The following is a 223,630-nucleotide window of genomic DNA, read 5'->3' on the forward strand; positions in this document are numbered from 1 at the left end:
TTATGCTGCACTTAAATTGAGGTCTCATCTGTTCTCTTAGCTGGGTGTTAAAGATCCCATGGTATTACTTCAAAGATGAGGGGAGTTCTCACTGGTGTTCTTGCCAATAATCATCTCTCAATCAATATGACTTAAACAGAGGATCAGTTCATTTCCACACTGCTATTTGTGGAAGTTTGCTGCACTTCTGTATTGAGCATATTACAACAGTTAGTATGGAGAAGGTAGACTCAATTGATTCTTGGGATGAAGGGGTCATCTTGTGAGGTTAGGGCTCTGAATCCAATAGATCTTCAAAGAATGAGCACTGACAATATTTAAAAATATTAGATCCTGAAAGGACAGGAGTGAATGCTGATAGAATATTTTGCTCAAATAGGAGAAACTGGAACTAAGGGAGCACAAATAGGGTTTTCCATTTTAGACATAGATGAAGAGATTTTTTTCCTTCTTAATGAGTTTTCCATAGAATCACAGAATCCCTGTAGTGTGGAAACAGGCCCTTCAGCCCAAGAAGTCCACATCGACCATTGCAGTATCCCACCCAGACCCATCCCTTGGTAACCCACTCAAGCTACACATCCCTAAACATGACGGGCAATTTATTATGGCCAACCTAACCCGTACCTCTTACTGAATGGAATTCTCTCCCCAGTCAGTCGGGAAGGCTGGGCCATTGAATCATTTTAAAGCTGAGTTAGGCAGATTCTTGATTATCAAGACAGTCAGAAGTTATTAGAGAGTAGAAAGCAAGGTAGAAATGAGAAATAAACGCAGAAGTTGCTGGAAAAGCTTGGCAGGTCAAGCAGCATCCGTGAAGAAAAAGATCAGAGTTAATGTTTCGGGTCCAGTGACCTTCCTCAGAACCTTGGGTCACTGGACCCGAAACATTAACTCTGATCTTTTTCTTCACGGATGCTGCTTGACCTGTTGAGCTTTCCAGCAAATTCTCTTTTTGCTCCTGATTTACGGCATCTGCAGTTCTTTTGGTTTTTTAAAGGTAGAATTGAGGCCCTGATCACATCTTCAACTATCTTATCAAGTGCTGAGGTGGGTTTAAGAAGCTGAATGGCCATCTTGCTCTTAATTTGTATTTTTGTAATAACCCCTACATGGCCCATTGGGAATCACTAATTAATCTCCTTGTGGAGCCTGTTGAGTATGAGTTCCCTTGGTAACAGGCAATGGCCTGCCCAGCTGGAACACATCGCCTGAGCCTGAGGGCCCTTGTGGCACAGTGGTAATGTCCCTATCTCTGGGCTGTGAAGATTGAGGTTTCAAATCTCAGCTCTCCAGAACTGTATATTAATATCTCTGAACAGGCTGCTTTTTAAAAAATAAAGCAGACCAAGGGATGTGTCCTGGTCTGGGATGAGCCTTTGTACACGATTAGTGGCTCTATTTTATAAATAGTATTAATAGAGTCATACAGCACAGAAACAGACCCTTCAGTCCAATTTGTCCATGCTGACCAGATATCCTAAATAAATTTAAACCCAGCATTTGGCCCATACCCCTGTAAACCCTTCCTATTCATGTTCTCATCCAGATGCCTTTTAAATGTTGTTATTATACCCGCCTCCACCACTCCTATGGCAGCTACTTCCATACACGCACCACCTTCTGCAGGCAAATGTTGCCCTTAGGTCCCTTTCAAATCTTTCCCCTCTCACCTTAAACCTATGCCCTCCAGATTTGGACTCTCCTTCCCTGGGAAAAAGACCTTGGCTGTTCAGCCTATCCATGCCTGTCATGATTTTATAAACCTCTACAGCCTTAAAAGCTCCAGGAAAAATAGCCCCAGCCTATTCAGCCTCTCGCTATAGTTCAAACTCTCCAATCCTGGCAACATCCTTGTAAATCCTTTCTGCATCTTTTCAAGTTAAACAACATCTTTCTTAGAGCAGGGAGATCAGAGTTGAAAGCAATACTCAAAAAGCGGCCTAACCAATGTCCTCTCGCTACAACATGACCTCCTAACTCCTGTACTCAATGCACTGACCAATAAAGGCAAGTGTACCAAATACTTTCTTCATTATCTCTCTACTGCAAACCCAATTCCTTTGACTGCCTTGTTAATCAAGAACCCGTGAACAATGAATCATTCCTAGCCCTCTGTTAAGCAACATTCCCGTGGACTCTCCCATTTAGTCCTAACCTGATGTTCCTTTCCATTTGGGCTTCCTGAGTTATTAAATGTATATATTTTATCAAAGAAATTGAATAAATGCTTGAAGGAAAAACTTGTGGGGATATGAAGATGATCAGGGGAGCAGAACAAATTGGATTACTCTTCAGAAGAATTGGTCGAGACTCATTGGCTTCATTCTAAGTTGTTTCATTCTGATCAATGATTAAAGAAGATTAACAGAGGAGAGTGAAAATCCATGTTTAATCAGGTACAAAAGTAAATAACTATTATAAAAAGGAAGGGTTGAGCAGCAAGAAGGGAAATCAAAATTTAAAATTTGATACTTTAAAAAAATTCCCAGAACAATTTACTATCTGAACGAATGAGCATTGATTGTTAGACTTGTCCACCTCCTCAGCCAAAGCTGATGATAGACAGTCATTAACAGTTGCCAAGTTGCTAAAAAGCACTTACATTAGCAATAAACAAATCACTGTCCATTGTCAATTTAGTCATTCCCATTTCAGTGAATGTAATTCACAGGCAATTCTGGCTGCTGCCACTAGAGTACACCCAACACCCGTTCCAATGGGCAATGTACAGGATCTGCGCATTTCCCATTGAAGCCAGTCTGGATGTTGTCAACATCAGAAAAAAAATGTCTACAGCACTGTGTCATTAAGACACTGTCGTTAGTAAATGTCTGAGGCTGAATGAGACTAATCACAATGTTATATTTGACCTTAGGGTAGCTTTTGACTAGACAAATGTGCAGCCACTAACACTCCCAGATTTCAGCTCTTCTAATACCACCTGACTCCATAGAGCCATACAGCACAGAAGAAGTCCTTCAGCCCATTTAGTCTGTACTGACCCTATCTACACTAATCCCAGTATCCTGTACTTGGCCCATAGCTTTGAACCTTATGATATTTTGAGCATTCATGTGCATACTTTTCAAAGTTGTGAGGTTTCCAATACCATCTGAGATCATCTGGTGCTTAAATCCTCATCCATGTCTTTGCCACCTTCAGACCTGACTAAACCAACACACCTCTGACCGGCCTCAAACTACTCTTTATAAACTTCATATTACCAATGTGCTACTCAGACTAAGATACATCACCTATTCTGACCCCTCCATGCCTGCTGACCAGCAATAGCACCCCGTTAAGCAACATTTTGATTTAAAAATTCTCCCTCTGTTTTCAATTACCCACATGGTCTTACCTATCCCTATCTCTGGAATCTCTCCCAACCTCTGATGATGTGTTCCTCTAATTCTGGCATCCTAAGCTTCCCTGATTGGTTCACCATTGGTGGCTACACTTAAGCTGCCTGGGCCCTTCTGGAATTCCCTCCCTACATATCTCTATCTCACATTTCTCCTTTCAGAGACTGCTTAAAACCTACCTCCTTTGTTCTTCTTTGAAATAATGCCTTGGCAGATCTTTAATTCACTTCATACAAGTTTAAAATCTCCTCAAAGACAGCACCTCTGACACTAGTACGCTACAGTGACAGCCTTGAGTTTTCAGCTCAGCACCCAGACTGTGCCTTAACCTCACAACTTTCTGATTCAAAGATGTGTATGTTACCAACAGAGTGACAATTGATTCAATAGTGGGACAGACCTGTTCTTCGCTTCAGTGAGAGAAATTTAAATGAAAATGGTTTCTCACCATTGTGTAAAGCAAACAGTACAACAGCAAAACTGAAATGGAAAGGAATAACAAGCATCTGTATTTATAGAACATGTTTCAAATAATAACATGTGTAACAAAAACAGAAATTGTTGTAAAAACTCAACAGGTCTGGCACCATCTGTGGAGAGAATTCAGAGTTAACGTTTCAGGTCCAGTAAAGGAGGGTCACTGGACCTGATTTCAGTCCTCAGAAGGTGCCAGACTGGTTCAGTTTTTCCAGCAATTTCTGTTTTTGTTTCTGATTTCCAGCATCCACAGTTCTTTCAGGGTTTTTTCTTATAATAAAGAACGTGTGGTTCATTCAATTGGTTAGATTACCCCAGACTTGTGAGGAGATTGCCCTCAAGTTTTGGATAACCTGTCTTTTGGACAGGTCCTTTGTAGACAATTGCTTAATATCAATATAACATCTTAGGGATTTCACAACAGCATTATAAAGCAAATTTTGACTATTAGCAAGTAACATAAGGAAATATCCTGTAAGGTAAGATTTAGTCCAAGGTTTGGTTTTAAGGAATGTCTTAAAGGAAGATCCCAAAATAAGTGATTTATGGAGGGGATTTCAGAGATCAGGACCAAGACAGGCAACCTCTGGAAGAATCATAGCTGGCCACTGTACAGTTACCTAGAAGAATTGTGGAGCTTGGGAAGATTACAGAGATCTGGTGGCACAGGATGGTGGAAATGTTAATGAGAATTTCAGCAGTGAGTATTTTAAAATTGAGGCTTTGCTTAACTTTGAGACAATTGAGGCCAGCAACAGGTGAAGGGGAGTTACATCCTGGGGAGCAGAGCTTTGAACGACCATGAATTTACAGATAGTAGACCGGGGGCACCAGCTGTGAGCATGTTTGGCCAAGAGTGTGTTGCTGTACCTGTATCTGGCCATGAGTTGTTAGAACATAAGCACTTAAGAACTAGGAACAGGTGTAGACCGTTTGGCCCTTCAGGCCTGCTCCTCCATTCAATAAGATCATGGCTGATCTTTTCGTGGACTTAGATCCACTTACCCACGTTCTCACCATATCCCTTAATTCCTTTTTGTTCAAAAAAAATCTATCTTAGCTTTAAAAATGTTTCCTGAAGTAGTGTCAACTACTTCACTGGCAAGGAAGTCCATAGATTAACAACCCTCTGGGTGAAGAAGTTCCTTCTCAATTCAGTCCTAAATCTGCTCCCTCTAATCTTGAGGCTATGCCCTCTTGTCCTAGCTTCACCTGCCAGTGGGAATATCCTCTCTACTTCTTTCTTATCCATTCCCTTCATAATTTTATTTGTTTCCATAAGATCCCCCTCAATCTTCTGAACTCCAATGAATATAATCCCAATCTATTTAGATTCTCCTCATAAACCAACTCCCTCAACTCCAGAATCAACCTAGTGAATCACCTCTGCACCCCCTCCAGGGCCAGTACATCCTTCCTCAAGTAAGGAGACCAAAGCTGCATGCAGTACTCCAGGTGTAGCCTCACCAGCACCTTGTACAGCTGCAATATAACCTCTCTGCTTTTAACCTCAATCCCTTTAGCAATGAAGGGCAAAATTCCATTTGCCTTCCTAATTAGTTGTTGTACCTGCAGACCAACCTTCTGTGATTCATGGACAAAGACACCCAGGTGCCTCTTTATAGGCGCATGCTGCAACTTTTTACCATTCAAGTAATAATCCCTTCTACTATTACTCCTACCAAAATGTATGACTTCACATTTATTTACATTGAATTCCATCTGCCAGATCTTTGCCCACTCATTCAATGTATCTATGTTCCTCTGCAAAGTTTCACAGTCCTCTGCACACTTTGCTCTGCCACTCATCTTAGTGTCATCTGCAAACTTTGACATCCTACACGTGGTCCCCAACTCCAAATCATCTTTATAAATTGTAAATAATTGCGATCCCAACACCAATCCCTGAGGCACACCACTAACTGCCAGCCAGAAAAGCACTAATTTATCCCCATTCTTTGCTTCCTGTTAGTCAACCAATCCTCTATCCATGCTAATACTTTACCCCTAACACCATGCATCCTTATCTTACGCAGCAGCCTCTTGTGCAACACCTTGTCAAAGGCCTTTTGGAAATAAATCTGAATCTATATAATTGCTGTATCTGTATCCAGCCTTAAGCATGTTGCTGTTTCTGGCCATGTGTGTGTTGCTGAATCTGGAGACCTGGCCACGAGCTCGTTGCTCTCCAAGTCTAGAGGTAATATGGCATAAGGAAGGGCTTCAGCATATGTTGAGGATTTATCAACCCAACTCCAATTATAGTTGTAAGCTTTAGCAAAGTGTATTTTTTGAGCTGTTATCACATTATCAGCCATGTCCAATTGGCCCACACCTACGCTTACCTTCCCAGTGATACTGGAAAGCAGTCTGACTCTCCAGTTATCCCAAATGGAGGAGTAGTAACCTTTCTTTGTCATCTTCTATTCTTTTGCGGGATGTAGACATTGCTAATGCCAGGATTGTTGCCCATCTATAATTGCCCTTAAACTAAGATGCTTAATTTGCCAATTGTTATGGTCACCTACCCCGAGACTAGCTTTCAATTCCAGATTCCGAGGGGGTACTTGAAACCATGTCTCCTGGGCATTACCTTGGGCTTCTGGATTATATGGTCAATATCCTCCCTCAACGTCAGCAAAATAAAAGAGCTGGTCATTGACTTCAGGGAGCAAGGAAGGCCTGCCCCCTATCCACATCAACACAGCTAAAGTGGAGATGGTTGAGAGCATCAAGTTCCTAGGAGAAATGATTGCTGATATTCTGTCCTGGACTACTCACGTTGATGAGACAGTCAAGAAAGCACAACAATGTCTTTATCTCCTCAGGAGGCTAAGGAAAATTCAGCACAAAGTCTCTTACCAATTTTTATAGATGCACCGTAGAAAGCATTCTATCTGGGTGCATCATGGCTTGATAGGGAACTTCTCTGCCTATGACCAGAAGAAATTATGGAGAGTTGTGAACACAGCTCAGTCTATCACACAGGCCAACCTTCCATCCATTGAATAAAAACCGAAAGAACTGTGGATACTGTAAATCAGGAACAAAAACAGAAGTTGCTGGAAGCTCAGCAGGTCTGGCAGCATCTGTAAAGAAAAAAGAAAATCAGATCTAACATTTCAGGTCTGGTCACTGGACATGATACATTAACTCGGATTCTCTTCTTCAAAAATCTGCCAGACCTGCTGAGCTTCCAGCAACTTCTGTGTTTCTTCTATTCACTGACACCATGTGTACTTCTCTCTGCCTCAGAAAGTCAGCCAAAATAATCAGACCCTTCCCATCCCAATTTAAACACACTTACCAAAAGGTTCAACAGCAACTTCTTGCCTGCTGTTGTTAGACTTATGAATGGACCTCTCAATTTTCAAAGTTAATGTTGATCTTGTTTTTGTGTTCCTTCTCTCTAGCTGGAATATTGTATTCCTATCATTTTATGAACTTGATAATGGTATGATCTGCCTGTACTGCATGCAAAACAAAACTTTTTAGTTTAAGAATCAAATTAAATCAAATCAAAGTCATCACCACTACACAACTGTCTCTGCCATGTCCACCCCTACAGGTTAGGTACAAGAGAAAGTGTACCTCTTGTGAGAGGTCTAAGAATGACAGGCCATGGATCTAAAGCAATTGGCAAATGGAGGTAAAAGTGACATGAAAACCTTTCATGCAGCAAACTGTTGAGGTCTGGAGCACACTGTGCCAGAGTGAAGTGAGGGAAGGTTTAACTGAATCTTTGAAAGAACCGTGGATAAAAATCAGAAATAAAAACAGAAATTGCTGGAAAAACTCAGCAGGTCTGACAGCATATGTGGAGAGAAATCAGAATTAACATTTTGGGTCCAGTAACCCTTCTTCACAGTAGACACTTCCTGGAAAATGGATTAAGGATAAAGGATAACGTGCGGGTTTACAGACAGTAGGTGTAGGAAACTGTCCTAAATCAGACGTTCATTCCAAGACAGCGATGGACCGAATGGCCTTTTCTGCCCTGTGACAATTGTGACTCTTGCTCGAAATGGACTAATTACAGATTACAGCAGCGTAGCTAAAGATTAACCTTCGACTGTTAGACAACTTTTCAATATAACATAAACAATTTATGAGCTCTTGTGACTCAGGGATGGTGCTTATTTCTGAGTAAGAAAGCCGGGTAAAGTGCCGCCTCCTCCAGTCTTGCGACATTCACAACTCATTGCCTCGCGGGTTGCAATTTGCTGTAATCCCTCAGCCCAAACGGTAGGGGGCGGTGCAGCATTCGGTTCATTCGGAAGGTCTTTTCTTGGCACCTCTGGCCCTTGTCGCTAACTGGGGATGTGTCAGAGAAAGGGAGGGGAGGATGGAAATGAAAACAACGGTATAATCAAGCTTTTTTTAAAAAAAACGTTTTTCTTGCTATCAGCACTAGTACTTAGATAAAAGGCCGAGTCTATTTGTTTCCGAGCAAATATTATTCCTTCCTAACCTTTGACGGCTAGTACCCGTGGCGCCTTGCGATGGGATGTAAACATCACGTGCCCAGAGTCACGTGTCCCGGGTCAGCTGTTCGCTCCTTCCCTCTTCACTGATTCACTGCTTCAGTCCTTCGAGATGGAGTTTCTTTACGGCAATCCCTTCAGCACCCAAGTCGGGCAGCGGGTTGGTAAGAAACACATAAACGTACATTTTCGCGAAACAACGGCGCTGCGTGTCTCTCCCCCCCCGGTCCTGTCTCTCTGAACCAAAACCCCTGTCTGGTTTCGATCCGTTTTAAAACCTTTGCGAAGGGTTTTCCTTTAACGGCTGAAGTTAATGCGACTGGTGATGGGCAGCTGCGTTAGCCAATCAGTTGCAGGTCTCTCCTGTACCGGTCGTCAGTGGGCGTCCAGGTGGGTGGTGCCCTGCCCTGTTGATTGACAGGTGGGACCTCGGGGCTGTCAGTCTTCTTGCAGTTCAGGGACTCCAAACTCCACTATTCAAATATTACATATTTACAAGTGAGAGTACATCCTACACGCACGTTTGAAATTGCCTAAACTGCAGCTTCTTCATTTGTATTTTATTTTTAAAAATTGATATCAAGTACTTAGGGTGTGAAATGTTTAGTAATATTTGAGACAAGCTCAACAGGGCACAGCCTCAAATCCTATCTACAGGAGCTGGTGAAATGTAAGTTCAGTTAATAAAATCTGCAATCAAAAGGTAGTCTTGGTGGTAATGTGATGAAACCATCATTGTTGCAAAGTTCCATATGATTCTCTGATATTCCTTAGGGAAGTACACCTGCTTCCCCTTACTTGGTCTGGCCTCCATGTGACTTCAACCCAGCACCAAAATTGTTGGCTTATAATTATCCCCTGAAACTGAGTAGAAGTCACTCTGGTGTCTATCCCAAATCTTTAAACAAATGCTCGTCATGCTAATGATGTTCACAATCACATGAAAGATGAAGTAAGTACAAGTGGAAATAGTTCGTGTGTTTCAGAGGATGAATACACGAGAAAGTTGTAGAAGAAATCAAAATGGCAGATGTTCTGGTGGTCTAGCAGCATTTATGGAGAGGAAAGAATATTGTTTCAGGGTGATGAATTTTTATCTGTACTGGAAAGAGTTGCAGATTTTGACACATTTTCATTAGGTGTAGATCAAGGGGTAGGACATGAGGAACAGGCTGTAGCAGCATGGTAAGCAGGAAGAATTAAATGACTGACCAATGACAATTCCACTGTTTCCCCTATACCTGTTTAATTTCCATTTAATCTTTCACCAGAATTGCAAAAAGTTAAAGGCTAACTCTCTGTTTTATCTTTATTCATTCCCTAAAGGCTATTAGTGAAACAGTGAGTTTTTACAACATTTGATGATAGTCAGCACTGCAGATACTAGCTTTCAGTTCCCAATGCATTAATTGAATTTAAATTCCACCAGTAACTGTGGATATGAACCCACATCCATGGACTATTGGCCTGGGCCTGTGCCTCTGAATTACTAGTCCAAAGACAAATATCCTGATCTCAAATATTTCCAGTATTCTGCCTTCATTTCAGATTATAAGACCATAAGACACAGGAACAGAAATTAGGCCATTCGGTCCATCAGCCCATTCAATCATGCCTGATAAGTTCCTTATTCCATTTTTCCTCCTTTCTCCCCATAACCCTTGATAATTAAGAACCGATCTGTCTCGATCTTAAATGTACTCCGTGTCCTGGCCTCCGTTTGCCAATGTTTGGAGTATGTTCCTTTAGTAATAGAATAATATGTTTAAGAAATGCAAAGATATGCTGGCAGGGTGAGATGAAGCAAGGTGGGAGGAGGCTCAGGTGAAGTATAAACATCCCAGCAGACCGGTTGGGCAGAACGGCCTGATTCAGTGCTGTTTTGTGTGGTGCTGTGTGCATGACACTTAATGTCAGATTTTGATGTGTGCTACTAGCATTTTGTTTCTGTGCCAGATGTTAGAAGTTAAATATTTGGCTGTGTATTGTTTTGGAACAATGTGAGCTCATGATTTATAAATACACAGTGATTTGCTTTTTATTTTTAGCATACTTGAAGAAGCTGAGTCTTTTCTCTGCAAGATACTCACTCAGTGACATTGCTGGCTGAATTCAGTTTTTCTATAATTAATAGCTGTAGGCCCGTGGGTCAGATATTTACTTAACATTGTATCACAGTCATACAGTTGGTCTGAATTTGGGAATTGTGAATTGTTCTCAAAAGATGAAAGTTGACTTTTCTAGAATTCAAGTAACTGAACATTATGCTGCCCTGGATTTCCCTGCAGGATTGAATGCATTCTCTTAGGTGCTTGGGATTTTAAGCCAACATCAGATTTCCACCTTCAGCTGGTATCACAGCATAGTAGCCAGAAATGGACAGCTTGATAGATTGTCTTACTTCCAGGCCCAGAGTATCTGAGATAGATTGTGCATCCACCCTGCTCCAACAGAAATCAGTAACTCAGTACAGACCAGGAATTGGCATGTGGTTGACCTGCCCATTTTCATAGCCCTTGGCAAATAGAGCCATTTTTGGAGGAGGTTGTCATTCCTAACTAAAACATTTCAGATCAGGTGGGATGTTGATGAAAATAAATGCTGCAGGTAGGAGAGGTCTGAAATAAAGACAGAAAATGCTGCAGACCATTTGTGGAGAGCAAAACAGAATTAATATTATGAGTGGGTGACCTCTCATTCGTAATTTTCTCTGGTTAAAGGTTTCTTAAGTGCCTGGGCGTATCTTGTTCAAAGTTAAGACGATTCTATGTGGGAGACTATAAAAGTCAAGGAGGGTATATACAAGTAAGGCAGAATTACTTCTATACAGCATCTTTACATCGTGTAGTCATAGTATCCCTACAGTGTGTAAACAGGTCATTTGGCCCAACAAGTCCACACTTCCGAAGAGCATCCCACCCAGACCCATTCTCCCTAACTTCCCATGACTAACCCACCTAACCGAAACATCCCTCAGCACTATGGGCAATTTAGCATAGCCAGTCCACCTAACCTGCACATGTTTGGACTGTGGCAGCAAACCGGAGCACCCGGAGGAAACTCACTCAGACACGGGGAGAATGTGCAAACTCCCCACAGACAGTCGCCCGAGGTTGGAATTGAACCCGGGTCCCTAGTGCTGTGAGGCAACAGTGCTAACCACTGAGCCACTGTGCGAAAGATACTTGGGCATGGGTTTGAAGTGCAGAAACTATTCGTCTGTCAGCTTAGTATTATTGGACCTGATGAAAAGAAGACCACAAATATACCGAGTTATCTCTCAACGTGTACACTTCCAACCAGTGTTATAAGTTGGAATCTTGCTGGACTGTTTGGCTTAAGAGCTTGGGGAAGTTTTGTTCATGTTATTGCGTCAGCCAAGCTCAGTTGATGATTGATTCTGAAGATGTTTGCAGGGATTGTAGATGTACGATGTTGGGGTGCGTTGACCTGTGACAGTATTTAGGGAGCCTAAAATGAAATTATGCAGTGCAAGCAGCTACATTGTCACTGGATCTTCATTGCAATCTTAATGCAGAGTGTCTATTGACACTACTATGTCCATCAATGAGATCATACAACAGGATTCTCGGTTAACAGACTTGTATACAAGTGGAATATTTCATTAATTCAACAAAGCAAAGGAGGTCAATTTACAATGGCTGTTTGAAATAGAAACTCCTCCTACTGCAACACGCAGAACTTGAAACCAAAATTGGAGCAAGTCAATCTCTCCATTACGATACAGTGGTTGTATATAACACAAACAATTGATGAGGGTAATCGGTAGAGTGTAAGACTCCTCCACATTTTGTTATCTCAATTAATACATTTGCTCCTTGAGGCTTTTCTCTGGTTATTTTATGCTGTGCAACTACAATGCTGGAGGATTTTTTTAAGATCTATCTCACTGAGAAGACTTCAGGCCAATTCACATCCAACCTGCTCTGAAACTTCCGTTCTTGCTTTACAGCTGTGAAACAGCAACAACAACAATCCACAACATCCTAAAATAAAGTCAATTTGACCATCTCCCAATATTAACACACTCTTTTAAAATGTTTCAAGATCTGGATTTGCATCATCAAAAATTATTAAATTCTTCCTTGGGCTGTACAGCATGTTTTGTTAAAATCTCTTCATTAGATTTTGGATATTTCATTTACAGGCACAGATGAGTTGTGCTGAAGGATCTGTCGTATGACTGACAGGAATGAATTAAATTGAGGTCAAGGCATGAGACCTGGATCTTTTGCCCGTAATATCAAATCCAGTCACTTTAAACAGTACAAAGGTTTAGATGTGATTGACAAGGGAATTTCCCCAATTACCTCCAATCTGTCCAAGAATCATGGTATTCATGTAACTAACCACTTGTGGGCTATCAATTGGTATGTTAAATTGAGGTCAGAACTTGCCCCACCTACTTCAAAATGGGTCGTCAAACACTTTTGTTCACTTGCTTACAAAGTGAAGCTTAGGTGAATGCCTGTAGTATGAGCATTCATGAGAGTTGAAGTGAGCCTGAGAGAAGCTGAAGTAAGTTGAGAAGTTGTGATGAAGTATAAAGTCAACTTTAGCCTTAATTTAATGTCAACATTAATTTGTAATTCATTTTGGTATTGAAGACAGTACCTCTTCATAGAACAATATAGCATAGAAGGAGGCAGTTTGACCCATCATGCATGTACTGCCCTTTGAGAGTAGTCAAATTTAGTTCAGTTTTTTGTTTCCCTGTATCCCACTAAGCATTTTCCTTGTTGTAATGCCCACAATTACTGGTTCACAACTGCGTTCTCACCTAGGATTAAGGCAGTGAAGTGTGCCCAATGAACTTTCAGTAGAACGTGACACTCTGTGCTAGTTCAATGAATTTATTCTCTCAATTGATTATTCATTTCAAATTGAATGTGAACTTCTGTCATGCGGTACTGTGTAAGTAGGTTTTCAAAACCAGCTCACTCTAGCCTGTATAATACAAAGCTGCTGAGATTTATAGTAAATAGCCCACTAACAATTCCAGTTCAGTCGCTTTCATTTGTTGAGAATTTGAAGGATGTAATTCGGTGGGATGAGATTCTGGTTATGTATTCAGCCTGAAAGAAATACACAGCCACTGACATTGAAGAATTTTGTAAAATAACATTACAATAAAATGTTGGATCCATTGGAAAATATTTGTTTCAGGCTGCAATATTTTTGGGTAAATTATTGTGCTCCTCCAGCATTGCCAGTTTTGGAGAAGACTGTATTTTCCCACTCTGCCCATTAGATGAGCCTGATCTCTTTGTCACAGAGGCAAGGAACAGGATTGAGAAAATGTTTTTGAATTGCAAAATTGGGTGACTGGAGGACACCTCAACAAGGAGGTTTCTTATCAGGCACGTTTTAAAAACTTAAATTGAAAATGCACCACATTATTTTGATGGCACTCCCACTCAGCTGGGGGTGATCTGCACCCAGCCTTGTTGGGAGACTGGCAGTAGTAAACTGGGAAATCCCATTTTCTCCTTTAAACTTTTTTCATCAAATGTCCCAGTGGGCTTAATTGCCAACTCTGCCACTCATGGGTTTGGAAATCTCCCTGTGCACTGAACCCAAGTCGATTAAAATGGTCAGGGTCAGGAGGTTACTGACCAATTAATTTTTGGGCTCTAATAGGTGGAAGAATTCAAAAAGAAAATCAGGTTTACAGCAAGTACGCTTCATTAGCCCAACCTTTGGGTAGTTTTCCTGTATTTTACTTCAAAAATACATTGAAGATCACCCATCTCCCACTGTATTACCACATTGTGATTTCCACATTCCAAGTTAATCTTGTGACTTGTGTGATTGAAGGACGTTTTTGTTATTCTACGTTGCTACAATGGGTAACTTGGATGAGTTGAATCATTGGCACCCTAGTGTCTGTTGGAAAGAAAATCCTTTGTTCTGTTTACTTGATTCAACACCATAACCTTGTTTATGGTATTGGGATTCTGATAATGTATCCAAGTCCTTATTTGCGAAGCTGATGGAAACCTGAATAAGTACAGATCCTGACTTTTTTCTAATGTTAGGATACGTGCTTTATGTCCTGTTGACAGCCTGCTATTAACAGTGCAATTGCTCTCTTTCAGAAGAGATTTCAGAAAAGAATGTGAGGGATGGCAAAGTTTAATTTGAAAGGAATTGATGAACAAAGCTTCAGAAGATGTATATTACCCATCTATCAGATAGAAGCAAAGGAATTTACTTTAATACAAAGGTTGCAGCCATTGAATTCTGAATGTTGTCTTTGCACTGCAAGATTTAAAAAGTCACTTCCTTAATTGTGGACATTTTGGAAACTGCAGATATTTGGTAACTGTTTCAGAGTGAAATCTATTGACCAGTTGGAAAAAAGAAGCAACATTCTCTTGCAGATATTTTGTAATAAGTCTGTGAGCATAAAGAACGGAGGTTGTGGCAGTTCTGATGATTGCTCAGTTTGGTATATTTAGCACTTTCTGTTTCTAAATTTTGTTTTCTCATTGCCTGTCTCAGTGGTACGTATAGGAGGTTCCCAAATGCCGTGCTCAATCAGTGGAAAAGACTGTGTATTTTTTTTTGGAACCTATATTTTTGAAATACATTTACTGTGTAGATTTCACAAATCATTTATGTGGTGTAACAAGGTTATTATTGAGCCAATTTGATTTGATCTTGTAACTTTTAAGTTGTTTAATCTTCTCTTTTGTATTTATGACCTCACCAAATGTATTGCTAAAGTACAATAAGAAAATAAGCTTAACCAAGCTGGAGGAATCTCACCTCAGTTTGCACTCAGGCACTTTACAGTCACTCAGACTCAATGTGGACTTCCACAACTTCAGCATTTCACTTCTAGTCCGCTTTGTTCACATCCCATAAGACCATGGGATATAGGAGAAGCAGTACACCTGTGAACCCAGCGAGTCTGCTCCAAAGGCTCAGGCTAGGCACAGTTGGATGACTGAGCAGTGTAGATGAGCGACAGTGGATGTGAGGATGGTGTCACGGTTGTATATTTGCACCATGCCAGCAGATGTCCTGACAAGTGTAGCTACTGACAACACAGGTTCACTCATACCCTGCAGATGGTCGAAGTCACTTCACTGCATAAGGCTCCTGAGTTAGTGGGTCTATACTGAACAAGAACATTCCCAGCTACCAGTGAACCGCTCAAGAAACATGAAACATAATAAATATTTGAAGCTTGGCTTCTTTGCATTGAGCTTCAGATGTGTTTTTAAATCAGTACCGTATAACTAGTTGTAGCAATCAGAAACCAATCTGTGTTATTGGCCTTAAAATCCCTATTGTGATTTAGAAAAGGAAATCAACCTGATTTATGAAATCTCAATGAGAACAGGTCTTTGCATTGGGGTAGAAATAAGATCTGCATTTGCACATTCTACCAGAAGTATTTTTTTTAAGTGTAATGGATAGTAATAACTGACAGGCTATTGAGTTGTCTTCTAGAAACTTTGAATCAGAGCTGTTTACTAGTGAGCATACTCCCGAGATTTAAATAAAAGTCAGATGTCACTGTTGAGAATGATTGATTGATTTTTGCATTCAGTGTTGGACCAAAATAACTTACTAGTATGTATCTTAAACCTGATTGGAACAAATCCCTGTTGTTATGTGCAGTGATTCAGGTCCATACACAAAGCAAACAGTACTAGGCTTGAGTTTAGGTAGTACCTGAAACTAAGACCATCAGGTGGAGGAGCATTGCAAACAAATCTAATCGTTTTCCACCCAAGAGTCCCATTTGTGGATGCTGTGTGATAATCATTGACGAAGCTTGATACTTTTTCTTTTCCAGGTCCAAGGCCATTTGACCTGTTGTCATATTTCTGGTATTTATAAATGTTAGGTCAGACAGTTATTCCAACATAATTCATCCTTTCCTAATGTGCAGAAATGTGGGCAATCAAGATCGCAAACACTTGTCAATAGGTTAATGGATATGGAGTATATCTTTCCCATCTTCCTTCATGCCCAAGGCTGCCTATGCCATAAGGGAATTTGTATGCTTGGTATCTTGAAAAATTTGTTCTGTTAATGTTTGTGTTTTTAGAATTTATTCTGCAGTGGGATAGTAAACTGGCGCAGGGTGCTTCACAGGAATGTTATGAAGCAAATCTTAGCATCGAGCCTCATTAAAAATAAAATATATCATTCAGGAGCACACTAGACTTATGGATTATTTGTTCATGCTGTTAACGTTAGTAGTGTAAAGTTCCTATTCAGTCCTCAGACTAGTTCTGACCTCTGTCATCTCCCACCAAGACTGCTTACTTCCGGTTCGTCCATCTCGGTCCCAGTCTGACGTGATTATCTGAAGAATCCCTCATTCATGCCTTTATTATATGTAATCGCCTTTTGGCCAGTCTCCCACCTTGCATCCTAAATAAACTAAAACTCTGCCTGTTCTAAACTGTCTACCTTACCATGCCCTGATCGTCCTTAAAATTGACTTCTTTCTGTCCAAGATTTCAGTCACCTGTCCTAATATCTCCTTATGTGGCTTCATGTCAAATATTCTTTGACCATCACTACTTCAAATGCAGCAGCAAATTAATGCAGATGGTGGAATCTGTACAGGTAGTTCTCCTGTAAGCGAACATTGCGTTCTTGTGTGGCCTTGTGCTGTAGAAAATCGCATTATGGGGCAATCGCTATTGAAAATTGCTATACCTGTAGAGCAGAAAGTTGGCATTATCCAAACAGTGTCCACTATTCATTAAAAGTGTTACAGCCAATTCATGTTAACAAAACGCGCATTATAGCAGAAATACCTACACTGGAGATCACAGCGGGTCGGGCAGCGTCCGTAGAGAGAAAGCAAGCTGACCTGTTTCGAGCCTAGATGACTCTTGGTTAGAGCTGAATGTCTTGTATAAAAGATAATGGGAACTGCAGCTGCTGGAGAATCCGAGATAACAAAGTGTGGAGCTGCATGAACACAGCAGGCCAAGCAGCATCTTAGGAGCATGAAAGCTGATGTTTTGGGCCTAGACCCTTCATCAGAAAAGGGGGCGGGGGAGAGGGTGCTGAAATAAATAGGGAGAGAGGGGGAGGTTTTTTAACTGTATGGAATGCAAGTTGCTGTTGTGTTGCAGTTTCTCATTTTCTTGTAAGAAAAACCTGTATGCTACATTCTGTCAAATTATAGCAAGTAGTGAGGATGACACACAGAATGTACAGAGAGATATAAGCATAAGCAGAGAGATTGAATGAGTGGGCCAAAATTTGGCAGGTGGAATATAATGTGGGAAAATGTGAGGTTTTGCACTTTAGCAGGAAGAATAGAGTGGTGAGATGTTAAATGAGGAAAGACTGCAGAAAGTTGCAGGACAGATGGTTCAGGGTGCTCAGCAATAAATCACAAAAAGCTGACATTTAACGATTAGTAGGGAAGGCAAATGGAATCTTGACCTTCATTTCAAAGCAATGGAATACAAAAAAGAGGGGGCAGGTTTGCTAAATCTACATAAAGCAGTAATTAGACTTGCATCTAGAATAATGTAAACAGTTTTGGTCCCCTTAGCAATGGAAATACATTGGCATTAGAGGCATTTTGGAGAAGGTTGACTCTGGGGGTGGAAGGACAAGAGGTTATGTAGGTTGTGCTTGAAATCATTGGAGATTAGAAAAATGAGGAGAGATTTTATTGAGGCACAAGATTCTTGGGTGTCTTGACAGAATAGACACGAAGAGGTTGTTTCCCATTGTGAGTGTGTCTAGGTCTAAGAGGCTTAATCTCAGAGTATGGGGGTCAGCCATTTGAGTGAGAGATCACAAGAAATTTCTTGAGAGTACTAAATCCCTGGAATTCTTTACCACAGAGGGCAGCTGAGGTTAGGTCATTAAGTGTTAATGGCTGAGAAAGGCAGATTTTTAATCTGGAAGGGAATTAAAGGGTAAGGGGATAAAGTGGAGAAGTGGAATTGAGAATTATCGGGTTAGCTAATATCTCATTGAATGGCAGAGCAGACTGGATAGGTTGAATAGTCTACTTCTCCGCTGTCTTATCTGCCAAGCTTTTGCCCATTCACATGATCTCTCTGTGTCCCTGTGCACATACTTTGGGTCATCCTCACAGCTTGCCTTTCCACCTACATTTGTGTTATCTGCAGACTTGGCTTAGGATGTTCATTTTCCTGATCCAAGTCATTACTACGTATTGTAAATGACCATGGCTCCAGTAGTGATCTCTGTAGCACTTGTTACAGCTTGATATCCTGAAAATGCCCATGTTATCTAACTTTCTCTCCTATACTTAGCTAATCTCTTTCTGTACAATGTACTACTGCTAACCATGGTCTCCTAAGTATACTGATGTGTGGTATGTTATTGATTACTTCTTGAATATCCAAATATATTACGTCTTCTGGTAATCCTTCTTTATCCATCCTGCTTGTTATCTCAAAGAATCTTAACAAATTTGTCAAGAATGATTTCTCCTTCATGAAGCCACACTGACACTGCTTGACTATATACATTTCTGAATGATCTGGTATTGCATCCTTTATAATAAAGTAATGTTTTTCCAAGAACAGGTGTTGTGCTAAGTGGGCCTACAGTTGCCTTTTTTGTTTGTCTCCTCCCATTTTTGAATAAAGGTGTTACATAAGCAATTTTCCAATGCTCTGGAACTTTTCCAGAATCTAAGGATTCCTGGAACATTAGGCAGTCCCTTGAGACCAAGCATGATTTTTTTTGTATGCTGGAGTTGTGGATCTTGCGGTGCTGTAGCCACACAGCTCACCACAAGTGGTGTTTGAAGAGGCAGTGGGTGGGGTGCTTGGGCTTTTGCACACTCCTTTCGCTGTTTGTACTTCGTTTCCACCTAATATCTGTTGGAAATGCTAGAAACAGTTGGCATGCTTGTGGATACTTTTCCAGTTTGGACAGTTTTGGGCAAACATTTCCCATGAGTCAGATGAGGATGTTTTATGTTTTCAGGGACACAAAATGGGTGTCCTTGAAGCGTTTTCTCTGCCTTCCTAGTAAATACATTTTATGATAGAGATTGGAGTACAGATTTTTTGTTTAGAAGTCTTGTAGTCAGGCATGCAGAAGTCATGACCCTCCTAAAATTACTGACAGGCAGCTACCAGTGCCTCGATGCTGGGGATATTAATTGGAGGGAGGACATTGATAGTGGAAGGCCTGTCTTGCTACTGGATTCGTATTTTGTGGAGGCATTGCTGATGATAATTCTCTGAGAATTAACATGTCTGCTGTAGGTTGTTTGTATCTTGGCAGGAGAAAGAGAACTAACGCTAGAGCTTGTAGACAATGATCATTCAAAGTTTAATGTCTTTGTCATCAAACACTCTGTCCTTCTGAAGAACTGACATGGGTAATGCTGATCTGAATCATGCAAAGCCGCAAGGCCCCAGGTCTTGACACAGATTGGTCTTGACATTGAGTGATCTGATGTTTGCTGGAGATCAGGTAAGAGGGCATAAAGTTGTTTACCCCCTTGTTGGGGAAATGAATTGCAATTGTCAACCTGAAATTTCCCAATTGTGGACCCTTGCTGAGTGTGTGAAGAGATTGTTACTCTGACTGAGAATTGAGTGATTTTAGGATTATCCACATAGCTTATACACCAATTTCTTGATTTCACTGTTGTGACATTTGTACCTTACAAACCAAAGTTATTTGCTTTAAAGCATACAAGATAAATCAATTGTCTTTTATCTGTAAGTATTTGTCTCTATTCCTGTATTCACCCTCTCTTTGTGGATTATTCTGTCATTTTAATTAGTCAACACCGCAGTCCTTAGACCACTTCATGTCTTTACTTATTCAGTACTTTACTTATTCTGCTACTTTGTGTAATTTGCTGAAAGTTGGCCAGATCAGAATGTAGAATGAAGTTAAGAGTCTGTATGATCTTTTATGCTGGATTTTTTATAAAGAACTATGGAATAGGCTCTGTTTACACAGCTATGCCATGTCCTCGGATTGAAGTAACAAGTTCTTCAAATTGCACCTGCTTGTAGCCATTGAACAGACTTTTTTTAATTTGAGCTCTTTTTAGTATTGGACATATTTTAAATTTGCAAAGAAAATTACCATTGTTTACAATGAAATAGCTTTGTACAGTTTTTCAAGGTTGCTGGCATTTATTTTAAAACTGGTTGCTCACTAGCAGAAGACTCAACACTTATTAAAAATGTTTGTTTCTCTTTTGCTGACCCCATATGCAGTTGTCTTAAATTGTTGTAGTTTTATTGTCATTTAAAAAGTAAGCCTTGATGTCTTTAATGTGAGGCAGGGAAGAAAATGTATGGGCTTCGACATTGTCGGATTGTGCTGGCTAGTGGAAGATGCTGCACCTGGGCAATTATGCAAATATGTTTGAACAGAACTGCGCACAGAGCCTGGTTTTAGGTCAGTTGTTGTCTACTGTCGTCCCCATTCACCCTCTTTTCTGTGTTGGGAGTGGAGTGTGCAAGTCTTATCTTCTGTGTGGAACCTTTTGTATACCTCTTGAGGCAGTTGTTGCTGGCTCTCCCTAGACAACTTGTATAAAAGGTTGTGACTAACTCCGTGACGATTCAGACAATGACGCTTCAGTTTTTCCCATGATTCTTATGTTACTGACCGTCAATGGTTTTATGGGGGATGTGTGATTTCCAAGATGTGCTTTTCCTATATTTCAGTGAGGATCATTTTGGGCAAGTATTCTCTGTTCGTCTTGGTTCTCTGCCAGAAGAACTCTGGAACTTTGCCTGGGGCACCACATATGTTTGTGAAAGTTTACCTGAGCTATGCAGAGAAACCCTGAATGGTAAACCGTGTTTACCTAAAGGTCTTGAGTGCTGGTCATTAACATGTTAGTAGCTCTGGTTGGTCATATTTATCTTCCTGCTATTTAGTTTATAAATAAACTGCAAAGGAAGCTGATTCTATCCTCCTCCAATAAAAGGAAGCAATGGGCTTCTGCTATCACCCTGATTCTCCAACTTAGTAACTGGTATCGAGCAGTAATGCCTTTAATGACTTCATGATTACAAGTGTCTATCTTTGAATCCTGTGGAAATAGCCATATTCGCTGGTTCTCCTAGGTAGTGGATAGTAAACATTTGCAGTGGTTTCCTTCAGGCAGCTGCACTGCCTGAATTATGGCAGCTCCATTTTTATAATGCTGCTTGTGTTAAGTTCTTATTAGTTTGATTTGGAGCATGTTTGTTCTGTGCGTGCATGGTGCCTGAAAAATGTGTTTGTTTTTTCTAATACCCTGTCAGAATCAACTAAATAGCTTATTTTTTTCTTCAACACTTGAGTGGATTCCCCGCTATCTTATATTTGTCTCAGTTTATGTCTGACCAGTTGTTTTGTTGTGGTGCAACCCAGTGCTCCAGTGGTACTTTTTATGTTATGGGAGAATGACACTGTTTTACTTTAATTGACTGACTGGTATTCAATTGAAAATGTAGTTCCTCAGTTTGTACTCCTGAATATTCTACACTATACAGAGGAGTTTAGTGTTAATTGTACTCCGTTACTTTGAGGAAGTACGAGCTGTATGTCTGTCTGATTGTCAGTCACAGATGCTATTTGTGCAGATGACCAAGGCAAAGTAAACCATTGAGCCTGCCTCCTCTTTCCGTCCCTTTTTCCTGTCTTGATTGTTCTTGCATTTGCTTGCTTTGCAATGGTGGTGGATTGTTAAACAAGTAACAAGGTGGTGGTTCTAAAAATGTCCCCATCCTCAATGGTGGGGGATCCCAGACCTTAGTGCAAAAAGCTGAGGCTGAAGTATCTACCTTCACCCTCAACCAAAAATGCTCAGAGGATGATCTGTCTTGACCTCTGGCATCTGGGCACGACAGAAGGATATCTTCAACTGTTTTGATTCTACATGATATCAAGAAATGACTTTTCTCCAGGGTTTGTGAACCTTCTTTCTACCAAGGAAGAAGAGTTCCCAGAGCCTTTGAACATCTTATGGTTGAGCTAGATAGATTCTTGTTAAACAAGGAGTGAAGTGGGAGTTTGAATTTACGTTACAGTCAGATTAACCATGAACGTATTGATGAGTGGAGCAGGCTAGAGGGGCTAGTTGGCCTACTGTGACATTGTTTTGATGTTGTTCAGGGCTTTGGTAGGTCTCTTCAGGAGCACTGTCTAGTTCTGGTCAAACTGTTATGGGAAGGATATCATTAAATTGGAGAGGGTTTCAAAAAGTTTTACCAGGATGTTGCTGGGAATGGAGGATTTCGTAAGGAGAGGCTGGATAGGTTGGGACTTTTTCCACTGGAGCATGGTAGGTTGAGGGGTGACCTTTTTTAAAGGTTTGTAAAATCATGAAGGGTATAGATAAGGTGAATGGCAAGTGTCAATTCCCTCAGCAGGGAAATCAGAACTAGGCAGCATAGTTTTGAGGCAAGGGGTAAGATTTGAAGAAGACATGAGGGGCAAATTTTTTACTCAGTGCTTCGTGTGGAATGAACTTCCAGAGGACGTGGTGGATGCGGGTACAGTTAGAAAGTTTAAAGGTCGTTTGGATAAGTACTTGAATAAGGAAGCTTTGGAGGGATATGGGCCAAGAGCAGGCAGGTGGCATGTGTTTAGTTTGGGATTATAGTCAGCATGGCCTGGTTGGACTGAAGTGTCATAGCGCGGAAACAGACCCTATCCTGCTCCTACTTTGAATATTTGAATGAATACTTTTGGAAAAAGTGCTTAATTAACTATAATAGAGGTTTGTAGTGGAAGAGAGTTTCTCAAAATGGAGAACTGTGACCAGTGGTGTTCCACAGGGATCCGTGTTGGGACCACTGTTGTTTGCGATAGACGTAAATGATTTAGAAGGTAAAGATTGTCTGATTAGCAAGTTTGCAGATGACACTAAGATCAGTGGAGTAGCAGATAGTGAAGGGGACCATGCAGTAGAATATAGATAGATCAGAAAGTTGGGTGGAGAGTTGGCATTAGGAGTTTAATGCAGGAAAATGTGAGGTGATGCATTTTGGAAGATCCAATTCAAGAGTGAACTATACAGTAAATGGAAAAGCACTGGGGAAAATTGACGTACAGAGATCTGGGTCCATTGTACCCTGAAGGTGGCAATGTAGGTGGATAGAGTGGTCAAGGCGGCCTAAGGCATGCTTTCATTCATTGGATGCGGTATTGAGTACAAGAGTTGGCAGGTCATGTTGTAGTTGTGTAGGACTTTGATCCAACCACATTTGGAATACTGTGTACAGTTCTGGTTGCCACATTACCAAAAGGATGTGGATGTTTTGGAGAGGGTACAGTGGAAGTTCACCAGGACGTTGCCTGGTATGGAGGGTGCTAGCTATGAAGAGAGGTTGAGTAGATTAGGATTATTTACATTAGAAAGACAGAGGCTGAGAGGGGACCTGATTGAAGTCTACAAAATCACGAGGGGTATAGACGGGGTGGATAGCAAGAAGCTCCTCTCTCCTCCTTCTCCCCCCCCCCCCCCCCCGAGTGGGGGACTCAGTTACTAGGGGTCACTATTTCAAGGTGAGAGGGGAAAAGTTTGAGGGAGATATGCATGGAAAATTCTTTACGCAGAGGCTTGTGGGCTGCCTTGAACGTGTTGCCAGCGGAGGTGGTAGAGGCGGGCATAATAGCGTCATTTAAGATGTATCTGGACAGATACATGCATGGGCAGGGAGCAGAGGGATATAGATCCTTGGAAAATAGGCAACAGACTTAGAGGATCTGGATGGCACAGGCTTGGAGGGCTGAAGGGCCTGTTCCTGCGCTGTAATTTTCTTTGTTCTTCAAGGCACTCTGTCTAAAAATATGAAAGGAACTGTGAATGCAAATTTTTCTGTTCTACAAGAAGTCACCTGAGTCCTGGTGTTTCTGTTCACCCTGTTAGTTTGTACAAAGCACTTATTGGGGTGGACAGGAAATTAGAAAGGCAGCAAGGGTGATAAATGGCTGTAGATCTGTGGTTGAGGGAATGAAGAATCCACTTGGATTCCTGACGTGAGTGAATGCGCATACGTTGTTAGCGTGTGCAATTAAGTCTTGGTTGATAACAGAATGGAAATTGGCTATCATGTAATATTACAGATTTTCTATTAAGGATTACCCAAAAGTGTGACCCTTTTTGAAATAAGATGAGGGTAATTGCCAGCATTGGGAGTGTGGTTAGAATGGCACCCACTCCTCAGGAGGAAGAGGAGCCAAATTGACAAGGGGAAGGCTACAAAAAGGATAAATTGGAAAGATCAAACAATTTTAGTTGCAAATACTAATTAATATGATAACGTACTAAAAGATTGTAAAACACATTTCTATTTTGCGAAGTATTGGAACTAACTTTTACTTGTTATGTCTCTGATCGCTTTCAGTTAAGATGCTTCCTAACATGCTGTACTTTTTTTTTAAAAACAGAACAAGCAACAGATGGCTCTTTGCAGGCAGAGGATTGGGGCCTCAACATGGAGATATGTGATATCATTAATGAGACTGAGGAGGGGTGAGTAGTATTATGATTGAGCAAAGTATAAGTAAACTTGAAGTGACAATCTGTCTTTGCTTGCAGGAATGTTGTTCTTGAGTGGAGGAGATTACGAAAATTTTTTTGCATGTGATGGTTAGGATGTGAAATATGTTGCCAGAAACTCTTGCGATAGCGACAATTATGCTTTCAACATAGAACACAACCTAGCAGGTTGAGAGAAAATACCAGGGTTTAATACAAGGAATGTTGTTTTTCGTGTTTTAAGTTAATATCCTTTATGCAACAAAATTTTGTTTATGAAGTGCGAGGATTGTGATAGACTTCTAAAGATCATAGTTTGGTGGAATGAACAGATTTATGATCAAAAAAACCTTAATATAGACAAGTGTGAAATGATACATTTTGGTAGGAAGAACAAAGAGAGTGCAATGCAAGAGATGATGTAGAAGCAGACAGATTGGCATTTCCATGCACAAAGGTTAAATGTGGCATAGTGAGTTGAAAAAATGATAAAGGCATATTGAATCTGTATAAATGGAAGAAATAGTGAAAAAGCAAGCAAGTTATAGCGCTTTTTTATAACCGCGCTATTGTGTTCTGTGCATGCACCACACTTGAGTTACGGACCGACTGTTTCCAGTGACAGAAGTGCAAATCAATTCAAGATTAGTTTTAAAAAACAACTATAAAATAAAGGTTACAATCTGAAATGCACTACTTAATCTGTGGCGAGTTAGATTGATCTATGGTTCTTAAAAGGGAATTGGGTAATTATCAAGAGAGATTTGCAAGCTTATAGAAAAGACGGAGGAAGAGAATGGGGCTAGCTATGTTGCTCTTCTAGAGAGCACCAACATGGACGCAGTGGTACTGAACAAAGTCATTCAGCTGGAATCATTCTCTGATTCCAAGATTCCTTTCTCTCAAATATTTACTGTCCTTTGATTACTCTTATGCTCTTCACCTCAACTAACATGTAATAGTGAGTTTCTCCTAAATTCCTTATTGGATGCAGTAGAGACTATTTATGCCTTCTTTGACATCTTTCAATATACTCTGTTATACCCCTTAAATAGTTAAAGACTGCTTTTGGAGAACACAACCACCTGCAAATTCCCTCCCAAACCACAACACCCTGACTCAGATCTATGTTGTCACTTTTTTTTTGGTGTTGGTTGATCAAAATTCTGGAATTCTCTCCAAAACAACACTGTCATGTACCTGCACCTCGTAGACTGCAACAATTCAGGAAGACTCTTCAGCACCATCTTCTCAATTCCCAATTGCCTTAGAGAAAAAATGATGGCCTGAGCAGTGCTGTTAATGTCTGATTTTTTTTTTAAAAAGTAAGCTCATTGCCTTATCTGAGAGAGAGTAGCCTGTAACCTGTTCAGTGCTTCATGATTATAACCTCTTCAGTTGTGCTGTAAATAGTTATACAGTCACTGAGATGAATGACATGGAAGCACTCTCCAGTCCAACTCGTCCATGCTGACCAGATAATTAAATTAATTAAGTCCCATTTGCCAGCAGTTAGGCCATATCCCTCTAAACCCTTCCTATTCCATTCAGATACCTTTTTAAATGTTGTCATCGTACCATCCTTCATCACTTCCTCTGGCAGTTCATTCCATACACACACACACCACCCTCTATGTAAAAATGTTGCCCCTTGGGTCCCTTTTAAGTCATTCCCCTCTCGCCTTAAACCTTATGCCCTCTGTGTTTTGGACTGCCCTACCTGGGGGAAAAGGCTATTCATCCTATCAATGTCCCTCCATGAATAAATTGAATCAGCTTTGTCATATGTACTTAAATGATTATAGTGAAAAGTTTATAAGTCACCACTGACAGCACCATCTTAGGTACAGAGTTACCGAGGTACAGCTTCAGTTACAGATTACTGAACAGAATAACAACGTCACTAATACACGGCACCAGCTTAGGTACAGAATACAGAAAATGAGGAGCAAATTAAAAGGCAAAAATCATGGTCTGACTCCAAGGGCTCTCTGCAGTAGAACAGTGCAGGAAGCCTCCTTGTGGTTTGACTGCTGGTCGCTGGTGTGCTCTCTCTGCACCACTTATCGTGATTTCATAAACCTCCATAAGGTCACCCTAAGCCCCTGTGCTCCAAGGAAAGTAGCCCCAGCCTATTTTAGAGGTAGGTACAGTTACAGCATTTAAAAGGTATTCAGAGAGGTACATAAATAGGAAAGGTTTGGAGGGATGTGGGCCAAACGCAGGTGAATGGGACTAGTTTAGTCCAGGAAACCTGATCGGCATGGGCGTGTTGGACCGAAGGGCCTGTTTCCATGCTGTATGAGTCTGATTCTATTCAGTCTCTCACTATAGGATAAACCCTACAACCTGGCAACATCTTTGTAAATCTTTTCTGATTCCTTTCAAGTTCCACAACATCCTTCCTATAGCAGGGAAACAGGAATTGCACAAAGTATTCCAAAAGTGGCCTAAGCAATATTCCGTACTCGAAGCACTGACCAATAAAGTCAAGTGTACCAAACACTGCCTTCACTATCCTGACTACCTGCAACTCCACTTTCAAGGAACTATCAACCTAGGCTCCAAGGTCTCTTTGTTTAGCAACACTCCCCAGGACCTTCCCATTAAGTGTATAAGTCCTGTTCTGATTTACCTTTCCAAAATGTACCACCTCGCATTTATCTAAATTAAGTTCCATCGGCCAGTCTTTGGCCCATCAGTCCATTTGATCAAGGTCCTGTTTTACTTGGAGATAATATTCCTTGCTGTTCATAACACCAACTATTTTTTTGTATCATCTGCAATCTTAACTAACCATACCAACTAATTCATTTCCAGTTGATTCATATAAATGACAAAAAGAAGTGAGCCCAGTACTAATCCCTGCAGCACACCACTGGTCACAGGCCTCCAGCCCATAAAGCAACCTTCCACCACCACTCTGTCTACTGCCTTCGAGCCATTTTGTATCCAAGTGGATAGCTTTCCCTGTATTCTGTGAACTAACCTTGTTAACCAATCTACCAAGGTGGAACCTAATTAAACGCCTTACTGAAGTCAATATTGACTGTGTTCACTGCTGTATCTTCTTCAGTCATCTTCATTACTACTTCAAAAAACTCAATCAAGTTAGTGTGACATGATTTGCCATATACAAAGCCATGTTGACTACCCCTCATCAGTCCAAATACGTGTAAATCTTGCCCCTCAGAATCCCCTCCAACAACTTGCCCATCACTGATGTCAGGTTCACTGGTCTATAGTTCCCTGGCTTTTCTTTGCCGCCTTCCTTAAATCATGCCAACTTCCAATCTTCTGGCACCTCACCTGTGGCTATTGATTATGCAAATATCTCAGCAGGGCACCAGCAATCACTTCCCTTGCTATTTCATTTCTGAAAGCTTCCCACATAATTTTAGGCTATACCTGTTCAGGTTGTTGGGATCTACCCACCTTATTGCATTTTAAGAGGTCCAGCACCACCACCTCTGGAAAAGGGACGCTTTTTGAGATGTCTCTATTTATTTCTGAGTTTTCGACCTTTTCCACCCACAGCAAACACTGATGCAGAATACTCGCCCATCTGCAGTCCTACATGTAGGTGGCCTTGCTGATCTTATAGGGGTGCTATTATCTGCCTAATTAATGCATTCATAGGATGCAGGTGTTGTTGGCTGGACCACATTTAATACCTGTACCCAATTGTTAAGAGTCAACCATATGGCTGTGTATCTGCTGTCACATGTAGGCCAGACCAAGTAAGGATGGCAGTTTCCTTCCTTGAAGGACATTAGAGAATCAGATGAGTTTTTCAAATGATCAACGTTGGTTTCATTGTCATCATTAGGCTGTTAATTCCAGATTTTCCTTTTATGTATTGAATCCAAATTCAACCATCTGCTGTGGCAGGATTTGAACCTTGGCCTCCAGAACATTATTTGGGTTTCTGGATTAATAGTTTGGCAATAATATCAGGCTATCATTTCCCTATGCTATTTATTTGCTTTATTTGTTGTGTAGATTCACTGTCAGTTTATGCATAAAGGAAGCCATAATAGCACATAGAATCACACAGCACGGAAATAGACCCTTCAGTCTACTCGTCTATGCTGACCAACTTCCCCAATCGGAACCAGCCCTATTTGCTTGCGTTTGGCCCATATCCCTCTAAACCTTCCCTATTCATGTGCTTGTCCAAATGTTGTAATTGTACCTGCGTCTGTCACTTCCTCTGGCAGTTCATTTCACATACAAACCACCTGGTGTGTGGAAAATGTTGTCCCGTAGGTCCCAATGAAGTTTTTCCTCCTCTCACTTTAAAAATATGCCCCCTAGTTTTGAACTACCACCCTAAGCCAGAGAAAAGATCTTTGCTATTCACTGTATCAATGCCCCTCGTGACTTTGTAAACCTCTATAAGGTCACCCCTTAACCTCCAACATTCCAGTGAGGAGAAAGTCCCAGTTTATCCAGCTTCTCTTTATAACTCAAACTCTCCAGTCCCAGCAATATGCTAGTAAATCTTTTCTGAACCCTCTCCAATTTATTAACGTCCTTTCTGTAGCAGGGCAACCAGAACTGTACACAGTATTCTATAAGACCATAAGACATTGGAGTGGAAATAAGGTCTTTTGGCCCATCGAGTCCACTCTGCCGTTTAATCATCGCTGATGGCATTTCAACTCCACTTCCTTGCACCCTAGAAGAGGTCTCCTATTCCTAGAAGAGGTCTTACCAGTGGCTTATACATCATCAACATGACATTCCAATTGCTACATTTGATGATTTGAGCAATGAAGGCAAGCGTGCTGAATGCCACCTTAACCATCTTGTCCACCTGTGATGTGACTTTCACAGAACTGTGTACCTGAACCCCTAGGTCTCTGTTTGACAATGCACCCTAGAGCCCTGCCATTTATTGTACAAGTCCTGCAGTTGCATTACTAAAATGCAATACCTCGCATTTGTCCAATTCTATCTGCTACTCCCCGGCCCGTTGACCTAATTGATCAAGACATCTTTGCAATCTTAGAGAACTTTCCTCTCTTTTGACTGTACCACCAATTTTGGTGTCTTCTGCAACTTTACTAATCATTCCTCCGAAATTCTCATCCAATGCTTTACATAAGTGACAACCAACAACAGACCTAGCACCGATCCCTGTAGAATGCCACTGGTCACAGGCTTCCAGTTCAAAAAACAACACTCCCACCATCACCCCCTGTCTTCTACTCCCAAGCCATTTTTGTCTTCAATTCCCAGCTTTCCCTGAATCCTGTGTGATCCAACTTTACTAATCAGCCTACTGTGCGGAATCTTGTTAAAGGCTTTACTTAAGTCCATTAAACAACCTCTACTGTTCTGCCCTTGTCCATCTTTTTGGTTATGTCCTCAAAAAACTCGATCAGTTGAGGCTTCAGAATTGTTCTCCCAGGATTCCATTATTGAATCTGTGATACCCCACCTTCAGGTGTCTCTTACCACCTGTACCAGTTGCATTTCTCCATTTGGATATCATTTAAATATCCTCCTCTTGTTGGCAGAGTATGCACATTTTACTGCAGGTTAAATGTCTTGGCCTCACGTGTTCACGGTGCTGTTCCTTGCCCAGTTTCTTACCAAATGCAGATGTTCCCTTCTTCATTTTGATATGTACTCGAGAGGCCAGTACAATTCATTGAGCAACACCGCTGTCATGTAGTACTGCAGATGTTCTGATTTACCTTTTAAGGGGAAAAATTTATTTCCAGTTGATATTCTACATCTCTTCCTTAATTTTATTGCTATCTACTTTCCCTGGTTACATCTCAACCCCTTGAAAGAATAAGCTTTTTTTCAATTGCGAACTTTGATTTTTGTCTTTTTATGCCAATGTCTTTGTCATTTTCTTAAATCTTATTATTATGTTTGCCTAGTTGCACCCTGTTTCTCCTGTCTGCTGTGGTTCGTTTCCCACTTCTTTATTAAACCATGGTATTTCTCTTGTGTAGTAAGAAAGAAGTTAAGCACTGTTTAAAAATATGGTTCTTTTTTCCTCTTTCACTACCTATTGCCGGTTTATTTCGTGGCTGTTGAAATCTTCAACAATTGTCTTTTATTCATTTCATAGGGCCTACATTTTTTCTCCCTTTAATGTTCCTTCCCCTATTATGTGGTTTGTAGTATAATCATGTCAATGTGACTGATCTTTTGTATTTGTTTATCTCTGTTTCATATGAATCCATTTGTGTTAATGTTAGTTGTGGCCCTTTTTGATTTGCTGCCAATATGTTCTGGCTGACTGATACAGCTACTTTTCTGTGAGCCATGTTTTAGTGGATAGCTGTCTTGCCTCTTAGAAGGATGTGGGTTCAAGCCCCACTTCAAGATTTGATTCCGCTTTGATTTTTGTGTTCAAGGGAGTGTTTCATTGTTGAATGAGACTTTGAACCACATCCTAATCTAATCTAATCCTGGTCTCCCTCCCGTGTGAGTGTACAGATTTGATTTTGAATTAAGGAGGTGCATCATTCTGACTGATATCTATCCTCAACTAACTTCTCAAATGCAGGTTACCACTTTTCTGATTGTAGGACCTTGTTATGTGCAATCTGAGTGTCCTGTTTTCTGTATTGCAACAGAGACTACAACCTTTTAAAAAAAAAGATTGTGAAAAGCAACATCTGGTGGTTCCTTGCTGCTGATTTTTGCCCTCAATTCCTCATTTTTATTTAAGATACTGGCTATATTACTAGACAGATGATTTAGTTCAGTGATTGCCCTTCCTCTTTATCTGTGGTTACACTTCTGTTCCAAAACATTTACATGTTTCTTGAGCTTTGTGTTACTCGTTTCTTTCTTTGGTTTCAGCTTTACTTTCATTTCCTGAAAATAAAAAGTATAGAAGTTTGGTTTTTGCTGTTTTCACCAGATTCTCCCCCACCCCCTCTCGAGTCAGCTTCACATCACTGTGCGTCTGGAGCTACGTGTTGACCAGACTTGATGAGGATGGCAGGTTTTTTTTTCCTTAAAGTATATGTTTGAACCAGATGGATTTTTACAACAATTGATGGTAGTTGTTGTCACCATTACTGAGGCTAACTTTTAATCAGCTGAATGCAAGTTTCACCAGCTGCTGTTTTAGTTGTTAAACTTATATGGGCCAGGCTAATGCTCTGGGGACATGATTGTCAGTTCAATGACATTATCACTTAGCCATGTCCATAAAGAAACAATGGCATGAGCAAGCATCTTGAAATTATCAGGCCAGATGTCCTTTCTTTTTTAAAGAACATAATTTCTCCAGCATGTGCTATTTTCTCATCTGGTAGCTTTCTTCCCAATGTATTATTCCCCCGTTATGGACCATACAATAAGTTTTACCAAGTTTCCCTCCAGTTTTTCCGATAAACTGTCTTATTGTGCCATCACAGGTAACACGTTATCCTGGAGCTTTTATTTGTAACTGCAGAGGATGCTACTTATCCCTTTAATTGGCCCACAGACCCCAACAGTCTTCAGTCCTGACTAACTGGTTATGTGCTAGTTTGTAACTTATTTCTAAAACTAATTGAGGAACTTGCAGTCTAGATTTACGTTTTAGTGAATGGATTTAACCTTGTTTCAAAATTAATCAATAATTAATTTGTAAACTCTGCATACGCTGAAACAAGTAGTAATAAATGTTGTTAAAATTTTAATTAAACAGTTGGCTTAAGTTTCTTGAAGTCCTCCCTGTGATTACGATGCTGCAAAGTCTATGAACTTTGTTTTACTTCCTGTTCTGTTTCTGCATCACAATATTCTATATATTGATGAATTTGAGTTGAATTATGCATCCATAAGCGAACTGAATCAACTCGGTATCTTTTCTGGATTAATTTGTTTTTGTCTGTCCGTAGTCATTGTGTTCCTTAAATCAGGTTAGCTAACTAAATCCAGAATAGCTGTTAAATCTGACCTTCCTGGCCTCTGTGACTCAGTGATGCTTAGTCTGCATTTAACTAAGCCATTGTTTCTTTTCTTTCAGCCAGATATTTGGTGAGTATAGAAACATACCATCATGGTAAGAGTTTAAAGTTGGAGCCTCTTAAAAAATCTCCATGTTGTACAGCAATGTGCCATACTTGTCCCAGTCCCAAAATCGTGATTATACCTTAAGGGTTAGAGATCCCCAAAGTGCACTGGAACAGTACTGGAGTTTGGCTAAAGATTTACATCTTGCCGGTGCAAGACAACAGTGGACTCTTCACGGCTATCATTGATGGCATGAGGCAATGGGATTTTCTGGAGCCAAGGAGGCAAAATTCTATGTCTTACTGAGAAGTCTACATTACAAACTCTGCTGATAGGCTAAGTCAGATAGCAGCATTATTTAAGAGCTGCCTGCTTTAGTTATTTCACTATTGTTTTGATCTAATCCTAACCTCACTTTTTCCAAGCCATGTCACTTTGGGCCATTTTAATTCCATAGGATCCAACCTACACACTGAATCATTTGAGGGAACTGAGAATTACTGAACAATGTCAAGTCTGACAGATTTTTTTCCCCTGTTTGTCTTTATTACAATCCCCTTTGGACAACTGTTTTCCAATCATTTTAGTGGAATAAACAAGCTGGTTTATTCTAAGGAAGTCTTGCTGCTTCACTTGGACACCAGCTTGTTTTGTTAACTCTTTGTTGAACAGATGACTGTTGTGCATTTTATTGCATTTCTAGTCAATATTGACTGAGTGCTTTGGTAAGAGTTCATCATAGAATTCCTACAGTGTGGAAACAGGCCCTTCGGCCCAAAAAGCCCATACTGACCCTTGGAGTATCCCACCAAGTCCCATCTCCGTATAACCCACCTAATCTACATATCCCTAAACACTTCGGGCAATTTAGCATGGCCAGTCTACCTAACCTGTTCGCCTTTGGACTGTGGGAGAAAACTGGAGCATCTGGAGGAAACCCACACAGACACGGGGCGAATGTGCAAACTCCACTCCTGAGGGTGAAATCGAACCTGGGTCCCAGGTACTGTGAGGCAACAGTGCTCACCACTGAGCAGAGATAATGGGAACTGCAGATGCTGGAGAATCCGAGATAACAAAGTGTGGAGCTGATAAACACAGCAGGCCAAGCAGCATCCTCCTAAGATGCTGCTTGTCCTGCTGAGTTCATCGAGCTCTTCACTTTGTTTTCTCACCACTGAGCAACCGTGTCGGTCTGAGTTGAGGTGCAGAAAAAAAAATCCAGAGACAAAATGCTAATGCTCACATGCAACAATGCACAGGAATCTTTTAGTAAACAAAATTCAGGTTGACAACCTCTTGGCATGCCCTGGAGTCTCCCAAAAATTAAAAATGGATCTCTTAAGGATTTCTGTTAGCAACCCCAGAGATTTGTTGCCTGTACTCTGGACCAGATTCAGCACACAGCAGGTTTCAATCTCATGATTATCCATCAGAATATGCTGACAAATGAATAAAACCGTAGAAGTGTTGACAGTTTGGCATATGAGGATTTACCTGTTAGAATTCAATGGGGGGGTGGGGGAACATCACTTCTGTGATGGTTTTGTTATTGGAAAATGCATGGTTGGCTTCACATCATTTTGAGTCTTAGCACCCAACAGAGGATTGCTCTAGTGAAATTATGTAGCTTAGACACCAGTTGTGACATGAAAGATGCAGAACCACTGTTCTTGTCTGTAATGTAGTCTGGGTTAATGGATGACAACATTGTCAGCTTGAGTATCCATTGTATGAGAGAGGGAGAGAGGAGAGGCTAGCTATCTGGAGGCTCAAATGAAATACGTACTTTCCTAAGGAATTTCAGGCCAAGAAAGAGAGTCATTGTTGTCTTACTATAGGGTTTATCGTGACCGCAGGATTTCCTAAAATGCTTTAGGGATAATCAAACACTTTAAGTGTGGTTCCTAATGTAGGACGCACGGCAGTCTGTATGCATGTATAAGGTCTCTCTAGCATATGATATTGAACAGATAATCCTCTTCTAGTTAATTCCTTGAGTTCTAGTTAATTCATTATTGACCATGGCACAGTCAAAATCTACGCTGTTTCTTCTAGTACCACAGAGTTGTTTTAGTTTACTTGGTTTTATCTCCTCCAAAAGGCTGTACTTCAGACAGTGTAACACATCCTTATTGTTACAATGAGTCAAACTGGAATGTTGAGCTGAAAGTGTTGAAGCGGAATCTTGAACTCTGAATCTGCTGAGATGACTGTTAGAATTGAGCCATAGCTGAAGCACTGGCAGACTTAGCTACAAAGCTTCCAGTACCATTGTGTCAGAAGCTGTTAAAGCACTAGTTCAAGAGCACGCAAATTCTGCATAGCTATGGCTTTCTGGAACAATCTGGTACAAATGCAAATTACATTTTCATTTTTACAGTGAGGGTTGATAAATATGATTACAGTTAAGCTGGCAAAACACTTCACTAGAATCTGCCAAATCACTAATTCAACAGTGTAATATTGGCAGGGTGAGAGGTACAATTGTGGGGATGTAAAGGGCCTCTGGTTTTAAATATTTTGTAAAAACCATAATGCAGTTTGCTGCATGACCTGTTGATTATTTACACACAAACTTTTCCAGGAGTGAATTCACTAACACAATGGAACCTGATTAATCAGTCATTAACCTTTTATTCACCTGGGGGACATGGCGTTCTTGAATGGCCATCATTTATTGCCCATCGCTAGTTCCTCTTGAGAAGGTGGTCAGCTGCCTTTTTGAACTGCTGCAATCCATGTACTGTAGTTAGAGCTACAATGTCATTGGGGAGAGAATTATGGATTTTGACCCAGCGACTGTGAAAGATGATGTATCCAAGCCAGAATGGAGAGAGGCTTGGAGGGGAACTTGCAGTGGTGGTGTTCCCATGTTCCCATGTATCTCCTGACCTGTTCTACTTGGAAGTGATTATGTGCATGGAGGGCACTATCTAAGGACCTTTAGTGAATTTCTGCAGTGTATCTTGTAATGGTATACAAACTCTACTGAACATCGTTGGTGATGGAGTGGGTGTTGTTTTTTGTGAATATGGTGCCAATCAAGCAGGCTACTTTGTCCAGATGGCGTCAGGCTTCTTAAGTAATTTTGGAGCTGCACTCATTGAAGCAAATGGGGAATTTTCCTTCACACTGATTTGTAACCTGCAGGTGGTGCACAAACTTCGGGGCATCAAGTGCTAAGTTACTTCCTGTCGTATTCCTAGCATTTAACCTGCTTTTGAAGCCACTGTGTATTTATATGGCAAGTCCAGTTGAGTTTCTGGTCATTGGTATTGATAATGGGGCTTTCAGTGATGGTAGTGCAAGGGGCAATGATTAGATTGTCTCTGTCTCTTAATGTGATGGTCTTGCCTGGCATTAGTGTAATGCAAATGTTACTTGTCACATGTCAGATCAAGCCTGGGTATTGTCTAAACCTTGTTGCATTTGAACATGGATTACTTCAGTGCTGAGGAGTCCCAAATGGTGCAATATATTGTGCAATCATTGGTGAACAACCCCACCTTTGACCCTGTGATAGAAGGAAAGGCTTTGATGAAGATGTTTGGCCCTTGGGCACTACCCGCAGGAACTTCAGAGATGTCCTGGAGCTGAGATGATTGACCTCTGACAACTACAACCATCTTCTCATGTGCCAGGTATGACTCCAACTGGTGGAAAGCTTGCCCCTGATATCCATTGATTCCAGATTTCCTAAGACTTCTTGATGCCACGTTTGGTCAAATGCTGCATTGATGTTAAATATTAACATTCTCATCTTTCTTCTTTAGTCAGTGCTTTTGTCCATATTTGAACCAAGGCTGTAATGCAGTTAGGAGCAGAGTGGCCTAGTGGAACCCAAGTTGGATGTCAGTGAGCAGGTGCTGCTTGGTAGCTCTATCAATGACACTTTCCGTCACTTTACTGGTGATTGAGAGTAGACTGATGGGGTGGTAATTGGCCAGATTATTGGATTTGTCCTGCTTTTTGTGAACAGAACAACTGGGCAGTTTTCCACATTGTTGGCTCGATGCCAGTGTTGTAATTGTATTGGAACAGCTCCGCTAAGGGAGCAGCCAGTTCTGGAGCACAAGTTTTCAGTACAATTGCCGGATTGTTGTCAGGGCCCATAGCATTTGCAGTATCCAGTGTCTCCAACTGTTTCTTGATGTCATGTGTAGTGAATTGGATTGACTGAAGATGGTGTCTGTGATGATGAGGACACTGGAGGAGGCACGTACATTTGTAAGTCGCCGAATTATAATCAAATGTAACTAGTTTAATATTTGTATTTTCTTTTGGAAAGGAAAAGGCAAAGACACTTATTTGGTGACTTAGTGTCTTCACATCTCAAAACACTTTGACTTGCTTTGAGTTTTACTGGCAGTAGCATTTGTCGCTATTGCTGCAGCCATTTGCCACATAGCAAGATCCCAGAGCAGCAGTGGTTTGAATTGCAATAGTGAATGTTTACAATTCCTGTTTGGGTGGTTTCATATCGATAGAAATTGTTTCAGTGCTGACAGAGCTAAACCACCCTGTTCCCTTTGTGGTTGAACAACATAGTCTTCAGGTGGGTATATCTGGTTGTGTATTCTTGCCATACGTGGCCCTTGGCAATTTGTCTTCGAGCAACCTAGGTGTGGCTGTTTGTGAAAAATGTGATATTAATTACACTAGGTATGAAAGATTGTATTAGTGCCCTTGCGACCCAGGGTCATGTTTTAGTGGTGTGAGTTCCAATTCAAACTTGTCAATGAGGAAATTTTAAATACAGTTAATTAAATAATTAATTAAAATTGGGTTACGAAATTTAGTATCAATCATGGTAACTACAAAACTACTAGACAGTTACAAGATTGATCTGTTCACTAATGTCCTTTCTTTTGAGGGGATAAAATCTGAGGTCCTTATCTTGTTTGACAATGAATTCTGGACTCACAGCAATGATTTTTAATCAATGTTGTAACTGGCCTGTTCAGGCAGTGCGTCTTCAGCAATGATGGATGCAGAATAAATGCTGGACATGCCAATGCTATTCTCATCCCGTGGATCAATTAATAAAAAGAAAACCAGACTGCTGTAGATTCTGTATGGTATTACTGACACATTTGGTTGACATGACTAATATTTTCAGCTGAGACATATCAATGAGATGTTAATTTCCTCACTCATTTGATATGTCTCCATTAACTACAACTTCTATATACTAATTTTAATCGGAAGTGTTATAGTGTTGGTTGTTTAGTCCTTTCTCCCCCAGTGAGATTTTAAGGCTCTTTGGTAGATACATTATGATTAATAGTGAACAAAGTAAACAGTTACTAATGCGTTGTGAATATAATAGTTTTATTGCTATTGAAAGTCTTGTATTCCCAGCATGCTAAATTGGTGAGCAGGTGAAATAATTCTGAAAATTTACAGCCAACATATTGGTTAAAAACCAAGCATTTTGTAAGTTTTTTTTATGAGCCACATGTGTTAAATCACAATGCATCTTTTAAAGATAGGTTTGCATGCCAACCTAAGTCATAAAAGGGAATGTGGCTCTTTCATCATTTTCAGCTCATCCACCCAGAGTGTTCAATTCTGACTATCCTTATAGCTCTAACTGGGGCAGTCAGCTACAGACCTCAATTTATTGTCTGTTTAGAGGATGTTGATTTTAACAGCTTAACAGTTCTTCAGTTAGAGTACATATTTGATTGTTGAATTAAACCAAAAGTATTTTGACCCTGACTGATAAGGTTTCCAATGGAACAAAAGACATATGTGACTGCCTGATACAAAAAAAAGTGTCACTATTTTTTAAAAGGTTAAAATCTGAAGTTGATGATGTGTGGAATCAACTGAAATATTGCTGACAGTGTACTATGCAATAGATTGGCTGGCTTGTCTTCCATGTTGTGATTTATGTCTCTACTTGGTGGGAGGCATGAAATGAAAAATTTCCTCGGTTGGCAAGGGGCTTCTAAGGATGTTGATGTAGAAAGCCCTTCCTCCCCATCAGACAAAAGTTCACGCACCTGTGGCTGTAAGTCCAGAAAGCATTCAAACCTTGACTACTGCTTCTGAAAGTAGTGTTGAGTTCCACAGATATACGAGAGAATGGTGGATATTGGCTACTACTGTCACACTCATTTCCTTCACTGCTTCTGATTTGATTATGCTGCTTGTCAGATATTCAGGGTTGGATGTGCAAAAATATCTTTAAATTACAAGAAGACTAAAGGCACTGTCAGATCCCACCACAAGCTCTCTTTCTTAGTCACTGTTTGAGGCTGAATAAGACAGGTCAACAAGATCATGAACAATCTTGTGCCTTAGCTGAACTTCTGTCCAGACCATTACCAAAATCTCTGGAACCTCATCTGTCTCTATCCTTCAGTTGTTCATCTGTTTAAAATACTTGATCTACGTTTGTTACCTTGAGACTTAGCTGTACTTATTCTGCTACTCATTCACACCACCTGTGTGTACCTTAATATCCACCACTTCCTGTCTATCTATCATTTCAGTGCTTGCTAATTTACCTTGGTTCCCAGTCTGTCAATGCCACTTGAAAATTCACATTATGTTTTCAAGTATTTCTAAGTTTGCTGTCTAACCCTTTCAACTTGATGAGACAGTTGTTCCAATTTTGACACTACATCCCTCACTTTCTTTGTTCCATCTTTGGCTATGCTGTTGGCTCCGTAGGCCCTAAGCTGTAGAATGCTTTCCTTAAATATCTCCATCTGTCTGTCCTCTAAGATGCTTCTGAAAGCTTACTTCATTGACCGGCTTTTACCACTCGTTTAAATAGTCATAGAGGTCTACAGCGCAGAAAAAGGCCCTTCAGCCCATTGAGCTGTGCTGTGAAAAGTAACCACTGAACTATTCTAGTTCCATTTTTCCTTGTACTTGTTTTAGTTTGATTATCCTTCTATGAAGTAACTTGGAATATTATGCAATGTTAATGGTGCCAAATAAATCCAAATCGTTGATTAGTAAGATGGCTACGCCTTCTGTCTTTCATTGAGGCATTTAGCAGCATCTTGATGGAGGAGAGATGAACTAGAATAAAGCTTGAAAATCACAACATCAGTTCTATTAACAGTAGGTGATTATAAAATTAACCTTGCTTTGTCTATTGCATGTTAGTTAGACTTTGAACATTAATTATGTGAATACCAAATAATGCTGAGAAATGATGCTTTCTAAGTTTAGATTTGAATCACTTATGATCTTTATCCTGAGATAGTCGGTATTATCATCCTTGTTATCCCTAAGTGTGAATTTTGTGATGGCATTAATTGTATTATTGTAAGTATAGTCAGAAAATATGTTTGTATCTCTGTCTCACGTTCATCTGGCAAATGAGTTATGCTTTACTCGATATTACATAATGATCCTACTGGGATTGACCTACTTTATAGGTTTAAGGATTAGATCATGTGGAACATTTTAAACAAGGTTGACTTGGTTACAAGCATAAAACTCTAGGCTAGCGGAACTAAATCTCTGTCTAATACTCTAATACTTTGTTTACATGTGGCAGGAGTGAAGTGAAGATGTAGATCTCTATGGCTCATGAAATTACATGCGTATTATTTTAATCCAATTTTCTTGCATGGTGTAGAATTGTGTTCCTGTTCTGATGCAAAATCGATTTTTCTTTTAAATTGTGACCTTGTAGTTCAGATTTTATTCTGATACCTTATGAATCATTTGGTATGTTTCTTAGGGTGTTTAGCCAACACTTTACAAATTACAATTAATAATAGATTTTAAGCTATTGAGTCTTGTTGCCTTTTCTTTTCTAAATGTGTTTCTCTTTCTTTCCCAGACCAAAGGATGCGATCAGGGCCTTAAGGAAGAGACTTTCAGGAAACAAAAACTTTCGGGAGGTGATGCTATGCCTAACGGTTAGTCTTCTAGAACATAGAACATAGAAAAGTACAGCGCAGTACAGGCCCTTCAGCCCACGATGTTGTGCCGTGGAATAATCCTAATCCAAAAAATAAAAATAACCTAACCTACATTCCACTCAATTCACTGCTGTCCATGTGCATGTCCAGCAGTCGCTTAAATGTCACTAATGACTCTGCTTCCACAACTACTACTGGCAAACTATTCCATGTGCTCACAACTTTCTGGGTGAAGAACCTCCGTCTGATGTCCCCTCTATACCTTCCTCCTAACACCTTTTAAAACTATGACCCCTCATGGCAGTCAATCCTGTCCTGTCTTGTGATTTAGTTTTAAGCTACTGGTTCTTTTGAGGTAGGGCTATTACAATGGCACCTGCTTTTGCAAGTCTGTTAGCTGCCATAAAGGTGTGTAGTATTGCCTCTTTGTAATATCTCATGACGGTCTTCGATTATATGCATGATCATTTTGTGTAATGTTGGGTCATTGTACCACATGACACAGTGCATTCCAATTTGAAAGTAGAGCTGTGATTCAGGAGGCCTATTCCACAGAGTCAAATTACTGAATGCGGTGCCAGTTTGATAAAGATATGGAGTAGTTGAGCACATGATAGGCTTGCAACAGACATTTCTCATTACAATATTCTGAACTTTGAAGAGCCAGAAAGACACTGCATATAACAATTGTCTTTATTCATTGTTTATGTGTTATACTTTTTCACCTTGAATCATGCCAGCAGAAACACCTGTTGATAAAATAAATTCAAGAATTGAAATACATACAGATCAAACTCTCTGTAGAAGTAAATAATTTAAGAAGTCCAGGTCTCCTTTGATAGATTTAGATCCATCTTGCACTTGTATTAATGGGCAGCTTTTATTTTGAATGTACGCAGGTTGCACTGGTACTTGACAATTACACACTGGGCTAAGAAAGCAAATGTTAGGAAAGGTGATCAAAAGTGTGGCTGAAGTTTTGAGAGACAGCTGAAAATATTTCAGGACAGAATTGCAGGAAGCCTAAATGGTGATGGATGCGGTTTCCAGAAGGAAAATGTATGCACGGTAACAGGCAGGAAAGTTTGAAGAGAGAGCTGTGGCATAGGAAAAAGTTGGAGCTAGTAAAAGGCTGAATTCTAAATGGGAGACTGGGTCCCAATGCAGGCAGAGAAAGGACTTAATGGTAGAGCAAGACTTGGTGTGGAATAGGATGTGGGCCATAAGTATGAAGCCTTCTCAACCCTGACCAGGTTTTTGAATAATGTGGGCCATGCTGAAAAACATTAGAGTATTTGATACCAGACATGCAAAGACATGTATGAGGATTTTAGTAGTAAATGGTCTAAAGTTGTAAATAGTCTTGTGTAGCATGAGACTCTGGTTAGGAAGGTAATGGTGACTGTGGCAGATTTTGAAATTTAGTAACTTCATATTTAGCTGGATGAAACTGCTAGATTCATTGTAGTTACAATAGTGGGATCAGGCAATTCAATTCCGTTCCTATCATTTAATCTTTTTAATGAGCTAAATCAAGCCAAGGCTTTCACAAAAATCAGTTAACTTTTGGCAGTTGAGGAGCAATAACAACATATGTGCACCAAGAAGGCCCGAGTTGAGGAATTCCGTGCAACAGTTCCCAGGTAGGAACAGCTGTCTGCTTAATGTCCCTGTGATTATAACATCACAGAATGCAATAGAGTTTTTTCTACAACTTAATAGTCTTAACTTCATAGTTTCCCTTGTTCAGTTTTGAAAACCAGGTTGTCTAGGGTGGATTGAGAAAATGCACAATGATTTAATAGTTGACAGAGAATAGCTAATATTTAAAGAAGCTTTTCATGATCCAGAGCAGATATAAATTCACTTAGGCATAAACATCCAATGGAAAAGCAACTTAACCACGGCTAGCAAAAGTTAAAGGTTGCATTAAATCAGGTTTGCCCAACAGACAGCCCATGGATTGAAGAGATAATGGGAACTGCAGATGCTGGAGAATCCAAGATAACCAAGTGTGAAGCTGGATGAACACAGCGGGCCAAGCAGCATCTCGGGAGCACAAAAGCTGACGTTTCGGGCCTAGACCCTTCTTCAGAGAGGGGGATGGGGTGAGGGAACTGGAATAAATAGGGAGAGAGGGGGAGGCGGACCGAAGACGGAGAGAAAAGAAGATAGGTGGAGAAGAGAGTATAGGTGGGGAGGCAGGGAGGGGATAGGTCAGTCCAGGGAAGACGGACAGGTCAAGGAGGCAGCATGAGGTTAGTAGGTAGGAAATGGAGGTGCGGTTTGAGGTGAGAGGAAGCAACAGGTGAGAGGAAGAACAGGTCAGGGAGGCGGGGACAAGCTGGGCTGGCTTTGGGATGCAGTGAGGGGGGAGGGGACGAGCTGGGCTGGTTTTGGGATGCAGTGGGGGAAGGGGAGATTTTGAAGCTTGTGAAGTCCACATTGATACCATTGAGCTGCATGGTTCCCAAGCGGAATGTGAATTGCTGTTCCTGCAACCTTCGGGTGGCATCATTGTGTCACTGCAGGAGGCCCATGATGGACATGTCGTCTGAGGAATGGGAGGGGAGTTAAAATGGTTTGCTACTGGGAGGTGCAGTTGTTTATTGTGAACCAAGCGGAGGTGTTCTGCAAAGCGGTCCCCAAGCCTCCGCTTGGTTTCCCCGATGTAGAGGAAGCCACACCGGGTATAGTGGATACAGTATACCACATTGGCAGATGTGCAGGTGAACATCTGCTTAATATGGAAAGTCATCTTGGGGCCTGGGATGGGGGTGAGGGAGGAGGTGTGGGGGCAAGTGTAGCACTTCGTGCGGTTGCAGGGGAAGGTGCCGGGTGTGGTGGGGTTGGAGGGGAGTGTGGAGCGGACAAGGGAGTCCCGGAACGAGTGGTCTCTCTAGAAGGCAGACAAGGGTGAGGATGGAAAAATGTCTTGGGTGGTGGGGTCGGATTGTAGATGACGGAAATGTCAGAGGATGATGCGTTGTATCTGGAGGTTGGTGGGGTGGTATGTGAGGATGAGCAGGAATTTGTTGAGTTCTTCCTGTTCCACAGGCCCAACCAGTCCCCCTCCACCGACACCCTCATCCGCCTAGCTGAACTCGTCTTCACCCTCAACAACTTCTCTTTCGATTCCTCCCACTTTCTACAGACAAAGTGGGTGGCCATGGGTACCCGCATGGACCCAAGCTATGCCTGCCTTTTTGTAGGTCACGTGGAACAGACCCTCTTCCACACCTACACAGGCCCCAAACCCCAACTCTTCCTCCGTTACATTGATGAGTGTATCGGCGCTACCTCTTGCTCCCCAAAGGAGCTCGACAGTTCATCCACTTCAACACCTTCCAACCCAACCACAAGTTCACCTGGGCCATCTCCAACACATCCCTCACCTTCCTGGACCTCTGTCTCCATCTCAGGTAACCGGCTAGTAACTGATGTCCATTTCAAGCCCACCGACTCGCACAGTTACTGAGAATACACCTCCTCCCACCCTCACTCCTGCAAAAATTCCATCCCCTATTCCCAATTCCTCAGCCTCCGCCGCATCTGCTCCCAGGATGAGGCATTCCACTCCTGCACAACCCAGATGTCCATGTTCTTCAAGGACCGCAACATCCCCCGCCCCCGCAGTGGTCGAGAACTCCCTTGACCGCGTCTCCTGCAATTCCTGCAACACATCCCTCACACCCCGCCCCCGCACTAACCGCCCTAAGAGAATCCCCCTCGTCCTCGCATACCACCCCACCGACCTCCGGATACAACACATCATCCTCCGACACTTCTGCCGTCTACAATCCGACCCCACCACCCAACACATTTTTCCATCCCCACCCTTGTCCGCCTTCTAGAGAGATCACTCGCTCTGGGACTCCTTTATCCGCTCCACACTCCCCTCCAACCCCACCACACCCGGCACCTTTCCCTGCAACTGCAGGAAGTGCTACACTTGCCCCCTCACCCCCATCCCAGGATGACTTTCCATATTAAGCAGATGTTCACCTGCACATCTGCCAATGTGGTATACTGTATCCACTGTACCCGGTGTGGCTTCCTCTACATTGGGAAAACCAAGCGGAGGCTTGGGGACCGCTTTGCAGAACACCTCCGCTTGGTTCACAATAAACAACTGCACCTCCCAGTTAAACCATTTTAACTCCCCTCCCATTCCTCAGACGACATGTCCATCATGGGCCTCCTGCAGTGCCACAATGATGCCACCCGAAGGTTGCAGGAACAGCAATTCACATTCCGCTTGGGAACCGTGCAGCCCAATGGTATCAATGTGGACTTCACAAGCTTCAAAATCTCCCCTTGCCCCACCAGATCCCAAAACCAGCCCAGCTTGTCCCCGCCTCCCTGACCTGTTCTTCCTCTCACCTATCCCTTCCTCCCACCTCAAGCTGCACCTCCATTTCCTACCTACTAACCTCATCCCGTCTCCTTGACCTGTCCATCTTCCCTGGACTGACCTATCCCCTTCCTGCCTCCCCACCTATACTCTCCTTTCCACCTATCTTCTTTACTCTCCATCTTCGGTCCGCCTCCCCCCTCTCCCTATTTATTCCAGAACCCTCTCCCCATCCCCCTCTCTGATGAAGGGTCTAAGCCCGAAACGTCAGCTTTTGTGCTCCTGAGATGCTGCTTGGCCTGCTGTGTTCATCCAGCTTCACACTTGGTTAGCCCATGGATTGAATACTGAGTTCTACCAAGTTGTTCGAAATACAAGGAAGTGTAACTGAGATTTGCCAAAGAACGTGCAAGCAGCAAATAAAATTACTTAGTCCTTATGGAACAAGATACAGAGATGTCCCAGAAATGTTAGACAACCAAAGAACTTATGAAATTAAAAATCAAAAAAATTGGGGATGCTGTAAATCAGAAACGAGTTGTTGGAATGGCTCAGCAGGTTGGGCAGCATCTGTGAAGAAGAATCAGAGTTAACATTTCAGGCCTGGTGACCCTTAACTAATGAAGCTAAGAACCTGAAGGAAATTTGTAAATAAGTAGTGTTTAAAAAGTTAGAGTGGACTGAAATCTCTTGGATCAGTTGAGTTGTATCCACGAGCTTTGAAGGAGGTAGCTATTAGAAATAGTGGAGAGAACTGGCTTGTGGTCGGACATGCAGTACAGTATGAGCAATTTTTATTTGGGCCAAGACCTGGAGCTGCCGTGTGTGTCTGTGGCCAGGGATTAGCTTGGGGAGTTGGGATGCGTAAGGTAAAGAGTTTCAAGTAAGACTGAACACAGATAGCAGTGGAGAAGAAGACTGTAAAGAACAAGGATGACTAGACAACTGAGAACTGAGCCTGGGAGTTGCTGTATGGGTCAGGAGAAAATAAGACACTCGTTCTGTTCCAGATGCCAGCCCTGAAAAATTGCAGCCATGGTAATGGAATGAATTTCGTGAATGCGTGAGAAATGCAGTATCATGGAGAGAAAGTTACAGAGCATAGAAGCAGGCCCATTGGCCTACCATGTCTAAGCCAACTAACAAACATCAAACTGCATTAATTCTACTTACTTGCAGTTAGCCATTAGCCTACTATGCCCAGGCATTTTAAGTACACATCTTGGGCAGCACGTTCGATATTTCTGCCACCTCTGGGTGAAAAATTCTTTCCCAGACCACCACCTAAACTAATTGCTGCTCACCTTAAACTTATTCCCTTTGGTCTTAGACAAGCTTGCTGTGGGCAAGAAGTTTTCCAAATCTAGTCTGTGTAATTTTGCATACTTCAGTCACTTGTCACTCAGCATCCTCTGCTTCAAGGAAAATAAATCCCGGCCGATCCAGTCTCTTCTCATATCCGAGGCTTCTCAACCCAGGCAACATCTTGGTGAATCTCCTCTGCACCCTCTTCAGTGCAATCACGTCTTTCCGATAGTCTAGCGACCAAGACTGCACACAGCCTGTCTGTGGCCTGACCAATGTTTTATAAAGTTACAACAAGACTTCCTTGCTCCTATACCGTATGCCCAGCTAATGAAGGCAAGTATTCAACCCATGGGCTGTCTGTTGGGCAAACCTGATTAACTTTTGCTAGCTGTGGTTAAGTTGCTTTTCCATTGGATATTTGTGGTGCCCTTCACCACCCTGTCTGCCTGTGCTGACATCTTCAGGGATCTATGGATTTGCACACTAAGGTCCCTTAGGTCCATAGGAAGTACTGAGGAACAATCATTCATTATGTATATCCTTCCTATAGCCTAGTTCAGCCACCTCTGGAGTATTGTGTCCAGTCTGGTCACCTCATTACAGGAAAGATGTGGAAGTGTTAGAAAAGGTGCAGAGGAGATTTACCAGAATGTTGCCTGGAATGGAGAGAAGGTCTTATGAGGAAAGGTTGAGAGCGCTACGGCTTTTCTCTTTAGAACAATGAAGGATGAGAGGTGACTTGATAGAGGTGTACAAAATGATCAGAGGTACAGATAGAGTAGGCAGCCAGAGACCTTTTTTCTAGGGTGGAGGTAGCTTTTAGGCGGGGACATAGTTTTAAAGTGAAAGGAGGTAGATATTGGGGAGACATCAGAAGTAGGCTCTTTACTCAGAGAGTGGTCGGGGCGTGGAATGCATTGCCAGAGAGGGTAGTGGAAGTTGACTTCATGTGGGGCATTTAAGCGGCTATTAGATAGGCATATGGATGATAGTGTAAGGTAGCAGTGGAGGTTAGATAGACCTTAGGTTTTGAGTGAAAGTTCGGCACAACGTCGTGGGCCGAAGGGCCTGTACTGTGTTGTACTGTTCTATGTTTATTAGACCTCCTAAAATGCATCACTTCACACTTATGATTAAATTCTATCTGCAGTTGCTCTATCCAATTCATCAGCAGATCAATCTCGGACTGTAGCCTGAGATCATCTTCCTCGGTATCAAGAGCACCAGTTTTCACGGTGTTACTGATTAACTACTTGGATGTCAATATAAAAGATATAATGGAAATAACAAACAGCAAGGGTCCCAGCGCTGATCCATTTGGTACACTGCTAGTCACAGGCTTCCAATTAAGACAACAACCTTCCACCATCACAGTCTGCCTCTTACTTGTAAGCTAGTTTTGGATCCAATTTGCCAAATTTCCTTACTTTCTATTGGATCTTACCCTTTTGGAACAAACTTCCTTGTGGGACCTTATCAAATGCCTTACTAAAATCCATGTAAAACACATCAAGTGCAGTCCCCTCATCAAATATTTGTTACCTTTTTCAAAAAATTCAAGTAAATTAGTCTGACAGAATCTCCCTCTGACAAATCTGTGCTGACTATCCTTGATCAATCTTTGTCTTTACAAGTTTTGATTAATCCTGTCCTTCAGAATTTTTTCCAATAATCTCCCTACCACTTCCATCTAATTGGTCTGTAACAACCCGCTGCTCTTCTTGAGCAAAAAAACCATGTTAGCTATCCTCCAGCCATCTGGTACTTCATCTGTGACCAATAGGGTATTAAATATTATTCTCTGAGGCTCTAGCTATGTCCTTCCTCACCTCCCATTGCAGCCTGGGATGCAGCTCTTTTTAAACCCTGGGAGTTGGTACATCTATATGCCCCTTTAAAATGTTTAATAGTTCCTCCTTAATATTATTAACGTTCTAGATCCTCACTATCCTAACTGAAACCCCTGTCTACAACATCATCTCCTCTGAATACAGATGAGGAAGAGTCATTTAAGATCTCACCCATGTCCACTGGCTCCACGTGCAGGATGCCTCTTTAGTCTCTAATAGGTCCCACTCTTTCTCTGGTAATCCTCTTCCTCTTAATACTTATAAGAAACCTTGGGGTTTTTTCTTGATGCCATCTACCAAAGATATTTCATGGCCCCTGTTTGCCCTTCTAATTCATTTTTTAAGCACCCTTCTAAACTCTGTATAATTTGAAGGGCCTTCCTTGGTTTAATTGCACTGTAACTGAAGTAGGCTTCCTTCTTTTATTTTATCAAATTCTCAATATCTCTTGACATCCAGGTTTGTCTGGACCAGCTGCCCTTCCCCTTCACTCTTGGAGGAATGTGTTGGCCCGCAATTCTCACTATCCTACTTTTAATGAGGAAGTGACGGCCTAGTAATATTAGTGCTGAACTGTTATTCCAGAGACCCAAGTAATGTCCTGGGAAAATACGGTGTGAAGCTGGATGAACGCAGCAGGCCAAGCAGCATCAGAGGAGCAGGAAAGCTTGACGTTTTGGGTCAGGACCCTTCTTCAGAAATTTTGAAGAGAGGGCCCCGACCCGAAATTTCAAGCTTTCCTACTCCTCTGATGCTGCTTGGCCTGTCTGCTGTGTTCATCCAGCTTCACACAGTGTTATCTCAGATTCTCCAGCATCGGCAGGTCCTACTATCTCTGTAATAATGTCCTGGGAACCCGGGTTTGAATTCCGCCATGGTAGATGGTAGATGGAATTTGAATTCAGTAAAAGTCTTGAATTAGGAGTCTAGCGGTCATCATGAATCCATTGTTGGAAAAACCCATCTGGTTCACTAATGCCCTTTAGGGAGGGAAACTGCTGTTCTTATCTGGTTTGGCCAATATGGTTGACTCTTAACTGCCCTCTGGGTAATTAGGCATGGGAAATAAATGTTGGCCAAGTCAGCGATGCCCCCCATCTGCGACTGATTTTATTTTTTAAAAAATGTCTCCCATTTTCAAAATTAATTGAAAGTAGCAACTCAAGAGTCTAAGTTGCCAGATCCTGTCTAATGACTTTGAAAACACTTTGCCCCAATTTATACATTTAACCTCTACACTATCTTTCTCCTTAAATGACTTTGAAACTATATTATGGTCTCTGTCCCCAAAGTGTTTGCTCACTGAAACTTCAATCACTTAACTGGCTTCCTTCCATGGTATGAAGTGTGCTGCTGCCCCGTCTCTAGTAGGACTGTTTACATGCTGCTTTTTTAAAAAAAAAATTACTGTGTGATCCTTTCACATGAAGATAATCCCAGGTAATGTTAGGAAAGTTGAAGTCCCCTGCAACTATAACCCTGTTTCTGTCACACCTAGCGAGTTTTGAGAAGATTTGTACCTCAGGTTGAGGCTCTGGATGTGAGTTTGCTCGCTGGGCTGGAAGATTAGTTTTCAGACGTTTCGTCACCATTCTAGGTAACATCATCAGTGAGCCTCCAACGAAGCGCTAGTGTTATGTCCCGCTTTCTATTTATCTGCTTAGGTTTCCTTGGGTTGGTGATGTCATTTATGCATTTGGTGATGTCATTTCCTGTTCTTTTTCTCAGGGGATGGTAGATTGGCTCCAAATCAATGTGTTTGTTGATGGAGTTCCGGTTGGAATGCCATGCTTCTAGGAATTCTCGTGCGTGTCTCTGTTTGGCTTGTCCTAGGATGGATGTGTTGTCCCAATCAATCTATACATAGAGATAAAGAAGGACACCACTTTGATTGGGACAACACATCCATCCTAGGACAAGCCAAACAGAGACACGCACGAGAATTCCTAGAAGCATGGCATTCCAACTGGAACTCCATCAACAAACACATTGATTTGGAGCCAATCTACCATCCCCTGAGAAAAAGAACAGGAAATGACATCACCAACCCAAGGAAACCTAAGCAGATAAATAGAAAGCGGGACATAACACCAGCGCTTCATCGGAGGCTCACTGATGATGTTACCTAGAATGGTGACGAAACGTCTGAAAACGAACCTTCCAGCTCAGCGAGCAAACTCACATCCAGATCTGTCACACCTTTCTAAGATTTGCTTTAGTATTTGCTCCACTTTTCTGTGTCTATTGGAAGCCCTGTAGTCTAATTCCAGAAAGGTAATTGTCCTTTTTTTTTTAAGATCTCCCGAGATGGCTTCATTTGAATGGCCTTTGAGAATGTCCTCCTTATTACTGTGGTGATTTCCTTTATTAATAATGTAATTCCCCCACTTCTCTAACACGCACATGCACCACCCACCACCCACCACCCACACTCATCATGGAATGTTGAGCTGCTACTCCTGTCTGCCCTTCAGCCATAACTCAGCAATTGTAATAATGTAATATTCCCATGGCTCATTAATGCTCTAAGTCTATCCACCTTAGCAGTCAAGCTCCTTCCATTGAAATAGATACAGCTTTGTTTTCTGGATCTCCTTTGTGCCTTATCCTACTCATGTCTTCTCCACCTGTTAGTCTGCACAGGCATTGGTTTGGTTTTTGATCAGATCTTCCTCTCAACTTTGCATCTACATCCTATCCCCCTGCCAGATCAGTTTAAAACCTCCCCAATGACACAAGCAAACCTCCCAGCAAGGATAACAAGGTGTGGAGCTGGATGAGCACAGCAGGCCAAGCAGCATCAGAGGAGCAGGAAGGCTGACATGTTGAACCTAGACCCTTCTTCAGAAAATTTTTTTCTGAAGAAGGGTCTAGGCTCGACCTGTCAGCCTTCCTGCTCCTCTGATGCTGCTTGGCCTGTTGTGTTCATCCAGCTCTACACCTTGTTATCTCAGATTATCCAGCATCTGCAGTTCCCATTATCTCCTCGCAAGGATATTGAATCCATTCCAGTTTAGGTGGTACTTGTTCAGGTACCAGCTACCCCAGAAGCTATCCCAAAGATCCAAAAATCTAAAGCCCTTCCTCCTACACCATCCCTTTTAGCCACACATCAATTTGATCTATCTATTTTATTCCTATACTGAAGGCTACTTCCATTGCCACACAATCTGGAGATTATAACCTTAGCAGTTTTTCTTTTTAATCTGCTACCTAATTCTCTGAACTCCTGGAGGACCTTGTTTCTTTTTTTAAACCCATGTCATCAGTATTTACATGTATCATGACTGCTGGCTGTGTTCCCCCTTGAGCAGTGTCCTGTAAAACCCCCAACCCTGGCATTAGGGAGGCAACATACCTTTCAAGAGTAAAAACAGAAATTGCTGGAAAAGCTCAGCAGGTCTAGCAGCATCTGTGAAGACAAAAATGAGTCCATGTTTCAGGTCTGGTGACCAAAGTGTTAACTCTGAATTTTCTCTTCACAGATGAGCCTTTCCAGCAACTTCTATTTTTATTCCTGATTTACAGCATCCGCAGCTGTTTTGTTTTTTCTTATTTACCATTCAAGAGTCTTGTTTGCTACCATAGAACCGCCTGTCAGAACCTTCTGTCACTAAAGCTCTCCTAGTCCTGCTCCTCAGTGGAAGAGAGTATGTCAATTCAGTACTGAGTGAGATAGACATCTCCCTCCCCACAAAAACCAGCTATCGACAAACTTGGCTAAAAGAAGAGAAAAATCCAGGCCGAGAGGCAACATGCTTCCAAACTTCATTTTTGTATGATTTCAGCAGAGACTAGCTTGAAAGTGTACCAACAATGGTGAACGCTATTTTAGTGTTATTAAATGTAACTCTGTAGCCCCATCTCTGCATTTTTCCCTGCTGGTGAGGACTTAAGGTCTCATCTGGCTCTTTCGAGCTCTACTTTTTAACTCAAAATTCAAAAAGAAAAAGATTTTATTAGTCCATTCTGCTGCTTGTCATTTATCTTAATTAATACCTCACCGTCCCAGAATTCCAGCCTTAGTTTTGGCTGCTTTAAAATCTTGCCTGGTTTTGTTGGTCTCCATGTATTGGGTCACACTTAGGTCCTGGAAAATGTTTAGTTAGTTTTAAAGCCTTTAGTTACCACGGTTGACTGACTCACAGCTGAGCTTTCCTATTTTAGTAAAGCATAGACTGAGATTTTGAAGTTGGTGAAATAGAGAGCTTTAGATTCAGTACAAGTGGATAGGCTTTTTGACTCCGATAGGTTGGGATATTTTTCACCCAAAAAGTATAGAATTAGGATAGATGTCACAAAGAACCTCCATCAGCGTCATTGTGACAAATTGTTGCTTTGCAAAATGTTAGATTTGCTTCAGGCATGAATGGGACTAATATAACTATGGGAAACACATTGTGCAGGGGACAGTCACACCATGGTTTGTTCATAACAATAAATGCAGTTTTAGAATAATTTGTTGATTGTAAACTCTTTTTGAGGCATTCTAAATGTCTGATTGAAAGACTTCTTCCTTCCTCTTTCCCTACATACATGTTTGTACTCAGTCACAATTGTATACCATACAGTTCAGTTACAGTTGGATTGAAAGATGCTACTAAAATTCATGCTCACCACGTCAATATATTCTGTTTTGGATTCCTCAAATTTTTAATTTTTTTTCAAATACAGGTTCTAGAAACCTGTGTGAAGAACTGTGGTCATCGGTTCCACGTCATGGTGGCAAGTCGGGACTTTGTGGAAGATGTACTGGTAAAAACAATTCTGCCTAAGAATAATCCACCCACTGTAGTGCAGGATAAAGTTTTGAGCTTAATCCAGGTAAGTGGAGCTGATAGCTCGTAAGTGTTTAATTGTCAGCAGAGATCATAAAATATAAGAAATTAGGATTAGGTGTTGGCCATTAGGCCTTTCAAGCCTGATCTGCCATTCAGCAAGCTCATGGTGAGTCTAATGATGGCCTTGACTTCTTTTTTTCCCTTTTATGTTCCCCCCCACCCCGTCCATTCTCTTACCCCTGTGTAGATCACAAATCTAACTAATCTGTGACTATATTTAATCTCCAGAACCAAACCAGTGAGCATTGTCTGAATTACCTTCAATGTGGTTTATAGCCCTCATAATGACAGCTAAACCATGCATAGTAACCTAGGTGTGGACTCACCAAAGCCCTGCACAGTTAAAGCAAAACTTCTCTACTTTTATAATCCATGTCTCTTGCAATATAAGTCAAATTCCTACGATGCAGGGAATACCTTATCTAAAACAGTTGGCCTTTAAGGATGAGAGATGATTTTATTGAAGCATATAAGATGCTACGTGGTGGACGATGAGAGGATGTTTACCTCTTGAGGGAATCTGAACTGTGAAGCACAGTGCAAAATAAGGGATTTCTCATTTCAGCCTGAGATGTAGAGGAGTCCCTTTTGAGGATTGGTAGTTTTGGAAATCTCTACCCCAGATAGCAGTGGAATCTGGGTGATTTTTTTATTTGTTTTTACAATTCGTTAATGAGATGTGAGGATTGTTGGCTATGCCCGGATTTGTTGGCCATCCTTAACTGATGACGAAGGAGGTAGTCTCAAGCTGCTGCATTAATACTGTAGGCCTAATTTCACCCCAAGGAGCCCAACAGTTTATTAGGAAAGGAGTTCCAGGACCTTGACCCAATGACAGAAAGAGCAGTAATATATATTTACAAACCAGAATGTTGTGTGACTTGGTGGGGACCTTGCAGGGGTGGCGGTCTTGTACATCTGCCCTTGTCCTTCTAGACGTTAATTTTGTGGTTATGGAAAGTGCTTTTGAAGGACCTTGGTTGAGATAATACAGTGAATTTTCTGGATAGTGCACATACTGCTACTGTGTTGATGCTGGTGGAAGTTAATGTACAAAACAATGATTAGGATGTTCATCCAGTGGGTTGCTTTGTCTTGGATGGATTCAAGCTACTTGAGTGTTGGAGCTGCACTCATGCAGGTGGAGTGTATTTGATCACACGTGACTTGTTCCTTGCATACAGTGAACAGGCACTGAAGAGATAGACAATGAGTTACTTTGTCCAGAGTTCATAGCCTCTGACCTGTTGTGGAGCCACTGTATTTATATGATCCAGTTCAGTTTCTGGTCAACCTTTAGGATGTTCGTTGTTGTGGATTCTGTACGTGACTGCCATCGAATGTCCAAGGAAGATAGTTTGATAGTTCCCTTGTTGGATATGGTCATTGCCTGGAACTTAGATGGCACAAATGCTGTTTGCCACTTATTGCCCCAAGACTAATTGTTATCCAGGTCTTGCTGCATATGGATTCAGACTGCTTCAGTTTGCGAGGAGTGGCAAAAGTTGCTGTGCATCCAGCATTCTTCAGAGAATATTGTGACTCCTGACCTTTTTTGTTAGAAGGAAGGTTGTTGATGATGTGGACGAGCCTAGAGCACGAACCTGAAGAACTCCTGCAGTGATGTCCTAGCCTTGAAGTAATTGCCCTCCAATGATCCCAGCAATCTTTGTTTGTGCTATGAATGATTCTAACCATCAGAGCGATTTATCCTGATTTCAGTTGGCTCCAGTTTGCTTGTGTTCCTTGGTGCTGTATTAAATCAAATGCTGCTGTGATGTTAAGGACAGTCAGTCATCTCACCTTTTGGAGTTCAGGTCTTCTTGACAATGTTTAGATCAAGACTGTAATGAGGTCAGGAGCTGTGTAGTTCTGGCAAAAACCCAAACTGAGCATCAATGAATAGATTATTGCTAAATATTCTAGTCTGAGCTAAATAGGGCTTTGATTGACAATGGAGTGCAGAAGTAAAGGAACAGACAAGAGAGTGGAGATGAAGCTAAAATCAGATGAGTTATTTTCCTTATTGAATGGTGAAGTAGGCACCAAAGCCCCAATTTCTTGTGTTGTGTAATTCACAGCATCATTGTCAAACGATATTTGACACTGAACCAAATAAGACGATTTTGGGATGGTAACCTAAAGCTTGGTCAAAGAATTACTTCTTGAGAAAAGTGATTTAGAGGAGGAGGAGGAGGAGGTCATGAGATGTGAGGGAATGCCAGAATTTTGAGTTGATGCAGTCACAGACATGCCAGCCATTGATGGAGCAGTTCTAATCTGGAATATTCAAGAAACTAGAAGTATAAAGGCAGCAAGCTCCCATTAACTGACATGTCATTTGGTAGTGGAGAACTTAATATTTTGCTGAGAAGACATGTGTTGTGGAAGCTCTTCATCTTACACTAGACCAGTCAAAAACAAGAATATCAAATTTCAAATAATCTCAACAGTTTAAAAGAAAATTGTTGTCAACTCTAGTTGCGATGTTTTCAAAGGGAAAGCAATGGGAACTGTAAGATCCCATCCCAGCCTATTCTCCTGTAAAGATTGATGTGAATGTTTAAAATTTGGCTTTGTTGCATTTATCCTTGTAAGAGTAAGATGATTTTTGTTCGGAAATCCAATTAGATTTTTCAGCAATAAATAGTAATGTCGTGATAACTAAATGCTTTGAGATTTTGGACAAGTGATGAATGTTGACCCTGGATGCTAGCAGACCTCCTCTATTTAGAATAGCCCAATCCATCTGAGAACGTGAAGGCACCTTGGGTTATCCAAAAGACGGCATCTCCAGCAGTACAGCACTTGTTCAGAACTGCCTCCATATTGGTTCTTAAATCTCAAGTAAGCATCAAACCAATAACCTTCTGCCTCTGAGCTGAGTGCGTTACCAGCTGAGCCATGGCTGACACCTTTATGTCAAATGTAACATGCTGGAATTGTAATCATTCTGCAAGGCATTCCAACTTGTTGCTAACTTTTTAAGTACCACAAAGAGCTTCAATAGTGTGAATCTGTTTATTAAATTTACTCTTTTATGGAATGTGGGCATTGCTGGCATGGACAGCTTTGTTGCCCATCCCTGATCACCATTGAACTGAGTGACATTACGAGCCATTTTAAAGAGCCATTAAGATTCAACCATGTTACTGTGGTGGGTCAGACCAGGTGAGAAAGGTGTTTTTTTTCTCCCCCCTAATTAGTGAACCAAATTGATTTCAAAATACAAAACCATTACAGATAAGGTTGTGATATATGTAAGAGAAATTGGGTGCAGGCTTAAAAAACTGTTGTGCATTTTTTGAGAGAACGTTGGTGATTAATATTTATTATCAACTTTGATCTCCAATTCTTCTGTTCTTCAAAACATGATATGGCAGAGAGGCTTTCTTCCTAATCTGTTTTGAGAGCTAAACTTGGCTGGGGAGTGTTGGGAGTGATGCCACTACCTTCACAGTTCAGATCTTGAGCAGAAAGTTGCACATGTAGAATTTGTGCAAGTCTAAACACATCAGTATCAAGGGGAAGACCCTGCTGTGGAGCCTTTCACCCCAAAAGTCCCCTAGCAGTCAAAATTAATGTTTGTCTGTGCTAATATATTGTCCAATTCTAGACACCATTTTTTTGAGAATGATGTTTTGTCCTTAGTGCAAAGGAGATTTATTGTACTTGAGATGAAAGACTATAGTGGAGATTGCACTCCTTGAGGCAGAAAAAAAATCAGTTCAAATTTGAGGTTTTGTATATTATAGAAGTTAAAACTCTCTACACAGGCAAGAGGACATGTAGCCAGGAAGGAACAGATTTGATCTTTTTTAAAAAAAATTGGCAGACGATGTTGAGAGGAGATGAGTCAAATTTATTTTGAGCTGACTTATAATCTGGAAATCATTGTCTGAAAGGATGATTCAAGCAGATTCAATAGTAGGTTTCAAATGTGTATAAAATAAACAAGAATAAAGTGGATGAATATGATGGACTGAAACACCACCTTTTGTACTGTGATTCTGTGAAGACTTCATGCAGTCATTAGAAACTGGGAGGAAACTGCAGATAGATGTAAATAAACATGACTTGTGTAATAATGCTTTGTTATTATTGTTGGATACAGGCTTGGGCAGATGCATTCCGGAGTACTCCAGACCTCACTGGTGTAGTGACTGTATATGAAGAACTGAGGAGGAAGGGACTTGAGTTTCCTATGACTGACCTTGATGCATTGTCTCCCATTCACACACCTCAACGAGTAAGCTTGAATTGTGATCTGGCTATTGCAATGACCCTGATATAATGTTGATTTTATTAGCTGAATAAGTGGTTAATTCATTAAGTTTTCAAACTATCCTGTTTGAAAGTGACTCTTTGAACCTTGGTGCTTTCGGTATTTAGTAAACATAATTCTAAAGCAGCTGTTTGCTTATGCGTACAGTTTAATGATTTATGACTGTGAAGACCTGCACATACAGTGCAAACCTAATATGGAGTAACATTCAAATATGGAGTTACATAAGCATTACAGGTAGTTCTCCTATAAGGCCGTAGTTGCATTCTTGTGTGATCTTGCGCCATAGAAAATCACTCTATAGAAAATCACCATAGAAGTTCGCATTATAGGAAAATCGCTATAGAAAATTGCCACAATCAATGATAGTTTCATGGCCAGATTAGTGATAGATTCTATTTATTAAATTTATTTATCTCCCTGAGCATTAGCCTGGTCCTCTGGATTACTCACCAATTGACATTCGTGCTGCACTATGAGCAATATGAGTCAGCTGTGATGCATAGAACTCTGCCACTTAGATTAAATGCAGTATGAATCTAAACTCTGTAATGAGGTTCAGATTAACTGTTTCGGTGTGGATTAACTAAGCACTCCTTCCTGTTTGTAATTGCTCAGCTAATTTAAATGGATGAATTTACTGAGTTATTAAAGAACCTCCTAAATCTTTCACCATATCCTGCTGTGTAAAGTGAGCAGAACTTGCTTTCCCACAATTAATTTGTGTAATTTGGGAGCAGATGTTCAATGTCAGGCATTTATTTAAAATGTATGTCTATGAATTTTGTCCTGCTGATAACCCTGGATGTTAATACTAGTAACTTGTCACATTTTTTGGTTGCCCATCCCTAACTGCTTTTGAGACCAGTCAAGTTAACTGTATTGCTGTGGATCTGGGTGGAATTTTGGCACTTACTATTGAAAGAATAAAGTAAAAAGTAGGAAAGCATTGCTGCAACTGTACAAGGCTTCAATGAGTCCTCATCTGGAGTATTGCATACAGTTTGAGACCCGATACATGAGAATGTATTGGATGCAGTTCAAAGCAAGCTCATGAGGTTGATTCCAGAAATTGGGTGATTTTCTTACGAAGAGAGATTGAGCAGTTGAGGCCTGTACCCTTTCGAGTTTAGGAGGGGAGAGATCTAATTGAGGCACACGAGATACTAGAGGACATTGGGGGGGGAAAATGTGAAAGGGATGTTTCGTCATGTGGACAATCTAGAACAAGAGATTCATAGTTTAAGCACAAGGGCTAGCAGATTTAAAACAGATGAGAAATTATTCTGTTACACAATCTGTGGAATTCACACCCCAGAATGTGTTGAATACTGAGACATGGAATAAACTTAAGGAGGAAATAAACAGATTTTGAATTAGTAAAGGGTTGAAGGGTTATGCAAAGTGGACAGGAAAGTGGAGCTGAGGCTGAGGAGATTGGCCATGATTTTGTCAAATTGCAGGATACTCAAGGGGTCTAATTACCCACTCCTGCTCCTAGTTCTTGTGTTCTTATTTATTATTACTGAATCTGATGTAGGCCAGAGCAGGTAAAGGTACCAATTTCCTTACCAAATAACTAACTATCTAGATGGTATTTTACAACAGTTGCTGATAATAATGGTGACCATGAATCTGAGACTAGCTTTCCTTTCAGATTTTTAAAATTGAATTCATTCATTAATTTAAGGCAACTGCCTTGGATTTTGAACACATGCCGCTTGCAGCAATAGCCTGGACCTTTGGATTACAAGTTCAGAGACACTGCTGCTCCACCACTATCTCTTCCGGACTCCTCTTTCTGTGTGCAATCATTGATTTTTATCCTTGTTTTATTTTTCAGACTATTCCTGAAATTGATCCAGCAGTCACACAAAATTCTTCCCCAGTCCAACCAGCAATGTTCCCGGTTTCTGAGCAGCCCATCCCTGCAGTATCCACTGAAGGTGGAATAACTCCCTCCCTTGAACAGGTAAAATCAGTTTAACTCCTGCCTGCCAAAATCCAATACCAGAACTGCAGTCATGTTTTATTGCTGATGCATAGCACATAATGTGGTTCTTCTTTGAGGTTCTTCTGCTTAGTGTGCATTTCTCACTGGCATTTCCTTCCTTTGAGGGAAAGCCACATTCACAGGAGGCAAATTCCATTTGGAAGAAACCTTCTGCCCTCCCCCACCTACAATGAGACAGTATTTCCTGGCTATTCATGAGAATTGTACTACAGTTAAAAGATCTAGTGTTACGTGGAGAAACTAGATTTTCTGGGAAGTTATTTGTAAAGGAAAGACTTGATAGAAATGTTCAAAAATTATGAAGGAATTTGATTGAGCAGATAGAGAAACTGTTCCCACTGGCAGAAACATGAGAGTTAAATCTTTTACAATGAATTCACACAACATGAAATAAGCATCCTGAAAAGGTGTTGCATACACATTCCGTAGTAGATTGCAAAAGGGAACTAGGTAAATACTTGAAGGAGGAAGGATTGCGCAGATATGGGACGGAGCAGGAGGAGTGAGACCAATTAAATAGTTTCCCTTAAGGAACAGGTACAAGTCTAAAAAGCCACATTGTCTTCCTGCACCACACAAACCTGTGATTCTGTAATTGAAAAGTGTGCTGTCATGGCTGACTGTAACTTCCCCTGCTTCCATTGGTTAGTCATAGCTACTTGCAAATGCTAGCTGCTGTTGAACAGAATTAATCATTACTGTCACTTCATGGTTGAAGTACTTGCTGTACTGTTAGTCATTAGTAAAGACAGACTAACTTATCAAATGATTTGGCATTCAGTCGCCACCTGCTGGTAGCACTCGGGATAATACAGCTGCAATCAAATCCACTTGATTACCCCTGACTTTGAGACTATATTTTAAATGTATGTTTTGCAGGTTGCTAAGCTGCGAAGTGAACTGGATGTCGTTAATGGTAACGTAAAGGTGATGTCTGAAATGTTGACCGAAATGGTCCCGGGTCAAGAAGATTCCTCTGATCTGGAACTACTACAGGTGAAACAACATTTGAAGATAAAAATAAAAGCAGGCTTTTCAATTATTTGAGCCTCTTTTGCCATTCAGTTAATTTTACTGAATCCACATCTCAGCTCCGTTTACCTGCCTTGTTTCACATTTTTCAAAAAGAGTTGTACTGGTCCTGGGTGAAAAGACTATCCATTTGGCCAGCCCCATAGTTCATAGAAAAAAAATTCTTTAACTCCCCTCAACTAATTCTATTTGTAGCCCCTTTCCTCTTTGTTACCATTGTCTGCTTTGATGTTGTGTTCACCACATACACTCTCAACATGCAAAACATCCGCCTTCAGCTTCTGACCTGGAGCCCTTTCCCTTGAGCATCTGTAATCTTTGATTTGTTTTTTGCAACAATTCCCTTAGGACATGTTTTGGATATTAGTAATCTGCACCCAAGACTTGGTGACCATATGATTAGTGTTCAGCTCATAATTTTTTAAAATCGATGTGCTTGTATTGCTAATCCTCCACGTTCCAACTTTGTGATAAGCTGAAACATGGAACAGAAGAAGAATGGAAGTTGGTGTTAAAAACGTATTTCCTGCTCTGGTAGCAATTGATTTCTGTTCAACTGGAAAAAATCTGGAACATCTTTTAATAACACAAGTTTCATGAGCCTTAGAGACTAGGAGGTTCTTGGGTTCAATTCATGTTCTGTATCAACTTAATTGTCAATGGTTACAGAGCTACACTTGACCTGAATACCCTGACATTGAGGTGAAAACTGATTTTATTAATGGCCTTCTGCACATAGCTATAGTTACAGTGTATGACATTAGGGAAGAATTGGACCACGTGTTCCAATTATCCAGCTGGTATTGTGTGGGGTTGTGCAAGAAGAATAGCCACTTGAGTGAAGGTGGCTAGTACTGTTGGAACAGAGTGTCCAGATTCTCAAGGGGGAGCAGAATTTAACAAAGAAAAGTTGGTTTGATGCTTAAACTTTCACCTTTGAAATTATTTACCTTTCTCTGCCATGTCAGTTGAAGATATAACTGCTGTTTAATCCTTTCGTAGTTACATATTACACATTTTGCACAACAGGAGCTGAACAGAACATGTCGGGCAATGCAGCAGAGGATCCTGGAGCTCATTTCAAGAGTCTCCAATGAGCAGGTGACAGAGGACCTATTACATGTTAATGACAACCTCAATAATGTATTTCTCCGTTATGACAGGTAATCCAAGTGCACTTTTCAGCTATGTTGATTAACTTGGTGAAAAATATTATTTACATATACATATTTAACACCTTTCACCGCTTGAAAGCACAGCTCTGATAGTATAGTCACTTGCTGTATGGGAAATATGGCATCCAATTAGTGGGCAGCAAGATCCCTCATACTGATGTGATTTAATCATTTTTAATGTTGTTGGACGTGGGATACACAGATTAATGGCCAGCACAAGAGGAGAGAAGAAAAACCTTCTTGTACACCTTTGACTGTTCAACTGATAAAGGCAGGCCAGACCTCAGTCTGTCATATCTGAAAAATGGTAACTCCTAACAGTGTCACACTCCCTCAGTGTTGCACTGATTATGTTCTTTTATGGAGCTTAAATGCACACAGTCCCCACTGGCAATTCATTGGTGAGAATAGAATTGAACTAAATGTGAAATTAATTTTTGTCTCCATTCCCGTAATCTGGGTTTAAACATGCCCAGTATGTACCTTTTTTTGTTGGTAAAGATATTGTGTAATTAGTAAGTTCAAGTGTTTGAAAGACTTTAGACTGGTTGAGAACTGATTGTGCTTATGGAATCTGACTTCATTCGGCCACAAAGTTGTAAAGACTGAAAAATTTCCATGTCTTTTTACAGAATCATAAACTGATGGTCAGACATTCAGGATAATGTGCCTGCATTGTCCTTTCCCTATAGTCCTGCAGATTTTTTCCCCATCTAGTACTTCTTATCTACCGGTCCCCAACTTTTATCTACTTCATTGATTCTGTCTTTCACATATTTATTCAGGTTTGAAAGGTTCAGAACTGGACAGAATACTACTAATCGGGTGAGTACAATTCAAGTCTTTGGAATTGCTACAGACACATAGTAAATATCTTAGACTAAAGATAGATGACATTTGGTGTGTGTTGCTTGAAGTGTGAAGAAGATCTATTTGTGATGCAAGGTTGTACTGTACAATACAGTCCTTGTGAATCCTGGAACAGTCAAAGGCCAAAGAAACATGGCAAGGCATGGAGGGGTTGGTTAAATAATTGAATGTCTACAGTATGGAAGCAGGCCATTCAGCCCATTGAATCCCCACCAACCTTCTGAAGATTATCTCACCTAGACCCACCCCCTACCCTTCATTTCCCATTGCTAATTCATCTAGATTGCACATACTTGGACACTGTAGGCAATTTAGCATAACCTACACATCTTTGGACTGTGGGAGGAAACCCACACAAATAAGAGGAGAATGTGCAAACTCTGTGCAGACAGTCACCCAAGGGTGGAATTGAGCCCGGGTTCCTGGTGCTGTGAGGCAGCAGTGCTAACTGCTGAACTGATGTACCTCCAAAATGTAGAAACGTTTTAATGTAGCGAGTTACGATGAGCTGGAATCCACAAGCAGTGAGACTAGTGGAAGCAAATTCAGTACATTTCAAAAGGAAAGAGAACCGTCTCCATGATTGAATTTCACAGGGTTGTGAAAGGGGTGAGGATTGTGCAATAATTGGACAGAAGGGCTGAATGGATCCTCCTGTGCTGCATGATTTCCATGACTTGCATCCCACTGACAGTCAATAATGCTTACCTTTTAATCAACTCTTCCCATGATTTCTGACAACTTGGAAACATCCAATGCGGAAAGGTTAGCATACAATACCCAAAGGTGTAAAATCTATTTCCTCTCAAACTACAAAGGTGCACCTTTCCAACTTGCTAACATCCTCGGTCGCTTCCCTGGTTCCACATATTTAGTCTCTTGCCTGTTACGGACTAGACCAAACCCTCTTCATAAAAATCAAAGAGATAGCCTTAGACCTTACAATTTAAAATATGATAAAAATGTTAAGGTGCTATGTTCCAGATGTAATAGAATTGGCCACCCTACTTGGCTTTAAGCAGACATATTTCATTCTTGCCTCCAGTTAAAAAAGAAACCAAAGAAGAACTGGTATAACTTTAACTCTACTGGAACGCTTAACAGAAGAATAGATTATTTAACTACTGAACAGCAATTTTCCGGTACAGTGGCATCCACTAAACACCCTTGGCAAAAGCAAATTCAGTAAAATAGATCCTTTCACATGCAATTCTGAGAGGAGAGAGAGAACTCCAGCTTTTTGCTATGATTGAGAGAGATGTAACAGCTTCCACAGCTGACTTCAAACCCCAACAACTATTGAAAGTTACAAAAACACAGGTTACGTGGGTGTCTGACTCCACCTGCTTCTGTTGTTCTAAATTTTCTTTAAAAAATGTCAACACCTCACAAGCTGTTTATTTTATTGGCATACAGTTGGCACCTTCCCACCTCTGTCTCAACCTCTGTTTTCAAAACAAAAGCTGGGATGAAATACACCTCTTAAAGCATTTGTATTGTCACACCTTCTCCCCCTTTCAAAAAAAAGCCATCAATATACAAAGATGGCTTAATTTTTAAAACTTTTAGTCTTACACGATTAATACACTACAATATTGTATACTTTATATTGGCTTTAAGTATGCAAATATTCAATAGTACAGTCTATGTCAATCTGTTTCTTCTACCAACGAGCATCTTTGTCTTCCTTCAACACAGTCGTGACAACGTGTCAGCAATTATGTGTTCTTGTCCTGTCATATGTATAATATTGAAATTGAATGGCTAGAATAATAAGCTCTATCTAAACAATCTAGTATTTTTATCCTTGATTTTTTTTTCAAAAACTTTAAACAGTTATGATCAGTATATACAATTGTCTCAGATACATTACTGACAACATAAATGTTGAAATATTGTAATGCCAACCAAACTTTAGGCCTCCTTCTCAATTGTGGAATATTTCTGTTGATGAATATTCAGCTTTTTGGAAAAATACCTAACAGATCTTCCTGTCCTCTTGTCTTGCAAGAGTCTAGCATCAATTCCTACATCACTTGCATCGATAGCCATCTCGAATGGCTTTGCGTATGCAGCTGTGGCTAACACTGAGGCAGTGGTTAACACTGCTTTCAGGTTGACAAATGCCTTCTGACATTCTTCCGTCCACTGAAACTTCTGGCACTTCTTCAACAGGTCAGTCAGTGGAGCAACTCAATCCCAGGAATTGTAGTACCTGTCTTTGGCATGGGAAACTCCCCAATAACCTTTGTTGTCACGTCCTGTGTGGCCATTTATCTAATAACATGGCCCAGGAACATGACTTAGATTTTTGCGAACTCACTCTTAGCCAGGTTTATCCTTAAGCCCACCTCCTTGAAGTCGATTGAACAACTCCAACAGACGCTCCAAATGCTCCTTCCATGAGTGACAAAAAATCACTAGATTTTCTATGTACACCACACAATCTGTAATCCAAAAGTGACCTTATTGGTTAGTCTTTAAAATATGGCTGGTGCATTCTTCCTACCAAGCAGCATGATTTTTAAACTGGTACGGCGCATTCGGCCTCACAAAAGCCAAAATTTCCTTCCCTCTTTCGGATAAGGTACCAGCCCAGTGTCCCCTGAGTAAGTCTAACTTAGAAATAATAAGTTGCTTTCCCTTTCCCATACAATATTCCAAACGTGGAATAGGATATGAGTCAGATTTTGAAACTGTGTTGAGTTTGCACTAATCATTGGGTACCATTACTATGGTGAACTCCATTCACTGCAACTCACTTTGATTATGTTGTCTTTGTGCATGCTTTCAATCTCTTTTTGAACCTATGTCAACTTGAGAAGGTCAAGTCTAGAAACATGTTGCTTAATTGGAACAGCATATCCAATGTCTACACCATACATGTTCAGAATAGTACTTCCCAGCTTATTCCCACATATCTCACCATGTGCCTGTAATAACTCTTTCAGGTTATTATGATTTTCTCCTGGAAGGTAACTCAATAATTTTATCCCAGTTTTTGAGAACTTCCTCATTGTCCAATTTTAATTTGAGCAATGTCCAATTCAGAATCATCTGAACTTGGTTCTTCAGAGGTAATGGGAAGTGCAGATGCTGGAGAATCCACAATAACCAAGTGTGGAGCTGGATGAACACAGCAGGCCGAGCAGCATTGTAGGAGCACAAAAGCTGACGTTTCGGGCCTAGACCCTTCATTTGAAACGTCTGCTTTTGTGCACCTAAGATGCTGCTTGGCCTGCTGTGTTCATCCAGCTTCACACTTTATTATCTGGGAGTACAACTTGAACCTCTGCGCACTTTTCATCAGCCTGAATATGTGATGGTCTCCATTTCCTCATCAAGACTTCATTTTTAAGATAGTAACGTTCTGGAATTCACTCAAACTCCTTTTTCCTGTCTGACCTATGATACAATAAACTTTATTACAGTGAAAACACCCAAACTTTTTTACGTCTTTCCTCCTCATGGGTTTCCTTTTTACCCTGTAGTAAACTATCTTTAATATTTTCAGTGAGATCTCCTTTTCCCTTATCACACGAGGATTTCTCTTTTCTCCAATGTCTATCCCTCACAGATTGAAATTGATGTGAGAAGCTAAACTTAAATTTATGAACCAACTCAGAACACACTGCTGATCTTGCTATTTTAGCTCTCTGATCTTCCACATGAGATCTGACTACTTCAGGAAGTGAATTTTTGAACTCTTCCAAAATGGTCCTCTGTCTTAGAGCATCATTTGTCTGAACTATTTTCAATGCCATTGTTCATCTGTCAAAATCACTTTGTTTGATCCTTTCAAACCCTATATACGTCTGATACCTCTTTCTCCTTCCTGGACCTCTGTCTCCATTTCTGGCATCCACCTGGAAACTGATATCCATTTTAAGGTTACCGACTCCCACAGCTACCTAGAATATTCCTCCTTTCACCCACCTCCCTGTAAAAAGGCCATCCCCTATTCCCAATTCCTTCGCTTCAGCCGCATCTGCTCCTGAGATGAGGCATTCCACTCCCGAACATCCCAGATGTCCCTTTTTTTTCCCCCAAGAACTGCAACTTCCCCTCCACAGTGATCGAAAATGCCCTCGACCATGTCTCCTGCATTTCCCACAACTCATCCCTCACACCCCCATCTGCAATAATAACCAAAACAGACTCGCCCTCATCCTCACGTACCACCCCACCAACCTCCAAATCAATGCATCGTCCTCCGCCATCTGCAATCTGACCCCACTACCAAAGACATTTTTCCCTCCCCACCCTTATGTGCTTTCCAGAGGGACCACTCTCTCTGTGACTCCCTTGTCCGCTCTGCACTCCCCTCCAGCCCCGGCACTTTTCCCTGCAACCGAAGCAAGTGCAACACCTGCTCCTATACCTCTCCCCTCACCCACATCCCAGGCCACTTCTATATTCATTCTTATCAAACTTTGTAACTCTAGGACATACTTAAACAGATCCCCACCAGGCTTTTGGCTACAATGAGATAATGGGAACTGCAGATGCTGTAGAATCCAAGATAATAAAGTGTGGGGCTGGGAAGAACACAGCAGGCCCAGCAGCATCTTAGGAGCACAAAAGCTGACATTTTGGGCCTAGACCCTTCATCAGAAAAGGGGAATGGGGAAAGGATTCTGAAATAAATAGGGAGAGAGGGGGAGGTGGACTGAAGACAGATAGAGGAGAAGATAGGTGGAGAGGAGAGTATGGGTGGAGAGGTAGAGAGGGGATAGGTACCACAACAGAGTTGCAGTGGGAGATAGCCCCCTCTTCTTTCCCTTTCTCTCTGTCTTCTGCTAGGACCATCCAATCCTTTTTCGCCTGCTTTTAATCGTAGTTCAAACTGTTTCATTTCCTTTTTCTTTATGTTCTTCCAGGGCTATTTCTTTTTCTTTTTCCTTTAATTCAAGCTGCTTCATTTGCAATTGAATTTTAGCCATTTCCAATGATTATGAATGCATTCCTGGCAATTTTAAATGTTATGCTATTGCAACAATTATCTCCCCTTTCCTCACATACACTGGCATCTATAGCTTACTTGCTAATTCTGAAAGTTTTTGCCTTGCTCACTTTCTGTAAAACATCCAAAGTGACTTGTTCCACCTCCAGGGAGAGTCTTAGCAACTGAAAGAGCCATGTTACACAAGGCATATCCTGTTTAAACCAAACAAATACAACACCCAGAAAAAAACCCACTAATACTTACCACTCACTGTCTTTGAGCCCAACCATTCCAAACCCAGCATGGAATTAGAGATTTTGATCCTGAACAAGCCCCCAATTTGTTATAGACTAGAAAAAAAAACTCCTTTCAGATACATCAAGGACATAGCTGAGATCCTAACTTTTATCTTACTTAGAGCCAAGTGAAAGGTGCTGTGTTCCAGATATAATTCGATTGGTCACATGCCTTGGCTTTAAACAAAACACACTTGATTCTTACCTGTAATTAAAATACAAACGAAAGAAGTATTGATATAGCTTTAACTCTATTGGAAAATTTAACAGAATAATCAATTATTTAACTTGTTGACACTATTGTTCCAATATAGTAACATCCCATAATCACCCTTGATAAAGTCAAATTCAGTAAAATAGATTGTCTCATATGTAATTCTGATAGCAGAAGGAACATTCTGTTAGAGCGAGAACTCCAGCTTTTTTGCTGTGGCCGAGAGAGATGTCACTTCTTCTACCGTCAACATCAAACTCTAACAACTATTGAAAGCTAACCTGAAACCCTAATTCTTTGGGACTCTACCCATCTTGCTGTTTTTTAAAACCCCCAAGGCCTCAAGCTGTTTACATTTTTGGCTTTGAGTACACTGCTTTCCACCTCTTGCCTTTAAAACCTTTCCAATAAAAGAAACAGGACAAAATACACCTCTTAAAACCATAATATCATCACACGCCTTTAGAATTGGCCAGTGTATGTCCTCTTGAGATAGTTTTACATTAAGCAGTCAATGTTGTAATAAATTATAGCACAGCACAGAAACAGACCCTTCATCCCACTAGCCCATGCCAAACATAATCCCAAACTGAACTAGTCCCACCTGCCTGTTCCTAGCCTGTATCCTCCAAACCTTTCCTATTCATATATACATCCAAATGTCTTTTAAACATTGTAATTTAAGGGATGTGAGTTTGCTCGCTGAGCTGGAAGGTTAGTTTTCAGATGTTTCATCACCATTCTAGGTAACATCATCAGTGAGCCTCTGATGAAGCGCTGGTGTTATGTCCCGCTTTCTATTTACCTGTTTAGGTTTCCTTGGGTTAGTGATGTCATTTATGCATTTGATGATGTCATTTCCTGTTCTTTTTCTCAGGGGATGGTGGATTGGCTCCAAGTCAATGTGTTTGTTGATGGAGTTCCGGTTGAAATGCCATGCTTCTAGGAATTCTTGTGCGTGTCTCTGTTTGGCTTGTCCTAGGATGGATGTGTTGTCCCAATCTTAGTGGTGTCCTTCCTCATCTGTATGGAAGGATACGAATGATAGTGGGTCATGTCGTTTTGTGGCTAGTTGATGTTCATGTATCCTGGTGGCTAGCTTTCTGCCTGTTTGTCCAATGTAGTGTTTGTCACAGTTCTTGCAAGGTATTTTGTAGATGACGTTAGTTTTGCTTGTCTGTATAGGGTCTTTTAAGTTCATTAGCTGCTGTTTTAGTGTGTTGGTGGGTTTGTGGGCTACCCTGATGCCAAGTGGTCCGAGTAGTCTGGCAGTCATTTCGGCAATGTCTTTGATGTAGGGGAGCGTGGTTATGGTTTCTGGGCACGTTTTGTCTGTTTGTTTGGGTTTGTTGCTGAGAAATCGGCGGACTGTGTTCATTGGGTACCCATTCTTTTTGAATAAGCTATATAGGTGATTTTCTTCTGCACTTCGTAGTTCCTCTGTGCTACAGTGTGTGGTGGCTCGTTGGAATAATGTTCTAACACAGCTTCGTTTGTAGGTGTTGGGATGGTTGCTCCTGTAGTTCAGTATTTGGTCCGTATGTGTTGTTTTCCTGTAGACGCTGGTTTGAAGTTCCCCATTGACTGTTCGCTCTACTGCGACATCTAGGAATGGCAGTTTGTTGTTGTTTTCCTCCTCGTTTGTGAATGTTATGCCAGTAAAGGGTATTATTGATGGTCTTGAAGGTTTCCTCTAATTTGTTTAGTGATGACAAAGGTGTCATCCATGTAGCAGACCCAAAGTTTGGGTTGGATGATTGGCAGAGCTGTTTGTTCGAGTCTCTGCATTGCTGCCTCTGCTAAGAACCCTGATATCGGAGATCCCATGGGTGTACTGTTGGTTTGTCTGTAGGTTTTGTTGTTGAAAGTGAAGTGGGTGGTAAGGCAGAGGTCCACTAGCTTGATGATGTTGTCCTTGCTGATGAGGTTGGTGGTGTCTGGTGTATGTGTCTTTTGTTCTTCTAATAGTGTAGTCAGTGTTTCTTTGGCCAGGTTGATGTTGATGGATGTGAACAGGGCTGTTACGTCAAAGGAGACCATTATTTCATCCTCTTCTATCTTGGTGTCTTTGGCGTTCAGGAATTCTTGGGTGGAGCGAATGGAGTGGCGTGAGTCTTCTACTAGGGGTTCTTAGCAGAGGTAGTAATGTAGAGACTTGAACAAACAGCTCTGCCAATCATCCAACCCAAACTTTGGGTCTGCTACATGGATGACACCTTTGTCATCACTAAACAAATTAGAGGAAACCTTCAAGACCATCAATAATACCCTGACTGGCATAACATTCACAAAAGAGGAGGAAAACAACAACAAACAGCCATTCCTAGATGTCACAGTAGAGCGAACAGTCAATGGGGAACTTCAAACCAGTGTCTACAGGAAAACAACACATACGGACCAAATACTGAACTACAGGAGCAACCATCCCAACACTCACAAACGAAGCTGTATTAGAACATTATTCCAACGAGCCACCACACACTGTAGCACAGAGGAACTACGAAGTGCAGAAGAAAATCACCTATACAGCGTATTCAAAAAGAACGGGTACCCAATGAACACGGTTTGCCGATTTCTCAGCAACAAACCCAAACAAACAGACAAAACGTGCCCAGAAACCATAACCACGCTCCCCTACATCAAAGACATTGCCGAAATGACTGCCAGACTATTCGGACATCTTGGCATCAGGGTAGCCCACAAACCCACCAACACACTAAAACAGCAGCTAATGAACTTAAAAGACCCTATACAGACAACAAGCAAAACGAACATCATCTACAAAATACCTTGCAAGAACTGTGACAAACACTACATTGGACAAACAGGCAGAAAAGCTAGCCACCAGGATACATGAACATCTACTAGCCACAAAACGACATGACCCACTATCACTCGTATCCTTACATAGAGATGAGGAAGGACACCACTTTGATTGGGACAACACATCCATCCTAGGACAAGCCAAACAGAGACATGCACGAGAATTCCTAGAAGCATGGCATTTCAACCGGAACTCCATCAACAAACACATTGGCTCCAAATCAATCTACCATCCTCGGAGGAAAAAGAACAGGAAATAACATCACCAAATGCATAAATGACATCACCAACCCAAGGAAACCTAAACAGGTAAATAGAAAGCGAGACATAACACCAGCGCTTCGTCGGAGGCTCACTGATGATGTTACCTAGAATGGTGACGAAACGTCTGAAAACTAACCTTCCAGCTCAGCGAGCAAACTCACATCCAGAACCTCAACCTGAGCTACAAATCTTCTCAAAATTGTAATTTAACCCGCATCCACCACTTCATTAAGAAGTTAATTCAATACATGAACCACCCTCTGAGTAAAAAGTTCGCCTCATGTCACTTTTTAAATCTCTCTCTCCTCTCACCTTAAAAATGTGCTCACCTTCGAATTGTTATTGTCTTTTCCCTAAAATGGGCAATCAACTCTATCAGATCACCTCTCAACCTCCTATTCTCAAGTGGAAAAATGTTCCACCCTATCCGGTCTTTTCTTACGACTCAAACCTTCCACACCTGGCAGCATCTTGGTAAATCCCTTCTGAACCGTTCCCAGTTTGATAATATCCTTCCTATAACTAGGCAACCAGAATTGGACATAGCATTCCAGAAGAGACCTCACCAATGTCTTGTACAATCTCAACATGACATCCCAACTCCTATCAGTCAAATGACTGAGCAATGGAGGCAAGCTTGCCAAATGCCTTTTTAACCACCTTGCCTATCTGTGACACAAACTTTCAATGTTATGTACCTGCATCCTTAGGTCTCCCTGTTACGTAACACCACCCAAGGCCCTACCATGGATTGTATAAGCCCTACCTTTGTTTATTATACCAAAATGCAATACCCCGCATTTACCCAGATTGAACTCCATCTGCCATTTTTCAGCCCATTGACCCATTTGATCAAGATCCCTTTATAATCTTAGAAAACCTTCTTCACTGTCTACTACGCTACCAATTTTGGTATAATCTGCAAACTTACTAACCATGTTTGCTATATTCTCATCTGAATAAGGTATATAAACGACAAACAAAAAAAGACCAGAGCAGTTTGCTTGTGAAACACAGCAGGTCACAGGCCTCCAGTCCGAAAAGCAATCCTCCACCATTACTCTGTCTCCTGCCATTAAGCCAATTTTGTATCCAATTGGCAAGCTTGCCCTGAATCTCATGTGATCTAACTTTACTAAATAGTCTACCATGTGGAACCTTGCTAATGGCTTTACTAAAATCCAAATAAACAATGTCAGCTTTTTTGATAAATTTCTCAAAAACTGGAAGTTTGTGAGACATGATTATTGCTTAATTTCTCTTCTCTGTCACTTTCTAAAGGTGTCCAGTGATTCAGAGAACACAGAAAATTTAATCAATCTTACACCAAGCTCTCCAGCTGTTGTCACTCCAGTGACTGCCTCCAATCTCTCAACACAGTTAGCAGGGCTCAGTAAGTATTGGTTTCTGTTGGTTATTAACACAGAATGGGTGCAAATAGTTTGGTTATTCCTCTGCATGTAGTTTCACAGGTAGCATTACTCCTTGGTACAGCATCTAGGTGATAGCTTTCTCTTCCTGAGCCAGGACAGTATCACACCTAAGTCTAGTTTTCTCTTATTATACTGTTTCCAATTGGATTCAGCTATTTGCTATTTCAAATTGCAGTTCTGACTATTTAGACTTTAGCCTTCCCTAATTCAGACTGCAAAGTCTGTTCCAGTAATTGATAGTGTTTCATCTTTGGTTGAAGATTATGAGTATATAATATAACTAGTTCCAACCTCAAATAACCAATGTTGAATTTGTTACGTAATTTTTATATATTAATATACTTGCAAAAAAAAGGATGCCAGAAATGTGTTTGTTTGGGCCTGAAAAAGTTTGAGCTTGTAGCTACAGAGTGAGCTGAAGGTGAGGAAAGAAAATGGCAATCTGGGAGCTGCAGGCCAGTCACATTTCTCCTTTCTTAGCACCAGAATATTGAGTGTGGCCACCACCACTGTACTTCCACTAACTGAGGTCAAAATCAGACTTGGAAGCTTGATCTTCTTAGTGCCTTTGGCTCAGTCCACGGCAGTGACCACTTACTGAGCTATAAGGCAGCTGTGGAACCGAGTTGGTCGCTTCCAAGAAGTACAAACATAAGAATTAGGAGCAGGCGTATGCCATTTGGTCCTTCATGGCTGATCTGATTTTTAGCTTCAACTGTATACTTCTGCCCGCCCTTTATAGACTTTGACTCCTTTGTCAATCAAGAATGTGTTGAACTCAGTCTTAAAAATATTCAATTACCCAGCCTTCGCTATTCTGTAGAGAATTCCATAAACCAGATGCCCTCTGAGAAATTTCTGTCTCTCTCATATTAAATGGGAGACTCCTTATTTTTCGACTCTGTCTTTTAGTCCTAGTTCCTCCCACAAGAAGAAGCATCCTTTTAGTATCCAATTTATCAAGGATCTTCTTTCAAAACAAAAACACCTCTCCGTTCTTTTAAATTGCACATGCATGACCTAACCAATCTTTCCTATAACAGTCCTGGCAATCATTTGAGTTAACTTCATCTGTAATGCTTTTTAAAATGTTAATTCATGGATGTGGGTGTTGCTGACAGGGCAGGAATTTAGTGCCACCCCTAGTTCCCCTTGAGAAGGTGGTGGTGAGATACATTCTTGAAGTGCTGCACTCCATTTTCATCAGATAGACTGTTGGGGAGATATTCAGTAATTTTTTTTTTGTTTTAGCCAGCAATACTGAAGAAATGGTTACATGTTGAAGTGGTCAGTGGCTTGGAGGGTACTTTCAAGTGGTAGTATTTCCATGTATCTGCTGACCTTGTTGTTCTTGGTGATAGTGGTCCTAGACTTGGAAAGCTATTTGTAAGGAGACATGGTGAATTTCTGCAGTGCATATTGTAGGGGGTACCCCAGCATCAGGGTGGTGGAAGGAACGTGCATCTGTGGATGTGATACAAATAAAATGAGTTGCTTTGTTTTGGATAGTGTCAACCTTCTTTGTATTGTTGGAGCTGCGCTTTCCCAGGCAATGTGTGAGTATTCCATCACCCTCCTGACTTGAGCCTTGTAGATGGTAGCGCTTTGAGGAGACAGGAGATGAGTAACTTGCTGCAATACTCCTAGTCTCTGACCTGTAACTTATGTCGCTTGTCCAGTTCAATTTCTAGTCAGTAATAATCATCAGTGATGATACCATCGAATGTCAAGGAAAGAAAGTTAGATTCAGTGTTGATGGAGAAGGTTATTCACCAACACTATTTGGTGTGACAGCTACCTGCTGCCTGTCAGCCCAAACGTGGATGTTGTCCAGGTCTTACTGCAATTGGCAAGGCCTCTTGTGAAAATATACCCTTTCTCAAGTGAGGATAGTAGTATTGTATTGAGTACTCCAGATGTGATCTCACTAATGACCTATAAACTGTAGCAAAACATTTCTATTTTTATGCTTCATTCCCTTTGCAATAAATGCCGAGATTCAATTTGTATTTCTAATCACTTTCAATACCTGCAAATTAACGTTGAAGTTCAGATGCTGTAACTTGAGAGAAGGCAAATGGAATTTCATTGTTTATTGCCAGGGGAGTGGAAAAATAAATTAAACAGCTGTTGGGAAATGCAATCTTAATGTTGCATTCATGAATAACATTTCCATTTGTCAAGGAGACCAAAGCTGGGGCCCGTAAATTTTATAACAATAAGGATAAGAGAAAAACATGTTTACCTGTGGAGTGATTAAAATGTGGGATTTGATATTGGAAGGAATGGTTGAGATGAATAGTATAATACATGAAAGTAGATAAATGCACAAGGGAGAAAGGAGTAGAAGGTTCAGTAATAAAAGATACAGTGCTGCAGTAATCAGTTGAAGGGGGCTTTGGAAATAATTTGACAATTTGGATTCTAAATGAAGAAGGCCATTCAGATTCTAGTGCGCTTTATGGTGATTTTATTTCACTGGGTACGTGCTGTAATACAGGTGTCCTTTGGATAAGGCGCTGATCGTTTAGGACTAAAGTGAGGAAGACTGGTTTCAAACAGTTCTGAATCTTTGGAATTCCTTAACCCAGAGGGTAACTCCCAATATTGAGTCTGTTCTGGGCTAAGAGGGAAGTGGGGATTTTGGGAGCAGGTGGGAAAATGGAGTTGCAGAAAGTTAGTCATGATTATAATGGAGCAGGGTCAAGGGCCATGTTATGTCCTGTTGTTCCAGTTTCTTTTACTTTTATGTGTTCTTAAGTAGAAAGCCATAGCAATGATAAGGACAAATCGGCTAATCCCATTCCCTTGCCCTTTGTCCATAATCTTGCAAATAATTTCTCTTCAGTTGCTTATCCAGTTCTCTTTTGAAGCACCAATCGTATCTTGTCTCCATCACACTGAAGAAGTGCATTCCAAAAATGTTGCCTTGTGTTGCCGTTGTTTATTTACTACCATTTTAAATCTGTCCTCTCTCGTTCTCAACCCTTTTGACATTTAGAACAATTTCTCTCCATCTACCATGATTTTGAGCATCTGTTTAAATCTCTTCAACTTTTTCTTTACCTTCTTGAAAGGAAAAGTTCTGCTTCTCTCTAGTCTGTAGGCATAACCAAAGTGTCTTATTCCTGAAACTATTCTGGTAAAGTTTTTCTCAATAAAGTCTGTGCGTCCTTCCTAATGCTTTCGTATCATGTTGCCAATGTCCCTTTTTATTCCATGTGCTTCAAGCTTGTTCTTCTAGTTTTTTTTTTGGAAATCCTTGTACACTAGCATCAATTGCACTAAACATCCCTATAATCTCATAAAATCACAACTGAGTGAACTAAACGTGATTCAGCTTTAAAATCTGGCTTTTTCAAATAATCCAAGTTTGTTTGTGACTGTTAATTTTTGTTCTCGACACTGAAGTTAAACTCAATGGCCTGTAGTTATTGTGTTGATTGAGTGAGGTACAGAGCAATGGGAGGTGGCTTGTATAGAACACAGATGATGGCACAGACCAGTTGAGCCAAACAGCCCAGCTATTCAAATTGCATGTCTGAGAAGTGTTACATTAGTAGTTGGGGATTTGTGTAATTTTAGGTATTGCGGGAGAAAGTGTGAGTGGAACACTGAAGTCCTTGGAGAACAACAGTCATCCAAAAACTGAAGAAGAAGAGTTTGACATGTTTGCACAGACCAGAAGCAACTCATTGGCTGACCAGCGCAAGAAGTGAGTACCAATCTATCTAGTTTATGTATCAGCCCATTCTGTAACTTGCTAGAGGTTGAAATGTTAACAGAAACCATGCTGTTTATATACTGAAAGAGGAACTATGAGTGCACATTGTTTTTAGTGTACTATAAGCCCCACAACAGTGAGAAATAGAAGAGCAGATGTTCAAGGAAGTGTAAAAGTAATCGGGTAGTGATGGGGGATTTCAACTTGCCCAACATTAACTAGAGTAGTGAAATGAAAGTCCTAAGATATTTACAAGATACATTAAAGCTAAAAGAGGATAATGGGAAAGAGTAGTGCCCATTAAGAACCACACTGGCAATTTGTGCATGAAGCTAGAGGATATATGTAGAATCCTAAATGAATGTTTTGGGTTGGTGTTTGCTTGTGAGAGGGACAATATGGCTATAGAAATGAGGAAGAATGTCTGCAATGCAATTAAAGAAATTAGATTAGACAGAGAGGAGGTTCTGAGTGTTCTGGCAGGCTTTAAAATTAGATACATCTCCAGGACCAGATGAAATGTGTCCCAGGTTGTTGAGTGAGACAAGGGAGGAAATAGCAGGAGTGCTTGAAAAAGTTTTCAATTCCTCTCCAGTTACAGGAGAGTTGCCGAAGGATTGAAAGATATCCAGTGTGATATAAAGGGAGCAAGGAATGAACCAAGAAACCACAGGATGGTCAGTCTAACCTCAGTCATTGGGAAACTATTAGGAGCAGTTCTGAGGGACAGAATTAATCTGCATTTGGAGAGGGGGAGGGATTAACCAAGAATACTCCACATGGTTTTATTAGAAGGGGTGTGTAATGTCTGACCAACTTGATTGAATTTTTCAAAGAGGCGATGAGGCATGTAGTCAAGGGCAATGGATTTAATGTAGTCTATTTGACCTTCAACAAGGCTTTTGGTAAAGTTCCACATGAGAGACTCATTGCAAAGGTAAGAGCCCGCGGAATCCAAAGAAATTTCACAAATTGGATCTACAGTTGGCTGAGTGGCAAGAAGCTGAAGGTGATCGTTGAGGGGCATTTTTTTCAACAGGAAGTCTGTGTTCAGTGGTTTTCAGGAGTCAGTATTGGGGCCCTTGCTGTTTTGTGGTTATATAAATGATTTAAACTTGAATGTAGGAGGGTTGATCAGTAAGCTAACAGATGAAATAAAAATTGGTGGGGTGGTAAATAGTAAGGACCACAAGTGTGGTCTTAGAGTCTTAGTGAGTCTTAGACTACAAGAGGATATCTATAGTCTGGTCATATGGGCTGCTCGGCAGCAAATGGAATTCGATCTGAATAAACGTCAGTTGATGTGTTTGGGCAAGACAAACAAGGCAAGGGAGTACATAACAACCAGTGGGATCCTGAGAAGCACCAAGGATCAGAGGGAAACAAAAACCGAAAGAACTGTGGATGCTGTAAATCAGGAACAAAAACAGAAGTTGCTGGTAAAGCTCAGCAGATCTGGCAGCGTCTGTGAAGAAAAAAATCAGTGTTAACGTTTTGGGTCCAGTGACCCTTCCTCTGAACCTTGGTGTTTGTGTACACTGGTCCCTTAAGATTGGTACAGGTGGATAAAATAGTTAAGAAAGCAATTGTTTAGTCAAGGCACAGAGTTTAAAAGCAGTGGCTTATGCCGGAACTGCATAAAAAGTTGGTTTGGCCACAGCTCGAGTATTGTATGCAGTTCTGGAGCCCACATTATGGGAAGCATGTGATAGTACTGGAGACAGCGCGGCAGAGATTAACCGTGATATTGCCTAGGCTGGAGAGTTTCAGTTGTTGCCTGGTTGCCTTCCTTGACAACAGTTATTGGCCCAGTGCAAAGAGGATAAGGTCAGGTTTATATCAACTAACCACTGCCTTTATTAATTTAGTTAAAACAGGCATACAATTTACATCATTTGGTTAGAAAAAGGTTAACAGCAAGCATACAGTTCATACAAGGCAAAAATTCAAATGGACAACCCACTGAGCTTGACATTCCCAGAACAGTCAACAAAGTAAAAGTTAATACCTAAGAATAGAAGCTCACGCTGGCCGAGTGTCTATTCCAGATCTTGGCAGCCTTCTCCACACTCCGAGTGTGAGGTTGTACTTTGCCAAGGTTGTTCTCTGGAGTTTTCACTGGCCTTCATTTTTATCCTTTTTCCTTATCATCCAAAAATATGGTATCTTGTTCCTGTTGGCTCCTCAGATCATCTGAGAGCAGTGCCTTTCACTCCAAGGACACCTTTAGGATTTTCCCCCTTATGAAATCCCTCATAGCTGAACCACCTCATGCCAGCCCAAGATCGCAGCTAGGGCTCAAGGCCACTTTAGTTCACAGTTACTGTATCTATGTGTGAGCAGCCACTGGCCAACACAGTTATGAAGACAGCTTAGACAGACTGGAGTAGTTTTCCTTAGAGGAGAGGAGATTGAGAGGGGATATGACCTGAGATGTATAAAAATATGAAGGGCATAGATAGGACAGACATGAAGGCATCAATAACTTGGGCCATAGATTTAAGGCAAGGGGTAGAGGAAATGTGAGAAAAAAAATTGTCACCCAGAGGGTGGTGGAATCTGGAACTCACCTAGTCAGGGTGCGAAGAGTCAAAAATCCTCAAACACTTAAGTATTTAGTTGTGCACTTGCAATGCCAAGGCATACAAGACTATGGAACAAATGCTGGATAATGGGATTAGAATAGTTAGGAATAGTTGTTATTGACCAGCTGAGATGCAATCAAATATGTCTCTCAAAATATACAACTTCACCCTAAACACCCTCAGCGCATTCATTTCAGCCCCCATGCCTCAAAGTTCCCTATTTGCCCTGAGAGAAAAATCAGTTCCTTTACTCTTACAGGAAGTAGGCCCAATGTCCCTTCAGTAAGCAACTTTACTACATCCAGTTTCCACAGGCACCTCAGAAAGCATGCATTTCAAAACCTTAATTTCCATAGCTGCTTAGATCACAGGTAATTTCTCAAATGACCTCTCAGCCAGGGAGTCCATTGTATTAATTCCTTTTCTAGAACAACCACCTTTTCACTTTGGATTAAAGGGATATCTCTCAAATACAAATTCTTTTGCTAAGTGCAGATTTGTCACAAATGATATAACTTGATTCCAGTGCTGTAAAACGGAACACTGCATTGTCCTTTGGTGCTCTCATTTGGATGAGAGGTTAAACCAAGATCCTATTTGCCCTCTTTGGAAAATCTAAAAGATTAAATGGTAATACTTGAAGAGCATCGAGTTCTCCATGGTGCATGCTGTATTTTTCCTTCAGTAATATCTCAAAAGTAGTTATCTGGTCGTCATAGCATTTACTGCTTGTGGAAACTTTCAGTGCATGACCACCAGGACTGCACCTCTTTGAGTAATGGAGATCTACAGTGCAAGAAAATAACCTTCAGCCCATCTGTGCTATTCAAAAGCAACCACCTAACTATTGAATCTCTCAATGGTATTTAATTGTCTGAAGTGTTGGAATATCCTGTGGTCATAGTCTCTTACAAATGCAAGTTTTTTTTGAACAGCAGAGAAATGAGCAACTGGATTTTATTTTCTCTCAACTTCCTTTCTCCTCCTGGACTACACGGGCACCAGTCATGCTTATACTGAGGTGGTGATAATTAGTTAACTTTGACAAATTCAACGATGATGAAAATGCTTGCTAACAATATTCCATTAATTTAAGGTAAATGCTTTAAAGTACTTGGAAACAAGTTAATTTATTGAGTTTATAGACCTTGACCTCAGTATCTCCAGATCAGAGTCACATTCCTCTTGAATCTTAACGGTAGACCAGTTTGTTTTTACTAGAATGTCATAGTCATTGAGGTGTACAGCTCAAAAGCAGACCCTTTGGATCAACTTATCCATGCTGACCAGATATCCTAAATAAATCTAGTCTCATTTGCCAGCATTTGGGCCATACCCCTCTTAAACGCTTCCTATTCATATACCCATCCAGACACTTTTTAAATGTTGTAATTGTACCAACCTCCACCATACCACCTCTGGCAACTCATTTCATGTATGCACCACCCTCTGCATGAAAAAGTTACCTCCTCAGGTCCCTTTCAAATCGTTCCTGTCTCACCTTAAACCTATGCCCTCTCGTTTTGGATTCCCCCACCTTGGGGAAAAGACCTTGTCTGATCGCCCTATCCATGCTCCTTAGATGTTATAAACTTTGATAAGGTCACCTGTCAGCTTCTGATACTCCAAAGGAAAATAGCCCCAGACTGTTCAGCCTCACCCTATAGCTCAAACACTCCAACCTTGGCAACGTCCTTGTAAATCTTTTCTGAATCCTTTCATGTTTCACAATATCTTTCTTGTATCAGGGAGACCAGAAGTGCATGCAGTATTCCAAAAGTTGCCTAACCAGTGTCCTGTACAGCTGCAACATGACCTCCCAATTCCTATATTCAGTGCACTGACCAATAAAGGGCAAGCATGCCAAACGCTTTCTTCACCAAACTGTCTACCTGAAACTTTTAACTAACTATGAACCTACACCCCAAGGTCTCTGTGTTTGGCAACATTCCCCAGGACCTTACCATTAACTGTGTAAGTCCTGCCCTACCAAAATGCAGCATCTCACATTTGCTGAAATGAAGTTGCATTTGCTACTCCTTGGCCTATTTACCCATCTGACCAAGATCCCACTGTACTGAGAGGTAACCTTTGCTGCCTGCTACACTACCAATTTTCATTATCATCTGCAGACTTACTAACCATACCTTCTATGTTTACATCCACATCATTTACATAGATGACAAAAAGCAGTGGACCAAGTACCAATCCTTGCAGCACACCACTGGTCACAGGCCTCCAGTCCAAAAAGCAATCCTCCACCACAATCCTCTGTCTCCTACCTTCAAGCTAATTTTGATACCAGGTGGCTACCTTTCCTTGTACTTGATGTGATCTAACCTTGCTAACCAGTTTATCATGATGAACCTTGTTGAATGCCTTACTGAAGTTCACCTTGACAATGTTTACCACTCTGCCTTCTTTAATCTTCTTTGCGACTTCTTCAAAAAACTCCTCAATCAAGTTAGTGAGACACAATTTCCCATGTACCAAGCCATGTTGACTATTCCTAACCAGTCCTTGCCTTTCCAAATGCATGTAAATTCTGTCCTTCAGAATCCCCTCCTTATATACTTAATGGTAAAGTCTTGGGGAATGTTGCTGAACAAAGTGCCCTTGGAGTGCAGGTTCATAGTTCTTTGAAAGTGGAGTTGCACGTAGACAGGGTGGTGAAGAAGGCATTTGGTATGCTTGTCTTTATTGGTCAGTGCATTGATTGTAGAAGTTGGGAGGTCATGTTGTGGCTATAGAGGGCATTGGTTAGGCAATTTTTGGAATGTCAATATGTAGCAAACTCTACATGTCCTGACATTTCTTTTCTGCCCACTTGGAATCTTGTCTCAAGCAATTAAATGTCTGTTACGAGTGAGTAATTTACAAACTTCTTTGCTTGACTGGGCTGAAGACTGCTTCAGTTTCAATTATTTTGCCTTTTCTCCTGTTCTTGGTCCCAATATCTCCCCTTAAGTTCATTAGAATATTACTTTAAGTCCTTAACCAAACATGTTTTCTCTCTGGATCTGGAAAACAGGCAGGTGCTATCTGCGTCAGTGAGGTCTGATCTAGTAATTCAACTGAGACTCATGAAATTCTGTACTGTGGAAAATGCTGGATAGATTACAGCTTTGCAATTCAACCCATCTCAGCCATCAGTCTCTGTAACTTGGTCATATCCTTTGCAAGTTGTTCGAAAATCATTGTTGCAGTCCAAGCAGGGCCACTGGCCAGCATTGACAAGAGGGTGTACATATAAGATCATTTTGCCTTTGGCATGAGCTGCAGACAGTTGTTTGGATTCCAGTGCCAGTGACAGGTGGCAACTGGATCATTTTACAGTATTACTTTTTAATGAAGGAGTGTGGATGTCACAAATGTAAGGAAGGATTGAATAAGTTTGTTCCTGTTTTATAAAGAAAAATTTTAAGCTAACCAAAAGTAGAAGTCTTGTCTGAATTGGGAGCAGTAATTACTAATTAAAAGTTCCAATGTAAACCTCAACCAATTAGAATGACAATCCACTGCGAACTTTAAATCACTAACCTCAGAAAAGCTATCTGTGAACTTTAACCCTGCATACAGGGCTGCCTTAATTGTCATACTTCAAAATGATAGTTTTACTTTTCATTTTAAACTTGTGTAACAACTAGACTGAAAGAAATTTTAGATATTAATTTAAACACCATTGGCTTTATTTTAAAATTTAGGAATAAGATGTTAGCTGGGTAAAACTTCTTCTAATTCAAAGACCTGAGAGTTGTAGATTAAGTTACCAGGTGTGGCATTTTATGGTTCAAAGGTTTGCGATCCTGTCAGAATTGTTGGATTCTGACCCTTTTCCAATTTGCATGTTTTGTTTTCTAATGAACAATCACTGACATTTGTAGAAAAGATACTACAATCAGCAGAATGGGAAGGCTACTTCTCAGTCAGATTGTAACATTGCAACAGCAGGCATGGTTTGTATGGCAGTGCTGCAATGCTAATCTAATCTAGTGGAAATGAAGTCAAAAATCACACGACATCAGGTTATAGTCCAACAGTTTATTTGAAAACACTAGCTTTTGAAGCATTGCTCCTCGCTCAGGCGTAGATAGAGAGGAGGTATCAAGACACAGAATTTATAAGTAAAAGATCAAAGCATCATGCAACTGATGCGAATATATTGAATAAATCTAAAATGGCTGGCTGACTCCCTCTTGTTAAATCTTTAATCAGTTAGAGAGGAAATGCAGGTTTTGATTGATTAAAATGTAAGTCCCAGAATTTCTTTCAAGTCACCGCCCCGAGATATCTAAAGGTTTTATCAGTGTATACAAGAGGTAACACCTCGAGTCAGACAATACATTTCAGGTGTGAGACCTTGTTTAGAATCTGTCTGTTTTAATCTGGAGTCAGACTGGTTTTATTTCCAAAGTGGGAATTTATAAAATGCCCCATTGACTGCCTGCAAATTGTGCATATTTCGAACAAAGTAGAATGCATCTGCAAATGCAAATTCATCCCATAGATTTGTATCTGTATCTGTGTGTGTGTGTGTGAGACGCACACGCACATGACAGTGAATGAGTGAGTGTGAGGGAGTATGTGCTTGAGAGAGAGGGTTTGTGTGAGTGTGTGTATGTGTGTACAGTGTGGTGCTGTCATCTGTAGTGTGACATGTACCCAAGATCATGGTTGAGGTCATCCTCACGGGTACCAAACTTGGATATTAGTCTCTGCTCAGTGACTCTGCATTGTTGTGTATCTCGAAGTCCCACCTTTGGAGGATGTTTACCGCTGAAGTGTTTCCCCCATTGTTGTATAGTGTCCATTCATCTGTTGTCATAGTGTCTGCATAGTTTTGCCAATATACCATACCCCAGAGTATCCATGCTTGAAGTAAGCAACTCTATGCTGGATGCAACCACTGGAGAATCTGTTTTGGTTGAAAGAATGTGAATATGAGCAGAAATAATATTAATCATCATCATGGCTTTTTCATTAGCACTTTTGCCCCACAGCGCCAGGGACCAATGTTCAATTCCAGTCAGTTGTGGAGTCTATGTGGAGTTTGCACATTCTCCCCATGTCTGCACGAATTTTCTCCAGGTTTGCCGCCACAGTTCAAAGATGTGCAGGTTAGATCAATTGGCCCTGTCCAGAGATGTGTTGGCTAGGTGGGCCATGGAAAATCCAGTGTTACGGGGGTAAATGAGGAGTCAGATGCTCTTCAGAGGTTTTGTGGACTTGACAGGCCAAATGGCCTACTTGCACATTTTAGGGATTCTGTACCAAAGGGACTGCAGCAATTCAAGGAGGCAATTCACCATCACCACCTTCAAGGGTAATTAAGGCTGGGCAATAAATGCTGGTTAGCTAAGTGCTGTGAATGAATTTTAAACTGTGGTTACAGTGCATCAGCAGTAAGGGAATATAATGTTGAAGATAGTTGGATGAGGTGCCAATCAAGTGGGTTGCATTGTCTTAGATGGTGTCAAGCATTTTGACAAGCTTTCTCCTTACAACAGTATTGGGTCTGGATGGGATGTTTTGATGGAGGGTCAGAATGGATTTCATGGGCCAAATGGCCTGCTTCCACACTGTAGGCATTCTGTGATCAAGATGAGATCAATTTGTGGATGTTGTTGAGCATGACTACATTGCCCAGTCATCATGTACTATGATGGTAGGTAAGTAAGGAGTCTGAGTAACTAAGGGTTAAATGTAGATTACAGACCTCAGTGAGATAAAACAGTAGAGAATCTTATGCCTTCACTTCCTTTAAAATACAAATGGATTGTAATCCAACCAGGATGTTCAAATAAAAACAGTAGTCATTGGTACTGTACTGTGGTCTAGCTGAGGGTACAGCTTCAAAATGGCAGGCCAGCCGCAGGTGGAGGAAGTGATACTCTCACTGGCGAAATGCAGCATTTCCACAGCGACCTGGGAATCACTGGCCCAAGACCATCCAAAGTGGAGCAAGAGCATGGAGTTGGGAGGGGGCCACGGACACGGGCATGGCTGTGGGGGAGAGAGAGAGAGAGAGGTTATGTCTTAAATAAATTGATGCACGTGCTGAGTAACTTATGGTGTATAATGATTGATCAATTGCTCTGTGCTAGACAACTTGACTCCTGATGATGGTTTGGTGTTATATGTGATGTTCATTGCCTAAGTGTGTTACAAGTTTCACAGTTGTTATTGTTAGAAATTGTATTTCTACTTTAAGTTAAGCTTTAGTTCTTCCCAGATTTGGTACAGCATTAACAACATAGCAACTAGTATGGACAATTCAGTTAAGCCATAACTAATGGATTCGACAACTCTATTTGTTCACATTAACTCCATATCCCTTGCAACAAATACCTGGCAATCTCTCTGACTTGAATGTTCTGGTTGTTCCCTAGCATCTATAGTCTTTTAATACAGAGAATTCCAGATTTCCATTATTCTTTGTGTGGAAAAATAGCTTCTTGATTTCCTGTAATTTTAAGATGATGTTGCTTTGTTCTTGATTTTTTTTTCCCATCCGATAAACATTTTTCCTCTGTATATGCGTCATTGGGTCCCATTTAACATTTTGATCACCAAACCATTCCAGTGCAAAAGAATTAAATTGCAATAAGAAGTTGCATAGCCAAGGCAGTATTCTCAATTACAGAAGACTGAAGAATCTAACTGAGGTGTCTAACATGATAAAGAAATTGATTAAAATAAGCTATATTTCTTCTAATCAAGAGAACCTCAAAACTAGAACTTGGTTACTTGGATGATGCCATAGAATCTCTGCAGTGCGGAAAGAGGCCATTCAGCCCAGCAAGTCAGCACTGACCCTCTGAAGAGTATCCCACCCAGAACTGTTCCCCTACCCTATTCCTATAACCCCCTATTTACAATGGCTAATCCACCTAACTTACACATCTGTGGACTGTGGGAGGAAACCGGAACACCTCGCAGAAACCCATGCAGACACAGGAAGAAAATGCAAATGCCACATAAACAATACAGCCAAGACTGGAATCAAACCCATGTCCCTGGCACAGTGAGACATCAGTGCTGACCTGTGAGCTACTGTGCCGTACCCGGAAACACTTCTTCATTAATAGTATAGGAGAGATGTAGAACTCTGTTTTCCTTCCACCAAACCATCCTCCTCCCGCTCCCCACCATCCCAAAAAAAATTGTTAAAACCGTTAAGTCAAGGTCATGGTAGATTACTACACTAACTCCACTTTATGTGGAGGAAATGTGGACTGGCACTTAAGTGAGTCTCTCTTATCAGTGTACAACCAATAGAGACAGTGCACACTTGGGATCTCCCCACTTTTTCATCAAATTTCCCTGATGATGGAAGGTTTTTCTTCTTCAGTGTTTCCCTCAGCCTGTACTATTGGAATATTTGAATGTGGCTTGACAGTAGATTTCATTTCTCATTTGTTCCAAAGAGAGTGATACTGTGTAAACTTTAAATCAAGGGAGTGGGAGGCAATTACCTTTTGTTGGAGAGTCAAAGGAATTGGAAGAAAATGGATCCCTTGAAGGGAAATCCTGTGCTATGATTGGGATTATTCAATGAAATTTTGATCCCATACTAAATAACGAAAGCATGTGTGACAGCACATGTGGCTATGCAGTTATTTGGTTGTATCACTTGAAGCAAGATCTCCGAATTTAATCCTCATGTACATGTGCTTAGGACTATTTTCAGATGTTCTATTTTTGTTTGGAACCTATTGAACGAAGATTCTTCATCTGTTGCAAAGTAGTTAACTAGTCGGTGCTCTCGGTGGAGATGTGTTTAAAACTCCTGAAGCCCTTCATACCATTTTTCCTCATTAGTTCGATTATTGTTGCACTTTTCTTCAGCATTAAAGCTATCGTTCACAGCGGCCCATTCACCGATCCCCACTTTTTCGAAAAGTTTAAGAAGAGCCCCAAGCCAGGTTCTTTTAATTGGACTGGGGTGAGATGAAATGGATTTGACTAAACCCTTCATTTAAGAACCTTTATAAACTTCGGCAAGTTTCAGTGATAACAGCAACAGTGATTTTGGTCAACATCCTGGAATTGGTATACAGATTCATTCGTTTCGGTATGTTTACAGCAACTGACATTGAGGTTCATTCCAAAATTTGAATTTTATAATGTGGTGATTCTATTGCTTACAGATGGGCAGAATGGGTAACTATGAAGTTTTAATTTTTGGGATATCGGTGTTTTGGGCTAAGCCTGTATTTATTGCCTATCCCTAATTGCCTTTGCCTTTGAAGATATTGGTGAACTTAAACATTGTAGACTCCATTCCATACATCTCAAGGAAGTTGGCAGTGACTTCTGAAGCCTGTGTATCTGCAGTTGAAGGTATTTAGTTTGTGATAACTCCCAATGTACATCAGTAGATTTGTATATTCTAATTTGCATTGTTTTAAGTAGAATTAGAATGTAAAAGGCAAACAACCATGTTGGTGCGATTCAAAAATTGGAGGTACCTGAGGTTAGAGTTGGAGGGTGCCAGAGGTTTTGGAGGGTAGGTGGAGGCTACAAGGCAGGGATGTGAATCAAAGGTTAAAATGTTGGTATTTGCAATTTGTGAGCCACATTCTAGCTCTTCCTTCCTCAATATACTAAGTTATGCTCAGAATTTCAATTTATTGCACCTCTAAGGCTGGTTATGGAGCTTAGTTAAGCAACTGTAACTTGGCTTAACCGAGAATATTGGATTTCTTCCAGTGTAAAGTATGAAGAACCACAGGCAATTGAAGGACTGGCTGGGGCTTTGGATACTCGACAGCAGAACACTGGAGCGGTGAGTGCTTCAAATTTATTTCCTAATCACAGCTCATTTAATATTATAACCTCAATCTATGTTTCTCAATGTTGGTCCATTTGTTTTATGTTCAGTGATACAATGCAAGTTTTACATCATCAAAATGATTAGAGAATTATGATATTTAAAAAGAAATTATCCATTGCTTTTTGGAAATGGTTTAGACACATTTCAAATTTGGTTTCAAAACTGAAAAGAAAATTGAGTATTTGGGAGTTTTAAAATTTTCTTCAATAAAGTTATTCTGGTGAGGAACAATGGGAAAACATACTGGTGCCAAAGTGTAGGAAATTCAGTCTGCCTTCAACACCTAGACACTAGTTCAGTTATACTAAATGATATATTGAATGGAGGAAAAGAAGAGTGTGTTTATTGATTCTGACTTGGACTAATTTGCAACAGTCAATTTTCTAACAAATAATTCTTTGTAAACAGAGCAGCATGGTAAATAATCTATTTTTGAAAAGAAATATCCCTACCAATTGATGAAAATGGATGTTGTAACCAAAATATACAGTAGTATCTCCTCATTAAAGCAAGGCTATTGTTCCAGAAAAAGGCAGTGAGTAGAGAATAATTATATAATACAATTTGTAATTGAAATAAATCCCATTCACTTGGTTTGATCAGGGAAGTTCTCCCCTACTATCTCTATTCTAGCTGGCAATGGTCACATGCAGCTGGTGAGGGACAAGAACTCAAGGTTTAATTTTGCTAATATCCTGTGAATGTGGAAATCACAATATATATGCAATTCTTTTCTGTGTTGCTGCAATCCCTTCCCCTCTCCAGTGATGCAATTATAGAAAATGTTAATTGGCAAAGTTGCAAGATAAATTCAGTTTTTAAATTAAGTGAATTTTGCAGCTAGTAAGGAAATCTCAACATAGAAGCTCAAGTGTTGCTGACAGACATATTGCTCAAAGATTTTCATTTTGCATTCATCAAGGCAATTCACAAGAATGCTTATAAAGGGGAAAACTGCTCTCCTACACAGTTGGAGGCATTGCTCTGGAGAATGCAGCAGTTAATGATTGACAGTTGACTGCTTAATTTTTGTTTACCTTTCAAACCATGCAAGTTGACAGTGGTCATCTTGGTGATAATCATTAATTGGTTAATTTTTCAGGGAAAAAGTCTGACCAGTCAGAGTCTGGGGTAACACCTGTACAAATTAATCAATCATTCTTCCTCTTTTACCCCTCCCTCCTGAATACAGAATATCCCAGTATTTATGTCCTTGAAATTTATCCTATTGAGTACAAGATGACATGCTTTGACAAAGGCTCTTGTTTCTCAGCAATACTTAGAGAATGAAACCTTTGCCAAGCTCCATGTTTCTTTATGACAGTGAATTGGAGCCTAGCAACACTTGAACAGGTGGTATGTATTTCAGCCCTATTTATTGTTCAATCTCCATTATAGCTATGGGGATATAGGATCACTACTGTACAAAAGAAGTCAAAGTATAGTCCTTATCCTCGATGCTTCACCTTTTAAAATAGGTAATTTGATGTAAAGGTTATTTTGTAGGATGTTTAATCTTTGTTCTGACATTGAAATGGGAAAAGGCTGGTGTGGATGAAACTGAACTAGTAACAATAATGATGTAAGCATTAGCATTACTTAATTTTTTTAGATGCTTCAATAGTTCACTTTGGTGATTCTTGTTCATACCCTGTAAATCAACGTCATGATGGAAGTTCTCTGAAAATAACCACTTGCAACTTCAGAAGTTTTCTAGTAGTAGAAAGCAGCAAAACAATTCACATTTATATAGTACCTTTTAATGTGGCAAAATCTGCTGAGCTGCTTCTCAGGAATGTCATTGCCCAAAATTTGACCATGACCTATAGATTTCAGAATGGACTTGGTCCAAGTTGGGATGCAGGCAGAAGAAAGCACAATATGTTCAAGTTGTTAGTAAATTCGCTAAGCTTTTTTTTGTTTAGTTCGCAGTTGTATCACCTGAAGATAAATAATTGTTGACACCTACCGGGCCATAAATAGGGCTGTTCTCTTCTATGATAATCATTCTTTGAAGGGACCCAACTCGGTAAAGATTCTGACCTTGATACAATGAAAACCAGTTGTTGTGAGCCTGATAATGTTGGTAAACTATCTAGCTGGTAAGAAAATCCCAGCCAAGCCCTTTGTTGTACTTAATTTGGCACACAAGCTCTTTCTCGGGTTGTTTGTTTAGCAAACAGGAGTGCCAGTGATTATTAAATTCCCTCTATTATCCAGAAACTGCAGAAATCTGCTAACTCAAACAGGTCTGTCTCCTTTTAACCTACATAACACAGAGGTGACTTGTAAAGAACAAGATTCACCACCATCTGAACAAAAATAATTTGAGATAGACCACAAATGCTGGCCTTGCTACTAACCTTCTCATCCCACAAAAGGTTTTTAAAAAAGGTCTCTTTTGAAACAGGTGAGTTAACTATTGATTTTTAAGGTTTATTTCCTTATTGAATGATGATTTCTCTGAAATAGACGGAGAATACACTGAATGAGCCCACAAACAGAACAACATTAGACAACTGGATGTTAAACCAAGGAATGGTGAGAGTTCACCATATTCTCTAGCTAATTCATCTTCTGTCCTTCATGACCTTAACTTGCGGGCTCTTCGGTGAAGCTGCACACAGTATTGGGTGTTGACCTTGCCTGAGATGCCACTGGTATTGTCATCAATCTGCTGTTTGTTCCTTTGCATTATACATAAGTTTTTTCAAAAAAGATTTTGGAGTTTAAAATCTGGCATGAAATCACTGAGGATGATGAAACTCCTGCAATCTTGCAACTCCTCTCCCCTCCAAAACCAAACACAAACACATTCCTGTTTCATTCATTTTCCCCTCAAGCAAAAAAGAAGCTACTTTCTGGGGCACGACTGAAGATTTGTGAGGATTCCTACAACTGATGAATTATGTGGTACTTGCAGTTAAGAAATAGGCCATTCAGCCCACCTGTTCCATGCTGATGTTAGTGCATTACACATGTTCTCCCACCCTACGTTATCCTTCTCTTGCCAGCATATTGTTCCTGCCTCCTTTGAGGTGACGTGCTTTTCATCCTTGCGAGGAAGTGTCTAAGAAACAACTCTCTACAAGAGTATAAAGTCATTAAATATTGATATTACACTTCCCCACTTTCACTTATGCTTTATCATGGGTTCTGGCCACCTGTTAAGCAGCATTGTGACTTGGTTGTTAGCACCGCTGCCTCACAAGGACCCAGGTTGAATTCCAGCCTTGGGCAACTGTCTGTAGAGTTTGCACCTTCTTCCCATGTCCGCAGGTGTTTCTTTGGGGTGCTTTGGTTTCCTCCCACAGTCCAAGATGTGCAGGTTAGATGGATTAACCATGCTAAATTGCCCCATAGTATCCAAGGATGTGCAGGTTAGATGAGTTAGTCACGGTAAATGCTGGGTTACAGGACAGAGTAGGAAGCTGGGTCTGGGTGGGATACTCTTCAGTAGAGTCATTGCATATATGATGGGCTGAATGGCCTCTTTTCGCACTGTAGCAATTCGATTCTATTACCTTTCTGTTTGGGTAATCAAAGCTATTGAGTTTCATCAGGCTTTAGGAAGTTGCATTGCAAAGGTCATTGGATAGCACAATTGGTGTAGGAACCTGAAATGGCATTCCACCTTTACATGAGGGTACCTCACTTGTGATCAAAAGAAAGTCAATTAAAGCAATCCGGCTGGTTTTTTTCTTGTGAAGAATTGAGTTGTACTGTCACATCATTCTCTTTCATTTTAAGAATAAAATTCATTTAATTCTTTGGCGAATTCTTACTCTTGTCAGTTGATTTTTTTTAAAAAAAACTTTGCATTTTCAGTGGATGAAAAGTATTTTGCTGGCAGAAAATACTGCTAATCGTATGCATTCAGGCTGCTGAGAATCCCTCAATACTGTCTGTGTCCTGGGATATTGTAACTCAATTCAAATTATTTTGGTTCTCAATATTTAAGCAAGCTTGTTTCTACACCCTTTACTGGGAACAGGCATTTATTTGCCTTATAGCAGTTGACAAACTGCTAACACAGGCCATTTGTGGTAGTACATATGTACCTGTAGCTTCCAATGTTGAAACATTTGTGCATTTGCATGATCTTCTAGAACTGTTGACCTTCTTTCTAATGATTTGATCTATTTAACTTGTGGAAGCTATTTTAAATAATTATGGTGAAATATCTAACTCATCACTGCCCTTTTCTGAAATGCAATTTTCCTCCCTGTGCAAGGTGTTGTTGTGCTTATGGACCATTTTCAGATTCCTAGATATGTATCCATTCTACCAGTTTCTTTTTAGATTTCAATGAAAGGAGTTCAGAGCTACTATTAAAAGCAGATCATTGTTGTTATTAGCTATGGACTGGTATACTTTGACATCTGTTTTCTTCCTCATGATAACTGCAATACTCACCAATGAATTGTGACCACCCTGTACTGCTCAGTATGAACCTATCACAGGAACCAATCTGAGCTTTTGAGACTGCATCAGCATTTGACAGGATGTTTTAAAATGAGTCAGTATCCACATTCAATCTTAGAGGCCTCTTTGACATTCTGTGGTTGGAGGACTGTGATCTCCAGACCCTTTGTGACTAGAGTTGAGAGAGCTCCAAATCCTAATGATGTATGTCTGCAGCAAAGAATAGCTGAAAGTTTTGCACTGCTTGCTGCTTTGTTATTTGGTGTGACAAGTTGTCTGTTAATTGGTTGTTGCTCCCTGAAGTAGGGGGTTTAGGTCATAGTAGACTAAGCATTACACCTTCAAACCGTCTTATACTTTTCCTGACGGTTTTGTTTTACAACCTGACTAAGCCAAAACCGAAATAATCACCTACAATGGTATTTCAAAAATGCCTGAGTATTAGCTGTTCTGGTTGACATAGCATCAGTGCAAATCTCTGGCTAGTTGTGTTACTGGTTATTTGATCATGAGCACCCCACTTGTGTCTGAAACCAGATTGTCCAGTCATACAGACTTGCTAAGTATTTAACTGCTATGTGTAAGGTTTCCAGGCTTAGCTGTAATTCGAACATCCCTGCCTTGAGTGAGTTTCAGTTTCCAGTGGTGTTAAGCATCTTCAGCACCAGTCATATAAACAGCATATCATGGCTTTGCTTGTTTGCAACAGAAAAGGTGAGTGTCACTTCCTTGGTTTTCCACATTGTAGTGGAAAGAGAAATGATGAATGAACAATTTTATGAAAGCAAAATATTCCAGGTACTTGAAATCTGAAATAAGAATACAATGTGTCAGAAGAATTTGGCAGTTGGACAGCATCTGTGGAGAGAAACGGTTAGCATTTCTGGCCAATGAGCATTCATCAGATCTGATGACAAATAGAAATATAAGAGTTTATGAACAAGAGGGGGATGGGAGCAGGGCAGAAGAAAAGGAAAAGATCTTTTGATAGATTGACAGCCATTCGAGTGTATATAATAGAAGATTTTCTGATGGATACAGTGAACAAAAATTGTGTCTACTGATGCATGAATTGTGAAGTAAAAGTGCCAACGTAACATTAAGGGATAAAGGAAAAGATGAAGATCAACTCATCAAAACAAAGATCAAGTTAAGAAAATTTAAATTGACAAGCAATTGGAAGTTCAGGGTCACGTTCGTAGATAGAGCAGCGGTGTTCTGTAAAGCAGTAACTTAAAACATAAGCTGGCTAATCACTTTACAGAACATGCCTTGAATCGCTAACCATGACCTCAAGCTTCCAGTTGCTTGTCATTTTAATTCTCCACATTAGCTCGCAGTCTGACCTTCTATCTGTGGCCTGCTCCAGTGAGGTTCAATGCAGTTGCTCTGTTTTGCCTCCGCATTCAGCAGCCAACAACGTTCAATGTTTGATCATGACCTCTGCCTCCCATCTTGTTCTACGTGTTTTTTCTTTTGCTTTGTTTGATGGGTTAGTTTTTATCCTTTGTCTTTTATGTCCTCGTGTTGCATTCAGGTAGTATTTTGTTTTAACTATCCACATCTCATTTGAACATAGCTTTTGTTTCGTCATTATATCCATCAGCAGGTTTTTTTGACGTTATACAACAAAATATTTTATAACCTACTTTACCCTGGCTTTCAACTTATAAGCCCTTAAAAAATAAGAACAGGGATAGGCTGTTTGGCCCCTCAAGCCTGCTCTGCCATTCAATAGAATTATGGCTGATTGGACATTCTTCATGTCCATTTTCCTGCCTTTTTTCCATAACCCTTGAGTCCTGACAGATCAAGAATCTATCTATCTCAGCCCTATCACAGATCTTCCCCTTAGTTCTTACTGCCTCTGTCAGCTCAGAAACTCCGAAGTTTCTATTTTTCTTCAGTGCTTATGCAAAGTCATCAAGCAAAAACATTAACTGTTTTGTCTCCACTGATGCTGCCTGACCTGCTGAGTTGTTTTTTCAGCCTTTTTGTTCTTGTATGGCATATGAACAGGCTGTCCACATGGTACACTATCTATCACATTTTCCTGTTTCCTTTTGGGTGGATATGTTTAAAACTTTTTAAAGAGCCTAATCATGACCTCTTACCAGGCTGACTCGTTCTGTTTTTAAAATTAATTTATTGACTTTTAATTTACTTTTACTTTTGGAATATTGTGACCAATCTGTATGTGTGTGTGGTGAAACTGATTCTAATTTATTAATTTAATTTTTGGAAAGCAAGGTGTGACGTTCCAAGTGCTTCAGCAGGAACTCCCTGGAATATTGTTTCAAAATCAGCATTTTACAAATTTTTTAATAGGGTTTACAATTCTTCTTTTATAAGAATCATAAGTTAAGTAAAATGAAGGAAATTCATACCTTGCTTACATGTGGACTTTATTATCAATTTTATTTTTAAAAGTTTATTTTGGTTGTTTAACTCCCACCTACCCTTCCCATTTATGTGTAACAGATTCCTGTCACTCAGACCAATCTAATGGATGATATTGAACAGTGGTTGTCCACAGATGTGGTGAGAATTTTGGGTATCTTTTTCATTTGCGTTGTCTTAACTCCATTGAAGTTTGAGTTTGACTTTAGTCTTTTATCATTAGTCTTTTCAGAGCTTTGGCAAAGCTGGTTTATGGATTCCAGGCTTTGTCTGAGAAAGCTATTTCCAATCCCGACCAGAGATCCAGTCTTGTTCTCCTTTCAGTTTCCATATATTCACCTAATTTGTTAACCACCTTGATGTGCTTTGGAAATGTTCTTGCACACTTTTTTTGTTAATGTTTGCGTACAGGGCACTGCTGAATTCAGCAGGTTTAAAGGGAGCGAAATGGCCCAGTGGTATTATCGCTGGACTGTTAATCCAGAGACATGGGTAATGTTCTGGGGGCCTAGGTTCGAATCCCGTCACAGCAGATGGTGGAATCTGAATTCAATAGAATATCTGGAATTAAGAATCTAATGATGACTGTGAATCCATTGTCAATTGTTTGAAAAACCCACTTGGTTCACTGAATCCCTTTAAGGAAGGAAACTGCCGTCCTTACCTGGTCTGGCCTACATGTGACTCCAGACCCAGAACGATGTGGTTGATTCGGAACTGCCCTCTAGGTAATTAGGGATGGAAAATAAATGCTGCCTAGCCAGTGACGTCCTCATCCTGTTGATGAATAAAGACTGAACGACAACAAACTGCCTGGCAATGATCAGGGTGCAGTTCCTGAACCATACTAGCCAGAGTGAAAGCCACATAAGAAATAGGAGTAAACCCTTTGGAAAAGCTCAGTTCACTTCCCAGTTTCTGGTTGGCTGATTGTGATAAGTGACACCACAATTGTCCTTATGTTCCAGTGTTCCCTCCTGGCCACAGTGATCCAAGATTTCCGATCTTCATTACTGGGCAGTTGTATACTGTCTGAGATTAGATACTGCATTGACTCTGAATAACTCCTCCACTTCCAGTGGTTGAACAACAGTCATCGTTTAGATTTGCACATGAAAACAGTCATTTGGGCAAGGTTTGAGGTGGCTAGTGCTCATGAAATAGTACTGCAGGAAGGCAGTATTTTATGGGGAGTTTGAGGTTCTCTTGTTCTATTATAAAATATATTGTTTGGCACATTCAGGGCATTTTCACCACTGTTAGAACCATGATTGAGCTGCAACAGTTGAGCTCGTTCACAGATATTTAGCATCGACCAAAGCATTGTTCTTTCAGCTAACAAGCAAACCCTTAAGTACATCAGTTTGCTACTGGAAGAGGAATGTGTTTTTTTTTAAAAAACCTCTTTGTTCTTAATTCAGATTGGTTTGTTCTACGTTATCTCTCCTCGTAGCACAACTTGCTGATCCCAGGGATCAGTCTAGTGAAAGTTCATCTTCATTGTATTCTCTCTCTCGCTCTAGGTTAGTGTATCCATTCTTATGTAAGGAGTCAGAAGCTGTACAAAGTACGCCATATGTGTTCTCATCAATTATGAGAGATCTTTACTTGTATATGCTTTCTTATTGTAGTCTCCCTACCTTTAAAGAATTACTTGTGTGTTTGGGAAGCCCATGTGGCTGTGGTTTTTTTTAAGCATTGATCAAATGTGAATCAGACAGTCAGACTTAATCCGTTCTTTGAGTTAGACCTGTTGTGTTCACCATAAAGATCTTATATTCTCAACTTCACCTGTTGATAACGTTTGGTCACACTACCCATCAGCCATCTCTCTCTGAAGAGAGAGCAGGCTGTAGTCCTCTGTGACTATGTGACTTTCACTTCAAGTTATTGTGCAGCTTAAGTAGGATGTCTGTTTTGTATCTGACCCACAGATGTCAATGGCTACTTCACCTGCTAGAGATGGAGCATATGTCCCATTGACTCCATATGTTACCACATGCCCATAGTTTAATGCAGTTTTAATTGATGTTATTTGCGACAAAAGAAAACAATTCTGTCTTCACATTAGAAATGACTAATAAAACTTACCTTTTAATTTTAGAAAGGTGAATTTGGAGATGATTCTGAAGGAGTAACAAGTGAAGGTAAATTCTGTTTTCATTTTGTAATGGATAAAAGACTAAAAGTTTTTTTTAAACTATTGAAACTCTTGTACATGCTTGAATTTTCAATGGCCGTGTCATCCCACCAGTTGTTGAATTGGTCTGATTTTTTTTTCCCACCAAACATCACAACTTTATTCCTTGTAAAGTGAAGCTATTTATTGAAGTAAAATAAAAATGTCAAACCAAAAATTTTGTCAATGGTTACTTGATAATGATTCATTAATCAAATTTTACTCTGAACTGCAAAAGCTTAGTCTTTAATCGCAGGACACCTGGCCTGTTCACCCATTTCCCCTGTGCTCATCGATCTGTATTTTATCTCAAGAAAAGCTTTGAGTTATCCTTCCTTTAGGATCTTCTGTGAGCTCATTTATCTCCATGACTGTAATCGCTTCCAGCCCAAAACTGTTATCTGCAGTCCATTAGCTATGGCTTCTTGAGCATCTCTGATTTTGATCTGTGCCATTGGTATTAGACCCTGCTACCTACACCCTAAGCCCTGGAATTGTCTCTCCACCTCCCTCCTATCTACCAGCCCTGTTTCCCCCCTCTTTCTATCTACCACCGCTCTCTCCCAGACGAAAATCTCCAACTCTCCTGATAATCTTCTAATCTACATACAAATAATGACAAACAAGAAATGACTTTTGGTCCATCTGACCTGTTCCATGTTTCCATTCTACCCAAAGACCTAGCCAGTGTTTTGCTTGATCTAAGATGCTAAGCATTTTTGCATAATGAATAAAGCAATTCTTTTTTCCAGAATTTGATAAATTCCTGGAAGAGCGAGCAAAAGCAGCAGAACGCATGCCAACCCTCCCGTCACCTCCCACAGAGGCTCCTGGCTCTGTTACTGTGACCAAAAAGAAGAAGCAGGAAAAGATGGAGGATGCCCTCTTTACACTGTGAGGTTTCAGGTCCACCCTCTAGCTGCCTGCCACCTTGAATGAAGGAACACATTGGGGCATTCCTATGCCCTTTCTCTTTCCCCTTCCCCGCCCTTTCTCCCATCCCTTTTCCCCTTGCCTCCCTCTCTCTCCCACCCCCCACCCCTCAAAAAAAAACAGGGGACGGTACAAAAACAGAATACAGTCTTTCCCATGGAACTCTGTTTTGAGGTGGACCCTATTTTAAAATATTTATCCATGATGACTACAGCACCTATATTGTGGATAAAGGTCAAGATGTGACCCTTCGCTGAAGTTGTGGAGATGCCATCCAGTTATAGAATGATGGTGTGGGCTGATGGTACTTAAGTTCAAAATAGGTGGTGTTAAAATAATTTAAACTGGAGATCTGGGAGTACACTACTTTTTATATGTTTCCTCCTTAAAAATCCATGTACATTTTATTGTTTGTTCTTTTGTATGCTGGTATGAAAAATGATTTCTAAGCATTAACTTATTCTGTTTTAAATGCTTTAACACAAAGATAGTAATGATGTGTCATAGGGTTTGTGGGAATGTTGGAGAATAAAAGCTGGTGGCTCCAAGTGAAGCAGTGGGTCACAATCCACACTTTAGTCTGATTTATGAGATCTCTGAGATAGATTCCATTGATGTGCTACTGCAGGGTGGGGTGGTGTAAGTGTGCAGCTGCAATTTCTTTTACATCTTTATCTTGTTGTCTATGCAATACAACTTTTCTCCCCTTCCACAATCTTTAAAAATGGGGCACATCTCTGGCTCGAAACAGATCATTCAAAGCTATGGAAACTGTAGGGTTGCCAACGCTGCAGGTTTGTCCTTGTGGGTTTCTATGAACTAGAGATTTATTTCCAGAGAAAAGTACAGGAGACATTAACCAAATTTTTGGAGATCATGAGTAGTCAAAATTCATTTAATTAGATATCCAGGTTTGGTTCCTTTTCAATTAGTCATGGAAAGGCCGCATGCTTGGAAGATGGACCAATGACAGGAGTGTGGGACTCATGTGATGAAACCTCTGGGATCACACCCATTCAGAGTTGGCAACCCTATGACAATGGCTCAATTGCACTTAGTGTTTTAATTCTATAAATTTCTAGACCAATTCTAGCCGTGTAGGGAGGGAAGCGAATGTACGATTTAGAAAAATAATTTAATGCAAAATCAATAAAAAGTTATTTTGTGGGCATTGGCTCACCCAGAAATTTCTAGTGTTTTAGAGCCTCTTAGAAAAACTCACCACTCCTCTGTAGCTATATAACCATGCAAATATATTCCTGGCTAAGATTCTGCAGCAGTGTTCAAATGGACTGTATATTGCTTTACATGTTGTTCAGTGCAGTAACTTTACACTTCTGCATCTGTACATTAGATAAATGTAACTATTCAGAATTGTCCAATGTATAATTTTTGTTGACTATTCCTGCTATAGTGTGTTGAGTTTTGTATTCTTCTGGCTTGAAGGAAATCCTTCCACCAAAAAGCATTGAACAATTGACCAGAAAAATAATCATCACTTGTGAAGAAACATGTTCAGAAGATTACTAAGAAGATACATGTCCCATTTTACAAAAACGGTATGGAGGTACTGGATAAATTGCCATAAAGGTTTTTAAGAATGATCCCAGAACTGAAAGGATGTAATTATTAGGAAAACTGAACAAGGTGATAAAGGAATAGTAGATTATGCAGGTAGGGTTTGTTGAAGTGGAATAAAAGAAGTTTTGTATGGAGTATAATTGGAGTGGCCAATGGACCTGTATCTGACTCTAAATCAGAATAATCAAGAATTATTGAATATTATTAGGAATAGTTATTCATTAAATCAACACTTCTCAGTTGATGTCTTAAAAACTGATATCCCTTTCACAAGTTGGCATTTTTTTTATAATTCTGAAAATTTAGAACATATTCTCATATTTGCATGAGGAATCTTGAGGCCAAGGTTAAACTTGCACTTAAAATAATGACTGGTTCCCCTTTCAATAAACTACACATCACTGGAAAACAAAATAGAATTTGAGATTGATTCTCATTTAAAAGCTTAGCCAACAGAATTTACCAATCCTTCAACCAGCTTTGTCAAGAAATGATTTGCCGAGAACACTATCGCTGGAGAGAACCCATGACTAGAGACCTAATGTAAAATTTGCTGTTGCTTGATTGGTTCAGGAAATATATCACACTTTTTTGAAAAAAACTGACTTAAACACACAAGCATAAGTGATATGACATGTAACTAACTTATCCTCTGCTTATTTACAGAATCTTACCCCAGAAAGATTTATTGAGGCATTTTTACGCCAATCTGATAATGAGATAGTTGCAGCTTTTAATTGCTTGATTAACCAAGGTTCAGTATTTCTATAAAACTGCAGTTACAGAGGATGGTTATTTTGAAACTGGGTGGTGTTTGATAATTCATTCAACCAAAACAGATTGAATAAGAGATAACAAAGTGTGGAGCTGGATGAACACAGCAGGCCAAACAGCATCTCAGGAGCACAAAAGCTGACGTTTCGGGCCTAGACCCTTCATCAGAGAGATGGCTGTTGTGCTGATGAGATGCTGCTTGGCCTGCTGTGTTCATCCAGCTCCACACTTTGTTATCTTGGATTCTCCAGCATCTGCAGTTCCCATTATCTCTGATACAAATTGAATAAGGTCCATGTTGTGCGTAACTTACCCTCTGCAAATTGGGCGTTGTGTTTTCCTACTTGAGTGACTGTTGTTTAGTTAGCAATAGGAATATCCTAAAGTCATGGAAGGTACTGTTTAAATGCAATTGTCTGTCTTTAGCGATTTTGATTTCTAAAAGCTTACAGCTGGAATTTGACAGTGACTGTGATTAAGCATTAAAAAAGCAATGTCTCACATTTAGTTTCAGATTTAGTATTTGCAATACTTCAAATAATTAAATGGGTGTAAACTGGATGTGCTTGGATGACAATCTGAATTAGCTGCTTTTAACTGGCATTAACTCCTACTTAGCAGAATGTAAACTGTGATCTTTGTGCTGCTTCTCTTTTCCATCACCTCCCCCCTTCAAACACACACTGTCTTGTCAATCATGTGATTTTTTTTCACCAAAGGACAGTCACACTGTTTGAAACATGGTTTTTCTATAAATCTGATATAGTTTTAAAATTGGGTTTTGTCACTGTCACAGCAGATTTTACAATATTCCTCTACAAATCTTAATGAATAAGGCAATTTATTTCTGGTGTGATGAAACACAGCCTTTGAGCAAGATTTGGTTTTCTTGTACGGCTGGATGAACACAGCAGGCCAAGCAGCAGCATAGGAGCACAAGAGCTGATGTTTCGGGCCTAGACCCTTCATCAGAAAACCTTTGGTCTAGGCCCAAAACGTCAGCTCTTGTGCTCCTGAGATGCTGCTTGGCCTGCTGTGTTTATCCAGCCCCACACTTTGTTATCTTGGATACTCCAGCATCTGCAGTTCCCATTATCTCGTGATTTTCTTGCCAGAGTTTGGAAAGTCATCTGCATGATATATCCTTCTCCTTTGATAAAATGCCACAATGCAAATACATACAAGCAGTTAACTGGCCTAAGTGTGGGGTACTATTGGAATATAAGCATATGTTAAATAATTGCCTCTGGTTATCTTAAACTGGAGCAGGGGAATAAGTCAGCAGCCATATTGGGGGTTAATGCACAAAAGAGAGGACAGGCAAGCTGGCATCAGCAAAATACACCACAGCCAGCAAGGCAAAGGCAGGTTCCAACCCTATTTCCATCATAGAACACCTCGCCTGCAGCACGGTTAATACCTTCAGATCACAGAATTCAACAGTCAGAATCCCTTAGCCTGTCCACAGAGTGAGAAACCTCATGGTGCTGACATAAAATACGTAACCATTCAACCATATTAAACCATTCAGCCCCTTGAGCCCATTCTGGCATTAAATTTGATTTTAGCCGATCTGAATTTCCATTTGTGATCAGAGATAATGGGAACTGCAGATGCTGGAGAATCCAAGATAACAAAGTATGGAACTGCATGAACACAGCAGGCCAAGCAGCATCTTGGGAGCACAAAAGCTGACGTTTTGGGCTTAGACCCGTCATCGGAGAGGGTTCTGAAATAAATAGGGAGAGAGGGGGAGGCGGACCGAAGATGGATAGAGGAGAAGACAGGTGCAGAGGAGAGTATAGGTGGGGAGGGGATAGGTCAGTCCGGGGAGGACGGACAGGTTGAGGAGGTGGGATGAGGTTGTTAGGTGGGAAATGGAGGTGTGGCTTGAGGTGGGAAGAGAGGATAGGTGCATCTCAGGCAACCAGCTAGAAACTGATGTCTACTTCAAGCCCACCGACTCCCACAGCCACCTAGAATACACCTCCTCCCACCCACCCCACCTGCAAAAATTCCATTCCCTATTCCCAACTCCTTCGCCTCCGCTGCATCTGCTCCCAGGATGAGGCATTCCACTCCCGCACATCCCAGATGTCCGCGTTCTGCAAGGACTGCAACTCCCCTCCCCCCCCCCCCCCCCCCCCCCCCCGCAGTGGTCCAGAACGCCCTTGACCGTGTCTCCCGCATTTCCCGCAACACATCCCTCACACCCCACCCCCGCAATAACCGCCCTAAGAGAATCCCCCTCGTCCTCGCATACCACCCCACCAACCTCCTGGATACAACGCATCATCCTCCAGCACTTCCGCTATCTACAATCCGACCCCAGCCCCAGGACATTTTTCCATCCCCACCCTTGTCTACATTCCGGAGAGACCACTCTCTCCGTGACTGCCTTGTCCGCTCCACACTCCCCTCCAACTCCACCACTCCCGGCACCTTCCCCTGCAACCGCAGGAAGTGCTACACTTGCTCCCACACCATCTCCCTCACCCCCATCCCTGGCCCCAAGATGACTTTCCGTATTGGCAGATGTGCAGGTGAACATCTGCTTAATGTAGTATACTGTATCCACTGTACCCGGTGTGGCTTCCTCTACATTGGGGAAGCCAAGCGGAGGCTTGAGGACTGCTTTGCAGAACACCTCCGCTTGGTTCGCAATAAACAACTGCACCTCCCAGTCGCGAACCATTTTAACTCCCCCTCCCATTCCTTAGATGACATGTCCATCATGGGCCTCCTGCAGTGCCACAACGATGCCACCTGAAGGCTGCAGGAACAGCAACTCATATTCCGCTTGGGAACCCTGCAGCCCAATGGTATCAATGTGGACTTCACAAGCTTCAAAATCTCCCCCTCCCTCACTGCATCCCAAAACCAGCCCAGCTCGTCCCCGCCTCCCTAACCTGTTCTTACTCTCACCTATCCCCTCCTCCCACTTCAAGCCGCACGTCCATTTCCCACCTACCAACCTCATCCCGCCTCCTGACCTGTCCTCCCCGGAGTGACCTATCCCCTCCCCACCTATACTCTCATCTCCACCTATCTTCTCCTCTATTCATCTTTGGTCCGCCGCCTCCCCCCCCCCCCCCCCCCCCCCACCCATTTATTTTAGAACCCTCTCCCCATCCCCCCCCTCTCATGAAGGGTCTAGGCCTGAAACGTCAGCTTTTGTGCTCCTGAGATGCTGCTTAGCCTGCTGTGTTCATCCAGCTACATACTTTGTTATCTTGAATTTCCATTTGCTTCAGTTTCTTATTTCAAGAATCAATAGTTCTCATTTCCTCACTTCGGAATTCTAATTTCTTTAGGTAAAAGCTAACAATGCATTTTTTTTGTCCTTTGGTATTGGTGCAGTAGCCTTTGGTAACTTTCTTTTTAGACATGGAAACTAAATCCCTTTTCTCCACGTTACTATCTCCTGATCAATAAGAATATTTTTATCTGAATTTTGTTTTGCTGTTGTGCCTCTTTACATAATGTCAATCTATAAACTTACACATAGACTGTCTATTTCTTAAGTCATATCATTTAACACATGATGTAAAGATCAGAAGTCTGATCTGTCTCAGTGTAAATGGTCCTGCATGCACGATTGTGACTTGGAGACAGGGCAGGGTTGAATCAGGTCCACCAACACTCAGAACCAGTTTGAATACAGCCATGAGGCAGGTTGGTTAAAGTTTGGCTTTTTGTCCTAGTTGTTTTCAAGGCTAAGTTTTCACCCTTTACATCCCATTATTCTCCATACTGCTGTACATCATCCATGTCCTCTTCACCCAGTGTGCACTTTAAAACCAATGAGCTATTTAATAACAATGGCAAGTCTTTGAGGTGCATATAAAAATCTCCTTTGGAAAAAAACTAATGCACTTGCAACCCCATAAGTGTCTTTCCAAACCGTTATAGTATCAGTAGTAAACTTTACCTCATTTGAAAATTCTTAATCTTGTCCATCTGAACATGCAGACATTGAAAAGTAACTGTTAAAATAATAACTCCTTATAACCTCAAAGATGTCATTCAACCAAACTACTTCAGCTTATATAAACTGCCCCGATGAGTTAATCCATTAGTGAATCTTGGAATTCAGCCAAGCGTTTACAATGCTGTTTGTTGATACAGTTCTTAGTTGGCTTCATTAGTTAGCCTTGGAGCTAAGACAAGCATTCATAATGGATTAGTTTAAAGGGAGTCTGTTTTCACAAGTGGATGTAGAATGTTTACTTTGACATCTGAAGCTATACCATGATGTTATTGCTTTAACTTTGTTCAAATAAATATATATTGAAAAATCTTAATCTACTTTTTGAGAAAAACTTCTATTATTGATGTTATTAATGGCTGTCACATTATTTTATTGAGTTATAAGTAAACAATCATTTTAAAAGCAAATTTTGGAATTTTTAAAATACACTTCAAAACATACAATCATCATTATTTGGTTCATTGGCTCTGTATTGCATACTTAGGTGAGTGGACATGGAGGATGCAAGAGGCATGGATGGGGTACAGGCAAGACCTTTCAGACTTGCCTTTCATAACTCTGAATCCAGCCTATGGCTCACACTCCAGTGAGAGGCCTTGACCACGTGACATTGAAGTTGGCCTAACATGCGAAAATTGTGGGGAAGAGATGATGCCTACTCCCAAATTGGAACTGAGCAGTTCAGGAGAGCAGTGTGTGGACTCCCTACCCAGCAAAAATTACTGGAATAGAGAACGGAATAGGAATGACTGCCACTATTTTTAATGGTCTCTAGAGATGGCCTACCTCTATGAAAATTCAGCTCTTAGTTTCCTGTTTACCACTGGTATTTCAGTCTCTGCACGTACTATGAAAATGGATATGAAACACTCATTTAATAAATCTCCTGTTGCCTTGTCCATTGATTTGAGGTGTTGGAGAAAATGCACAACCTCACTGCACACCCACTACCTGATCTAGTCAAGTGTTATCAAATCCGCATATCGCAGTGTTTGCAGATTACTCATTGAAATGACCTATGTCTGAGCTCATTGAACTGAAGTGGAAACATGGCACGTTCCATTCCCCAGGGACTGCCAAAGAAGACAGCAGTTTGGCTTGCATCCGTTCAACTTTAGCACTTTCTCAATTACTTTTTGCTGTTACCTTTGTCCCATCCGTGTATTTTTTACCTTTTTTTCACCACATTGCTTAACCATAGTTATCTTTTTCGCAATTCTTCACTTACTGGTTTTCCATTGTTCCTTGCATTGATCTCAGTCTTTTAGTTTGTTATTATCTCTTTCCTTATCCTTTCATTTTGGGTCCTTACTGCACTCTTGTCTGTTAAGAGACATGAATCAGTTTTCTTATTGTACTAATTACTGCTCCTGATTTGTCAGCTTACTCATTCACAGCTCACTTCAATTTATACAAGTTTATTGATCCAGAAACTGCTGCCAATAACAATTAGAATTGGAAGCTTTACTCTTTGGTGATGGCAGGTTGTCTATGTTCAGTCAAGAGTGGGACAGGCCAGCAAAAAATTTGCAGTGATCGTGGTGAATGTTCACAGGTTTGATGGCAATGGAGAATGCAGGTGCAAGTACAAGTACTGAGCCTATTGGTATTCCCTACCTGCTGTGGGATGCACTTGCATTGCTGACCTTCCAGGATTGACCTGAATTTTCCAGGCATGAGCCGTAATCCCAAAAGCATTCCTATTGGCCATTGCAGAGAAAGGATGGGAGTATGGACTAAATTTATGTGATTTGTTCCCCAGATTCTTTTGAATGCTCTGATTTATTCGATATCCAGAAGATACAGGAGAGGGGCTATTTGTCTGACAAATACTTAAATGCTTCTTGACTCCAGAGTTTTTGTCTGGAGGAATGCATTAGGATGAACTTGCGTTGGTGAGAGCCTTGGCAGCAGGAATCTTGTTTCTGTGAAGGCGAGACAGTACTGGTGTCAGGTGATACGATAAAATCTCTCATTTAGACCTTCTTTCCCATTCACTTTGCAGTTAGAACATTCAACTAATCTTTATTACTGGGCTTGTTTGTTGTGAGCTTGTCTGTGCCTGGTTATCCAGGCTCTTCTGCTGGTTAGTATTCAATAACAAACAATCTACAGGAGTTACTATTTTAAATAGGCCAGAATTTAGTTCTACTGTATGCCTAATGTTCCTGTGTTAGTACAATGTAGGATTCATGCAGTTTAAACAAATCTGCTGCAAGTAAACTAAGCTTGAACACCAGAAGCTACTGGGACTTAACCAATGTTACATCTCACCGTGCACAAATCATTTTGAACAGTAAGGCATAGGTGAGGATCTGTAGGATTGACATCATTGGCTTCTATTGCAGAGTTCGTGGAAACAGGGATGACAATGCCAGGGCAAATCTAGTTAACATTACCAACAGAACTTTCAAACTCATCAATTTTCCTAATTTTGACAGCAAAACCATTCATGACCTGCTTTGCAGTGCACTCAAAATTCGTAACACCACCCATTTGGCTCACCCTCCCATTCTGTCTACCAGCAGGGTTTGGTTTAATAAACCAAAAACTCTACCAGTTTCCTTTGACTTGCTGCAAAATCCAATTGGAGCCAGACTGATCATATTCTCAATACCACTGCCTATTGCACCCAGTCACAGAATGCTGTGGAAGTTCATTGCTTGTTTAAGATGGAGTTTGACTGACAGATTTCTGATGACCAGTGGTATGTTGGGCTATGGGGACTGGGTGGGTAATATGCATTGAAGTGTTTGATTAGCTATGATTGAGCCTGCTCCACCATTTAATACAATGGGCTGAAAAGCCTACTTCTGGTCTTATGTTCCCTTTTGAAAGTAATTTGACTGCTAGGTTTGCTTTCAGTTAAAGGAAGAAGTTCAGCTTCATTGCAACTGGTTCATGAGATGGAGAAATTCACTCGAGGTACCATTAATGACACAGCCTATAATACTGTATTGAACTAGCTTTTGGCTTTTCTGTGCACCAACACAGAATTTTAATTTTTAACATTGTGCAGTTGGCAGGGTATGAAATTCTCACCAATGTTTTTCTCAGAGTGGAACAGGGAGGATATAGGCTACAGCAGTTCAAGATGATAGCTCATCACCTCTTTTCAAAGGAATCTAGAGATGGGAAATGCTGACCCAGCCAGTGATGCCCACACTCCCAAGCATAAATTTAAAAAAATTGTGTAAATTCCTGCGAAGCTGATGTGTGTCTGTGGTGGCCAGGAGGGGAAAGTATGATGTTTATCCTTTCTGGAACCAGGACAGTTAAGGTACATAATTCAAATCTGCACTCTGTGGCAAGGAGCATTTCAAAACGCCACCATTCATTTTCAACCAGAGAACAGGCAGCTAAAATCCCCACACACTTTCTAATGTTTTGATCAACTTTTGAAACTGTTTCAAATAAGAAGAAAAGTTTTCTAAATATGAAACAAGAAATGGCAAAGCTGCTGTTACCTATGTGTCAGTCAACGAATGTCCTCAACTTGTCAACCAACAGAGGCTGATAATGGACAGAGATCTACAGCCTGGATCCTTCCAGTTTCCACTTGGTACAACAGCTCTGCAATTGACAGGGAATAAAAGATATGGCATCTAAAGATTGTGATAACCTCGCAGGTGAATATGTAACCCAATATCTGTTTGCTTTGGAAAAGTAAGTAACATTGATTTTCTAGAATGTATGCAATTAAGTTCTCCCAGAACTGGATTAGGCACCCAGAAATGGTGAAGTGGCTCAGTGGTTGGCACTGCTGCCTCACAGCACCAGTGACTTGGGTTCAGGTTCACCGTCAAGTGATTGTCTGTGTGGAGTTTGTACATTGTCCCCATGTCTGCATGGGTTTCCTCCTGAAAGTGTGCAGGTTAGGTGGATTGGCCATGCTAAATTGCTTGTAGTGTCCAAGGATGTGCCAGCTAGGAGGATTAATATGAGAAATGCAGGGTGACAGGGATAGTGGAGAGGTATTCTTCAGAGGGTTGGTATGGACTCAACAGGCTGAATAGCCTGATTTCACACTGAAAGGATTCTGTTCTATGAAATATTTTTCTCATTTTGAAGCCAATGTTAATGCCATTTGAAGCATTGTTGATGAGTTTTGAGAATAAATTGAGCTTACAAATCTAGTTAATAACAGTTCACCTTGGAAATTAAATGTCCAAAAAAAATTGACTATATTGTGTTCAGTTCTGGTCACCAAAATATGAAGAGGATGTGGAGGCTTTCGAAAAGGTGCAAAAGAAGTTTACTGGGATGTTGCTTGCATTGGAGAATATTAGCTACAAGGAGAGGTTAGACAAACTTGGATTGTTTTCTTTTGAGTCTTGAAGTTGAAGGACAGCCTAATTGAAGTGTATAAAATTGAATGGCATTGATAGTTGGAGTCTTCTTCAAAGGTAGAATTGTCAAGTACTAGGGGACATTGGTTTATGATGAGATGGAGTCAGTTGAAAAGAGATGTGTGAGGAACATTTTATTAGACAGAGGGTGATAGGTGCTTGGAAGGCACTGCCAAGGGAAGTAGATACAATACGAATATTTAAGAGGCATTTAGCAAGATACATCAACAGGCAGGAAATAGAGGGATACAGACCATGTGCAGGTAGATGGAATTAGCTTAAAATGGCATCATGGTTGACACAGACCTGGTAGGCCGAAGATCCTGTTCCTGTACTGCGCTGTTCTCTGTCTAATCCTAGGTTCCTTAGCAGTTTCCAGTACCAATTCGCACCTCAAGAGGAGATCATTGATCTCATTATGTCTGTGCCAATTAGAAAAAAAGCTCTAGAGCCAAACTCCGAACAGTGGTATTAATGAAGTATATTTGTGGTTATCGGACTTAATAGGAGACTTAGTAGACTTATTAGTACTTAGTAATTAATGTATCACTTAATAACTTAAGGTAATTAAAGACAGTAAAGTTTCATGACTTTGGGGTGCAGGAACTCCTGGAAGACAGTGTGCTCCAACGCAGTAAGTGTCTGTGCCTCAAGGAGCTTCAGTTCAGACTTTGAGCTGGAAACTGAGGTGCAGAATACTGTATTGGAGAGAGGTAACAGTTACCTGGACATTTTATTCCAGGAGGCAGTCACACCCTTTTGGATAAGGAGATCTGATTTGGTTAGTGGTCAGGAACAGAAGGTTATAATTCTGAGTGAGGAGGTACGGGAACCCAGAAAATGGAGGTGGAGGAAGCTCTGTCTTTTGAAACAGTCCAATAGTTTTGAGGTTGCTGCAGTCTGTATGGGTGAAAGTAGGAACTGCAGGGTGAATGAGTGAACTGACCGTGGCACTGTGGTACAGAAAGCTAGCCAGGCAATGGAGAGGGTGCTAATAGGAATATGTTGGTTGTAGGTGCTTTTGTTTTCTCTTTTTATTCATTAATGGGTTGTGGGTGTCACTGGCTTGGCAGCATTTATTGTCCATCCCTAACTGCCCTCTGGGCAGTTAAGAGTCAACCACATTGCTGTGAGTCTAGAATCACATGTAGGTCAGACCAGGTAAGGATGGCAGTTTCCTTCCCCAAAGGGGAACCAGATGAGTTTTTCTGACAATGGATTCACAGTCATCATTAGATTTTTGATTCCAGATATTTTATTGAAATCAATTCCACCACCTGCCTTGGCGGGATTCAAATCCAGGTCCTCAGAATATTAGAGATAATGGGAACTGCAGATGCTGGAGAATTCCAAGATAATAAAATGTGAGGCTGGATGAACAGAGCAGGCCAAGCAGCATCTCAGGAGCACAAAAGCTGACGTTTCGGGCCTAGACCCTTCTTCAGAGAGGGGGATGGGGTGAGGGAACTGGAATAAACAGGGAGAGAGGGGGAGGCAGACTCAAGATGGAGAGAAAGAAGATAGGTGGAGAGGAGAGTATAGGTGGGGAGGGGATAGGTCAGTCCAGGGAAGACAGACAGGTCAAGGAGGCGGGATGAGGTTTGTAGGTAGGAAATGGAGGTGCAGCTTGGGGAGGGAGGAAGGGATGGGTGAGAGGAAGAACAGGTTAGGGAGGCAGAGACAGGCTGGGCTGGTTTTGGGAATGCAGTGGGGGGAGGGGAAGAGCTGGGCTGGTTGTGTGGTGCAGTGGGGGGAGGGGACGAACTGGGCTGGTTGTGTGGTGCAGTGGGGGGGGGGGGGGGGGGGGGAAACCATTTCCACTCCCCCTCCCATTCTTTAGATGACATGTCCATCATGGGCCTCCTGCAGTGCCACAATGATGCCACCCGAAGGTTGCAGGAACAGCAACTCGTATTCCGCCTGGGAACCCTGCAGCCTAATGGTATCAGTGTGGACTTCACCAGTTTCAAAATCTCCCCTTCCCCAACTGCATCCCTAAACCAGCCCAGTTCGTCCCCTCCCCCCACTGCACCACACAACCAGCCCAGCACTCTTTCCCCCCCCCCCCCCCCCAGCCACTGCATCCCAAAACCAGTCCAACCTGTCTCTGCCTCCCTAACCGGTTCTTCCTCTCACCCATCCCTTCCTCCCACCCCAAGCCGCACCCCCAGCTACCTACTAACCTCATCCCACCTCCTTGACCTGTCCGTCTTCCCTGGACTGACCTATCCCCTCCCTACCTCCCCACCTACACTCTCTCTACCTATCTTCTTTACTCTCCATCTTCGGTCCGCCTCCCCCTCTCTCCCTATTTATTCCAGTTCCCTCTCCGATGAAGGGTCTAGGCCCGAAATGTCAGCTTTTGTGCTCCTGAGATGCTGCTTGGCCTGCTCTGTTCATCCAGCCTCACATTTTATTATCTTGGAATCCTCAGAATATTATCTGGGTCTCTGGAATAACAGTCCACCATTAATACCACAAGGTTATTGCCTCCCCGGCATAGTAGGCAAGATAGATAAGGGTCTCTGCAGCCATGACCAATAGTCCACTCTGCTGTGTTGCCTGCTCACTGCCAGGGTTCTGGACTGGAGTTAAACATGTAGTGGAAGAGTGGGGATCCAGTGGTCATGGTCCACGTAGGTACCAACAGTACAGACAATTAAGAAAAATCTGTTTCAAAAGTTACATGTTCTGGAGAGTCATATAACTATAGTGGTAAAGAAGGTTGTTTCAAACTAAATAGTGAGGGGAATATTGTCAAAGTGAAAGGAAACAACAAAGCAAGATGGGAATCTAGGTACAGATTACCAGAGTGTAAGAAGATGGGATAGAAAATAAAGATGTAAGAGTGCATCAGAAGTTGAGGCCAGAGGTTGTGAAAATAGTTGAAAAGTTTGAAGCCCTGTATTTGAATGCATTCAGCATTTGTGACAGAAGAGAAAAGTTGTTGGCACAGATAGAGACCAAAATGCCTAATTTAATTACAGTATTACAGAGACATAGTTGAAAGACCAGCAAGACTGAGCTGAACGTTGAACAGTACATGACCTATAAGAATGATAGGAAGGCAAGAAAATGTGGTAGTGTAAGTGTTAATCGAGGATGGCATTATTTAGTACTGAAGAGTGACAATAACTTGGGAAATCAAAATGTAGAATTTGTTTAGAGTGTGATAAATAATAAACATAAAAGATTACTTCTGGGAGCAGTTAATAGAACCCCTACCAGCAGTTGCACTGTGCAGGATAAAGCATACGGGAAGGAAATGTAACACAATAACAATAGTTGATTTTAACCTAACTTTATTTGGGACAATCTGATTAACAAAGGCAACATTGAAAGTGAGTTCAGAAAATGTCTTTAGAACCATTTCTTATAGTTAACTCTGCAGCCAATTAGGGTGCAGGCTAATCTAGACCTAATAATGTGTAATGATACAGAATTAATCAATAACCTTAAGATAAAGGAGTTTATAGGTAATAATAATCACAATATGATAGCATTTTCTGTTCAGAGTTCTTGTGATGTAATGGTAGTGTTTAAGTTTCTAGGTTTAAATCCCATCTGTTCCAGAGTTTTGTCATTGTATATTTGACTGGTTGACTGAAAAAATTCTGTTTCATGTTAAAAGGGGAAGGTCTATGGCTCGTGTTTTTAAAACTAAATTAACCATAACAATGAGGGTATGAAGGGAAACGTGGCAAAGGTGAATTGGGAAACTAGATGAGAAGGTGGATCACTGGAGTTGTACTGCAGACTTTCAATTAGATAGTTAATAACTGTGGTACTGAAGATTTGTGCTTCAGAATTATTTTAAAACCTTAACCAAGCTATTCATATGCAGCTACACTCCAGGCATCTACTTGGCAACACAAAAAATGCCATGTAAAGGACTATCTGTCAAAGCTAATCTGTCCAATTTCCCTTCCAAAAACCTTTGTTTGATCATCAGTAAGGTGATGTAATTGACAGTGTTATTAGGTAGTACTTACACAGCAATGACCTGCTTATTAATTTTAAAAAAACAAGAAATTACTGAAAAAGTTCTGCAGGTCTGGCAGGGTCTGTGAAGAGAAATCAGAGTAAATGTTTGGGTCCAGTAACCCTTCCTCAGGGAAAAAAAAAGACCTCTTTATTAGTGCTCATTTGATAGAGCATGGCATGGAGGAGCTCTGGTGAAATTGAACTCAGTTGGAATTGAGGAAACTCTCCACTTGGTGGGGTGGTAGAAGTTATTTCCAGCACACAGGAAGTTTGTTATGGTTTTTGCACATCATTCAGCTTAGTCTCAGGCCATCACTGGAGAAGCTTTTCAGTATCAGAGGTTCAACTATCTTCAGCAGCCTCATCAATATACTTTTGCTCTATCATGAGTTTCAGTAACATTTGCAACTTCTCATATATTGAAGCTATGTAACAGGAGCTGGACGATATTCAGACATGGCTGAGAAGTGGTAAGTAATAATTGTGTCACAATGACCCATCTCCACCAATAAGAGGCAATCGAACTATCTCTCCTCTTGACATACAATGGCAAGCCCCTACGTTAAGAACCTGATCAAACCTCCTCAAAACATATCAAGGAGACAGCCTAGACCCTAACTTTTATCTTATTCAGAGGCAAGTGTAAAGTACTGTATTCCAGATGTGATTTGGTGAAATTACAAGGCTTAAAGCATGCTTTACTTAATTCTTATACCACAGTTAAAGTGCAGACAAAGAAATGGGCATAATTTTAACTCTATCAAAACACTTAAAATACTATTTAACTACTATTCGATTGTTCCAATGTAGCGGTATCCCACAAATGCACCTCGGCAAAGGCAAATTCAACAAAACAGATTTCTCTCACTTCTGATTTCCTTCAGTCCGGGAGAAGGAACATTGACAGAATGGATCTAGCAGAAAGAACTTAAGCTTTTGCAGTAGCAGAGTCAGATCTGTATCTAGCAACTTATACAACTCAAACCTGGGTCAGGGTGAGCCCGACTCCACTCACTCATGTTTCTTTTGTCTAAACATTTTTCAAAAAAGTATTTACTCTGCTTTCATAGTGCAGACATCTTGGCACCAGGTTAACAACACACCTCTTCAAGAGAAACAGGACAAAACAATTTTTTCTTGAAGATAAATCTTGTCACATCCATGTAATAACTTAGGAAGTTGAACTGGAAAGGAACAGTGTTGAACACCAAAATAGAGCTATTACACATCATAGTCCCAGCCTGGCTCACCTTTGGAGTTGGTGGGACTTGAACGTGGACCATCTGGTTCAGAGGTAGGGAGACTATCACTGCACCACAACAGCCCTATCAGTCTGCTTCATTTTTAAGAGCTGCAAGTGTTATTGCACACACAAGAAAATTTCTTTTTCCCCCACCAGCAAATCATAGTAACTTTTTTTTTGTTTTTCACAACCTATAAAACACCTGTGTAGCCAATTAGCTATTTACCTGTAACATCTGTTATGGGTAATTCTGACCATCAATAGTGAAGAAGGGGTAAGAAGAGTGGGAAAAGGCTAAATAAAAAAATACTGTTGGAGAGGGAAGTTAAGCGTTGTATCTCCCATGGTGCCCACCTCCCTTTAAGGACATTGGGAGCATTGATGCATCTCCCTCTCCAAAGACACATAAACTTAACTGCATAGGCCTGCTTTATTTTTTTTATATATCTAGAAGTGATATCACACACAACTGAATGACATTCTCACCCCCAAATCACTGTGACGTTTTATTACCATAAATGATCCAAAGAACCAAATAGAAATTTACATGCAAAGCCCCTTATAGGAAATGCAAACAATCAAAAGTGAAGTGGGGTAAGGCTTGTGGAAGGGGCTAAATCACAACGGAATTGGAGAAGGAAATAAAGCACTGTTTTGCCTGCCGTGCCCACCTCTCTCTAAAGGCATTAAAGCATTGGTGGACACCATATTTCCCTGTCCAATGACAGTGGTGCAAACATAACCATGTGTGTCTTTTTTTCTATATCCATAAGTTTATACGTCTGGCTTTTTGTTTTCTTTTATATCTGGTAGCGTTGTCACACACAACCAAATGACTTATTTTGTTTGTTTTTCACTGTTAACCACCACCAGTGATCACGTGTGCAGTCAATTAGAAGTTTACATGCAAAGCCCGTTATGGGTAATTCATCATCAAAATTGGGAAGGTGGTACGTAGAGGTAGGGAGAGAAGGAAGGGACTAAGGCAAAATGGCCTTGGAGGGGGAAATGAAGCACTGTATCCCTGCAGTGCTCACCTCTTTCTAAGATGCATCGAGAACATAGAACATAGAACATAGAACAGTACAGCACAGAACAGGCCCTTCAGCCCACAATGTTGTGCCGACCATTGATCCTCATGGATGCACCCTCAAATTTCTGTGACCATATGCATGTCCAGCAGTCTCTTAAATGACCCCAATGACCTTGCTTCCACAACTGCTGCTGGCAACGCATTCCATGCTCTCACAACTCTCTGCGTAAAGAACCTGCCTCTGACATCCCCTCTATACTTTCCACCAACCAGCTTAAAACTATGACCCCTCGTGCTAGCCATTTCTGCCCTGGGAAATAGTCTCTGGCTATCGACTCTATCTATGCCTCTCATTATCTTGTATACCTCAATTAGGTCCCCTCTCCTCCTCCTTTTCTCCAATGAAAAGAGACCGAGCTCAGTCAACCTCTCTTCATAAGATAAGCCCTCCAGTCCAGGCAGCATCCTGGTAAACCTCCTCTGAACCCTCTCCAAAGCATCCACATCTTTCCTATAATAGGGCGCCCAGAACTGGACGCAGTATTCCAAGTGCGGTCTAACCAAAGTTTTATAGAGCTGCAACAAGATGTCACGACTCTTAAACTCAATCCCCCTGTTAATGAAAGCCAAAACACCATATGCTTTCTTAACAACCCTGTCCACTTGGGTGGCCATTTTAAGGGATCTATGTATCTGCACACCAAGATCCCTCTGTTCCTCCACGCTGCCAAGAATCCTATCCTTAATCTTGTACTCAGCTTTCAAATTCGACCTTCCAAAATGCATCACCTCGCATTTATCCAGGTTGAACTCCATCTGCCACCTCTCAGCCCATCTCTGCATCCTGTCAATGTCCCGCTGCAGCCTACAACAGCCCTCTACACTGTCAACGACACCTCCGACCTTTGTGTCGTCTGCAAACTTGCTGACCCATCCTTCAATTCCCTCGTCCAAGTCATTAATAAAAATTACAAACAGTAGAGGCCCAAGGACAGAGCCCTGTGGAACCCCACTCACCACTGACTTCCAGGCAGAATATTTTCCTTCTACTACCACTCGCTGTCTTCTGTTGGCCAGCCAATTCTGTATCCAAGCAGCTAAGTTCCCCTGTATCCCATTCCTCCTGACCTTCTGAATGAGCCTTCCATGGGGAACCTTATCAAATGCCTTACTGAAGTCCATATACACCACATCCACAGCTTGACCCTCATCAACCTTACTAGTCACATCCTCAAAAAACTCGATAAGGTTTGTAAGGCATGACCTACCCCTCACAAAGCCGTGTTGACTGTATTTGATCAAGCCATGCTCTTCCAGATGGTCATAAATCTTATCCCTCAGAATCCTTTCTAACACCTTGCAGACGACAGACGTGAGACTTACCGGTCTATAATTGCCGGGGATTTCCCTATTTCCTTTCTTGAAGAGAGGAATTACATTTGCCTCTCTCCAGTCCTCAGGTACGACTCCAGTGGAGAGCGAGGATGCAAAGATCTTCGCAAGTGGCGAAGCAATTGCATTTCTCGCTTCCCAAAGCAGCCGAGGACAAATCTGATCCGGGCCTGGCGACTTGTCAATCTTAATGTTTGACAAAATTTTCAGTACATCAGCTTCCTCTATCTCTATCCATTCCAGCATGCACACCTGCTCTTCAAAGGTTTCATTCACTACACAGGTCGTTTCTTTCGTAAAGACAGAAGCAAAAAACTCATTTAGGGCTTCCCCTACCTCCTCAGGCTCCACACACAAGTTCCCTATGCTATCCCTGATCGGCCCTACTCTTTCTTTGACCATTCTCTTATTCCTCACGTAAGTGTAAAATGCCTTTGTGTTTTCCCGGATTCCTTCTGCCAAGCCTTTCTCGTGCCCCCTCCTGGCTCTCCTCAGACCATTTTTGAGCTCCTTCCTTGCCTGCATGTAATCCTCTCTAGCTGAACTTGACCCTAGCTTCCTCCACCTTATGTAAGCTACCTTCTTCCTTTTCACTAGAAGCTCCACCGCTCTCGTCATCCAAGGTTCCTTTATCTTACCCCGTCTTGCCTGTCTCAGAGGGACATATTTACTCATCACTCCCAACAACTGTTCCTTAAACAATCTCCACATGTCTATAGTTCCCTTACCATGGAACAACTGCTCCCAGTCCATGCTTCCTAACTCGTGTCTAATCGCATCATAGTTTCCTCTTCCCCAATTAAATATCCTCCCATTCTGCCTAATCCTCTCCTTCTCCATAGCTATGTAGAATGAGAGAGTGTTATGGTCACTATCACCAAAATGCTCTCCCACCACAAGATCTGATACCTGCCCCGGCTCGTTTCCGAGCACCAAGTCTAGAATGGCCTCTCCCCTCGTCGGCCTGTCAACGTACTGCGTTAGGAAACCCTCCTGAACACACCTTACAAAAACAGCTCCATTCAAATCTTCTGCTCGAAGGAGGTTCCAATCAATATTAGGAAAGTTAAAGTCACCCATTACAACAACCCTACTGCGTCCACACTTTTCCAAAATCTGTCGACCTATGCTTTCTACAATCTCCCTGCTGCTATTGGGGGGCCTGTAGTAAACCCCTAACGAGGTGACTACTCCCTTGCTGCTCCTAATTTCCACCCATACTGACTCAGTAGGCAGATCTTCCTCGACAATGGAAGCTTCTGTAGCTGTGATACCCTCTCTGATTAGTAGTGCTACACCCCCTCCTCTTTTTCCCCCCTCCCTATTCTTTTTAAATGTTCTAAACCCTGGAATATCCAGCAACCATTCCAGCCCATGAGAAACCCATGTCTCTGTTATGGCCACAACATCATAGCACCAGGTACTGATCCATGCTCTAAGTTCATCACTTTTATTCCTGATACTCCTTGCATTAAAGCAAACACACTTTAACCGATCCCTTGGTTCCTTCCCAGGAAAATCCTTCCCACTAGCTGGTCTACCTCTTGCTACTGCCTCACCTGCATCAACGCTCACCTCTGGTATACAGCTCAGGTTCCCACCCCCCTGCCATACTAGTTTAAACCCTCTCGAACTACTCGAGCAAACCTTCCACCCAGGACATTGGTCCCCTTCCAGTTCAGATGCAACCCGTCCTTCTTGTACAGGTCCCACCTTCCCCAGAAGGCATCCCAATTATCAACATATCTGAAACCCTCCCTCCTACACCAGCTGCGTAGCCACGTGTTCAGCTGCGCCCGCTCCCTGTTCCTCACCTCGCTATCTCGTGGCACCGGTAGTAAACCAGAGAACACTACTCTGTTCGTCCTGCTCTGCAGCTTCCATCCTAACTCCCTGAAATCACTTTTTATATCCTCAAACCTATTTCTGGCTATATCATTTGTGCCAATATGTAACACGATTTCTGGCTGTTCACCCTCCCCTTTCAGAACTTTATACACCCGATCGGAGACGTCCCGGACCCTGGCACCAGGGAGGCAACATACCTTCCGGGAATCCCGATCTTGCCCACAAAATCTCCTGTCGATTCCCCTAACTATCGAGTCCCCTACCACGAGTACTTTTCTATTCTGCCCCCGAGAACATTGGTAGACACTGCATGCTTCCTCTCTAATGATACCCAGTCACAAAAATGGGTCTATTTCACATTACTTTTCCCTGATCAACCTGTTCAGAGATGTTATTACACACCCAGTGGAGAGGAAAGTCCAATAGTGTATGCATCCAGGATTTTTGCAAATGCAGGGCATAAACATGACCAGATAGTGAAGGAAAGTTTATTTGTCATATTTGGAGTCAGGAAGTTCTAACAATACCTTTATGGATGTAGACCCTACTAGGTCTTTTAACGAGGACAAAGCCCCTAGCTTAAGGCCAAATTTAGCGGTGGGCTCTAATTTTATGTGCACGTAATTAAAAGTTGGAACACTGCCCGAAGCCAAGTAGCGAATGTCGATGCATTGAGCAACCTCCTACTGGTAGATAAACCACGGGTGGTACTACCTCTGCAAGAGTCTGTAATTTAAAATTTTCTGGAGAGACTTCCAGTCACAGCTGGCAACATAAGAAAGATGTTGGATGCCGAAAGATCAAGTCCTTTCTAAACTGAAAGAACTGGTATTAACGGGGGAAACCAAAAGACTGTCGCAACTAGAATTGAAACATTTTTGGACATGTAGAGGGCGGGATATTGTTGTGGGGAGCAGGAGTGATTGTCCCGAGCATAGGTGGTCTTAAAATACTGGCTGAATTCCACCAGGACCATCCAGGGGTCTCCAAAATTAAGATGTTGGTGAGACATCATGTCTGGTGGCCAGACTTGGCCACAGACATAGTCATGTTGGTGGGGCAGTGTCAAGAGTATCAACAAGGACATTACCTAATGCCAGCAGCTCCCCCATAGCCATGGGAAAGGCTGAGTAAACCCTGGACTTGGTTACATGTCAACTGTGCTGATCCTTTAATGGGCTCAGCATTCTAAGAGATTGTGGATGTTCACTCAAAGTGGTTGGATGTGCATAAGGTCCAATTGTCAAACACAGGGACAAGAATAGAAAAACTACACATATCTTTTGCAATACATAGTGTCCTGAAAGTACTGGTCATAGATAATGGATGATCTTTTACCAGCAAGGAATAAATTCAAACAGAATTCGACATAAAAGAATAATAGTCCTATACCACCCATCATCTAATGGTCTGCAAAAAGCGCAGTCCAAACTTTGAAGGCTGTAATGAAGTAACAGCATACAGCCTCATTAGATACCAAGCTGTCCTGGTTCCTATTTGATTATAGGTCCACCCCACATGCAACTACAGGAATGGCTCCAACAGAGTTGTTAAGGGGGAGAAGACTCTGCATCAGGTAAAGTCTGATATTCCTGAACCTGGGGGTGGGGAAGGAGGGGTAGGGATGGAGGGGAAATTGTAATGTGAAGAAGAACAGCATCAGGGATATCAATGCCAGACACAAGCCTCCACAAAGCAAGAGAGACAGTTTACTACCGGGTCTAAGTTTGGTGCAGGCGTCACGGAAATGGATCTGGATGGGTAAGGGCATGGTCAATGCTAGGCTAAGACCGGTCATATAAAAAGTTTGGGTAGGTGGGTTAGTCCTGAATAAGCACGTGGATTATATGAAAGCCACAAACTCTCAAGTGGCATGGGAGCAAAGTATACCTTTGCCAACCTTCCATCCTTGGACTCTATTTACATGGTTCATGCCACGGAAAGGTGGCCAACATAATCAAAGACCCATCGCACCCCAATAACGACCCCCTACAACTTCTTACATCAGGCAGAAGATACAGAAGCTTGAATACATGCACTAGCAGGTTCAGCCACAGCTTCTTCCAAGCCATTATTACACTGATGAATGGACTCTGTATTGTCAAATAATGCTGATCTTGCTAATGTTGATCTTGCCTAGCACAAGACCTGTGTGATGTAACCTGTATGCCTCTCTTTAAATTTTTTTCACCCTTTGACCTGAATGTCCTTGCTTACTATGATTGACCTGTGCTGCTCATAAACAAAGCTTTTCACTATACTTAGGTACAAGTAACAATAAATAAATCCAATCAAATCAAATCAAGGAACCAGGCCTGGTGCTAAAATTCCCCAGGAGGCTTTCCATGAAAAAGTACCAGCCTATGTCCACGTACTGAGAAAAGGAAGGGATGTAGTGATTGTAACAAGGTCAGACAGGTGGATTTCATAGAATATGAATTCCTGTCCGGGGCTGTTAATCTGCTCCAATCAGGGAACTCTGGCTGACATAAAAGGATTGAGCGTCAGGGATACTGACACTCTGGTGCCTGACTCCGTATGAGGTAGTACTATAATCAAAGACTGTTCATTGGTGAATAATGTGTGACTGGGTGACGGGGTACCGACCTCATAGGGTTGTTTCATATCCGATCTGCCTGCACATGGTCTGTATATATCTTTTCCCCACCTGTTTCATGTGTCTATCTAAATGCCTCTTAAATACTATTATCATATCTGCTTCTGCCACCTCCCATCCACTGTGTAAGAAAAAATGGTCTGGTACACCACCTTTAAACTTTCCCCCTTTCACTTTAAACTTATACACCTTAGTATTTGACATAGCCACCCTGGGGGAAAAAAAAATCCATTCTACCCACACCTCTTATAATTTTATATATTTATGTTAGGTCACCCCTCAGCCTCCAACGCTCTAGCGAACACAATCGAAATTTGTCCAACCTTTCCCTATAGCCAACACATTCCAATCTAGGCAACATCTTGGTAAACCTCTTTTGGATCCTCTCCAAAGCTCTACATCCTTCCCATAGTGCAGGGGCCAGAACTGCACACAATACTCCAAACGAAGCCTAACTAAAGTTTTATTCAGGTGAAACATGATTTGCCAACTTTTATACTCAATGCCCTGACTGAATAAGACAAGCATGCCACAAGTATTCTTTACCACCTTATCCACTTGTGATGCCACTTTCATGGAGCTATAGACTTGCACCCCAAGATCCCTTTGTACATTAATGCTCATGAGAGTCCTGCTATTTACAGCGTACTTTCCACTTGCATTTGACCTCCCAAAATTCATCACCTCACACTTGTCTGGATTAAACTCCAACTCCCATTTCTCAGCCTAACTTTCTACTGATCTGTATCCTGCTGTATTCTTTGACAATTTTCCTCACTACCTACAACTCTCTCAGTTTTACAAACTTACTAATTAGACCACCTACATTTTCATCCAAATCATTTACGTAATTTACAAACAAAGGTCCCAGCATTGATCCTTGCAGAACACCAATGGTCGAAGCCTTCCCATCAGAAAAAAGACCCTCCACAACTACCCTCCATCTTACAAGACTAAGCCAATATTGTATGCAACTTACTGCGTCACTATGGATCCCATGTGACTTAATATTCTCTACCAGCCTACCATGAGGACCTTGTCAAATGTTTTAGTAAAGTCCATGTAGAAAACATCCACTGCTGTACCCTCATTAATCATCTTTGTCACTTCCTCAAAAACTCAGCCAAATTTGTGAGACAAGACACCCCCTGACCTCGCACAAAGCCATGCTGACTATCCCTAATAAGTCCATTCTTTTCAAAATGCAAATGAGTTCTTACCTTAAGAATCTTCTCCAATAATTTCCCTACTACAAATATAAGGCTAACCAGCCTAAAATTTTCTGGATTATCCCTGTTGCCTTTCTTAAACAATGGAACTTTAGCTATTCTCCAGTCTTCTACAGCCTCACCAGTGACTAAAGAGGATACAAAGATCTATGTCAAGGCCCCAGCAACCACCTCACTTGCCTGCCTCAGCTTCCTGGGGCAGACCCCATCAGGCCCTGGACACTTACCTACCCTAATGTTTTTCAAGACACCTAACACTTATTCCTTTTTAATATCAAAATGCCCTAGAATATCAAAATTCTTCTCTGTAATGTCACCATCATCCATGTCCTCCTTCTTGGTCAATACCAATGCAAAGTATTGATTAAGGACCTCATCCATTTTCTTTGGCTCCACACATAAATTCCCTCATTTGTCTTGAGTGGACCTACCCTTTCCTTAGCTACCCTCTTGCTCCTAATATACAAATAAATGCCTTAGGATTCTCCTTAATCCCACCAAAGACATTTTATGGCCCCTTTTAGCCCTCTTAATTCCTTGTTTAAGTTATTTCCTGCTTCCTTATTATTCCTGAAGGTCCTTGTCTAATTTCAGTTTCCAAAGCCTTATATATGCCTCCTTTTTCTCTTCAATGAAACTTCCCATAGCTCCTGTTCCTGAATCTTGCCATCCTTATCTTTGTCTTGACAGGAACATGATGGTCCTGAACTCTCAAGACCTGGCCTTTAAAGGACTACCACATATCAAATGTGGATTTACCCCCAAACCACCGCCCCCATCTAATTCCTCCAATTCCTGCCTATGTTTTAAGGGGGAAGGTTGCTACCTCGTCGAACCACCATCAACATTCATTCCGACCCATCTTCCTACAAAAATTCCATCCCCTATTCCCAATTCCTTCACCTCCGCCACATCTGCTCCCAGGATGAGGCAGTCCACTCCCATACATCTCAAATGTCATCGTTCTTCAAGGACTGCAACACCGCCCCCACACCTCAACCCCCCACCCCGCAGTGGTCAAGGACGCCCTTGACTGTGTCTCCCACATTTCCCACAACTCATCCCTCACACCCCGTCCCTGCAATAAGCACCAAAAGAGAATCTCCTTCGTCCTCACATACCACCCCAACAACCTCCGGATACAACGCATCATCCTCCGACACTTCCACCACCTACAATCCAACCCCACCACCAAAGACATTTTTCCATGCCCACCCTTGACTGCTTTCCAGAGAGACCACTCTCTCTGGGACTCCCTTGTCCGCTCCACATTCCCCTCCAATCCCACCACACGCGACACTTTCTCCTTCAACCACAGGAAGTGCTACACCTGCACCCACACCTCCTCCTTCACCCACATCCCAGGCCCCAAGAAGACTTTCCACATCAAGCAGATGTTTACCTGCACATCTGCCAATGTGGTATACTGCATCCGCTGTACCCGTTGTGGCATTCTCTACATCAGGGAAACCAAGAGGAGGCCTGGATACTGCTTTGCAGAACACCTATGCTCGGCTTGCAATAAACAACTGCACCTCCCAGTCATGAACCATTTCAACTCTCACTTGCATTCTTTAGACGACATGTCCATCATGGGCCTCCTGCAGTGCCACAATGACGCCACCCGAAGGTTGCAGGAACAGCAATTCATATTCCGCTTGGGAACCCTGCAGCCCAATGGTATCAATGTGGACTTCACCAGCTTCAAAATCTCCCCTTCCCCCACCGCATCCCAAAACCAGCCCAGTTCGTCCCCTCCCCCCACTGCATTACACAACCAGCCCAGCCCGTTTTACCTTCCTAACCTGTTCTTCTTCTCACCCATCCCTTCCTCCCACCCCAAGCCGCACCTCCATCTCCTACCTACTAACCTCATCCCACCTGCTAGACCTGTCCCCTCCCTACCTCCCCACCTATACTCTCTCCACCTATCTTCTTTTCTCTCCATCTTCGGTCCGCCTCCCCCTCTCTCCCTATTTATTCCAGAACCCTCACCCCATCCCCCTCTCTGATGAAGGGTCTAGGCCCGAAACGTCAGCTTTTGTGCTCCTGAAATGCTGCTTGGCCTGCTGTGTTCATCCAGCCTCACACTTTCGTTATCTTATTATAGTAGCAAAACGTTGGTGGTTCGACCCCGATACGCTTACGTGTCTCCATTCACGCACGGGCCTCAACGTGCTAGTTGATTGGGCAGATGCCGCAAGCAGGGCGCACATGCGCAGAATCAGTCGAGCGGCAGGCGCCGAACGGAGAGGAGCTCCTGTTGGGCGCTTCCGGATATGGTTGATAAAAGGTTCCTTTCACAGTCATAACTTGCGATTCGGTAGGCCCATTACTTCGAATGATTCCATTTGTCTTTCTGCACGATGTGCACTGGGTCTAGTTTGAAAACTAGGTTCAGGGGCAGCTGCACAGGTAGGATGGGTCGATGTTTAGGCTGTGGGATGACTCAGACAGGAGCCGGCCTCCTTACTGTTTCACTGGGGATGTGTTTTCATGTTGACATTGGGCAGTGACTGCTGTTCGCCCAGACTGCAGGCTCTTCCTCCACCTGCTAATCTCCGTTTGAACTCTCACTTTTTTATTCAGCACTGTACTGATGATGGGTCAGGTTCTGGAATAGTTTTGTTGCTGATGTCAGACTGCTTTTTGGCGGAGCGTAAGGGGTGCAATGTCCCAAAGTCTTGTCGATCTGAGAAACAACACCCAATATCGTGCAGCTGCTGTCAACTCATTATAAGATAGCCATATCAAGGCCCCACATACACCTTGCTGTGATGAAGTCATCCAGACTCGAAACGTTAGCATACTGTCTGACCCGCTGTGATCTCCAGCATTTGTTGCTTTCAGTTTGAAAAAAACACGTCACATTGTCATCGACCCAACAGCAGAAGTTTCTACCTTCATGGGGACGGCATCGTGGCTCATCAGTTAGCATTGTTGCCTCTAGGGACACAGTTTCGATTCCAGCTTTGGGTGACTGAATGGAGTTTGCATTCTCCCTTGTCCACGTGGGTTTCTTCTGAGTGCTCCCACAGTCAAAAGTTGTGCGGGTTACGTGGCTTGGCTGTGCTAAATTTCCCTGTAGTATCCAGGGTTGTACACGCTAAAGGGTTAGTGAAATGCAGGGTTACGGGAACGAGCTGGCTCTGGGTGGATGTTGTTCAGAGGGTCAGTGTAGACTCAGTAGGCCAAATGACCTGCCTGTATCTGCACAACAGGGAATCTATTCCTCAAATGCATCCGCCTAGGCACACAACCACCCGCTCTATGATGGTGAACAGGCTTTGAGGAATCATGTAGTGATTTACTCACTGCAGAATTCCGAGCCTCTTATCTATTCTTGTAACTGCAGAATTTTATATGTTAGTCCAGTTCAGTTTCTGGTCACTGGTAATCCCACGATGTTTATATGTTGTAATGCTGGGGGAAGCTGTTCAAAGGTAAAAGGATGGTTGGAAAGTGGGTGCCCTTCAAAAATAGTGTGAAGTGCAAGGCTGGTGGGTGTAGAGAATGCTGGACGATGAGAGGAATTGAGGCTCTGGTCAATAAAAGAAGGAGGCATATGGCAGGGATAGATAGTGGGATTGAGAGAAACCCTAGAGGAGTATAAGGGTAGTAGGAGTATGCTTAAGGGCAAGGTCAGGAATGCAAAAACGGGACATGAGATTGTTTTGGCAAGTAGTACTAAGAAGAATCCAAAGAGATTCTACAAGTAAATTACGTCTGTTGAATGCATTTGTAAAAGTGAAAAGCATTATTACCGTTGCTATCTTTCCTCTTAATCTGAATTTGTAAATGAAATATCAGCCTCATTCTGGTGCAGTAATGTCAACCTGCAGAGGTCAGAATGGCCCTGGGTCTTATTAATTAATCTTAGTGAACGTCCTACAGGTAACTGTGGGGTGTGGATTCAGGAATTAGCTGGGACTTACTTCCCCACCCTCACTGCTATCCAGCTATTCCTGCCAGAGGTGAACATGTATAGAATTTGTTGACCTCAGCATTGGGGTTGCGACCTAAACTGGATTTGTCAGACTCAGAATATGTAGGATATATGGCAATCTTGCTTTTGGTCTCCCTGTCACCATCATCTCCAACATCAATGTGCTACAGCACAAGGGTACAAAGGTAACAAGCCTCACAAATAACTGAAAATATGAGAAGTATCTTCATCGAGAAGAGTGGATCCATTGCTTGCCAGTCGAACAACATGGTGATTTTAAAATTCTTATTGCTGTTTTCAAAGCCCACCATGGCCTTGCCCCTCCTATCTTTGTAATCTTGAATTCTACAACACTCTGAGGTAACTGCATAACTCTAATTTCACTTGTTATTTATTACTTGCCATAACAGTACCATTGGTGGTAGTGCCTTCAATTTCCTGAGGTAAAACTCTGGAGTTTCATAGATAGAATCACAGAATCCCTACAGTGTGGAAACAGGCCCTTCGGCCCAACAAGTCCACACCAACTCTCAGAGCATCTCACCAAGGCCCACCCTGCTATAACTCACCTAATCTACACATCCCTGAATACTACGGGCAATTTAGCATGGCCAATCCACCTAACCTGCACATCTTTGGACTGTGGGAGGAAACCAGACCACCCAGAGGAAACCCACGCAGACACGGGGAGAATGTGCAAACTCCACACAGACAGTTGGCCAAGGCTGGAATCAAACCTGGGTCCCTGGTGCTGTGAGGCAGCAGTGCTAACCACTGAGCTACCATGCTGTCCTACACTTATCCACCCCATTCTTAGGAAACTTAAAATCTTTGCTTTTGACCAAGTTTTTAATCATCTAATATTTCCTTTCTTGACTCAGTGTTGTACTTTATTTTACAACAATCTTAAGTAATTTAGGTCATTTTATCACATTAAAGGTGTTACACGAATATAACTTGTTCTTTTCCCTTAGTGATTAATAGTTTTTATACAGTACAGCTCACCTGACCCAGTACAGTAGTTGAAAGTGAGTGACGTGAGGTAAATGCTGTTTTTCCTTTTATAGAAGTGATTTCCAGTTTGTAAGTGTAATTAATCTTTTCATAGCAACCCTAGCAAAGAGGAAACCAAGCAGCAGGGGAAAGCAAATTTAAGTTTTGCTTGGGCTTTGAAATCATACCATTCAGCTATTTGAGCTGCCCATCATGAGTACAGATATTTTTAGTCTATTGATCACTTTTCCTTTTAATCTAGAGAAGAATTTAATGAAAGATGTGATGTAAATTTGAGCTAAGAAAAAAAGTTTTCTCTCTCTTTTATATCCTGTGTCATTAGGGGGAATTAAGGGGTATAATCAAAGCTTTTCTTTTATTTAGCTGTTGACCTCATTTTCTCATTGCTGGTGTTGTGGAAGAGACGCGAACATCATTCCTAAAGTCCACAGGACAGAAACCGTTATAGCTCTCCACCAAACAGAAATCTGTCAAGCGATCAGAGGACTGGTCAATATGGCAAATTAAAACTATTATTAATACATAAGTTACTAGCACATTAGACTAGTTGGTAGTTGTAATATGGCTAATTACATTATTAATTAGCAAATAAAGTTGATTATAGGCCCAATTGTTAGCTATCTGACCTTGGTTCGAATTCAGAATATGTATTTTACCCTTTATGCATTGTTGAAGAAACGATTTGATGAAATGAGTGTTTCTTCATTGTTGGATGTGAGTTGTTGGCCAAAGTTGTGGGTAAGGCAGATGGAAACATTGAATATTGACCTCAGGTGATCAGATTAGATTAGATTAGATTCCCTACAGTGTGGAAACAGGCCCTTCGGCCCAACAAGTCCACACCGCCCCTCAAAGCATCCCACCCAGACCCATCCCCCTAGAACCCACACACCCCTGAACACTACGGGCAATTTAACATGGCCAATCCACCTAGCCTGCACATCTTTGGACTGTGGAGGAAACCGAAGCACCCGGAGGAAATCCACGCAGACACAGGGAGAATGTGCAAACTCCACACAGACAGTTGCCTGAGGTTGGAATCGAACCCGGGTCCCTGGTGTTGTGAGGCTGCAGTGCTAACCACTGAGCCACTGTGCCGCCCCGAATGTTGCTCATATGGTGAGCTAGTATCATTATCGTCATAATCAGACTGACTAGTCAAAGCCATCAAAAGAACACTGACACAACAAGCAACTCTAAAATGGGGCAATGTGCAGAGCAGTGCCTGTGCTCTAGACGAAGAGGTGGGGGTGGAGGGTTCCAAGGCATGTTCTGGAGTGAGCGTACAGCTGTCTGGACAGTGATGAGGAGATATTTAAGTTATGAGACGTGTGCAGAGCATTCACCTGAACATGTAAACCTGCGAATTAGGAACAGAAGTAGTCTATTTAGTCCCTCAAGCTTGCTGCAGCATTTGATAAGATTATGGCTGATCTAATTGTGGCTTTAACTAACCCCATACCCCTTGACTACCTTGCCAGTTGAAAACATTGGAACATGCACATGGGAGTGAATGGCCTACTCCTTAATTCTTGTGGCCTGTTGTAGTTGGTGCAGTTGATGTGGTGAATGTGGAGTTTATGGATATGTGTGAGGTTATTCATTTTGATCAGAAGAGTAGAAAGATAACTTATTATCTAAATGGAGAGAAATTTCAGAGTACTTTTGTGTCAAGGGATTTGGGTATCCTCGTGCATGAATTGCAGAAGACTAGCATGCAGGAACAGCAGGTAACAAGGAAGCCAAATGGAATGCTGACATTTATTGCTCAAGGAATATAAAAATAGGGAAATGTTTTAGTAACTGCACAAGGAATTTCTGAGACTGCATCTGGAGTACTGTGTACAGTTTTGGTCCCCTTAATGGAAGAGGGATGTAGTTGTATTTGGAGGCAGCACAGAGGAGGTTTACTAGATTGATTCCAGAGATGATGGGTCTATCTTATGAAGAAAATTGAGCAGTTTCGGCTGATACTCTTTGGAGTTTAGAAGAATGAGAGAAGATCTAATTATGACATAAAAGATGCTAAGGTAGATCAACAAGTAGACAGCAGATAGGATATTTCTTCATGTGGAACAATCCAGAACGAGGAGTCACAGTTTCAGGATAAAGTATAGCAGATTTAAAATGGATGAGGAGAAATTGCTTCTCTGAAAGAGTTTTGAATCTGTGCAATTCACTATCCCAGAGCATGGTGAATGCTGAGATATTGAATAAATTTAAGGAGGAGACAGATATTTTAATTTGTCACAGGTTGAAGAGTTGTGGAGAGGGAGCAGGAAAGTACAGTGAAGGCTGAGATGTGATCAGCCATGATTGTATCATATGGTGGAGTAGGATTGAGGGGGTGAATTGCTTACTCCTAGTTCTTGTGTTAAATGAAATAAGGATGTATGGCTAATCAGTGTCATTTTAGCCACACCTGTGAATTATGTATGGGTGGAATAATTTTTTCAGGGATGACACCTATTTTGTAGCTGTTCGGTTTGTTTGACAACTGTAAGCAATGCAAGACAGATCGCTTTTTGATGCCCTGTGAAATTCCTTTTACCCTACCCCACCCCCATCAAAATTTCTAAAACTCCGGTTTCAAACTTCCATCCTTTTTCCAGTGAATAAACAGTTTCATAGTTCAAAGTTGTACAGGATGTTGAGGGTGTGCTGAAAGACTGAATAAATTTGAACTGAACGACATAAATATGTTTCATTGCTATTTAACAGGTTTATTTGTCTTTACATTGGATCATGGATGGCCTTCGGGTCTGTGTGATTGTGATGAGCATATACTTAAATGCATTCAAACCTTCCAATGGTCAGAAGCAAAACTTGGACCCAAGTCTGGAGATCTGTATCCTTTTCTGTACTGATTGGTTTTTGCTGAAACCGTAATATAAAATATAATCCTATGACCTCCTCCTTTCAAATGTTTAGGCCAACATGACAAAAAGGACCCTGCTTTGAGAGAGATAATGGGAACTGCAGATGCTGGAGATTCCAAGATAATAAAATGTGAGGCTGGATGAACACAGCAGGCCAAGCAGCATCTCAGGAGCACAAAAGCTGACGTTTCGGGCCTAGACCCTTCATCAGAGAGGGGGATGGGGGGAGGGAACTGGAATAAATAGGGAGAGAGGGGGAGGCGGACCGAAGATGGAGAGTAAAGAAGATAGGTGGAGAGAGTGTAGGTGTGGAGGTAGGGAGGGGATAGGTCAGTCCAGGGAAGACGGACAGGTCAAGGAGGTGGGATGAGGTTAGTAGATAGCTGGGGGTGCGGCTTGGGGTGGGAGGAAGGGATGGGTGAGAGGAAGAACCGGTTAGGGAGGCAGAGAGTGCTCCTGAGATGCTGCTTGGCCTGCTGTGTTCATCCAGCCTCACATTTTATCAGCTTGTAACTGATGTCCATTTCAAGCCCACCGACTCCCACAGCTACCTAGAATACACCTCCTCCCACCCACCCTCCTGCAAAAATTCCATCCCCTATTCCCAATTCCTCCGCCTCCGCCGCATCTGCTCCCACGATAAGACATTCCACTCCCGCACATCCCAGATGTCCAAGTTCTTTAAGGACCGCAACTTTCCCCCGAATGTGATCGAGAACGCCCTTGACCGCGCCTCCCGCATTTCCCGCGACACATCCCTCACACCCCGCCCCCGCCACAACCGCCCCAAGAGGATCCCCCTCGTTCTCACACACCACCCTACCAACCTCCGGATACAACGCATTATCCTCCGACACTTCCGCCATTTACAATCCGACCCCACCACCCAAGACATTTTTCCATCCCCTCCCCTGTCTGCTTTCCGGAGAGACCACTCCCTCCGTGACTCCCTTGTTCGCTCCACACTGCCCTCCAACCTCACCACACCCGGCACCTTCCCCTGCAACCGCAGGAAATGCTACACTTGTCCCCACACCTCCTCCCTCACCCCCATCCCAGGCCCCAAGATGACATTCCACATCAAGCAGAGGTTCACCTGCACATCTGCCAATGTGGTATACTGCATCCACTGTACCCGGTGCGGCTTCCTCTACATTGGGGAAACCAAGCGGAGGCTTGGGGACCGCTTTGCTGAACACCTCCGCTCAGTTCGCAACAAACAACTGCACCTCCCAGTCGCAAACCATTTCCACTCCCCCTCCCATTCTCTTGATGACATGTCCATCATAGGCCTCCTGCACTGCCACAATGATGCCACCCGAAGGTTGCAGGAACAGCAACTCATATTCCGCCTGGAACCCTGCAGCCATATGGTATCAATGTGGACTTCACCAGTTTCAAAATCTCCCCTTCCCCTACTGCATCCCTAAACCAGCCCAGTTCATCCCCTCCCCCCACTGCACCACACAACCAGCCCAGCTCTTCCCCCCCACCCACTGCATCCCAAAACCAGTCCAACCTGTCTCTGCCTCCCTAACCGGTTCTTCCTCTCACCCATCCCTTCCTTCCACCCCAAGCCGCACCCCCAGCTACCTACTAACCTCATCCCACCTCCTTGACCTGTCCGTCTTCCCTGGACTGACCTATCCCCTTCCTACCTCCCCACCTACACTCTCTCCACCTATCTTCTTTACTCTCCATCTTCGGTCCGCCTCCCCCTCTCTCCCTATTTATTCCAGTTCCCTCCCCCCATCCCCCTCTCTGATGAAGGGTCTAGGGCCGAAACGTCAGCTTTTGTGCTCCTGAGATGCTGCTTGGCCTGCTGTGTTCATCCAGCCTCACATTTTATTATACTGCTTTGAGAGGGTTGGTCGAACAGAATTTGTTTAACATTGCCCAGATCAGTCCATTCATTGAATTGTGAACAAAATCTTACAGAATAATCTCTACACTGTGGCACTGCATACTTTCCTCAACAACACTACCTTTTAGATAGAAAGCTGTTTGAAACAAAACGCAAAGACCAGATGCATGCTTTGAAGAACATGATTGAATTAAATGACATTAATCAACAGTACAAGATTATTGATATCATGTTGAAAGGATTGTTCAAGGTAAGCATAAAGGTTTGATCAGGGCATAGAAGGTGACTGTCGCCCTCTGCCCACCCACAAACTATGTTCATTACTCACCAGCTTCATTGCTCACCCTGGCCACTGTCTGGGGCTGAGCCAAACTGTTAGCAAATCTGCTGTCCTGTCTGACCCCAAGATGAGTTTCTGACCATATATTTGCTCCATCACCAACACTTCCTACTATCACTTGTAATGTTGCAAATTTTTGGCCTGTCCCTCCTTTGGAAATCTTTAATCATGTCTCCTGTTAGAGATGACTATCTTTACATTCTCCCAGCAGAACTCCTGTGTTATACACAAATAAACTTAAGCTCTTCCAAAACTCTGCTACTTGTGACCAAATTGCCTTCCACTAACTGAGGACGAACGGTCAGTCCTAGTAAGGGGCTCACCTTTGTCCCCCTACAACCACACATCAATGAATACCAGTCACGGTTGGACATAGAGCAGTTTTTCCGCCGCCTTCGCCTCCACGCCTACTTCTTCAACTGGGAACCTAACCCTCCCTCCACTGACCCCTTCACCCGCTTCCAACACAAGTCCTCCTCCTGGACACCACCCCCAGGCCTCCTACCTTTCCTCGACCTCTTCATCTCTAACTGCCGTTGAGACATTAACCGCCTCAACCTCTCCACCCCTCTCACCCACTCCAACCTCTCCCGTGCAGAACGGGCAGCCCTCCACTCCAACCCCAACCTCACCATCAAACCCGCAGACAATGGCGGCGCAGTGGTAGTATGGTGCACTGACCTCTACATCGCCGAGGCCAAACGCCAACTCTCCAACACCACCTCCTACCGCCCCCTCGATCATGACCCCACACCCGGGCACCAAACCATAATCTCCAACACCATTCATGACCTCATCACCTCAGGGGACCTCCCACCCACAGCTTCCAACCTCATTGTTCCCCAACCTCGCACAGCCCGTTTCTATCTCCTTCCCAAAATCCACAAACCTGCCTGCCCTGGTCGACCCATTGTCTCAGCCTGTTCCTGCCCCACCGAACTCATCTCCACCTATCTGGACTCCATTTTCTCCCCTTTGGTCCAGAAACTCCCTACCTACGTCCGTGACACCACCCACGCCCTCCACCTCCTCCAGGACTTCCAATTCCCTGGCCCCCAACACCTCATTTTCACCATGGACGTCCAGTCCCTATACACCTGTATTCCGCATGGAGATTGCCTCAAGGCCCTCCGCTTCTTCCTGTCCTGCAGGCCCGACCAGTCCCCCTCCAGCGACACCCTCATCCGTCTAGCCGAACTCGTCCTCACCCTCAACAACTTCTCTTTCGATTCCTCCCACTTCCTACAGACTAAGGGGGTGGCCATGGGCACCCGCATGGGCCCCAGCTATGCCTGCCTCTTTGTAGGTTACGTGGAACAGTCCCTCTTCCGCACCTACACAGGCCCCAAACCCCACCTCTTCCTCCGTTACATTGATGACTGTATCGGCGCCGCCTCTTGCTCCCCAGAGGAGCTCAAACAGTTCATCCACTTCACCAACACCTTCCACCCCAACCTTCAGTTCACCTGGGCCATCTCCAGCACATCCCTCACCTTCCTGGACCTCTCAGTCTCCATCTCAGGCAACGAGCTTGTAACTGATTTCCATTTCAAGCCCACCGACTCCCACAGCTACCTAGAATACACCTCCTCCCACCCATGCTCCTGCAAAAAATTCCATCCCCTATTCCCAATTCCTCCGTGTCCACCGCATCGGCACCCACAATGAGGCATTCCACTCCCGCACATCCCAGATGTCCAAGTTCTTCAAGGACCGCAACTTTCCCCCCACAGTGGTCGAGAACGCCCTTGACCGCGTCTCCCGCAACACATCCCTCACACCCCACCCCCGCCACAACCGCCCAAACAGGATCCCCCTCGTTCTCACACACCAACCTCCAGATACAACGCATCATCCTCCGACACTTCCGCCATCTACAATCCGACCCCACCACCCAAGACGTTTTTCCATCCCCACCCTTGTCTGCTTTCCGGAGAGACCACTCTCTCCGTGACTCCCTTCTTCGCTCCAGACTGCCCTCCAACCCCACCACACCCGGCACCTTCCCCTGCAACCGCAGGAATTGCTACACTTGCCCCGACACCTCCTTCCTCACCCCTATCCCAGGCCCCAAGATGATTTTCCATATTAAGCAGAGGTTCACCTGCACATCTGCCAATGTGGTATACTGCATCCACTGTACCCGGTGTGGCTACCTCTACATTGGGGAAACCAAGCGGAGGCTTGGGGACCGCTTTGCAGAACACCTTCGCTCAGTTCGCAATAAACAACTGCAACTCCCAGTCGCAAACCATTTCCACTCCCCCTCCCATTCTTTAGATGACATGTCCATCATGGGCCTCCTGCAGTGCCACAATGATGCCACTCGAAGGTTGCAGGAACAGCAACTCATATTCCGCTTGGGAACCCTGCAGCCCAATGGTATCAATGTGGACTTCACAAGCTTCAAAATCTCCCCTTCGCCCACCGCATCCCAAAACCAGCCTAGTTCGTCCCCTCCCCCCACTGCGCCACACAACCAGCCCAACTCTTCCCCTCCACCCACTGCATCCCAAAACCAGTCCAACCTGTCTCTGCCTCCCTAACCTGTTCTTCCTCTCACCCATCCCTTCCTCCCACCCCAAGCCGCACCTCCATCTCCTACCTACTAACCTCATCCTACCTCCTTGACCTGTCCGTCTTCCCTGGTCTGACCTATCCCCTCCCTACCTCCCCACCTATACTCTCCTCTCCACCTATCTTCTTTTCTCTCCATCTTCGGTCTGCCTCCCCCTCTCTCCCTATTTATTCCAGAACCCTCACCCCATCCCCCTCTCTGATGATGGGTCTAGGCCCGAAACGTCAGCTTTTGTGCTCCTGGGATGCTGCTGGGCCTGCTGTGTTCATCCAGCCTCACATTTTATTATCTTGGATTCTCCAGCATCTGCCGTTCCCATTATCACCAAATTGCCACTGTTCTGTTTGCCTGTTATGTGTTAATGGACTATTTGTGCAATACCTCAACTTTTAAAATATTCATACTTATTTTCAAATTCTACCATGGCTCCTCTCTCCCTATCTCTAACTTTTTCCTCCCGATAATACTCCGAGATCTCTGCACCCTTCCAACTCTGCCCTTTTAATGACTGTATCATTGACGGCATTGTTTTCAACGTGACTCATAGCTCTAGAATTTCCTCCTGAAATCTCAATCTTTCCTTTTAAGATGGTTCTTTAAAATCTACTTTACTTGTCCTACTTCAGTCCAATGATTTTGTATCTTTCATGGCCTGTATCAGTTGCCCATCTCAAATCCCTTGAACTGAGTGGTTTGCTAGGGCAATTCAGAGGGCACTTGAGTCACTCGTTGATGTGGATACGAAGCCACATGTAGGCCATAGTGGGTAGGGGGGGCAGATTTCTTTCCCCATAATACATTTAGAGAGAGAACAAGATAGGTTTTTAACAACACCTTGGTGTCTTGGTTGCTTTTACTGAGAGTTAAGCTTTATATTTTAGATTTATTAACTGAATTTAAATTCCGTCAACTATAGTGGTAATCCATTAATATCTGTGACATTACCATTTCCCCTTTGGTTGAAACAAATGTTGTTTGATAGCATTCTGCTGTAGCACCTTGGGAAATCTACGTTAAAGTTGCAATACAAGTTATTAACAATTGAGCAGGTACAAAGTGATGTAACCCTTGAAAATTGAACATTTTTGAAATATTCCATTGATAATACATTTTTAACTGTGTTCAGTTAAACAAAATTCAAACCTATTGTCCAAATATTACAACAGTTTGGCGAGATAATAATTCTAAATGCGGCACCAGATTGGTTATGAGCTTCTTTGCTTTATTTAGAGTAGCTTTTTATTTTCTATCCTGTGCTCTGTATTTACTTGAACAACCCTTGACCTCATTTGACTTAGTTGTCCGAATCCAGGAAGACTTGAAATCCAATGAAGATCTTGTTCCTAAAGGATGCCAGATTTTACCCTTTACACCCTTCCTGTAATTGTACAACATTGTTGGGGACTGTTCCACAATATAAGTCCAGGCTTCTTGTCAAATTTAAGAGTTGAATTATTACCAACCTATTCTGAGTTCTGGGCCCATGTTACTTCAGAATCAGCTGCTTATCTTAATGCAGGTTCCTCACAGTGACTGGCCCAATAACCTGTTCATCATTCAATGCCTGAAAAGAAAATGCAGAAATATTGGAAACCCAACAGATTTTAGAGCTGAATCTGTGTTTTTTGTTAGAATCCATTCGAGAATATGATGTTCAAAATGAAACTGTTTGTTTGATTTTCATTCATTGCAGGTACTAGAAGACTCCAAGACAACACTGATTGGTGCTGATGTGCAAGCAGATGGCCCACTGCCTCATGACGAGAAGCTCAAAGATGGTGATTATAAATGAATATTTTTCTTATTTTATATACATTTATTTTGTTCTTTGTTCTGCTTGGCTTTCAGTAGGGACTCAGTGGTAGCACTCTCGTCTTTGAGTCAGAAGGTTATGGGTTCAAATCCAGCCCACAGCCTTCAATATATATTCTGAGCTGCACTTCTAATATAAGTCATTGCACTCACAGGATGCCATCTTTAAAACCAATGAACTTTCTATCCTCTTGATTTAGTGTGGGCTATTTCAATTGGAGCAAAGCAGGCTAAAACCAGATTTAGTCAAAGGTTTCAAAATTTGAGTTTTGTGCAAGGGAAAGGAAGAGTAACATTCCTTTGGGAAGTCAGTGACAAGACATCAACAGCGTAACAAGGACTTGCTAAGCTATTGCAAAAAAGAATAGGTTGGTGTTCATAGTGATAATGGGAACTGCAGATGCTGGAGAATCCGAGATAATAAAATGTGAGGCTGGATGAACACAGCAGGCCCAGCTGCATCTCAGGAGCACAAAAGCTGACGTTTCGGGCCTAGACCCTTCATCAGAGAGGGGGATGGGGTGAGGCTTCTGGAATAAATAGGGAGAGAGGGGGAGGCGGACCGAAGATGGAGAGAAAAGAAGATAGGTGGAGAGGAGAGTATAGGTGGGGAGGTAGGGAGGGGATAGGTCAGATCAGGGAAGACGGACAGATCAAGGAGGTGGGATGAGGTTAGTAGGTAAGAGATGGAGGTGCGACTTGGGGTGGGAGGAAGGGATGGGTGAGAGGAAGAACAGGTTAGGGAGGCAGAGACAGGTTGGACTGGCTTTGGGATGCAGTGGGTGGAGGGGAAGAGTTGGGCTGGTTGTGTGGTGCGGTGGGGGGAGGGGATGAACTGGGCTGGTTTTGGGATGCGGTGGGGGAAGGGGAGATTTGGTGTTCATGTTTATTTGGAGAAGCCCCTCCTTTTCATCAACTCTGCTCCATGCTGCTAATATGGTAAACATCCACCTAACTTCCAAGAAGAGAAGCAGAAGCCAATCTATTTTCCATAGTGAAGAACCCATTCACTATCAGTGGCAGCTAAATTTCTCTTGCCAAAACTAGCCTGCCACTCAGGTGGAAAATGATTCTTGTTTTATTTTAATGAATCTGTTCAGACATGTTCTGGCACACTTCTGGGGCAAATGGTATTTGAACCCCAGGACGTCCTGGCCCAGAAGTAGGGACACTATCACTGCACCAAAAAACCCTCCAATTTTGTGTCTTTTTACAAAACAGTCTGTTTGCATCTTCAGATGGGATTTGAACCATAACCTTCTGGGCCAGAGGTACAGATACTACCACTGTGCCACAACAGCTCCCAAAACCATTTTATGTTCTACCTGTTCAGACATATTGAGACACATCTCACAGCAAAGCATCTGGAGAACATAAGAACTAGGAGCAGGAGTAGGCCATCCCTCGAACCTGCCCCGCCATTCAATAAGATCATGGCTTATCTTTTTGAGACTCAGCTCCACTTACCTGCCCACACACCATATCCCTTAATTCCTTCACTGTTCAAAAATGTATCTAGCCTTGCCTTAAACATATTCAGCGAGGTAGCTTCAATGGGCAGGGAATTCCACAGATTCACAACCCTTTGGGTGAAGAAGTTCCTCCTGACCTCAGTCCTACATCTGCTTCCCTTTATTTTGAGGCTATGCCCCCTAGTCCTAGTTTCACCTGCCTCCACCTTATCTTCATAATCGTATATGTTTCTATAAGATCTCCACTCATTCTTCTGAATTCTAATGAGTATAATCCCAGCCTACTCAGTCTCTCCTCATAATCTAACCCTCTCAATTCTGCAGTCAACCTAGTGAATCTCCTCCGCACCCCCTCCAGTGCTAGTATATCGCTTCTCAAGTAAGGAGACCAAAACTGCACACAGTACTCTAGGCGTGGCCTCACCAGGACCCTGCAAAATAGCCTCCTGTTTTTAAACTCCATCCCTCTAGCAATGACAGACAAAATTTCATTTGCCTTTTTAATTACTGCTGCACCTGCAATCCTACTGAGTGTTCTGCAGTCAGTTTTTGTTGAAAAAAAGTGAGATATCACAGTAAATCCGTAAATTATTTGGCTGGTGAGAAACTGCTGTTAAGGACTATCTGTAAATTACTATAAATTAGATAAATGTATTATAAGGCACAGAAATATGTGAAATTCAGGAGGAATATAGTAAAGTAATAGAAGTTAGCTAAAGTGGGCTTAGAGAAGGAGAATAGAGTTAAACGCAAGGAAAATAGATTTAAGACTAAGGCAAGGCATGACAAGGGAGCTCAGTCCTATGTAATGCATGGCGTCTGATATGTGGGAAATCTTAGATGCTCCTGAAAGATTGAATGACCAGTTTGTCCAGTCTGAGCGTAAATGGAGGCACAGCTAAGAGTCACTTGGACGTCTCATTGTAGATGTGAACATGCCACAACTTAAGGAATGGGTGACCATCAGTTAGAAGAAGGAAAGCTGGATGGTAGTCAGGAAAACCTCAGAGGGCATCTCACTCAAGAACAGATTTTCTGCATTGGGAAATGATGATAATAACAATTCCTCTGGAAAATGCAGTCAGAGCTCAGCTGCACAGGGGGGAGAGCATAAAGAGAGGGATAACAACAGTAATAGGAGATTCAATAGTGATTCTGTGGCCGCAGACACGACTTCAGAATGGTGTTGCCTCCCTGGGGCCAGGCTCAAGGATATAATTGAACAACTGCAGGGCATTCTGAAGGAGGTGGCCAGCAATCAATGATCATAGTTCACTTTGGGAACAACAGCATAGGTAGAAAGAGGAATGAGATACTGCACTGAGAATTTTGAGAACTAGGTAGCAGATTAAAAACCAGAACTTCAAGTGGTTGTAATCTTTGGATTACACCTGATGCTATGTGCTAGTAAGAATAGGAATAGGTGGGTAGAACAAATTAATGCGTGGCTGAAAAGTTGGAGAGGGAGGGAGAGCTTTATATTCCGGGGTCACTGGGTCTGTTAGTGGGGAAATTGGGACCAATGCAAGTTTAACAAGTTGCACCTGAATTTGAACAGGACGCAATATCCTTGCAGGGGTGGGGTTGAAATATTCCAGTATATAGAATCTTTAGCTGAGATTTGGAAGGGGGGGGCAGTGTTGGTGAATGACACAATCTGGGACACCTTGAAGCAAGTGTATAATAGATCTTCAAAATTCAGGAAGACATAGAAAGACACCGGTCGGTAAATAAACAATAGGATAATAATAGTAGGGGATTTCAACTTCCCCAGTATTAACTGGAATATCAAAGGCTTAGGGGGGATGGAATTCTTAAAATGTATCTGCAAGAGCTTTTTAAGCCAGCACTTAGTCCTAAAAGAGAGGAGATGACGCTGGTGAAAATTTTAGGGAACAAAAACTGGCAAGTGGAATTTATGACAGTGGGGAACCATTTCAGTGATAGTGATTATAATTTAGTCAGATTTAAGGTAAATATGGGTAAAGACAAAGATGGGCTGGAAATAAAGATTCTGAGTTGTGGGAAGGCCAATTTTAATAAAATAAGACAGGATCTGGCTAAAGTGGGCTGGAAGAAGCTACTTGTAAGAAAATCCACGTGAGAGCAGTGGGAGACGTTCAAAAGGATAATAATGAGAATGCAGGGCCAACATATTCCCGTGAAGGTGAAGGCGGGATGAGAAGTGCAGAGAACCCTGTATAGGATTAGATAAGAAAAAAAAGCTTTTGGTAGATGTGAAGGCAGGAGACAGTGGATGTCCTAGAGGAGTATAGAAAGTGTAAGGAATTGCTTAAAAAAAAATTAGAGTGAAGAGGGGACATGGAAGAAACAGGCAACATTAAAGAAATGTCAGAGGGATTTTGTAAGTATATTAAGGCAAGAGAATAATCAGGAAAAAAGCAGAACCATTAGGGACCAAGGAGGTAATCTGTGTGTAGAGCCAGAAAATATGACTGAGGTTTTCAATGAGTACTTAGCATCTGTATTTACAATGTAAGTTTAGAAATCAGGGAGGGGGACCGTGATATACCTGAACAAATTAGCATTTGAGGAGGATGGGGCTATTAGCAGTTTTAGCAGGCTTGAAAGTGGATAAATACCCAGGCCAAGATGAGACGTATCCCTGGCTTCTGTACAAAGCAAAGGGGGAGATTGCAGGAGTTCCGACATAATACCACCTCTGGCCATGGGAGGGGTGCCAGAGGACTGAAGGTCAAGTAGTGTGTTACCACTATTTAAGAAGGGTGGTCGGGATAAACAATGAATTTACAGGCCAGTGAGTCTAAGATCTGTGGTAAAGATACTATTGGGAGCTTTCCACACTAGGTCATTATCCAGTGACATCTACTGAGAAATCCGTTCCTCACAGCATTTTGAAAGCATTTTCACCAAACTGACTCCAGCAGCTCAAAAAAAGTGATCATCTTCCCAAAGGCAACAAGAGACAGGCTGTGCCCTGCCAGAGACCCAAAAATGAATACAAAGAAGTTCACAAGGCTAGAAGCAGCTAAGGATATGAAGAGGCTCAACTGGTTTGTCCCCAGCAGTTGAGTAAACACCATTTAAAATATCATGCATTTTAAATAGCACCCTTCACAATGTCCCAAAGTGTACAAAATAGAACAACTATTTGCATATAGCAAGATGCTATAAACACCATAGTTGGTCATCACATAATCTGTTTCACTGATATCGAATGCAGGATAAATATTGGCCAGGATACTAGGCGGATTTCCTCTGCTTTAGGGTTTTGCAATGGGATGTTTTATGTTGATATTCCATCATGTCAGCACTTTCAGAAAGAATGGAAAAGTATAAAAATGGGGAAACACATATGAAATCTGAAACATTTCATCCTTTTGATGCATCTGTCTTTGAGGTAGATATGTTTTGTTTTTAAATTACACAAATGGATTTTCTGGCTATACTGTGTCAATTCTGCCTTATATTTCAGCTTATTCCCATATCGTTGAAAATACAGCCTTCTTTGGAGATGTGACTCTGCGTTTTCCGAAGATTGTCCACCATTATTTTGATCACAATTCAAACTGGAACCACTTAATCCGGTGGGGAATCAGTTTTTGTAATCAAACAGGAGTCTTTGATGGAGGGCCACACACACAGCTTCTAAATCTGGTGAGAGAGATAAGGGTTTGACAGCATTTTCATCTCTTAAGTATAAAACTATTGATCTCGGAATAAAATGTAAGAGACCAGTATATCATGCTTGGATTCAATTTCAAGAAGTCTGTGAAATGGGTTCACAATCTCGTCTGACCAGCTCGAGGAAGAAGCAGTACTCCCCTCCTCTAGACATCTGTGGAGTGGAGTAGGCAGGTATCTTAAACTTGATGAGCTGAAGAACTTCTTCTGTGCTGTAGACATCTGTGACTCGAACTCAGTGGCCTGACTACAGCTTTGTGAAGTAATGTTCAACACCAAAGACATAGACAGTTCTGCTGAGCTATACCACGCTGGAGTTTCAGCTCCAACTGAGCCTCTTCTCACTCTTGTTTGTCACAGCTCTGTCAGGACACCCTTCCAATTCTTTCTATTTGTCTCATGTGTTGATCTAAATGCACCAATAATATGAAATTCCATATGATAGTGAGTTCCTATTTTAACTAGTCTTGATGAAGAAGGTTCTCCTGAAATCCCTATTCAATGTATTAGTGAACATCTCAAATTTATTGTTGAAACTCAACTAGTCTGGCAGCATTTGTGGAGAGAGAAACAGTTAATATTCTGAGTCCAATGACTTTTCATATGAAAGAGTTGTATCAAGTTTGGTATGTTTATGATTCTCTATGTATACCAAATGAAATCCTATTTAAAAAAAATCTTAATAACCTGTACCTGCTCATTTCAGCTATATCTTCTAGAGAAAAATGCCATAGCTTGTCGATTATGAAAATGATAATCTCTCAGTTCTGGTATCGGCCTCCTGAATCTTTTTTGTACCACCTTCTATGCTTTTAAAATGTGACCAATATTTTTAATTCACAAGTTTAATACAAGTTTTCTGCTTCTTAATTCTAATCCTTTAGAAATGATTTCCTGTGCTTTGTTTGCTTTATTTTTATGTCCTTACATCCTGCTTCAACTACTTTTAGAACATTCCCAATCTGTCTGTGAAGAGTCGAGAGAGAGAGAAAAGAAAGTGGAGAAAAATCAGTGTTTTATTTTGGTAAAATTTTAGTTGTTTCATAGCAGTAATGTCAACCTGGCATTGAGACCACATTTCAAAAATCACTTGTGTCCAACTGACTTATACCAAGTTTAAAAACAGAAGTTGCTGTTAAAGCTTAGCAGGTCTGCCAGCATCTGTGCAGAAAAAAAATCAGAGTTAACGTTTTTTGCTCTGTGACCAAGGAAGGGCTTTTCCAGCAACTCCTGTTTTTGTTCCTGATTTACAACATCTGCAGTTCTTTCAGTTTTTATACTAAATTCACAGTGGCAGAATACATGCACAAACTTTATGCTTTTTATAATTTTACAATTAATATGACCATTAAAAATTTATTGCTCACCCATAGTTGCCATTGAGAAGATGGTGGTGAGCTGCCTTCTTGAACCACTGCAGTGCACCTGCTGCAGGTTAACCCACAATTACATTAGGGAGGGAATCCCAGGATCTTGACTCAGCGACAATGAAGAAATGGCAATGTATTTCCAAGTCAGGATGGTGAGTGACTTGGAAGAGAACATGTAGGTGGTGGTTTTCCCATTTATCTGCTACCCTTGTCCTTCTAGACGGAAGTGGTCATGGGTTTGGAATGTGCTGTGTGAGGATCTTTGGTGAATGTCTGCAGTGCATCTTGTAGATAGTTTATACAGGCTTTTTTGCCAGTAGCTGATAGAAAACCTTATAGTCTCAATATTACTTATTTCTGTGAACTTTGAACGTCTAAAACTGCTACCACTATTCTAATTGTATCATGCCCTGCAATTGCTGAATCTGCATTGGCTGCTGGTCTGGCAGTAGCAGATTTTATTTAAATTTAAAAATGTCAGTCTGATTTACACATCTCTCTATGAACTGACTGCTCCCTTTCTTTATAATTTCCCCATGTTCTACAGCTATCTGAGATATCTGTGTTTCTCTGACTTTTATCACTCTGTACTGAATACCTAAAACCTCTGGAATTCCTTAAGTAAATGTGTTTCACTTCCATTAAGATACATGTTAAAACCATTTCTTTGACCAAATTTTTTGTTACCTATCCTCATGCGACTCATTGAATTTTGTTTGATAATACACCTATATAGCGCCTTTCAATCATTTATTACACTATAGGTGCTATATCAATGCAATATATTGTTGCTGAACTTTCACATTCAAGTATAGCCAAAACTTTATATTGGGATTTATAGGACATTCTTGTCTTTAGTACAAGTTTGAGGACTGAAAAATACTGAGACATATGATTAGTATTTTTTATGCATCAAATGCATCATGCAGTCTGTTCCTTGCAGTGCCCACCAAATGGATAGCAATAGTGAGTCATATACAAAAATACAGTCAGAAAAAAATTATCTGGTCCAGCAAGCCCGTCCCATACTCAATCCATTTAGGATCATGACCGGGCACCCCTTTTCCCACATGCAGCCATATATCACCCAGGAGATGCAAGAAAGCAACACCAAAAATACTTTTTCAACACTAAAAATTAACTCTTAGACTCCCTCAGGTGATTGATATCATCCTGGGAGATCACTGACCGTGCTTACATGAATTGGTGATCTCTGTCCTTGCTTCATTTGAAAATGTACAGAGATTCAGCACATCTTGATGTTAGATATTGTCTAATCAAGGACGTGTAGAAGGATGCAGTGGTGCCCTTTCTGTAGTTCTGTTAGTATAGCCAAATGACTCAATGACTCGTGCTCTGGCCAGGGCTTCTCTGTACTAGCGATGGATCCTTAGTGATCTGTGCACCTCGATGCTTTTCTCTGTCTGTCATTTTCAGTTTATTCCTAATAAGTGTTAAGTATATTCTGCGTTAGTCTTGATAACATGCTTCTCATTGCATTTTCTGGTTAAATACCATTTCCACTTTTGAAAAATTGTTGTAAACAATCTCTTCACTTCATAGATAATGAACAGAATTAACCTGTCAAGTTCAGTAATTTGCAGTCCATATTGGACTCAGAATGTTATTTCTGTTTTTCCCTGCACAGAAGCTACCAGACCTTCTAAGTTTGTCCAAAACGTTCTGTTCTTATTTCTGTATTGAATTTTTGCTGTTTTAACGAATCAGACAGTGCAGAAATTAGCGCTCAGATTCCACTTAAGCTCACTGCTACTTCCCAACTCAAGGATGCCTGTTAACTTAAATCCTATTTAGCTATATCAAATCTTCCCTCAATCTCCTTTGCATCAAGAAGAACAACCCCAGTTTTTCTTTTATTCACTTGTGTGACTTCGGCTTTGCCGGTGGGCTGGCATTTTGCTTATCCCTAGTTGCTGTTGAGAAGGTAATAGTGAGCTGCTTTCTTGAACAGCTACAGTCCATGTGCTGTAGGTAGACCCATTATGCCATTGTAGGGAGGAAATTCCAGGATATTAACCGAGAAACAGTTGATCGTTTTGCTAAAATCCGCCATCCCTGGAACCACTCTAGTAAATTTCTTCTGTGTCCCCTTTCACATCCTTCCAAAAATGTGATGAGAACTGGAAGCAATACTCTAGTTCTGATCTGACCAGAATTGTATAAAAGATTTGGTATTCATCACCCTGTTTTAATAGTCAGGTCCTCTATTTATGATACCCAGGATCCAGTATGCTGAGCTAACTGCTCTCTCAATATAACCTGACATCATCAAAAACTGATGAACATGCATCCTGGGTCTCTCTATTCCTGTGCCATTGTCTGTATTACCTCTACCCATCCTTTTCACCAAAACGCATCATCTCTCACACTTTAAAATCTATTTGACCCTTGTCTGCTTATTCTGCTAGGCTTCCTGTGTTCCACTGCAATCAGTTATCATCCTCCCTGTTTGCCAGTCTGCCATCTTTAATAGCAATTTTTGAAACTTTACTCTGTATTCCAATATCCAAGTCATTTGTATATAGCAGAATCCCACGAACAACCCTTGGCGACTATTCTCTAGTCTGAAAACTAACCATATAGAATAACTGTGATAATGGGAACTGCAGATGCTGGAGAATCCAAGACAATAAAATGTGAGGCTGGATGAACACAGCAGGCCCAGCAGCATCTCAGGAGCCCTTCATGAAGGGTCCAGGCCCGAAACGTCAGCTTTTGTGCTCCTGAGATGCTGCTGGGCCTGCTTTGTTCATCCAGCCTCACATTTTATTGTCTCATATAGAATAACTCACTGTTTCCTTTCCTCAAACCAAACTGACACTCGCTATACTATTCCATGTGTCAGTTTTGATGTGGTACTTCATCAAAGGCTTTATTAAAATCCATACAAACAACATTCATTATATTCCTTCATGCACTTTGTCAAAAAATGAGGATTAGTCAGCCTCATGCACATCCATGCTAGAAGTCCTTTTATTAACTGAAATCTTTCCCACATGTCCATTGTTTCTGTACACTCATTCACCATTGATGTTTAACTGGCCTTATACGTACTATGTCCGTTCTTCCACACTTTATCCACGAAAGGTTAAAATATTTTCCTTTTTTTCACATTTCCAGCATCATTTTACTTGTTTGCCTGTGCTTCGTTGATTTGCAAAACAGAGAAATGATTGTGATAAGCAGACAAGAGGGAATAGTAGGAACTGCAGTTGCTGGAGAATCGGAGATAACAAGGTGCAAAGCTGGATGAACACAGCAGGCCAAGCAGCAGGAAAGCTGCATTTCGGGCCTAGACCCCAATTCTGAAGAAGGGTCTAGGCCCGAAACGTCAGCTTTCCTGCTCCTCTGATGCTGCTTGGCCTGCTGTGTTCATCCAGCTCTGCACCTTGTTATCTTAGACAAGAGGGAATGATGTGTTTGAATGTCTGGGCAGAAGTTGGAGACTATCTGAAGTAGAGATTTGGACTTGGGAAAAATATCAGTTTTGTTACTGTCACTGAGTCATGAAACTTTACTACTAACAGCATTATGGGTTACCTATACCGCGGTAGCTGCAGTGGTTCAAGAAGGCAGCTCACCACCACCTTCTCAAGGGCAATAAAGGTTGTGCAATGCCCATATTCCATGAACAAGATTTGAACGAGAAAATAAATATTGACTCTTTTAGATGCTGACTTGCTGTCCATTTAAATTAATTTGTGTCACAGGCAGGTTAGAGACTCTAGACCTTAGAATCTTCTTGTTTTTGTGATTTTCAAAGTTTAGTATGCAAAGCTAAAAGTGCTGAATTGTATGATACCATATATTTCTTTTCTCAATATACTATTCTACAGATGTCACAGGAACTTGGGATCAGTGAAAAATCTCCGGACTATAAAAATCCATTTAAAAATGAAAATGAAGATGTAAGTAAATACCCTCCCAATTTAAAGAAAACCTTTAATTTTGTCAGTTGGTTGTACAGAATTTAAGTATTACTGAAAGAAGACATTTTTTCAATACAGAAGGACAATATGGGTCTGGAAATCGGGAAAGGAGACAGTGATAGACTTGAACAAATTAGCATTGAGAGAGATGTGAAATTAGTAGGCTTGAAACTGGATAAATCGCTAGGCCCAAATAAGATGTTTCCTGAGCTTCTGTGGGAGGCAAGGGAGCAGATTTCAGGGGCACTGACAATAATTTTAATATCATCTTTGGCCGCAGGAGGGGTGCCAGAGGACTAGAGGTCAGCTAATATGTACTATTATTCAACAATAATACATTGATGCATTTTGGGAGGACTAACACAACAAGGGAGTACATGATAATTGGCAAGACCTTGGAAACGGTAGTGCAGAACTCGGAGGGACCATGGTATGCATATCCATAGATCCTTGAAAGCAGCAGGACAGGTAGACAAGGTAGTTAAGAAGGCATGGAGCTGGAGGAACACAGCAGGTCAGGCAGCATCAGAGGAGTGGGAAAGCTGACATTTTGGGTCGAGACCCTTCTTCAGCAATAGGGGAGAGGGAAAGGAGCTCATAAATTAATAGAGAGAGGACGGGTGGGCCTGGGGAATGTAGGTGGGATGGTGATAGGTGAGTGCAGGTAGGCAGTGGTGGGGATTGGTCAGTGAGGTGCGAGGAGCAGACAGGTGGGAGAGAAGATGGATGGGCCGTGTCAGGTCAAGGAGGCGAGGATGAGAGAGAGGATTGGTCATGGGATGAGGCCGAAGGTTGGGGAGATTTTGAAAGAAGTAAAGTCCACATTGAGACCATTGGGTTGTAGGCTCCTGTGGCGGAATATGAGATGCTGCTCCTCCAGTTTCTGCGTGGCATCATTGTGACAATGGAGGAGGCCCGGGATAGACTTATTGTCCAGGGAGGGGGAGTTGAAGTGGTCTGCAACAGTTTCGTTTGTCATGAACAGAACACAGGTGGCTGTATAAAGCAGTCTCCGAGCCTCCGCTTGATCTCATTGATGTAGAGGAGGCCACTCGGGAGCAGTGAATGCAGTAAACCACATTAGCGGATGTGCAGTTGAGCATCTGTCTGATGTGGAAAGTTTTTTTCGTTCCTTGGTTGGAGGTGAGGGGAGAGTGTAGGGTGTGTAGCTCTTCCTGCGGTTGCAGGGAAAGGTGCTGGTGGTGGTGGGCTTAGTGGGGAGTGTGGAGCGGACAAGGGAGTCAAGGAGAGAGTGGTCCCTACAGAAGGCAGATAGGGCAGGGGAGGGAAGTATATCTCTGCTTACTGTATTTTCTCCCCCAGGTTTAGGAACTCCCCACCTGGGAGATCATCCACACCCTTCACCTCATCCAAGACTTCCAATCCCCTGGCCCCCAACACCTCATCTCTGTGGACATCCAATCCCTATACACGTGCATTCCCCATGCAGATGGGCTAAAAGCCCTCTGTTTCTTCCTCTGCTGCAGGCCCAACCAGGCCCCCTCCACCTACACTCTCATCTGCTTAACCGAACTCGTCCTTGCCCTTAACATCTTCTCCTTCAACTCCTCCTACAGACTATGGGGGTGGCCATGGGAACCTGCATGGGCCCAAGCCATGTCTGCCTCTCAGTAGAATACATGGAACAGTCCCTCTTCCGCAGCTACACTGGCACTATCCCTCACCTCTTCCTCCGCTACATGGATGACTGTAGCGGCACTCCCACGAGGAACTTGAACAGTTCATCAACCTCACTAACACCTTTCACCCCAACCTCAGGTTCACCTGGACCATCTCTGATACCTCTGTCTCCTTCCTGGACCTCTCTGTTACCATCTCTGGTGACCACCTCGAAATTGATTTCAAGCCCACCGACTCCCACAGCTACCTGGACTACATCTCCTCTCATCCACCTTCCTGTAAGACTGTAATCCCCTACTCCCAATTCCTCCACCTCCGCCGTGTCTGCTCCCAAACATCCCAGATCTCCTCTTATTTCAAGGACTGCAACCTCCCCCCCACCTCCACTGATTGAAAATGCTCTTGACCACATCTTTTGCATTTCCTGCAACTCTGCCCTCACGTTTCCTCCCTGCAATAAAAGCAAAGACAGAATCTGCTTTGCTTCATGTGTCGCCCCACTAACCTCTAGATTCAATGTATCATTTTCCACCACCTGCAACCTGACCCCACAGCCAAGGATATATTTCCCTCCCCACCCCTATCTGCCTTCTGTAGAGACCACTCTCTCCGCAACTCCCTTGTCCGCTCCACATTCCCCACTACCTTTTCCTGCAACTGCAGGAAGTGCTATACCTGCCCCTAAGCCTCCATCCAATGAACAAGAAAAAACTTGCACATCCGCTAATGTGGTTTACTGCATCTACTACTCCCGCTGTGGCCTCCTTTACATTGGTGAGATCAAGTGGAGGCTTGGAGACTGCTTTGTAGAGCACCTGCACTCTGTTTGCAACAAATGACAACACCTTCCAGTCGCAAACCACTTCAACTCCCCCTCCCACTCCCTGGACGACATGTCCATGCTGGGCCTCCTCCAGTGTCACAGTGATGCCACCCGGAAACTGAAGGAGCAGCACTTCGTATTCCACCTTAGGAGCCTACAACCCAATGGTCTCAATGTAGACTTTACTAGCTTCAAAATCACCCCAACCTCTGCCTCATCCCATGACCAACCCTGCCTCTCATCCCTGCCTCCTTGATCTGACTCAACCTGTCCATCTTCTCTCTCACCTATCCACTCCTCCCATCTCTGCCTACATGCACTCACCTATCACCATCCCACCTACCTTCCCCAGCTCCACTCCTCCTCTCTATTTATTTCTGAGCTCCCTTCCCCTCCCCCATTTCTGAAGAAGGTTCCTGACCCGAAATGTCAGCTCTGCTGTGTTCCTCCAGTTCCACATTGTGTTATCTCTGACTCCAGCATTGGCAGTTCTTACTATCTCTGAGTAGTTAAGAAGGCATTTGGATACTTGCTACGTAAACACAAGCTAGGGTTATTTTCCTTAGAGCAGAGAAGGCTGAGGGAGGATTTGATTGAAATGTACAACGTTCTGAGGGGCATAGACATAGGGAAGAATCCTTCTACTTCATAGAGGGGTCAGGAACAGGGGTCATAGTTTTTAGGTAAGGAGCTGTGGGTTTAGTGGGGATTTGAGATATTTTTTTCATCCAGACAGTTGTGTATATCTGGAACTCACTGCCTGAAAGGGTGGTAATCGTTAGAACTCTCAAGATATTAAAGAACTAATTAGATGAACATTTGTAATACTACAACATTTAGGCTATGGGTGACGTGCTGGAAAATGGGATTAGCATAGATAGATGTTCGATGACCAGCATGGACACATTGTGCTGAAAGGCCCCCTTCCATGTCGTAAAACCTCTATGGCTCTGTAACAGATTGGTATCCTCAGCTTGGGTTCCTAATACTGTCACCATACAGTGTATATATAAGCATTGATTGCCCAACTTATGCTCTCTTGGCAAAATATTTAGCTTTCATGTTTTAAACTGTTAGAAATGTAAAATCTTAAAAAACAGTTAAGAAGTTCTTTGTTTTACTGCAGTGTCAGTCTTGATTCAGTTGGTATCACTGTCAGCGGAACCAAAAGGTTGTGGATTTAGGCCCCAATTTACAGATCTAAAATTGCTGAATGTTCAAAACAACGATTCTGCACAGAAGGAGGCTATTTGGCAGTGCAAGCTCTCTGCAAGAGTACCTCGATCCCATCTCCTATTATGTCCCCCTTAGACCTGGAAGTCTTTTTCTTTCATGGTGTTTATCTAAATCTGTTTTGAAAATCATGGCTGGGCCTGCTCAACCACACTCTCAGGCAAAGAATTCCCGACCTGAACTGAAATAACTCCCACAGAAGCACTATCCTGTCAACAAATCACCATTTATTTACGTGTGCATTGTAACTGACACTGATCTGGCTTCCTCCAGAGCCAGCTGTCAGAGTGAACAGAACCTCTGACTTTCCTGTTTACATCTGCCACTCAGGAGTCTCTGACTGGATCAGATTAATAGCCATGTCAGGTATCTCATATTGTGAGATCCAGCTGGTTGACCTCACTACAATCATTACGCAAACCATTCGCCGAGTAAAAACCTTTTACCTCACATCATCTTTGGTTCTTTGGCCTTTCTTTGTAAGTACAGTCCCTCATTCCTGGAACCATTCTCATAAATCTATTTTGGAACCTTTAAATCATTTCAAACCCTTCAAAAGTAATGCCTAGACTTAGACATGATACTCTGGATTTGGTGAAATGTGTTCTGCGAAGGTTCATCAGTAATTCCTTATTTTTATACTCTCTATATCTCAATTTATAAATCCCAGGTATTGTACACTATCGCCTGATGTAAGCAAGGAAATCCAGGCTGACTCTCCAATGCACACTGACTTCAGCACTATTTCAGATAAGACATTAAACCAAAACCAAGTGTGCTCTTTCAGAATACATAAACAAGCCAATGGCATTATTTTGACAAAGAACAAAAGATTAATCCCTGATATCCTGATCAATATTTATTCCTTAATCAACATCACTCAGATTATCTGGTCATTGTGGAGTTGGTTTGTGAGATATTTCTGAGTTAAAAAGTGGCTCCAGTGTTTCGTAAATTAGATCAGAGACAGCAATGAGGCACTTATTGGTTTTAAATCTGTTTTTAAATTTTAGATGGACATTCAAAGATCACATGATACTATTAAGGGAAAGCATGGAGTTCTGCTAGAGACCTAGCCAACACTATTGGAATGACATGATTGCATTAGAGAGGTTGCAGAGGAGATTGCCTGGGATGAAACACATCAGTTATGAAGAGAGACTGGACGGGCTGGATTTGTTTTTCTTGGAGCAGAGGTTGCTGAGGGGATATCTGATTGAATTACACAAAATTATGAGAGATATAGATAGAGTAGGTCGTGAGAATCTCTTCCCTATGGCAGATGCGTCTATGACCAAGGGTATAAGTTTAAGGTGAACAGGTTTAGAGGAGATCTGAGAATTCTTTTCACCCAGAAGGTGGTAGAAATATGGAACAGAGGGAGATCCTCTCACAAAATTTAAGAAGTTTCTGGATGAGTACCTAAAATACCAGAGCAGAGTAGGCTGTGGACCAAGTACAAGTAAATGGGATTATAGTAGTTTGACGCTTGTTGGTTGGCATAGGTGTGGTGCGCCGAAGGGCCTGTTTCTATGCTGTATGACTCCATAACATTCTTCCTTCAATCAAAAATAAAGTTAGTTAATATTGGAAAGCATCATTGTTGTTTGCAGGGATTCTAAGTGGTGAGATCATGGAATCTACAACCACTAGAGTTGTTGAGGTGAATACAAAAGCTGCACTTAAGGGAAAACTAGATGAGGACATGAGAGAGAAAGGAATAGAGGATATATCAACTTATAAATTAGGATCAGGAGTGGGCTATTCAGCTGCACAAATCAGCTTTGCAATTCAAGGCTGATTTGATTTTCACCTCCACTCCATATTCCTATCTACCCCAGATATACTTTGACTTCCTTCTAGTCAAGAATCTAACTACCTTTGCCTTAAAGAAAGGTTCAATTATCTGGAAAATAAATGAAGAAAAGAGATGAAGTTCCAAAGACCCTCAATCCTCTGAGGGAAAGAAAATCTTACCTCTGTATTAAGTGCAAGACCCTTTTTTTCAATCTGTGTCCCCTTGTTCTAGTCCTCACTACAAAAGCATCATTTGTTATGGCGAGACACAGTAAGTAGATTAGGAAGAAGTTTGTGGGGACGTAATATGGGCCACTTGGGCTGAATGGCCCATCTCTGTACTGTGATTTGTATGGGAGCTAGTGAAATAATTTGGTGTCAAGGCCATCCCCCTGTTACATGGAATGTACAATTCCTCCAGGTATGCTGGAATATCACTGGGGATCACTTCTGTGCATGAGTATTTACATGTATAAGTTATGTTGACAGTATACATGTACATGTAAGTGGCACATTCAGAAATCATGAGAAGTAGTGACAAAATTGTTATTTCTAGAAACATAGAATTGAAAAACTTGTAAACTTTGGTTAAGCCACACTTAGACTGTCTAGCAATAATTCTTATCTTCCAATGTTCTTTAATGTTGTTGTACACTTTCTGCCGCCCAAGCAGAAAACTACTCCCTCTTCCTACTCTGTTTTCACTCCCCTTGCTGTACCCTTCATTGTTTTGCACACTCCTTGAGAACAGCAGCTTAGTTTTGGTGTTCAAGTTTGGAATGGAACTTGAACATAACTCTTCACAGTACTCTGAACTTCTGAGCTGGTATGATTCCTCCCACTGTTAGTAGCCATTGTTGATCCACTGTAATTTCTATTTGACAGTTTCTCCACGACAATGATGCTTTTCACAAAGCTTTGAAAGACGAGGAGAAGAGAAGACGAAAGGAAGAAAAGAGGAAGGAACTTCGAAAAGGACCGAGGATCACAAAGACAAGATCCGAGTTGTGATCTCGAAGACTAACAACCACTGGGACCATTTATGCTGTTGGATGGAGCTGCTTGAACCCTTTTACTGGCACAAATACCTATATACACCTTGAATGAAATCCCCTCAGGATGGCAGTAACCTGTTTAGGTTTGCTCTCAGTAGAGCTGCTTTCTTTCCTTTAAAAAGGAAGTATCATAAAGACCACAATTGTTTTTGAATTATGCAATTAAAACAGACGGCATCCGTGACTTTAATCCCTGAAACGCTGGTATGAATCTCAGAATCTGATGTAACATGCTTTGATTGTTCCATCATCATCAAACAGCAATTATAGGGAACACAACGGCCGTCATATAATAAGTTGAACTGCCGGTTTTCCAATTTCACAATAAAATACAAGGTCTGAATACCTGTGTTTTTTTTTCCCTAACAACTGGTTTAGATCCTTTCAAACATCTGCAGTACATACACAATTATACTTCTTGCTTGGGATTTCTATTTCTTTGCTCCCCAGCCTGAGACGTTGTGCCCATTTAAATGAATGAAATGAAATCTCAAAAACTGGCAAACAGAAAACTCCAGCTGTGTAGATACTATGAAGTGACAAATAGATTTAGATGAACAAAATATTTGATGCAAAATAGCTAGAATATTTTCCCTGCAATTTTATTTTCATCTCTGTCTTTATTTGAACTGCTTTTTGACTTTGCAAAGCACCCAAATTTGGCACATGTCATTTTCATATTCACATACCTGCATCAGCTGATCCCTGTCTAACCCTGTCATGTCCAGTATTTCTGCCCTCCTCCACTTCTGGTCTGTTGTGCATCCCTAAATTTCTTTGCTCCACCATTAGTACTTAGACACCAATATTTGAGGAGCCCAATTACAATCAGCAGAATGTGCAAGTGTCATGAAGTCAGATGTACTACAATTCAAAGGAATGGAATTTGTAGATTGACACATTTTAATGATGCAAAAACCAACTGTATTTTTATTCAGATGTTTTGTGCAGATATTTTCACCCCTCTATTTTTTTCAGGCTCCATTTTGAGTCCTGTCACCCTGTACAAACTACCAACCTCTGATCTCTTCCTGTTAGGTTCCATTGGGAATATGGTGGGAATAGAAACAGAAACTGATGTAAATACTGATTTCTCATAGGAAAAGATAGCTTAACCTTTGTGAGGTATTGTTTAGTTTGCAGGGTTTTTCTTCCCTGAAGAGATAATTAAACAACATCCTGAATTCAAGAAGCACTTTAACAGAAGTATTCTCTGGAACTGTCAAAATGATGTGTTTCATTGGTCATTGGGTTGAGTCTGGGACAGAGGCAGGAGGTGCTAAAGAAGTGATGCTAATCAGCCTTGAAGATAAGTGTATAAGCAAATAGTTATGCTGGAGACACTGGTAAGTAAAGTGTTTTTTTTATGTTGAGCCAGGAAGACAGCACATACGCAAGAGGTGTTGAGTGAAGTAGAAAGGCAGAACTGGGTATGACCAAACATGTAGGAGTTGAGAGCGACATGAGAGGACCAAGGATACAAGAGAAGTCTGATTTCTCCATAAATGTCAACATGGTCTAACTGTTGTATGATCTATCACTATGCTATGTATTCTACAGGCCTATTTTAGGAAACTTCGTAAAAAATCTATGAACCTCAGCAGCTGCCCCATATAACCCAACTGTAAGTCCAGAAGCTTCCAATCTTTTTCCCAACCACTTCAACTAAGTGATATCTTAGTACCTTACTTGCTTCCTCTTGCTGAGTTTATAGTGGCGTGTTGCAATTCACACACACGATGTGTTCATGTCTCCGGAACATTACCTGGGTCTCCGAATTAACAGTCTAGTAGTAATACCACACACCCATTTCCTCGCCTCCCCTGTAAGGGTACCACTCTGAAATCAGCACATCGTATGGCAAGGAGGTGGGTCTCAAATTCAGCTTAGTCACAACCTAATTTGAATCCATGTTAGCGTTATTCTGAACGGCATGCTAACCATCTAGCTAACTGGCTCCTTTGCTGTATTAAGAGATGAATCTCTGATGTTAACCTGCCATAGCTTATATCATCCTGGAATTACATGTTTTCTTTTGTGCATGAGAATGGAATGGTTTTGACTTTGTTACATGTTACTTCATTTGAGAAAGATTGCAATATTTTGGTATATTTTAATTCTCAGAAAAAATAAACTAATTGAAGAACATACCACTCTAGAATGTTTTGAAGTGTCTCTTGCCATTACCAGTTCTACTGTTTCATCCTCCTGTCCTTCACTTAAAAACAAGGATACACATTTTCAAACTGAGGACCCAGATTGTGAGCCAATGGAGGTCAGCAAGGATTGGAATGATCTGTCGGGGTTGGGAGGAATAAAAAGCCTCACATTAGTACAGCATCTTTCCTACACCAGAAACCTGAAAGTTCTTTGCGACCAATGAAGCACTTTTAACAGGATTTGGTCTGAAATGACAGCAATCTGCATTGAATAAATTCCCACAAACAGCAAAACAATAAAGATTAATTAATCTGTTTTTATGTGATGTTCAGGCCACTTCTATTTTTCATAACAGTCTATGGGATCTTTAACATTTTCGCCAACAGGTAGATGCACCCACAGTTTAAAATCTCATCTGAGTCAACACCTCCAACACGTAATGTCCTTTCAGGTGTATCACTCAAGTGTGGTTTGAACCTACAGCTTTGTGATTCAGGGATGTGTGTACTACCAAATGACGAGTTAAGGTACAACATGCACTCATTTGGCAAGATGTTCCACTAGGGGTCACTACTGGGATCATTGTACTTTGGGGTTGGGTAAAAGGATGAAAACAAACATTTTCAGCAAGCGAGAAGATTTGATAGAACATTCAACGAAGAAAAATATGGAATAAGACCATAAGACATAGGAGTGGAAATCAGGCCATTCAGCCCATCAAGTCCACTCCGCCATTTAAATCATGGCTGATGGGCATTTCAACTCCACTTCCCTGCACTCTCCCCGTAGCCCTTGATTCCTTGTGAGATCAAGAATTTATCGATCTCTGCCTTGAAGTCATCTAACGTCCCGGCCTCCACTGCACTCCGTGGCAATGAATTCCACAAGCCCACCACTCTCTGGCTGAAGAAATGTCGTCTCATTTCCGTTTTAAATTTACCCCCTCTAATTTTAAGGCTGTGCCCACGGGTCCTAGTCTCCCCAACTAACAAAAACAACTTCCTAGCGTCCACCACTTCTAAGCCATACATTATCTTGTAAGTTTCTATTAGATCTCCCCTCAACCTTCTAAACTCTAATGAGTACAATCCCAGGATCCTTAGCCGTTCATCATACGTTAAACCTAACATTCCAGGGATCATCCGTGTGAATCTCTGCTGGACAGACTCCAGGGCTAGTATGTCCTTCCTGAGGTGTGGGGCCCAAAATTGGACACAGTATTCTAAATGGAGCCTAACTAGAGCTTTATAAAGCTTCAGAGGCACATTGCTGCTTTTATATTCCAACCCTCTTGAGATAAACGACAACACTACATTCGCTTTCTTAATCACGGACTCAACCTGCAAGTTAACCTTTACAGAATCCTGGACCAACACTCCCAGATCCCTTTGTACTTCTGCTTTACGAATTTTCTCACCATTTAGAAAATAGTCCATTCCTGTATTCTTTTTTCCAAAGTGCAAAACCTCACATTTACTCACATTGAATTTCATCAGCCATTTCCTGGGCCACTCTCCTAAACTGTCTAAATCTTTCTGCAGCTTCCCCACCTCCGCAGTACTATCTGCCTGTCCAGCTATCATTTGCAGTTTGGGAAGGAGAATAATATAAATGTTACAAACAGCAAAGATTTTGAGAGACAAAGAAAAACAAAGAACTGTAAATGCTGGAAATCAGGAAAAACAAATTGCTGGAAAAATTCGGTGGATCTGGGCACAGCTGTGGACAGAAAGCAGAATTAATGTTTCAGCATCAGTGACCATTCTTCAAAACTTCTGAACTTAAGTTCTGAAGAAGGTTTACTGGACCCGAAACGTTAATTTTTGGAAAGATTTTGAAGGGTTCTCTTCTGGGAGGGAATTGATAAATATGTAAATTAAAATCTGAGAGATTCTAGACTTAATATTGAGTAAAAAAAGCAGAGATAAAGCTGAATATAAACTATTGATTAACTACAATTAACATGTCCATTTGCTTTGCATGCATGTAATTTTAAAGGAGAATACAAAGAAGATATCTGTGATTGAGTTAGTAAGAAAAGGACATCAATGTCAGTAGAATTTATTCTCCCTGTTGTTTCCACTTGTACCTTTAGCTGACTGTACCATTCCAATGAAGCTCTACACAAGCTCAATAACTGCATCCCATCTTTCAATCAGATACTTTATAATATTGTACACTCAGTAGAAGCAAATTACTGTTCATGCTGGAATCTCTACTGAAAACAAGAAATGCTGGATCAGCCAGCATCCATGGAGAGAAAGCAAGCAAATGAGTCAAGTCTTGATGACTCTTCATCAGAGGTAACGTGAAGTGTGGAGGGGGCAGTGCTTATACAATAGTTGGGGGGCGGGGTTAGTCGATTACTAGGGGAGAAAGGATGTTGATAATTCAGATTAAATGCTCATTATGTGAGAATGTCTGAACAATGGTGTGTCTAACTGCCAGACTCGAAAGAACAGATGGTCCTACTGGGTCGGAGGAAGGTAGAAAGGACATGGTAATAGAGAATGTAACATGTAAAGCCAAAGGAAAGGAATAGGAGCGCATTCACAATGTGAAGTATTGAACTCAATATTACGTCCAGAAGGGTGTAAAATGCCTAGTCTGAAGATGAAATGTTGTTCCTCCAGTTTGTGCTGCAATTGACTGAAGCACTGCAGCATGCCAAGGACAGACAAGTGCACATGTGGGCAGGATGCTGTCTTAAAATGACTGGTGACTGGAAGGTTGAGGTCATGCTTGTGTACAGACCGGAAGTGTTCTGCAAAGCAGTCACCCAGTCTGCATTTGGTTTCTCTGATGTTGAATAGGCCACATTGGGTGTAGTGAATATAAAACACAAGATTGGAGTAGATACAAGTGAAATGCCGCTTCACCTGCAAAGCCTGTTTAGTCCTTCAGATGGTGAGCAGGGAGGAGGTGAAGGGACAGGTGTTGCATCTTCTCCAATTACATGGGAAAGTGCTGTGAGAAAGGAGGTTTTGGTGGTTGAGGAATGGACTAGGATGTCATGGATAGAACGACTGTTGCAAAATGTAGTCTGGGGCTGTGAAGGGAAGATGTGTCTAGTGGTGGCATTCTGCTAGAGTTGTCCGAAATGGCAGAGAATGACCCTTTGAATGCGGAGGACGGTTGGATGAAAAGTGAGGACAAGGGGATCCAATCACACTGGTGATAGGTCAGATGCAGTTGAGGGCCCTGTCAACCACAATGGGAGGGAAACCATGGTTATGGAAGACAAGCTATGTCAGCAGTACCATTTTGGAAGATGGCATCATCTGAACAGATATGGCATAGGGAAAGGAATTGGGTGAATGGGATGGAACATTTGCAGGATGTGGTGTGTGAGGAGCTGTAGTGCCTTTGTAGTTGATGGCAGTGGACAGTTTATTGCCTGAAATGGAGACAGAGGGCAAGGAAAGAAAATATTTAAACAATGTAACTTTTTTTTGAAATAACTACACAGAGGTTGGTATCCCTCGCCAAGTCACCCTTTATTTACAAGCGCACAGTACACTGGCTTTACCAGTCAGCTCTCTGTCAGTCCCTGAAACAAGGCACACTCTGAATCCCCTGTTTATATGTCAGCCAGGGCTCCATGATTGGCCTAACTTAACCTCAATCAAGGATCTCAAAGTCAATTGATCCACCTAGTTCCAATCGCCAGATCTTTTAACAAAAACAATGTGAGATCTTGAGGGGTAAAAGATATGGGACAGATGTCAGAGGTAATTTCTTTACTCAGAGAGTAGTAAGGGAATGGAACGCTTTGCCTGCAACGGTAGTAGATTCGCCAACTTTAGGTACATTTAAGTCGTCATTGGATAAGCATATGGACGTACATGGAATAGTGTAGGTTAGATGGGCTTGAGATCGGTATGACAGTTCGGCACAACATCGAGGGCCGACTGGCCTGTACTGTGCTGTAATGTTCTATGTTCTATGTTCTATCTCTCTCTTTCTTCCTGCCCCCTTGCTGTTACAGCAACTCTTGAGTGGAGAAACCTACCTTCTAAAGGCATAGAAAGTAGTTCAGAACAATGACAAAAATCATGCTGCATTCCAGCTGCTCTTCCAATAGCAAAATAAAGCTACAGAAGCCTTAAGTGCCAGCAGGCATAAGTGACAGAATTAAGGTAAATTGGCTGAAAGTCAAATTTCATTTTAGCAATGTGCCAAACCATTGACAGAATTGAGCAGTTGAGAGCCAGTCAGGATACAAACCAATGCTCCCAACAAAAGTGAGCCCAAATGGCAATTTGACACCTGTATACATGAGTTTTCACCTTGACTGTATGGATTGAAAGTGAACACCCAGATCACGAAGATGTGAACTGACCATCTACACAAGCATAAATTAACCGTCAGTCCCAAAAGTCCACAGCCTCCCAAAAACAGAAATAGAACAAGTTACCAAGGCAACAAGTGAGAACAAGCTGCCCTTGAAAGGTGTCATTGTCCTGATGAACACTGACAATGTGTACACGTTAAGAGATTGGCATGATTTAATATGTGCAATTATTGTGCAGAGAATGATAATAATAAACTGCTAATGCAGGAATACAGTTGTGTGCAATTTTGGTAACTCTCAAAATAACCGATAATGCATACAATTATTTAGCATGAAAAGATAGATGTTTGGGTTAGAAATGCAATATTGTACTGATGACCACTATATCCACAAGCATCCACTGCCTCCAACACTGACTCTCAGTAGCAGCAATGTGTACTATCTAAAAGATGCACTGCAGAAATTCACCAAAGAGAGCCTAAGACAGCACCTTCCAAACTCATGAACACTTCCATCTTGAAGGACAAGCAGATACATGGGAACACCACCACCCTCAAGTTCTCCTCCAAGCCACTCACTATCCTGACTTGGAAATATATCACTGTTCCTTCACTATGGCTGAATCAAAATCCTGAAATTCCTTCCCCAATGGCATTGTAGGTCAACCCACAGCAGGTGGACTGCGCAGTTCAAGAAGGCAGCTCATCACTATCTTCTCAAGGGCAACTACAATACAATACAATATCCTTTACTTGTCACATGTTCCCCATTGTAGGAGAACAGCGAGAAATGTTTACAATATCTGCCTTCTTATGGCAACATCTTAGGTACAAGTACGTACGTACAATTCTTGGATACCACAGAGGGATAAAAGTAGCTGCTTAAGTACATAGTTGAAAATAAGTTAAAAAGAGGAATATATTAAGAGGTATATTAAGAGGTTAACATTTCAGTGTTCAAAGATAGGATTGTCCTCTCACACTGGACTGTGTCCAGGACTCGCTGCCTGCATGCTATTCCAGGGGCTGCTTCCCATGTGCTACTGCAGGGCTTCTTCCCCGCGCTGCTCTAGGCTCGCGGCCCATGGACAAAGGAGAAGATAGGCAGACAGGAGACAACAAGTCAAAGAGGTGGGGATGGAGCCAGTAAAGGTGAGTGTAGGTGGAGAGTTAGGGAGGGGATAGGTCAGTAGGTAGGAGATGGAGGTGTGGCTTGAGGTGGGAGGAGGGAATAGGCGAGAGGAAGGACAGTTTAGGGAGGTAGGGACAAGCTGGGTTGGTTTTGGGATGGGGTATGGGGAGGGAAGATTTTGAAGCTTGTGAAGTCCACATTGATACCATTGGGCTGCAGGGTTCCCAAGTGGAATATGAGTTGCTGTTCCTGCAACCTTCAGGTGGCATGGCAAGAGGCCCAAGATTGATTTGTCATCTGAGGAATGGGTGGGGGAGTTGAAATGGTTCGCGACTGGGAGGTGCTGTTGTTTAGTGTGAACCGAGCGTAGGTGTTCTGCAAAGTGGTCCCCAAGCCTCTGCTTGGTTTCCACAATGTAAAGGAGGCCACAATGGGAACAGCAGATGCAGTATACCACATTAGCAGATGTGCAGGTGAATGTCTGTTTGATGTGGAAAGTCTTCTTGGGGCCTGGGATGGGAATGAGGTGTAGGGACACGTGTAGCACTGCCTGTGGTTGCAGGGAAATGTGCTGGGTGTGGTGGGGCTGGAGGGGTGTGTAGTGTAGACAAGGGAGTCATGGAGAGCGCGGTCACTCTGGAAAGCAGATAAGGGCAGGGTGGTGGGCTTGGATTGCAAATGGCGGAAATGTTGGAGGATGATGCGTTGGATCCAGAGGTTGGTACATGAGGATGAGGGGGATTCTGTATTGGTTGTTATTGCGGGGAGGGGGTGTGAGGGATGAGTTGCAGGAAATGCGGGAGACACGGTCGAGGACATTCACGACCATAGAGGGAGGGAAGATGCGGTCCTTGAAAAATGAGGATATCTGAGATGTATGGGAGTCGAATGCCTCATCCTGGAGGCAGATGCAGTGGAGGCAAAGGAATTGGAAATAGGGGATGGATTTTTTTTCAGGAAGATGGGTGGGAGGAGGTGTATTCTAGGTAGCTGTGGGAGTTGGTGGGCTTGAAATGGATATCAATTTCTAGGTGTTTGCCAGAGATGAAGACAGAGAGGTCCAGGAAGGAGACAGAGGTATTAGAGATGGTCCAGGTGAACTTAAGGTTGGGGTGGAAGGTGCTGGTGAAGTGGATGAACTGTTTGAGCTCCTCATGGGAGCATGAGGCGCCGCCGATACAGTCATCAATGAAACGGAGGAAGAGGTGGGGTTTAGGGCCAGTTGGCTATGGAAGAGGGATTGTTCCACATAACCTACAAAGAGGCAGGCAAAACTTGGGCCCATGCGGGTACCCATGGCCACCCCCTTTGCCTGTAGGAAGTGGGAGGAATTGAAATAGAAGTTGTTGAGGGTGTGGACAAGTTTGGCTAAGTGGATGAGGGTGTCAGTGGTGGGGGATGATCGGGCCTGCGGGACATGAAGAAGTGGAGGGCCTTTAGGCCATCTGTATGAGAAAATGCAGGTGTATAGGGACTGGACATCCATGGTAAAGATGAGACGTTGGGGACTGGGGAATTGGAAGTTCTGGAGGAGGTGGAGGGCGTGGGTGGTGTCACGGACGTAGGTAGGAAGTTCCTGGACCAAGGAGGGAAAAATGGAGTTGAGACAGATGGAGATACATTTAGTGGGGCAGGTGCAGACAGAGACAATGGGTCGGCCAGGGCAGTCAGGTTTGTGGATTTTGGGAAGGAGATAGAAGTGGGCGGTGTGGCATTGGGGAACGATGAGGTTGGAGGCTGTGGGATGGAGGTCACCTGAGGTGATGAGGTTGTGCATGGTTTGGGAGATGATGGTTTGGTTGTCGGGGTGGGGTCATGATCAAGGGGGCGGCAGGAGGAGGTGTCGAAGAGCTGGCACCTGGCCTCGGCAATGTACGGTTCTCCACAGGTCTCGGCCCACTTATTCCGGACTGCCACAGGACTTGACCACTTGCTCTGGTCCTCCCTGAGTCTTGGTCATGCTTGCTCCGGTTTGCCGTGGGTCTTGGCCCACTTGCTCCAGTCTTCCAGAACTCCACACAGGGGGACGGGGAAAGGGGTAAAAGACCTGGCCAGCAGAGGTATTCCAACTATTCCTACTTTGCCGCCATATTGGACTCACTTGGGATGGGCAATAAACGTTGACCAGCTAGCAACACCCACATCCCGCGAATGAATACAAAAAAAAGTGTCTCCTAGCTTGTTGTGGTTGTGTGACCTCTACCATGAGACACTCCCTGCAGGCATTCATCTTACAGTAATTTCAAATAAAAGAAGGTACAAGCCAGATTTTGTTCCGACTTGTAACAATCTTCTCAATAATGGGGAAACAGAGATTTACAGTTCATGGAGTCATAAGAACAGATACGGACCCTTTAGTCCAATTTGTCCGTGCCAACCAGACACCCAATCTGACCCAGTTCCAGTTGCCAGCATTTGGCACATATCCCTCCAAACCGTTTCTATTCATGTACCCATCCAGATTCAATTTCTGGATCACAACATCACAAAATGTTGTAAGTTGATGTGATGTAAATGGACTTGATAAAGTTCCAGGTAACAGGCCTGTAATCAAAGTTGAAGCCTATGGAATAAAAAAAAAGTAACAGCATGGACACAAAGCTAGCTTGAATGACAGGAAAGATTAATACTGTAGTGGTGATGGTTGCTTTTTGAACTTGAGGAAGATGTGCACTTGCATTCCCTGGTTGGTATTGAAGAAGTGTCTAAAAAGTTTAGTATGAATTGTCACAAATGCATAAATGACTGATTTAAAAGCAAGATCATTAATTTGCTTGACTTAGACCGCTAAGATTTTTAAAAAGCACCAGGTTCATTTAATAAACAAAAAGACTTAAACTTATTTATTTTAACAAGTTTATCCTTTAACAAGTGGCAATTAATCACTACTGTACAAACTTAAACTATACCCCCTTTAAACCTAAACACTCAATATTCTTTCACAAGTAGGAGGAGACATATCATGGGTAGGGAACATAAGGGAAAAGGAACAAATTCTGTGGATCAAGACTCCAAATGACAAAAACGCAATAAGATAACTTTCTCATAGTTCTTTTGGTTTTTGGCAATGGTATTGCATTGTTGTTGACTGTGGTGATCTCCAGTTCAGTAGCTAGTCAGTTGGATTTAAGTTGTTACTTGAGTTAGAAGCTCTATTTTCAGCATCTTTAGTGCTTTATTTATCCACTCAGAGCAGACAGCAAAAGATCTGTATTGCACATCCCTTCTTGGAAGTTTTAATGCCACTGCGCCTTTCTCAGTTCTGTGACACACCGCAACTTCAAACAAATCCAAAGTACTTGGCGGACAGTGCTTTTTGAACCCAAAGACACCTGGTGCTAGCGAGTCTCACAAAGCAAATAGCAACAGACATTTAAGGAGGCATTTCATGACTTGCAGCAAAATTATATCCCAGTAAGGAAAAAAAATTCTAAGGGGGGATAAACTAACCATGGTTAACCAAGGAAATTAAAGAGAGCACAAAGATGAAAGAAATAGCATTTTGAAGATAAAAGTCAGTGATTGCCCCGAAGACTGGGACAAATTCAGAATCACCAAGAGGACTAAAAAATAGTAGAAACAGGAAATAAACAATGAGGGCAAACTAGTAAGAAATACAAGAACTGACAAACAGAGCTTCTTTAAATACATTAGATGAGAGAGTTCAAAGTGAACATGTCACCCTTAGAAAATGAATCTGGCAAGATAGTTATAGGGAACAAGGTAATGGCAGAGGAGTCCAACAGATACTTTGCATCAGTGTTTACAGTGGAAGATATTCCAAAGTGCTATTAATACTAAAGGATATGGGGGAGGAATTAAACACCATCATTAGAGAAATAATATTATGGAGCTTAAGGTAGTTAAGTCCTCTGGCTCTTATAGCTTGCACCCTAGGATCTTGAAAGTGGTTACTGCTATGATATTGGACACATTGGTTGTAATTTTTCAAAAATCTTTGGATTCTGGGGGAGAACTGGAGGATTAGTAAACTGCTGTGACATCTCTATTCGAAAAGTAAGGGAAACAAAAGGCGGGTAACTATAGGCCAATTAGCCTAATGTATATTGTTGGAAAAAGGTTGGAATTGATTATTCAGGAAGTTATACCAGCATGTTTGAAAAATCATAATCTCATCAAGCAGAGTCAACATGGCTTCACGAAAGGGAAATCGCGCCTGACTAATTTTCTAGTTTTCCGAGTGTCTCAACCAAAGTGTATAGAGGGAAACCAGTAGAGGTACAGGTAGTTCTGCCATAACGCTTGTTTCGCTGATGTGAATTGGCTGTCACGTGATTGATGAACGGTGGACACTGTTTGGATAACTCAAACTTTCTACTGTATAGTTTAGCGATTTTGTATAACGATTTCCCTATAACATGACTTTCCAAAGCGATTTTCTATAGCGCAAACTCATGTTGGACTTTCGAGTTCTTTTTCCTTGACTTATTCTAAGTTAATGTGATTGGCACCATGTATGTATGGCGAAGGTGAACACTTTTCACTGTTTTTACGTTGAATACATGTGAGAATAAATGATTCAATTCAATTCTTTCACATGAGATCACACAAGCATTACAGGAGAAATAACTGTTGCGTTCAGACTTCTGGAAGGTGTTTGACAAGGTAGTTTAAACCCACCAGAAAAAAACATAATCTATAATTGAGGGGAATGATGATTTAAGATAATGTTAGAGTCAAGATTTTACATTATGAAAAGAAGTCTTTCGGCCTCTTGGTCCAAACCAACCATCTATCTATTCTCATCCCATTTTCCAGCAGTTGACCCATAGCCTTGTTTGCTGTTGCATTTTAAATGCTCATATAAATGATACTTAAATGAGTGAAGAGTTCCCACTGCTACTATCTTGTCAGGCACAGAGTTAGATATACACAACCCTGAGGGCAAAAACCTTTTTCCTTAAATCCCCTTGATACCTCCTATTGCTAACCTTAAAACCATACCCAAAGCCAGCCCAGTTCGTCCCCTCCCCCCACTGCACCACAAAACCAGCCCAGCTCTTCCCCTCCACCCACTGCATCCCAAAACCAGTCCCACCTGTCTCTGCCTCCCTAACCTGTTCTTCCTCTCACCCATCCCTTCCTCCCACCCCAAGCCGCACCCCCATCTACCTACTAACCTCATCTCACCTCCTTGACCTGTCCGTCTTCCCTGGTCTGACCTATCCCCTCCCTACCTCCTCACCTATACTCTCCTCTCCACCTATCTTCTTTTCTCTCCATCTTCGGTCCACCTCCCCCTCTCTCCCTATTTATTCCAGAACCCTCACCCCATCCCCCTCTCTGATGAAGGGTCTAGGCCCGAAACGTCAGCTTTTGTGCTCCTGAGCTGCTGCTTGGCCTGCTGTGTTCATCCAGCCCCACATTTTATTATCTTGGATTCACCAGCATCTGCAGTTCCCATTATCACTCACCCTATTTTCAAACCGTTCTTCTAAGGAGAAGTTATTCCTTAGAGGTTTGTACGCCTTAATCAAATGCCTCCTTCCCCCTGAGGAAAACAACTCAAAACAAAGAACTGCGGATGCTGGCAATCAGAAATTGCTGTAAAATCAGCAGGCCTGGCAACATTTGAGAAGAGAAAGCAGAGTCAATGGCTCGGGCTTAGCGACCAGTTCCGTTCTGAAGACTGGAATTACTTTCTCTCCGTTATGCTGCGTGGTTTACTGAGGTTTTTCAGCAATTCCACATTTTCCCAGCCTTGATTCGTGCAATTTTAATTTCATTCCACAGCCATAATCTCTTTACGCTGGCAGGTATTGGACGAAAAAGACGGAAAAAACATTCCCACCCTCACCTGACGCAGCATTGGGCAGAAACACCTACGGCGAAATTTGGAAAGCAAGCCGCCGCCGGTAACCAAGGCGACGGACTGTACCCATGTTGACGTCGCATCACCCCATCAGGCCGGCTGGCCCAGCGATTGGCCGACCCACATCTCGTGTTTGCGGCCAACACCAACGGACGCCGCTCGCGCCACCGCTCGATCAACACGCGCACCGGATGGGGTGAGGCCACCGGGTCACGGGGGCGGGGCATGAGGAAAGGGGGCTGGCCAAGATGGCGGCGGCGGCAGTGGAATTGCGAAGAGAAATGATAATGTTGGGTTAAAGTAACAGGAACCTAAACTGAGATACAGGAAAACGTAACCCTCTTAATATCGGAATCCCTAGCATTCGACCCTTAAAACAATGGAGGGTGAGGATATATCGTTTGAGAATATGGACCCCTCACTGAGTGAGCTCAGTGAGGGGCTGAATTTTGGGGATATTGATGGTGAGTTAATGCTTTATGTTTCCTCCCAAAATGTATGTTAGTCTGTTTAAAACCAACGTATACAAATGATCATTCTGAATGTACAATAGGAATGTTAGGAAATAGGCTGGATGGAATTATGTGTAGAATCTTATTATTTGTGTTAACAAAAACAAAGTTGCTGGAAAAGCTCAGCAGGCCCGGCAGCATCTGTGGAGGAGAAGACAGAGTTAACGTTTTGGGTCTGGTGACTCTTCCTCAGAACTAGATCCGAAGCGTTCACTCTGTTTTCTCCTCCACAGATGCTGCCGGGCCTGCTGAGCTTTTCCAGCAACTTTGTTTTTGTTAACACAAATAATAAGATTCTACACATAATTCCATCCAGCCTATTTTCTAACATTCCTATTGTACAAAGTTGCTGGAAAAGCTCAGCAGGCCCGGCAGCATCTGTGGAGGAGAAGACAGAGTTAACGTTTCGGGTCCGGTGACCCTTCCTCAGAACTAGATCCGAAGCGTTAACTCTGTTTTCTCCTCCACAGATGCTGCCGGACCTGCTGAGCTTTTCCAGCAACTTTGTTTTTGTTCCTGATTTACAGCCGTTCTTTTGATTTTTACTTATTATTTGCGTAATTGTTTCCTTTGTTTACTGTTAGTTACCATCACTACTCATCTGATATTTGTTTACTAACTTTTGGTTATTGCACTGACAGTAAATTGTAAAATGTAGAATGGAGAATGTGATCTGTGTGTAAAATCTGTGATATCAGAATCATGATAATGTGGTAACTTGTAAAATATTGTGATAACAGAGCCTCTCTGATTCTTATTCACAACAGTGTGCATTTATATCTTTAACATAAAATATCCCCTGCTGTGCTGGGCATCTGGTATTAAATGAGCAAAAATTACTTCTTGTTAACTGTTCTGGACATTGAAGCAATCATCATTAGATCCTGCTTTAAACTCCATTAACTGATCTTTTTTTTTATCTCTGCCTGACAACTGTCTGAAGCTGAACCAAATTGCCCACAATTGGGGTGTCCGGTTTGGCCCTGAATTTAACTTCAGACTACATCTTCTCTCAGACTTTCTCCTGAGAGTCGCCAACACTATATGCTTCCTCCTTCTCAACATTGTCTATTTCTGCCATGGCCTGTGCTCAGTTACTGAAAACCTCATCTGTACTTTTGTTAGTTTTAGATTTGCCTATGCTAGTGATCAATTGGCCAGCTTTCCATCTTCCACACTCGATGTACTTAAACACATCCGAGTTCTACTGCCCATGACTTAACCTGCACCAAATGCTGTTCATTTGTCATCTTGCTCTTGCTGCAGTACATCAGTTCCTGCTTTGGCAATTCTGGATTACAAATACCTCATTTCCTTTCAAGGTCTTCAATTATTGTTGCTTGTTTATCCCTATTTCCTTCACCCCATTATTGGTAGCCATGGTTTCAATAATTTATCCTATGTTCTGCAGTTTTCATCTGAAGCTGATCACTGCATTTGTCTTTACCGAGGGCCTGCTTAAAACCTGCCTTTTTGATCTGGTTTTTGTCTTAAATCCTGCTTCTTTGACTTGGTGTCAATATTTTGTCTGAAAGTGCTCAATGGAATATTAAGCTAAATCAAAGCTACTATATAAATGCCGTTCATTGCTATTTGGTTGCTTTACTCAGGAATGATCTATCAGTTTGATACCAAAAGAGAACATTTTGCCAGATGCTGGCTGAAATAATGGATTTTGAAGAATGAGTAGGTACTGGCATTTATGGCAGAATCTAATGATTTTGGCTTTGATAGTCCAAGTACTTAATTGAAAGAAATTTTTTCTTATACAATTGGAATTCTGTTCATCAAATACAAAATAAATAATTAACCTTTTGACTTTTTTAAAAAAGAGATCCACTCTCAATTTTATTTTTATTACATTGCTAAGTTCATATATTTCTTCATGTCAACTAACCTATAAAATACAGGACAAACCAACTTATTGATAGACTAAAACCCTTTTCATTTTATAACCTTTGCCCATTTGAAGGATGCCTTGAGGGCATGAAAGATATTAAGTATGTAAGTTTTTTTTGTGAATTAAAGTCTCTGATCATCTTTGGAGAAAATATTGATGGGAATTGGCAGCACGGTGGCTCAGTGATTAGCACTGCAGCTTCACAGTGCCAGGGACTTGGGTTCGATTCCAGCCTCGGGTGACTGCGTGTGGAGTTTGCACATTCTCCCTGTGTCTGCGTGGGTTTCCTCTGGGTGCTCCGGTTTCCTCCCACAGCCCAAAGATGTGCAGATTAGGTGGATCGGCCATGCTAAATTGTCTGTAGTGTTCAGGGGTATGTGGATTTTTGGGGGATGGGGATGGGTCTAGGTGGAAGGTTCAAAGGGCAATGTGGACTTGTTGGGCCAAAGGGCCTGTTTCCATACTGTAGGGAATCTATTCAAGAATGAGGTGGAGTAGCATGGGAGGAGGCTCCGGAAAAGCATGTAAACTGACACAGACTAGGATGGTAACTTTTCTGTGATGGAATCTGGTCTGTCACCTTGAAAACAAACCAAACTCCATCATCAGCATTAATAAGGATATATCACTTGGTTTACTGTAAAATTTGATGGCCACAGATTAGCATCTGTTATAGTCATAGTATTACAATTTGTTCTCGCCTTTGAGCATTTGCTGATGCAAGCCATGTAGTCAGCTGTAGCTCAGTTGGTTGCACTGTTGCCTCTTATCACAAATTTATGGGCTCAAGTCCCACTGCAGCGGACTTGATTACAAAAATACTCAGGTGGCCTTTTCCACAGATTGAAGATGAGAGACTGAAAATGTTTATCCTACTCTTCCTCTCCATGGATACTGCCTGACCTGACTTTTTCCACCATTACCTTGCTTTATTCTTGACATATACCAAGGGAATTAAACATGATTAGATGGGTTTACCAGCCTCGTTAAGACAGCTAACTCAGGCACAAAGTGAACCTGGGACTTTGTGATCCACGTGTAGAATGTTTGCCGACGGGACTTCCAAGAAACTGGATTGCCTGATGTTCTCCTAATGCTGCATCGTAATGAGCCTGGAATTAACCCTGTGTAAGTGTCAGCAAGAGGACTCATTCATTGGGAGACTGGTGGCTAGAAAAAAGGGACATACTTTAGAGATAATGAATCTCCTACTTTAGGACATGGAGACATTTTTTCTCCAAAGTGTAAGAGTCTGTGTAACATGTTTTCTCAGAGAACAGTGGAAGCAGCGTCAATGAATGATGTTTATCAAGGAAGATTTAGACTGTGCTCTCCTTCGAGCCTGCTCCACCGTTCAGCTGACCATGGCTGATTTTGCACCTCTGTGATTTTCCTGCTCTATCCTTGAGAAGAACTAGATTCTTGACTATAACAAGGGCGTTAAAGGGTTTTGGGGGTTGGGAAGAAAATTTAGCTGAGATTAGAACTGGATTGGTCAGTTCGAGAGGCCAAATAACCTACTGCTGCTCTTAATTTCTACATTTGTAGAACAAGTAATGTACAAATGTTGAATCCCAACTACAATTAAACTTCTTGACAACAAAACCTTTGCCTGCAACATTTGATAATCACAAGGGTTAAAACAGAATTACATATACTTTTTCTGGCTAAGGTTCTGTGAAGTAATGGGATAGATATTGCTTCTTCTTACCTGTTCAAAAGTTGATATCTGACACTATGTTGCAGTGCCAGCACAAACTGAGACTGACTCACAATCTGAGGGGTGAGTGTGCCATGACTGACCAAAGGCTGCCAGAGCCTAACAAGCTCCTTGCTTATAAATTCCAGCCTGGAAACCCTAACTGTGCAGACACAGGTTCGCCCATGCCTGTGTAGATAACAAAACGAGACAGTGCTAGTTAGAAAAACATATCTGCCCATGGCAGTGTAGAAAAGCTGTGGAATGAGAACTTGAGCACAAAAAAAGACCAGTAACACTGCAGAAGAACTCCCTTCTTTCTTGCAGATTTCAAGTTCCATTTTATCCTGCAGCGAGAGAACCAAAACCATTGAAAGCACAACATGGATTGTGGCACTTTATGGAAAGATCACCTGCACTGACACCAAGCAGTGGGCTATTGGGAATGATGAGAAAACGCCTAATTAAAGAGATTCCATTGATGGTCTTAAAGTGAAGTGGGAGAAATTCCAAAGCTTGGGAACTGGACACCTGAAAATATTAGAGCAAAGAGTATGAGAAATGTCTAAAATGATGGTGTCAGCAGAACAAAGAATTCTTTGAAGAGACATGGTTAAGTTGCGATTTAAGCATGAGAGTGTGAATTTAATTTTGAGGAAGGAACTAACTTGGGCCACTGATCACACGAGTAATAGGTGGATGGCACTTGGTGTGAGTTCGAAACAGGCAGCAAAGTTTTGAATGAGATGCAGATACAAGATAGGAGGCTGGCCCAACAGCTTTGGATGTAAAGGAAACAAAAGTTTGAACACAGATTTCTGTGGTAGATAGTTGCTATGTTTTGGTGTTTAAACAAGAGAAGGGAATGTTTCTGTACCTTACTGGTTCCTGAGAATAAACTAAACTCCATTATCTCCATCACTAAGTTTTGACAGCCACAACATTGGATCTCAATATGATTGTTGCATAACAATCTGTTTTCTGAAGCCTTTGAGGAACATTCACTAATGGAAGCAACGTAGTCAGCCATAGTTCAGTTGATTGAACACTTGCCTCAAGTCATGAGGTTCTGGGTTTAAGCCTCACTCCAGGACTTGCATACAAAATGCGGGTGTACGTTGCACTGCACTACTGAGAGAGTGCTGAACTGTCTGAGGTGCCATCTTTTAGAGTCTGCTTCCCCAAGACATAGATGTTAAAAGATTCCAATGCACTGTTTTGAAGAAAACAGGAGAATTCTCCCTGGTGCTTTTTGTCAATATTTGTTCCTCATTCATTACCATACTGTGGTTGGTTCGCTTGCCGAGCTCTCTGAGTGAACCAACCACAGCGCCCACAACCCGAGCTACAGCTCTACTGAAAAACCTCATTCATTGTCAGTAAAAGACTAATGACATGGTCATTATGTTTGTAGGAGCTAACAGTTTCCAAAATGGCTGTCGGGTTTTCTTCATTACAACTATAACTACAGTTGAAAAATTCTTCATTGATTTTGAGACACGTGTTGCTTACAGAATGTGTTCTGTAGAAATCAGGATTGGAAATAGACAGTTCAGCCATTCAGGCCCACTCTGCCATCTGAAATGATCATGGTTGATCTTATTGTGGCCTCAACTCCACTTTCCTGCTCCCCATAGCCGTTTAACCTGCATTTCATCTGAAACATATCTATTTCTTTCTTGAATCTGTTGATTTTGCCTCCACTGTACACTGGTATAAATTGTTACACATTTGGAAGGAATTTCATTAATAAAAATGTGGATGAAACTTTTTTGAAAAATTACAAAGTTATCTCACTATTGAGGAAAAAGATTTGCAACAGACAATAAATTATTGCTGTCATCTCATGGCCACTGATGCTCAAGAAGAGACTCATCAAGACTGAAAATTAAGTATGAAGGAATCTGATTCTTATCTTCCTCTGTATTCTCTTTACAGAAATGCTGCAGTTTGTCAATGGCCAAGTTGGAGACTTTCCTGACCTATTTGATGAACAATTCAGTGGTGGGCTGACAGGGTGTGACAAGCTCGATCAACCTCCCATCACCACACAGCAGCAACCAGTTCAACAAATACAACTCCAACAGCAACAACTAACTCAACAAGCTGTTCAGCTGTCCACATCGTCAACTCTGTCACAGACTCCACCTGCTTCCCAAAAAACTACCCCAGCACTTCAACCTCGTCCACCAGCACAGGCACAGCCTCCACAACAAACGTTCATGATAGCTTCAAATTTTACCTCAACCCCTACACAGACTCGCTTCATCCAGCAACCAGTGCTAACCTACCAGAATCAAGGTGGATTTTCAGGTATTCTCATGCTAGAGCTCGGGTGTGGCGGTGTGTCAGTGTGGCTCTAGGTCGCATCAACAAAATGGTGGAAGGCTGTTTGAACTTCGTTTAGAGCTTATTATTTACACCTCAGATGTAGGCCTTTCAGCCTAACTCTGTTTTTATGCCTGACATGAATTTCTCCTCACATTGGCAAACTCCTTTCTCTCTTGTTTCTCCTGCATATGTTTAAATTAATCTACTATTTTCCTCAATCACTCCGCATGACAATAAGTTCTAAATTTTAACCACTCTTTGCATAAAGAAGGTTCTGATGGTATTATCCACTCTTCAGTGTAGCTAGGTACAAGTCACAATATTAAATAATTCTAAATCTTGAATTCCTTATCGGATTTATTAATGATTATCTCGTATTTATGGTCCCTATTTTTAGACTGCTATACAAATGGAAGCTATGTTGTCTACACCTGAACATAATAAAATTATTTTTGGAAATTGGTTGTCACTAGCAAGACCAGCATTTGTTCCTTATTCCTACTTGTCTTTTCAGAAAGCCGTTAGGAATCAGCTGTATTGCTGTACGTCGTATGTAAACCAGACAGGGGTGATAGAATCCCTTTCCTCAAGGACATTGTGATCCAGTTGGCATTTTACAATAGCCTGCTGTAACCAACACAGTCAATATTACTGGGACTCACTTTCAACTCAGTTTTAATTAATTGAATTCAAACCCACCAGTGCGATGGTGGGATTTGAACCGAAAGCATTAGGCTGGGCCTCTATTATTAGTCCAGTGATATTATCACAATGCCATCATCTCCCGCTAAATGGATCAGGCTTTTATTTTCCAGAGAGAGAAACTCCAGCTTATTTGGCAGTCCTGATATAAGCTATGAAAAATGTCATTTTTAATTACCTCAGCACAGGATTATTGGTCTTTATGTTAAGACATTTTAGCCTAATTTCGATCTTGTTGCATAAAAATACAATAATTAACAATGATACGTTCTTTTTGAAGTCAGTCAGAATGGAATTAGTAAGCAGGGACAAAGTGATGAGTTGCTGGTAAATTCTTGTAGACGATTACAGAGTGGGAAATGACAGACCTGAAAATGAGTCACTTCCTTCTAATTTAGTTTGGAAAGTCATGTGTTGTGCAGGTGGTGACAAATAGCTTTGTGGTTTCACAGAAGTAGAATACATCTTACACCATGGTGAAACTGCAGGGGAAGTGTTTGTTTTGGAATGGCATTCTACAGGGGAGAAGGGCTCTTCTGACTGTTGCCGCACATAATGGCAGTTCATCGTAGGTAAGCCCAGAAACAAAGTGTGAAGGTGGATGAACACAGCAGGCCAAGCAGCATCTCAGGAGCACAAAAGCTGATGTTTCAGGCCCAGACCCTTCATCAGAGAGGTCTCTGAAGGGTCTGGGCCCGAAACGTCAGCTTTTGTGCTCCTGAGTTGCTGCTTGGCCTGCTGTGTTCATCCAGCTTCACACTTTGTTATCTTGGATTCTCCAGCATCTGTAGTTCCCATTATCACTTTGACTGGAAGGACATTCTTCCTGGTTTGCACCCATGCTCACTTTGCAGTGAGACCACTGCTCAGTTGCAGAAGCTCTCTCGAGGTTTCTTGTGACAGTGCTTTTGCCACTTCTGAACTTTGCTGATTCGGGTCTAGACCCTAAACGTCAGCTTTTGTACTCCTAAGATACTGCTTGGCCTGCTGTGTTAATCCAGCCTGATACCTTCTCACATGTGCCTTGGTTACATATTTCATTGACACTGGAATAACTGCTTGGTAGTACAGAACTTAAACACTGCTAAAAAGAAACCAGAAGTCAGGGCCTTTTGTTTTACATTCATTAGGATTCAACACAAAGAGCAGACTTGAACAAAGGGGATACCTATTTATACAGCATGTGAAGGGGTGCTGAAGCAAGAACAACTACTGCTGATCCCTTAGTTGTCAGTCTAGGCAGGTGGACTCTGGTCAGGATTATGCCATTGGAATGCAGCAGAGATTGGCAGTCTCCATGATCCATTTTCCCCCTCAGAAAAGATACATTTTATGTATGAATTACCTTTGGCCATTTAAAACAGTTCTGTGTATTAAAGTATATAGCTGCCAGCATGCACAAATGTATCAGAAAATCTGACTGATGCCCTCAGATCAGTTTCTGGTGTAATTCTTAAAACAGTCTGCATTATTAATAAATGATTTCCCATAGCAGAATTGCATCTAATGGTAGATATTAAATCTTGAATTTTCTTGTAGCCATAGGCCACAGTTTGGAAACATCTCTTCATCAACTCTGTTGAACCTTTTTACCATCATTGAGACCTTTACTGGCTCTTTCCTTTGCCTCCCAAGAGGCCTCAGGGTGATGGATGCACCGCGTGGAGTGGAGTGGAGTGGGTTTTGTATCCTTCCAAGGTGACAGCACAGACCTTTTTAGATTTAGTGATTCTGATCCTGATCCAGGGAAGAAAAGGAACCCAAATATGGTTTTATCCTGGAAATGGAGTGATTTTTCTTATAAGGATAGTGGTTAGCACCACTGCCTCACAGTTCCAGGGACCTGTGTTTGATTCTAGCCTCAAGCAACTGTCTGTGTGGAGTTCGCACATCTTCCCCATGTCTGTGTGGGTTTCCTCTGGGTGCTCTGGTTTCCTCCCACAGTCCAAAGATGTGCAGGGTAGGTGGATTGGCCATGCTAAATTGCCTGTGGTGTTCAGGGACGTTTAGGTTAGGTGGGTTAGACATGGAAAATGTAGGGGAATGGGTCTGGGTGGGATGCTGTTCGGAGGGGCGGTGTGGGCTTCTGGGCCAAATGGCCTGTTTCCACACTAAAGATTCTATAACCTAGTAGGAACTGCAGGTGCTGGACAATCTGAGATAGCAAGGTGTAGAGCTGGATGAACACAGCAGGCCAAGCAGCATCAGAGGAGTAGGAAGGCTGACGTTTCGGGCCCAAACCCTTCTTTCTGAAGGAGGGTCTAGGCCCAAAACGTCAGCCTTCCTATTGCTCTGATGCTGCGTGGCCTGCTGTGTTCATCCAGCTCTACACCTTGTTATCCCAAATATAACCAAATATTGACTGGGAACACTATTGTTCGAGTACTATAGATGGGTCAGTTTTTGTCCAGTGTGTGCAGGAGGGCTCCCTGACCCAGTATGTAGATAGGCCAACAAGGGGCGAAGCCACATTAGATTTGGTACTGGGTAATGAGCCTGGCCAGGTGTTAGATTAGGAAGTAGGTGAGCACTTTGGTGATAGCGATCACAATTCTGTTATGTTTACTTCAGTGATGGAAAGGGATAGGTGTATACCACTGGGCAAGAGTTATAGCTGGGGGAAAGGCAATTACGATGAGATTAGGCAAGATTTAGGGAGCCTAGGATGGGCACATTAGAAATGTGGAGCTTATTCAAGGAAAAGATCCTGTGTGTCCTAGATAACTACGTACCTGTCAGGCAGGGAGGAAGCTGTAGAGCGCGGGAGCCGTGGTTTACGAAGGAGGTGGAATCTCTGGTCAAGTGGAAGAAGAAGGCTTATTTTGGGATGAGATGTGAAGGCTCAGTTCGGGCGCTTGAGGGCCATGAGGTAGCCAGGAAAGACCTAAAGAGAGAGCTCAGAAGAGCCAGGAGGAAACATGAGAAGTTGTTGGCGGATAGGATCAGGGTAAACCCTAAGACTTTCTGTAGGTATTCAAGGAATGAAAGAATGATGAAAGTAAGATTAGGCCCAATAAAGGATAGTAGTCGTAAGTTGTGTGTAGAGTCAGAGGAGATGGGGAAGCGCTAAATGAATTTTTTTTGACAGTATTCACTCTAGAAAACGACAATGTTGTCGAGGAGAATACTGAGATACAGGCTACTAGACTAGGTGGGATTGAGGTTCACAAGGAAGAGGTATTAGAAATCCTACAGAGGGTGAAGATGGATAGGTCCCCTGGGCCGGATGGGATTTATCCTCTGGGAAGCCAGGGAGGAGATTGCCGAGCCTTTGGCATTGATCTTTAACTTGTCATTGTCTACAGGAATAGTGCCAGATGACTGGAGGATAGCAAATATGGTTCCCCTGTTCAAGAAGGGGAGTAGAGACAACCCTGGTAATTATAGACCAGTGAGCCTTACCTCAGTTGTTGGTAAAGTGTTGGAAAAGGTTATAAGGGATATGATTTATAATCATCTAGAAAAGAATAAATTGATTAGGGATAGTCAGCACGGTTTTGTGAAGGGAAGGTCGTGCCTCACAAACCTTCTTGAGTTCTTTGAGAAGGTGACCAAACAGGTAGATGAGAGTAAACCGGTTGATGTGGTGTATATGTATTTCAGCAAGGCGTTCGATAAGGTTCCCCACAGTAGGCTATTGTACAAAATGCGGAGGAATGGGATTGTGGGAGATATAGCATTTTGGATCGGAAATTGGCTTGCTGAAAGAAGATAGAGGGTGGTAGTTGATGGGAAATGTTCATCTTGGAGACCAGTTACTAGTGGTGTACCACAAGGGTCGGTGTTGGGTCCACTGCTGTTTGTCATTTTTATAAATGACCTGGATGAGGGCGTAGCAGGATGGGTTAGTAAATTTGCAGACGACACTAAGGTCGGTGGAGTTGTGGATAGTGACGAAGGATGTTGTAGGTTGCAGTGAGACATAGATAAGCTGCAGAGCTGGGCTGAGAGGTAGCAAATGGAGTTGAATGTAGACAAGTGTGAGGTGATACACTTTGGTAGGAGTAACCAGAAGGCAAAGTACTGGGCTAATGGTAAGATTCTTAGTAGTGTAGATGAGCAGAGAGATCTCGGTGTCCATGCACACAGATCCTTGAAAGTTGCCACCCAGGTTGACAGGGCTGTTAAGAAGACATAGTGTTTTAGCTTTAATTAATAGAGGGATCAAGTTCCAGAACCAAGAGATTTATGGTGAAGCTGTACAAAACTCTGGTGCGGCCGCACTTGGAGTATTGCGTACGGTTCTGGTCACCACATTATAAGAAGGATGTGGAAGCTTTGGAAAGGGTGCAGAGGAGATTTACGAGGATGTTGCCTGGTATGGAGGGAAGGTCTTACGAGGAAAGGCTGAAGGACTTGAGGCTGTTTTTGTTAGAGAGAAGAAGGTTGAGAGGTGACTTAATTGAAACATATAAAATAATCAGAGGGTTAGATAGGGTGGATAGGGAGAGCCTTTTTCCTAGGATGGTGATGGCGAGCATGAGGGGGCATAGCTTTAATTTGAGGGCTGAAAGATATAGGACAGACGTCAGAGGTGGTTTCTTTACTCGGAGTAGTAAGGGAATGGAACGCTTTGCCTGCAACGGGAGTAGATTGGCCAACTTTAGATACATTTAAGTCGTCATTGGATAAGCATATGGACGTACATGGAATAGTGTAGGTTAGATGGGCTTCAGGTTGGTATGACAGGTCGGCACAACATCGAGGGCCGAAGGGCCTGTACTGTGCTGTTATGTTCTATGTTCTATAACCTACCCTATCTACACTTGTCACGTCACCAATCATTAAAAATCAAAGCATAGAATTTAAAATGTGGCCAGATCTGCAAGTCAAGATTTGGTTTAACATCATACAAAAGATAACACCACCCCAGTCGGTGAGTATTTATCTGTTAAAGTGATTGAGAACCATAATCATTAACCTGCATTACTACTTTGTGATTTGTGAACCTGGACCTCTTTTTATTCCATTGCCACAGTTAAACACGTGCTTTCCAAGGCATATGTGACCACTCATGCTTCCTACCAAAATTCACTACCCCATGCCTAAATTGGAATTAAGTTGCCCATTAAGCATCCATTCTGCAAGTTTACTGAAGTCACTTGTGTTTTAGATAGATTTTTGTTTCAAGTGCATGAGAGAGAAACATGGAGTGTTGTGGTTGCTGCTGTTCATAGCCCAAGGTTTACTTATTTTAACCTGGATATTTTTACAGTTCTTCAACCGCAGATACAGAACCTGGTCACTTCTCCGCATGTCCAGCCAGTTGCATTTCAGCAGCAGGTACAGGGTCTGTCCACTCACAGGATGCTTACTTCAACCACCACCGTGGGCAACATTCAGACACTGACTCCAGGCACTACCACTACTGTTCAAACACTCTCGCCACAAGTACAGCAAGTACCTGTAAGTATGTATTTACTTAAAGTTAACCAAATTCATTTTCTTGATTTCTCTATCTCCTATCTCTCAAACTAATAATACTATTTGGAAATATTCTTGTCTAAAGGTAGACTGTGCTGGTTTCTGAGCTGGTGAAAGCATGGAAGTACAATATCGAGGAAGATGGCTGACCTAGGATGTATGATGTCAATTTAGAAAAATTCAGCGGCTTCAGAGCTGAGAGATTGGCTCTTGGAATCGGTGTATAGTCCCTTCTGAAAGAAATATGGCTGTGAGCATGGTTCATTCTAAAAACTTCCAAGTCTGTTCCATTAGTGCCAAAAAGTACCTTTTGTGGAATGGAGATTTTTGGCTGTCAATCAAACATCATGCTTTAGAAATAATTGTAGCTTGTCATATTTTCTGCAGCAGTGTTGCAAGTCTGCTTGCTTTTCACAGGTAATGAAGTCTTTTATTGGAGTTAACCAATTTCCTCCATTATGCACCAGCACAAAGAAACTTAGTCAGTGTATTCAAGAACTTGGAAGTGGATTCAGAAATAAAATTCTCCCAATTTTGCAATTGCTACCATATTGGGATAGGCTACAAGCAATGAGGAACAGATTCATCAAATAGAGGAATTGTAAGAATGAACAAAGTTGTGTGATGAGTGACAGGTGACATGTCACATGGGCAAATGCAAAATCGTGTCATTGAATAAGCATGATAGAATGGGTTGTACAAATTAAGTGGTATTCCAAGGGCACAACACAGCAGAGGGATCCTGAATTTATCAGCATATTGATGGCAGTAGAATTAAGAAGGTATAAGAATGTGGAGGAGTACAGCATAATTCTTCAAAACTGAGTTTATGATCCATGTTGATCCAGCCCTCCCTGAGACTGATGTAGAAATGTTTCTTGCGTTTATTTTGGAGTATGGCATTATATCCGTGGGCATTCTTAGAATGTAGCAAAATGAAAGTCCATTCAGCCGAACCAGTCCATGTGGTGTTTTTGTGAGCGCCTCCTATCATAATCTGACTTATTTAGTTTTATTACCTGGTAAATGCAAAACCCTGGAGTCAAGTGATCGCCTCCTTGCTAAGGTTTGAAGTGATTAGTCGTCTACTTAGTCTCTAGAGGTGAGACTCCTTGGTAATGTGCAACATTGTTTGTTTATGCCACTTCAAGTGCTTAAGAATACAGTATACGTTGGCTGTACAGGGACCCTGTCATCTTGATAAGCAAGATTGCTTTTGTCCTGGTACATCAAAACCTGCTGTTTAATAAATAAGATCTGTCTCAACAAACTTGAGTGACTTCCCATCTACCTGATTCCCTGATCCCAAGATGACTGCTGGTAGATCTTGCTTAGAAATGTGGCTCCACCAAGCTTATTATTTAACCAAATCAATGTAACCTACAGTTCTCTTTTTTTCCCCAAGTGTTTGTTAGCTGCTCTTAAGTGTATCAATGGAATTCATGTCAGTTACACCTGATGATAGTGAGTTCCACATTATCAGCACTTTCTGGGTGGAAATGTTTCTCCTAAATTCCCTTTCAGAGTTTCTGCTGTGTCACATACTTTCACTATTGTAAGAACTTCTATCAGCCTTCTCTTTATGTAAAGAAGAGGCACTTTTCAGTCAGAAATGTGTGTGATCAAAGCTGTGTGCTTCAACAAGATATTTCAGCTCAATTCTGGAAGTGAAGAAAGAAAATAGACGAATATGAAAACATGGATATGATAATTGTGATTGGTTGTGTGGGCAAAGGTTTAGCTTGGCTGAATGCCTGTTTATTATTATTAACAACTTATACAGCACCTTCTAACCTAATGAAACACCCCAGGACATTTCACAGGAGTATTATTAAACAAAATATGGCACAGAACCACAAAATTAATCTCTTAAAAGAAAACAGAGTTACAGAGGCAGGAAGGTTTGGGAAGAGAATTTCAAGCAGATATCCTGGAGGTTTAAAGAATGCTTCAGAGAAAGGAAGGGATGAGGCCAAGGAGGGATTTGAAAAACAGGGTGAAAGTTTCAAAATTAGTACATAGTTTGACAAGGAGCAACTATATGTTGACTATCACATGGATGATAGATGAATGGGACTTGGTGCAAATTAAGACAGGAGCAGCAGGGTTTTGGAGACCTTAACTTTACAATTAGTAGAATGTGGTAGACTGGCTAAGCGTGCAGTAGAACAGTCCAGCTGAGAGGTAACAAAGGATTATATGAGGTGGCAGAGGTGAATGCAGGTAATGTTAAGTCAGAAAGCAGTTCTAATGATGGCACTAGTATGTGGCCAGAGTCGAATGGTTTTTTTGTTTTTCCTCTTCTTCTGTGTTCAGTTGCCTTCCTTCACTTTGCCTTGGTCTTCAGTGATCATAACAACTATCATTGATTATCATAAAAACCTTTATGGTTCAACAAGAAGCAACAGCTGAACACGCATTGGGAATCATCAACCCAGAGATGTTGAATCTGAAAGACAAGCATCTTACTCTAGTCAAGAAATATATGCAAAAATATGCAGCTCTCTAATTGCTGTTGGACGAAGTGCTGAAATGATGTCCTGAAAGCATCAAGATGATGCAGTTGCTGTAAGGGTATTGGAATACAGAAATGAATTAACAGCCCAAGCTGGCAACTTGTTCAAAGGAATTTGAAACATTATCTCTAAGATGATGAGAAGATCCTGAGGTGTATTCATATAAAGGAATTTTTAAAATTTATCATTTATTCATGGGCTATGGACGTCACAGATTGGGTCAGAACTTAGTTCCCATCTGTAGTTGCCTTTGAGAGCAACTTTAACCTATTGAAACATCCCAGGGTGCTTCACAGGAGCATTATAAAATAAATATAACACAGAACCACAAAATGAATGTCTTAAAAGGAAAAAATTGTGAGCTGCCTTCTGGAACCACTGAAATCAATTTGCTAACCCACAATGTTACAGAATTTTGACCCAGTGACAAGTCAGGATGATATGTATCTTGAAGAGGAACTTGCGGGTGGTGATATTCCCATGTGCCTGCTGTCTTTATCCTTCTTGATAGTGGTGGTCATGGGTTTGGAAGTTGCTGTCTCAGACGCTTGGTGAATTTCTGTAGTATATCTTGTGGGTGGTACGCACTGTTGCTACTGAATATCGATGACAGAGGGAGAGAATTTTTGTGGATATGCTGTCACTTTCTTTTGCCCTGGATGTACCAAGCTGCTTGAGTGTTATTTGAGCTACACTCATGCAGGCAAATGGGGAGTATTCCATCATACACCCCTGACCTCACTAATCCTTGGCCTTCAGTGATCATAACAACTATCATTGGTTATCATAAATATCACCTGCCTGCAGGTTATTGACAGTCTTTGTGTCATAAGATGAATAACTTAAGCAAGATTCTTAACTTCTGACCTGCTGTCCTAGCCCGATTGAGGAAAGCAGGTGATTGCTCTATTGACCAAGCAAAGGTATTGAGGTTATGATCAGTCAGTGCAGTACTTGTAATACAAGCAAGCTAAAGAACCATTAATGAGCCTTGTAACGCTTGTAAGACTTTGAAAGCAAATTTGGGTAAATATCTGATCAAACACAAGAAGGAACATGGTGGCATGTGATTGAAGCAATACAAATGGAAAAACTGTTGGGAAGAATGGTTTGACGATGGACATTTTGGAAGAGAAGCAAATTGCTGTGAAACAAATCATGACCTAATTTCTGATGCAAGATCTGTTTAAAGTTGTTATGGGTATATTAAGTGCTGTTGTCTTTTAACGGTCTTCAATTAATATTGTTTTCCTTAGTTCAACAATGCTGTAGTTTGCTCAGCTTCCCAAAGTAAAATAGTTCTTTGCTGTTATTTGGTTTATTTATGGTTATGTGTACCTTGTTACAAAATACAGTGAGGACTTATATTGTAGATGACTGTTATTGCAATGAATGATGTTGGGATGGCCTTTAACAGCAGTTATGTCAGCACCAGGGTAGATGTTTCCTAATCAACATGTTCAGAGATGTTACTACACATCTCTGGAACAGGTGGAAAATGAGGTTGACAGGTAGGGATACGACCGTTGCACCACAAGAACTCTTCAGCACAATGTACAACCTACCTAAATTAGATGCTGCTGAGCTCATAGATTTAGTTTTGGAAAGTGACATTTGTGATTCTTTGATCAAATAGAGCTTTCGTTATTCTTTGATTCTGTGCTATTCCTGCTCTAAATTCTTGTTCCTGTGTATGGAGTACAGATGTAGTGGATGTAGTCGTTTAGAAGACAATTGATGTGCCCCTTGAAAGGCTTCAATTTTACTAACTTAGTCTGTGACAAAATGGCCAGGGCAATTTGAACTTGGGTCCTGGAGTGGAATTTGAACCTAGGATTGTTTGACTAGGATGTAAGATTATATCAATTAATACCTCAAATAACTGCTAAGAGTTTAACTGACGTGATTCACTTGTTCAAAATAAATAATTTGCTACTGGAACTCACTTTTTTGACAAATTAGCCACTGGTATCTGTGAGCTGTATAATAGCAAGTTGGGCTGTTTTCTTTAGAGTTTGGAAGAGTGAGAGGTGATCTTATATGAAACAGAAAAGATTCCGATGCGGCCTGACTAATTGTTGCTGCGATGATTTTTCCCCTTGTGGAAAAAATCTCAAACTAGTGACACATGGTTTAACAGTTACGGATCCTCCATTTAACACAGATGTTTCTTTCCCTCTGGTGTTTAGTCTGTGGATTTCTTTCCCCAACGAGCAATAGAGGTTGTGAATTGAATATATTCAAGGCTGAGGTAGACAGATTGTTAATCCATATGGGAGTCAAGCGTTATGGGGAACAGGTGTTTAGCTGTGTAATTGTCTTATAGGCCTTAAAGTTAGGTGCAGCTACTTGAGTCTGTTACACTATTTCTTAAGATTGTGGCTCTTGCTTTCTTGTGTGCTCCTGTTCCCTTTTGCCCTTGTCACTCAAAATCAGGGGAAGCAGGCTTGATTGGCTGAGTAGCCTGCTAATTCTTGTGTGCTTCTCCGGATGATGCAGTTGACCTTGTGAATGTGGTTATTCAAAGGGTTCAAGTAGCATTTAATAATAAACTGGCTAGCAAGATCAAAGCCTGTGAGGTGAAAAGTTTGGTGACTGCTTGAATAGAACTCTTGATGTGGAACTTAAACCTAGGTCTATTTGATTCATATGTAAAATTGTTGCCAACTAAAATAAGTGAACAGTGCTTTGATTTTCTGTTTTATTATGTCTTCAAGAGCTTGACACAAGGACTGATGTTGCAAGTGCTTCTGCAGTTTTCTGTTTATTACAATGTGTAAATTATGTTATTAAAAATATGTTCCAGTGTTCTGTTTTTGTACTGCCTGGAAATGTAGCATCTTAAAATGCTGCCCTTTCTATCCTTACCTTTGTCACATTGGGTTAGTAAAAGCTGGATCCCTGCCTTAGGAGAAATTTTACTTTTTAAACCACATCCATCTCTTGAAAATCCTGAGAACCTCAACTTGCCAAAGCTGAATGTGTTGATTGTTGCTGAGTTTGGAGTCCAACAAAGTTATCGTTTAGAGAGTACAAGGTTCAGAATCTTCCACAAGTTGGGGAATTTCATACTTTTCAACATACCCGTAGCAATCTTTGCACTACACCTCTGCCAGTCCCTCAAATTTTCCTGAGTTGGCAGTGTGTCCTAAACTTGGCAAGAATAGTTTTCAGTCCATCATTTAACTGGTAAACTGCAACTGGTTACTTTTTTTTAAACCAGTCATTAGATTCTGTTCTCATTTGTGAAATCAGCTTTACTTCTCATAACTGAAATACTTGTTGTTCAAAAGTTATTAATTATATTGTTGCCTTCATGTTTTGTGACAATCGGGTGCCTTTTATTCTATTCTAGGTACTGGTGCAGCCACAACTCATAAAGACAGACTCCTTGGTCCTAACAACTTTGAAAGCTGATCGCAACCCAGTCATTGCAGCAATGCAGAATCCAACCATCACAACCCTGGCCACGCCAATGCAGACAGCTTTACAAGTCCCGGTATGTTCAATTCAGAGATAAGTCATTAATAATGCAAGGTAAAATGAAAGTGTTGTTTCTTTTAATGCATGGTTTGCTTTAGAACCTTTATTCCATGCATCTACTTTCTGATGGATATGGGACTCTAACTAAACCTTGGAGTTCAGATGGTGCAAATAACTAATTTGGAAAGAATTTTTATACTGGAGATCACCAGTGACTTAGTCAATGGACCGGTTTGAAAATTCACCTCCCAATTATTGATTTAAATGCTCTCAGTTGGGTGAGCAAGGTGACTGTGCAGCTGACTATAGTCACAAGCTTTGGCAGGGGAGGAATCAGCTCATTTGTATTCCAGAAAGCACATGGGGTTGGGTTTAGTTTCCTAACAGGGGTAGGGAACTGGTTTAAAACAAGGAGCAAAGAGTAGGAATAGGCAGGTCTTTTTCTGAGTGGCAGACAGTGACTAGTGGAGTATCACAGAATTCAGTGCATGTATCTCAGTTATTTCCACTACATTAATGATTTAGCTAGGGGAACTAAATGTATCTCCATGTTTGCAGATGACACAAAGCTGGATGGGAGAGTGAACTGTGGCGAGGGTGAGAGATGCTTTAGAGTGGTTTTGGGCAAGCTGAGTGAGTGGGCAAATGCATGACGTTATAATGTGGATGAATGTAAGATTATTCACTTTGGTTGCAAAAATAGGAAGACATTAACACCTGAATGGAAAGAAATTGGGAAGGGGAAGGTGCAATGAAATTTGGATATCCTTGTACATCAGTGGCTAAAAGTAACCTCGCAGGTGAAACATTGAATGTTTTCAAGCAGAAGTGATTAGCCAATTTATTAAAGTACCAGAGTCTACACAGTACAGGATGTGGAGGAAGTGCTAGAAATTTTGACCCAATAGGATAAACGAATGGGGGATAAATATTCAAATCCAAATCATGTGAGACTTGGAAGTGGTAGAGTTCATCTGCATCCAATACCCTGATCCTTCTATATGGTAATGGTTGTATGTTTGTTTGCAGGGGTGAGTTTGGTGCTCTTAAAGAAACCATAGTGTATTACTGCAGTGCATCTCATAGATGGTATGCATTGCAGCCACTGTGTGCTGGTGGTGGGAGTAATTTTAAAAATGTCCTCCTTTCGAATATTTCAAATCATTAGGAAAACTCATTAGCTGGTGAAATCTTCAGACCTAACCACTTTTTTTTGTCATTGAAATGTTGAACTAAAGAAGCAAGTGTAACAGAATTGAAAATTGATGTGTATGAGATTGAGGGGCGAAAGCAAGATGAATAGAAAGCAGCTGTTCCTGTTAGTTGAAGGGTCAGTGTTGAAGGCATAATTTTAAAGTCCAGATCAGGAGGTTCAGAGAGTATTTGAGGAAAACTGTTTTCATCCAATGTGTGCTGAGAATCTAGAAAGCATTTCTTGGGAGGGTGGTTAAGGTGGGAAATATCATAACCTTTAAATAGTACATTGTGGAGCACTTGAAATGTCCATCACATTCGAGGATCTATACCAGTTCAGGAAAGCAGGATTAGTGCAGGGATATCAGTGGGCTGAAAGGCTTCTTCTGTCTTACATGACTCTAACTCTATTTCAAAGAGAGTTTTTGTTTAAAAAAGCGTTTTGCCTATTTTCAACCCTTGTAATAGATGGAGCAGTATTTAGAATGCTTTCAAGATCCAACAGAGCTCAAAATCCTTTATCATATTTTCCGATGTCACATTGCAACATGAAAGTGAGTTGCAGTTGGAAACATAATTTTTCGAGCTACCCTTTCTATCTGTTCTGATTCTTTCAGAAAACAAAGGTATTGGGGTCAACTTGCCTGGATGAAGTGTCATGTAATGTGAGAGGGTCCTAAAATGGAGGCCAAAAATGATGATGGTTTTTAAAAAGCTTATTTTAAAAAAACTGTCAAGCTTGTTAGATCTTGCGTACATGGATCAGTGGAAAATTACTTTTAACTTTTTCACCTCAGACATTGGTAAGCAGTAATGGAACTATTTTGACAACCGTGCCGATGATGGTTGGACCTGATAAGGTTCCAATCAAGCAGATTGTTGGGAATGGAAAAGCCCCGGTGGAGGGTCTGAAGGAAGGTGAAAAGAGAACAACTCATAATATCATTGAGAAGCGATATCGATCATCCATTAATGATAAGATCATAGAGCTGAAGGATCTTGTGATGGGAACAGAAGCTAAAGTAAGTCACTTATGATTTTTTTCATTCAGGATATTCTATATAATGGTGTATTATGTTCCTGAAGGTCATGGCTCATGAGAGTTAAAGGAAGAAAATAGCACACCATCAGCGACAGTCATATATATTTCATGCAGCGGTTTGTGTTTCATTCACTGTTCAAATTAATGTTATTTATTCATTTATCCTTGGTTTTGGTAGACATCTGTATTAGAGTGTTGTAGGAATTTTTTTAAAAATCAGGATATTTGGGGTTTAATCTCTAATTTTCATGTATGTTGATAAGATTACTTGGTTTTTGAAGGACAAGTGATAGTATAATTGACCTCAGCATCTGGACGTGACAATTTGAACCATAATTCAGAACACTATCAAGGTTTATATGCAAGTATGTTCAGCAGTAACTGCAATCAAGTTATCAGATCTATTTACATTCACGCATGAAGTACTTCTTTGGCATAAGCTAATCAATGCTGAGCAAGAGTTGATAACTTATGAGCAGGAGGCAAGCAATAATAAAATCATTAAAGTTTAGTTACAGGGCTTGCTCACTGCTATTCTTAATCTATATTAATTAACTAGACTGAGATGCACAAGGCACACATTTCAAAATCTGTCGATGACACAAAACAAACATTGTCAACTATGACGATAGACTTTTATGGATGGCACAGACAGGCAAGTGTAATTGGCAGACCTGTACCAGCTTAATTTAAGACCATAAGACATAGGAGTGGAAGTAAGGCCATTCGGCCCATCAAGTCCACTCCGCCATTTAAATCATGGCTGATGGGCATTTCAACTCCACTTCCCTGCACACTCCCCGTAGCCCTTGATTCCTTCTGAGATCAAGAATTTGTCAGTCTCTGCCTTGAAGGCATCTAATGTCAGATTACGTAGAAACAAAGAGACCTGAGTGGACGTGCACAATTGTTGAAGAAAGTAGTTTAAAAAGTATTTGGGATGCTGAGCCTCATGAGTCAAAACGATGTATAAAATCAGGCAAATTATGATCTTGTATTTACTAGCTCTACCACATCTGGAAGAGCATGTTCCTTTCTAGGAACCACATTTCAGGAAGGGTGGGAAGGCCTTTGAGAAAATGGTTCTGGTGTAAAGCAATTCAATTATGTGGATAGGTCACAGAAACTGGGGTGATTGTCTTTGGAGAAGAGAAGAGAAAACTCGAGTAAAGGCATTTAAAATTATGAAGAATCAAGACAAAATAGTTAGAGAAATTAGTCCCACTGGAGAATTGAGAACCAAAGGACAACAATTTAAAGTGAATGGAAAATTAACAAGTGGTGACATGAGGAAAGCATTTGTGTAGCTATGTCTAAAACCTTGAATGTGTTGCCTGAGAATGCAGTTGGGGCAGATTAAAGCATGACTTTCAAAAGAGAATTGGTTATCTCTTCAAATTAATTATCCATTGCAGAAGACGGGAACTGGCTGACCTTTTCCCCTGCAGAGAGTTGGCTTGGCCTCAACAGTCTCTTTCACTTATTATTTTCTTTATTCATGGCAAACAGGCATTGCTGGTCAGCATTCACTACCCATCCCTAATTACTCTGGAGAAAGTGGAGAGTTTTGATCTCAAATTGTTGTTCAAACTTGGGATGTGAGGACAACCACAATACTGTTAGGAAGGGAATACCAGGCTTTTGTCTCAGTGACAGCAAAGGATTGGTGATATAATTCCAAATCAGATTTCCAATCCTGAGTTTGATAAATGACAAGGGCCTATGAACTATAAATCAGTTCAATGTTATTGCTCTCAATGGAATCAAACTTCTTAAATTTATTCTTGGGATGTTGATGTTGCTGGCAAGGCTGGTGTTTATTGCTCTTGAGAAAGTGCTGGTGACTGCCTGCCAGACCTGCTGCTTTCTGTGGTGCACATGAACCTGCAGTGCTGTAATGGAAGCAGTTCCAAGATTTTAGCTCAATGAAGCAAAGAAATGACTATTTTCATATTTAGGTGGTATGTGACTTGGATGCAATGGTGCTGTTGCCTTTGATATTTCTCTTTCTTATATCCCACATCCCGTCAATACAAGTTGACCATCAATAGAAGTTACATGATCAAGACTTTTAAATTTATTTATATATCAATGCATGGGGACGGCACAAATTCATTGTTAAAAAATAAATTGCCAATGGAATGAATGGTCAAATTAACTATACCAGTCTGCTGTGGTGACTCTTTATAAGGCAGCTATTATTTTGATCCTTTTGTCAAAATCTTTTTCGGAAAGAATTAGTGCTAAGTTGCTTTTATAATAAGGTAGTTGGAGCTGTCAGAACTTGTATTTGCGTGGTGATTTTAAGAGTAAAATGCCCCAAGGCACTTCAGACAAGGATGATAAAACAAAATTTGACACTAAGCCACAGAAAGAAATATTTAATGCAAATTAACCAAACATTACTATCACTCATGATTGCTGCACTTGTCTCCATTTTGTGTGGTCAGCAGTGTAACATATTTCATTGAGCAAGACCGAAGCTTGTGTTTAAGAGATGATGTACTGGCATTGGAGGCAGTCAAAAAGGGATTCATGAGACTTCCTTCTGGGATAAAAGGAGTTGACTTATCAAGAATAGATAAACAGGATAGGCCTTTGTTCATTAGCGTTTAGCAGAATGAGGAGTGAGCTTTAGATGTCAGAAGTTCATAGAATCCCTGTAGTGTGGAAGCAGGCCATTTGGCCATTCGAGTCCACACCAACCCTCCAAAAAGCATCCCACCCAGACCCAAACACCCTACATTTTCCCTGAAGCCCTACACATCTCTGCATACTAATTTAGCGTGACCAATCCACTTAAGCTGCACATCTGTGGGAGGAAACCAGAGCACTCTGTCTAATTGGGCGGCAGGGTGGCTCAGTGGTTAGCACTACAGCCTCACAGCATCAGGGACCCGGGTTCGATTCCAGCCTCAGGCAACTGTCTGTGTGGAGTTTGCACATTCTCCCCATGTCTGCATGGGTTTCCTCCGGGTGCTCCGGTTTCCTCCCACAGTCCAAAGATGTGCAGTCTAGATGAATCGGCCATGCTAAATTGCCCATAGTGTTCAGGGGTGTGTGGGTTATAGGAGGATGGGTCTGGGTGGGAAGCTTCAAGGGGTGGTGTGAACTTGTTGGGCCAAAGGGCCTGTTTCCACACTGTAGGGAATCTAACCTAATCACTCCGAGGAAACTTCACACAGACAAGGAGAGAACGTGCAAACTCCACACAGACAGCAGTGCTAACCACTGTTTCCATTAGCTGAGGAATCTTGAATAAGAGGGCACAGTGACAGAATAAGCTCAGATGTGAAGGAATTTCTTCCCTTGGCGGGGAGTTAATTTCAGGAATCCTTTGTCCCAGAGAGTGTGGAGGCTAGATTGCTGCACGTTTTTAAGAGGTATGTGAATTTTTGAAATTTCATGGAATTGGGAGCTAAGATGAAAGATGAGTTGAGACCTGGGACACATCTGCTATGATCTTGTTAAAGGGTTAAATGGCCTGCTCTTGCTCCTAATTCTTATGTTCTTGATTACAAAGATCCAGCATTCTCTGTAATGGTTTTCTTTTGCTGAGGACAGTTTAAATCTGTTGTCAAGTCAGGAGGATATTTGGTGTGTAGCAGTAATGGTCATCACATAAATAGACAAATGGTTAAAAATATTTAAAATCCTTAACTTTGAATTGCAGTTTTTAGAAAGCAAAATAAATGTATTACTGTGTTGTGGTGGAGGCCAAAATAAAGAAGTATTTTTTTAAATTCTTAGAAATAGTTTTTTAAATATTGTGGAAAATTTGACATTCCTTGAATACATAGTTAGCCTTTTAGGGTGTTTAGGAGTAATTATGAAGTTAGTTGAAAATCTGGTCATTGCCTTCATCAAGGTGCAGCTTCTTCTAAGAATTTTTAGACCATGACTGACATGAATTGCAGAGGCACTTTCAGTCTGAAAGAACCTTTACAGAATATTCTCTGCAATAGAGTAGTCTAATGGGCAGCGACTTCTCAGCTTCCAGTATCTCAAAATTACTCTCAGTTCCACTGAAACTATGTAATGAATGGCACAGATTTTATTGCAGTAAAATAGCCAATGTACATCATAATGGCCCAGTTGTGTGAAATGCACTGTACTAACTTATGCTTATCATTCTCCAGAAAGTACCGTTTCAATGTGCCATGTACTGTTAAATTTGAATGGAAATCTAGGTGAACCCTAACATGCCATGTTTTGTAGATGAACAAATCTGGAGTGCTAAGAAAGGCCATCGATTACATTAAATACCTGCAACAGACCAACCACAAGTTACGACAGGAGAACATGGCATTAAAAATAGCTAATCAAAAAAACAGTAAGTAGTGCTAACTAATACTCTCCTTTTTCAATTGGATTCGTCCTTTTACACACTTACTTATTGAATACTACCGACACTTAAGTTAACTCTTGTTCAGAATGATGCTTTCAGGTGCATTGATGAGTAAATGTTAGATGTCAAATTTACAAATAAATTGACTTCTTTTTCCCTTTTACCAATTTACAGAGGGCCTAAAGGCACCAGAGATTTCCAGCCTTTTAGATGTTGATGTTGACTTCAAGACTGATGACTTCAAATCACATTTGTTGATAATGTCACCACCACCTTCAGATTCTGGCTCCCCAAGCACTTTCTCACCTTGTTCCATTGATTCAGAACCAGGAAGCCCTCTCCTTGAAGAAGCCATGGTAACAGCAGTTTATATTGCTGTCATTTCTGTATGTTTTTACTTAATCAATATCTCATTGACCTTAGTGGTACATTATTGAAGATGTTATAACTTTTTTCAAAACTTTTTTTAAAGACAAAAACTAGGCATTCCAAAGAGAGATTTACATTTTCAGAGATAAGAACTGCCAATGCTGGAGTCAGAAATAATAGTGTAGAGCTGGAGAACAGAGCAGGCCAGGCAGCATCAGAGGAGTAGGAAAGTTGACGTTTTGGGTCAGAACCCTTCTTCAGAAAGAAGAAGGTTCCCGACCCGAAATGTCAACTTTCCTACTCCTCTGATGCTGCCTGGCCTGCCCTGTTCTTCCAGCTCCACACTGTGTATCTATGATTTACATTTTGCTTTGTCTAAAAAGTTTATTAAGAGTCTTGTTTACTTGCCTGTCATGCTCTCAGTCTCTCTCACCTTCTTCCTTTCTTGTTTGATTAGTCCAAATGGTTGCACTTGCATGCAGTTTGTGCGACTACTATAGTGTGTTAGAGTACACTGAAGTCACAGTTGCTTTTACATGAATGTTGTAGTCTGTAGCTGTTGACTGTAATATGAGGCACCAATGTTTTTTCTATCAAATGGCTGACCAGAGTCTTTCCTGCTCTTATTGCCTGCTATTGGCATGGATTAGAGGAATTTGCAGATTTATACTCCACCTGTTGATTGAGTTATGAATGCAACATCCTTAGCCATCATGCCTTGGGATGAAACTTGAACAGAGAACATCTGCCTCAGAGGCAAAAGAACTACACATTGCTGTATAAGACTTCCAGTGAATAGTGTAGTTGAAATTTGGAGTTCTGTTGCTTCCAAACTCTGAATGCTGAAGAAACAACTGGAACTTTCAAGAAAAAGATTTCTAGTTTTTTTTTTAATTCAGCAATGATTTTGAGAGATTTGAAGGTACTGATCAACAATGATCTAACTGAATGATAGAGCAGACCAAAGGGCTGTTATGGTCTTGTCTTAATCCTAATGTTCCTGTTTATAGTATTTATTGTAACAACATTTCTCTATTTAGGTAAAGGAAGAACCATTGTCACCCTCTACCCTCGGTATGCTGGATAGCTCTCGGATTCTACTGTGCACCCTTACCTTTCTCTGTCTATCTTTCAACCCACTTTCATCACTTTTTGAGCGTTTGACGTACTCAACAACAGTTGAAGATTCTGGACACTATGGTAGAAATATGCTTGGAATTGAGTCAGGTAAGTATGTGTAGATCTCTTGTAACAGAATGTTTCTGTGTTTCCATGCTAAACATAAAAGATAGGAGCAGGAGGAGGCCATTCAGTCCTTCAAGCCTGCTCCACCATTCTTCATGATCACGGCTGATTGTCCAGCTCAATAGCCTAATCCTGCTTTCTCCCCATAGCCTTTGATCCCATTTGCCCCAAGTGCTATGTCTAATCATCTCTTGAATATATTCAATGTTTTGGCATCAACTACTTCCTGTGGTAATGAATTCCATATGCTCATCACTCTTTGAGTGAATAAACGCCTCCTCATCTCTCTCCCAAATCATCTACACCGAATCCTCGTATTGTGACCCCTGTTCAGGACATCCCCACCATCAGGAACATCCTCCCTGCATTTACTCTGTCTAGTCCTGATAGAATTTAATAAGTCTTTGAGATTCCCCCATCATTCATCTGAACAATCCCTACCTAGTCAATCCTTCTCTGTCAGACCCACCATCCCCAGAATTGGCCTGGTAAACCTTCGCTGTACTTCCTCGAGAGTAAGAGCGTCCTTCCCCAGAAAAGGATATTATAGGTGCGGTCTTGCTGAGGCCCTGTAAAATTGCAACAACACATCCCTGCTCCTGTACTCAAAACCTCTCACAATGAAGGCCAACGTACCAGCTGCCTGCTGTTCCTGTATGCTTACCTTTAGCGACTGGTGCACAAGGGCACCTAAGTCCTGCTGTAGACTCCTCTCTCCCAATTTACAGCCATTAAGTTAGTAATTGGCTGCCTTGTTTTTGTTCCAAAGTGAACAACCTCACATTTATCCAAATTATATTGCATCTGCTGTTGATTTGCCCACTCACCCGACCTGTCAAGATCATGCTGAAGGATCTCTGCATCCTTGTCACAGTTCACCCTCCCACCTAACTTGGTATCATCTGCAGACTTGGACATGTTACGTTTTGTTCCTTCATCCAAATCATTCATATATATCGTGAATTGGGGTCCCAGCACTGATCCCTGTAGCACCCCACTGTTTTCTACCTGCCAATTTGAAAAGGACCCACTAACTCCTACTCTTTGTTTCCTGTCTGCAACATAGTTTACTATCCATCTCAATACACGTTCCCCAATCTCATCCACTTTAATCTTGCACATTAATCTCTTATGTGAGACTTTGTCCAACACATTCTGAAGGTCCAAATATATTACATTGACTGCCCCCCCCCATCAACTCTACTATTTACATCTTCATAGAGTTCCAACAGATTTGTCAGGCATGATTTCCCATTCATAAATCCATGCTGACTCTATCTTACCCTGCCACTCTTTTCTAAATGCTCTGCTATAAAATCCTTGACAATGGATTTGAGAATTTTTCCCACTACCGATGTTCAGCGCTCTAGTCCATAATTCCCTGTTTTCTCTACCTCCCTTTTTGAATATTGGAGGGTGGCTAGTTTCACTCCAATCTGCAGAAACTGTTCCAGAGTCTATAGAATCCCGGAAGATGACCACCAATGCATCGATTATTTTTAGAGCTACTTCCTTAAGTACTCTGGGATGTAGATTATCAGGTCCTGGGGATTTATTGGCCTTCAATTCCAACAATTTTCCCAGCACCGTTTTTCTACTAATATTGATCTTCCTCAGTTCTTCCATCTCACTGAATCCTGCATCCGCCAACAATTCTGTATTTGATTTGTGCCCTCTTTTTGTGAAGACAACCTAAGAATGTATTCAGTTCCTCAGCCATTTCTTTGTGCTGTATTATACATTCTGCCATTTCTGCCTGAAGGGGACCTTACGTTTGACTTTACCAATCGCTTTGTCTTCACGTACTGATTAAAAACACTGAGCATCAGTCTTTATTTTCCTTGCAAGCTTACTTTCGTACAATATATTTTCCCCTTCTTAATCAATTTCTTGGTCCTTCTTTGCTGAATTCAAAACTGCTCCCAAACTTCAGATTTATTATTTTTCTTGGCCAATGTGTATGCTTCTTACCTGGATTGGATGCTATCAATGTTACTAACTGACAAACACCGTGAGAGATACAAGAGTATATGCATTGGTAATAATTATATCTCAATGGGTTCTTGGATCAATTCAACTATAGCCTCTTTCATAAGAGGGTTTTAATTTCATAGACCCTTCGAATTATGTATTTATGTAGTTTAAATATTAAAATGCTGTGGTTTGCCATCTCTCCGTTTCTGTAATGTACCCTTTTCTATCTGTTTTTAGGAGATACAAAACGCTGGTTTGATTGGATGCTGCCCACATTAATCCTCTGGCTGGTGAATGGGGTCATCGTACTGAGTGTATTTGTAAAACTCTTCATTTATGGTGAACCAATCACACGCCTCCATTCTCAGTCCTCTGTTATGTTCTGGAGACATCGAAAGCAAGCAGATCTTGATCTGTCTAGGGTATGCATTTCATTTGGTTGGAATTGAGGAGAAACCGTATGTAATCATAACCCAGTTGTTCCTTGCAATGATCTTGAGAACTTTTTTAAGACTAGAGGGTAATTCAAGTTGATGAAATATGAAGTTTTAAAAAGTATTTTACAGTGAATAACGAGAGCTTTTTGAAGAACTGTGGCAAAACTTCGAAGTTATAGAGTTGGCTGTATGTGCAAGTGTTTATTTGCAGCAATGTTGTTAAAGAGAGAATCATGCTGCTGAAATTTGTCATCTGCAATCGGCAAATGCAAGAATGCCAAACTTAAAAATTGTCAAAATTTGACAGTTTTGTATTTATTTTGATATAAAGCTTTGACAATATGTCATTCTACTCAACACTCAACTTGTACACTAACAGAGAATTTTATTCTATTTCACCCATTAATTTAAGTAATTTAAAGAAATTTTGGGAAAGTATTTTTTTGAATTCTATATTCATACGCTGGGGATCGAGATAGAATTGGTGTGAGTCCACTTGTTTGATGTGATACTTGTAGTCATTAACATGAGGTACTGTGTGTTGGTCAGCAATGAAAGGACAATGTTCTCATCATTGTTACACATTCAAAGCCATTGCTGCTAGAAGTCTGGTATATCTGAATGTACTTTAGTCCAGACATATTTTGGACTAGATGCTAAAAAAATTTAATAAAATTTGATTAATCAAGATCATTGAAATTTGGCAGTGGGGTAGCTGTGTAATTGAGAACCGAAATTCTTCTCATTTGACTGTAGATAACCATTAATGAGATAGCTGTGCCACTCAACATTCCAACTGAGAGTGGGCAAAGTATTTTGAGCCACCAATTCAATTGCTGCCCTTGTCTGTAAAATTGCCTGCTTAAGCAGCTCACCCCACAGCCACATAATGGCTGCTGGCCCTTTATTTGGCTTGAGATGCCACTTCTTCATTTCCCGTCACTTTCCAAGTAGCCCTGCCAACCAACAGTCAGCAGCTGTCTGATCCCTGCTGCTACTGCTTGGACTGCGTGTCCTTCAGAGGGGAAACGTGTTGTCATGAAGGTGAATTTCAAGTAAAGTTTATTGTTTCTCCAGGATTGGGCTGATAGACCTGAGTGAGTGGATTGAGGCTGCTAAAACCAGGTTGTTCCTGCATGGAGGGAGACCTTCCAAGAGTGACTTGACAAATGACAATAAATGGCTTCAAATGTTCTGCCCTCTAAACTTTTTATACACTAAACAAGAAGTTGGTAGGCAAGGTTGGTTCAGAACTGTTCTTTTATTTCTGCAATCGGAGTTTCAAATCCAGCCCAAATTGTTTGAAGTGAAAGTCTGCTAGACCAGTTGTGAGCCCTACATGAAATTGGTTTCAAGAGACTCAAATCCATAAGACCATATGACCATAAGACATAGGAGTGGAAGTAAGGCCATTCGGCCCATCAAGTCCACTCCACCATTTAAATCACGGCTGATGGGCATTTCAACTCCACTTCCCTACACTCTCGCCGTAACCCATGATTCCTTGAGAGCAATAATTTATCGATCTCTGCCTAGAAGGCATCTAACATCCCGGCCTCCACTACACTATGTGGCATATGAATTCCACACGCCCAGCACTCTCTGGCTGAAGAAATGTCATCTCACTTCCGTTTTAAGTTTACCCCCTCTAATTTTAAGGCTGTGCCCACGGGTCCTAGTCTCCCCGCCTAACGGAAATAACTTCCTAGCATTCACCACTTCTAAGCCATACATGATCTTGTAAGTTTCTGTTAGATCTCCCCTCAACCTTCTAAACTCTAATGAGTACAATCCCAGAATTCTCAGCCATTCATCACATGTTAAACCTACCATTCCAGGGATCATCCATGTGAATCTCTGCTGGACACGCTCCAGGGCTAGTATGCCCTTCCTGAGATGTGGGGCCCAAAATTGGACGCAGTATTCTAAATGGGGCCTAACTAGAGCTTTACAAAGCCTCAGAAGCACATCGCTGCTTTTATATTCCAACCTTTTTGAGATAAACGACAACATCACATTTGTTTTCTTAATCATGGACTCTACCTGCAAGTTAACCTTTAGAGAATTCTGGACCAACACCCCCAGATCCCTTGATACTTCTGCTTTGCGAATTTGCTCACCATTTAGAAAATAGTCCATGCCTGTATTCTTTTATCCAAAGTGCAAAACCTCACATTACTCACATTGAGTTTCATCAGCCATTTCCTGGGCCACTCTCCTAAACTGTCTAAATCTTCCTGCAGCTTCCCCACCTCCTCAGTACTACCTGCCTGTCCACCTACCTTCGTATCATCGGCAAACTTGGCCACAATGCCACCAGTCCCTTCATCCAGATCATTAATATGTAAGGTGAACAACTGCGGCCCCAACACTGAACCCTGCGGGACACGACTCGTCACCGGTCGCCATTCCGAAAAAGAGCCTTTTATCCCAACTCTCTGCCTTCTGTCAGACAGCCGATCCTCAATCCAAGCCAGTAGCTCACCTCAAACACCATGGGCCCTTGCTCAGCAGCCTCCTGTGAGGCACCGTATCAAAGGCCTTTTGGAAGTCTAGATAGATAACATCTACTGGGTTTCCCTGGTCTAACATACTTGTTACCTCTTCAAAGAATTCTAACAAGTTTGTCAGGCACGACCTCCCCTTACTATAAATCCATGCTGACTTGTTCTAATCAGATCCTGCATTTCCAGGAATTTAGAAATCTCATCCTTGACAATGGATTCAAGAATTTTACCAACTACCGAGGTTAGGCTAATCGACCTATAATTTTCCATCTTTAGCCTTGATCCTTTCTTAAGCAAGGGGGTTACAACAGCAATTTTCCAATCATCTGGGACTTTCCCTGACTCCAGTGACTTTTGAAAGATCACGACCAAAGCCTCCACTATTTCCTCAGCCACCTCCCTCAGAACACTAGGATGTAGCCCATCGGGGCTAGGAGATTTATCAATTTTTAGACCTTTTAGCTTTTCTAGCACTTTCTCTTTTGTAATATCTACCATACTCAACTCTGTCCCCTGACTCTCCCTAATTGTTGGCATACTATTCATGCCTTCCACTGTGAAGACTGACGCAAAACACTTAAGTTCTTCAGCTATTTCCTTATCTCCCATCACTAGCCTTCCAGCATCAATTTGGAGCGGCCCAATGTCTACTTTTGCCTCTCGTTTGTTTCTTATGTATTGAAAGAAGCTTTTACTATCATTTCTAATATTACTGGCTAGCCTACCTTCATATTTGATCCTCTCCTTCCTTATTGCTCTCTTGTCAGCATCAGCTCTAACTTTAAGCTCTCCCTAATCCGTCTGGACGGCTGATGCTGAAAGTGCAATGTGTTCTCCTGGTGTAAAAGGTGTCGAAGACGCGCTATTTGGCATAGTGGCTGGAATTTTCCACTGAAAACTGACGTCCGAGTTGGTACTAAAACAATCAACTGCTTGTTGGAGAAAGAAACTTCATGTGTGTCACCTTGGTACCTAATTTCAATATATTTGTAAGGCTTGTTCTTGAGAGTCTTTCAAAATAGTATCCATGAAGACCTGAATCTGTGAATTACATTAAATGATGTGATCAAGTTGGAAGTTGGAAATGTGTTTTTTCTTGCAGGGGGCCTTTACTGCGGCTGCAGGAAACTTGCAGACTTGTTTGCTAGCACTGGGACGGGCATTGCCTGCCTCGCGGTTGGATTTGGCCTGTACCCTCTGCTGGAATATCATTCGGCACAGTGTCCAGAAACTGGTGTTTACACGCTGGCTCTTAAAGTGGACCAGAGGGTTTCGGCAGGAGGCACAGGTCCAAGAGGAGGCAAAAATGAGTGCACGTGATGCTGCCCTAGTTTATCACAAATTACTTCAGCTGCAATTAACAGGTACTTTAATGCATTTCAACATGGAGTCTCACATCATATAAAGAGGTCATTTAGTCCATCAAACTTGTTCATTCTCTGAAGGAGCTATCCAATTCATCCAACACCTCTGTTTTCTCCCTAATCATCCTAAATTATAATCACCTCTAGGTCAACAGATTTGCTTGCTTTCATTAGTGAGGGCGTAGAACATAGGAGCAAAGTTCCTCTCCTTCCTTATTGCTCTCTTGTCAGCATGAGCTCTAACTTTAAGCGGTCCCTAAATTGGCAATCCGACTGGACGGCTGATGCTGAAAATGCAATGTGTTCTCCTGGTGTAAAAGGGGTTGAAGACTTATGCACCTGTATACCCACTAAAACATTTAATATCTCCTCCTTATTGATCTTATTAAGTTCTAGAACCCTGCCAACCCAGACTTCTGAATGGACCTCTCAAATTTCAAATCTAATGTTGATCTTGCTTTGTGTGCATCTTCTCTGCAGCCATAACTTTGTATTCCTTGCTCTGTTCAATCACCCTATGATCTTTGTATATTATGATCTGCCTGTACTGAAAGAAAAACAAAACTTTTCACTGTACTCTTATACATTGTTTGATTTTATTATCGTCACAAGTATTTCACCTCTGAGTACAGATGATAAGTATTCATTTTTTCAACAGTTTTATAGCAAAAAGTAATTTGGTAGCATAAAACTTGGGTATTGATGAAAAGGATACACTTTTCCAAAGCTGTTCCTCTTCCACTCATCTGGGCATTCACAAGAATACCAACATAAATGAGAATAATTATTTTGTATTGAGTATTGACTGGTAAACAAATAGACTCTATTTGGTAGAGGCATCGCTTTGACAAAATTTGTCTTTCTTGCAGCAAAACAATTTTTTTTAATGTTAAAGCTAAATTTAAAGAATTTTAGCAAGCTACTTGAATACGTTCAAGGTAATCAGGCAGAGTCAATGTGGTTTTGTGAATGGGAGATCATGTTTGACCAATCTATTGGAATTCTTTGAAGAAGTAACATGTTCCATGATAAACTGGAACTGGTGGGTAAACATTAGTTGGACTTTCAGAAGGCTTTGATAAGGTGCTGCACAAAAGGTTGTGGAAAATAATAGCTCATGTTATGGGAGTAACATTGGCATTGATAGAAGACTGATTCCTATTAGCCAGCCAAAGTGTAGGTGTAAGTGGGTCTTTTAACAGGTTGTCATGATGTAATGATTGGCGTGCCAGGGATCTGTGCTAGAATCTCACATTTGCAATCTATATAAATGATTTGGATGAGGTAACAGAAGGTATGGTTTTCAGATACGTTGAAGGTACGAAGCTAGGTGGGGAAGTAAGTTGTAAAGAAGGTACAAGGAAGTTGCAAAAAGATATTTATAGGATATGTGAGTAGACGAATATGTGGCAAATGAAATATAATGTGGGAAATGTGAAATTATCCGTTTGGCAGCAAGGATAAATTAGAAACATATATTCTTAATGGTGAGAGATGCATTGCTCTGAGATGTAAAGTTATCTGGGTGTCTTTATGTCCAAATCACACATGATTAGTATGCAAGTACAGCAAATAATTAGGAAAACTAATAGAATTTTTTTAACGCAAGTTGAATTGAATATGAATGTAGGAAGGTTATGTTTCAGTTATACAGGGTGCTGGTGCCACTGCACAAGGAACAATGTTGGTCATTCTGTTTAACAAAGGACATAGGTGTATTGGAGGCAGTTCGGAGAAGGTTTACTAAACTAATACCTGGAATGGGTGTGTGATCCTATGAGGAAAAGTTGGATTGAAATAGATAAAGATCCTGAAGGGCCTTCATAGGATAGATTGAGTGCGCAGAGGGATTTTTAAAAAAACAGAACAGGTGTTGCCAATTTAAAACAGAGATTAGTTAAACTTTTTCCCGTGAGGTTCAAGAGTGTTTGGATCTCTTCTTGAAAAATTTTGGAGCAGCGGTAGATAGATTCTTATTAAGAAGGGGGTTGAAAGATTACCAGGGGTAGGCAGGAATATGGATTTGAAGTTACAATTAGAGCAGCATGATCTTATTGAATTCTGGGGACAGACTTGAGGAGCTGAATGCCTTTTCCTGCTCCAATCATACTTGTCTGTGATTCCATCTCAGGATCTGAGATGGTTTAATTGTTTGGAGGGAGTTGAATATGGACAACCCACTTGTGAACAGTGACAGAGTTATAGGTATAAGATGACACAAACCTACGTGTGAATGTTGTTTTTTGGATGTGATTGCAAGAAGGTATTTAGAGAGAATGAGTGAAGCTGTAACATGTATTATTCTGAGGATTGTCATGCATCAGAACGCTGGGGAGGTGTGTATGAAGTTTGACAGCTTGTAAGTGTTATTCCAATCTCCTTTTCCTGCTCTCCCAAGATCCTTAAACCACTTGGGATATTGTATGTAGATTGAAAAGATCCCACACCTATTGCTCACTTCCTCGGTCTCTTCCTTTCATGCCTACTTAGTTGGAGGGGTTTAACTCTTCCTGTTTCATGAGCAAATGTTGCCCTAATTAATTCGCACAGATACCATAGCAGGATCTTTTGGGTAATAATCAGAGACCTAAGGAGCTGCTTTCTTAGGTCTCCTTTCCCTTTCTCTAATTGCTGAAGCCACAGAGACACTGAGGAGATATAGTGTGACGTGGCTCGGAATAAGAAAGGACGCAATGAGTGGGGACCATGGATGAGTTATTTTGACAATTCCTTTAAAAGAATCTGATTATGAGTCGTGATTCTTTTGAGGAGAAGCTGACCCAACTGCAAAATTTGTATAGAGATATGATCCACTAATAGGATCTGACCAGGTCAGAAATTTCCACAGCAAGGAAGATCAGGGCTGCCAGAAATATGGGTGTGAATTCTGGAACTGGGCCCCATTCACTATTTATACAAAGGCCCAAAATCTTTAAAACGCTGAAAATCCAGCTCAATAAATTTGTTCTCTCACTTGTCCTTCACCTGGAAGCAGTTGATCAATGAATGTTTTTGGATAAAATTGTATTTGCCTCGTTCTGAAATTCCAAGTTGACTTGAACGTTAAACTACACAGTGCTGCATAGGTGGAAATAATTTCTCTTCCTGTTTTTAATGTAGATAAATTGGTGCAGAGTCCAGTGCGTGCCATAAGCCTTGCTTTGTCTGCAGTTAACCTGGCAGAATGTGCAGAGGAGAAAATCCCCCAAACCCTCATGATGGAAATCTATATTACAGCTGCCATTTGCTTTAAAACCAACTTTGGAGGCAAACTGACCTTTTTATCGGTGAGTAGATGCTGAGTTGGATTATCACAGACAGTATATGCAATTACTGTTCATGTAATGTTGACGCTTAGCTTCAGGGCAGGGGATCAATAGGATTCTGGGTGTAGTGGAATCATAGAGTCATACGGCAAAGTGACAGACCCTTCAGTCCAAATCACCGTGCTGACCAGGCATTCCAATCTGACTTAGTCCCATTTGCCAGTATTTGGTCCATATCCCTCTAAATCCTTCTTATTCATGTTCTCATCCAAATGCCTTTTATATGTTGTATTTGGACCCATCTCGATGACTTCCATACACACAGCTCGTTCCATACAGACAACCCTCTGTGTGAAACAGTTACTCCTCAGGTCTTTTTAAATTTTTTTCTGTCTCCCCTTAAACCTCGTTTTATGTCTCGTTTTAATCTACACATGCACATACACACACATCTGCACACAGACACGTGCACCCTAGGCACAAGACATTGGCTAGTAACCTTATCTATGTGCCTCATGATGTTTTAAACCTCCATAAGATCACCCCTCAGCCTCTGAACTCCAGGGAGAAAAGTCTCAGCCTATTCAGCCTCTCCCTATGACTCAAACACCCGTCAGTCCGGGCAACACCCTTGTAAATCCTTTCTACATCCTCTCAAGTTTTACAGCATCCTTTCTGTAGAAGGATGACCAGAATTGTACATTGTATTTTAAAAGTAGGCTCACCAATGTTCTGTACAGCTGTAACATGACATCCCACTGACCAATAAAGGCAGGCAAACCAAACACCTTTACTACCATACCTACCTGCGACTCCACTTTCAAGGAACTGTGAACCTGCACCCTGAGGTCTCTTCGTTCAGCAACACTGTCCAAAGCCCTAACGTTAATTGATGTTGGAGATGACTGAAGAAGGTCCTTCTGACTCTGGACTTCTCAAAGTCAGTTCAGTGTGCAAGCTGTAACTAGGAGCCAATGAAACTGATCATTGGAAGGTAAATTGCAGGATTCATTATGAATGTGGAGCCTCAAGTTACAAAGATGTATGAATGTGAAAGGCCTCAGTCTTTAACTTGTACACATTGCTGGTGAGACTGCCAATAAAGGAGTGTTGTGAAATTTTAAAGGAATGTTGTAATCTGTTTATTTCCTTCACATTTCTAGCGCTATTTCCTGCGCCGAGCCCAGAAGGTCTCTGATCCAGGCACCCAGCACTGGCTTTTCCATCCCCAGGGATGCCAGTTCTTTGTGGAATGTGATTGGTCACTAAAATCTGCTCCGCGAGAGAGTCTCTTCAGCTCTCTCCGAAATCCAGGTAAGTAACGCTGAATAAGATGCCAGTACGGTACTGTGTCCAGTAAACCGACCACATCGCAGACAAACAATCTGTCTTCCCTTTGTTATATAGTTTTCTGCCCACATCCTTGAGTTTATGTTCAAGATAGGCTGTTTGAGGAGAAGGCAAGGATAAGAACTATCTTCAGGCTTGGGCTTCTTTATAATATTTTGTTTATCGCATATAAAGGCTAAATACTACAATACATGGTAAATAGATATACCAGGCTTTAATGTTACTGCTACATTATTTAAAGACAATTGCATAAACTGCCTAATTGTAGTTGGCCACTCCAAGTGCTTCTCTGCACATGTTCACCTAATCTCCTCTTTCAATATGCTGGAATGTATAAAACTTTGGTTAGGCCACAATTAGAATACTGTGTGCAGTTTTAGTCACCACATTATAGGAACGATGTGAATGCAGAAGAAAGGGTACAGAGATGATTTGCTGGGATGCTGTCTGGATTGGAGGCTCTGAACTATGTAGAAAGGTTGGATTAGGCTGAGCTTGGAACAGAGAAAGTTAGAGATCTGATCAAGGTATATAAGATTGAGGATTATAGGTGGGCTGAATAGGAAGGCACTTCTTTCATTAGTAGAGGGATCAGTAACTAGAGGCCATAGATTTAAGAGGTACAAGACCAAGAGGTGAGTCAGGATTATTTTTTCAATGAGAAGGTGATGGAAGTCAGAAACTCACTGCCTAAAAGGGTGGTTGAGTCAGTAACACACGTGTTATTTAAGCAGCATTTAGTTAGCCACTTGTGTTGCTATAGCTTTCAGAGTTTTGGGCCAAGAGCTGGAAAATGGGATTGGTGCAGTCAAAATGTTGTTGACCAGCATGGACACAGTGGGCCAAATAGCCTCCTGCTGTGCTGTAAACCTTTGAGTCTATGAGAGACACTTTGGCAGAAACCTCGAACATGGACAGCTCTTGTGGTAAATAACAGTGTAAGTGGGCCAAGGCATACACGAAGATAGGGTAAAATTAGACAGGGAGTACATGTGGAGAAACCGACACTAATGAACAAACTAGAGATCATTCTGTTAATCATACTCTTGATCGCCTGTTTATCTAGGAGGCTATTCTTATGAAAAATGCTTGATTTTGTTCCCTCTGTGTTAACATGATGATCTATTTGCAATAATGTCATTCCATTTAAACTAATATGTAATCTGTATCCATTTAGTCTGTGCCAGTCCTGTACCTGGAGATGACCACTTGTAATACAGTACTGGTTATTTATTTTTCTCTTGCAGTTGATCCAGTAGCCCAGGTAAACCAGGCATTCTGTGAAAATCTGCTTGAAAGAGCTGTGTACTCGGTGCTTAAGCCTGAGACCGAGGAAGCTGGGTATGTTCAATGGCATCATTGGTCTAAAATGCATAGTTCAGGTGGTCTGAGCTTAGAAGCGGTAGCCAATTTGAGAGGTTAGTGTACGGTGGCAAAATGAGGAGACCATTCCCAACACTTTGTGGTAACTGGTTTTAGAAAAAAATGTACTGATGACCTTTAAATCTGTTCCCATCGAGAAGGGAGGATGATTGTGTAGCTAGTTATAGTTTGGCCAAGGAATATGGCATAAGTATAATACGTTTGTCGAGTTGCCCTGTGTTTTCCAGCTTCTGTGTAGGAATTAACAAAGTCAGACTTATCAATACTATTAACATTGATGCTTGAAGTTATGATCCATTGTTCAGTTCTGACTTGAATCATTATCAATATAAAGTGTTTAGCAGGGAACTGTGATGCTGTACTCAATCTTTCTACAAGAAGTAGCTCATTTCGTTGAAAATAAATACAGCATAATAGGGGGAGGTATGACGTTCATTTTAATTAAATGAATAGAAAAACTGAACTTTTTTAAAAGCTTGTAAATGCTGATGTTCAGAGAGACTTACATGTGCTTATACAGGAGCACAAAGTTAGCGTAAAGGTACAGCAATTAGGAAAGTAAATGACACAATGGCCTTTATTACAATAAAGGCCATTGGAGTAAACAAATAAAGAAGTCTTATTACAATTGTGCAGGACTTTGAGATTGCATTTGCAATGCTTTGTGCACTTTAACCTTCACATTTAAGGAAGGGCATATCTGTGTTGGAGGCAGTGCAAAAAAAGTTCACTCGTGGTCCCTGCGATGAGATGCTGACTAAATTGGGCACATATTATCATGAATGTAGAAAATTTGAACATTATCTCCTTGAAACATGTAAAATTTTTAAGGAACTTCAAATAAAATCAAAATACTGCGATGCTGGAGATCCAAAATAAAAACAAAGTGCTAAAGAAACTAAGCAGGTCTATCTGCACCGGCGGAGAGAAAACTTAATGTTTTGATTCTGATGTGACTTTTCTTCGGAACTGGATTTCTCCTCCTGGATAAAAGCTATTCATTTGAAATAATGCTGCCTGATTTCTAAGTGTTTGTGATATTTTCTGTTTTTGATTTTCTATATAAATCTCAGCTGTTGTGAAGTAAAAACTAAAAATGCCCTTAAGCATCCTGTCAATACATTTTGTTCAGTTCCTGATTTAATAATTATAATATATTAAGGATGGTGTATTGTCTGTTGCAGGGAGTTCTCTAATGTCTTTGAGTACTTACAGTTACTAAACACATGTGCTGACACAACAAGGAGTTTAACACAGGCATTTGCCACTGATGCCAGTTTGAGAACAACCACAGGTGAGGATATAACCTGGAACGATTCAATTTTGAGATACTTTAGTTTAAACGTTATAAATGACCTGAAGTGTTCTTTTTTCAAAAAAGGAGAAACAGTCAATGGCAAAGTATCATTCTCGCCAAGTACAATGCTTCGGCAGATTATGTACGTTCTTTGTGAACTAATACTTTAGCAATTAAGACACTCCCACCTCAGCTTTGTGTTTGAACAACTGAAATTACTTGGGTAGAACCATACTACATAGAAGCCACTTGAAGTAATTGGTACATGTTCTTAAATAAAAAGAATGCTTTGTGTGAAAATATAAACATACTTTGTTTACATGAGCATCGTCATTAGAATAAGTAATTGCAATGCCAGTAAATTGATCCTCCGTCCTGTTGTCAGGTCCAGATTCTGTCAGTAAATGGTGGACAGCTGTTGTTATGTTTACTGTACACTGGCTTCAGGGTGACGATTTGAGAGTTAAAGGATTGTCTACTGAATTGGAACGAATCCCCAAGTCTCTGCAGATGTCTGAGTAAGTCAGTGCTTTTCCACGAATGGTATACAGCTAAAGAATGATGCCTTTACACAGTGGTAAACTTTTGGAGATCTGGAATAATTCTCTTCTGTCAAAATTATTAATGTTTCACTTGAAAGGAAAATCTTACACCAAAATAGTTATCAATTACTCAAATGTGAAGACGCCATTCTGCCCTTTGAATCTGTTTTTGCCGTGAGATTGATCTGAATCTTCACTCCTCTACCGACCTTGATTCTCTAACTCTTCCGATCTTTGCTACTAAAAATCTATCAATATCGGTTTTGAAATCTCCAATTGCTCCCAGCTTCAGTAGATACTAAGTGACATATGTCCAGTTTTTCATTATTCTTTGCAGGAAGAATTATTTCCTGACATCATTGCTGATTGCCCAGTTCTAAATTTGAAATCTTTGGCCCCCCTCTTTGTTCTATACTCTGCCACTGGAGGGCATTGTTTTTGTTGACCCTTTCAACTCCTTTAATCTGAAACACCTCAAATAAATTACCCTTTAACCTTGTATACACAAGCCTTAGCCCATATAATCAGTCTTCATATTTTAACCATTTTAGCTATGATAGCAGGGACTGAATTTGATTGAATCATGTTATGCCCTTGTTATTTTAATATTGCTTCCCCAAAATTCTAAAGTGAATCACACCTTCAAAGGTTTGCGATTGTGTGCATGTGCATATTGGTCCAGCACACTTATTTTGTAACATGCGGAATGACTTGTTCCCTGAATCCTGGTTTTTGTGAAATGATGGTCCTGAAGGCAAAAACGTGTAAATCATAGTGCTGAAGGCAGTCATTCCCCTTGTAAAGCCCCAATTTAGTTTACAACTATGTTATATTGTAGCCTGCACTCCAGCCTGTCCATTCCACTAGAAAAAAAAATTAATTCAACACACAAAAGACATATGATTCTTGTGGTGCACCTATTATTACCAATATTATTTCCTCATTGTGTCCTGCAACATTATTTCTAGAAGCCCACTACCAAAGGCAATTCTTCATATTTACAAGGCTATGCAAGGAAGTTTGTTGGGGAAACGAGAGGCTGATCAAACAACATTTCTACATTGTGAAAGGGCCAGTGGATACTTGTGGAACACTCTGTCTGTCTCCAGCTCACATCAGGATACCAACCTGCACAAGGTACAATTTTGTATGTTGATTTTATCCCGCTTTGAGATGTAGTTTGTGTGCCAAAGCAGCAGATTTTCATTGCTGCATCACCATGTGAATCTTTCTGCAGCCGTGGAAATTCTGCTGCCTTTGGCAAGGAAGGCCTTTATGTGCATGTTCATGTTCAGGGTAGAAGTGTGCTCAGGTCTTTCAGAAAGGAGGAAGATGGTGGCCTCTGTGGTGCATTGTAGTTGCATTGCATGTGCCAGCGATGTTGTGCAATGTGTCTGCAGTGCAGTACAGAGGTGAACCCTGCACATCGAGAAATAACCATGTTTTACAGTCTTTGAGGTCATCAGTTGGTGCCCAATTCCATCCTTTCAACTGAAGGGCCAAAGTACACGAAGTTTAGTGCAGCTGTTCTGGACATTTCTTTGCAATCACCACACTCCCAACACGTTTGTAAAAGTTACATTAAACCTACAGCATAGAACTAGATAATTTGGCCACACTGGTCCACATCCATGTTGACATTTCTATAGGAATCTCTTCCCACTCCTAACCGTATCTGCGCATCCTTCTATTCTTTTCTTCCTCGTGTGTTTATCTAACTTTCCCTTATTTGTACTTGTGCTATTTGCTTCGACCACTCATTGCAGTAGCAAGTTTCATAGTCCAAACACACTATGGGTAAAGAGGAATCTTCTGAATTTTGTGTTAGATTTAGTGATTGTCTGATATTTACAAGCTATATTTTCAGTCTCCTTCACAAGTGAAAATATCTCCTCTATATCAACAAATGGAATATTCAGACTTTGTAATTTTTAAGTCTATTGAGTTAAATCGCAGATTTGACTTTTCTGGAGATAGGAGCCCCAGCATGTTCAGCCTTTCCTGAGGACAGTGTCTCAGGTTCTGGTACCATTGCTGTGATTGATTTCTTACACTCCTTCCAGTGCATCCCTCCTTTTTTATCATATCATATATCGAGACCAGAACTGTGCATGAGACTCCAAAGTTCTTTCAAGTTTAATTTCTCCATTTTCCATTCTATTCCTCTAGGTATAAACTTGCTTGGTTTGCCTATTTTAATGACCCAATTAACCTGTGATGTCATTTTTAATAATTCGGTATTGAAAAATAGAGTCACATCAAACAGTACTGAGACAAACCTTCAGTCCAACTAGTCCAAGGCGACCAAAACTGAATTAGTTTCACTTGCCTGCATTTGGCTCATATCCCTCTGAACCTTTCATGTTCATGTATTTATCCAAATGCCTTTTATATGTTGTACCTGTATCAATCCATGACTTTTCTGGCAGTTTATTCCATGTGCAAACCACACTGTGTGTAAAAATGTTGCCCCTCATGTCCTTTCTAAAACTTTCTCTTCTCATATAAAATATATGCCCCCTAGTTTTGAACTCCTCCACGCTAGGGAAAAGACTTCTGCTATTCACCTTGTCTATGTCCATCACTATTTTATAAACCTCCAAAATGTTTATAAACCCTTGACCTACGTTCCAGTGAAAAAGGTTGCAGCCCATTTTTGTATCTGAAACCCTCCATTCTCAGAAAGATCCTGGTAAATCTTTTCTGAACCTGCTCCAATTTAATATCCTTCCTATAGCAGGGCAACCAGAACTGCGCACAGTACTCCAGGAGAGGCTGACCAATGTCCTTATGACCTCAGCATGACATCCCAACTACTATACTGCAAAGGTTTGAGCAATGAAGGCAAGCATGCTAAATGCCTTCTCAGCCACCCTTTCTACCAGTAATGCAATGTTCAAAGAATTATGTACCTGAACCGCTGGATTTCTGTGTTCTACTTCACTACTCAGAGCCCTACCATTAATTGTATAAGTCTTGCCCCTTTTTCTGTTTTAGCAAAATGCAAGTCCTCACATTTATCCCAATTAACCTCCATCTGCTACTCAGCCCTTGATCCAATTGATCAAGATCTCGTTGTAATCTTAGCTGTCTTCACTGTTCTCTATGCCACTACTTTTCATGTCATCCGCAAATTTACTTTTCATGCCTCCTATATTTTCATCCAATTCGTTTATGTAAATGACAAACAAAAGTGAACCCAGTACTGATCCCTGTGGAATACTACTGGTCACAGGCCTCCAGTCCACAAAATAATTCTCCACAACCATCCTCTGTCTCGAACCATCAAACCAATTTTGTATCCATTTGGCAAGTTCACCCTGAATCCCATGTGAGCTAACTTTACTAATTTGCCTACCATGCGGATGCTTGTCAAAGATTTTACTAAAGCCCATGTAAAAAATGACAGTGGTAATCATTGATGTATAGTGAATACTATAAATCACCCAGTTTCATCACTGCCTCAAAATTGTGTAAACTCATCAATTAAATTATTCCTACATGGATAAAAGCCATTGATACCTGCCAAGATATATTGGCACTGCTGGTATTCCAGATGAGGTTAACCAGGTTGATCCTGGGTAAGGAACAATTTTCTTGACAAGTTGAATGGGTTGGGTCTATACTCGTTAGAATTTAGAAGAATGAAAGGAGACATTATTGAAATAGGATTTTTAGGAGACTTGACAGGGTACATACGGAGAGGGTGCTTCCCCTTGTGGGAGAGTCCAAGACCAAAGGGAATCATTTGAGTAAGGGGTTGCCAACTTAACACACGTGAGGAATTTCATCCTCTTAAAGGATAGTGAAACTATGGAATTCTTTACCATAGAGGCTTGTTGAGGCTGGGTCATTATCTCAGCCTGGAATATACTTAGACAAATTTTTAATCAGTAAGGGAATCAAGGTTATGGGGAAAAAGCAAGAAAGTGGCATTGAGATTTATCAAATCAGTGTGATCGTGTCAAATGCTAATGACAGAGCAGACTCAACGGCTTGAATGGCTTACTGTTGCTCTTGCACAGTATGATAAAATCAAATATTATCAAGAGATGACCTTCAACGATGTTTTTTGGCAATCCAAGCGAATTTCAAGCATTCTTTGTGATAAATGTACCTTTTTTTAAGAACAACACTAACTTAGTAATAGGAAATTCATATCCTAATTCTATGAAGTGAAATTTAGTCTGTATTGGCTGAGTTTAATGGATGTTTAGAGTCTTTTAAAAATTGCTATCGAATCTGCTCCCATCACACTTTCAGGTGAGATAAATACCGAAAATTGTCATAGAATACACTTCCTTAAAACTCCACAAATTGTTCTGCTGATTACCTTAAATCTGTGTTGTTTGCTTCCCACTGTCTAGCAAATGGATACTATTCCTTCCTATCCACACTATCAGAACCATTCACTGTTTTGAATGCCTCTGTTACATCACTTTGTTAGCTTTTTCTGTAAGGAGTGTGATCCAGCATCTAATTACTCCATGTAATTGAAGTTTTCATCCTGATATGCTAGTAAATCATCACTGCTCCCTGTCCAAGGCCTTCACATCCTTCATGTAGTCTGATGTCCAGAATTAGAGAGACAACTGCAGCTGAGGCTGAAGCAGTGTTGTAAAAAAGGTCAAATTTAACTTCTTTGCTTTGCATTCTACACCTGCTTATATAGCCAGAGATCTTGTATTTCTGTTTAAACAGACTTATAAGCTTTTTTCTAGATACAAAGATTTATATTTCTTTGATTCTGTATCCTATTTAAAATTGGTTCATTCATATTATTTCTTTTCACTTTCTTTTCCAAAATCTAAAATCACACATAATATTTATCTAACATGTGTCTTCTCATTTCATTTATCTGTCTGCATCCTCTTGAAGCTTGTGGTAACCTCCCTCATTGTTTACTGTGTTTTCTGAGTTTTGTGCCATCTGCAGATTCTAAATTATGGCCTGTATACTTTCAAATCTCAGATCAATGATACTGACCTCTAAAGGACTGCACAGTACACTTCCCTCCAGCCCAAAAAAAAGATGTTCACCACTACTTTCTTCTTTCTGTACCTGAGCCATTTTGTACCCGCACTTCTAAACCTGAGGGCTTCCAATTTGCCAAATGTCGAACGTGTGGTTCTTTACAAAACAACTTTTGAAAGTCTTTGGGTAAAAGAAAAAGACAGAAAATGCTGAAAAGTCAATACCACCAATGTGTCAGCAGATGTATCTGCAAAGATACGTTCATCTCGAACTATGTCAAAAATGAAAAAAAAATGTTAATTTTAAACGTCAGTCCTGCAGTGTACTTCTAACAGGACTACTGTTAATAAATAGTGGTAAAAACCGATTGCTGAAAACACTGCCATGTACTGAATGAGATCTCTGCTTATTAGTACTTTTTAGAACCCTGATTGTGCAGAGGTGTGGCTGATATTCAAAGAGCTGGCTAACTTTATTGAAGTATTACTATGAGGGGGAGTTGGAAAAGTGGGTCATTGTCCTGAATGCAATTAGTCCTTTCAGCTAGAAGTGTGATCTTATAGAGGTTTACAATGTAAGACGAATAGCCGAAGTCTTTTTCCAAGGATAAGGGAGTCTGAAACGAGAAGGCATAGGTTTAAGGTGAGAGGGGACCTGAGGGGCAACTTTTTCACACAGGGTGATACGTGTATGAAATCAGCTTCCAGTGGAAATGGTAGAGGTGGGTACAGTTACATTTAAAAGACATTAGGGTGGGTACATGAATCTGAAAGGTTTAAAGGGATATGGGCCAAATGTAGGCAAATGGGTCTAGTTCAGTTAAGGATACCTTACAGGCATGGACGAGTTGGACCGAATGGTCTGTTTCCATGCTGGATGATTCTGCTATAGTTCTGAGTTGCACCTTTATTTAATAGATTTATTGAATTTTAGAATGGAGAAGAAAAATCTCTGAAAGTGCACCATCTTGTTTCATTCTTTTATCTATCCTCATGCTCTTTATCAAAAGTTTGTTGGTTTCTAGTTGTAAAAATTGGTTTAAGCTTCTAGAGCTGACCAAATCCAAACAGCACTACTCCAAATTCAACACTCTGTCTCCATTGCAGAGACTTGAGCATAAAATCTAGGTCAATATTTCATTGTTTTGAGAGTGCGGCATGCCAGAAGTGCTATTATGAAAATTAAGTTGAGGCTGCCATCTGCATGTTTAGGTGGACCTAAACCTAAAAGATTCCACAGCGCTTTTTGTTTTGAAGAGCAGCATTCATTCTTCAACACAATTAGAGCTGTTTAAACGGCATTTCATATCATTGTTTGTTGTATTTTGCTAAGTGCAAATTGTCCACCATGTTTGACTGCAAAATGACAAGAGTAGCACTTGAAAAGCTGTTTAATGACTTAGTTGTTTGGTACCTTGGGATGGACTTGAATGCATTTTTTTTATTACTAGTGTTGAATCCAAGTTTCTAGGATTTATCATAAACTACAGCCTAAGCAAAAATATGTAATACAGATGAGCAAGTATAGAAGAAAACACTAATTCCAGCTGTTTAATGGGATTTAACATCAGATTTATTTTGAACAAGTAGGTAAACTAATCAATGCACCAATTTGATGTAAACATTTTATATATCTCATCCGTTTTGCTGGAAAAGCGAAAAAAGCTATTTAGTGGAATGATGGGTAGGGTGTGGGTGTATCAAAACTAACTTTCACCTTTGTTTTGTCTGAAGATAGCATTCTGTTTCTTTTCTCTCTGTAGGCTGTACAGTTGTTGGTCTGTGATATTTTGCTTTCAATTCGTACAACCTTGTGGCAGAAGCAGGCAAGCTCCAGCCAGGTAGTGGGTGAGACCTACCAAGCTTCAAGTGTAGAACTGAAAGGATTCCAACGAGACCTGAGCAGTCTCAGGAAACTTGGCCAGACATTTAAACCGGCACATCGTAAGGTAAGCAAGCAAAACCATATTCAATGGCATTACTGTTGTTGAATTCCCACTGTTAACATCCTGAAAGTTACTACTAACCAGTAATGGAACTGGACCAGCCATATAAATACTCCGGTTACAAAACCAGATTAGAGGCTGGGAATTCTGCACTGAATAGTTCACCTCCTGCCTGTCAACCATCCACAAAGCACAAGTCAGAAATGTATTGCAATATTCTCCACCTGTCTGGATGAGTACAGCTTCTACAACATTCAAGAAGCTTGACACCATTTAGGACAAAGCCTGTTTTTTTGACATCCAACCCACCACATTCCAACATTTACTCGTTTCACCACTGGTGGTGGCAGCATGTATTGCATCTGCAAGATGCACTACAGTAACTCAACAAAACTGTCCAAAAATCCATCCATATCATCTAGAAGGACAAGGGCAGGTGGTTGTGAACACCATCACCTGTAAGTACTCCTGATCTGGATGTCACCCTTTTTTCGCTGCTGCTGGCAGAAGCAGGCTAGCTCCAGCCAGGTTGTGTGTGGCTCCAGTCAGGAAACTTCAGAATTAATATTCTGAAATTTCCTTTCTAACCATGCTGTGGGCATCCCTATGCCTGAGGACTGCATTGGTTCAAGAATGCATCACACTACCGCCTTTTGCAGGATAATTAGGCAAGGGCAATAAATGCTGGCCTCGCCAGCAATGCCAACATGCAGTGAATGAATGTTTAAAAATATCTAACTAATCAGAGCAATACACTTTTCTGTCACACATAATATAACGAAGCATTACTATATCCCATATTTTCTTCAGAAAATTCCACATGTAGAAATAATAACAAGTGATTAGAGGAGGAAAAAATATTGTCCATTCTCTTAAGCACAGTATTCTAGTTCTCATCTCAATTTGTCATGTTTTCATCATAATGTGAGACAGACCTGTTATGCTGTTTAATTATTTATTAAGGCAAACTGTTCTCTTGGTAAAACAGCTTAGCAATTTGAGACTTGCGTCAATCCATTTTACTTTAGAAACCTCTTCTTTCCAACATTTGTTTGATACTAGCAAGGTCAATTCCTAAGCTTGTTTCCGCAGCTCCCTTCTGTGAAAGAATGTTGTCCAAAAGAGAGTGATTATCTATATAACATTTTATGACCACATTTTTCTCCTATTGCCCCTTGAATAAGATCTCCTGCAGGATATTAGATAGGTCCGTCCCAATGTCTATAGTTTTTACCAGTGCCAGGGTTTCAGCAGTGCAGGTGTTTAAACTGCCATGTTTATTTTCTTGGCTTTTCAGGCCATAGGATAGCATTTATTATTTTCTCCAACCAAAAATATGATAAACTGTGCTGTATGAGAATATCTATTTGGACAATTAGCACATGAAGCATCTTGAGTGACTAACTTCAATTCCTTTGGATCATCTAAGGCTGGAAACTTGAGTGTATACTTGTCTGTATTTATTTTGCTCATTTTTGAAGAGGAACAAGGAATTTACAGTCCTAGCCCAAATGAATCCCTGATTCAACATCACTGCAAAAATTATCCAGCCATTATCACATCAAAGTAGCACTCTATCATATGTTTATTTTGTGTTTATTGGTTTTTCACACCACCACCATTTTGTTTTAGATGTTTTTGCATGAGGCGACTGTACGATTGATGGCAGGTGCAAGCCCAACTCGAACTCACCAGCTTCTGGAACACAATCTGAGAAGACGAACATCACACTTCATCCAACAAGGTAATGCGTTTAGTGTCAGTAAGCCAGCAGCTAAGTGCTGGAAGTTCTGGTGTATAATCTTAGACAGTCCTGACAAGAAATGGTACTGTTGCAGATCTTGTAGCAAAGTCATCTTGACTTTCACAATTTTAACACTTTTTAACATTCTGCACACAATTTTTGCCTTTTCGATAATGCCTGTCATGGCCTCCATCAGCGTTTGATCTCCTGTTCCATTTCCCATTCCCTCGTAAAATGCATTCAGGCAGTTAGTTGTGGAAATTAGTACGAAATTTACGTGTCAAGGAGAAAAACAAGCCCATTGGTCTGCCTGACTTACATAGCCACAACATTCCCTCTAAATGTTTCTAATAACCCAGAATCCATTTTGTTGAAGTTCCTTGTCAAAATCTATTATGGTTGTTTGTTCGATCACCATTACCAGAATTTAATGTGTTTCAAGCTGACCGGTAAGATAGAAACAAAACACACAGCCTTTCTTGGTGGATAGTTTATTGACTAGCTCAGTCATACAGCTGTGATCCTGCACTCAGCGTCACAACGTTTCCCTATTTATGTGCGCTGAAAGATAATTTATAGTGACGACTTGTTTCTCTTAAGATTAAAATTACACTACAGAACTTGACAATGTGATTGAAAAAACGCCAGTTATCTGTTGCACATACTTAACAAAACAACCTTCATTTAGACACCTCATAATTACTTTTCTGTGAAGTGCTTAAGGTCATTTAATCAAGAAAACCTTTCACCAACCAACATCTGGCGATCTTGGGACAGGTGACTAAAGCTTGGTCCACTTCTACCAAATTGAAGCAATTAAAATCAAAGATGTGAAAGAGCCCAGAAATGGGAGAAAACTGTGACCTCAGAAGGTGTGAAGATAGAGGAAGTTCGTGAAAGGGAGCATGAGGAAATAGCTCCTTTGTGTCTACCTTATCAACTTTTTAATAATTAGATCTTAGTTAGTCAGATCTCCCCATTCAGCTTCTATACACCAGAGAATACAATCCTAATCTGTGCAAACACCTGGCCTTATAGTGTAACCTTTTTAAGTCCTCTTATCATTCTGGCAGATTGATGTTCCATCTCTTTTCACTGTCAATGTATTGAACCTTACCAAGGTGGGGTGCCTGGAACTGAATGCAGTCCAGTACATGAGTTTAATTGATTTACCTATCCACTGGCCTCAGCAATATCTGTACTTGGAACCCTAAATTTCTCAGCTTCCCACAATTTGGAGAATATCCTGTTCTGTCTTTCATATTTGGATGATCTCTCACTGAGTTCTCACCCTGCCAGTTTTGCTTCCACATTTAATCCTTTATAAACTTCAGATCCTATCTACACTATTGACACTGTCAGCAGATTTAAATACATTGTTCTCTGTTCCTTAATTTAAATCACTGAAAGACATAAAGCTAAGCTGAGATTCCAGTAAAAATCCCTGCAGGATACCATTAATCATCTAATAAGATATTCTAGTGACTTATAACAGCATTTACTAGTTTACTTCTCCTATCCTCCTTTGAATACTTCTGGTGTGTCATTTAAAGAGGAGGTAGAAAGGTTTTTGAAATATCAAAGAGCTGATGTCTATGCAGAACTGGCTATAAAGAGGAGTTGAGGGTTGGGGCAGATCAGGTACGATCTTGTTGAATAGTGGGGCGGTCTAGAGGGGCTGAATGTCCTATTCCTCCTTTTTCTTACGTTTTTTTATTCCCATCCAAGATGATCACCTTGCAAATTTTGCAAAATTCTGAAAAACAAAAATTTGGTTAATACCAACAAATAGATAACCTGCCTATAAATGTTAGCATCAGCATGAAATAATTTGTGAGGTGTACGTAATAATGAGAAATTTGTGGACCTGATGGCCACAAGTCTATCTTTACCTATTAAAAGACATGTTTAAAACAGTACGAGGCCTCATTTTTTTTTTCCTGTGTGCCATATGCCAGGATAGGAGGCACAGAATTATTGTCAACACTTTCTTTTAATGTGTAAATTGGTAGTATGCTGTCCTTTGAGGATCAAATCTGCATATTTGTGATACAATCTAGGGCTAAGACACCAGGGTAGTAACTGAAGGCGTGTTGCAATTTCAGAGGGTGTCCCCATTGAGAATGAGATGTTCAGTCGTGGCCCAGTCCTTCTGCTTGGGTGGATATAAAAGATCCTTTATTCTGGCCATTATTTAAACCTCAGTTATCATCACATTTTTTAAAAAAAGTTATCTACTCCTTCTCACATTGCTGTTTGTGGCAGCTCGCTGAATGCAACTTAGCCACTGCATGACCTATGGTACAACAGTATGACTATATTTCAGAATACTCCAACGGCACTTGAGACATCTGGTTGTCATTGAAATTTGTATAAATGCAAGTCTTTTCACACTGCTTTGTTTGGCAAGGTGCGCTGATTATACCCTCAGGCGACTTCAGAAGCTTTTTGGCCATCTTTTAAGCTGAGTAATAATTCTCATTCTTCTAGAACAGTTCAGCAATTGTCCATTAGGAATTTCTGCAGTTCCATACAGGTTAAGGATGAAATTTAAGTTGAAAAACAGCTTTCAATCATACAGCCAGTGTTCCTGAAACAGTGGCCTTTAAAATGATCAATTTTAAGCATAGAATCACATGATGGTTTGGTACATTGATGATCTTTGCGAAGCAAAATTTTGAGGTCAGTTTTTATTTTAATTAGATTAATACCAGAGGTAGCACAACAGGAGTTAAGTTCACATCCACCTGTACGCGTTTGGATTTCGAGTAAGTGAATGCTAGAAGTACAGAAGTAAGAGATAACAGACTTCCAAAATATTTTACTGTTTTTGATTGCCATTTACAGGTGAATTGGATGCTCTTCCAGGCCAGAGAGAGCGAGCAACAGCCATACTCCTGGCATGCCGTCACCTTCCCCTCTCATTTCTCTCCTCTCCTGGCCAGCGAGCAGTCATGCTGGCTGAAGCTGCACGTACTCTGGAGAAACTTGGAGACAAGCGGTCTGTCAATGATTGCCAGCAGGTGATTATGAAACTGGGCAGTGGCACCACGATTGCAGCAAGCTGATACGTGGGATGCCATGCCCCAACCTGCAGTAAATGTTTTCTACTCTCTGATTGAATCGCACTGTCATGCCCATAAACAATCAGCACGTGTTTCAGAGCCGTAATAATTTCCTTCTGATTAAATGCAGTTTGGCAGATTTGTTGCAAAAGATATTTTCACGTTCTGTCTTGTAACCAAGATTGCAGTATGTGTGTGCAAGTTGCTTTTCACAGGTTGCTGACATCGATAGAGTAATCCAGTGTCATCTTTTATTTGACCTCCATCTCTCCCCCCCCCCCCCCCCCCCAATTGTCCCCACTTCACTTACCTCTCTGATATGAATACACTACTGCAGATGACCATTCAGTTCCATTTGTCAAGGCTGCAGTTCTCAATCTGAGGGTATCAAAATTTCCATTTGCTCAATATTTTAAATAATTTATTAAATTTTTATATCCTCATACTTTGCTTTTGAACTGTGTTCCATCTTGCGACTGTAATTTATCATGCATGTGTTTGGGACAGTGTTTTTCTTATAGATTTCATATATATGTTAACTTAGAATTATTTTTTAAAAAATCAAAAGCCCATAAAAGCCAAAAATTCCTGTCCTTTTTTTTCGATCAGCTCTGTCTAGCTTCTTTCTCACTGAATAATATTAATACTTTGCCTGGAGATATAATGGATTCACCTTTAAAATCCTACAAATACTGTTCACTCAATGGCCTACCTTTGTAGATTGTTCTACAACTTTGTTAGCCTCTGGGTGAAAAAAAATTGCAGGATTGCTACTGTGTTTTAGTGAGACTGTATGCTTTTTACTGTTTCTGGTACCGAGGATCAATTTTATTCCTGACAAAATCGTCTTACGTGCTGAGGGAGGGCAGCACAATGGCTCAGTGGTTAGCATTACAGCCTCACAGTGCCAGGGACCCAGGTTTGATTCCAGCCTTGGATGACTGTGTGGAGTTTTTGTCAGTGGGGTTTCTGCTGGGTGTTCCAGTTTCCTCCCACAGTACAAAGATGTGAAAGTTAAGTGGATTTGCTATGCTAAAATAGTTCATAGTGTCCAGGGGTGTGTAGGATATGTGGATTAGCCATGGTAAATGTGGGGATTTGGTAGGGGGCTGGGGCTGGGTATGGGTCGGATGGTCTTTGGAGTGTTGGTGCATACTTGATGGGCTGGATGGCCTCTTTCCACACTGTAGGGATTTTATGATTTTAAAGCAGCTCCTTCCCTTGGAATAACTGAAAGATGTACAGTATTGATCTTTATGGAAATAGCCAAATTCTACTTTTAATGTCTTCCTTTGTAATTTCCCTGGTACTAGAGCACACCGAGTAGATGTGGACTGGCTGTTAACTCAGATGGGACTTCACTTAGTCCTGTTCAAAGACTTATCTACAAGTCACATTATGCTTCAGTCTGAATTGTAACTTTAGGCACATAGTGTTGGTATAGGATTAAGTGGACATTATAAAAACATCCCCTGCCTAATGAAACCAAACACACAGTCCATGCTTGTAACTAACAGCTAAAAACCCAATTGACAGTAACACTCATATTGACAAAAATATTAATTTTGAAAAGCTGGAACTACATTTGATGGTTTTTTTGGTATTAAACACAGGTCAGAAGGATAAAATATGGTTTAGATTTTTTAAAGCTTTTAAATGTAATTAATGCCAAAAACAAAATGGCATAAAAATGCGCTATAGGAGGTCCTGGAAGTGACTTATGAATGATCCAGTAGGTCTAACCAGCAACAGAAAGGCCACAGATGCAATTCATTGCAAAACCATTATTTGTTCCAGAGCCATGTCAATTTAATAAATTTAAAAGTAGACCCTTCTATCAAAATAGACAGTAACATTTAGTTAAGACGTGACTGCACTTTCCTCTGAGGAACAATGCAAGATTTGTACATAAAAGGCAGGCTCCTCAGTTAAATAGTTAAGATGTTCAGCATCCATGGTATTTAGCTTTTAGATAATTCTGACCATGATGAGTCTCTGCATTGTTGTTGCTGTAAATACTTAGTAAGTGCAAATACCTCATAGTTTACTTCCTTGTTGGACATGTGGAAATGTTTTTCTAATTATGGTTGGTACTTCATTTAAAGGATAAGTATCAAGAATGTGTAGATTGATTTTCAAGCCTTTTCTCCAACAGAATAAAATACTTCATTATCGAATGGTCTGTCTGAAATTGCTTATTTTGTGACCTGAACATAAACTTTTTTTAAAAATTTCTCTGTTTACTCAGTGTGTCTTTCTCCCAATCCAAATTATTCCTTTGAGTCTCCAGTGTTTCTCTCCATCTATCCAGCTTGGAGGTTTCTTTGTTGTGCTGATGCATGAGCACCATGTCAGTTCTTCCCCTAAACTGACTGGAAGGACCCTGGCAACTTTCAGCAGTGGGAGAGATGATGGGAGCTTGTAAGGCAAGTACTGTAATAGTAGTGGGTGACCTTCATGGAGATTGGACAAATCAATTTAGTGAAAGTAACCTGGGGGATGAATTCATAGATATATTCAGGATAATAGTGATTATAAAATTGAGGTTTGGTTAGCTAAGTTGGCTGGATGGCTTGGTTGCACTGCAGAGTTATGCCAACACCATGGGTTCAATTCCTACACCTTCTGAGGTTATAATTGAAGGAGTCTGCTTCTTAACCTCTATCTTTGACTGAGACATAGTATCCTGCAGGTTAAAGCACTACAGTCATGTCTGTCTAATGAGAGCACAGACCTTTGGTAATGGCAGGACTGTGGCAACTTTACATTTTATTTACCAGTCATAAAATCGTAGAATTTAACATGCAGTTTGAGGTGACAAATGCGTGTTCAAAATAGTGTCTTAAACTTAAATAAAGGCATTTGCAAAGGATACAAAGACAGAGTTGGCTCAAGTGGACAGGGTAAATAATTGATAAGCAATCTGGAGATGCTTCTTAGATGATAATTCAGTACTCTCCACTGTAATATAGTTTGTTGAGAAAGAAAGTCCCTGAGAAGGATGTACCATCCTTGGATAACTAGAGAAGTCCAGTATGATATTCAATTGAAATAAAGCTCTTGCAGACTCCAACAGCATCTCTCAATCCTCGTATAACAAAGGCAGCAGATACGTGGGAACACCATCACTTTCAAGTTCCCCTCCAAGGAACATGGCATCCTGACTTGGAATTATGTTGCCATTCCTTCATTAGTGCTAAGTCAAAATCTTGGAACTCCCTTACCAACAGCACACTGGGTGACCCTGCAGCTCACACCCACCTACTACAGAACAATTAGGGGTGGGCAATACATGCTGGCCTAGCCAGTGATGTCCTCTTGGCAAGAACAAATTTTAAAAAAGATAACGCTACAAAGATAAGGGGTAGGACCGAAGATTGAGAAATTTCACCCCCAGTGAAGGATGACTTTCTTTTTTCCTTAAAAGGAACTGGAGAATGAAAGAAGACTAGTAAAAACAGCAAAATAGGTAGGGACGCAAGTTGTGAATCGGATACAAAGAACCTTCAAGGACTCTTGAGGAGTAGTGTTTGTGCCCCTATCTCTGGATTAAGAGGCAGAGCTTCAAGTTCCACTTGCTCTAGAGGTCTGTCTTAACACTTCTGAACTGGCTGATTTTCAGACGTTTTGTAGATATTTTTAAAGGGATTGATTGATAAGTTACACTCCATCTGCCACATTTTTGACCATTTAATCAGAGAAACTGAGCCTTGCATTGGCAAAAAAAAATGACCTGAATGGCCGAATTTTGCTCATGTATCTTATGATCCTATATTTATTTGCGAGGGAATCAAAGGTTATGGGGAGAAGGCAGGAGAATGGGGTTGAGAAACATATCAGCAATGATCAAATGGCTGAGCAGACTTGATGAGCTGAATGGCCTAATTCTGCTCCTACATCTTATGGTCTAAAGAGAATATTTAAATGAAGAGAAACTGAGAATACTGCAATACATGGGAATCTGGGTAACAACATTTCACAAACAGAACCCAAGTACAACAAGTGATTAGGAAAGCAATTGGAGTGTTGGCCTATATTGAAAGAATCTAAAAGTAACGAAATCTTACTGCAACTGTTCAGAACATGTGTGTGATCACAAACTACTGTGTACAGTTTTGGTCACCTTACTTAAAGTAGGATCTTTAGAATTAGCTTTATTGCCACCCACGTGAGTACAGTGAAACGTTTACAAGACGCCACTTGCGGTGCCATCTTAGGTACAAATGTATCTAGGTACAAATTCTTAAGTATAAATTCTTACCGGAAAAAACACAAAATGTCCACCATTTCGGACCTTCACACCATCTTGGATATGAAATCATAAGAATAAATTAGGAAAAAAAAATAGTGTGTTCAGAATAACAGTCTTTCCAACACAGTCTAGGCTGGAACTCTCCTTAAGTTCGTGCCAGCCCTTGTCTCCAGACGGTGCTGGCTTCACATCGAGGCTGTCTAGGCCAGGAATCCGTGCTAAGGCCACAAGTCCATTCTGGGGATCTAGTTTATCATTCAAGGGTTGGATGATCACGTTCATAGTCTGGGATGTTTGGTAGGATTTCAGGGGCTATTTGATGAAGCACAAGTCGATCTCTACCTATGATGTTTTGCTGCAAAAACACCAGAATACTGCAGACAG

The 223,630-nt window shown here is 41.4% G+C and overlaps 3 protein-coding genes and 1 long non-coding RNA gene across 10 annotated transcripts; 3 read left to right on the top strand and 1 right to left on the bottom strand.

Moving 5' to 3' along the window:
* Positions 1 to 8,343: 8,343 nt before the first annotated feature.
* Positions 8,344 to 100,340, top strand: tom1 (target of myb1 membrane trafficking protein). 4 transcript variants are annotated; one of them, XM_048521144.2, is made up of 16 exons: positions 8,344 to 8,490; positions 24,734 to 24,818; positions 40,615 to 40,693; positions 52,883 to 53,032; positions 57,164 to 57,298; positions 59,178 to 59,306; positions 60,228 to 60,344; positions 61,410 to 61,543; positions 62,341 to 62,380; positions 72,249 to 72,360; positions 75,986 to 76,115; positions 87,422 to 87,497; positions 90,018 to 90,086; positions 94,452 to 94,511; positions 96,475 to 96,517; positions 97,302 to 100,340. In XM_048521144.2, exons 1-16 carry the CDS (start codon positions 8,439 to 8,441, stop codon positions 97,445 to 97,447), a joined length of 1,557 nt encoding a protein of 518 aa, XP_048377101.1. In that variant the 5' UTR covers positions 8,344 to 8,438; the 3' UTR covers positions 97,448 to 100,340. The 4 variants fall into 4 exon arrangements, with proteins under 4 accessions (XP_048377101.1, XP_048377102.1, XP_048377103.1 ...); XM_048521145.2 differs by lacking the exon at positions 90,018 to 90,086 and having other exon boundaries at positions 8,346 to 8,490; XM_048521147.2 differs by lacking the exons at positions 8,344 to 8,490; positions 24,734 to 24,818 and adding an exon at positions 40,380 to 40,499.
* LOC132206601 (uncharacterized) lies at positions 82,736 to 166,558 on the bottom strand. Of its 2 annotated transcripts, XR_009443035.1 has the most exons (4): positions 166,367 to 166,558; positions 155,115 to 155,259; positions 135,608 to 135,708; positions 82,736 to 84,712 (listed from the first exon to the last, which is right to left on the bottom strand). It is a non-coding gene; the product is annotated as an uncharacterized LOC132206601 (long non-coding RNA). The 2 variants fall into 2 exon arrangements; XR_009443034.1 differs by lacking the exon at positions 82,736 to 84,712 and having other exon boundaries at positions 135,247 to 135,708.
* LOC125446998 (coiled-coil domain-containing protein 134-like) lies at positions 123,726 to 153,306 on the top strand. Of its 3 annotated transcripts, none has more exons than XM_059640857.1 (7): positions 123,726 to 123,846; positions 129,205 to 129,331; positions 131,355 to 131,476; positions 135,838 to 135,922; positions 140,886 to 141,067; positions 146,322 to 146,393; positions 152,794 to 153,306. In XM_059640857.1, exons 2-7 carry the CDS (start codon positions 129,229 to 129,231, stop codon positions 152,917 to 152,919), a joined length of 690 nt encoding a protein of 229 aa, XP_059496840.1. In that variant the 5' UTR covers positions 123,726 to 123,846; positions 129,205 to 129,228; the 3' UTR covers positions 152,920 to 153,306. The 3 variants fall into 3 exon arrangements, with proteins under 3 accessions (XP_059496840.1, XP_059496843.1, XP_059496842.1); XM_059640860.1 differs by having other exon boundaries at positions 123,746 to 123,816; XM_059640859.1 differs by having other exon boundaries at positions 123,772 to 123,938.
* A 28-nt stretch (positions 166,559 to 166,586) lies between the features above and the next one.
* Positions 166,587 to 221,171, top strand: srebf2 (sterol regulatory element binding transcription factor 2). The gene is made up of 19 exons (XM_048521143.2): positions 166,587 to 166,845; positions 172,431 to 172,805; positions 178,741 to 178,931; positions 184,821 to 184,964; positions 186,940 to 187,164; positions 191,403 to 191,517; positions 191,707 to 191,888; positions 192,942 to 193,128; positions 195,358 to 195,542; positions 199,167 to 199,428; positions 202,549 to 202,715; positions 203,858 to 204,008; positions 205,292 to 205,385; positions 206,612 to 206,721; positions 207,110 to 207,242; positions 208,235 to 208,403; positions 214,003 to 214,188; positions 215,818 to 215,929; positions 218,777 to 221,171. Exons 1-19 carry the CDS (start codon positions 166,761 to 166,763, stop codon positions 218,995 to 218,997), a joined length of 3,294 nt encoding a protein of 1,097 aa, XP_048377100.1. The 5' UTR covers positions 166,587 to 166,760; the 3' UTR covers positions 218,998 to 221,171.
* The last annotated feature ends 2,459 nt before the right edge of the window (positions 221,172 to 223,630 follow it).

This window comes from Stegostoma tigrinum, chromosome 38 (assembly GCF_030684315.1).
Source record: "Stegostoma tigrinum isolate sSteTig4 chromosome 38, sSteTig4.hap1, whole genome shotgun sequence".
Classification (NCBI taxonomy): Eukaryota; Metazoa; Chordata; class Chondrichthyes; order Orectolobiformes; family Stegostomatidae; genus Stegostoma; species Stegostoma tigrinum.

What these genes read in the sequence shown, in the direction of transcription:
- tom1 (XM_048521144.2), top strand. Translation starts at nt 8,439, where the DNA reads ATGGAGTTTCTTTACGGCAATCCCTTCAGCACCCAAGTCGGGCAGCGG. An exon ending in AGTGGTTGTCCACAGATGTG is followed by an intron (nt 94,512 to 96,474) that starts GTGAGAATTTTG and finishes TTTTAATTTTAG; the next exon opens with AAAGGTGAATTTGGAGATGA. An exon ending in TGAAGGAGTAACAAGTGAAG is followed by an intron (nt 96,518 to 97,301) that starts GTAAATTCTGTT and finishes TCTTTTTTCCAG; the next exon opens with AATTTGATAAATTCCTGGAA.
- srebf2 (XM_048521143.2), top strand. Translation starts at nt 166,761, where the DNA reads ATGGAGGGTGAGGATATATCGTTTGAGAATATGGACCCCTCACTGAGT. An exon ending in AAGTCTCTGCAGATGTCTGA is followed by an intron (nt 207,243 to 208,234) that starts GTAAGTCAGTGC and finishes CATTATTTCTAG; the next exon opens with AAGCCCACTACCAAAGGCAA. An exon ending in TTAAACCGGCACATCGTAAG is followed by an intron (nt 214,189 to 215,817) that starts GTAAGCAAGCAA and finishes ATTTTGTTTTAG; the next exon opens with ATGTTTTTGCATGAGGCGAC.
- LOC125446998 (XM_059640857.1), top strand. Translation starts at nt 129,229, where the DNA reads ATGGATGGCCTTCGGGTCTGTGTGATTGTGATGAGCATATACTTAAAT. An exon ending in TGTTGAAAGGATTGTTCAAG is followed by an intron (nt 131,477 to 135,837) that starts GTAAGCATAAAG and finishes CATTCATTGCAG; the next exon opens with GTACTAGAAGACTCCAAGAC. An exon ending in ACACACAGCTTCTAAATCTG is followed by an intron (nt 141,068 to 146,321) that starts GTGAGAGAGATA and finishes ACTATTCTACAG; the next exon opens with ATGTCACAGGAACTTGGGAT.